At 39.2% G+C, this 259,791-nt stretch overlaps 4 protein-coding genes across 4 annotated transcripts; 2 read left to right on the top strand and 2 right to left on the bottom strand.

The window, feature by feature from the left end:
• The first annotated feature begins 43,653 nt into the window (after nt 1-43,653).
• Nucleotides 43,654-184,750, top strand: SLC2A13 (solute carrier family 2 member 13). The gene is made up of 10 exons (XM_014868975.2): nt 43,654-44,355; nt 71,207-71,366; nt 75,148-75,356; nt 108,851-108,959; nt 140,560-140,723; nt 144,745-144,865; nt 155,568-155,693; nt 176,898-177,019; nt 177,139-177,291; nt 178,402-184,750. The coding sequence occupies exons 1-10, from the start codon at nt 43,809-43,811 to the stop codon at nt 178,626-178,628; spliced, it is 1,938 nt and encodes a 645-aa protein (XP_014724461.1). The 5' UTR covers nt 43,654-43,808; the 3' UTR covers nt 178,629-184,750.
• A 7,678-nt stretch (nt 184,751-192,428) lies between these two features.
• Nucleotides 192,429-209,177, bottom strand: REDIC1 (regulator of DNA class I crossover intermediates 1). Its single transcript, XM_088166115.1, has 13 exons — nt 209,047-209,177; nt 206,957-206,996; nt 204,748-204,883; nt 203,291-203,423; nt 202,707-202,773; nt 202,088-202,285; nt 200,022-200,128; nt 196,957-197,489; nt 196,639-196,711; nt 195,899-195,959; nt 195,280-195,346; nt 194,482-194,564; nt 192,429-193,893 (listed from the first exon to the last, which is right to left on the bottom strand). The coding sequence occupies exons 1-13, from the start codon at nt 209,175-209,177 to the stop codon at nt 193,243-193,245; spliced, it is 2,280 nt and encodes a 759-aa protein (XP_088022241.1). The 3' UTR covers nt 192,429-193,242.
• Nucleotides 209,178-215,723: 6,546 nt separating this feature from the next.
• On the bottom strand, nt 215,724-218,331 carry LOC148223733 (uncharacterized). Its single transcript, XM_088166114.1, has 2 exons — nt 216,849-218,331; nt 215,724-215,756 (listed from the first exon to the last, which is right to left on the bottom strand). Exon 1 carries the CDS (start codon nt 218,329-218,331, stop codon nt 217,657-217,659), a length of 675 nt encoding a protein of 224 aa, XP_088022240.1. The 3' UTR covers nt 215,724-215,756; nt 216,849-217,656.
• A 44-nt stretch (nt 218,332-218,375) lies between these two features.
• On the top strand, nt 218,376-255,913 carry ABCD2 (ATP binding cassette subfamily D member 2). Its single transcript, XM_014868973.2, has 10 exons — nt 218,376-219,470; nt 220,819-220,999; nt 225,357-225,478; nt 228,210-228,378; nt 231,364-231,458; nt 232,907-233,052; nt 246,553-246,698; nt 253,160-253,244; nt 253,946-254,071; nt 255,674-255,913. Exons 1-10 carry the CDS (start codon nt 218,547-218,549, stop codon nt 255,882-255,884), a joined length of 2,205 nt encoding a protein of 734 aa, XP_014724459.1. The 5' UTR covers nt 218,376-218,546; the 3' UTR covers nt 255,885-255,913.
• Nucleotides 255,914-259,791: the final 3,878 nt, after the last annotated feature.

Below are 259,791 nucleotides of genomic sequence, written 5' to 3'. Positions count from 1 at the left end.
ATTTTTTCATATTCAGTTTTGTCTCATCATGCTTGCCCTAGAGAGGAGAATGAAAATTTAATTACACGAGACTTTATAACCACCTTTTTTTTTGGTTTTGAAATGTGCTTTGAAGAGCCCATGCATATTTATCACTGAAGGCATAATACTCTGAATAAATATTCTTTCCAGTGTAATATCCCCGTTCTGTGTGTTTTAACTCTGCAGCTGGAGAGAGAGTGGTGTTAATTTGAATGACAGAAAGTGCTCAGACAGAGCCTGTTCAGAAGTGATATGACAGTTATTTGATTCACCCTGGACAAAATGCTGATAAATGGTCCATCTGCTCTTATGTTTAACCAGCAGGGGCTCTGTGGTGTTAATGAATTCATTGCTTCAGAAAACAGTGGAAGAACAGGTATTCTACCTCGACCTTTTCAGCTCTCATTTTAGCTATCAGGGATTTAAATTTTAAAAAGATTAAGTACTGTCCAAAGGCCCATACTGGTTCACTGCTCTCTGTATGTGAAGGTACATCATCTTCATCGCTTCCAAATGGATGGGCTGGGCCAGGCACTCTCTTTGCTGGGTAGGAAACTGGCTGATGGCTGGGCCCAGAGAGTAGTGGTGAGTGGTGATACATCCAGGTGGTGACTGGTCACAAGTGATGCTCCCCAGGAATCAGTATTTGGACCAGCCCTGTCTAATAGCTTTATCAATGATCTGGATGAGGGGATCAAGTGCTTCCTGTCAATTTCTGACAAGTTGGTGCCAAAGTGGAAGTGTTGATCTGCTGGAGGGTAGGAAGACTCTGCAGAGGACATTGGACAGGCTGGACAGGATTGCTGGGCCAAGAACAATTGTGTGAGGTTCCACGAGTTCAAGTGCTGAGTCCTGCACCTTGGTCTCAACAACCCCTCAACAATGGAATGCTGAAGGCTGGGGCAGAGTGGGTACCCACTGGTAAAAGATCTGGGGGTGCTGGTCAACAGCAGCTGAACATAAGCCAGTGTGTGTGTGCCCAAGTGGCCAAGAAGGCCAATGGCATCCTGGCCTGTGACCAGCAGGACCAGGGCAGTGATTGCCCTGTACTCAGCACTGGTGAGGCTGCACCTCAAATCCTGTGTTGAGTTTTCATCCTCTCACTGCAGGAAAGATTTTGAGATGCTGGAGCGAGTTGAGAGAAGGGCAGAGGAGCTGGTGAAGTGTCTGGAGCACAAGTCTGATGAGTGGCTGAGGGAGCTGGGTGTGTTCAGCCTGGAAAAGAGGCTCAGGGGAGAGAGACCTCATTGTGCTCTACAACTGCCTGAAAGGAGGCCAGGTCGGTCAGTTCTCCCAAGCAGCAAGTGATAGAGCAAGAGGAAATGTCCTCAAGTTGTGTGAGGGGAGGTTTAGATGGGAAATTGAGAAAAATTTTTTCCCTAAAAGGGTTGTCAAGCCCTAGAATGGACAGTCCAGAGAAGTGGTTCATTCACCATCCCTGGGTGTGTTGTTGTGGCCCTTAGGAGCATGGCTAATGGTGGACTCGGCAGGGCTGGATTCATGATTGAACTCGATGGTTTTAAAGGTCTTTTTTGCACTCTAAATGATTCTATGAAATGTACCTTTCTGAAAGCAGGTGCTCTACTTGAGTTTCAAAAAGATTTTAGGTATTTGACATGCTTTTTTGAAATTGTCATTATGTACGTTCCTTAAAGTGAGACTGAGTGTTGTAAGTGTATGTATAAGTTGTAACATTTATATAATGTTATAATTTATATAAATATGTATTAATATTTCCATTATGTAGTTAAAAGATTAAAGTAAAACAATAACAAATAAAATGAAATTTTATTTAAATAAATTTGTGCATATGTTAAATTGGGCTGACACCTAGTGGTGGGAATACTTTTAATATAGTAGGAAATGGTCTATGGATCCTTTGATTCTGTGGGTATTTTACGTTGAAAAAAGGTGGCTAGAAACTATGCTTTTCTTAGAGGAGGACAGAAAAAATCTGGATTTCCTCAAAAGAAGGGCTATTCCTGGAGTTCCTGCCCTTTATCTTTTCTGAAAATCATCTTCCCTCTCCCTGCTTTTCCCCTCTCATCATCCTTTGGGGTACACTGCATTGCTATATACTCTATATGGTCTATATGTTAACAGAGCAGATGAGTACTTCAAAGCCCAAGTAAGCTTTCATGCTGTTTCCTGCTGAATAGCTGATGATGCACTTTGTGGTTCTAAATTAGAAACTGAAGGAGATGTTCAGGATGTTTTCTGCCAGTATCCAGCTGATTAAACAGCTTCGGTTAAAGGGACAAAGCTTTCACTTCATAGAATCATGGAACGGTTTGGGTTGGAAGGAACCTTAAACACCATTGAGTTCTGACTCCCCCAGCCATGGACAGGGACACCTTCCAGTAGACCAGGTTGCTCAGAGCCCTATCCAGCTTGCACACTTCCAGGGATGGGACACTCACAGCTTCTCTGGGCACCCTGCTCCAGTGCCTCACTACCCTCACAGTAAAGAATTTCTTCCAAATGTCTAATCTAAACTTGCCCTCTTTCAGTTTGAAGCCATTCCCCCTTGTTCTGTCACTACATGCTCTTATAAAAAGTCCCTACACACCTCTAGAACTCCTTCCAGCTAGTCTTTGAAATACCTTGCCAATTTCAGCTCCAACTTCACCTTGGTCTTATGCCCCACATCCCTGTACAACTGGACTGCATCCCTATACTCTTCCCAGGTTACCCGTCCTTGGTTCCTTTGCCTGTGCACATACTTCTTGCTCTTAGCTTGATCAGCAGGTCCAGACTCAGTGATTCCTATCTCCTGCCTTCCTTGCCAAATTCCTTGTGCCTGGGGATCACTAATTCATGTGCTCCATGAAGATATCCTTAAAATTTTGCCAGCTCTTGTCTGCTCCCTTGTCTCTGAAGAAATTTTCCTAGGGGATTGTATAGATGAGTTCCTTGAAGAGCTAGGGTTTACTTTCCTGAAGTTGGTCAAGCCTTTAAGGAAAAACAAGCCCCTCAACTGAAAAATTATAAAGTGGACTTTTGGCTGGTTTCTAAGCAAGTGCAGTATGAAGCCCAAATTTCTGGATCACTGGCTTCAAGGTTGTGTTAAAGAGAGCTGGGAGGAGGAGAGTTAAGGCCCACCTGATCCAGAGTATGTAGTACTTGGCCATGACAACTAGCTAACTGATGTAGGTTTAAAAAGGAGGTTCCCACAGCTGAGGATAAAAAAGCACTGACTGCTTGAAAACAAGAGTATGAAACAATAATCACTTTCAGAGTGACTGAAATATATGGACCTTGGATATGATAAGGCTATTGGTTTATGCAATATGATGAACTTCATAATGTTAGGTCTACTAGAAAATACTGCCTCTGCTCATGCTGCTTCCTTATAGCATAGACACAACAATGCCTACAGAAGTGAATTTGATCAGCAGATAGGGGCCAGCACTGTGTCTGACCTGGGCAGCACTGCTCATCTTGGGATTATTTTACTTCTTACTTATTTCATTTTAAAGTATTTTCTTAATAACTGTAGCTATTACTATACAGCACCAGTGGGTTTACAGGGCCATGTATGATGCATTTTGCCTGTGCCTAGGGTTTTGCATATCTTTTCAAATTTAATTTTTATGTGTCTCTTTCATTGTACCATAATGTCTGTCATCAGCTTTTATAAAAAGTACAAATAAAGATGGAGATGCAAATGAGTGTAAATCCCTGAAGCAGAATTCAAGAATGTGGCACCAAGGTAAATCATAATCCAGCAATATAATTTTTCCCCTCTTTGTCTGTTCAGTCATTAGTAGATTGATCGCACTGGTTTTAGTAAGGAAGAAGGTTCTTGGCTCTTATATGGACAATTATCCATATGGCTTAATTGTTTACCTTGGCAATTTATAGAAAAAATTTCTTAGTGGGTTTGCCACTGATAAAATATAAACTTTCTAATTCCTACAAACCTTTTCAGGCTTACTAGATGTTTTTATTTCTTCCAGAGAATGTATTGTTGTCCAGCATATGTTTTTGTACTGGTTATAAATCAAAGTGATTTTCTTTATAAGAATGAAGAGAAGGCTTCAGGGTGACCTAATTGCAGCCTTCCAGTACCTGAGGGGAGCCTACAAAAAAGTGTGAGAGAGATTTTTTAAAAAGAGTATGTGGTGACAAGGGGGAATGGTCTAAAACTGGAAGACAGCATACATTTAAATTAGATCTTAGGGGGGAATTTTTTTACTGTGAGTGTGGTGAGGCACAGAACAGATTATCCAGAGAAGCTGTGGCTGCCTCATCCCGGGAAGTGCTCAAGGCCAGATTGGATGGGGCTCTGAGCAAACTGATCTAGTGGAAGGTGTCCCTGCCCACAGCAGGGAGGTTGGAATTAGATGGTCTTTAAGGTCCCTTTCCAACCCATGACATTCTTTGATTCCATGATTCTTTACAATAGCCTATTTCATTAATTTGAATGCAAAAATCGTTCTAAGCAGCACTCACTGGATTTGCAAGTATCTAATATACAGACAATTAGACAGTCAGACTATCAGTGTTCCTATGTCTGTCCAAGCGTTCTGGTGCTGTATCAAGTAACTGATACATGATAGCTGAGCTATCCCACAGCAGGTCCTAGCTTACCACTGAAACAGCATAAAACTTCCCATTCTCTTTAACAAGGGGACGTCTTTCTGAATTAGTTGCTTATCTATTTATTGCCTTTTTCAAACTAGAAAAAATTCCAATCTACTAACATTCTCAAAGTAATATAAAGAAGTACTAGGTGGTAATGCTCTTAATTAGCCAAGTACATTTCTTAAAATAATGAAATTGGTTTAGCCTTTGTCAGTAATGACAGTAGTAAGGCCTGTCCTCATTATTTCCTCAGTTAAAGTAGCAGGACTAGTGTTAATTCCAGTAATTTTCTTGAGAAACTGAGAATTTAAGTTCTTCAAACTTGATTCTTGTCACTGCAAGAGGCTTCTAATCAATATTTTCTCTCTTCATAATTGGAACAGCTTTAGTACCAATAAGTTTTATTGCATGAATCTTTTGAAAAATGACCTACTGTATCAAATATAGTAATTATTTTTGCAAGGTTTTGTGTACCAGCATGTTTCTCGGATTAAGCAATATCATTATTCTAATTTCACAGTAATTCTTAATTTCTATCACCAGTAGCAAATCAAGGGTGAAACAAATAACAGGACTGGAAGGGAATAGTCCCCTGGGTTTAACCCCAGTTCATAATTTTCCAAGGATATGTTAGCATCCCTCTTTTCTTCAAAGAAAGACTGCATATTCTCAGTCCAACTTCCTGCAGATTCTCCCATCTTTGTTCTCTACTTCTATTCTTTTCCCTCAGAGGACTCTTCTTATTCCCTAAGACATTTCTTGAATTTGGCAAGTTTGTTTCCTGTGGTCCTTCACCAGACAGCTGCAGGCACAAGTGGTGCTTGCCCCAATGCCAGGACTTGTGCCAAGCATCCATGTGGCAAGAAGGTCAAGCCTTTTGCCACATCTGTCTGCAGCATCAGTCCCCTCCCTCTTCCTGCTTGGCCAGGTGCTTGACATCCCTGTTGCTACTCCTAATAGTGATTGTCTTGGATCTTCCACAGTGCTGATACAAAAAAATTATTGTGGCACTGTCAAATACTGTGCTATACCATTATTAAACTGATTTGAAAAGCATTAAGGTGTATAAACTTCCTAATGGTACAATTCCATCTACTGTGTGTAAATGATTGCAGTATTGAAATTACATTGAAGTTGCTAGAAAACTACTTCAATCGCTTCAGTAATTGCATTGCTGTATTTTGAACAGTATATTGTGACACTCAGCATGCTGTCACTGACACTGAGCATGTAAACATAGCACACTTATGTAGTTCCTGTACTTGTGGTAATAGACTACAAAGTCTGTTTACAGTGGCTGTTCTTATTTTAGCCATAAGATAAAAACCATGAGCCACAACAAAGTCAAATATCTCAGTTAATATTCATTGCAAGTGTGCCAAGTCCTCCATGCTTTTGCCTCTTTCCAAAGAAGGTATGTGTGTCAAAGTGCTCATGAGAAAGGAACTGAGCCTTTGGCACCAAGGGTGCAACACCCAGTAGCACAGCTGCTTGCTGTAATGTGCATTTATCTTGGTGTTATCAATACTGGCTGTGGTTGGCTTTCTGGCAGGCTTCCTACCACATCCATGAGTGATGTTCCAACTCTGGAAATGAAAGGATACAATTTAATTTCTTTCCCTTGCAGTCTGTTAACAAGAGTACTGAGTACAAAGTCCTTATTGTTTTACTCAGTATTACCAGTGTAATTAAGCCTCTCTCAGAATTGATTTGGCATTCACTTTAGCCACTGAACAGCCCTCTCAGTCATATCAGGGACTGGTTACCTACAGTGGTAGTGGATCTGTCCACCAGCTTCTAGCAGGACCTGCTAGAAAGGGAACTGTGCAGTAGGCTCTGCGAGATCACAGGGAACAAAACATTTCTTTGGAATAAATTAGTCTCCCTTTTTCAGTTGTGTTGTTAAAGGAGAAAAAAATTAGCCAGATGTTCACTATGGAAAAATATTAATTTAAATAAGCTTTGTCCCAGATGAGTTCTTAAATAGAAAGGAAAATGAGGGCTTCACATATGTTGATCATTGCTCTGTCCACCTAAGCAGTGATGCCTCAGGAATGGCTGTTCCCAAGCCACTGTTCAAGTCCTGGCCCACATGATGTGTGTGAGGACCAAAGAAGTCTGGCTTTGTGGAAACTCAGAAGCTTTGCACTGAGGAGAGGGAGGCAGGAGTGACTGGGAGGATGTGATTCCTTTCAGAGCATGGTCAAGTTGAGGGCCTGGCATAGAGGCCATGTCACCCCTTCCGGTCCTGAGCTTCAGTAGCAGCAGAAGGCCTTAGACCAGTGGCCATGCACTATCAAATGCCACTGCATCTGTTCACATTTAAACAGCTCATCATATCAGGGCAAGGCATCTGACCATCCTTCCTGGTATGTTAGTAGCTCACTATTTATTTTCTTCTGTGTGACGCTGGTTTAGACTGCTGCACTGGGCTCTAGTGTTCCCCTGCTATGGTTGCAGAGACAGGCTCTGCCCCAAAGAAATGGGTAGTTTGCTAAGTTGGTGACTCTGTGGGAAGAAGGAAAGGATGAATATAGGATGCCTTAGAGTATGGTGTTGATATGTGTCAGAGCTTGGGAAGCCACAAATCTATTGGCACAGACACACTGATGTGATATTAGCAAGATCCTGAAAAGCAATCCCTGCTATTATCTTATTTCAATCACTCTGGGGTTTCATTCTAGACAGAGCCACTTGAATTTCTGGGGTATTTAATATGTAGATTAGGTGTCTGGCTACTCCTAGGCTTGCTTCTTAGGATTATTTTTTAAAATGAATGCAGCTTGTAAGAACTCTTAGCTGTTACCTATGGGATAATGGTTTAATCAGTTGGTGGTTAATATGAGTCTGGCAATTGTAAGCAAAGTGATGCTCAACTGCTGCTGGTTCAGAAAGTTTGCAGCTGTTCATGTGAGAATCTCATGTGTCTCATTCAAGGTGAATGAGGTTGTGAGTGACAAAGTACCTTGCAGTTATTTTCCCTTTCTTCCCCTAAAGACTAGGAGGAAAGCAGAGCTATCCTTCCTTCCTTCCTTCCTTCCTTCCTTCCTTCCTTCCTTCCTTCCTTCCTTCCTTCCTTCCTTCCTTCCCTCCCTCCCTCCCTCCCGCACAAAACTATGTCATGAAATCCATCTGTAGACTGCTTGGCAAATTTCTTTGAACTTGCTTGAAGTATCAGCTACAGTTTTGATGTAGTCAGTGTCTTTAAACACCACTGGTTTTAGAAGGTATGTGTTGGGATAGGCAAATGCAGCATTGTTTTCTCTTGGTTAGTCAGCCAATAGTACCACACAACACAAACCAGCAGTTATTTCTCAGTCACAAGCACTGTTTAACAGTATTATTTGAGCTGATTTTGTCTGCTGTGTGCAGGAGTCTAGTACTAAAGACTCACAGACTTCTGTTACTATTCAAAGCATGATGACTTCCCTGAAGAGTTCCTATGTGGGTATTTGGTGTTTAACATTTTCAGGAGGTCTGGCATCCTCCTTCCTCTGTGGTAAAAAGTGAGATTTGGCTCCTGCAAATATACTCTACAATAAGACTCAATTTCTTTGATAACTTTCTGTGATCAGTGAAGTGGGACTTACTGTTGATTTATGGCCTCATCCTTTTGATGAATACCGTCCCAACATTTCTATTGCAAAGCTAAAATTAGGCCATATTTAGATGCCTGAGTTTAGAGTATGGTGACAGGGTGAATGCCAGGGTTATCAATATATTGGCCAGTAGTTGTACTTTCCAAAAGATAAACCTTCATAAATACTCTTAGATAATGACTCATTTCTTCTGCATAGAATAATTTAGTCCTAACAAAATCTGTCTGGTGCTGGAGCGAGTCTCACCATAATCCTCTTCTCTCACTGTAAAAGTTCTCTTTCCTCAGTTATGGCTCATTTGCAAAGCCCAAATCTCAAATATATCCATTATATTAAAAGAGGTCAGTTCCAAACTCCAGCTGGATAATCTGATCCCTTAGTTGTACATTTAAAAATGCTTGGTCTTTCATTAATTATTTGCATTTCATTTCTGATCTCTCAGGATTCATGCACTGTAGGGCTAATGTCCAGTCCACGTGCAAAACAGTCTTGTTTCATGAAAAACGGACAAAATGGACATGAGGAAAATTTTGAACCTAGATGATTAGTACAAATTATTATTGTTAGGACTATTTTTAAAGTGTCAGTGAAGCAAAAACAGTTCAAGTTTTATAAGCTATTAAAATATTTATGAAAATCACTGAGCAGAAAAAATTCCTCTTTTATGCTGTGTATATTAGTGGCTGACAAATTTCAGTAAGTCTTAATCTCCACTTATGTTATGCTCAAAGATTTAGTATTGCTTCTTAATTCTGTGTGGTTTTGTGTCAGTCACACAAATTGCAGGGTCAGCATCCAGGCAACAATATCCAACATTCTGGTCCAATCTTGCTGTTTCACATTGCTTTTCAGTCTGTCCGAAGTTTCCAAATGTATTGCACTGTCTTTAAGTTATTCATTTTTAGTTGGAAGACTGTTTTGCCCATTTTTTGTCACGCATTAAATTAAATCCTTATATTGTGCAGCTCCTTGCAGTTGTATTTTGCTAACATTTTCCCACAAAACAGTGGATAGAATATACTATGTCAATGGATTTACAACGATTAAGAAGTCTTTGAGGCAGAATTATTTTAATACTCATGAGCTGAAATTATTTCACCCTATTACAAATATATTTCTTCATGTGACTGTATTGCTTGCTGCACTGAAATAATGTTAAAATTCCTTTTACTGCTACTATAACTTTACTTTTTTGCCTTTGATCACATTGGTTACAAATGGCTGTAGATGTCTTATTCCTATGTGATCAATTATGCTTTGATTTAGTCTTTTTATTGGTAAAAATTTGTGCTTTGAGCTATTTTGAAGTGTGTGCACTGAAAGATTTTGGATTTAACCATTTTTGGCATATCCTATTTTCTGCCTGCCTAGACATTGTTCAAGGTTTTCACTGTACAATTAATTAGATTTTGACTTGGGACAGAGCCGTAAAGAGAGACTGTGAAGCACTTTGTATCACAGACAATTCCTTCAAAATATATCTTTCTGAGCTAGTTCAATTTAAGAAACTGTAATTAGCTATCTTTTTCATTGTTCCACTGCAAGTGGAATTTTTTAAAAATTAAGTATATAGGACAAAATATTTGTAGTGGAACATAGACTACAGAAATATCCAAATCTGGATCATGGCACATGTAAATATTGATCAATTTCCTATGTCAAAGGCCTTTCAGAAGTCAAGGTAGATACATAAGTTGCTTTTCCCTTGTCCAGTCATTCCACTGTAGAAGGCCACTAGGTTAGTCAGGCACTATTTGCCCTTTATGAAGTCAGGAATCACAGAAAACAAATATACTCTAACTTGCTAGGATTAAATCAATATACAACTGATCTCTTTGCTGCAGATGAAATATTGATCAATTTCCTATGTCAAAGGCCTTTCAGAAGTCAAGGTAGATACATAAGTTGCTTTTCCCTTGTCCAGTCATTCCACTGTAGAAGGCCACTAGGTTAGTCAGGCACTATTTGCCCTTTATGAAGTCAGGAATCACAGAAAACAAATATACTCTAACTTGCTAGGATTAAATCAATATACAACTGATCTCTTTGCTGCAGATGAAACTTAGTTAGCAGAGCACCAGTTGTATGTGCAGTCGACTGATAGGCTATGGACTAAGAGTATAGGTTGTCCAAATCTCTATAACAATCATATAAATACTAAATCTAGTCATTATCAGAAAAAAACAAACGAAAAAAAAGGAGAAAAAGTAATACAGTCAATATTCAAGTATAAGGTTTTTCAAGGTAAGGGCTGCAAGAACTGTTTAATAGAATATCTATGATGACAGTGATTTGACATTAGCATTGTTTCCGTCAGATTACTTTTTTTAGGAATTTTAAAAAAACAACATATAAAGACTGCTTTTAATGCCAAAATTATTACTGTTCCTTCCTTTTTATTTGCTAATTGAAAAATTCACAGATGAGATCTAAATGTGCCATGTTAGCATATCCATATTATCCTCTTGGTATAGAGAGGGTTAACAAAAAGTTCATGCAATTCATCCTCATTCATCAGCCTTACTGCACTTGCTGCAATAATCCCTGTATTTAGCCTTGTATTTGTTGTTCAATCTTGCATTTCTTTTTCACTTTCTCTTTAAACATCAGAGGAAAACCTGAAGTTTTATTTTAAGCATAGTTCTGTTTTGAGATCTTAATTTTCTGTTCTACTTCTTGTGTTAGACCTGAAAGTGTTTATTAGGGCAAAAATGCTCACTGTGCACATTACTTGCAGGAGGTACTGAAAATAATCAGAGTATTGCTTTGTGAGATTGCTATATAAATACGTTGAGCTATCTTTAGCAGATTAAAATCATTGTTCATTTGTAGGAGCTTGTAAGCACCATATATTTGCTGACAGGTCTGCGTTTCCTGCTGATAAAGACATCTTTGAATAATATTAACTTGTTTTGGAGATAGTTACCATGAAAATCTAGTGACTGCTGCCATTCCATGCTAACATGATATCTTACAGGCTTCAATTGCTCTGGCAAAGAGTGAAAGCATAAAACTGATGAAGGTAGGAGTCTGAATATAAAAGAAATGTGTAAATTTTGTGAGACGAGCTGTCCTTCTGGAGTCAGAATAAGCAAAATTTGAGTGGTTGCCAAATTTTAAGCAAACCTAATACCACTATAGACTGAAGTAGCCAGCATTTTTGTGAATGGGACATGCATGTGTGCTGTGGTAGAATCAGGGAGGTATTATGAATGTCTTCACAAAAATCTGAAGCCTTTCTGTCTTCTTGTTTATAAAAGTAAGTAATTGGTCTCTTGTTTGATATATTTGCTGATGATATATTTCTACACGGAGGACCAAAAGTTCACTTGGTCTTTGTATGTTCATATTTTATTATACACACAGTTGAATAGTTGTTGCATATTTCAGCTGTAACTTTTGTTTCTGTGGTCTTGAACGTCAACACTGTGGCTATGACTTATCTCATGAATAATTAAATTCTGTAGATGCTACTTGTTCCTCTCTTTGCAGCTGCTGTTTCTGTCCTGAGGGTCCTTTTCATTGCCTTGTGTAGAAATGCTGCATTTCCCAGGCTTATTCACAGCTCTAAAGCCATCATGCTCCATTGCGAGCTTAGATGCAATTAACATCATCCTCTCTCAGCAACATCCTCTGCTCATGTTGTTTTCTGTCTTGAACTGTTCATCGCTAAATGGATATATTGCTGTATAAATCTATGGTGTATTGACATCTTGAACACTTTATAATTTGTCCTGTTATCTAAAGAAGAATATAGTAGAATTGGAAACATTCTATCTAATATGTGGCTGATTTTGTGGTCAAGGAATCAAATGATTCCTGTACGGTGGACAGTTTGCTGAATCCTCATCTAGGCTCTTTGGTTTCAAAGAAAGAACAGGGTTATGCATGTGTAAGGCTGTGAATGGCACAAACTGCATAGGGGACTTCTTCCACTCTCATCCTGTGCAAGAGTTAGTGGCTGTCAAAGCCACCTAGCTCATGGTAGGGTGCAAAATATAATTCATCATAACATGCTATTCAGCTGTGGAACTGGTCATCACAGGCCATTGTGAAAGCTAAAGATTTACGTGTGTTCCAACAATGATTGGATTAATTCATAGAAGAAAAATATCTCAATTACTATTAAGTACAAAAATTCACTTTTGACTCAGGAGGTTCCTGAGAAGAAGATTCCTGGAAGCAGTGCTGGAGCTTGTATTGCTCAGATCCAACCTCACTGTCTGGCAGGTCTGTTCTTATTCATTTGTGTGGTTCTGTAACCTGACACCCAGGGCTCTACTCTGCAAATACTGGGGAGAAATTTATCCTGGAATGTCAGCAGCTGAAGAAATGAAAGATATCAAAATGAGAAAAAATCTCAATGGCTCAGTGAAGTTGAGGGGGAAACAATAAATACCACAAAATGGTTGAGATTGAGAGGAACCTCTGGAAGTCTTCTGATCCATCCACCCTATTCATGCAGTTGCCCAGCACTATGACCCTGCATCCAAGGAGGGAGATTCCAGCACTTCTCCAAGCAACCAGAACCAGTGCTCAGTCATCTTCATAGTGCAAAAGTGTTTCCTGATGTTCAAACAATATCACCTGTATTTCAGTTTGTGACTCTTGCCTCTGCTTCTGTCAACGGGCACATCTTGAAACGGTTTGACTCTGTCCCCTTTTCATACTCCTTTCAGGTCATTTTCTGAAGGCTACTTTCTTAGTTGGGTGTCCTCTGATGTCCTGGTGCATGGGATTGTTCTTCACCAGCTGCAGGACTTTGCACTTTTTATTCAGTTTCCTGGGATTCCTATTGGCCTGTTTCTCCAGCCTGTTAAGCTCCCTTGGTATGGCAGCATGGCTCTCTGGCCCCTTTTGTATCATTTGCAAACTGGGTGAGCATACACTCTGCACCACCACCTAATGAAGGTGGTAAACAGGATTAAACCTAGTATTGACTCCCTGGGGTACATTGCCAGTTCCTGGCTTCCAGCTCGACTTCATGCCACTGATCACCAGGCTCTGGACCTGGTCATTCAGTCAGTTTTTGGTCCAACTCCCTGTCTGCTCATCCAGCCTATACTTCAGCAGATTCTCTGTGACAATTTTGTGGTAGACAGTGTTAGAAAGCCTTACTAAAGCCTTACTAAATATCCACTGCTCCACCCTTTTCTAACAAGATAATCATTTCATCACAGAAGCTTGTCAAATTTGTCAAGCATGACCTGCATTTGGTGAATCCACGCTGACTCTTCCCTATGATTCTTGTCTTTCATGTGCTTAGAAATTATTTCTAGGATTAGCTACTCCATCACCTTCCAAGGGATCAAGTTGAGTCTGACTGACCTGTAGTCCCCTGGGTCTTCCTTCTTGAAGACTTTTGCTTTCTTCTAGTCTTCAGGCACACCTCCCAGTTTTTGTGGTGGATCAAGGCTTATAGAGTAGCATTAAAATGGCCATCAGCCAGTTCTCTCAGGTTCATCATCCATCCCCAGGAAAATCTCCACGGTATTTGGGCCATCCAATATCTAAAAGGCAAGTCTGGAAGCAGCTCTGTCTTGTTAATTGAAGCAGGAAACAAGCAACACCAAAGCAAGTCTAAGAAGTGGGAAATTATTGCTGGTCATTGAAAATTACTGACACATAACTAATGAGTTCAAGCTGGAGTTGGTTAAGTGTGATATTTATCCTAAAACCACTACTGAAGTTAATAAATAGCATCAAAATCATCAGTAGTTCAGCAGGTAGAGTCCCTGGATGTTACTGAAGATATGGGCAGTCATTATAGAAAACTCATTTCACTGGCCTTTTTAGCTTGATTTGTATGCAGGAATTGTGTTACTGCCAGCTGCAGCAAGTTTTGGCTTTGAAAGACAGTACAATGACACTCTGGAAGGAACAGCTACCCTCTTCTGCTCATCAACAGACTTCAAGTGTGGTTCTGGACTTAAGAGAAAAGGTTTTCATACTAGAGTCCCTGTCTTAGCTCTTTAATCTTTATTCCTTGCCAAAACCAAACTCAACAGAGTAATCTGTTTGGACAGATGGAGGCAAAGGCTGTCATTTTGTACAGTTTAATACTGTTGATATTCTGAGTGTTATTCTTTTTGATCTGCCCACAAACAGCTCACTTGATCTTTCCCATTCCTAAATTTCCCTACCTGAAATTCAGTTTTGTGTGACAGCTCTGACACCACAAAATTATTCTGATTTCCTTTCTCCAGCTTTTATTCAGTGTCACAAGCATCTAATACATCTGCAGTATTTCTTTAGAGAAGTTCTGCTTCTCTGCTTTCTCAGCTTTACCTTGTACTACCACAGCTGACAATATAAAAATTTGCATCACCCACTGACTGTGCTAACTCCTGACTTCTGGTAATGGCTATGTTCTTTCAGATGCTGCAAAAACAGATCTACAAGCGTGAAAGCAGTAGGCTGCAAGAATTGGAGTATATCCACTGACTCCAAGGTATGTAAGCAAAGGCTTACTTACCTTAAAGGACTAATTTCTCCTGTGCATATATTTTCAGGATTATTGGAGGAGTGTAGCTTGGGAGAGTGTCTACTGAATATAGTTAAGCTTGAATTTGTAGATATTCACCAGATTAACTGCTTTAAGGACTTATAGCAAAGGAGGAGGAGAATGCTGCATTGATGCATGACAAGGTGGCATGTTAGCAGACTGGGTTTTTTGGGAATGTAGAGCTTGGCAAAGATGCTCAAGCTAGTGGAAGCAGAAGCCGTGGTCTCTCTGCAGCCTTATCTAGCCAAAGTAGTGGCAGATTAGAAAAACACAGAGATAACAAAGAATTGGACAAAATATCCAAGTCACTCTTGCATGAGAAGTTTTCTTCTCGATACTGAAGGTAGATGCAGATGTGAGTTACCTGATACCAAGATGAAGGTAGAATGCAGAAAAACTGCATTTTTATGTGAGCAGCATTTTGTGATCATCAGGTGGACCCAAGAAAGATATTTATGTCTTGGGCTTTTGAATGGATAACTGATAATAATAGTGCCATGGTAGGCACTAATGCTGGCATTTCATTACACCTGCAATCTTCTCTTCAGTGCAGGATGGAATGTCTTAGAATCTTTTGAGGTAGACGTGACTGGATTTGTACTTAGAGCCCATCTTTTGAGGTGGAGGTGTTGGGATCTGTGCTGTAAATTCCAATAATGGATGCTACAACAACTGGAGAGGAGACTCGTTTTCAGAATTAGAGCTGCTCTCTAGGATGACCTGTTTAAACTGCATGGGCAGATGTTGGCCTCACTGATCTCTCAGGCTGCCTAGGCTGTCTTTTTAAAATTCAGTTTTAACCAGAGATCTGTATAGCAATATCTTCTGCCTCTGAATGTAGGCAGAAATATAATCTCAAGACTGCCAGGATTCTCTACAGCTTCCATGCCTGCCAGACTGTTACTAATGCCAGCTGCAGAGTTTTTAATCTTGAAGGTACAAATTATATCTGGAGCTGGGCATCTGAAACTGTTTTTTTCTCCTTGTGACAACTGCTTCTTTCAGCATTCAAATTGTGTGCAAATGGCTCTTCTCTTCATGCCACTGAACTTTCAATTTGAAATCACAGTAACTTCCTTTAGGAAACTGTCCCAGGGACTGCTGCAGAACTTCTGCATATCTGGGGAAGCAGACACTTCTGGGCTTGGGCCTGTTGGTATTCATCTAGCCCCTTAAGTTTTGCCATTGTGTAGTCAGTTGACAAATGCACACACTGGTCAAGGTATTGAGGTAGTCAAGGCTAGTGGGAGTGCATCAGTGAGTGCTTGTGTGTTTAGATTAGAAGGAGACACACAGTGTCTGCCAAGCCTTAGGCTGGTATTTGAACCTTTGGTAGGCTGGTGTGTCTGTGCCTGGGAAAAAGATTTTGGCTTTACCTTTCTGATTTTGATGTCTCAAGTGTAGCTGTTATATTTATCTTTCTCAGCAGTCTTTCAAGGGTGATGGAGACTTTGACATTTATGTCTTGGTAGAGACCTCGTTGGAGATAACAAATAGGATTTAGTTCTTGTTCATGGCCCCAATGCATCTGAGGGACCCCTGAGTGGTAGGGCCAGACCACCCTTATGTTATATGTATTTGGGAAACCAACATTCAGATTACTGTCTTCCCCACCAAACTTGTTCATTGTGCACTGGCATGGGTTTCTCTCTCTTTTATTAGTGATGGCATAGCTCTGGATGGCAATATAGTGCCCTGGGAAATGGGGGTTAGTGCTAAATAGCAAATGTTGGGCTCCTTGACATCCAGAAAATTGTGGTCCCACTGTTCATCCCGTGTGTATACATTAGTCACACCTACCACAGCAGTATTCTGCCCATATATCTGAATGGACAGAATATTACTCAGAGCCTTGACCTGGAGTAAAACCTATGATGTGTGGAGTAATTCCTGTGATCCCATCTGCTGGAAAAAGTCAGGCCCACAAACTGGAAAGAGAAGCCATCAGAGACCTTCTGGAAGAAATAAAAGGAGCAAATGCAGCAGACGTAGAATAAGATCAGTGAGAGCAGATGTCATTGTAGAGAGTGGTGCACAAAGGTAAGAGTCCTCCTTTAGGTGTCTGTTTCTGTGCCCTGAGCAGGCAAATGGTGCACACAGTGCACATGCTGTATTGAAAAAGTGTGCAGGTGAGAAGACACCTAAGAGCATAGAATAGCACTGCAAATGCAGAGTGGACATAACAGAGCAGATTTAGTCTGCATGGTGTTCTTTGGCTGCAAAGAGGATATTGCTGCCTGGGGAGATGTTTGTGGTCACGTAGATGTAACCTAAGGTAACTGTAATGCAGTTCTTGGTACCTAACCACATATAGCCTAAATATGCATGTTTAATCAGCTGAAGGCATTATTTAAGTATCTATTTAAAACCAGGTTTTTACAGAGAGTTTCCTTTTACCTGTAGTCGTCATAGTGTTCTTCCAAACCAGAAAAATTTTGTATGTAATATATATATGATATAAAACTTCTGAAGGGAACACATAATGTATGTGTACAGGATGAATTGTTTCAACACATATAGAGATAAATATGTACAGAGAAAGACCACGGTAACAAGAAACATTTGTTCTGAAGGAGGTCTTTTTTAGCTCTAATAATGAAGTTGCATTTCTTTGCTACGCATGTATTTCGAACTTATTACGCAAAATCTGCGTTAACAAAACCAATAAACCGGGCCTACTTTAATAGCTATTAGGTGGAAAGTAGTGTCTTTTGGGGAGCAATTAGAGCTCCTCCTAGTGCCCTTGGAGTAATATTGTAGAGGAGCTGTACCAATTACACGCAAAATATCTTGCAATTTTCACAGAAATAAAAAGTAATTAACAGCTTGCTTTAGTGTTCTCATTATCTAAGTTCTGAACTGTTTCAAGGCTAGGATTTTAATTGGAAAATTATTGGAAAGCTTTCCCTTAAGTACGATTCCCTTTTCCTTTTTATCTCTCTGTCTTATATAAACAGATTTTAGAGTACTTGTTTGTGGTACTGTTGCTGGGGAAAACAGTTACATCTTTGGTTTATTAGAGCCAGACAAGACAACCAGGAGAACTGGATAAACCTGTACATTTTCATGGTGAGACTGTTTGAAATTACCATCAGCACATGCAATTATTTTCTGTTTATCTTATATTTTCAAAACAAACACATACTCTAAAGGATATTAGCTAGCTAATTGTAGTTAGAGCCTATGCTTTGTATGCCAATAAATCAAACTGGGAGGGAATTCTTCTAGCCTATTTAATTTAATATTTTTCTTCCTGAACTCTGAATTCCTTTGTAAAGAAAAATTTTACTATTTACATATAAATGCTAAGTAGTACTTTCGTAATAGAATAGCATTAATATTTACCATCATATAAATATAAGGGTTTGTTCAGCCTGGAAAAGAGAAAGTTTAGGGATGACGTTATTGCAGCCTTCCAGTACCTGAAGGAAGTATACAAGAAAGATGGAGAGGTACTTTTTACAAGGGCATGTAGGGACAGGACAAGGGGGAATGATTCAAACTGAGAGTAGGTTTAGATTAGATATTGGGAAGAAATTCTTTATGGTGAGGGTAGTGAGGCACTGGAGCACGTTGCCCAGAGAAGTTGTGGATATCTTACCCCTGGAACTATTCAAGGCCTGACTAAATGGAGCTCTGAGCCACCTGGTCTAATGGAAAAATGTCCCTGTCCACAGAAGGGGGGTTGGAACTAGATGATCTTTAAGAAAATTTTCAGTCCAAGCCGTTCTTTGATTCTATGAAATATGCTAAAAATTTCTATTACGTAGTTGATGCATATTGGCAAATTTAGTTTGAGAAGTTCCATATGTTCTGTGCCACACTAGGAGACAAGTGGTTACCGACTTTGCTCATGTTAAAATCACACTGCTGCCAAAAAGCAGCAGCAATTGCTTTTAGATTGATGCAGAATCCTGTTTTAGTGAAGTAATCTTGTGGGCTTAAAGCTGGTGAAAATATTGATATGCGTCAGCTGAACTGTTCTTGAGCTTGATGAAAAAAACTGGCATTGCATTGATAACTTTGGAGGACAGTGAGACAGAACTATCAAGCTTTGGGAAACTGGGATATTTTGGCAATTGAAATCCACTAAAAGGAGAAAAAAAATTCCCAAAGGCTTGGAAATTTTTTTTGCTTCTTGGAAGTGTTGACTATGGTTTTATCTCCTTGTAGGTATAAATTGAGAATGTCTAGGTAATTAAATGTACTTTTAAAACATTTTCACTGTGAATTAATCATCTTGAACCATGCTTTTCTACTTTCCTGTACTCTTGAGAGAGCAGTTTTAAAAAGCACACAATTATTTTATGCTTGAGATAACAGAGGATCCAGGCTCTTGACAAGCCAGTGGACTCATTAGGACAATAGCAGATCACACTAATGAGTGGGGTACCAGTTTTGAAGTGGTGCAGCAGGTAGTGCTGCAAGTATGCAAGGGATGAAGATCGACTTCAATCATATTTCAGCTCAGTATTAAACTGGTCTCACAGACCACATGGACAGTTTGTGCAGTGCAAGGACTGTGCTTGTGGCACTAAAGCAGACAACATGTTTTCAGATCTTCCTTGCTGCCAAAGAAGCATTGTGCCTACCTAGAAGGCAGTAGGGCTAGGTTGCTATGATAAAACACTAATGCAGGGAGAGAAAGAATGGGAATTTAAGCCTTAGCCTTTGAATGATACCTCTTTTTCCACCTTTGTGAGGCACTAAGTTCCTCCTAGTCTTTGAAAGCAGCCCAAAATTGACCAAAATTACCCAATCCTGGAAACTCAGTGAGGAAAGGATGCATCTACTTTTCAGGGATGGCACATTAAGAGCCTTTGTCTCTGAGACTTTTCTGTCTGATGTTAGTGTTTAGGGCCGTGTATGTCAAAGGAGGATTCCTTCAGTTGCCAAAATAATTTGTAATGAAACAACATATTCATCATGGATAGAAGTGTCGACTGTCTAAAAAGCAAGTGGTTATGTTTGTTAATATCACTTCACCAGGACAGTGAAGAAAATTTAAGAAAAGATTCTTCTTAATATCGGGTTAAAAGGCGGATTGTAATGCAGTGTAGAGCACAGAAGTATACTGCCTTAGCAATGAGCTGATGAAAGCATCATTATTATTAATTGCATTATTTGCGTAGATGATATTGTTCAGTTTGGGTGAGTGAACTGAGATATTTCTGAACCTGCTTGGGCATAATATTTTAAAGATGTCATGTGGCTTGCAATAGTCTTATCTGCATCAACAATCACAGCTGAAAATGGAACCATATATCTCAAGCAGACATTGAATTTCTGTATCTATTGAATCTGAAGCTGTCAACACTCCAAATATCTTTTTAATCTTTCTGTTTGAATTGCGACTAACTGATGACATTATAAAAGCAACCACTTCCAAGTAGATATAATGACAAAATTCCTAAATTTGGCTATCTGCTTCACTACGCTTAGCTCTATTTGCATTTGTTCAGGACTTTTTCTGGCTCCTATTGCCACTTGAAGTGCTTCTGGTGAATCTGTTCTCAGGTGTGACTTTTGACTAAGTGAATGGAAATAAAGTGAAGGATCAACCTTTTACTGTGCAAGATTTTGGTACTTGTGAACGTGTTATGTTTATCATGCAGAGAATGATGGATTAAGTACCGAAAGGAAAACTACACTTTTTCATTTGAGGTGATGGCGCAATTTAAGGTCTAGTTCAAAGTGTTCAAAGTATTCAAAGTACAAAAACTAATGGAGCTTTAGTTGCATATGATGAAAGACCTCAGATATTGAAGCATGTATTCTTGCACAGGACTTGTTGGACACAGAAGAGCAGGATGTTTTTTACCATGCATTGTTAGTGCAATATATTCTGAAATACACCATTTCTGTCAGGTAATATTTTGATTGCATGATTTAACTAATAGTCTCCTGCATGCTATGCAAATACTATCCTTGCCAGGTCAAATTCAAATTATTAATAGTCACATTGATTTTTGGCTGTTGCTGTTAGGTTCAGGTATTATCAATAGATTGTAAATCTGCTAAATGAATTGTATTGCTAGAACATGGAGCATAGCTGTTGTTATTCCTCTGAAACATCACACAAAATTACTTTTGCTTATGTACAGGTTACCTTCAATATTCGTATTGTCACCCACTTATTGTAGACAGAAAACTACCCATTTCTTTTCTTGTATTACAAAATATGTTTCATTGAACATACAAGAGAAAATATTTAAACAACAATGCAATTGAGACCACTGGAAGGTTCTAGTTTATTCCTTCCTTTGTTCCCCTGGTTTCCTTTCCTATGCAGTTGGTTTCTAGCATAGGTTTTGATTGGACTTATACAGCTCCTATCAAAGCTCGGTGATTTACAGGCATGCAAGCATGGCTCCTGAAGTCTTCTATCCTAACAGGCAGCATTCAGCCCTTTTCCTCTTGGTGAATTGCATCTGTTCTGTAATAGATGGACAACTGGAAGAAAAATGGCTGGAGTAGTTATGAAGGTGAGAAAAAAACCCCAAATATATTATCCTGACATGATGTGCATTTTATATTCCCTATTCTTTTCTTTCCTTTCAGTTCTGCTACTTTCAGTGTTCCTAAACCATTGCATTAACAAGCACAAGAGCACAAAGATAAAGTGTGACCTTAGACCTACTTCCATTAACATGTAGCATAACTTTGTAATATCTTTTCTTTGCTACTGCTGCTATCAGACATTTCTTAATAGCATACTTCAAAGGCTTAAAATTAATCTAAAATATCTGTCAGTGGCAGAAACTATTAAACAATAGCAAGTGAAAATCTAAGAGCTATCTTAGGCTAAGTTGGTATACCAGAAACCTGATTTTGAATCAACTTGCAGTCTTGATTAGAAAATTTTTTTTTCCCATTTATTGATCTGGAATGAGATGGAAGCATAATTCCTGAGCACTTAAACTAGCTCAGGCTATGACTGTGCATTAAATTAGGTAATGAGAGATTCTGGTTTTTGGGTTTCTTAAGTTTGTCATTTTAACTTTAAATTCTGAAAAGCTGATCAACTTCTCACCAGGCAACTAGCCTTTTAAAAAGGATGTGCTCTCCTGCATGGTAATTTCTCCTGCTTTGAGTTACTTGTTCATATCTGTTATTCTTAAATGTCATGTGATTAAAATAAAGCCTAAAATAAAGGCTTTCTCATAGCCAATTCCTAATATCTGACAAATAGTATTGCACTGTGTAAATATGAAATGATTGGATTAAGAGAATGTTATTACCAAAAAAACTTTGTGAAGTTGTATCACTTACTGGGTTGGTTTCATGGTATGGAAAGCACATGGGGCTCCAAATTTTGAGAACCAGATTGCTCATGACACCAAGCATTGCTCTGTCAGGACTTGGGTCTATCTCTTGGTTCATGAAATTTTAATAATGTTCTAATGAGGCAAATCAAGTGTAAAATTAAACTTTCCTTCTGATACTCAGCTTAAAGGAAAGAAAGACATACTTCTTTAGTAAATAAAATATTTAATCTCCACAGTTCCAAGTAGCTCTAAGAATGACTAAGATCACTTGCTTTCATAATGATTATTAATGTTCCCTTCGAAGCTGAGTTTGCAGATGGGGCCACCATAGTACCAATAGAAAACAACTTTTTCAGTGATGACTAATAATACAGGCAAGTTGGGTGGACTTCCTGGGCAGTTTGAAATAAATAATAAGATTGAATTAAGGATCTGCATTCTCTGTCTTTAAATTTTATTTGAAAGATTAGTTTTCCTTTCTCTCTCCTTCTATTACCTTTTTTGTCATGTGTGTTTTATGGTATTTATAAAAGGTAGTGTTAGATAAACATCACAGGAAGTGAGTAAAATATAAATTCAGCTCAATATAAAATACACTTATAATGTGCTACATTGTTTATTAACATATTTCACTGACTTTACATTCTGTCAAAATGCCAGGTGAATCTCTGGGCACAAAGGAGAGGCATCAGCATGTCAGCTGTTCTTATAAACTTGCAAATATGGTTGCATTAGGCTAAGTTAATCACTGTTGAGACAAATGAGCACCAGACCTGGAATACTAATAGAGGCTTCTGGCCACAGCCTGTGGTTCATCCAGGGAGACATGTAGCTGGGAGAGGGCTATGAAAAAGCATCATGGCAGGATCAGATGGAAAGGAAAAAGTGAAGGAGTTTCTATAATGGTACATACAGTCTAGTTATTTTGGATTGACAAGCCTGGGACCTGTGCCCACCAAGGCTGGAAAAGGAAAAACAACTACTAAAAGCAAAGTAAGAGGGTGAATTTTAAAATAAGAAAAAATAAAACCAAACTAAACCCTACTTGAATGAAAGAACTCGCAGAAGAGCAATTACATGGCACAGGACTGAGAATACAAGATTCACAGTGTGTCCAAATCTTTACTTAGAGCTTCAAAGAAGTAGACTTGGTTGAAAGATGTCAGCTACTTTCTTAAACAAAACAGGTGAAAGAGAAACTGATGCAGCAGACTGGGATGAGGAGAGGGCAGTGCCTGATAGTATACTTGGGGTGGTGTTACTACTATGTATTTCACGATGGGATTAACATACCTTGATTAACATACCTTTCACCATTGATTTGTCTTGAGCAGAGTAGGCAACCCTGAACGGGTATCTCATCTGAGTCTGTTTTTCTTGTTTTACAGATGAACTTTCTTGGTGTAATAACTTCAAAAAATGTACAGTTTAAGAAAGCCACAAACAGCCCTAATGCAGTATTTTCTCAGGTACTAAAAAACCAAAAACTGATGGGTTTGGGTGCTGTGTAGGAATCAGGTGAAGCCTGTTGCAAATTTCATTGGGCTTCCCAGAGTTCAAGAAATGCCCTGTGGTGTCAGAAAAATCTCTGATGGTGAAAATTGAAAATGTTGTTTAAGAAGAAAACACAAATCTAGCTCCTTTCTGCCATCCATTCCACTTGTATACCTCTACTGTCCACATTCATTGTGTGAGGAATGCTGGAGGGGGAAGTCCTGGTCTGTTCCTTCATCATCTGGCAAAACACCTACTTTTTGCCTCTACAGCTTTCTGTGTTAACAGATTCCACAAGTTCACTAAAACCCATGGAGAAAAAAAGCAGTTTATACACTTTAAATTGATCCCCTTCTATTTTCAGAGAGTGATCTATAGCTCTGATAGTTGAAGGATTTGATGAAAAACTTGTGCATATAACTTTTCTTCTGCTTTGTGATTTTGTAAGCTTTAGTTGTGTGCCCTCTCAGCATTTTGAATTCTCCTTGCAAAGTAGCTGATCTCTCCCTGTCATCATTCAAGTTGTCCTTCTGTATTTCCTCTCTCTGCTGTTTCCTTCCTGATGTGTGGAGAGTGGGGCTGCAAATTGTGCTTGAGATGAGACCTCGCAAGGTTTTGCACAGAGGCAGAACGGTGCCCTCTGTCTTGCTCTACTGCCCTTCTGGGTTCAGAAGACGAACTGCATCATCAGCTGTTCAGTGCTGCAATGTGCAAATCCCTGTCCCAGCCATCTTCCTTTGGATTCTTCCTGATCTTGAGGCCATGTCTTTATGGCACTCCCAGAAGTGAAATAAGAAAAGACTCCTGAAATTTCCTGACTCCAGCATAAGAATTAATGCTCCTTTTGGACAGTTGCAAATAGTATTTACTACTGCCAACCAGATGCTACCCTTGCCCAAAAGGGGGTTGATGACCAGAATGATTCCCCATGGATTATGTTGGCACAGTCACAGGGGTGCAACGAAAGACTCCTCAGAATCCTGCTTGTGGTGGCTCTTGCCTGGTGGTTGTTCACACTGCTGGGTAGGGAGGGAATTTTTTATTTTTGGCAATGAGTATTTGACTGTACATCAAATCCCACCATTTATTTTGATTTCCATATTTTTCTTCCATGAAATGTTTAATTCCTTTGCATCATAGGCTGTTTTCTAAATTAGAAATTCACTTTAATATCAATTGCTTTTGAAACGTCAAGATTTTTGAGAAGCAATCAGTAAGGCTGAAATAGTTTACATGACCAGAAACTGAAACCTAAAGATACTCAGTCACTGCTGCAAGATTTCCATTAACATTTATCCACAAATAACTAGGGATATTTTATTCTGAAAAACATCTTATTGCTAGAGCTATGTTACTGGAAAGCTAGAATATACACTTCTTTGCACAGACATTTCCAACCCCACATGAAACCAATCTTTGCTTTCATAGAGTGTCTTCTACAGAAATGGTTCTATTAATACAGCAAATGGCAAAAGACCAGGCAATATTGGCTCTTGGAAGGAGTATTGCAAAGGAGAAGCATATAGTGGCAGACCGAGGCCCTGGGATGAAGATACCTGGCTGATGTACTCCATGTGTCATCAGCAAGGCCTCCACAGGACATTTGCCCATAGGGGATCAGCTACTGGCTCTAATAAGACCTTCAGGCCACCCCCTCTTCTCACCAGTAGTCTTCCTGGGTTTCCAGGAAGCTGGGACATAAGACACTTGTACTTTATTGCTTCTATTTCTCTGTGCTTCCAATCTTCAGAAGATGAGGCACTTAGAAGGCAATGTATGATTTTGGGGTGAAATAGACAATCCATATCTTGGCAGGCAAGCAATATTCATTAACTTTTCTTACCAATACTCTTCTCCCTTGAAGAAAAATATTAACTTGAAAATGAGAGAAGAAACATGGCTTTTCTTTTACACTTGGTTTTTCTCTTTGTGTCATTTGCTATTTGCAAACTGCAAACACGTTACATGAGAGTCTATTTTATTTCCTGAGATATTTTTGTAGCTATGTGATGTGAGCAGTATTTGCAGCTGTCAGAACCATGCAGAAGGTAGAAATGCCTGTGAAGGCACAGGGAAGCATCTGGATGCATGGCAGGTGTTGGGTTTATGCCTGAGGCTGACAAGGACTAATTGTCACTAATAGATGCCTGAAAGAAGCTGAGCAAGGTAACAAAGCTTGTAAACTGTAAGTTCAGCAAAGTGCTAGCTCTGAAGAGCTGGAGAGAATGCAAAGCAGACAGAGGGTGCTCCTCTGTGAAATCGCCTTGTTTGAGTTGTTTGATAAACCGTTCTTCAAAGTAGTAAGTTAGAACTTACCTGCTATAAAAGAGATTGAAACAGCAGGTCGTCTTATGATTTGAAATAGATCCCTCAGCTTGTCTGCAAGAGCCAGATCTCTGCCTTATGAACACACTGCAAAATCTCCTTTAGGAGGTTCAGAGAAGGGTTTATGTACCATGAAGGTGCTTTTGTTTGTATCCTGTGGGTAATGTTCTCTGGTGTCTGAAAGCTTGCTTCCAGGGAGCCTTTGCTGCAGTTCTGGCTGTAAGGAAGATAATCCTAGCAACTTCAGTGTAAATGTAATGCTTTGTATGTTCAAACACTGAATGCTTTAACGCATTTATTAAGAAAGGTGGAGGAAGAGGAGTGAAGAAGGGAAGATCAGTACCAGCAACAGATTTAAGTTCTAAGGGCTGTTGCTGCCTTTTCTTTCAGAAAATCTCATAATTCTTCAGTTTGTAACAGGGTTTTGATGTCCAGCAGGGGAAATGCAATGGGCTCCAGGAGTGTCTCTTCTGCATTGCACAGAATTCTGATCAGCATTTGGGGAACTGTAAGCTGTTAGTTGCTATGTCCATTATCTTCCTTCTAGTCCTTATGATAATTTTAGCAACATTGCTATTTCCATTATCTTCCTTTTAGTCCTATGATAATTTTAGCAACTGCATAGTAATGCTGCATTTCACACAAGAGCTTGGCATCCCTGGTTCCGAGCCTGCCAGCCACAACAGCTGTACTGAATGAGGTGAAGGAAAAATCATATGGTGTAGTAGGGGTCTTCTTTAAGGAAAAGGATATAGATTATTGGTGTAGCACCTCCTTCTTACTCCCAAAGCCAAGCCAAACTGACAAGTGGAGCCTAAGCCTGTTGTCTGACTGCCCTTGGGCACTATCTTGAGTTTCACTCCAGCCCCTGGGAGTAGCCAGGGCTCCATAACCAGTCCCTGTGTTAACGACTAGCCAGCATGGCTGTTTTTGAAGGCTGTCAGTTGTGAAGGTAAAAGTTCAAGGCTTCAAATCTTGGTGCTGATTCCTGGTAACAAAAAAGTTGCCCTGAACTCAGTTGTTTCTTTTTTAGCCTTTCTTTCAAAACAACTCTTTTAAATGGTGAAGTGAAGCACACAGGAGAGGGGTGTCAGGTGCCTCTTACTGGGCATGACTGAGATATTCAGTGTCATGAGCATGCTCTGTTTTCTTCACTAGGACATTCAAACTGCTGGATAGATGCTCAAGAATATTTATTTAGGGCTGCTTGATCCTCATGTTTTCACTACTTTACTTCACAGCTAAATAATATCTTAAAATGCTGCTAAAGTTTCACACCTATTCACAATTTCTTGGCTATGCTGCCTCCCAACATGTTTTCAGTGTCAGAACTGTAAGTAGGGGAAAAATATTTATACATAAGAAATATATCCATGTATATAGACTGAAAATTGTGTCATTGCCAGAAATTATTAAAGCCAGAAAAAATAAGAAATTTAAAATAAATCTTTCAATATGAAATGTAAGAAAAGTGATTTTTTCAGCTTTGAAGGGTGATTGATAATGTTGTAAAAATGCTTGCATGTGGGAATGAGAAATGACAAACTTCTCAGTGTTTTAGAAAAAAGCACAAGAGCTTCCAGGTGAAGTTTCCAGCTAGAAGCTGTAATCTAGTAGATGAAGATTTCCACATGTAAGGTAAATTTTCTGACATGTCTACACTGTCTAGGAACTTAAAATGAGATTAGACAGCTTTCGAAAAAAATATTGTATTCTATCCATTTTAAATTCCTTTGACTGCTCAGTGCAAGGAAGTCTAAGAGAGCAGAATTGCCCCCTCTGGCACTTGTCTATGTGTTCTGTAACTAAAAATAATCAATTAACCCACCACACCTACACATGGATTCCATAAGTTGAACGTGACTTGAAAGTCATGAGGCTTTGCATTACAAATTCATTATATAAAAATAAAATTTCAGAATTTAATGGCATTTTTTAGCTAATTACATCACCTGACACTTTTTCTTCAAATATTGCAATTGAAAATCAGATTTTAATGCTTTTTCATTCATCCTGGTATCTGGCATACACTAGGTTAGTTTTCTTTTTAAAGTCAGAATGTCCATATGGCAGATGTTGATATCAAAACAGCAGCTGTAATGCCATATTCTTATATTGAATCAAGAAGGAAAATGCTGTTAAGGATTAGTAATACTTAAGTGTCAACATTATTAGTCAGAAATAATGTTACTCTTACAGTCAAAACTTCCTAACCACTTTTCTTCAATTGGTGTTGCTGTGTTTTTCAACCCTTCAAAGTAATGGATGGTAGCACACAGGGTCTATAGCAGTTTACACATTCAAAACCTCTTATAAAACAGTTTATAGAACTTAGCTAATAAAACTGCTGGCACACTTCTGTGTTTCTTTTAATAGCCTAGAATGGTGGGGGATAGTTAAGTTTATATTTGGCCTGTGTCATTTTGTTCAGGTAAAGCCAGTCCCAAAGGAGATTGACTTTCATTGATATATAGCCTTCCTTTTTATCAAAACTACTGGTAAAATTTATAGCACTTGTCAAGTGACCTTCAGCAATAGATTTTAGTGCAACATGTGGGTTCAGACACCAGACTGTAACAGCAAGAATACATTCACCCTAGAGAATCTATTTGACATCTTTATCAGCTGACTTCTGTTAGGGAAAGCCAAAAGGGTCCTACCACATGCTACATCTAAAGAAACGTGCACTTGAATTGCAAAATACTATCTCCACTTGTCACATCCTTCTCTCTCAGTCATGGCACTTTGAATCCCATCTGAAGAGTGTTTGAGTAGTTCTTTTTTCAGTTATATTTGAGAATATATGACAAGTGGGGCATAAAACACACCTGTTACCTTTTTTTTTCATCTTGTTCTTTTTGTATTCTGGCCTTGAGCATGCTCACCACTGGTGGGTTGCCTGCATATGCTCAAGTTTGGTGCCTCTGTGAAACTTTGGTTCAGGTTAATTGTGTTTATGTGAGTTGTGTGAGAAAGCTGTGAGCAGCAGCTCCTGCAGTGTGGACCTGCATTTCAGCTCAGGCCCCTGCCCTCGTTTGTGCCTGAGCTATGTCACAGCCACCTCCACGACCCCTGTCCCTCTGCTCTTGACTTCTTGGCATGACCTTGGATCAGCATCAGTATCATGAACTTGTGATATCACTGAGTCTTGGCTGTCTTGGTTACTGGCTCACTGGAACTCATCCTGACCCTGGATTGCTGACTTGACTGTCCTACTTAAACTGGTGGATTGACACTCTGGCCCCTTGGCTGACTGTGGTTATTGTCACTCAAGCTGCTTTACTCATCTTGCTCAAGTTCTGGGGGACAGCATCCTTGGCTATGATGTTCCTGACTGTGTTTGCCTTGCTGTCTCCTTCCATTCTGGTCTCCCCTTCCTCAAGGATCTGTTGCTAGAACTTTTCTCACAGCATAGGTGTAATGCCTTCATTTCTAGTTTTCTTTGATGAATGCCTATCTTATGAAATAACTTAATACTTTCCTTGAATGAAGTATCTTCTTTGGCCCATTATTGTATCCAAGTGTATTTCTAAACAGGGCTTTTTTCCTGCAGGTATGAACAAATCTGAACCTTTAAATATTCATACATACAAGTAGAATCCCTTGAAGTAATTGTGATTTCTTGGTTGAATTTTTTAAAGGATCAGTCCCCAGGATGAATTCCTGTTGCAGAACACATCTGGTGTGGCAGTTCATTGTTGTAACACCACTGCTTACAACAGATGTAATCCCCTGTGCAATTGTTTTACTCTGGTTCATCAAATATAGACAGTTTGGGGCCATAACATTCCTCAAGACAGAAGAAAAATGAATTAATAAATTATTCTCCTGGCACAGGGAAATTTGAGGACCAACTGTTACTATTTTCAGGCAAGGCTTATTAATAGGACATATCTCATGTTGCTTGTCTGAAGTTGGGGTGTGTTGAGTGGCTTACATGAACTGACATAAATGGAAGGATACAAGACAAAAACCAGGGCAGACATGCTACCAAATATCTAGAGATTCAGTGATGCCTAGGCTTCCTATTCAACCTGCCTTCATTAATATTCAGCACTACACTTACAAAGCCTCTGTCTGAAGGACAAATTAGCCTGAGTAGGGCTCTGTGCTCAGGTGGCAGGGTGTGCCCTGCTCTAGTTCAGATATATGTGCTAGTTCAGATATACCTGCAGCATGTGCTGCAGATGTACTCTCACTTCTTCAGATGCCAGCCACAGTTAAAGCTGTTCAGTGCTGCCCATTGGAAGTAACACATGGCTATAACTGTTAGACTTCAGCTTGTCTTTTGTCTCAGTCTCAGAGTTTTTCCTGGAAATGTCAGTACATTTTTCCAAAGAGAGGATGATAGAAAAATATGTTGATTTGACCATGTCAATAAGCCCATACCCAATCTCTAAAATCTTAGGATGGAGAAGACTAGCTAGCTCTTTGCTCTCAACTCAGGAGAGATGATCGTTGCTAGATAGAAAATCACAGAATCAACTGAGTTGGAAGAGACCCTCAAGGATCATCGAGTCCAACTCCTGGCCCTGCACAGGACATCCCAAGAGTCACACCATGTGCCTGGGAGTGTTGTCCAAACATTACTTGAACTCTGTCAAGCTTCGTGCTGTAACCACTTCCCTGGGAAGCCCATTTCAGTGCCCCACCACCCTCTGGGTGAAGAACCTTCTCCTGATATTCAACCTAAACCTTCCCCAACACAACTTCAGGCCAATCAGCTGTCTGCTTTGAGATTTTTAAAATTAGACAAATATTTTCAGGAGGGAAAAATGGTTGAGAAAAAAGTTTGAGAAAAAAGATTTTAACAGAGACTGGTGAGAGATTCTCAGCTGCTCAGAAGATGAACTTGGTGTGAGTTTGCCCTAGTCCAGAAAGTGTGGCCTCAAGCAGTCATTTGTATTGCCCCTTAGCAACAAGTCTGCTTTGGCCCTTTTCATAAATCCATTTGTTTTCTCAAGGGGTGGGTCAAAGTCTCCCTAGAATGGAGAGTTCATCCCTTTCATCAATGAAGACACCTTAAATCAATGGGCCAACACACCAAGGTGACCAATTAGAAAATAAAGCTACAGCAGGGTATTGATTCTTAATGTTGCATGAGAAAGGAGGGGATACAGAGGTTCCTAGAGAGCAGTGTACCCACACAGGCATCTCAGCACCTAGAATCATCCCCCAGACGAGCTCCAGCTGTCCACCCAATGTAATGGGGGATAGAGTCAGGTCCCATCCCACAGTACCAGACCTTAACATCTTTCCTCTGAGTCTAATGAGTTGTGTTCCAAGGATCACTGTCAGAAAGAGGCTGGCAGTGGCAACTTTGATGGCCACAGACAGTGTAATACCTGTGAGGAAAGAACATTGCTCATTTGAAGTCCTCCCCCACACAACAAATCAGTGATCTACTTTAAAAGGTTTATTTTCTTTCATTAGTAATTCTTTCCTTGAAGATTTCCCACACCCATGGGGATCTTCTCATCAGCTCTCTTATCCTAGGTCTCAGATACTTTCTTTCATGTCTTTTGATGAACCCTATTACCCAAATCAGTTATAAGAATTTGATGAATAAACATGACTTTTTTGTCCATTCATGTAACTACCAAATAACTGATGCAGAAATTTCAAATGACAAGCACTGATGCCTTAATACTACAGAAAGTTCCAGTGTAATTTGCAGTGCTTCAATGCTGTGCCTCTCTTCCCTGATCATTTTTCATGAATGAATTTGAGGAATCAGCATGCCTGTAAAAAATCATCCATCTCGCAGCCTAGCAAATTTCCCTTCTATTTCTCTGGTGGGGAACAAGGAGGACAGTTTAGCTAACATAACTGCAAACTCCATTCTCCCTATCTCCATTTTTGTTTAAATGATAAACTTTCAGACCAGGATCTGTTCTTTAATATTGCTATTTGCTCAAAAAACTTAACAGTGTTTTGAGGCTCTGCTGGCCCCAAAACACAATGTAATACACACAGCAAGCTTATTAAGGAAAATGGAAAGATCACTGTGATGCTGAAGTAATATTTCCTATTCAAAGAGAATTTGTCAGCACACTGGTTTGTGCAAAATGTGCTGCTTGGAGGAACAGGAGGAATGGCATTGTCGGAGAAGTCATTTCTGTGTGAAGAGCAGCAGACAGTCTGGTCTGCAGGGACCAAAGTGCATCTGGCTGGAAGGAAACTGCAGCTGAGGAAAGCCATTTCTCATGAGGAGGTTGATCCCTGTGGAGGAGTCAGAGCCCAGCTCACAGCTGTCTTCATTAGAAATGCCTGTCCTGGCTTCATCTCTGTGTCCAATGACAATGGTTGCAGAAACCCAAGCGTGGTTTGGTGATCCCCTATCCTCTTCCAGCAGCAAGGGAGGGCTGAAAAAGGCAGGTAGGATGCCCAGGATGGAGGGATTTGCATCATGTGCACAGGCCAGTGGGCTGCCCCTTTCCAACGGGCTCTGAACATCGCACCCACATTAAGGGGTGGTGCAAGAGCATGTAAGTCTTCACCTACAAATTGCCACTGGGATAGCTGATCTGCTCCCATGTGCTCGCTCCAAAAAGAAGGCAGGTGGGTGCTGGGCCAGCCTGTATCCTCCAGCAATTTCAGTCTTCAGGCATGGATTGAACTCTCAAGTTGGGAGGGCACTAATAAATGCCGTTCCTGAGGCAAGCCATTATCTGAGTTAGAGAAGGCTGGTGATGTTTAGAGAAAGAAGGTTCCAAGTAAAAGGTTCCATTTCTTTGTCCCTGCCTCACAGAAAGACAGAGCTGGGGCACAACTTTAGAGAGCAAAAAGCAGCTGTATTGTGCCTCGTCAAGGGCTCAACTCACATAAAGGCTTGGGAAGAGATCCTACTGGAAAATCCCCTGTAGGCCTGGATGTGGGGTTGAGACTTGGAGGCAGATCTAAAAAACACCCCTCTGTGTGTCCCTGCAAAGAAACTGAGAAAAGGTCTGTCCTGTGCTTCAGCAGAAGATTTTCTTAACCGATACCAGCCTGGAAGTTCTTTGATACACATCTTCACCATCAGATTACAAACACATAACCTAACCTAACTCAGCTGGAATCAGCGTCTAAAACTTAGATCTCCACCTGTTTACTCACCATGTCTTTTTTCTCCTTTCTCTTTTTTCCCATCTTCACTACTTTAAAGTTTCCAGAAGCCCACAGGCCAATTTGTTTTGTTTTATTTTAAATTCTGACTTCTTCTTACTGTACTTCAAGATTTTTTTTTCTTCGTCTGCCATTTTTAACCTCTTCTGTTTCTTTTTTTTTCCCCTTTCACACTTATGTTATCTACAATAGTGATATTAATGCAAGTTTCTCTAATTTCCAGTTTTGGAGAGATGAGTGTAAGACAAATTATGATACAATGATGATTCTTTCTCACTTGCCATTGGTCCTAAGAAATAACCACCCCATTTTTCACAGAACTGTATATTTGATAACAGTGGTAAATATATGCACCAAACTGTGTTCCTTGAAGAGTTCTTGTTCATTTAGAGAAGGCCCACCTGTTTACCATTAGAAAAATATCGACCACTTAATTTCCCACTTTTTAGGTATTTCCATCTGAAATCAAATTATCACAAAGATTAGCACACTGATGCAGATTTGCATCAAAATGGTTGATAGTCTTCAGCATTGAGAGTGATCACACACATTTTGGTGTAGCCAAACCTTTCACACTTTCTTAGTGTGTTTACATTCTCATGATCTTGTGAAAAATATCAGTGTCATTGCACAACTCAAGATGCAGTCCTTAATGTATTCTGTTACCTTCCCAAACCTGTACACTTATATGCCTCCCTGTGGGCTGTTTGGCTGTGGTCTCCTAGGACATATTGAGTATACCTCTCTATTGATTAGCAGTAGGTATCTGCTACTTCTGTGTTAGCTGCTCACATAATGTCACCTACATGTATTACTGTCAGAGCTAGAAACTCCATGCATCCTAAATTGCATTGTTAATGTCCTAGAGGAGACTGAATGCTACACCATCATTTTTTACCTCATATATTTAATATTAACACATTATACATAAAGTGCACATTGCTTTAGTCTCTATTGACAATACCATATGTTGCTTTCTGTAATTCAAGACCTCACATTTATGTCTGTATTACATGTGGGACTGCACCTCTCAGGGACATTGTTTTCTGTAGTAAATGCTTTCTTACAGGCAGCATGCCCAGTTGCCTGAGTCAAGGTGGGTATTCACACAATCTTATTTAAGCATATAAGCAGAAGTGTTGAGGCAGGAGCTGCAGCTGCCTATGTGGTCAGCAGAGAGGCTCTTCTGCTCTGCTAAACATCGTAGCACTAGTGAAAGAAGTGGAGTGCTGATCCATAAAAGGTATAAGTGCAAAACTGTAGATCACTTCAATCTCTGTTTTGGAGCAATCAACAGGACCCGAGACAAATCTTGGGAGTGGCTGGGGATGTGTTGCTCCTGGACCATTCCCAACAGGCAGTATGAACATGGCTGCACCAGATTGTGGCTTTCTGTCTTGCACAGTCCTCCAGTGTTGTCCCAGCACTACTCGTGCCACACATGCCCTTGGTGATGAGCAAACACCTTTTGTACAGAGGGCAAAGCTGTCTTCTTATCCAGCACACCCCTGCGCTCCCTCAGGTAAATGTCCCAGGAGTAACAAAGAATGACCTGCCCAGGAATCACTCAGGCTGACCTACAGTTCCCTGCATCTTGTCTTGCCTTTAAAAAGAAATTTAGCATTAACCATCTTGCAGTCAGCAGGGTCCTCTCCTGCTTGCCATGATTTTCTGTAGATGATAGACAGTGATCTTGCTGGCCAGCAATATCGATGCTCCTGAGTGAGCACCACCTGACTCTATGGGTTTGCACGCCCACGAGATGTCTCAGTGCTCCCTAACTGCTGCTTCCCCACTGCCCTTCTGTTTCCCCCGTGCTGATATGTGCAAGGGCCAGACAGCACGATCCACATGTGCCAACACGTGCAAAAAAGCTGCTGATTACTTCAACCTTCACTGCGTTGTCTCTCCCATCCACCTGTGGACCCATATATACCCATGCTACCTCTTTTTACCATGGTACCCTTTATGACCTTCATTAATTTTAGTTCAGCTGAGCTTTAGCTGTCCTGATTTTAGTCCTCAGTGCCCAAGCACTGCTTTTTGTTTCTACTTCCTGCATATTCCCGTATTGTAGTTCACCTGGATGGTCCTTGCCTAGCCCACAGGCTGTAAGCTGAAGCTTCCTGTGCTCCTGCACAATGGTATAGCTCATGCAAGAGCTTTCAGTAAGCTCTTTCTGAAAACCAATTAGCTCTTCTGGGGACTTTTCCCCTTCACAGCTGCTTCCCACAGGCTATTTCCTGAATAAGTCAATCTACTTACCCAGAGTCTTGTGGCTCTCCTTCCTGGCTCTGCTACATCTGTCACCTCATGACTGCTGCAGCCTGTGACAAACCAATCACAGCCTGAGCAGAGCTTTGTGACCCCTGTCATCCCCACTTCTTCCCTGCTTCTCAGCAGAAATCCAAGCCAGCATGAACAAGTCAGTCATGACTGCCCTGCTCTTGTGTTAGGAAAATGTTACAATTGCACTCCCAGAACATCCTGGATTGCCAGCCCAGTGCTGTGCTGCCCTTCCAGCAGACAACCAGGTGGCTGAAATCCCCAGTGAGGACAAGGGCTCTAAATTGGAGGCTTCAGCCCCTGCCTCCCCATAGCCTGCAGTCTGTAGTACGTATCTACTACAACGTCCCCCAGGTTGCTCCTTGCTGTGATTTTGACACAGAAGCTCTCAGCAGATCTGTCTTCAGTTTGATACTGGGGCACTGCAGCTGTCAAGGAGCTCCTTAATGTAAAGCATGACACCCTCATCTCTTCACCTGTCCTTCCTAAACACTGTGTGTCCATCCATGGCCACACTCCATCTTGTAGAACACCACAAAATCTCTGTGTCTCTGAGGGCAGCCTCTGCAACTGTGCCTGGCAGTGCAGCTGCTCCTCCTGATTGCCAGGCACCATGCATCACTGAGGGCACCTGAGAGAAGCCTCTCGCTGCCTGCCTTTAGATGCAAGCCAAAATGGGATGGGCTCAAGTCTGCCTTATTTAGGCACATAATTTGTACCTGAAGAGAGAAGCAGGTGCAGAAATTTTGCACCATTAGTGAAAACAGCCTCGTACCTTGGAAAGCTGCTAGAAAGAAGTCCTGTGTGTTTAACTCCCATTCTTTCACCCAGAGCTCCATCAGAAGTGCCTCCTATGTATATCCAGGGCCACGTGTTGTTAGTGTCATATTGAAAGCAGAGTCCTCACTGAACTTACAGATGCTTTTTAAAAGTCAGTGGCATTGCTTTGTGATGGGTATTGGTGACTGTTCAACATTTCCTACTGGCAGCCTTAACCTTCCCAGGGGATTAGCACATCCACATATCAAATGCTTTGAAGGGGTCAAAAATCACTATTAGTGCAATTTTCAAGAGTCTTTAATGTTATATTTAATATTACCACCTTGGCTGCTACGCTGCTTGTCAGGGAATTCTTAAAATTTCTAGGTGAAGTTCCAGAAAACATTTCACAGAGGATCTATTCTAAAATGCAGCAGATTTTAATATTTACAGCAGAACAAAATAGATTTTAAAACCCCCATCCATCTACATTAGTGGAAACAGGACTTTAGAAGCACAGATAAAGAAATAAGCAAGGAAGCAAATACAAATGACAGTGTGCTGCAGCTACAACCTCTTTCCCAGCAATAGAAAGTGCCAATTTTCAACTTCCACATCCCAGTATGATGCCTGGCATGTTGCCATGTGTCAGTCAACTTTAGGCACTCTGTGAGTGTATTTTGCCTTTGTACAGGGAATTCACATAGTACAATTTCCTTCTCAAAATTGCCTATCCCTCATGGTACAGTCATCTCAGAAAAAAATCCCACTGGACAAGTTTTGATGGATTCTTAGTCTGTCAGATCTAAAGGGTTGACCAACTTAATGAGTCAGTAACTGGATTCTTCCTGGTCTGATTCCAGTTTCATTTGCAAACTCGGAAAAAGCACTTCTGTACAGTGTTCTGCTCTGAGGCAATGCAGTGTCAGGGCTGACAGCAAAAACAGCTTTTAACCTGCAGCTTACAGGATATGGCTTCCACTTCTTGGAACTTTAATTCGATGGAAATATTTTGCATTGATAAGGTGAGAGTTTCTAAAGTAGTGAATTCATGCCAGGTCAGATGCTACTTTTGCAGGGATGGAGAATAGTGTTTAGTAATAAGTAAGCCTGAAAGCCTTTCTGATTTATTTTTCATTAAATGATAGACAACTGATATTCTGGTCTTATATAATCCGTAGAAGGATTTGATTTACAAGTACTGTCCACCTTTTACGGAAATAGACTTTCATAAATGAAATTTGTTTAGCGAACAACAGAATGAAGGAGTTTTGGACCAAAATTAATGGGTTTGCATGTAGTTCTCTTCTTCCTGTATATATCTTCCAGGTACACCAGATGCTAGGTGTGTGCTGGAATAGAGCATTACTCTGATTCCAGAAATCTGAACTGACTAAGAGATGGCCTGTTGTTATTCTAGGCTTCCCTTGCAGCACTTCTGTTTGGCATACATCTGTTTGAAGATACAGTGCATGAAGAGCATCCCTGGTATCCCTGGAATCTCATAGGTAGTGTTGTGCCAAGTCCTTGATTTTCATGCTGCCAGGTGTTGTAACTAAGTAATTGTAACTTTCACAGGGTAATAATGACTTCATAAAGATTGTAACTTGGCAAAGCATCTTTGCAAGTACACAAATGTAAAAAATCTGAATTGTGCAATAATAAGAGTCTGTATCCCCCTCCACCCCTGCTCCCCATTTTGCACTGCCACTGGCTTTTAGCATGTGCTGGGCCCTGAATTTTAGAACAATGCATTTAAATGCGCAGCCTGACCCTCACCCCCTGGACACTTGCACGGAGATCAATGCACAGCTCTCTATTTCATGGCTGCAGATGCAGCCATTTGGGCACGCTGGATTTAGCAGCAAGTTTTCACATGTTTGCTGCTGATACCAGAGACTGTGTTTCAGTCAAATCCTATTACATCTTCCTTTTGACAGCCAAAGGAAAGCCAGAAAGGAACTATTCTCCTGCCAAAAACTGAGTCCCTGCTCTAAAGCATAAAAAAGTTGTAGATTTTAAAAATAAAGAGAAAAATATAACTTCAAAAAATGTGTTTCTTACAATTGCGTTTTCAATAGGATTGAAGTAGGTTTGCTACAATTCATATTTATAGAAAGAAAGAGAGTGAAATTATGCAAAAAGTGAGCTCAGATGGTTACTTTGGTAAAGTTATCTGAGACTGAAACAGCCTGTGATGTGATGTCTTAGCAATCTTAGCAGTACTGCTGCCAGTCTGTCAGGCAAAGAATGCTTCATCTTACAGTTTGTCAGCTTCTTTCTGCCATCACCATCATCCATACCCTTTTCCAGTGCTAAGGCTGTAACTCTTCCTACTTTTTAAGCAATTTATGTCTTAACACTTGACCAGTAGGATTAAATGCATGGAACCAGTACATATCTTATTAATAGATTCTGATGCTACTTTAATTTTGAAAGGATTTTACAGAGGAGGTCAATAGTGATGACCCAGTTTACAGCTTCAGATAACTGCAGCAGAAGGTAAATAACAGGCTAAAAATCTCACTGCAGACCAGTGTAAGAGTGCTTACTATATAGCAGCATCCAATCAAGGAGAGGAGGTTGTATATATGAGAGGTGACTTTTGTTGACATATTGGAGAAGGATCTAATCAGAATCTGTACATATAAATGAGAACCCAAATCAAACACTGGAAGGATTACAAACAACTAAAACTGTATTGAGAGCTCAGAGATAGGCATATTCAGATAAATGAATGTCTCTGTCAAGATGGAGAAAATGGCTGGAGAAGGAATGTTATATGGGAACCAGAAAACTATAGACTGTATCTGAAATGTCTTCTTTCCAAAGAGACTTAATAACATTGTGGTAGGATGACCTTTGGAACAAAAGGAAGTTCTATGGCAATGCACTGCTTATTTCAAATAGTTTAGAAACTCCTGTTTTCAGATCCTGTTTTTCTGTTTTAGAGAATTCCTTACAGTCTCAACTTTATATTACTCATACATATCTGCAAACACAACAAACTGGTGTGATCATGGGCAAGGGTTTCTGTCTCCTCAGCAGGAAGAAATACTTTTCATAAAAAGTTGTACTCCACCATGGCTCACTGATAATGTAAAATTCTGTGTATAGAAAAAGTTTCTGAACCTTGAGACCGCAAGGAAATTTAACTTTTAAGAAAAATTTCTGTCGTTACTATCATTGCTTTCCAAAGTTTCAGACATTATATGAACTGCTCTTATAAGCTTAATTTGTTAATATTTTTTGCATGTTCAGCTAGGTGACTTCCCCCAGCCCAGCACAGTAGTATTTCTCGTGGCAAAATAATTGACTATCAAAGCAGTATCAGAGTTTAAGTTATCATAACAGTAACAAATAAGAAATTAAGAAGTTTACAAACCTAAAAACAAATGGGGTTGGACACTATATTGGTGAAACCCACATGAGACTAAAGACCCCCACAGCACCAAGATGGGAAGAATTCTTGGTTTGATGATTTGCTCCTTGTATTACTTTTTTTTAAGTGCAACTAGTTTTATGTAAATAATATAACCATAATTGATAAAGCTGATCTTTTGCCACAGAATCACATCCTTTTCTGACTCACTGTCTGTCTAACCTCATGGCTCTTACATTCTTGTCTGCCTATCAACCCAACTTCCTTTAAGAATGCATTTTTCCCTGTTGAACCTATAATCTTCTTGAGAGGTGAGAAAGAGATTTCCTGGGTCCTGAGTCCTGGGCTGAAGCAAATCCATGAATCTGGCTCCCACTTGCTGGGTGGGGCTACTGACCATCAGACTATCACACAACAGACTTACAGCATCTCTCTGTGAATCTGGTCTGAAGTCCCCAGGAGATTTCAGCACTCATCCACCCACTTCTGAGTGTCTGCAAAGACAGGAGCTTACTCCTCTGTTCTGTTCTGGCAGAGTTCTGGGCACATGTACACACTCCTCAGTTTTCTGGAAGACATTTTCTGATGTATGCCATGTATCAACAACATAAAAGCAGTAAAATCCAGTGATTATTCCTGCTCTCTGTGAAACACAAAAATGTGACTTTTTGAAACCTGGATCAGTTCTTTGATTTAGTTCACAACATCTCAGCAAACAATTGTGCAAATACACCTTAAAGGAGAGAATCTAAATTTAAATCTAAAGTGTTTCAATTAAATATTCAATCTCTTGAAAGCAAATCATACCTAAAATCCACTCAAATCCTTCTTTGAATCTGATGCCCTGTCTTAGATTACTAACCATACTTACTGCATTTTGAATTAATGTGAAATCATTTATAAGTCAGCTTTTATCATGAAATGCAATACTATGGAGAGATGAGCACAATAATGAAAATCTGCAAGCCAAACAAATCCTCTGTCTTTCTCATGAAGTCAGTCTTCAGTGTAGCACATCTCACACCAGAACTTTTTGTTGTTTCTCCAGGGAATCCTTTTAAGAGAGAAGCTTGACAGCACGATCTGATAAGAAATTATGTCTGTTTGTGCTTGAGTTGGGCCATCAATGGAAAAAATAAAATCTTTTTGTTAGCTCTCTTGAGTCTCTATTAACAGCAACATACAGAATGCCTCCAGCATCTGAGGTGGCTGTTAAAAAGACAGGTTGTTTTTGTGACAGCCAGCTGTTGTGACAATATTCTGTAAAAGCATTCCTTCTAGTTGGCTAGGGATTTGGTGTAAATGCTTTCTGTTGCATGCACTGTGTCCCACATTTTTATTTGGGGCTTACATAAAAAAAAACAACTAGTGAGTGTTGTGCTTGGCAGGCAAATCTGGAGACTTCTGGAAGATTACAGCTTCTCTCCTGCTGTAGAAATGGAAACCAGTCTGCTCACGGAGAACTGCTGGACCTGAGGGGACAGTTCCTGGTAACCCACCTATTTGATCAAGTGAAGATGGTTGATGTAATCTATTTGGATTTCAGTAAAGCTTTTGATACCGTCTCTCGTCCTTCTGAACAAAATGTCCAGCATTCAGCAGTTCAAGCAGGGAAAGTGCCAGGTTCTGTGCCTTGGATGGGCAACCCTGGCTGTACGGACAGACTGGAGAATGAGAGGCTGGAAAGCAGCACCACAGCAAGGGACCTGGGGGTCCTGGTCAATGGGGAGTTGAACGTGAATCAGCAGTGCCTTGGCAGCCAGGAGTGTCCTGGGGGCATCAGGGACAGCATCACCAGCCAGGCAAGGGAGGGATTGTCCTGCTCTGCTCTGAAGCAGCCTCACCTCCAGTGCTGGGGGCAGTTTTGGGCACGACAATATAAGAAAGACATTGAACTATTAGAGTGTCCAAAGAAGGGCAACACAGATGGTGAAGGACCTTGAGAAGCCATGTGAGGAGTGCTGAGGTCACTTGGTCTGTTCAGCCTGGAGGAGACTAAGGAGAGATCTCAGTGCAGTTACAACTTCCTCATGAGGGCAAGAGGAAGGACAGACACTGATCTCTTCTCTGTGGTGACCAGTAATAGGACCTGAGGGCATGGCCTGAAGCTGTGCTGTGGGAGGTGTACGCTGGATAATAGAAAAAAAGGCTTTTCCCCCAGAGGGTGGTTGGGCACTGCAACAGGCTCCACAGGGCTGTGGTCACAGCACCAGCCCAACAGAGTTCTAGAAGTGTTTGGACCATGCTCTTGGGCAAATGCTGTGACTCCTGGGAATGGTGCTGTGCAGGGCTGGGAGTTGGGCTTCATGATCCCAGTGGGTCTCTTCCAACTCAGCACATTCTATGATAACTTCATTCCTGATGCTAGAACCTGGAACTGTTCCTTGCTCTAGTACTGAGTCAGCCCCTGTTGGTCTTTACCAAAAAAGGAACGCCCTGTGCTAATCATACCACGTTACCCAAATCTTCACTAAAAATAACTGAATGTTAACATGCATTTAATTACTATCTAGTTCAGGCTTCTCCCATGCTCAAACATGCAAGCTGACCTATTGTATTTAGAAATCTACTGACACATCTGTCCCTAACTGGATTAACTATATAGACATCATTATACTGTTATTAGAATTCATTTTCATAACTACAGCTTGCTATTTTATTTAGTTGGTATTATCTGAATCAGTATTAGTATGTCACAGCTTGCTTTGAGGAAGAGGCAAACCACCAAAGAGGCTGTGTGCAGCTGGCCATGTTGGACTTTGCTCCCTCTTCTAATTTTTAAATTCACATGGCTATGACTAGTACTGCTCACAGGGTGTGGGCTGGTAATTGATCCAGCTAATTACCAAAATTCTCTGGCTACTGGCTGGCCTCATTATGAGAATCTCTACAAAAGACAGTTAAGTCAGATAGAAAGTTCTGTTTTAGCCATATAAGTGCTAACATATATATATATATATACAAGAAGTACAAATTATAATATTGTGGTATTATGATATAATCTTTTCTCCCAAGGTCTGCATGGCATCTGGAAGGCCCCCTTCCATGCACACCGGCAGCAAAGCTTGCCTGGTCCTCACGGAGCCGGGCACCTCTCCCTGCTGACAGGATCCACCAGGCTCTGCATCCCGGTGAAAAACCCCCAAAACAACTGTTTAAAGGTGGAATTAGCAAAACATGATGCTCTACTTCAAGCACAAACATGAAAACAAGTTCCAAACTCTGTTCCTACATGGTAAGAAACCTGTCCCTCTGAACAACTGCTGGAAATGTCCCTTTTTTGGTAACGGAATCACAGAATTGTTAGGGCTGGAAGGGATCTCTGGAGAACATTCAATGCCCCTGCTAAGACAGGGTTACCTAGAGCAGGTTACACAGGAACACGTCCAGGTGGGTTTTCAGTGTCTCCAGGGAGCGAGAGGTCCCCGAGCAGCCTGTCCCAGTGCTCTTGCCACGCTCTGTGGTGGCACAGCAGCGCCTGCTCGAGCTGCCCGTGCAGCTGCCAGGGACGGGGGCGGCCAGGCTCGCTCAGAGCCCCTGCAGTGACAGCCAGCGACTGCAAAGGCAGCCGTGCCAAGAGGCTCTTTGGAGCTGTGCAGCCCCAGGGCCCTTCCTGTTCAACACTCGGAAAAGAAGAGCAAGGGAGGTCGGGACAATCAATCAACACTAACGATCTGAAATGGTCCCAGAAGCTGAGCTTGGACGAAGAGAGCCAGGCGATCCGAGCAGTGAAAACCTGCTCAGCAGCACAGCCAGTGTCACCCAGCGCTTCAGAAACTGACAAACGCGGACGCTGAACGCTGTCTCCCTTCAAACGATCCACTTATTCAGCCAACTGCAATCCTTACGCGCGCCCGGCACCTGGACAGCGCTCCCCAGGCAGTGCGGAAACCGGCCGGGGGGCGGGAGGGTAGCCGCGGCCAGCGGCCCCTTCCACCTCATGCTGACGGGGGCTGCCAGCAGGAACAGCTCCGCAGGCTCGGGGACCGGCCCCGGGCTTGCGTGGCGCCCACCCGCCCAGGATTTCCTCCCTGGCTTCCATCCCGACTTGCTTCTTAGCCCCAGCTCACACCACCACCTCCGCGGCCCGCCCGCACCGCCCGCGACAGAGCGCGGCGGGGGCGCTCCGTGCGCAGGCGCTCCGGGCCGCGCCTGCCCCGTACCGCGCACGGCGGATGGGGCGGCCGGGCCCGCCCCCTGCGCCCGCCGGGCCGCTCTCGCCGCTGTCCCCGCCTGCCTCCGCCTCCAGCTCCGCCCGGGCGCTGGGAGCGGCGGCAACTTCCCCTCAAGTCCGCCCGGTGGCGGGGGGGACGATGCGAACCAGCTGAGCGCGGCCCGAGAGGGGCGGGCGCGCCGAGGACGGGCAGCGTCGGCAGCAGCGGCAGCCCCGCCACCCTAGTCTGAGTAGCCCGGCAGCCGCCCGCCTCAGTCCCCTGCCCTCCCCTGGTCGGGGCGGCAGCCGCCGCGGCCGTCCCATGTCCCGCAAGGCCAGCGATAATGTGGAGTACACGCTGCGGAGCCTGAGCAACCTGATGGGCGAGAAGAGGCGGCGGCAGGCGGACGGGTCCGCCGGCTCGGGCGCGGCGGCGGGCGAGCGGAGCCTCATCGCCGCCGAGTCCTGTTCCAGCCTCAACAGCGCGGCTTCGGGCGGAGAGCTGGAGCGGGCGGCGCGGCGCCAGTTCCAGCAGGACGAGACCCCCGGCTTCGTCTACGTGGTGTCGGTCTTCTCCGCCCTGGGGGGCTTCCTCTTCGGCTACGACACCGGCGTGGTGTCGGGGGCGCTGCTCCTCCTCAAGAGGGAGCTCAACCTGGACGCGCTCTGGCAGGAGCTGCTCGTCTCCGGCACGGTGGGCGCCGCCGCCCTGTCCGCCCTGGCCGGCGGCGTCCTGAACGGGCTGTGCGGCCGGCGGCCCTGCATCCTGCTGGCCAGCGGCCTCTTCACGGCGGGGTCCGGCGTGCTGGCCGCCGCCCGCGACAAGGAGACGCTGCTGGCGGGACGCGTGGTGGTGGGGCTGGGCATCGGTGAGTGCCGCACCGCCCCGCCGGGCTCCCTCCCCCGCGGGGACCCGGCTCTTGCCGGCGGGGACAGCGCTCCCCCCGGGCAGGTTTAGCCGAGCCGGGAGTCCCCCGTCCCTGCACGCCCGCAAGTCCCTTGCGGTGAAGCAGAAGGCGAAGTGGCTGCGGAGTGCCCGAGGTTGGGGAGCTGGCGAGGGGAGCGCTTGGCTGAGCGAGGTCCGGGGCGGGTCCTGTGGCCATCGCAGCGCGGTGTGTGTGCTTGCCCCGTTGCTGGGAGAGTTGTCTGGTTTTTGTACGAGGAGAATGGTCTCGCATCCTTTCTGCAGTTTCATCTTTAGGGTGGTCTGTCAGTGTCAACAGTGCACACCTCAGGCTCTGCATTTGAGGGGGTTCTGGGAAGGTAGGGGCGAGGAGATCCCGCCTGTCTTTCTGAACTGTAAATACCTCTCTGCTGGTTCCCTTCATAGCCTTACTTGGGCACTAAAGGAATGCCTCTGGGACAAAATGAGGTAGTCATCTCCCTGGTCTGAATAAGTTAAAGCTTGCTTTGGAAGGCTTTGGATTTCCTGAACGTGAATTGCTGCTCTTTATTTGCCTTCCTATATGGGTTGCGAGCAGTGGGTTCTTGTAAAACTTTTTACTTGTCCCGAAGAACTTTCAGTGATCAGGACTGTTTCCTCTGACCTATGAGGCTGGTTTCTGTGCGGACTATATCCTAAATGTCCCTCAAATTTGGGTTGCTCTTCAGCTGCCATCCTTTCTAGGAGTAATTGAGTTATACTCATCATCTAAGATGGGCTATATGAGGTTAATCAGAATCCTTGGGCTATAGTAGGTATAATCTGGCATCCCTTTCTATCTGAAAGCACAAGGACAAATTGAGAACTAAAATTATTTTCCTTTGTGTAGTAAAGTTGTTTCTTAGCCATTGGATAATTTTCTGAGTCCTCGGGCTTGTTATATACACACTTTCTCTGATGCAAATTGTGGCCTTATTAAGGAAGAAAAGTTAGTGAGTCATAATAAGGGCTGTCAGAAATAAAATTGACTCCATCCATGAAGGCTCATGCTGGTTTTCCCATACAGCAACAACTTCAGGTTGCAGTTTTCCTACCCCGGGTTGGATGGTTCTTTTAAATTTTTTTTAAATGCTACCTCTCTGCATGTTTTTGGTTTAATCAGGACTTACTGCAGATTGTTGATAATATTGGTTATGAAGTTCAGGAGGCAAAACTGAATTTGACTAAAAGATTGCACAGATAGCAGGAATTTTGATGGCAATATGTAGTACATATATTTAGTGGAAGATACTAAAAATACCAAATGTGATGTCTTTTTGTGTTTGTAAAGCTTGTCATGTCCCTTTACTGTAATTGGTTACAATGACAACTTCAGGGATGTAGAGAAATTAAATGGATGGATGGTTTGCTTGACTCCTGTGTGTGTGTGTTTTGTAGCAATACATAGGCATGTTGGAATTGTCTTACAGTGGTGCAAATAAATGATATTCGAATTATTGGAGAGATATGAGACTTGGGACTTACTATAATCAATATATAAACCACAGAAATTAACACTAGGAGCCCTAGATCTCTTGTGTGCCCTGGGGAGAGTAATCTCTCTTTGGCCTCTGTCCGCATCAGGGGCAGAGGTGGTGGTTCTGCTGAGACTCTGGGGAACTGAAGTAAGAAATGAGAAATGTTCTGAGGATTTTGTAGCACAAAGACACTAATTTATCTTCTTAAAATGTGATATTTTCTCTTTTTTATAATCACAGACTGCACTTCTTTATGTGACGTAGCTTAGGGCAAGAATCAAAGCTTTTCCTCAGATTGCTGTGACTGAAGCATGACAAGAAAATCCAGAGATTGCGGGGTCCAATCCTAACACGGTTTGTTTTACAAAAGAGAAAACCTATAGTTGTTCAAAGCTGTTCTCATATAGCAAACTGGGACAGTCTCTACATCAAATCCCCCACCAGAGGGAGCCTGGATAATTTCATGAAGGCATTAGAAATTGGTGGAAGATTTTTCTTCCCTTTCATCTCTTGGGGACTTCTGACTATCATTTTATATCTGCCCAAAGTGAGCTAGAACTTCCTAGTGCTGGTGTAAGAAGTCTGTTCAGTAATGTGACACTTAGTGATAGTACAAACTGCTGAATGTGAGGGTGCAGTGGTGTAGTGTTACGAATGCTTTCCTCCCTGAAAAACAATAAAAACTTCTTAACTCTGTATAATTTTATACATTTCTTAGGTTTCTTTCCTGTAGCTCTCTGCAAATTGCCCATCAAGAGATCTACTCCAGATACATGTGGGTTTTTTGCATTTACTAAATTAATTATTGTGTTATGATCAGTACTGTGGTGCTCTAAAAGCAGATGTGATGTTCCTTCTGCCCTTGCTGGTGCAGGGTGGATCAGTGTTAATTTTGTCTGTGTGAGAAAATGGCTATTTTTCTCGTGACTGTGATTTATAAAGGAATACAGTTTAACTTTCAAGGATGAAAACCACAGGATATATGCTGAAATGAGGAACATCTCTCATTTGTCTGTCTTGTCCATTTTTTACCATTTTCCTTAGAGCTGTTTTGAAATGGAAAAACTCTCCTTTTTTTCTACAGCCATTACAGAATGAGATGTTTCTGGAAATAAAGACCTCCTCTCAAGGACAAGTCTAAATCCTCTTTTATTGCAAATGTTGAATAGATTTTTATGATGGAAACAGTTATGTTCCTTTTCTGTCCTTCTTCCTCTCAGTATTAATATGAAATATAGATAGTGCATAAAGAGGGAAAACATATTTAGCATGAGCTTAGAATATCCTTAGATCTTTTCAGATCTGAATTTCTAAATACATAGTTTATGACGGTTCTAGTAAATGGCTTAAGAGCAAGGTTATGGCCATTATTCCCTCCCACCTGCCCATTTCCAAACAGTTCTGGTGTCCTGGACTCTTTAGGAATTTGTCTGAGCCAGATATCGGGAATGCAGCACTTGGACAGATATTCATTACAGCAAATGGAGGCAAAATCCAAACATTTAGGAAATTGGATTGCATGTGCTTGGTAACAGTAAAAAAAGTCATTGGTACAAAGCATGTTTGGACCTTTGGCATCTGATAATGGTGAAGGCCTCCTCCTGTTGTCTTGTGTTGGCTGCTGTAGTTTGTGTGTTTCACAGGAAAGCTGAGTCCTTCACTTGACTCGTGTTTGGTCTGTCCTAAAGCCTGAGGTCAGGCCAGAACTGAAACACTAAAAGCAAGTACCAGGCATGACTGGAGATGAGTTATTTCTACTGAAAATTTGCTGTCTTGAGAAAGAAGGCAGAGTGATCACTGGGACTAAAAACACAGCAGAGACTAGAAAGGATAATGATAAACAGCCATGTTGGCAAAATCACTTCTTTCTTAGCCTGTAATCAGTCCAATGTTCTAATTTGCCTGAACCCCTTGGCCATGGTTTACCAACGGCTCACCTGTGTGCAGTGGGAGTTTATCCTTATGTCATCTGGGGATGCTGAAGTTTTTAGGCTTACAGCTGGTGTAGGTGGATGTTGGCATGATGCTTCAGGTAGTGAGCTGTTCAGGTTACTTTTTCAAAACACTTGCATACCACCTGTGGAAGGAAAGCAGTTTGAGCAGGGTTCAGGAAGTGCCAGCATTAAGCTTGCTTCTCCCTAGCTGATCTCTGTCTTGATGTAAAATCGTTAGCTGGTTAATTAGATACTCCTGTCTTGTTTGGCATGCAGAATAAATGGTGCTCAATTAATGATCAGCTTTTCAGGATTTTGTTTTCTTGCTGAATGTGTGGCTCAGGTATTACTTAATGTACACTTTACCCAAGCTCTCATGAAAGCAGAGTTACTTAGTATTACAGTACGTGCATGCTACTGAGTCTGCAGTGCAATGGGGGACCTGCCTGGTTAGGTCCCTTATCTTCTTGACTCCTGTCTTCCATACATGAGGTATCTTCACAATGTAAGCCTACTGCTCAGTGCTTGTTTTGTGCTCAAAATGTCTAGTATTTTTTTTTAAATGCTGCATTTGAATCTGACATATGTAGTGCTCCTGGTAGCATCTTTTGACTACATATGTAGGTCATTTTCTGAGCAGAGGAAACAAGGTTGTACACAGAATTAGGCAGGAGTGAAAAGCTCTGGCATATGGTCGTGGCTCCCCTGGTGGGATTGGCTTCTATTGACAGTAAGGCTCAATACCAAATGACAAAAATAACCAAATTTATTCAAAGGACTTGCATCATGTAGTAAAGACTCTGTATTATATTTGAAGTGATTAAATAAAGGTCTGCCATATAATCTGGACTACTAGATATGCTGTGGAAAATAACTGGTGTGACATGTTGCCTATGAAAGATGAGGATATGTGTGCTTGTTTTATGTTGTTGTTATTTTCGGTTTTGTTTTGTTTGTCTGTTTTTGAATACAACTGAGTTTTTTCAGGTATTTTTCAGTGTATTTTTATCTTAGAAAACCAGATTAATCTTCTCATCCTCCCTCAGTAATCCAATATGGGAAGCTCTGAAGCTTCAGACTGTTTTTATAACTGAGTGTCCACGAGTTTTTTTAAAAGGAGCTTACACCTTGGTACATTTTGCAGTCACCCTCAACCCCCCAAATATGCTGTGCTGCTTCTGACAGATGCTTGTAATTTTCAGTCCAGAGGTTCATAGGCTATTTTTACCTCCGGAGACAGTGGTTTGTTAGTACAAGCTGGCAGTAGGAATGGAGGGGGATGGAGAGACAAATTTCTGGGTTGTTGCAATTGACTCTTGTGCTGTCACTGCCCACAGATGGTCACTCAGGCTTCCAGGATCTAAGGCTGCTGACATTACTGTGTGTGCTGAGGACTGAATCTCTGCATCTTAAGAGTTTAATCTATTCTAGTGCAAAAGCAGCTGGAAGGATGCATTAGTTTCTGACTGGAGCTGAAATCTTTCAGGGTAGCAGGATTAATTTAAGATGAAAAACTGTATCTTTTGAAGTCTTCTAATTTTGTGTGCCTTGGGTAGGATACACAGTGCTGTGCTCAGTTCACTGTCACGTCAACAAGCACTGACTCCCTTATTGTTTTGTCTGATGGTATAATAAAAAAATAAGCAATTTGCACATGAATGTTGCTACCTTGTATTTAGTGACCATTTCAGAAGAAGGCTATATCTAACACTTACATCTAAGAGAGTTTTTGGATTTTTTGATTCTTCTGGACACTCTTAAAAGTCATAAGGGAGGTGTTTTGGCCTTTTTGCTATTGTTTTTATTTAACTTAAGAAAGAAATCAATTCCCATAGTTCATAAGCCTTGAAATTTGTTTTCTGTCTTTAAAACATGGGAGTTTTTCTAAAATAATTTTCTTGTACTTGATCAAGCTGTTCTATTAAAACATAATCCCTGTTGAATTATGAGCATCTTTGTTTATTTTAGAAAAAAATAGAAAGCATCCATTTCATAGGTGATATAACATTGAAATTATGGTCTTACTCCTGATAAAAAGGTAACTTGAAGGAAGCTTGCAGTGTTAAACACAAGTATTTCCTTACTTTGAAAAATTCATGTGGGCACTGTAGGTGGGTTTATTTTCAAAATGCTTTGTTTGCTACGGGAACAGGAGACCAGTGGCATCCACTTACTGTGATGTTAGAGACAGCAAATCTTTCAGCTGGAGCTCTTGGGTCTGAGTGACTTGTTTGGCTGAAGTTTGCACCAGTCCTGTCAGCAGAGGCACAAGGCAGGATATCTGAGGACAGTGCAAGCAGCAGATTCAAGGTGCTGGCTGCTGTCTCGTGCTGTGCACTGTCAGAACTTGCACTTAATTTTTATTCTGAGTGTACTAGTCTGTACTTTGCCAATTGTATCCTGACAAGCAATGGAAAAACTGAATCACTGAAAGGAGGTGCCGAAAAGGCCTTTTAAATTAGATTTTTCCTTATCTTGTTATCAGAAGACTTGAAGATTAATTATAGCAGAAGTATGCTATTAAGTGGGGTTTTATAGAATATATCCTATTTTAAAATATATTGATTTCTTTTAAAAGTTGTATTTTAGGAATTTCAGGGATTATTACATTCAAATATGGTAAGCTTCTGGGTTGCAAGTCCTACAGAATTCCCTAAAATTGATTTCTATTTAAGGTGGTTGGACTCAAAGTGAGCAACTAAGGCTGTGTGGCATGCTGGCACCACAGAGATATAATGGGCCTGATGGATAGCTTTGTTTGCAAAATTGTTTTATGGGTTTTCATTGGTGGGCTTTCACATGTGACTTGTACAATCAGTGTTTCTGTTGTGAAGCTGGTGAAGAGCGTGGGTCTGCATTGAGCTGCTGGAAGCCTGAAACCAGTGACAGATGAAAATCAGGAGAGCAGAGTTCCACCTTTGGGCTTTTCTTTGCAATGATTATGCCTGTGAACAAGTGTCAAGTGAAGCAGTTGTTAATTCTATTTTAGAGGTCTTGTGTAACGTGGCTCTGGATAAGTCTGGAGCTATCTGATTACTTTAGCTAAACTCTCTGTAAGTCTTGATGCAATTTGGGTGCAAACTCTTCTAAAATATATTTTGCACATGATAATTGTAGAAATGAAGGTTTAAAAGCACACGTTCCTGTTCTTGTTGTCAAATTTAGACTGGTTTCATAAAGAACTTATTCAAAGTAAATGCATGTTCTGAAGGGGATTTTTTTCATAGGTGGTTTCTTATTTTGGCTGTTATATACCCAGTCACTGAAATTATGTTTCTTAGCTCAGACAGTCTGCCCCTCCTTCCTTCTCAAGTCCCTTCCAGACATGTTGCTGGCATGGATGAAATGCCACACTGTGACCCCAGAACCGCCCCCTCCCCTCCAAGTAGCTGGCTGTGGATGGGCCACAACACAGGTTCAGCCATGGGGTTGGCCAATGTGTTCCCACTTCCCCCTAGGTTTGGTCTCTTATTCAGCTGAGCAGTAAGGGGCTCTGCTTCTTCTGCAGTTGGGGACAGACTTCCTTTTTTTCCTCCCTTTCAAACTGCAGATTCTTGTTTGAAGTCCCCTAGGGATTGCACCTCGATTGACTTTCTTTGGAGTTCTGCCATCATTTCATGTTGCTGTGTGCTAGTGAGCTCAAACACTGAAGCAGTTGTGTAAATTTAATTTTTTTAAAAAAGAGGTTTATGTTTATTGATAAATGCAACTTTTTGCCTTTTCCTTGGGCTTGTCCTTTAGTTGTCACTCAGGAGTTTTTGCTCCTCCTCTGTAGATGGAGTTTTTAATTGTGTGTATTCAGGAGCTGTCAACTCAGCTTCTCTGCTTGAACTTTTCTTTCACCCCCCTCCTTGATTTTTCCAGTGTAATTCAGCAAGACAGCAACTCTCTGGAGGAGGTTTGTCCTCTGTGACTAATAGGAAAGACTTCTTGGTTCTCATTAGAGCTGATGTTTTCCAGGACCCCGTGACACTGACTTTGGGGGGCTCATCCTTTGTGAGAGTTCTACAGCAACAAGCATATTCTACTTCTGAGTGACAAGACAGTTTCCAGGCAAAAAAAAGCAATTCCAGGCAGTGTGGAGAACCCCAGTAACACCTGATGCTTTTAGTACATGGGCTGTCAGGCACTGCAAGGCTGACCAGTCTTCAGGGAGAAGTAAGGATTCCCTTTCTTCTCCCTGAAGGCCTGAGGTAATTGCTCCAGGCTCAGTTCTAGAACTTTCTGGTCTCTTTTCAGCATGGTGTATTTGGGAAGGTCTGAGTTCCACACATCTCATCTGAAGTGGTGGCTTTGAGGAGCTGCACGCTCAGTCCTGCACTTTCTGAGGCAGGAGTGAAGTAGTTGTCAATCTCCAGATGATACACACAAAACCATGAGATGCCAGAAATGGTGGAGAACCTACTATATAAACAAAAATGTGTAGCTAAAATTAGAGTCACCTTGATATCACCCATATTTTCACAGTCTAGACAAAATTAAATCATTCTAGAAACTTGTACCATTTGTGGGAGCCGTATAGCACGTGTTTTCAAGCCTTTTCCCAGAAGTGGGAGTTTATGCAGGCTAACCTGCAGAAACAAGAAGTAACAGCCCTTTTGCTTCCCTTTTCATTTCTTTAGGAGCCTCATGCACGTGGTTTTCTCCACTGTTGCTTCCCTTGCAAGGGAAACTAGTAATTATGGTCTCAATGTGTCTATGCATATAATCACTTTGGAAAAATATTGTTTTCTAGCACCTGAAAGTATTAGGTACATGTTTGTGTTTAGCCACAGCTCTTCTACTTTGCTGCCTTTCTCTGGAAATACAAGGGAATGCATTCTAAGTTGGAAAGAGCAGAAGAACCTGCCTGAGGTTACACAGGTTGTATTGCCCATTGTTGTGAGGTGTATGGCCTTGTAAATAGGGAATGTGTTCTGGTGAGCGCTGCTCTGAGGAACATCTACCGAACGGATTGCTGACATGTGCGGGTGGAAGAAGCTTTTTAATTTTTGTTTGCTCATAAGAAATTCCCTTCTGTTCCTTCTCCTAAATCCTTGTTCTGTGCAAGAAGTCTACAAAGACTTGACCAATCTCCCTTTCTTAGTAACACTGGATAGTTCTCTAGGTGTGTTTTCGTAGTTTTAGCACTCCTACTCTTGGTTCCCCAGATAAGAACTTTGAACTTAGGCCTACTTGAAGGCACCAATAATTTGATCTTTAAATCCGTCTTGAACTGACCACACCCCTAATAAATGGGTGGATGTAGAACTTTTCCATTGGGTTGTTTGTTCTTGTCTGTCTTCTTTCCTTTAAGCTGAGAGTCATAAAAACATGAAGGTGACCTTATGGTCATTAAATAACTTCATCTTGTTAGGACTGATACATTGCTGTCAGAGCAGTGTCATTGTTCATAAGCCATCAATTGCATTTATTCTAATAGAAAAGTTAAATATTGCTAGTATTTGAAAACTATAGCAATTGTTTTGATTCATGCCCTCTCTGAGCTGTCTTCTGCAGTTCATCAGATCTTGCTTTTGCATCTCTCTCATTTCCAAGGGCAAGAGATGAGCAGATCTCCTTTTCCCTAGTGCAGTACCAGAGCAGAACTGCTGTTGTGAAAGGAAAATAAAGCTACTCTCTTAAAGGTGCCTAAAGAAATTTGGAAGCAAAACCTCTTAATTGAAACTAATAAATATACTTAATAAAGTACTTAGAAGATTTTTATAGGAAAAGTGGTAGATGCCTAAATAAATTATGATGAAAGCCATGACAGAAAGGCTGGAGCAACTTCAGCAATCTAGAAAGATAACAGAAGCACAGAGCCTACATGAGGTGTTAGAGACAAGGAATATTTTTACTGCCTGTTTGAACATCTAACTGGAGTGCAAGTGGGAACAAAGAGAGCTGGGAGCCTAAATTTTTGTATAGGTGGTGGAGGATGGTGTACAAGAATCTCAAAGTTAGAGGACTCGAGTTGAAGTTAGTATTCCTTTGGAATCTATTTGTTCAACAGATGATAGTAGGAAAGAAATACCCATTCTTATGGCATTTTTTCTATGTTTAAGGTTCAGGGCAGTGTGCTTTATTTGCTGTTCATAGTTGTATGAAGACCTACTCTGCCTGTTATTTTGGACTTACTTTTCTGCTTTTAGCTGTCTACCTAGGAAGTTTGGTTTATGAGGGACCCACCACTAAGTACTTGCTCTCTGATTCAGTTAGTTTTTTTAGGATTGTTGGTTGGTGCTCTGATGGAGAGTGTGGAGGGTCTAACATCTGAGGAAGGCAGTGTGGTAATGGATGAACTGGAGCACGCTGAGCATGCAGGAAATAGTGGTTAAGTCCAAAGCTGTGTGTACTTTAAGCATGCATTTCAGCAGATGTTTGCATACAAGTGACCTTTTTTGTTTGTTCACAGGTGCTTGATTATTGGACTGTTGAGGTCAGTAGTAGCTATATCAGCACAGGAATGGGGAATCTGCCTGAGGGGAAAAGGTAAGTCTGGTTTTATTCACTATGGAGTTCAGCTAAATCTTTTGCCTGGTAGACTCCCTGCTCCTGCATTAATCATAGGTGCTGCTGACCTCACCAGTCCAAGTCACATTGGAACAGCTTGGTACGAATGAAATCCAAAGCCACTTGGGCAATTTTATGATCCTGAAAATAGAGGTGGAAAAGGCTAAATGTTCCACATAGGCATTCATGATGTTTCAGCCCAAAAATTCAATCACTGTGAGAACATTTTGAGCTACTACTTGTGTCTGGTTTTATGATGTGTGTTGTTCTTGGGTAGGAGGAGAAATAAAGCACAGATCCTTCCTCTTGTAATAATTGACTGGTGTGTTCTTGGAAAAAATCATTGGTGCATTTAGCAGAAACATGGGCACACATTGAGTAGAACATTACACAAGTAATGTTAACTTCCCTTTTAGTGAGTGGAAATGTACTTTACTAACTTCTTTGACAATTTGGATGAGAAGATGCCACTTATCATAAAATCTAACATTGTGTAGGGCACAATATTTGTTTTCACCTGTGTGGTCTGTGTGATTTCTTCTGTGCATCTTGCCATCCTGCAGGTTTAGGGCTTCACTCTGCTTCTGACCCCAGTCTGCAGGTTTTCTAGCACAAAATATTATCATGTTCAACAGCCTGTGTGCTTCTGAAAAAGCTGGAATTTCATGGCATATTTTTTAGGTCATGCTTTGTTGTTTTACTTTCTGTTGTGTCTCTGATGGTGACTTTTGAATAAGAAGAGATACTGTTTGTGTTTTGGCTTTGATTCTGCCCATTCTGACCCCACCTCCTCCTTCCCTTCATTGAAAAGCTGTTGTATCAGTCTGCAGGCCTCTCCCTGATTCAAAGTTAATTGCTTTCCTGGCACCCATGTACTATCTGGGCTATTAATCATTATTCTCTTAGATGTGGAGTGTTTCCTTGCACAGGAGCAAACACTACTCCGAGCTTGTTATGCAGGAGTGCAGAGAAGGCTTTTCTTCATAGCTCAAGACCAGCAGTCCTGTCTCCTCTGTAGTACACATTGGATCTTTAGCAAGATCTGAGCCAGCTGTTTGGAACAGTTGTGTTTAATCTATTCAGAAGCTAATTCTCAGTAATTCACCCTTTAGTGGTGAAACTTCTAAGCGGCTGTGTGCATGTTTTCTGGTGTTCCTTACCTAGAATCTTAACATGTTTCTGTCTGACTTTTGAAGGCTTTTAAACTGATATTTGGAGATAACACATAGTATTTATTTGTAAGTGCTATTCATCTTCTGTGGTATTTTGCTTACAGCAATGCTCTCTTTCTTGCTTGGAGCAAATGATTCAGTTAGTTGTAGTCAAACATAAAAATGCCTGTGTGCATGCTTCTCAGTCTCACACAAATATGTTCCCAATGTAGGTGAATCATCCAGAAGCAATGTATGGCTCTTTCTTTGGATTTCTATTTGTCCTGCATTATCAGCACCGAAATACATGTATCCCTAAAGCAATAATAGGTTGAGAAGTGTTTGCTTTACTCTGTCTCCTTTTCACAGTTATTCTGAGTGTTCTTTGTATTTCTATTTGTCAGCATTATCATCCCTGAAGCAGTAATATGCCAAGAAGTGTCTAATCTGCTGCATTTCACTTTCATCCTTGCTCTGTGTGTTCTGTACTCTGGAAATTTGTCTTGTTACAGGGCCTGTAGGCATCAGTTTTCTAAGTCACAGTGAACTTTGCCAGTGCACGTGCCAGATGGGGTTGCCTGTTCTACACCCTGGAGCCTGTTTCGTTTGCTTGCGTGCTGTAGAAGCAATCATAGCTAGGACACTGTTGCAAGAAAAAAAAAATAAAAAAAAGATTTCATGCTGATACAAAGAACTACAGACACAAAGCCTCAAACTCATCTTGCCCTAACATGAAGTTCTTTGTGTAATGCACAAGCCTGAATTGCTGTCTTATGTTAAAGTAAGTTAAATACATGCATGTGGTTGTTTTACTTTGTCACTCACTTGAAATATGCAGTGAGGGTGCTGAGGCATTGGAACAGACTGCCCAGAGAAATTGTGAATCCACACTGGAAGGGGATTTGAGTAACTTGATCTAGTGGAAGGTGTCTGCCCATCCTGTGGCAGGGCAGCTGGAACTAGATAATCTTTAAGGTCTTCAATCCAAACCATTCTGTGAACCTATGAATAAGAAAATGTCTGTTGTGCTTTTGAAAGATGTGACTTGCACAATGAGTCCCCAAGTGTCTGATGCAGTCTTTTGCTGAGTAAACATAAGACCAATTTGTAATTCTTGGATTTGTCGCTTTCTGGCATTTGGATCATCAAGTGACTGTGGTGCCTTATGCCTCCATTTTTCTTTCTGTAAGGTGGAACTGATGTTTGCATTTTCAAAAGTATTCTTGGACTTATTTAAAAACCAATAGTAATATTTTTTTCCTATCAGTCATAGCGTGTTCAGCACTGCAATTGCTGTTAATGGACATTATAGTGTGATTTTCAGTTTCTCAGGTAATTTCCTCTGTATTCAGGTCTCTTCTGTCCCTCCTTGGTGTGTGTTTGACCTGTAGACAGGCAGTACTGTTGGTGCTACTTCTGAGAGAAGTCTGGTCTCGGGACAGCTAGACATTCAGTCTTACTGAAATGCAGGTAAATTATTTGTAAGAAATTAACTAATTTCTATTTAATGGATTTTAAATTTTATTATTTAATTATTACTTGATTTTTTAACTGTAGGTGATTCTACTTAACTGGAAGTGCAAACTGTGCACTCATAGATACATATATACAAATTGGCACATACTTGTAATTGAGAAGAAAAAGATTGCTAAAAATCAGGCCACCTCTAAAAAGCATTCTAAGATGTATCTCAGTGAAGTAAGGTAGACTTGACTTAACTTCCAGAATGTACTCTGACATGCTGTATCACTGGCCATGCTTATTCTTTGGTTTCTCCCACAATCCTGTTCTGTGTCTTACAAGCAAATGGCACAAGAGTCGTTAAAGGATTGCCACTAAATGCTTTTGAGAAATTACTCCTAAGCTTGAGTTTTCCAGTATGGTATACTGAAACACTGCTCAAAGGCTATGTACATATTAGCAATTAAAAAGTCCTTTAAACTAAGAAAGGACAACAGTGTAAATGCAGAATGAGCAGGTGAATGTACACTTGACAGCATTTGAAATGTACACCTCAAGATGATGAGCAGTAGATATTTAAAGTGCTGAAAGCACACACTGCATTGGAAACATAGTCCATGAGGAGCTATTATTACAGTAGGTTACAAGTATTAGGGAGGAGGATTCTGTTATTAAGGAGGTTATCTTTGGTGACAGGAAGAGTAGTATTCTGCTAGAATAGTGTCTTCTTCCCAACCTCATTGACAAAGCCTGTCATCAACATGTGTGCTTTGCAATGGATAGCAAAAATTTTATGGGGAAAATACTGTGGTTTTATTATTTTATTACTGTATGCAAGTATATATAATACTAACAGGGCAGCTAGGAGTTGTTAGTGACTAAATCAGGGATCCAGTCACCTATGAGCTGTTTTGTGCTTCATTGTAGGTTCCTAATACTTTATTAGAAGCTGTCATAACTGCTTCCATTTGTACTCACAGTTGCTTTATTAGTGCTCAGTTTAATGGTTCTTCCTCAGTGAGTAATTAATTCTGCTTTCTAATGTTGCTCTCCTGCAGTATTGTCAGCAGTCCTTAACTTTTGTTTCGGGAAATAAGAAAGAGGAAGTAGGCCAAAAATGTTTTAAAATGTGAATAAAGTAATTTTTACTTCTGAGTGAAAATTCAATTATATGTGGCTAGATTTTACCATAATTGATGTTTCAATTAAATCTTGCTATATGAAAACTTAATTAAAAGATCAGGTGAAATGTGATACAGGGAGAATCAAGATGGGAGATAGTAATTACTTGGTAGAGTTTCTTTGGAAAGAGTCCTGTGAGGATATTCTTCCTGGCTCTGGTCTAAGACTTTTCAGTTAAGTAAGGAAATTTCTTCATAAATTTTTCTCTGTGAAAGTGGGGTAATGCTGTAATCACAGGGCTTGCAAAGTTTATTTTCAGAGAGACCCTGGATTCAGTTATTTTTCTCTGTGATAGTTTGTACATGAATCTTTTCACTAAAAGCTTGAACCTTAGATGAGAATATTTTGTCACTTTGAAGGAGAATGTGGCTTCATTTTTATCTATAAACTTTTCAGTTTTAAGGATGGAATCCACTTGTAAGTGGGAACAGGTATGAAGGAGTTAAGATTTACTACTCTGTAGTAGCTGTGCCTCAAGTATAAAAAAGCTGGGTCACTTAGAGGCTGGCAGACAGTACACGGAAGCAGTGGAGTATTTCATTGCCCAGCTTGTTATCTGACAACTTACACTGATTTATTGCAACTTGTGCAGTGCAAGTCACAGGAAAAGCAGATTTTATCTTAGAGATACTTGCTGTATCTGTGTTAATTGGAATAGGACTGTCAGTTATACTTTTTTAAATTGCAACTCCTAATTTTTCTTAAAATTTCTCATTTTCACTATTCTCTCACTATATGGGGGCAACACAGCAGACTGACAGACAGGAGAATCAGTGCAATGCCCTGAGTTGCAGAATGGCACTTCAGATACTCGTCTTTATTTCCTCTCAATCTTTAGGTCATCTAGAGTTATCAAAGTCTTGTATCACTTAATGAGATTTACCAAGAACAATGGAGTGTTTGCCCAGCTTTCTCTGTATAGGCTGACCTGGAGCTCTGTCTGAATCCTCCCCTACTGATGTGCCAGGAGAATGAAACAGGGCAGGAAAGAGCTGCTCTGCAGGGGGACCTCAGGATTTGTGCTCAGTGCTGAGTAAGGACCTAACAAAGTGCAAAGTAAACGTTGAAGTAAAACAATTATTACCAGAATTGCATATGCTGTTTGGGAAATGAGAGTCCATCACAATGCATCTAGGGAACTGGAAATTGTCAAAAAATTGAAAGTTGTGAGAGCGACATTTCCCAGAAAGCTCTTTGGCAGTCCATTTCCCTGACAAAATTTAGCAGTAATTTCTCTCCACCTGCAGCATCCATCTACTCCTGGTTGGCTGGGGCTTCCTCAGCTTTTTGTCCCCTAGATGTTGGTAATGGAGTAGTTGATCTCTTCCTTTTTTCCTTTTAGCACTTAACACTACTGTCCTGCTTTTTTCCCCCCTTCAAGTACAGCAGGCTCATTCTTCGCTTGTAGCTTCTTTTTTTTTGTCCGTATGAGCCCCTGGTGGAAGTAAATACACATCAAAAGTGTTTAAAGTAACCTTGTATCCCTTGACAGCTTGACACCATGAGTGCTGCAGTTGTGATAGTCTAGGAGACCAGTCGCAAGTAATTTCTATGTGTAAACCTGTGTGACATGAAGAAATTCAGAGTTGGCTTATCCCTCTGTTAAGGGCACTCTAATGCAAGATTCTTGTCCTAATAGTTAAAACCCTCTCTGAAACTACCACTTTTCTTGAGCGATCTTTACTTGGGATTCTTCCATATGTTCTATGGATGTTCTTCTATTGCAGCTGCATTGCCCTGGCACTGAGCAGCTGTTATTGAATTGGCAGCAGGGAAACTCCAGATCATGAGGAGAAGGACATGTGGTAGCTGGATATTGAAGCTGAGCTGCTTCTCTTAAAGCAAAGAAGTGTGCAGCACTGGTTGACTTAAGCCATGTGCACTAGGCAAGGCTTTACTCTCCCTAGCACACAAAATGTGCGTGTTACAGAAGGTACCTTGAGGGAGAAGCACTGTATTGATTTCTACCACCCCTCACCCTCCAATGCTGCAAATATTTTCCCATATGGTCAAAAAGATGTTTTACTATGTCTGCATGGATCACTTGTGTCTGTAGACACAGGCTTGGTTGTATACAAATTTGCTAGTGTAGAAAGAAACTGAGCAATTGCTGCAATTCCTATATTTTCATTGTAACTGTAGTTATATTTACATTTACTGTTATGAGTGCTACTTGCATTATAAGGGCATAATTGAAACTTTGTTTTTAAAATCAAGCCTTAGGCTGTAAAAGGCTTACAAGTCTTTTGTTTATTTTTTAGAGTAGTAACTGTAAAACCATGTAACTGGTATCTGTCTTCCTACCAGTCATGCTGTTTTCTGCACAAGTGAATAAATGTAGCAATTCCTATAAAAATATAATTGAGTGTTGATGTTTGCAATCTATTTACCCATGGCAGGCACAAAATTACTGCAAATATATATTAGACAGACAGTATTTTTTGAATGGCTTTTCTGAACAGGGAATGAAATAATTCAATGTTCTTTTACTCTAAAATGTTAGTTTGTTTCTCTAAAGCACTAAGTTTGCAATGAAATTATTCTTTCTAATTTTTATTTTAATTAATTGGAAGTGGTAGGTAAGAAAATGTGTTCTTCTGCTCCTCTTCACCTGAAGCTTCATATTTGGAAGCAGTTGCTAGACTATTAACCAGTGAAACCCAGGGCAGTTTACAGAGACGTTAAACCAGTTTCACTGTTTCGATAGCTGCACTTGTAGAAAGGGGCACTGTTAAAAACAATTTAAGTCTTAGTTGAAGAGTAACCATAGCTTTCAGGTATAACCTGAAGGCATGCTTTTGACCGAGTTATAGTTCAGCTTCTAAAGCTTGTTCATGTTTATATAGATACCATTTCCCTTAGAATTCTTCTAAGCTGGGTAAAACATCTGTAGTAGAATTAGGGAAAAAATGGTATATAAGCAAAAGTGTAAAGTTAGAAAGGAACTTTCATTTCCTGTATAGCTTTCAAACCATTACACTTGTCCTCTGAAAATAAAATTTCTCTGCACAGAAAATATGTGCTAATCCTTGAAGCATTCAACCATTGTTCTGAGTTTTTTGATGTGGGATTGGTTTTTTACAACCATGTAAATATTGTATTTATAATGCTGACTTTCAGGCATGTATGCAGGGCTATGCAGATGAGCCCTGACGAATCTTTCTGGGTCATTATAAAACCATACATCCCTGCTGAAAATTGCAGTTTGTGTGGCTAAGTCAGCAGAAAGAGCCAGATTGGCACCCCCAGCCTCTCAGTTTGCAGTGATCTGTGTCTCAGCACAATTCCATGCCAGCCACCAGGTCAAAAGCCTCAATGGCCAGTGGGGTAGCTGAGATGTGGATACTCATCCAGATCCCCTGCCTTGCTGGATGGGGAGCAGCCGCTGGACGGGGAACAACTCCTTATGTGTGGCTGGGGCTGTCTCAGGACCTGCTCGTTTTCATCTGCTAGTTCTTCCTAGGTGTGAGCAGCACATCCAATTCAGTCTGCTGGTGCTAAAGAATGTCTACAGAAAAGCACTGCTTATCTCAATTAGTATTTATTTAAACTGAAACCACTCTTGATCAAGTAGTGCTTGACTTACGTGTTTATACAAGCTGTCATAAAGAAAACTACTACGTTGTGTTCATAATTTTCAAGTGCAAATAGAAAAATGCTCTTATTTTCTGAAGTGAGAAGTTTTTGCAATGTGATAAAAATAAAAGTGTTGAGTGGCATAAACGTCTAGGCTGCTTTAATCTTTCACACTGAAAGGTCTGCATCTTACAATGCAGTTACAGATTTTTGCAAATAGTTCTTGATCAAAATTAATTCAGAAACAGAACAAATTAGAACTTTTTCTTAGTTGCTTTTGGTAGCTTTTACTCACTTCTAGGGTTGATTGTTGTTCTAGTATTGCTATAATGATTAAAAAATGCATTTCTTCATGATTTCTTGTATCTTTCTGAAATGAGATCTTACTGATATGAGCTACAGGCACAAGTTCCCAGTATGGCATTGTCGCTGGGATACTCAGGGACTCAGGCAGCTGGGTGGGGTCTGGCTGGGAGTTTCACAGCCTGGATGAATAGGAACAGATGGTAGTCATAAAGAATGACTGAACACGGGTAACTAAATCCAGGTTGCTGGGAAGTGTAAACTGACATCTGTAGTGTTAGGTGTGATCATAGGCTGGGACAGTTGCAAAGAACTTTGCTTCCCATTTTCTGGATAATTATCTTGATTATTTTGCCTCTGGTTAATTAGATCCCACTCTTTCTGATTTTGTCAGTCAAGATAAATTTCCTCTTAACTTTAAAAAAGTTATTATTACAGCCTTGAATAATCTCAAAATAATTTTGAATAGAAAAAGTGATTTAAGAATAGTTTCTTCCCAAAATGAGTTGTTCCACACATAATGCTAATGTTGAATTGAATAGGACCCCACAGATGAAGTGTTTCTAATACTTAGAACAATAGAATATTCTCAGTATTTTTTAAATTACAGTTTGTTTATTATTAAAGATTACTACATTATTTTTGTAACTCCTAAACTGTTTTCTTTTAATAAACTGAGTAAACTAAGCTTTATTTTAATGAGCTTTCACACTGTAACCTGTAAGTAGTTCTTGTCTGTTTTCCCCCAGGTGTCATGGCTCACTTTTTTCCATTTCATAACCCCCAGTTTCCAGATTAAAAATATTCCTTGACTTTAAGAATTTCAGTGTAGGAAAAGAAGTACTGTGATAAATAGTCCCTCCTTGATTATGCTTTGTTGAATATTCATGTCACTTTACTGTATGTGATAGTCCTAGGATGTTCTGAAATACTGTACTGGAGATGCCAGAGAAAGGCCTTAATACTTTAATTATGGAAGAATTGTATTATGTGTTGGAATGTTAATTTTGTTATGAGCTGGATTTGCTTCTGTATGTTTTGGACAAGGGAGAGCTTGAAACTTGAAATTACTCTTGTGGAAGGCTAATGCTATCTTCTTGGGGCATTGCATTTACTATATGAACAGTGGTGGTTGTTTCTACTGGATGCAATTTGAAGTTTTCTTGAGTGAAGAAGGATTTTGTGGTTTTGGTCGGTCCTTGTGACACACAACAGTGAGAGTCTTGTGATCATCAGAAAGAATTATTTATTCAGGCTCATTAAGATGATTGTTCTGTAAATCTGGGACAATGTCAACTAGTGAGGAGCTTCGTTTGCATTTGTTACAGATTGCTCTGGTCCTTGACTCCTTCACAGTTGGATGCCACAATGCTGCATGATAACAGGGTTTTGGTTAGAATTTCAATGTTGGTCATACAGATTTGTGTTGGTGACTAGTTAGGGACATGAAAGTCTGGAATTGCTTAGTCTATTAGATGTTCAACAGTACAAGTTCTTTAGTTACAATCAACCAGCTCTCTACAATTCAGTAAATTACTGTTAAAATACCAGACTTAAATGAAGACTGTTGGACTCCCATTCTAGAAGAGATGCACCTAAATCTCTCCATTACTGTCATCTATGTTCTCATGTGATTTTTGTGCTTGTTTGTCCCACTGCCCGTGTGCATTTCAGTGCTTTCCTGTAGCCCAGTACAGTTATGCCACAGCTAAGAAATTGATTTCTACTAATCTGACATAGGGGAGATACTGAATGGGGAAGTGTGTTGCCAATCATCCTTGAAATAACTTTCAGTAACCAGTTATAAACTGCTGATAATGCCTTTACTAGATATGTGAGGTGGGTGGGAAGCTTAGCTATTAGAGGGGGCTTGAGCTTTCACTGATGTTCACACTCAAATACAAGTTGTGCAATGAATATTTTAGCTTTATCTGCTAGGGAAATGGTTAGTGTACTAGAACAGCATTGAAATGCACTGCTTTTTCAAGTATATCCTATTAGCATGTTTAATAAGGCAGTCTGTTATCCCCTTAGGTTGACTGTCTTTATTGAAAGCTGAAGTGTTAACTGTAACAGCACAAAAGGACTCTGTGAGACTATAAAAAGGCTTAATTTCTGATTAGGTTGAGCAATATAATTGTAGTATGTTGTGGAGCTGTCTATAGAATAGGAGGTGGCTGATTGTTGACAGCTCCTGTATGTGTGTTTGTGAAAGTTAGTGGTCTTTTAAAATAAGTATCCTTTGTAGTTAAAATGTATCCCTTTTGTCAGTGATGGATTTCTTTTCTCCACAAACTTTTAAAATTGATGCTTCTTTGATGGTAAAGATTATACAGTTATTGTAGAACTTTTCAGTTCTTTCAGGATGTTAAGCAGCATGTTGCTCCTGTCCTCCTGAGTTTTGCTACTCAGATGTGAGCAATGTTCTAAAATTATCTGTTGGCAAGAAAGCTGGTTTTGTCAGAGTAAAGCAAAAGCCTGAAAGTATAATTTTGTGGGAACACAACTGAAAGAAAGTACTCGATGAAAGTCTCTTTGTCTATATAATGTAACATACTTCTGAGGTCAATCCTATTTCCAAGGCACTAAATTTAGAGTGCATGTCCAGTGTCCAAGATGTAGGAAGTTTACCAGATTTCCTGCAAAGTTGCTGTGAGAAAACCTTAGCTCAGCTGTAGGTTGGCAAGTTTCCCCTTGCCACCTTAGGAATTTGCTATTTGCTTATACTCCCCTTGCACCCCCACAAAAAGTTTACCTTGACTTTGTATTCAAATTCTTTTGTAGCATAGCAACCTCTGCTAATATTTAATTCCGGCTTCTCTTTGCCATAAACTTGCTTCTTCATCAGGTTGCCTCCATAAATCCTCTGTCTGTGGAATCACTTGCTGCTTGGAATCCCTACCATTAACACAAACCATTATGGGATGCTTCTTAATTAAGTGCATTTTAAAGCTGGCAGCATTAAAGTTTAACATTTTAATGAAAATTTGCTCTTGCAAGATATGTGCAGTACTTTACCTTTGTTAAGTATCTCAGTGTAGCTTTATATGGTAGTGAAGGCTGTTCTGAAAGGAAACTTCTTAATTTCTGCCTGTTCATTTGGAGCTCCTAACAACACAAATTTTTGTAATAAGCTGTGTATGTTCTTTGTTGTTAATTTACTTGCTAAGTTGCTGTACTCTGAAATAAGATCAGAGATTTCTTAGTGCTTTTTTAATGATTTTTCCATATTTTAATTTTAGTTTCCACTTGGACAATCTGGAGTCCCATTGTGGTTCAGGTTACTCCATTGTCCTAACTAGTCCTGCTTGGGGGCCAGTAGAGTCTTCTGATATCACTGTGAACTGTTTAAAGGAGATAAGTGGTACAACCCCCTTAAGAGGCAGGTGGATATCCTTCTAGCACGTTGTATTCCCTGGTTTGCATGGCTTTCCTGCAAAGGGTCAGCACAAGCTGGGCAGGAGGGACAGAACCATGATACAGAGACACATCAGCTCCTGGATGTGCCTCCTTAGCACTTCTAGTTAACCATCAATCTTCTTTATTATTAGGCATGAAAGACTAATTGCGTTGCAGTAACAACAGAAGTTTGTCAGGAACCCTTTCCTGTGTTTTTGCTGTTCCTGACACTGTTTATTGGCTGATGCCAGTGAAAAGACTGACACTTATATTCCTACTTAGAGTTCTTTTGTTGTGCTAGGAGTAAAAGTGCATCTCATTCAATATCCTGTCTCCAGCTTTTGTTGCTCATCTGTTGTTTTTATGACGTACCTTCCCTCCTATCACCAGGAGACATGACAGGAGTTGTGGTGGAAATCCTGATCTGGACAGGGTACATTTATATGTCTGATCTTGCAAAAAGAAGTCTTTAAAATGGTTCCATCTCCTTAGCATTAATGCTCAAATGCATTTTACAAACAATAACTTGGATTCCTTTTTTAGTCCTTGTGTTTTCTACCATAATTTCATTTATTAAAATATAATTCTAATTTTCATAGGAGCTCTCCTTCATTGACCTTTTTTATTTCTATTGTCAATAGGTTTGTTGACTTAATTTCTGAAATTTTTAATGAATTCTTTGTGATGCTTACATATTCATACTGGAAATACCTTTCTGGATGATAAAGTGATTCTAAGATGTCTTTTCACACCTCTGGTCTATTGATTGTCTTAAAATTGAGCTGTGTACAGACTTATCTCTGCTTTCTACTGGTAAGTCTGCAGATTATAGTAGGAGCCCTAGTAATTAGTCTCCTAAGTGATTTTAGGAGTGAAAAAGCATTTATTATGATGATTTCAGCCCACTGTGTCATCTGATGCTTCCCATATAATAATTAGAGGCATCTTCTGGTCGAAATTTAAGGAACCTTCTGTTACATTTTTTTCTAAGCTTCATCCTTTAATGAGGACAGAAAGTTCATGCTTTGGTTACTCAAGTGGATAAAGACTGGACTTCCCTTCTCTCTTTTTTCATATTTCATAGCTGTGGTGCACAATGTAGAGCTTCAGCCTTCTCTGACAGATTTTCAGTTAATTGTTTTCATTTTCTTTTTCTCATGTCTTGTCACTTATCAGCTCTACTAGTTAGGTAGTAATATACTTGCCTGCAGCAAGAATCTTTTATTTGGTGTGAGCAATTTAACAGTGAGAGCATATTAGAAAATGTCATTTAAGTGTAAATGAAAGCATTCTCATATGAAGGATTAAGGAAATACTCCATAGCTGTATTTTTTTTTGCTAGGAAAGTTGTGCTTTGTTTTCAAATTTCTTTAATATCTGGCTATTAAAATAATTGCATAACAAATACTGGTTATGTATTTTAGAGATTTTTGTACTTGACTAATACTTAATGCATTGCTTCTGACTATGCCTTTTCATAAGAACTTACTCTCCTGTGTTCTAGTGTGTCTTAAATGGAAATCAGAGGAGGAAAGTCTGGAGAACACAGATGCATTCTAAGGCAATTAAAAGCAAATGAGTAATATAAACAACACTTGAGAATCTAAAACATTATTTCTTTAAAGTAATATGATTTTTTTCTCTTATTTTGATCGGTTTCAGAATAGCCATTTTTTCACTCCTGATGTTTATTTCCAAGAAGAACTTTGCTTTTGTGTATGAATTCTTGCTTCATGGCAGTCAGATAAACTGGGAAGGCTTTCCTCATTGCCTCCTCTTGTTCCCTGAAACTTCCTGCTATACTCTTTCAGACGCAGAGTCACAAAGCATATGTTTTGATGTTGAAATGATAATTCAAATTATGTAACAAATGTGTCTTCTGAATTGAGATTTTTTGATTGAATGCTTTGAACCTGTAGGTTTTGGGACTCACAGTAGAGGAAGTAAGGTCTGAATAGAAACCCAGAAAGGCTGTTTTAGACAGCAGCATTTTGAACACATTTCTCAGGGCAAGAAAGCTGGCATGGAAGTTGCAGAATTACAGAGTCATTTTGATTGGAGATCCACATGTTGAGATGGTCAAGGCCTAACTGAGCATGGTTCTGGACAGTCGACTCAAGCTGCCCCTGCTTGAACAGTGATTAGACCAGATGATCTTCAAATGTTTCTGGAAATCTAAGCAATTCTGTGTTATTTTGAACTAATACACTAAGTCCTCTGGTTTCTCTGATAAATCATACTCTGTATTGCAAGTTTGATAATAAATAATTTCAACTATTGTATTAATGCCAGCTGAATAGCTGGTATCACTGGCTAGCTTGTGACAGGACTGTTGCAAGCTTCCTTTTCTCTTCCTTTATTCCTGTCGTCATCAACTTGTGAAAAGAATGTAGCAAAAGCAATAAATCTGTTGTCATGACAGCTCTTGTTCAAGACAAGAGCTAACTTTCATACTACCCCTATGTTTTGCAACAGGTTTTAGTTTACTTTAGTTTAGTAAGAGGCAAGTGCCATAGCTGCAGCTACAGTGGATCTAGCAGTGTCTCAGGGCTGATGGTGTGCTCTGAACATCAGTGAGAGCTGCTGGCTTGGACAATGGTGTGGCCCTGCTTTTTGGATGCCTGAGAAGCATTTTTGGCTGGCATGCTTTGAGCAAGATTGCTCTGCAGGTTCTGTGTAGAATCAGTCTTTATTAAAAGTTGAGAAGGGGTAGGTAAAAGGTAGCTTTTTTACAAAGCATGTATTGGTTTTGGTTGTGTACATCTTTCTAACTGCTTTCTAGTAAAAACCACATACAGATGTTGCCATCTTCTCAAATTAGCTTCACTACATGATTAGGTATGTCAGAGATACATCTTAACATGCAGTCCCAAGGAGCCTATGGGAAGATGGTCACACAGCAGTGGGGGAATAAGCATGGACATTAGAGGTGACATGCCCAAGGCAGAGGGGTGGCTGGGGGAGCAGAAAGGCCCAGCCTTACTAGGCCAACGCTGCCATAGCTGTAGTGCCCTGGCCCTTTGCCCTAGTGTCAGCCACTGCCTCGTGTGGGTCCTTGGTGGATTTTGTTTGCAGCAAGTGGGCACACTCCTGTGCTTTCCCAAAAGGGGTTTTCTGTTATATGTGTGCAGTCTCCAGCACTTTAATCATCATTATTTCAAATACTGTTGTGAAATATAGGAGGGGAACACTACTAATGGTGGGCTGGGTTTGAAAATTCACTTCTCTGTCAAATACACAAAGGACTATTTGAATGCTTATTTCCATGGTGCATTCTGGTTGGCTTTGAAAAATGGTTGAATAAATTTTTAATGCTCTTTTTTTTATTCCCCTGACATTTTTATTTGGGTTTTTATTCTGTGCTGGTTGCTCAGTTGATAAGCAGAGGAGGCATTGGCATGTGCTGGGAGGCTCTGCTGAGAACTAGGTTATCATGCTGAGAGCTGCTGTGAGTGTTTACCTATCACAGCAAAGGATCTTCTCATGCCATTTTATTATTAAACAGTCTGTATTCCTGGCTAAACTTTTGGAGGTTCCCAGCAGTCCTGTCAGGCTAACCTTGTTGCTAAAAATGATTTTTTGCTCTTAGTTTGGGGAGTCAGCAGGCCACAGGGCGCTAGCCAAAGCCTCTGCATCCCATGATGAACCTCTTCTACTGTGACACAAGCCAGGAATCACAGCTGTGCTTCAGGAGCCATGTGCATGCTTTTAGGTGACCCCATTTCTTGCTGGGGCTGTGGCACTGGCCTGTGCTGGTGTAGCAAAAGCCATGCACATAAGCATGTCTGTTTGAGCTGGTGGAGCTGCCCCAGGTTGGAAGATGTGTTGTGTCTGATGGTGCTTGGCTGTGCTCATTGTGCTCAAGTTGTATCTCAGCTGACTTCAGTTTTTGGGTGGCTGTTGCCAATGTACTTCCAGTTTTAACTACAAAAGAAATCACTGTTGCTTGTCAGTGTTGGTTCTTGTAAGAAAATAGGGATTTGGACCCCCAAAGCATGTGCTGCACCCAGGTGTGCTCTTCATACACTGTTGAACTCTGTTTTTTGCAGTTTGTGTGTGTTCCTTATGGACATTTCTGTCTTTTGCATAAATGACTCATTGCACAGTTAGTAGGAAATATTACCAGTGTTAAGACAGAATAAAAAGAAGCTGTCGTTTAGTGTTAGTCCTTGTTTCCTTGTGGTGATAGAGTTTTATGCATTGAATCATAAAATGGCTTGGATTGGAAGGAGCCTTAAAGATCATCTATTTCCAATCCCTCTGCATGGGCAGGGAGGCCTCTTTCTAGATCAGGTTGCTCAGGGCCCAGCCAACTTCTACTTGAAATAGCACATGTAATATTTTTAAATCAAGTCAAGAAACAATTGTTCTATAACAGTAATGAAATTACACAATAATGATAATGATAATAATAATAATGCTTGGCCTTGGTTTTGTTTTTGGCTGTGGCAACCGTGATAAAGTTATTTTTAAATAGAATTTTGTGAACACCTGATGTCTTTGGTTAGTCACTTTGACTTATGTGTGCTTACTTGGATCATAGCATCTCTTTCTTTCAAAACAAAGCTATAGTTATATCTATCTATTTAATTTCAGTGTACATGCAATGTGAATTGAAGAAAGTTATTCTTTGTTTCATTATATCAAACCTTGAAATTCCAATACAGCTGCTAGCAACCATTTGCTTTGGGTATGCTTCTAGAATTCATTAGTTGCATTTTCGTTGTTTTCATTCTTTGAAAGTCAGAAACCAAATTTATCCAGCTTACTCCATTTAAGTGTGTGCAGATTTTGCCTTGAATAGGGTTAATTTTGTAAACATGAAGTCCTAAGTTTAAATCCAAAATACAGGCCTGTACTGGCTTCTGTGAAGAATAGTAGCTCTATCCCAGCTGAAATCAGCACATTCTTCACCCTTATTCTATCCATATGCAATGCATTCTTATTACCCATGAACCCCCTTCCCATTCTTTAATATAGTACACAGATATCATTCCCACAGTCTATGGACCACCCTATAAAATGTCCATAAGTGTCCACTGAGTTCCTTTAGTCCATGACTTCGGGCTGTGTCTCTTAGGGTGGTTACTCGGGGCAGGAGAGGTGATGTTTTCTGTGGAGTTACTGGGCACCAAAGCCAGCTCAGTTCAGGTCACCTGTTGTTGTTGTCCTCCCTGCCTTGGTCAGCAACTCAGCCCTGTGTAGCTGCTCACTCACTCCCTGCTGGTAGGGTGAGGGAGAGAACTGGAAGAGTAAAAGTGACAAAACTCATGGCTTAGAATAAAGACAATTTAGTAGGTATAGCAAAAGCCATGCACATAAGCAAAGCAAAACAAGGAATTAATTCTCCACTTCTCGCAGGTATTTGAGCTGGTGTTGAGCCATTTGCTGGAGAGCAGGGCTCCATCGTGTGTTACAGCTGTTGGGGAAGACAGACTCCACAACTCTGAATGTCCCCCCTTTCCTTCTTTTCCCCTAGCTCTATATGTTGAGCATGATGCCATGTAGTCTGGAATATCCCTTGGATTGGTTGTGGCCAGCTGTCCTGGCTGTGTCCCCTCACAAGTATTTGTGTGTCCCCAGCCTCAGTGGTGGGATGGGGTGAGAGGCAGAACAGGCCTTGAGTCTGTGTAAGGAAGAAAGAAAACATCCCTGAATAGTTAACACCGTTTCCAGTACAAATATAAAACATAGCTCTGTACTAGCTACTATGAAGAAAATAACTCTGTCTCAGCCAAACTCAAAGTAGTATTTTATGATGAAAAAGCAATGTAGTATCTCTTTTGATTTTAAAACTGCAACTGAATTTATCCTTGTAGGTGTAGCGTCTATGACTGTGCCCGTGTACATCGCAGAAGTGGCTCCACCGCACTTACGAGGCAGATTAGTCACCATTAACACTCTCTTCATCACTGGAGGGCAGTTTTTCGCAAGTGTTGTCGATGGAATCTTCAGCTACCTCGCGAAGGATGGGTGGAGGTTTGTGAGCCTTCCTTGCTAAAAAAAGCTGCTGTAGTAGTGATTTGGTTGACAGCTATTATAATTCTTGTTGGTAAAAAAGAATTTACATAGAAAGTGGTAAAACTGTATGCTAAAATGGAACTTCAATAATTAAATCTTGCCAAAATGGTCCATACTGCTTTTGTTTAAGCTTAATATTCACAGTATGTGCAGGTTTTTTTACTTTACTAAACTTTAAAGTGGGAGAGTAATAAATATGCATCACAAAGGTGAATGAAATGTGAATGATTGTCATGATGTTTATGAAGGTAGGTTGCCTTCTGGAATAATTATATGCTGATTTTTCAAAAGGCAAATTTCCAGTAAGTGATACTCTGTATGTGCAAGATAGAGGTGAAGTTTGACTATTCTTAATCCGAGCAGTGGTAATCTATCAGAATTGAAGGATATTGTAGCATAAATTTATAGTAAAAGCTTATGTTATAAAATAACAAAAATCAATTTTCTGGGCAGCACAAACTCAGTTTTCTCAGCCTCTTCTGTGTCACATGCTCCACTTGTGCAACTCATCTTAGTGGCCCATTATTATTCCTGGTTTGTGGCTTTCTCTTATATTTGTAGTCTTAGTCTTCCAAGTGCTGCACAATGTGATGAGTAGTGAAGAGCAATTGTTTCTGCAGCCTACTGGCACATGCTGGGTGACTTTTGCAGTAATGCTAGTAATGTGTTTTATGTACATGCCAAGTACTGCTCTGCTGGTTTGAGTGGAGTAAAGTCAAACTTTCTGTGAAGAAACAGGCTACCACCTCAGTGATGAGGTATCCAAGTATTTCAGCTGCAATGCTGGAGCTGTTAATTGAGGATGGTGTACTGCCCTCAGCTAGTTTATTGCAACCTAAGGCTGAGCAGGGGAAAGTACAGATGGTCTTTTACCTGAAAGGAGTGGCCAGCAAACGTGTGGAGAGAAATCATAAATATTTACTCCTGTGTTATTACATATAACAAGGAACATTGCAGCAATCATTTTATCTCTTGCTGACTAAATGGCTAAGCACTGGAGTGCTACAACAAACAATAAGGAACTTCAATTTTTCTTGGCTCTGCATCTTCATGGAAATGCTGGATATTAAATTAAAATAAACCAAAGAAAACAGATATTTAACATGACCCTTATGTCAGGTTAGCTTTATAAACTCTGCTAATGCCATCTTAATAGTATTGCAGCAGTATGTCAGAGAAGGAGAAATGTTATAGCAGACTTATTAAATTTCATGCTGGATTTCTTCAGGTCTGCTAGACATCTGGCTTCAAACACAAAGTCTCGTAATCTGTATAGGAAAGAACTATATTAGGTTTCTGAAAGCTGGCTCACTGCATGAAATGTCTAAAATGGCCTGCTTTTACTCTAAATTGATTATATCAAAATGGCTTGCTCTGAAAATTATACCAAGTCTAGAACTTGGAATGGATGTTCTCTCTCAATTAAATATTTTCTTTCTGGCCTGCTCCTTTTACTCAACTTTGACCAGAATTTTGCAGAGTGAAAAGTAACTTTAGTGAGGGAACACTGTCTGTACATTCCTTTCTTGTCTTGCCTGTGATAAACAATCCAATGGAGTCCAGCTGGTATGAATCAAGCTTTCAGGAGCCTTGATTGATTTTGCCTCCTAAGATGATTGCAGGCACCCAACTGCTTAGTTCTGGAGGCCCTCCTGCATTTAAGTGTCAAAAGGGCTTTGGAGGAGCAGGTATTTAAGTAATAGGAGTCTGAAGGACTAAATCTGTGTACTTAGATGCATTAAAACATACTTTTGCATGCACTTTGACAGGATACAGCAGTTGTTTTTAATCTCTATGAGTTTGTTTTACTTTTCATTTGAAATAGAAAAGGCTTTCTAAATAACCCTCTAATACAGATACTGAAACTACAATTTGGTGAGCTTCAGTGGTCCATGTATTTTGTATACAGCTACCAAAATGTTTGTGGAGAAGGAAAAGAATAGGAATAAATGAGGCCATTAATGAATGAGAGCATTAGTGAATGAGGAATGAGAACATTAGTGAGTTAGTGACACTGTTAGATGCGTTGACTGAAGACTGATAAACCTCTCACAGACTTTGTAGTTTGAATTTGTTTTCTTTTTTAACTAATTGTGAGCCATATAATTTTTAAGCGTTACCAAAAAAAGGAGAGCTGCTCACTGAGCTCTTTCAAGTTTTGCTTGTATGATCTTTGGAAATTTTGGCTGGTTTTAAGAAGAAACTTGAGGGCTCAGCTGGGGATGGGAAAACTGGGATGTTTTTGCATTGCCTTTTGGGTATTCTGTTTTTACCGTTCTCCAGTTATTCTGCCTGTTGTACTGCCCATGTTTTTCTTTGTTAAATCTGCAAATGTCTCTAAGAAAGTATTTTTCCATTTTTACTCAAAATGCATTTGGACTCGACAAATACATTTGGTTCATTGCCCTAACATAAGGTTTTCAGTAATGGATATTCTCTCCTTTCTACTCAATTAGCAATCTCATGCATGCTTTATAAAATGATCCAGGTGAGAGGCTGCAGAATCACCTGTAAAAGCAGACATCCTGGGGTATAGGCAGAGGACAGATTAGCAAATCTCCTTAATCTCCTGACTGATGTCAAGGTGTGAATTTGTTTATGAGTACAAGCTACCTCAATATTCAGAGGGACTGATTTCTGGAGGTATTTTAATGATTATATCCACTGATGTGAAACCTGTGATAACTGCAGTAATGTACAGGTGACATCGGCACTGTTTAAAGTCTTTAATGAAAGTGAAAAGAATCTGGGTGAAATGTAAATGGGAAAAGGTCAGATTTAAAAAGCAGAAGAAAATTATTCACTGTTCTGCAATTCTTTTTATCCTTTTATTGAAGAAATATAAAATGTGATGTTTACCAGAGCCACCCATGAAGATTGGTGGTTGATTGCCTTCCACAGCCTTTTCCTCCACTTTGGATGGAGCAAATAACCCTGCCTGAGTGTTGTCACAGGTGTTGATCCTTGGAAGCATAACTGTGCTTTTACCAGTGGTAATTCTCTGTTCAGTAGAGAACTAGCCTTAATGCTGTAAGTAGTAACCCTTGGGCATCTAAAATGCAGTTTTGATTGAAAACCTAAAATTGCATCCAACTGAAGATTTAAAAACAAACTCTGAAAGATCTGGTGTAAATTGCTGTGCTGGTGAAATGAACATTTTTTCAGTGTTTCTTCTTATAGTCAGAAATTTTTAAACTTAAAACTGGCAAATGTGTCTGTGTGTGTGTAGTACTGACCTATTTATGCATTTTTCTCCAGCTTTTTTTGGTTGTTGTTTGTTTGTTTCTTTGTTTGTTCGTTTTCAATATGTTGGCGAAACAATTAGCAGGATTTCAATCTCATTTTTATCATCAACAGTACCTGGTTTTCTCCATGCATTTGCTTTCTCTTTCTGTTGATAATTGTCACTGAAGGGTTTATCAGTTTCCAAACCAGTGGAATATTTCAGTTTTTTTATTTAGTCTAGCTTAGTATCTTAGTATCCTCAGGACCAATGGCAGTCAGTGGTGGCACAATAGTCAACATGTCCCTGAGATTTCCTGGAAATGAAGGAAAGATCATGCTTTCTAAAATACCTGCAGAATATGATTCTTGCCCCCTTAACTTACAGTGAGAAAGAATATGAGGAGTGGGAGATTTCATTTGTAAATACAGTTTGAGTAGCTGCAACTGAATCTTCTCATAGTGTGTTTTTGTAGGCTGATAGTAGACATTTATCTATTTTCATATTTGTTTCTAGGTACATGCTGGGCCTGTCAGCTGTACCAGCAGTTATACAGTTTCTTGGATTCCTGTTTCTTCCTGAAAGTCCCCGCTGGCTCATTCAGAAAGGCCAGACTCAGAGAGCACGGAGAATTCTGTCTCAAATGCGTGGCAATCAGGCAATTGATGAGGAGTACGACAGTATCAAAAACAACATTGAAGAAGAAGAAAAAGAAGTTGGAGCAGGTATGCTGAATACTTGTTGGCCACTCTGTCTATCAATAAGGAGATAAGAATCAGAAGAAATGTTGACATTGTAGCCTGTGGGAACTTGATGCTTTGCTTTATGTTTTCTGTTTTGCTCTTTGAAGTTTTAATGTACTGGTAGCTTCAAAAATGAAGATATTTCCGTGATCCTGTACTTTCAGATTAGGTTCTGATTTCTTAAGTGAAGGAAGAGTAAAGTTGTGTGGGATTCTAAATTTATAACACCTACGCTTGTGTGAGAATTGGTTTCAGAAAATTGATCAATTTAAGAATGCACATCTCCAAGAGTAGAAATAAATAAAATAAAGTTTGGTTTCTTTCATCAGTGGAAAAGGCCAAACAGACACAAGAGAGGTCAGAAGGCATTGTACATGCCTCAATTATCCAGAGGCCTCTTCCCAGCAAACTGCATTCTAGACAAGAAGCCTTTGGAAAAATGTACAAAATAAGGCCGGTAATACAGATTCTTTTTCTGTAAAAGCAACTTCTGAAAGTCCTTTTGATCTGTCCTCAAGAGAATAAGACACCTAAATCAAATCCTTTTTTCAGTCTTTTCAATCTTTGTCATATTTGCTCAAAACTTTGTGTTCATGTGTGTACTTATAAAACAAGATTGCTGTTGGATTGAATAGGAAAACAGTAACTTCTCAGAACTGGTGTAAAGAAAAATGGATGTTACTTTACATCTGTGTAAATTGAGATTCAGCATCTGATAATGCCTATTCTCACTGCCTTATTGAGTTTGTCTTTGAACCTTACAGTAAATAATTATGTGTCTGCAAAAAGTTATTTGACATATAATTGAAGGATTTTCAAAATATTCATCACTAGTGTGAAGCAGGACTGGGTGGTTTTTTTCTTCGCATTATGTTTTTGAGGCTTTGGATACCTTTTTTTTCCTAGTTCTTTGGGATTGGGAAATGAAGTTCATTAAAGCAAATTTGTAAAATGATGAAGGGTATTCACAGAACAGCTTGGGCTTAAGGGTCCTGTGCTTAGGTGCTTCATTCTAATTGGGCATTGGACTAGTCACTTGTGGAAAATCGCTTAATGTCTAGTACTAAAGTTTAACACTTTGTAGAAATACAAGGAACAGGCATTTGGTCTACTCAGTCCCTTGTTTTCCATCACTGGACTATGGGGTATGACCTTGCCTGTTGCTCTTAAATCTTTTGTCATGATGCTTTTTGAAAATTGTGAATCAAATGTGGTGTTGTGGGTGCAGTAGGACTAACTCCATTGTTCAGTCAGTCTTTTATATATTTGTAATTTGGACTGGGACACTAATTGTGTCAACAGTCAATGAGATTGTTGTCAGGGATATGCAGGTCTCTTGGTTTCCCCCATACATTTCACCAAAAAACTTCGTGTGTTCCTGGAGTTTAGTTAAATCAATCACATTCCTAGGAGAAAGCTTGGTTACAGACAATCAGTGTTTTGCTCTCAGGTGATCTACAGCTTCAGAATTGTTACCCAAGAGCATTATAAAAATGAGGTTAGTTACAAGTATATGCTGTCCCATTTGTTATAAATGCTTAGCAGACAGGCATTGGAGAGCTATGGTCACTTTGGATTTTGATTACAATTGTACTTCATCTCATTTTACTCAAGATCTTCATTGTTATAAAGAGGTGTATTGTATGTCAGCATTAAGACATGCATTGCTTTTGTTATCTTTCTGTGACTTACAGGTGGTATTAAGTTGTAATTGATTTCATTTCTTGAGGAGTTATCTGGATCCCCAGTATTGAATTTTTCTTGTGTAGTGCAAAAGCAACTTTCTGTTCATGGTTTCATTGGCAGGTTTTCAGGTATTGACAACTTAAACATGTGCATTTGCAAAGACTTTACATTTTATTTTGCTGTGGGTATATTAGTAGTGGTTTGGGGTTTTTTTGTTTGGGTTTTTTGTCTATATTAATGTGAAAGGTTTTTTTTTTTTAATTTCTCCTATTTGTGGCAGTGTCTTAAAATGCTAGTTAATAGCAATGACAGATGACTGCAATTCTTATCAGACATTTTGAACCTCATTGCAATTTCACAAAAAGCTTTAATAAACCTGAACTGACAGTGTGTGTACATGACATTTAAGGAAAGATGACTTTGCAGATTGAAAATCATCGGGCTTACTTTTAGGTAAAAGTGCCTTTTCTTTCCTTTTTCTTTCTTGAAAAAGGACAGATGTTCTTTTTCATTGACTGATACACAAGCGTCTTTGCCAGTTCCTTAGGGCATCACTTTCTAAGTGAAACTAACACTGTTTTACTCCTCCTCTTCAAGGGAGTAATGCAATAGCCATAACACATTCTCCACACTTAAGAACTGGAATGTCTTTTGTAACTGTTTCGTCACCTGTTCTCATCACCTAGGAGTGAATCATAAGGAAACTTCATCTGTATTGTTTAAGCTGTTTTATTGTTTAGATTAAATATGTGCCATATAACTAGGGAACTTAATTGCATTTTTCACATGGTCATCAAACAGCTTCTGTCTTCCAAATGACAAAAATGCCTTCAGCAACAAACTTCTGCTTCAGAAATCTTCTGTACAGTAATGAGATACCTGTTCAGTGAATGATTCACACTTCTGTATCCTTTCGAATACATTCAATTGAATTAAGGCTGCTGGTACTGCTAAGCAGCTTATATTCTAGCATTTGAGATTGGCATCAGGAAAATAATGCATCTTTTTGACTGGTTATGCAAATGACATTTTTTCTGACGGTCATGGATACTGCTTTTGCATGCTCTGTTATGTACTTGCAGTGTGACTTCTGGTACTGTAGCCTTGCATTTTGAGAAGTGGAGGGGAGGGCATTGCATTCTGCAGTAACATTGCAAGACAAGTCAAATTTTGGTCATAATTTAATCATCATCTGTTAACATCAGCTCTCAGATACTGAAGTGCAAAACCAGGCTGTTGATAGGAAAATTGGAAAGAGGAAAATTTTAGAAAAAGAGTGTTCCCCAAGAGTTGTGCAAAGAGTAGTTTATAGCTGCAGAGTGGCCTTCCCCCTCAAATATGCTGTGGATCTCACAGATTCCCCAGTGCTTGGCTTAGATTCTGAAGCCTCATGGAGAGAAAAGGGAGAGAATGGTCAGAAGGGGTTTGCAGTTGAGAGAAAGATCAAAGACATTGCTGGGAGAGCATTCTGGCACAGCTCTTCCTAGCAAAACAAATCTGACTCACACTGCTGCTGAATTGTAGTTTTTAGTACAGTTAAGGTAGAGGCTCTGTAGTGCACCTTAGTTAAAAATAGGCAATCATATCACAGCAATGTAGGTAAGCACTGATACAGGGACTTAATTGCAGCATCAAAAAATCATGGAATGGTGAGAGCTGGAAATGACCTTAAAGATCATCTAATTCCAATCCCCCTGCTGAGGGCAGGAAGCTTCCTACTCGGAGCCTCATCCAGCCTGGTCTTTGGACACCTTCAGGGATGGGAAATCCAAAACCTCTCTGGGCAGCCTGATCCAGTGCCCAAATACCCCCATAGTAAACAATTTCCTCTTAATATCTAATCTCAGTGTACACTCCTTCATCCTAAGGCCATTCCCCCCATCCTGTCCCTACATGCCCTTTTTTAAAAAAGTCCCTCTCCAGCCTTCTGGTAAGCACCCCCTACATGCTGGAGGGCTGCTCTAAGAGCTCTCCAGAGCCTTCTCTTCTCCAAGCTGAGCAGCCTCAGTTCTTTCAGTCTGTGTTTGTAGGAGAGGTGCACCAGGTGTGTGATCAACTTCTGTGGATTCATTCCAGATCCACATCTGTCTTGTACTGGGAGCCCCAGAGCTGACAGCAGTACTCCAGGTGGGGTCATGAGAGCAGAGTAAAGGGGAAGAATCACCTCCCTTGACCTGCTGGTCACATCTCTTTGAGGCAGCCCAAGATGGGGTTGGCTTTCTGGGCTGCTGGCACACACTATTGGTTCATGTCCAGCTTTTTGTCCACCAGCACCCTCAAGTCCTTTTCCCCAGAGCTGCTTTCAATCCATTCTCCACCCTGTCTTTGTGCTTGAGAGTGCTGTGATCCTGCTACAGCACCTTGCACTTGGCCTTGTTAAACTTCCCAAGGTTCTCACACACCCACCTGTCAAGCCTGTTGGGATCCCTCTGGATTATATCCCTTTCCTCCAGCATGTCAACTGCACCACACAGCTTGATGTGGCCACAAACTTGCTGAGGATGCACTTGATCCCACTGTCCATGTTGTCAAAGCTGTCACCATATTGACCCCTGAGGATTGTCTCTCATCACTTCTCTCCACTTGTACATTGAGCTGTTGTCTGCAAGTCTTTGAGTGTGGCCATCCAGCCTAGTTTTTATCCAGTGAGTGGTCCATGTCTCTCCAGGTTTCAACAAGGGTGTCATGCAGGACAATGTCAAATGCTTTACACAAGTCCAGGTGGATGATATTTGTTGCCCTTCCCTTATCCTCCACTGCTATAACCCCATTGTAGAAGGCCATTAAATTTGACAGGCCATGGGTATAGATGAAGTAGGTTGTGCTCCTAAGAAAATTAAAGTGTGAGATTTGTAATGTTAGTTCTAGAGCAAACACTTGGGAGTGAACTTAAGGTGGTGGTTTGTGCATAAAAATAAAGCTGTCTAGCGGATCTTTTGTAAAAGTTTTACTGCTTGCCAGTATAGTAGTCACTTCTGACTGGAAAGAAATCATTATAGCATCCAATTGATACATTTTAAATAGATTGTTAATTTTCCATATGCTGGACAGTACTACAACATTCAATGCAAATTGGAGAAAAGTGTCATTTTGTACTGTATTTCTGGGTGAAAAGTGTATGCAAACTGCATGGCTTTTCCTCACACTCTTGCATATAGCTGTACTCAGCTGTGATGTGCCAGGATGCATGGATGGTACTTCTCACAAAATCAGAAGTGATGTGTTTGCTACTAATTTAGCATCTTGATGAAATGAATGTCATTTGCATTAAGACTAGACATTTATTTTTGCATAGATGAAGGACGTGTAACTGTGAATGGTAATTGGGAGAGCAATGTAATCTCCCCCAGCCTTATTTATCCTACATTTCTCTAACCTGTGAATTAGGACTGAGATTCTTGACCTTATCTGCTCTGCATGTTGACCTTTGCCCTTTTCCATTTGTTATCTGTTGTTATCCATGTATGTGTGTCAGCTACTGATCATGAGGATTTCTTCTTTGCATGGTACACTTACTGATTTTTGCCTTGTAAAACTACTGGGGCTCATGAGTGCATGGAACCATGCTGCTTCTGTGAAATTCAGTGAGACATTTATAAAATTGATCATTACAATGTAATATTGTTTAACCTTCCATTCTGTGTCTGTATCAGAATGTTAACATAATGGGCACTACTTCTAGAGTAGACATTTTCCTGTGTTTATTATTTTAATGCACTTTTGTAATAACAGAGCCTTTTTTGTGACGCCAAGAAAGATGCCACTCTTTCAGTCTTGTAGACTCGCTTAACTTTTTTTGCTGTATTCCCTATTTCAGCAGTGAGTCAGTCTACTTTTCAACATTTTGTATTTCCCTGTTGGAGATAAATGTGTTATGACAGAAAGGTAAAACCACTTAATTGCTGTTAGATTTCAGCTTGTAATTTTATCCATTTAACTGAGAGTTAAAATATGACATTATGAGGCAGGAGATCTGGGCCCTCAGTGTTTCCTGGTTCCAGTATTTCTATTTCTTGCACCTTTTCTTCTCAAGTAATATTTTAGCTTGTTAGTATTCCTGGCTGTGGCTTTGACTGGAACCATTTGATATGCATCTTTCTAGGGAGATGCTTAGAAGCTTGCAGTGTTTTCATTCTTTCTCATTATGCTCCTGTTGATTCTGGGAGTCCTTTTTATCCCAAGGCCATTGCCTGGCATGCTTGATGTTCAAAAAGAGATAATCATGCTTATTATTATTGGACATCAGCTGGAATCTTATTTAATGAAATGTGGTAATACTGTGGTGCTCTGGTAGGACTGTGCAGATCTCTGAATAATTCCACTTCCAGGCACTAAAATCCTTATTTGAAGTTAATTCCTCTCTTTTGATAATCAGTGGTTTTTGTTACCTGTAACCATGAAATTAGGTGATAGACTTTGGGGCAAGAGGAAACAAAGGATTTGTTGAAGAAGTCTCCAGATACATTATGGATGGTAATCATGTCAGCCTGAAATTCTTGCTTCTGGCAAACCAAATGCCAGGGGCAGTTCCAAGTGGGTTTTGCCTTTAGATTTTGTGGGACACTTGGCTGATGCAAGAGGTACCTTAACGGAATGTCTCGTTTTCATTCTTGTACTTTAACCATTTCATATATAGAAGTATTACTTTGTTGCCTTAAGAACAAAAATTCTTTCTGTATATATTTCCATTAGTTTGGAGTTGAGCCCATAAAAGAGATACTCCTGGATAATTAAAATCCATACAATGCAGGCAAAAAAACCCATGGAGACATTTGATCTTGAGAAAGTATACTAACTGTATTTAGTGTACAATCAGATAAGAAGAAAAAAAACCTTCTACACAACTTGGCAGCTAACTTATTCTTGCAACCATGACCTTTGAGACATGTAGTTTATAAAAAATGTTGTTTGTTGCCTTGTACAAAAATGTGACTGCTGTATTTTAACAATAATAGGTTGTTTCTGGTATCTTTGAGCTCTGCTTATACTTTAGGAATCCTGCTGCTAGTGTGTTTACCTGGCAGGGTGTTTCAAGTTGGCCTTGCTTCAGTGGGTTATAAACAAAACCAATCCCTTAATCTTTCACCTCGGTTTTCAATGTACTGGTGTAAATTGAACGTTTATCTGGAAATGGTGGTTAATGGCCAGTCTTAAAATCACAGATCAGTTGTGTGTTTTGGAGCAAGCTCTGCTTTGCCTGAATTCCACAGATTTCATGTATAGTCCTAAAGGGCAGGAAAAGTAAAACTTGGTAAAACTTCCTCTAGGTGTAGGGAAGCACTGAAAGGCAGGACACTTTAAGGTTTAGTTTTGTTTCTTTGCCCTGCTTTAGATCCACTGTGAAATTTCTGGAAGTACAATTAGCTTTTTATTGACATTGTTTAGAAGCTGTGACCTAATAAAATGCTTATTTAGCCTACAGAAAATTCAGGCTACAAGTCTGGAAAGTAAACTTTAAAATACTTAATCTCTTAACAGTTTAACAATAGATTTGAACATAATGAATTTGCTTTACACCAAATGACATTATTCACAGATTGAACCTGTATTGCTCATGTTTCTATAGTTCAGAATTGCTGTTCTTCTAAGCTTGACTGTGGGACTCCATGTCTGGAAACAGTATTGAAATGCATCACTGAACATTCAGTTGCTCCCCACACTTTGTTTAAGAGCAGGTATCTGTTTTGTGGGAAAGCTAGGTTTCAGAGTGAAAAAATGTTGGAAGAATAAGACTACTAATTGACATCCTTTTATCAGAGAAGGTGGTTCTTCTAAATCAAAAACTGTCTAAAGAAGAGGCTGTGAATAAGATAGTGTGTTTCAGTCAAGTCCAAGGGAATAGGAATTTGTAGCTTGTGCTACAAAAACAAACAAATCCCTGTGTTTCCTCCCCCTGCGCCTTGGACAATTTAAAATGGAATAGTTTACTTTTCTTTCCTAATATGAGCAGCCAAAATTAGACATTTTTGGCTGGCTCTCAAGTGTTATAATTATCTCTGTTTCATATTTATTGTCTGTTAAGGATAGCTACAGAAATTTAAATTTATGCAGAAGTATCTATTTTTTTAATACAAAACCTACTTGTTTTTGGACTTAAACAAGTTATTCCAACTGACTTGACATAGATCAGTTGCTAGAAGCTAATGGTTTCTGGCCCTAGTTTCCATGTCTTTTCAGACATGGAAAAGTTCAATGCTGCAAAGTGATAAGCTAGACATATTTCTTGGATTTTCTAGAAGTAGTGCTTAGTTGTATAACTTGGCCTGTTATCAAAAGTCTTCTGTATAATAGCATAAAGTATAAACAGCATTTGTTACATTTACAGTAATGCTTTCTCCATCGGGGAAAACCTCAAAAATAGTGTGGTGTGTGATGATATCTTGGGAAAGCTGGACAAAAGATTCCTGCAAAATTGAACTTGAAGGACTTGGGGGGAATATTCTTGGTCAACAAAAAGTGGATGTGTGTAACACGAGTAATAGTAAAAGAAATATAAAATCTAAAAAGGATCTGCCAGTGTGCTGGAAGGCAACTGGAGTGCCAGCAGTGTGGTAGCTTGGTTGTGTTAGAAATGGCAAACAGTGATTTTGAAATTCCTGTGTACTCTTGTACAGAGAGGTGGGCATACACTGCCTTCACTGTACATTTGTGGTTTGGGACTTGTTTTTTTTGTTTCTGGCATGGTTACACTGATGTACTTGTTTCTCATCTGAAATTGTAGATCTACTTTTTCTATTTATGTATATCTTTCTTAAGTAGTAATAAAATTACGGTGCCTCTAGAGCTGCTAATGGTATTCAAGAGCTCGGTTAATTAGAAAAGGGGAAAAAAAAAGGCCTGGTTCTTCATCATTTCTCTGCTGAATCCAGCATCTGCACTGAATACACAATTCTAAGTCGTATGCTCCTGCTTGAGCCTCCTGTTAACATGCAACAGGGATTCAGACAAAATATACAGTGTTGTGTGAAAATGTTAATGGGTATAGGAGCAAATTTTTTATAGACTGCTGAGGAATATTTTTAACACTTTGCTAAGCTTGGCACTATGGTTCTTTGAGCTAGCTCTTAGACTAAGTTCTGTGGCAAAAGTTGGAGATAATCCTGCTGCTTCTTTGCTTTAAGACCCTGTGAAGAAATTCTAAAATAGATTTAAGGATTTTAATAACAATATTTATATGTAAATGCTGCAGACAAATAGCTGGGCAGTCTTTATCTATTTGGTCCCACTTTAGTCATTTCACTATAATCATTAAAATTAAAAAATATATTTTTAAAAAATAACGTTGTTTTGCAGTGTTATATGACCCTCATGAGTGCAGGCTGACTCTTCCTCTGCAGTGTTTATGTGACAGGATTTGCACAAGGGCGAGGCTTGGTCCACCTGGCAGATGTTAATGATTCTGCAACAGCAGTAGTTTTTCTTTGATTCAGTAGTAAGTTGAACACAGTGTTTATACGGCCTGTTTAAATTGAAGTATTTTGTTAATAGAAAGAAACCATTAGGAAGAAAAGGGTTATAAACAGTGTTTTCACCTATTTCTTTTACATAAGGCCATGTTCTGCTCCTCCAATATAATAAAACTTTGTTCTTTCTGGAGACCTTCACCAAGGTATTGTCTGCCTGATTTTTGTCCATCCTCATCTTTTCCCTTTTCTTTTAAAATAACGGCATTGAGTGGTTTTTTTCCTCTCTCTCTTGCTTTCCAGACACTTTGTTTTTCTAGTGAATCTGAAGAGGTTGGTTCAGAATAAGCAGCTGTCCTTGCACACTGCCTGACAGTTAATCTAAAGTATTCATGCACTCAGCATTTCAGTATATCTTGTCAACCAGTGTGACATTGGTTGACCATAATTGGCATGCTGCCATATGTGGATTATGTTTTGTTTGACTGAGGACAGATTTGGAAAAAAACAAACAAAAGCTTTAACATTGTTTTTTGCTGTGTATGTTGCTACTGTGATTTACAAACTACCTGTGCTCATTTACACAAATATTTTTGAGCTTTCCCTATGTTAAGAAAGCAAGTTGTTGGGATTCTTCCTTTGAAAAAAAAAAAATTCATTTGGTATTTCCATGTTGGCTGTTTTACTAAAATATGTATTTAGGCTCAGTGCTTTCATCTAGGAGATAAGAAACAGATTCTTTCTTTACATTAGTTCTGTTTGACTGTAGTTTTCACAAATAGTGAACCAGTTCAGAATTGTGTTTTATTCATAATTTTTTGGACAAGAAAAAGTTGATATTTGGCTTTCCTTTTTGTTCATGTGTTGTTTGAGGTTTTTTTAGTAGTATCCCCTAAGCCATTGTGATGCTCAAAAACTGTAGTATGCCATTCTTGCTATTGAGCCAAATTCCTAGGAAAGAGTTTTCACTTTGTGTTATTTCATTCCAGAACAGGAAGAGTGAACACAACCTCTTCCTTTTATCATGTAAATAAATGTGTCTGGAGGCTTACTCTTTTTTAGGGGTGTTTCTATAAGGGAAGTATTTTCTAGGAATTTTTTACATTGTTTTCTATTCTAAAATACTACAAGTCTTCAGGAAAATGTCCATCTAGATTTGAGAGGGTTTATGTGGTTGAAGCATGTGTGTGTGTGCACAAGATAACTAATGCTGCATGAATAATACACAATGAATAATTTTTCTAATTAATTTAGACTTTCTTCTTGCCATTTTACCATGATTTCTTTGGGAATCATGGCTTTCACAAATATTTAAGTATTTCAATCATGTTCTAGAATTACCCGCACAAAGCTCTGATTAGCTCAGTTGACAATTGAGAAAGCAAAGAAAATTTTAAAAGAATCAGTATGACTGGTCCCTCTCCATCCCTGTTTTCAGTTTTTTTTTTTCCTGAAAAAAAACCAGACCAACTTCTTCACAACAAAAATTCCACCCCTACCATCAACAATTCCTTCACAAAAACCACTGGTCGTTTTTTAGCACTTTCCCCCCCCCCCCCCCCCCCCCCCCCAAGAAACCACTATTCTGTTAAATGTGTTTTTCCTATGAGGAGAGGATCACTCCACTGTTCCTGTAGTGATCAGTTTGTGTATCTTTTTTTTCATTTGAATAGTTAGAATAGTCAGAGGTAAATATTGCATGTATGGATAATGGTGATTTTGAACATTTTTGTTGCTGAGTATTTCTGTTTAAGAAGAAATAATGTTTTCTAAGCCAGTATAATTTAATATCTATGGATATTTAAATATTTACCAAAAGTCATATGAAAAATGTTATTAGCTAGTCAAAGTAAGTTATCCTGTCATGCATCCATGGTGGTTTATGAATGATTTTTTTTTTTCCTCTCCAATATTGTGAATTATATCTAGAATTGTTCTGTACTTTAATGCTGGGGGAACTTGAAAATTTTTTTCCTTTTACTAGCCACACCTAGTAGGTATTCAATTCCTCCCTTAAAGAGTGGACTTCAGGCCAAAATTCAGCATTGGTAAACCTTACATGCCATTATTTTTCCCCACTTTTGTTGCAAGGAGATTTTAGAATTGCTAAGAATTGCTGAGAACTCAAGTTGCTGTATTGCATGTAACAGCTTAAATATGTTCAGTTGAACATGCTGCATGTTTACTCTGCCTGTCCTGCTGAAATGACTGGTTTTCCCATTTCACTGTGGTGGGTTACAAAACAACATGTTTGCTGTAACACACATTGGCCTTCTTCTCTTGGTGGCTTTGCAGAGTGGGCAGGGGCTGGTGGGAACCCAGTGCTGGTTGTGGGGTGTCTGTGTGCCCAAACCTCAGCGAGCTGGGACTGTGAGGACTTGAGGAACTTCTTTGCCTTGTACAACAGCACTTTAGTACCTTACAGAAATAGTTTAGATCTTTCTTTTGGTACTAAGACTGCATATTTCTGTTTTTATTAGCACTCGATGTCTTTAATTTTTTGGTGTGCATTCTTGGTGCATTCTGTCTTGGCTTTAAAAGAGAACAAAAATACCATTTTCTGCTATGTCTTTTGACCTGTTTCCCATCTCTTACTGAACACAGAAAGGTTTGATTACAATTATTTAATAAAATGGTGCATGATTGCTCTGAGCATTACATTATTTTTGAAGTAAAAGCCAGCAAAAGTATACTTGAAATTGGATTGATTTAAGAGCATAAATAATTTTAAAGTAATTCTGTCCTTTTGGGTTTATATAGAGTAGATTGAAGTAACTAATTTTAATATTAATATTTTATAACTATCTTATCTAATACAAACCACATGTAATTTTTCATAGTAGCTGAGGTGGATGTAGCTTGAGTTAAAAGTATGCAGGTATGGATGTGTAAATGAATAAATTATGTCTTCTGTAGTGTATGATATAGAAAGTAGAGCCAGAAGACTTCCTTTTTAGTTAAAGCAAATATACGTTTCTATGGCAATAAAAGCAGATTTAAAATGTAGGTGGTTCTGACTGTTGCTGGTCTAAAATAAAGGTGGCAGTTGCAGAATAGTACATTTCATAGCCAAAAAAATCCAAGAATTTTATTAAAGAAAAATACATCTATTTTGCCCCATACTTAATTTAAAAAAAAATTGAATTGTAAGCTCTTTCTGATATATAATTTTTGCCTCCTTTAATTTTTCCTTTTTTTCCACTGTGTATAGCAAAGATATATATAAAATCTGCATATATGCAAATCTTTTATCAAGTAGATTTTACTGAGTAGAGTTAAATGGTTAACTTATTAGCTTTGCATCTTCCATAATTTGTTAAGACTTTAAATTTTTAATGCTTATGAAGTGATGATTATTTTTAGTAGTACTCAAGAGACAAGAGGCATCAGAGTCTTTTATCAGAAGATAAATTAAAGCAGTATGTACCAAAGAACATGAGATTGGTGGGGTTGGTAGGGGATAGCAGGTTGCAAATAAATAGAGTAGAACATAATGGGAAGTATTTATCCTACTCTAATTAGAGTTCAGGATAACAATGGAGACACCATTTCGTTCTAGATTAGATTGTTCAGAGCTTCACATCCATTGAAGCACATTATTAGAACAACCCATTATACAGTACCTACATACCACCTATTCATGAGTGAGTCGCCTCAAATTAATCATCCTACTCTGTCATATGTATATCATTCAAGCTGTTTGCTTTTTCTGTGCTCCAAATCTTCCTCAAATCCATAGGCTTGACTACAGAGGACTCAAGATTCAATATCTGTGGAATTTTGTCTTTTTAAGAAGGGAGTATGGGCAGCCTAATTCGTATATTATAGATCATATTGTGCAGCCAAAGTTTCTTATTATTAAAGCATAGTGGGCACACATAAAAAAACAAGTAATATCTTTTTGGTCACTCATACATTTTGATTTTTTGTGCCATACCCTGGCAGGAACTCAAATTCATTTAGCAGGTACTAGTCCAAGGTTGAAACCTGATCTTTCAGTTGATACAGTGTCAGATTTCATTCAGTCTTCTTTTGCAAGAGCAGTCAAGATGTTCTTAAAGTTATAGCCTGAGAATATTTTGTGTGAAAATATCAACATAAATTTGTAGAGACTCTGATATTATCTATGAGGTGCACACTGATTTCCCTCATCACAGTGGGTGCTCACGTGGCTGTCCTTAATAATTCAAATAATTACTGTTAACTACTTAAATGCAATAGATGAAATATCTTCAAAAAGCACAGAGTTTGTGCCACCTGATTGCTGCCTGTGGTACTGGATGATGGGTTTGTGCTCTGGTTCCTATCCAGCAGGCACAATCAAGACCTAAGGAAAGGGCTCTGGATATCTGAGCTGCTCGGAGCCAAAGAAGCTGTTGGTGTTGAATGCTTTATCATAGAAAACAAGCCAGTTTTATATAATATAAATCTGTGAATAAATGCACCAAATTATTGTGGATGAATGATTTTGTAAGCTTAGAAATAATGTATGTACTCCAAGGCTGCATCATGATAATGTGTTGACATGAAGTATTAGATGTAAATCGTGGAAATAAACAGAAAGACACATTTTTAAATGTAGCTTCCTTTATTCTATATTTGAATGCAATTGTAGTGTAACTCAGCAGCATTACAGAAGAGATAACTAAATAACAAAAAAAAATTCTAAGGCAAATTGTTTGTATTTTACAGATTTGAGATGTTATCATGCAGTTTAGTGTTCTGTTATGATCCAGGAAACATTCCCTATTGTCTGCAGCCACGCCTGTTGTGCTGTGAGAGCCTGGCTCAAAACACAAAATATCATCTGTTCTGTATAGCTCTGTCTTGGACAACACCTCCCAAATGTGGCTTATGGAGGCCAAGATATTCTCTGTTCAAATGCAGGCAGATAAATTAAAAAAAAGAATTCTGAAAAACCTTTATGGGTCTTTCATGGATGTTGATGCATCTTACTAGGCTGAAATTTATAATGGATATGTTAAGAGATGTGGCATCACAAATGTATTTTAAAATAAGGTCTTCCAATATGCTTTGATTTTATAATTATTTTCTTATCAGCTGAAACTGGTTTTCAAATTCAACTGAGAGGATTTTTTTCAAAATGTAGATTTAATAAACTTACACTCTTCTGCCCTGATGATAAACTTACATTCTTTTCTTCTCTAACTTCAGTACAGAAAAATCAACCTGCAAAACCTGTATTTACCTTTTCCCTACGTGTATTTGGGAACCTAATGAATCTGAAGAGAAGTGTTCAATTTTAGCTCAGCAGTTTCAAAGCAGATTTCTTTTATCATGACTTGGATAATTTCAAAGTCTTCTTTTCATTCGCTGGTTCTTCCCAAATGTATTAATTATATTTAGTGATTAAACTTTCCCTCTAAGTTTTAAGTGGTTTTGCAAATTTTAATATAGTTCTATGCTGAAATCAGTATGAGAACCAGTTTTTGCTTATATTTTGTAATAATAATAATATTGAGACATTAGTGTCATATTAGAAAAAATGTGTGAATTCTAATTGTAAGACATAACAATAGATAACTATTCATCAATTTTGTGTAAATCCTGTATGATATACGAAAGAGTGTAATATTTTTTTGCCATGGTGATAAGCACAGTCGTTTTTTTTCAAGATTTTTTTTTTGTAGAAGCTTATAATAGTTGAAGTAGCTGCAAAGGGAAAAGTGTTATTTGCAGCTTGAGTTCCATTGAGAATATAAGCCTTGAATGACATGGAAACTCCTCTTATAATAGAAATTGCCTTTAGGCCTGAGTTATATTAATGCATTATAGCTAAACTTTACCTGTAGAATAAACTTGTATTTAACATTTCAATTAATTCAGGAACGTTTTAAATGTATTTGTTCAATTGGGAAAAAAATAGTGGCTTACTTAAAAGATTTAATTACATGAAGTACAGACTCTTGTTTTTCTTTAGGGGGTGTCTGTGTGGATTTTTTTCAGTGATTCATTTTTATATCTAGTGAGAGCAGAGAGTGTTTGATGGAGTCTGTAAGGGCTCTGTATATTTTCTTATGTTATATTTCTTAGTAACAATGTATAAGAGCATCTATTACTACAGTGTTACTACATCTATTACTACTGTCACACTACTGTGATAATACATCAGCTAAATTTTTGTTTGGTAAAGTAACCTGTAATTGTGAGCTACTGGTGAGCCTTAAACAAGAAGATTTTGCCCTTTCTTCTCTTCTTAAAAAAAGAATGTCTTGTTGAACTCTAAAAATTGCACTGTGATGCTGAACTGTTGGGAAGCACAGCATGGAACCAAACTCCTTAAAATCTCAAGCAAACCACTTTCTCCTATTTTCTTCCATTGGAGTGTTTTGGACAGGGAGTGTATAAGATGGGCTAGAAATAAAGGCTTCAGTTCCTCTTATGACTCTTCCCCTGGGTACTGGATAGCCTGTAGGAGGTAGTGGTTCTTACTCAGCTTCATTATGAGAGATCAAGATCAGCCTGCTGTTTTACAGAATAAATAGTTGAGGCAGTGTGATTTAATTTCTGGTAGAATTGAGAATAGAATCAAGGTATCAAGCCTTCAGCATATTTCTGAGACACAGTATAGTTCACATACTGTAGGTGTCAGCTATGGAATGTGCCTGCACCATTTACTATTACTGTTACATGGCATCTTCTAGTGGCAATAAATGTGCTGCTAGATGACTGTTCATATCTCATTTCCTATAGATGATGGACTCAAGTGACTGCAGGCAGATAGTTGCATGCTTGGGTTTTTTTAATTAACAAAATGCATGTGTTGGTAGCATCAAAAGATCATTTAGTAGTAATGTTAGAAGGATATGCAGAAGTGAAGTGTTCATATTTTTATGAAAAAGTAAGCATTAAATTGTCTAATTCTGCTCATGTATTTGCTTCTGTAGTCCCATTAGCTGTGTCTTGATTCAGCAGGAGTCAACAGCAAGTGTCTAGGAAAGAGTAGAACTTGAGCATGTATGGTATTTTACCTAAGTAAATATCACATACATATATATATATCCTAGTTTCTGCTGATTTTGGATTTATTATCCATGAAATTCTCTGGTCACATGTAAATTTTTAGTACATTATGGGTATTTAAATGCTAGCCATAGATTAACTCCAGTATGGAACATGTTTAATTCTATAACTTTTTTTTTGTTAATCTGAGATTTTTTCATCTTTTCAAGTGTTCTTATGCATTTAGTTTGGTTGTTTTGTTGGGTTTTTTTAGGGTAATAACTAAGTTTTCCAAAAGTTTACAGCAACTAATTTGGGTTTTTTGAACAGGTTTTTTGTAGGATTTTTCTCCTGTTAACAAAGTTCTTCAGTCTGTTTCAGAAAAAGTATTTGTTGTTTTGCAATATGACTAGGAAATGCCTCTATATAAAAACTATGCATCTTGATTTCTGAATGACTGTATTTTCAAAATCCTTCATGGAGTGAAGTTCTGCTAATCCCACTTTACAGAGAATGAACAGACAAGGGCCTGGCACCAAAGGAAGATTCTAAGGGTTTCCTGAAGCTTGTGATGGGATTCCCACAAATACCCTTGGCAATACTACACCATCCTCAAACTTTGAAGCTGAAGTGCATGGGCATGCTGTGGGCACTTTGAGGGGAGGGCACTGGGTGTGTGCCAGCCGTGGGTGGAAGCTCTTCAGAAGCTCCAAGCGTGGATGTTGACAAAGCTGGCTTCATACTGACACTTCTATCAAATGTACCCAAGTGGGTGCTGCTAAACTAAGCAGTGTTCAGGCTGTTATTCCATGGTTCTTCAATAGAGACCCACTTCATTCAGGGTGATATTCTCCTGTACATCCTTGTTTGGAGGCTAGTTTGGGTAATCTCTGTGTGGATGAAACTACAACAAATTGTCTCCATGTTGTGGTCAGATCCTCGATGCTATGGGGGGCTTCTCTGTGGTCTGTAGGTCTCACACAAGTCTGAAACAGCCAGATGGTGTGGGACAGGGACTCTCTCAGACATCTGCCTCAGCTGGCTTTACTGTTGCATTTGAAGCTGGTGCTTTGGTGTGTGTTCTTTTGCAAGCTTAGGATGCTGTAATGCTCTTCTGAGTGTTTTAGAAACCCAGCACCAACAGTGGAGCCTGTTCCTGTGCTGTGTGTCAGCTGAGCTGCCATGCAAAGACACAGTAACACTCTTACAGTCTCTTTAAAAATTGATACTAAACAACACAAAGAAAAAACTTAAGAAGTGATTGCCAAAAATTGCATTAGATAGCTAACTAGGTCAATGGATCCCCAAAGACAGATGCAGACAATCACTTGCATTACATCTTGACTGGTTCCGAGGTGAAATGTAATTTGTATAAAAGGCTTTCTAGTCAAAACAGGAGTCACAAATTAATCCCTGATGCGTGTTTGAAGTATAAACCTCCTGAATGATGAGCTACAAGGAATGCTTGTTGTCCTGTCACTTTTAGTTAGTTCATATTTTCTTCATTTCTTTAACCTCTTTTTATTGCATCTTGAGATTTGCCATTGGCTTTTGATTTCTTTAATTCTTGTGATACTTTGTCAGGATAGGTATTGCTTGTTTCTTCTGCTGCTTCAGGAACAATGACTAATGAATTGCTATCTGCAAGGCTTGATTAGGAAAAATTGAACTGAGACTTGCTACTCACAACTGCAGGTTTGTAAGTTTAGCTGTACCTGAGGGAAATCAGAACTCCAAATTTTGCCCACGCTTACTTTTGGTCTGTATCTGTTATGTCAGCCTACTTAAATGAATTTTCTTTTCTTTTCTAGCTTGTTTACAAGAGATGTCAAATCCAGAAGGGTACAGAGTCTTGTGCATTAGCTTTTGAGAACAATGTCCTAAACTTTCCCCCCATGTTAGCAGGAGGCAGTGATCACCTCTACATTTAGGCTGGTTGGTTGATGCTTTTTGTGATAGCATTTTACCATCAGGTAACATTTTTGGTGAAACAGTTTTCATTTAGTGGAGCACACCATTTGTGTATGAGTAATGTGGTGGTGCATCTCAACCATACCTTGAGTTAACATCCTTCCCAAAAGATCAGTCTGGGTACTTTGCACATGCTGTGACAGTGTTGCCATAATGGAAGAAAAGACTTGGGCTCGTAGAAGCCACAGCTGAAGTTTCCCCAATAACTCTGAAAGTCTCAGTAGTCACTAAGTACAAGCAACCAGAATCTGAAAACGAGCAGGGAGAAGGGAAGTGCTTTCTCACATGTTGAAAGTGTAGTTTTAATGGCACTGTTCTTCTTTTCCCCTCACAAGGTTAGGTTATTTAATGAATCTTTCTGTTCAAACCTTTTTTGGGCTATCCATGCCCACAAAGATTTATTACTTCTGGGGCAAGCAAGACCATCACATACCTAGGAGATATACCTAGGAGGGATGGCTGAAATGTTCATTCTGAGTATATTTGTATACATTTACGGGTAAAATTTACTTTTCTTCAATTCTTGAAATTTAATATGTGCACTGAATGCAAGCAAAATGCTTTTAAAATACAGTATATGGATTTTTTTCTTCTTTTATATATAAAATACAAAGTGCACTTCAAGAAGTAACTGAATTATTTGTGTAGTTAATTCTGAAATGTCTTGTATTTATTCAGTTTACTTTTTTCTTTGATGCCAAACCACTGGTATTACAGTGGTGCTCTTTGAGAAAGCAAGAGCAAGCAAAAAAACCCAAAACATTTGTGTTCCTCTTGTTAACTGAAAAGTTATTATCATGATGTAATTTGTTTTGGTTTTCAGCTCTTTAGTATCTGCATGTCTTTGAGACTTGCCTTTCAGCATATACCAAATGTGAACGATCAAAATTCACTGTTTCAGTGACAGATTAATGTGTTTATTACCTTCTTAAATATATCTTTCCATCCTTGTATAAGAGAAGATATTGGAGATGCAGGTGTTAGATCTGTATCACAGTGCTTGAGACTGGAATAACTTATTTTGTTTTTAGTGTAAAGACTTTTCTTGTTTAAAGTTGTACAGTGCATTTGTAGAAAATTTGTAATCTATACAATCTTTGCAGTTGGTCCTTGTAGGTTCATATTACAGGGAGTTCGTGTCATGGATGAACTTTGAGATTATAAGGGAAATACCTGGACTTTTGGAGGAGTTGAGTATAAGTAGAGTTGTAGTGTTAGGAAGGGTCTTAAGAGACCTGGTTTACAAGTTGAAATTGGGTAACACATGCTGAGTCAGGATTGTTCTCATACAACAGTATGTGATGGGAGAGTTTCCTTGGCTGAAGAGTCAGGATGGTTCAGTGTTATCTTGTACAAATGCAAGGGCTCACTGGCAGGCTGAAATGGTTACTCAAGTGTTGATGTCTCTTTTCTGGACAGAACTACATGTTTTTGCTATTGTTGTGTCATATCAGCTGCTTTTGAGAGCTTCTCTGTACCTGAGGCCTGGGAAGAAGCGTGTCACGTAGGTGACATTTGTGATGATTGTCCACTGAGAATAGAAAAGCCTCCCATTTTAAATCAATGTCATTGCAATACCATCTATCAGAGGTGAATGGTGAAGTGAAATACTACTCTTTCAATCACAGAATCGAGTTGCTGTCCTTCACTGACAAAGGTCACATGTTTAAAATCCGAATTCTTTTACTGTAGCACAAGGGGATGACATTACTTCAATTTCTTCTAGCTGTGCTCACAGGTTAGTTTACAGAGTGGATTATCAGTGTAAAAAAATACTCAGACTCTCTTCTTATACCTGAATAGCATCATGTATCACATCTTTGGAGACTTGCACTTCATCTATAAAATATTGTGTTATATGTGGTGGATACTGGTGGAAGATTGGAGCACACATGAGTGAGGCATGTGGCAGAGGGTTGTTGGGTGGTTTTGAGGTAAACACTTGGCTTGGCAGTGGCATAGGATGGCACTGTCACTGCAGGCCATCTGTACAAAGCACAGTGTAAAGAGCAGTAGCCTGAGTCAGCTGCAAAGCTTCTGAGCCAGATCTACCCTTCTATGTCCTTTTCCAGTAAGGGCAACATGTGTTGATAGCCTTTGTTGGTATGTGTGTGGGATTATGCCTCTGGATCATTCCTCTCCCACAAGCTGCTGCCTCCCCAGATCCTTTTGTAGAGGATCTGGGGTTTTTTTAAGAGGATTTTTTTGTTTCTATGCATTTTAGGTGTTTTTTGCCAGTAGGAATGTTGCTGGATCCCACATCTTTCCAGTGTCTATTGTGGGTGGTGACTTATAGCCTAGCCTCAGTACTCTTCACAGGAAACTTGTGTGCTTTTGAAAAATCATAAGTGATATTGGACCAGTTCCATTTTCACATGTTATTTGAAACATGTAAAATGTAGTGTGTTGTGTTTCTGCAAAATGCTCCATTTAATCACACAGGTTTCACTGTCATGTCACCTCATCTGCCAGCTGCTGCCCCAATACACAGAGTGACCCAAGCTGCAGCTGGATGCTGCCACATCTGGTCTGTCAGTGAAAGAGCCAGCATGTCATCCTCAAAGGTCTGCAATGCACCTGGAAGCAGCAGCTGTAAATGCCCTGATACACTTCGAGTCAATGTGAGAGAATCAGTTGTATTTTTATGGCACAAGTAAACACTTTCTCATAATCCCTCTCGTGTGGTAGCAGCAAATATTTTTCCTCAGAGTTGCTGCTTGAAAGCACAAGTTCCTGCTTTGTTTTGTCCCAGTTCAGTGCTGGCTCTTGTTCAGCTTCTTTAGAAGTTTTTTGGGATTTTCTTAATACTGCAAAGGATGGTTTGCAATATGGAAAAATTTAAGAGTGTAATCTTCAGTCAGTTGTTAATTGAAGTCATCATTATCTAAAGCCAATAGAGAGTCCCCTTTCCTGTGGTATTTTTAAGCACTGAATGGTGAGGGAGCTATGAGTCACAGAGGAACTGAGGCCTCATGACCTGCTGTGGAATGGCCAGGGGTCTGCAGGGTGCAGCTGGGAAGGTGGAGGTGAGCTGAAGTGAAGCTGGGATGCTGCAGGGGACAGCGAGGGTGGGATGCCTGCCTTGAGACTTGCATTTAAATAGTCAGAAGGTGTATGCAGGTCTGGCAGAAGAAAATCTGTTGTTGTCACTGAGAAGGAGAAAGAATAATTTGTTTTTGGTGTGAAGGCTGATATCTGAAATGATTACCTTTAAAATGTACTAAAATAGTGGTCTTTCCTGGAGCTGGGACTGTCAAGACACATTGATATTCTGATCTCTTCAGTGTTCACATTGCTGTTGGCTTTGTAACAATAATGTGTACCTCGATGTGTTTCCTTTGGAAAAGATTTTTTATTTCAATTGAAAGCATACTTTTGGTTTCCAAAAACTTTCAGTAGCAACATGGTAAACACTTCTTTAAACCAATTTTAAAAAGTAAAAGCCAATTTATTCAATCTTGCCAGATCTCTTCTGAGGAATCTACTATTCTATTCTACTGTCCTATTATATTCCTATTCTACTATCTACTAATACTAAAATTATAACTTTTTTTCCTAGTTGGATATTGATTGTCCCTGAAAATCAAGGATGAAAGAAGAAGGAATAGAACATAACCAGCTCTCAGAACTTGCCTTTATTTTGCTGCTGTTGCTCCCCCAACCCCTGTGTTTTCTATCACTATTTACTAGGCTTGGTTAAAAAATATGTACGGCCCTAGTAAGGGGAATAGGACCTTACAATTCTTTTGCAAAAAAAACCAAAACTGTTCTGTAGAAAAATGCATTCTTCTGTTTCTTGTCAAAAGCTGTCAACAGTAACGATAAAGGACATGATGTTGCTCTCAGATTTTACCCTGAACATGCAAAATTAGTAATGAGGAGGCAACTAAAAAAATACAGGAAATAAACCCCAAAACTCAGACCTCCAGGGAGCTGCTGCACGATTGAATACATTGTGCTAATGTTACAAAATACTGAATTAATTTCGTTCTATATTTCTTCTAAATTAATTTTAATTAAAATGTAATAATTCCTATGAGCAGTTTATAATTGCTTTTTTCCTAGTGTGGTTTGTACAGAATAATTCCAGCTGCTATCAGTAGAAGATGCATTGACTGCATCTGCATTAGCATTTTGGCTCTGAGCAGCAGTGTAGCTCTGCAGTGAGTCTCTTCACCTCTCCCATTGTCATCCCCACATACTTTTTGATCAGATCAAAAATTGGTGTCAGTTCCCATGGAGTAATTTCCTCCAGGGGACGTTAAACCACAGGTCTGCTCCAAAGATTCATTCAATGTGGTTGGAGATGTGAAGGTTTAAATCAATGATAGAGTCTCAGGGCAGCTTCTAACAGTCCGTGAGTGGCAATGTTCTATTTAGGGGACTGGGCTAAATCTAGTTAGACATAAAACCTAAAAATTACATGTCATAGATGTCTCTGGACCTCAGCTTCAAAGAACTTTGATCCCTGCTGCTGCATTGCTTTACTTGCTGACATGCACACGGTCATACTGCTTCCTAAACTGGGTAATGCCCAGAGAAATTAATTCTCTTTACAAATGAGTGATCTTTTGTGTTAAAATTCATTGTGTTGTTTAGTGTACAGGCACGTTGTTACCTGAAAGATAATTGAGTGCAGGGGTTATGTGTATCCTCCTCTTACCCCAGTCCAATTTAGCACTTCTCCAAGGATGGGAGGATTTAATAGTATTTCCTGTCTCTAAAGGATTTACTTTCCTTTGTGGTGGAATTCATCTCCAAGTTACCATACATTTTCCTGTAGCTTGCTTGTAGTTTATTGTGTCAGATGCAGAGATCAAATTGTGTCTTAGTATTACTCTGCAAGTTTTACTATATTTGATTTTAAATATCCACCGTTCCCTTTAGATGACTGTTAAGGTACTTGATCAGTCATTACTGCATGTATTGGTTGGCTGGTAGTTATCTCTGGCAAAACACTTGCAGAAATCAATTTATGATTGCAGACATATTTTGCTTTTTCCTTCTTCAGTGCTTGTCTGCTGGTGTCTTCAATGTGGCTGTGTAGGTGCAAAATTCTTAAAGGTCTATATAGGTGGAGAATGGAAGTGAATGAGCTTCTCAGATTAGCAGCAGAATCTGCATGATAAGCAGTGGTGATTTCTCTCAGTGACTAAGTGACAGCTCAAAGAAAGCCAGCAAATACACGGTCAGTGATTGGAGGTATTTGGAAATCCACTCTAAAACATAGGTGGCCTGAATTCTGCAGCTTTTTTCCAGCTTTGTTCTCCCTGTGTTTTTGTTTAAAAGTTACAAGAATTTTTCCTTTCAGCCTGCTCAAAAAGTTGGTGGCAGCTGGCAGAAGGCACCATTAATCAATGATGCCTTTGCTGAGAAACATGAAAATATTTTCCATATCCATAGAAAGATGTAGGTGCTTCCTCTATTTGAAACTGAAAATTAACTTCCATTGTTTCCTGACCCAATCCAATGCCAACCAGACTGTTGTAACTCACTGGTAATATGAAGCAGTTTTGCCTTTATGATCACCAGTCTGTAATTGTCCCCTCCCTTTTTTTTGGTTAAATGGGACCTAGGACTTGATTTTTTTTTCTTGTTTATTTTGGTGCTTATCCTTCAAATATCTGTTTTTCATAACAAGTTGTCTTGCCTCTGGAAAGTAGTTAAACATCCTGGAAAAGTAGCTCCTGTGCATATCTGGGTAAAATTCTGTCCCTTCTCTGCACCACAGGTATTCTTTATGGCTGATCATGGGTGGGAAATCTACAATTTGCCCTGAAATCAAAAAGGTTATATTAAATTTCAGCTATGCTAGTGGTATTCTTTCCTTCGAATTTAGAAAAACCACGTGCTTCTTGGGACACTGAAATGCTGTTTGGTAACCACATACTTTCACTTGGATGTTGAAGAGTGTTGTTTGAAATTTGTCTGCACCATGTTTGACTTCAGGTAGTGTCATTTCTTTGAGATAATGGTTAACGTGGAAAGGGTATTAAAGCAGCATAATAATCTGCTTCACTGAAACTACAAGGAAATAGCTCAGAATTCTTGTATCTTCTTGAAAAATGGGTTTCAGGTCTCTAAATAATTTCATACAACCTTTCTGATCTTCCTTTCTATCTGCTAGATCAGTGAGGCTGCAGAGAAGCCATGAAAAGGCCTTTGCCCTGCATGTGTCTACCTTGTAGTGCTTACTGAACTGGGGAAATAGATTATTATCTTACACTCTGCTGGACTTCCAGCAGGTTTTAAAAGAATTGCCTTTTAAAATATTTTAAACTTGTAAGGAAACTGCTAATAAAGATGGCATTTATGCAATGCCATTCTGTCTTCATTATGCTGAAAATGGTAAAAAAGCTTTCTGCTTCATGTAAGAATATTTGCCTTATATGAAGATGGCTTTCAGATTTATTCCATAGTATGTGAGAGACCTTGAACTGTCCATTGTGAGTACTTATTAATGCTCTTTCTGTATTTCTACCATATTCCTCATTTTGAGATGAGGGTGAGAAAGCAAAGGGGACCAGAACTCTTGGTACAGCACTTAGCAATCATAGAATGGTTTGGGTTGGAAGTGACCTTTAAAGATGGGTGAGTTCCAAACCCCTGCCATAGGCAAGGACACCAGGTTGTTCCCCACATCCCAACCTGTCCTTGAACACTTCCAGGAATGGGTTATCCTCAGCTTTTCTGGACAACCTGTTCTGCTGCCTCACCACTCTAGTGGTAACAAATTTCTTTCTTATATCCATTTACTCACTTTTAGTTTAAAACCATCACCTCTTGTTCTTTTACTGCAGATCCTGGTACAGTGTCTCTCCCCATTATCTCATAAGCTCCTTTTATATATTGAAAAGATGAAATAAGCTCTCCTTTATTTCTTTGTCATATTTCATACCAGTTATGGAAGTCTTCAGTTTAGTATTCTTCACTTGCTGTTTTCAATATTGATCTGTATCTTCTGCAGAGGTTATAAATTCAGGGTAAAAGCTGCCAGTCAAGTGTGACTGACAGGCTCTTGATTAATGAGGCCTTGTACTGAAATTGCAAAACATCAGCTGTTGGCAGTATGGAGTGCAAAACATCAGCTGTTGGCAGTATGGAGATGACTTGAGTTTTACAGGATTTGTATGTAAGGATGCTTTTCAGTCACTGTTGTTTAAGATAACCATGGAAAGTGCCAAACTTACTTTTTCTTTAGTACTGATTGTAATAACTAGTACCATCACAGATCTTAGGAATGCTGTACGTTTCATGTAAGAATCTCGTGGCTGGCCTCTGAAGGTTCTCTAATCCAATCCCTAATCAAAACAGAATAAATTAGAGCAGGATGTGCAGGAACTTTATCAGTGAAGTTTTTGACCATGACCTGTCTGCATTTCTCTCTCTGTGTTTTTTCATTTCCATATTACAAAATAAACAGACTTCACATCTGGGCCAAATCTCAACTTACTTGTTGCCTTTTGTCTTGCCCTTGCACACCTCTGAGGAGCCTGGGTCTGTTTTCTTCTTGCCCCTCTGCTAGGTATCTGTAGACAGCCGAACATTTTCCCTTTATCTTCTCTTTCAAAGTGGAACAATCCCAACTGATTCAGCATCTGCTTGTATGTCATGTGCTCCAGCCCATCCACCTCAGTGGTTCTGCTCCAGGCTCAGGCAGCACTGTGATGTGCTGCTCCTGCTGTTGGGCTTGCAGCTGCAGGGTAGGGAGGAAGAAATGTTTCCTTGACCTGCAGACAGTGCTCCTGCTCCTCTTCCCAGGATGTGATGTGCCCTCTGTGATGAAAAACGCAGTGTTGTTGAGTGGTAATGATTGCCTTGGAGCTCTTGGTGTTTCTGATAGAAGGTGGTTCATACTAAAATGTAATAAATTGGCTAGTATCTTGAGATTATAAGGTATGATCTTAGGCTGCAGTTTGGTGAAATATTTGGGTGTGTATCTGTCATTCTGTCTTCAGTGAAACTTAACGTCGTGCTCAAGTCCGAATGCTTTCCTTAAAATAAAAAAGTTGAAGCAGTTTCTTAAAACATTATTTTTAGCTACACAGTTTTGCTGTGCAGTCTACCAACTATATATCTATTGATGGTGCTGTCCTGTTCTTAGGAAGCCAAATTTAAAGCACTTCAACTTTAACCTGCATTAACTTTTTGGTTTTTCCTTCTCTCTAGCTTTTGGAATTTAGCTGAGCTGTGCTAGATTTATATTGATCTCAAAGCAGTTTTTTATAATCTGTTTAAATGTGGATCTCATCACTATTTTAACGTTTTCCCTTTTATTTTTAATGAAGCCCTTATGCTAACAGCATCTGATTTTTAAAAAGTGAGAGGAATTTTTTAGGTCCCTAGATAAATCGGGTTTTTAAACATTTTTACGGAGATGGTCTAAGCTAAATATGCTATTAATAAAGCAAAAAATAAGAGTGGACAACTGATTATATTAATAAATTGCCATGGAGACTTTCATTGACCTCCAGGCTCCTTTTTCAGTTCAATTAAACTTTCCTTTTTCCCAGTTCCCTCCTGGGAATGGGTTCAGGTGTCTCATTCTTTTGAAGGGCAAGAAGTAGAAATATGTTTTTACTGTTAAACTACTGGCTTCAGGCAGAAATAAAGATATTTCATTTAGAAACAAGAGATAGAGGGGGCAAAATAATATCACTAAACCTAGATTTTTGGCAGAAACAAATTGCAAAAATGTAAGGCCTGAAGTGTGTTGTCCAGAAAATAAAATATCTATATAGGTGTTAATATAGTAACAGCTGGGAAGATCAGCTTGAGAGTAGATTACTGACTAGGAAGGAACTCTTGAGTCATCAGCTTTTTTAGTGCTCTTTTAATTGAAAAAGAACAGCAACAGCAACACACACCCCTAAAAATAGCACTCCTGAAACTGCCTTACTGCAGTTTTCTGTTAAGTCTCTTACCTCAACTTAAAATGAAAGAAAAAAACCCTTCTAATTCCAGATTGCTAAATGCTCTGCCCTGCACTTCACTACTTGATGAGAGAGTGGGGTGGAAGCTCTTCAGGCTGTTACAACACTTGGCTTATTTTGGTTGGTGCCTGCGTCATGCTCCTACGTCATCTTATCTTTCCTCCTCTGCTTCCTCCAGCTTTAAGTGAGGGTCACACAACTGTTTCCTATGCAAGGCAGGTGTTCTGGAGCAGACCCTGGAAAGGAATGCTGATTTGCAGGCTGCAGGTATGCACAAGTCTGCCTTAGTATCTGTTGCCTTATTTCTAAAGTACTTTCTACAGCTAGAAAGAAATCACAGAGTGATCCTTGCTTTTCTCTATTCCCAGCCCAGTTTTCATATCAGTGAAACAGGAAAACCTCCCCCTTGCTCATTCCCCACTCCACAGGTCTGACAGGATCACAGTGGGGTCCATTTTCCCCAGTGCAGATTCTTGTTGGTCATTGTGGCCATTTCTCTCAGCTCTCTCTCTGTCATCATAAAAATGGCTAATCTTTATTGTCTATTTTGTGGTGGTTTCTCTAGTTTTAAAGGACTTCATTACAGCAGATTCTGTTTTCTATAGAGGACAAGTCATACAGAGCCAAAATGCAGTCCTTTTTATTTTTTTTTTTGTTGCTTCCCTTCTTCCCACAGCTTCTTGTTCTATTCAGAGGTTTTATTAATTGCTGCTGCCTTTGTGCAAGTACTCATATAGATTTTCCATCACCAAAGCTTTATATCAAAGAATGTGGTATCAAAGAAAAGATTTTTTCCTTTTAGAGATAAAAGAAAATGTCTTTATTTTCAGAACTCCCAAAGACCAACTCAACTTGCTGTCAAAACAAAAAAAATCTATATTAGGGTTTCTTTTCACAATGTGTGGATTAAAAAGATCATTTGGAGTGACATTTATTTGAAATCCAGGTTTCCTGAGCAAACAAAAAAACCCCTTCCAGTTCATCTAGGCATAGAAAACCTCCTTGCACAACTTAATTCTCTAGAATCTAGGTGGTTATGTGTAATTAGCCTTTATTTGCTTTTTGACCAGGCTGTCTATTAGAATAGAATCACAGAATGGTTTGAGTTGGAAGGGACTTCAAAGATCATTTAATCCCAGCCCCTCTGGCATGGGCAGGGAATCTTCCCTGCCCTTCTACTCTACCCTCAGCAGACCCCACCTGAAGTGCTGTGTTCAGCTCTGGGGTCCCCAGCACAAGACAAACACTGAAACACAGCAGGTCTAAAGGAGTGAGAAGAGGAGGGCACAGAGATGACCAGAGAGCTGGAGCACCTCTCCTACAAAGGCTGAGAGAGGTGGAGTTGTTCAGCCTGAGAAGAGACAGCTCTTCACCCTTCACCCTGCTGCCCGTGCTGGGATGCAGCCCAGGACACCTTTGGCTTTCTGGGCTGTGTGCACATATTGCCACGTCACGTCCAGCTTTTCATCCAGGAGGATCCCAAAGTCCTTCTTGGCAAGGCTGTTCCCAATGAGTACTTCCTCCATTCTGCATGTCTACCATTGGATGGTTTTGCTGTGGAAAGCTGGAAAATGCTGAGACTCAGCTGTTAGGCAAGCTGACAGTCTTCTTCCTTCTTGGCTGATGGGGATCTGTGCTGAAAGGAAAAAAAGGGAAAAAGTCTCAAGCTTTCTTAAAGGGTTAACAAATTATATGAGGTAGGAAGTTTCTTCTAGTGCTGGGAGTGGTTTTACCAACGTTACTGTTCCAATATTATAAGATAGTGAGGAAGAGCATGGTACTTAAACAAAATTGTTTTGTATCTTCACAGGATAAGTAATGCAGTATTGATCTTAAAGCTAATTCTATTTTCTTTTGATTTGTTAAATTTTACAGAAAGGAAAAAATTAATGAACTTGGTAGTTTTAGGAAACAATAATGTAATAGGCAACAGGAGGAAAAGGGTGTTTGTTTTAGTATATTATTCATACACAGGAAATAATAATTAGCTGTAAGTGCTTTAGAGCAGGAGTCATAGGTGAAGGGAGATTCTGCAGGAAGATTCTGCAGATGATGCAGAGCAGGCTGGACTGGAAGCTGCCATTTTGTAAAGAAGGGAAAACCAGAAATGATTCCCATTTTTGTCCTCTGTTATTGACATCACCAGCCCAAATTTTCTTTTTTTGGTCCCTGCTGTAAACCAGTACCTTGAAGATTTATCTGAGTGGAAGAGAAGACATTTGAACAAGAAAGATCCAGAAAAACTAATCTGACTCTTTAACTTAATTGATGCGAAACTGATGAGTGACTGTTGTTGCTTGGCTAAACCTGCCTTTTTGGAAATGCAGAGTACAAAATGCTGGCAGGAGCCCTGTAAAGTTTTAAGCTGTTGCTACAAGCTGTTACCTAGATGAGCTGGCAGAAGAATGTTTGAACCTGCAAATGACTTTGGCAGGGCCCAGTCTCTAACCATGGATTCGTGGCTGTGAAATCTGTCCAGTTATTCTACTAATAATTTGAGGGATGGGGAATCACAAGGTTTCCAGGCACCAGATGTCTGCCTGCCTTTGCTGTGGGATTTTTAGGTTGGCTTTATGTCTATACTATAATTTCTTTTTTCCTGGAAGTGAATTCAGTTCATTTTCAGAAGGAGATATTAAGACTTCATTAATACTCATTTTGCTACTATTTAACTTTCATTATTTAAGCTCCTTTTAGAATTAGGATTTTTGTTGTGTTGCCTTTGAAAATCATCTCATCTTTCAGTTGGCTGTGGATCATACCCAAGCTCCTATGATTGCCCTACAATCCATTTTGCTCATACAGATGAAATTCAAAATGCCTTACCAGGTAATTCGTAATTTCCAAACCTAACTTATGGATTATGCCCAGTAACAAGGTTAACTGCTAAGTTATTGGAAGCTGCCATTAAAAGTTTCAGATAATCAGTCATAAAATATAATGTTTGGAGAGCATCACTCACTTTCAGAAGTAATATTTTGACAAGAACAGTTTCTTCTTCTCTTTTTAGCTCAGTGTAAGCAAATAAGGTTTTTTTTTTTTAATGTGAAGCTGAACTTCCAAATTCTATTTTTTGCTTTTAGCTTATAAGAATGAATGTCTATTTTGGTAGACAGTTTAGATTATGCTATGAAATATGTACTTGGATCACTTCAGCAATCCACTTCATGTATCACCACTTCAAGTAATGTCACCTTCAGCAGTATCCTTGTTTTTCCATTGCTCTGTATCTCGTGTTGTTGTTTTGCATAGAGGAAGCTCTAGCTGCCCTTTGCTGTAACGTTTTAAACCCTTGTAAATATTATGTGTTAAGGAAGTTAACTTTGATTAAAGTAATTATCAGAACCAACAGCATGAAAAGTCCAACCAAATCTCTTCTCATTAAATTCATCACGGCATTAGGAGGTCTCATTGTTCTGACTTCATTTTTATTCATAGATTAGAAGAAGGAGAACAAGCATCTTGGTATTTTCTCAAGTTCAAATGAAGTGATTCTGATGCAGGAATATGTCTAAATCTCTTAGATGAAAAAAATATCTACGACAATTAAGGCAGAAGTATCACTAACAAAAAAATTGACTTTTTGGCGACAAATACCTATTTTGTCCTTTGTAAAACTTGCCGATTTTTTTTTTTGGGCACATGTTTTAATCATCTGTTTGCCTCTAGTTCTATGGCCAGTAAAGTTGTTCAATTTTTTTGATTGAACAATTTTTAGTTGGTGTAATGGTTTTATTGTTTATTGCTATTTTAATTATGTAACAGCATATTTAAGGGTTATCAGAAACTACTGAAGTACCATTTAAGTTTTCAGGAGACTTATTTTCAGAAGAAAAATGTAATTAATTCTGAAAACTTGTTTTAGTTTTTATTTTCTAGTTTAAACTCATTTTCTGTTCTTAAAATATTATGCCTAGAGTTGTTTAATTTTAAGAACACAGTAATATATGAACTCAACAATATGGTTGGAAGGATTGCTGATAAGAAAATGCTAATATAGTATAGGTAGTTTCAGAGCTAGATATGTTTAATAAAAAGTTTCACACTCATTTGCTGTTTTAAAACCAGTTACCTCACAGTGAACATCCTTTGGGCTTTTTAGTTGAGTTTGTAAAGCTCCTTTAATACAGAGATTAGCAGTTTCTTTATTTCTGTAATTCCATTTATTGGTTTGTAAACCTGAAGGCTGTGAATTTTATGAAAGAAAATCCTTTAATTTTGTGTATGCCTATTGATATGTGGTGGTTGCCATGGTACATATTTGGAGCGAAACTTTTTAAACACTGAGTTGAGTATAGTAATTTTTAGCATCTTTCTGATACAATTAATCAGAAGTCTGAAAATTTCCAAGTACTTACTGAATTTAGCTTGGCTGGATGTTCTAAAGGTCTAAAGTGTTACATTCTGACATAAAGGTCTGAACTTCACTACATTGTCTTAACATTTCTGCAGGGCTGCACTTCAGATGCACAGACTGATTTGTGTGATGGAGCTTTGTTGAGAGTTCATGACTTCCTCTGAGTTGCAAACCATTGTCTGAGAACAGCTGCTTTAATTTCTCACTATTCATTTTAGTGCCTTCTTCCCAATTGTTTTGTACAATGCTGTATTGTGAATAAAGTTTTATAAACTTATATCAAATAGCTGAGTGGTTCAGGAATTATTAAAAGTCTTGCGTCAGTTCCTTAGAATATTTCTGCCTGCTTTCCTAACAGTCCCTGCTGTAGAGTTCCAGCTTATTCAATGAGCTGGATCACTGATGGTGGACTTGGAGATGCACGTTGTCTAAAATGTCCCTTGAAAATAAAGACAGATTTTGAACTCAGTTAAGGACCTTATGCAAAGTTTATGAAGAATGAAAGATCTCTCACAGCAGCCTCAATTTACAGCAGATGCTGCAGAATCAGTTGCCAGCTGAGATTTTTAAGTCCAAAGACCCCATGCTCAGATGTGATCCAGGTATAAGAACCTTAGGGCTGTTGTTTGGGTTAAACTTCGTGGGTACATATACTAGTAAATATTTTTTCTTTGTGAAATTTGAGCTCTGGACTACTCCTAGTTAGCAAGTGCTGGCTTTGTTGCTTTTCCACTGAGGAAGTGCCACTTGGAGTATGGGACCCTTGTCAGCCCAGTGATGTCATGTGTCTTGCCTGAGACTATCTTACGAGATCTATGGATTGACTACATCTGTCACTTGATTTTACTTGGAGAATTTTTGAGGTAATGATGTGGCTAAACGGCAGGACATGTGGGACTGTGTACTGTCTGAATGTCAGTGTTACTTGGAAACCAGCTAGAAATTTTTTCAGGCTATATTCTGCTATTAAAGAAGCAAAGTTAAATTATGATACAATTGAGATATGAATTAGAAATACCATAATTTTAAATGAAAATAAGTTTTTATTAGGTAGGTCTTTCAATTATCTTTCAATGAAGAAAATGTTACCTAAACCCTCTTCTTGAGTCCAACTCTTGAAACTCTTCATAAGCTTTCTGAAGCTGAAATTCTGCATGTAAATTGCTCTTCACTAATGAACTCGTATAGGGTTTTTTACTGAATCAATACTTTTAATATTTTCTGTATGTTCACAAAACACTGAAAATATAAAAATGTATATCCTCCTCACCTCTTTCTTTTTTATTTTTCTTTGATGGCAACTATTTTGACTTATGGTGATTAGATGTTCTGAGTGATGTGACAAGATTATAAAACACAGAATTTTTCACCAGACTGTGAAAAAGAACTAAAAGGACTAGTCTGGGCAGAGAGAAGTTCAATTAAATACTGTAGTCAGGCAATTTAAATTTTTTGCCTATTACCCCATAGCTTTCTGTAGTTTTTTTAAATAGAATACTTTTAAAATCTTAGAGCTTTCTCTGTCAGCTAGAATTTTTTGTGTTTTTTTTTTCTTCATTGACAGAATCTTAAATTCAGCCTCATGCCATTGCTACCAAAGGTATGGCATAATTGTAATTAATTTCTGCTCTCTGTGCTGGCCTTGGAGCTGTGCAGAATAGATCTATCCAGTACCTTTTAAGTAGCCACACCTGCAGCTGATGTGTGGAAATGGGGTCTTTTGGGGACTAAGGAGAACACTTTGTCTCCAATATCCAGACCCGAGCAATGACTAATTGCATTCCTGAAATAACCTCTCAATAACAATGGAAGCTTTTAGAAAGGAAACAACAGTGATATTTTGTGATAACTTTTGAGTATATTCAAGTGCAGCTGATGTGTAATCTGTTAATGGGATACAAGGAAAGCTGTACATTTCACACCAGTAATAGACACTGTACAAAAGGGTTTCATTTTTCTGCTTGGGCTTCCTGATAATCCTCTTTGTAGTACAGTGCAGAAAAGCAGAACTGAAATGACCAAATTGTTCAAAAATAACTGAAATTATAGAAGTTTGCTTGAAACTAAGGTGCAAAGTCTGCTATGCCTGGCAACATTGTCTTGATAGAGATCACTTAAGAACTATTATGTATTCTTTTGTTGTTGTCTTGTTTTTTTTTTAAGCTGGACCTGTGATCTGCAGAATGCTAACATACCCTCCAACTCGAAGAGCCTTAATTGTGGGTTGTGGTCTGCAGATGTTTCAACAACTGTCAGGGATTAACACCGTCATGTATGTATTTCCCAATTGCTTCTTTTTATAAAGTATTAGAAAAAAATCAAGTAGACCATTAGAAGTTGTAGATGGTTGTCTGGACAAAGTCTGAAAGGTGAAAAGTTGAGTGTGAGAGCTGGAATGCTGGTTTGAAATCCAGATGTTGACATATTTGGCATCACAGTAAATTGATACAAGAGGATATTAGTGTAGGGGTAAACATTTTTATAGATATGAGAATACAAACTGTATTCTGAAAGATGCATTATTGTATTAGGGTTTATGGTCAAGGCTGTGTATGTCTGAACAAGAAAGCACATTTATAGTTTGAATTTGTGTGCAATTAGATCACATTAAGGTAAGGGTTAGACTAATCATGTTAATGAGGTGGAAAAGTGCTAAGGAATGCTGAGGGAAGAAACATTTCCTGTTTTTACATGGTTTTGCTTTGTTTATGAAGACTCTAAATATGGAAGTGAAGAATGATGTATTGGGTTTTCTGACAAGCTGTCAGCTCATAACGAGAGTAGCTCTTGACAAATGTGCAAGAACTTATTTAAGGTGAAATTATTGTTGGGCTGCCCTACAGGACTAATCATAATGAATATGGTTGCCATATTGTTTTAAGAGCAAGTATAAAATATGTTACCATAACATTTTATAGAGTAAACTATGCCTAAGGGAGCATGCATCTTAGGAAATTGTTAAAAGGAACAGCTAAAAGGATAGGACTTTTAGTGGTATCAAGAGCTACCATATTAAATGTTATAGTAAACACTGCCATCTGTCACACTGGAAGAAAAAATGCCCCAGACTCAGTATTATTAAACTGCAAAGGAGGGAAATCTGTAACAGGTAAACAAAGACTTCATAAAGTAGGAATTGTAAGCCAATGTGGGAAACACTTGGACATAAAACTGGTAAGTTATGTGTGAAAGCCAGAAGACAGGCACAGAAAGAGCTTTGATAAATTTTTCAGACACATCAGAAACAAGAAACATAACAGTCTCCAGGCCCAATAAGGATCGAGACATTGGGAGTACACTAGCAGAAGATAAGTGTTTAGCACTAAATCTCACAAAGACACTTTTTGCATTTGTGTTAATTATAGAGGGTATATGAAGCTTTTTGCACTAGAGCCTATTTAAGATATCTCAGGTGTTCTGCTTGACAGTCAAGTATTAGGGGAAAACTTCTAGAGCAAGCTGATTAAAAAATAACAAATTAATCAGGGTGCGCTCAACAGGTCTGGAGTAATTTGCATCAATAATCACTGAATTTGGAAATGTGGCATAATTTACATGAAGCTACAGCCCAGCAAGTTTTATTTCTATCTTTATAAAAATTAATTAAAACTTCATAGAATCAAATGAGATGTGTGCTTATAAATATGAAAAAAGAACATGTACAATATAAAAGAACAAAGAAGAGCAAACATAATTGTTGTAGACAGATTATAGTTTGCATGGATGTGAGTCCATGGTTGTATTAGAACTGTGAATCCCACGTGAATTAACCATCCTAAGTAGCCATGACAGCTGCAGGCAAAGTTTCTTAAAGAAATCCTATAGTCACAAAAGTAAGTGAGAAGTCTTGTCAGGTAAATAACTATGTAAGATGAGAAAAAAAAGGGATGAGAATAGAAGATTAGTTATCACAAATCAATAATAGACTCCTACAGTGATCTATATGAAGATCTTTGCTGCTTTAATAAATCTGTGAAAGGGGCTAAACAACAAACTAACAGCTTGTATTCATGCAGCATTCACAGTATAAAGGTCCCCCAAATCTGTGAACATGAACAGTTGTGGGAAGATAATGCAAGATAACAAATTAGTAGAATGGCAGGTGCATTAACTATACAATGTTCAGTGATGCCTGCAGGAGGGAACTGGGTAACTGACATGCACGGCAGTCTAAATTGTTACTACTCAAAAAAGAGGGCTTGCAATTGCATTATCATTCTATACAAACATCATGACGACATCCATGGCCAATCTGGAACAGTACAAACAGTTGCAGATGTCCTTTCTTTTAATAAGAACAAACCAGGTTATATGTGGGGAAAGAGATACCTGTGTTTGAACAGGATGATCAGAACTCTGCAGCTTGGAAAAGAAATGAGGTCAGAAGAAATACAAGAGGTATATAAAGCTACAAATGTTATGGAGAGGATGGGGAGAGCATGATTATTCATCATTTCTTCTAACACGTTTTTGATGACTCCTAGCTCTTACCCAGCAGTAGGTTTAAAATAAGCAATTTTTCATGCAACACATAATTACACATTGGAACTCATTGCCACAGGATGTTACAGATGCCAAATGTAGAAATAAGTTTAGAAGTTAATTAGGGAAACTTACATAATAAACATTATTAAAATGTTATGAAATGTGATGTGCCTGCAATCTCTGGCCAAGGACAGTCATTCTCACAATTTGATTCTTACTACTTTGGGATGCCTTATTAGACTGGTACAAAAAATTGACAGTTCACAAAGCTAATGACACTGGTAGGTTGACTTTGTTTATTTTAAACTTACTCTGTTTTAAAATCTCAAACTCCTTTCTATGTAGGAGGTTTTACAAATAGTTTGGAATTGACCTAATTTGCTTGTGGATGTGTAGGAGAGAAGTACAACTATACAACATACTACAATAAAATGTGGTTGAATCTTAGCTTTAAAATAATAAAATGCCTGTAATAAACACATGAAGGCCCTATTGTTAAAGGGCTGGTTTGTCAACCATTTGCAATATCCAGTCTCTTTTAATATTCCAGTATAAGTAAATTTTTAGTTATTAGGTGTGCAAACATTCTCATGTGAAAGGACATTTTTCAAATACAAGTAAGCAGCTGTCTGTTGATGGTTTGCTTACATAGAAATTGGTGATTGCCTTCTAATGCTGTAATTAGATGGTACCTTAAGGAACTGTCAAATTGTATTAACTCTCTGAGCACTAGTTTTCTCTTCATAATGTTTAGTTATGTCATTCTGGGATTGCTGTTCTGTTGCAGCATGAAAGCAGGCCTTGGGTACATTTCGTGGGTCTGGTTTTGTGTGGACTTTGCTCCAGTGGTTTCTCAAAAACAGCCATGAAAAGTATTTTGACAGTGGATGTTTACTGTACCTTTGGTGCTACTGTAAATCCTTGTTTATTGGCCCTTTTTAGGCCACAGAAGAAGAGGCTGATCCCAACTTGCAGTTGCCTGGCTTTCTGTGGCAGAGAGAATTTAGCCTCTGGTTGCCCTCTGACCAGTTAACGTGGCAGCATCCATGATGGGCCCGACTTGTTCTAATCTTCTGGCTTGAGATTTTCTGCTCTTTCTGCTATGAAATAATTAGTTTAATCTTGTATTTTGTTGTAAGAAAAGTGAGGCTATCAGAGTGAATTTGTGTGTGTCTGAAAAGCTCATTTAAACCCCCATAATCAAATCACAAACAGACATGAAAATATAAAAAAACCCCCACAATTGTAGAATTATTTAATACTTGCCCAATTTATATATGCTTTACTGAGTAACTCATCAATTTTAGAAAAGAAAAGCTTGAATTATGGGTGTTAGAGGAATTTTGCAGAGGTCTATAAATAGTCACTGAGTGTACCCAATAGAAGAAGAGATGCTAAAAAGCAAAAATTACCTACAAGAAACATATGGAGATAACAATAAAATTTTAGAGCTTCCATGCTTAATAATTCAGCAATCCGGTTTAAATTTTCTGGTTAAAAACTAGATATCAGTAGTGAAGCCAGTGAGAGCAATGAGGTCCATGTGTAGTTGGAGTTCTCTTGAGGATGGGGAGAGGAAATTGCTCTAAGAATTGTTGAAGACTGTGCTCAGTCCTTTTCATTGTACAATAAACTGATCTGGTTTTTGCACAGAAATAGTTTCATATCATATTTGAATCACATTTGTTATACACATGTATGTGTATAACATCCAGCCATGAGGAACCAGAAACTCATCACGAACAGGATGTTACTGAATTGATGAGAACAGTATGTGGAGCAACCTCTGCATTGAGGAGGTGGATCTAAAAGAGGAGCAAAATGTAAAAATAGGCTAAGGAGATTGTGACTGTCACAGGAACAAATTCTAGCATGATAAATTTAGTCAGGAAAAGAATAAAGCTCAGTGACCTACTGCTTTGATTCCTTCTTTTCCCCTTAAGAACAAGGATATCACTGCTATCTAATGGAGTGCCTGACGCAGAACAAATGTTTCCTTTTTGTCCTGGCTTTTGCCAGCTTAACTGACCCGTTAAAGTCATACAATTTTAGACAAGCATCTCTCACACAGGTATGAGCAGGCCTAAGATGGTTTAACTTCTCAGTTCCTGATCATTTTAGTGTTTTCTCATCTCGAAAACAGAAGCTCATTGTTTCAAGCCTGGAGCCCAAATCTGGTTGGCAGGAGACTGAGAAAGGCCTTGTGAAGGAAGTTATATTTCAGGGTAGTAGCTACTATAAATTAGCTTTTAAATAGTAATATATCCCACAATTGGGTTAAATCAGTGATATTAAGATATTTTCAAGCCCAAAGTTGCCCATAGCTGAAACTTGGGAGAAGAGGACCACTTTGAGGTAAAACTTGAAATTCATTTTTCCTATCAGTTTCTTATTAAAAAAAAAAAAAAAAAAAGTTAAAAAAAGGAAGAAGTTCCATTTTTGGGGGGTGGGAGGAAGCAGAGACTTGAAGGATTTGAACTGTTTCACATTGTGTAGTAAAAACCATCAATGGATGTTTTATCTCTGTGCTCATGCTCCTGCAGAACTAGGACTTTGGAAAATGTTTCTGGTAAGGTGCAGCCTTGTGGCAATAAAAAAAACTCTGAAGCATGGGGAAGAAAGATTTTGGAAGAAATCCCAAGTTATCTCGAATACTAGTCAGTAATTTAGCCATAATTGGAGGGAGTTCAGTATTGGCTTGTCAGAATTGCTCACAGGTGCTGTGACCTGTGCTGGAGATTCTGCTGCTCTTTGAGAGCTTTGTTGTCTGTTCCCAAAGACTGCCTGTGCCCTCAAGACTATAAATCTGAGATAAGATTGAAGAGACAGCTGTATCATCTTGATTATTCTTACTCTCACAGTACTTTCAGTGGACTTGAAAGCCAGACAAAATATTTTGCTTTACAGTTGAAACAGTAAGTTTGATGTGGTGCTAATTTTGTAATTTGCCATTATCTTTCCACATTGTGTTAGAAATGCTTTCTGCAGCAGGAAAGAGGTATAATGTGTCAATAGGGAGAGCATATGGCCTTCAGCATTTTTGCTAAGCTATTTGCAGGTTTATATGATCTGCTATTCCTGTTTAATATTTTTTTTATTATTTCTGAGATATTTTTGCATCTCCTAAAAGTTAAGTGAATCCACATATAAAATATATTGGTGTTTGGATTTGGTTCTCAGATACCTTTGAGCTCTAACCATGTTGCTTTTTTAATTTATGAAAGCAACAAAAAAAACCAGAAAAAAGGATGATTAAAAAAGGCATCTCTTTTCAGCCAGCAAGAAATAGGGAGGGGAGTACAATACTATATGGAGAAGGAAAAAAGCTCAGAATAATGAGAGAGGAAAAAGAAGCTGGATAAAAGAGGGAAAATACAAAAGAGGACAAGAAGAGATTATGTAACAAGTGGAAATTTAGGGTTTGAAGATAAGAATATTAGAACAATTAATGTGCAAAGTGAAAAAATATTGTACTGAATGTGACTGAGAGAATGAAAGAAAATAGGGGTGGGACTGGGAAAGAAGTCAGGATTCTTCTGGATTTTAATAGAGACCAGAGACGAGTTTAATGGAAGGCACATTTCCTGGCAGGTTTAATCTCCAGATCTGTTGTGCAGCAGTTTCAGAGCTGAAACCTGTGAGCACCCTCTGCAGCCTCAGAACCAACGTGGTGCTTCTGCTTAACGTGTGCAGCTGGATCCCCAGAGGGGTGGTGAAAGTCAACACTCAGAAACTTGTCTTTAAATTCCAGGTTTTTAACTTATTTGAAATGAAATACTGAATAGGGAAGATTGGACAGTATCTGACATATCTGACTGCAGATAAACTTTTCATTTTTTAGGATCATGGAATAAATACCTTCTCCACTCTTTCAGCAGCAGCAGCCATACAGAGATTTATAATTAATGACTGAATGTATTTACAGGTTATGACAGATTTATAATGAATAAGCTGGTCATTGAAATTAGATTTTCCTAGAGCATTGGTTGTTGTTTTGAATATTGGAAAATAGTTGCTAAGATCTGTAAACAGAATTTCTACTGGCAAGAGTTGATGGTGATTCACATTTTTCTTGTGATTTGTATTCAGGCATTGACTTTTAATGTTGTATAGGTTTCTATTGTGTTCTCTGGCTGTGCATTTTAAAACAAAATCCAGAATGTAGCAAACTGTATTAAAAAAAAATGAACAAAACAAAACCCTAAGCTGACACAATGCTAAATGTCATCCAAATTGCACAGCAGTTACTGAAGGAACCTTTACTTAACCTGAAGTTACTGAAGTACCTTTACTGTACTCTTGACTTAAATTCAAATTGGGCACAGTAACTCCCAAGCAGACTGCCATGTGACATTTATTTTTGGATGGCCAGTAACTTGTTGCCTCGGTTTTTCTTGAGTACTCTTAGACCCAGCTGGGCTTTAAGTCTGACTAAAGGAGGGACTATTGCATTAATGTTCTTTCCAGATACAAACTTTGTAGCATTGTCAGGATAATTGAGAAGATTTGATAATTGACAAGTCTAATTTTCTCTGATGACTCCATGACACTAAGGCTGCTGTCTGGTTAGGTTTTCATTCTGCAGTATTTTGTTGCAGATAAACTATCCAGTTTATATCTTTCTTTTAAATTTTGCATTTTCCTCTTAGGCTTTAGGAGATATTTAATAACACAAAAAGAAACTCCATGTTGCACATCCAGTTGCTTTTCAGATAATAATCCATTAGAAATTGTTTGTAGGTTTTCATAAATTCTTCCAATAACATTTTTTTTGAGAAGTGACCCTTCATTTTACCATTTTAGCCTTCCATCATATTGTTAGAGGTTTTAGATAGTCCTGTGTGCAAACTCATCATGTAAAATACTTCAGTGGCACATAGATGCTTTTGTAGACTGCAGATATTTTTGGAAGAACAACTAAACAGAAGTCTAGTCTAGTCAAACACACTAGGTGAGGTGAGTCTCCCATTACACCAGCTGTCTCTGATGTATGTGCTATACAGAAATAATGTGATTAACTTATAACAGCTCTTGAGAAGAATAAATTGTAGTTAATAAGCAAAATAATTTCATGTTACTCACTGTAAAACGTTCTAAATGAGAGTTTATGGAAACTGCCTATATCAGTTTCATAGTACTTGAAAAGGAAAATGAAACTCTGACTCAGACTTTTTGAAAGTTTTGCATGTTCAGCAGTGAGAAGCTTCAACCTGAGAGGGAGTCTTGAAGATTGGCCAAATAATCTTGAAGATTGGCATTGGCCAAATAACCCAAATTTCAAGTTTTAACTTCTTTGTTTTATGGCAGATTACAAATCTATACTTTTAAACTACCAGGGCAGCACAACAGGAGAAAAAAGCTTTGGTTTCTTTTTTTTCTTTTTAGTGGAAATTTGGCATAACGTGGATTTATTGCTTCTCCATAGGCAGTGTACTGTTATCACAGCTGAGCTTATTTCTTTGAAAATAAAGAGTGCATTGAAAATAAAAGATGTTAAAAAAAACCCAACTTCAAACATCTGATGGTCACTAACTGGTACATATTGGACACAGGTTTATTTTGTACAAATAGGCTTATACAGTATTTTTTTCCAAGCCCTGTAAGATAGGTGATGATGATGATTATCATTATTAAATTTTAATTATTTTTCCCCCACTAAAATGGTAGATCTGAACTGACCAATTTATTTGTGAAAATCTGTTCATTAAGTTTGAAAAATTATCACACAACCTATAGAAAGAAGCAGCAACTTTGGAACTGGCCAAGGACAAACTCAGATTTGGAGGTGAAAATGGCCTGGAGTGCAGAGCCTTTGGCTGGGCAGAAGCAGTTCCTGTCAGCAGTTGAGGTGCTGGTTGTGTGGGTAACAAGAAATGTGAAATTCCCTTTCCTCACATGCTCTCAGCAAGAGCCCTGGGCAGTATTTACAGCAGCTGGGACTTGGCAGAGCCAATCCTTTCCATTCTCTTTGTTTGCCTTCACCTCCCCAGCACTGCAGTCAGGGAGGAGCCCAAACACAGCTTCTCTGGACCTTGTTCTGATGTTCTTCCTTCTTCTCAGTCATCAGTAAATGCTGATGTGGGAAGGGAATACCACCTAGTAAGGGGAGTGTGCCTTAGTAAATCTGCTAGGAAGTGGCTGAAACATAAATCTGTTGATGACAGGGTGCCAATAGCTTTATCCATTAATTAAACCCAAATAAGCCAACACAAGATGAGTTGGTTAAGGAGCACTGCAGCAGAAAAAAAGAAATAGCTCTGTTCCACAGGCAGGCTGCAGTGCAGGTAGCAGTGACTTGGTATTGAGAGTCACAGAGAGGGATGAGAAGAGAAAATAACTGGGTCATATTGCTGGGCATCTGATATGGCTCTACACCTGTGCAGGAATTATGAGCAGTAGTTGGGCTTAAGCCTTCATTTTGGTTTTGTATTTAGCAGCAAACTGCAAGGCTAAGTGACCTAGATGGATGTAGGCCCCAGAAGGCAGTTCAGTAAACTTGAACATTTCCTAAGGCAGTCATAATGCTAAAGTTTATCATTTACTGTGTTTTAAAAATAACTCCCATCTTCTGGAAATTTTGTTTAAAAGTTGAAGTGTTTTTCTTAAATATTCTACTGTGTATTTATTGGGTGGCCTGCAAAACCCTGAAGGCTTAGGGGTTTAATGATTTAACTCTAAAGGCTCTACTTTATCAGTTGAAATAATTGTGAGAGGTAGTTAGGATACAAGTATCTGTATTAAAAACAAGTCACTTGTATGTCTGCATTGCTAGGAATAAATCCACACTATGCCAAATTTCCACTAAAAATAAAAAAAGAAACCAAAGCTTTTTTCTCCTGTTGTGCTGCCCTGGTAGTTTAAAAGTTAATTTATCTGAGTCTGTTTAAAAGTATAGATTTGTAATTTGCTATAAAACAAAGAAGTTAGAACTTGAAATTTGAGTTGTTTGGCCAATGCCATACATCAATCTTCAAGATTCCCTCTCAGGCTGAAGCTTCTCACTGCTAATGCCATTTCTCTCTGTATTTTCTATTCATATCCTTTTAAAATAGAAAAGGAAAATCACAGTTTTATGCCACTAAAAAGAAAAAAAGAAATATGCAAAGCAGTGAATCATGATGGAGTCGTTAACTAGATAAAAGCTATAAAATACATATGCTATTTAAGCTGCTTGCCTTGTTGATTAAACTAACCAGAGTTTTTGGAAGATGCTTTTTACAGGTACGCCCTTGTTCCAACTCTTGGAGATCAAAGGATAGGTAATTCAGATGTAATAGTTTTGAAGGCTTGAATACTGGAAGATCAAGGAAGTATTTCAGGATGTTACATAATGGGACTAATGGGATCAAATAAAGTAAAATCTAGAATGATTATTGGGACATAGTTCAGTGCTTAGAAGTACTGTATTGAGTGTCTCCAGAGGAGTAGGAAACAATCATAGTTTGTAATTGCTTGAACAATTACAACGATAGAGGAAGTGTTAGAAATAACGTACTTGGGGGATTTGGTGTTGAGATTAGAAAACATACAATAGCAGATTAATGTACGTTCGTAAGTAAAGGCTAATTTCCTTTAATTTAAACTTTTTATATCTCACATCTTCTGATAATTCTCATAATCTCTCTATTTATAGTTTAAAAAAGTCGAAAACTAAACACAGCCCCTTCTAAAACCTAGGCAAACTTGAAAAATCCTAGGGTGCTAAAAACATGAAATGATATTGAGGTGGATTCATTTGCACTATAATTTTTGTCAGGTTAAAAAATAAACAATGAAAGACCTTTTGAAATTGCCCAGGAGGCAAGTTCAGTGTGCTGATGTGAGGTATTGTAAGGGGCTCTGAACTAGAACTCTCGCTGTGTTTTGAAGCACTGGATTTTTTTTCATTTCATAAATCTTGTAAGTAGTGGTTTTTTCCTTATTTGTCTGGTGCTGAGCATCTGCTTTGTTGTGGGAGTCTTGTGTTGTTTGGGTTTTTGCCCCCCAAATCTGGACATTCAAATCAATGAGTTGAAGAATGACCACATGCCATATTTACCATTATTTACTGTGGTTTATTTGAGTCCTATCCTGGGTTACTGGTTAGAAGAATATGTACTAAAGAATGGAATAGCATGAATAAAAGTAAACCTCATGGTGTGACAGCTGCAAATGATTTTCACAGTCTGGATCCATCTACTGATGGTTTGGTTAATTGTTTTTAAAATGTTGCAGGTATATTAAAAAGAATCTGAGTAATAACTGACACTTCAATTAAAAAAAATTAAATCTTTAACAAAACCCTAAGTTAAATGCCTTTAATAAATTGACGTTTTTCAGTGTAATGCATTCACAGAAGTAAATTCCTTGTAAATGTTGTGTAGCCTGATCAGCAGAGACTATGTGCACAAGTGCACAGTTTTATTCCCAGTTTTTCATGAATGAAATCTGGAAAGCCAGTCAGAAGGTTGGGCATTTGTATTAAAACATTGAAAATCAATTCACAGTCCTGCCGATTGTACTCTTTGTTTTATTTTGTTTTACCTTACTGTTTTTTTTTAATGGTAAGTGATAATATCTGTTTCTATAGCTGTTTAGGCTGTGAAAGCATATTTAAAGAAAGACTATCACTTTGGAGGTAACTTAAAAACAAAGCATTTATTTAAAGAAATATATTCAAACACATATTTTCTAAAATTTCTTTTGATGTTATTGAAGGATTTGTGTATTTGATAGAAATTTTTCCACGTTTTTCTGATTTTGATTTCTACTCTCCCTTTTGCCTGTACTGAAGTCATAACACTGATTTCTATCTGTTGCCTTAGTAATGGCTTTCAGGTTACCAGTCCAGTGTTAATTTCACTGCAGGGCCATGCAGGAGAAATTGTGTGAAAATGTCTTTGCCTTACATGTCCTACGTACACAGTGTAGCTGTTAAGTCAGAGAAATGCATCTCATTCAGTTTGTTCATATGTAGAGCCAAGTAATGAAATGAAGTCAGAGCTGATGTTGTGCAGAGTGATGCTGTTTTTAACTCATTCATGAATAATCACTGGAGGAAGTTCCCTAAATAGCACTACTGCTTTGTTTGTTTTAATGTATTATTTGCCTAAATACCTCCTGGAGCACAGTTTGGTCTTAACAGTTTCTCTTCTGTTAAACATTTCTAATAATCTTGTAAAAATTCCTTTTTAATGCAACTGTTAATGTTTAATATGCATCATTCTGTTTAACTGTACATTTTTGTTGTCTCTAGTATTTATTTTGAGACCTATCAGGAAATCAGATACCAATCAATCACTTATTTTTTTTTTCTATAAAGCACAGTAGAACAGTAAGGGTAGGGGTTGGTTTATGTTGTAGGTTTTCTCCCTTGTCAAAACCTAGAGGGCACATATTATTCAGATATTGAACTGTATTCGTAGCAATAAAGAAGTGTCTTCTTCTTAGGTGAAAGATAGGAAATATAGAAATGTGAAACAATTCAAAGCTCACAATGTAATCAATCTTGAAAAGACACAAAATTAAAGTGTAAAAGGTCACTTGGTTAGGTGCTGCCTGATGCAGCAACGTGAACAACCTCAGTGAAATATTTTACTGATGCCATTCAAACATCGAGTAAGAGATATGATGCCCTTTAGATCTGTTTATTCACCTTTACTTTAAGGGCATAGGAACCGGTTCTGTAAATTGGATTCTTCGGAGTCTGTCAATAAGAGTTAAGTTGCCACAGGCTAGTCAATATGCCTTGTGCCACAGATTGGAGACACACACGGAAAAAAAAGGTTAAAAGGTTATGTGCATTGCAAAGATTTGCTATAAATGAAAATAGTCCAGAAATGAACCGTAAATAAAACATGGTGGCATCTAAAAACTAATCCTGACCTTGTTGCTGGGAGCAGTCTGCAAAACAAAGAGATGGCTGTGGTGAAAATGGGCCATGCAGAAGGTGTGATATGGAGCACAGTCACCAAATCAAAAGAAAATAAGAAATCACTGATGAGACTCTTAATTCCTCAGCGTGGTGAGAAAGAATAAAGTCTGCAAGGCCAGCGAGGAGGAGAGTCCAGGGAGGGGGGGGATATCAGGAAGGGGGAACTAAACAAAGCTGGGGTTCTTGTCTTTTGGAAAGGCTGGTTCTTTCCTGGAGAGTTTCCAGAAATCAGGTGGTGTCAGAGCTGGAGGGTGCAAGTTGAGTCTAAGCCTGTGCAGGTGAGAGGGGTCTCCCTTTAAACAGGGACTGCTTAAAATGTTTGGGGATTTTTTTCTCCGGAGTTCTAATAAGTTTGTGAGAGAATGATTCAGAGAATGGTTTTGAAACATATCATGAAAGAATAAAATCCTTTTGTGGTATTTTATTTCTTTTTAATAGTCACTTGTATACTGCACTTGCCCAAAGCATGTTTTACAGACATCTTTAAAATAGAAAAAAAATGTGAGACTAGATTATTATCAGCGAAATTTCCTATGTTTCACAAGGGAAATTTGAAACAGGGATATACTGGACTGCTGATTAAAACTTCTGCTTGCTGGAGGCCCCTTTCTCATGTATACTTGAATTTGTGGGTCAGTTATGAATGGAAGAGGCTTTTTTTCAGAAGAAACAGGGAGAGCTGTTAGAAGTCAGGGGAGAAAACAAAAGCACAACAAAAACAAACAGTTAAGACAATTTGGGCTTTTTTACTCTACTCCCTCTTCTTACTTACTCGGTTATATAATTTCTATTGTATGTTTATAGACTGCGGAAGGAGAAAAGAAAGGGAGCAGTTAAACTTTAACATTCAACTTCAGGTCTTTAAATAATAGATTCAAATGAAAGTACTGAAATTGGTTCTTGAAAACAAGAGTTGACAAAAGCTAAAGCTTTCTGTTACTAAAGGAATACTTATTTCCCACCTGCATGCTGGTGACATAGAGAAGCAGGTGAAAGTACTGAGAAAAGTACTGAAGGACTTGTGGGTGCTGTAAGGAACATGTTGGTGGCATGTAAGGAATCAGGTGCTTTGGACCAATTTGGCTTTTTTTAAACAAAGTTTTGAATGTTATCTTTTAAAATCTCCCCTGTCCTCTGTTTGAGCCCTTAACAAAATGTGAGAACTGAAACTGCATAGCCACAATTTAATACAGATGGCAGATGAATTTGGTACAGATGAGATACAAACTAAAAGAAATCCTAGCACTACAGAGCCAGCAGCTCTGTCCCATTTGCACAGGGGTGAGGGAAGAAAGGGAAGCTTATGAGAATGAGAAGTGTAAATTATGGTTTTTAGTGATGGCACATTCCAGGAATTTTAGATTTTTCAACTATCTTAATATTTGAGAACCAAGTTTAAATTTTTTTTCAGATTGTGACATATGCCTGTAATGTCACTAATTTACAGTGGAAATAAAAGACAGGATACAGCTCATATTTTTTTCTGGTTCATGTAGGAATGGAGAATGACTTATTAGTGAAATAGAACAGCTCTCAAGGGAAAAATGTACTCATTCCAAGCAATCTTTCTTTCTTTTCTATTTCATATAATAGTAGCGAAATTATGTGTGTTAACACATTTATAGTGTGAATATTATCTAATATATTACAGTAGTTGTCTCTATCTTATATGCTTTATTATTATAAGAGTTTTCAGTAAGTAAAATTAGTGAGGCTTAGCTCATTGTCTTTTTCAGGGCATATTGTCCTATTTTAAATGCAAATCCCAGTTTTTTATGATTCTTGTCACATTGTGGTAAACTAACACAAGCTCTGCCATAATTTTTAACAGAGACAGAATTGGGATGTATCGTAGTAAAAGAAAAAACAAAGCAAAAAATGAACCAACACCCCACCCCATATATATATATATATATATATATATATATATATATATATATATGGATATCACAATTGACTGAGCTGAGACCTGGAATACTGGTCAGGTCTCCATAGGTGTTTGTATCTCACTATTTATTGATTTATCATATTTGTTGACTTAAAATAGCTAGAAAATAATTTAAACACATGCCCATTTTGCCAGATTCCTTCTGCTCTACAAACTCTGGTCTGGTCACCTCCTCTTTAAGCATCTCTGAGGAGGATTCTGCTGCCTTGCCATGTCTTCAGTTATGCTTGAGCAGCTCCAGTAACTTTGCCTTGCATTGATGTAAGAGATGCCACCATCTCTGCAAACTCTTCAGCACAGAAATGCACATTAAGCAGGCAATAAATATGGGTAAGCAGTTTGAGATTGTGGACCTCTGTCCAGTTTTGGAAATCTTAATTCTTTTAATAGTGTAATATGTTACTGTAGACTGGTGTTGGAGGAAGACTATACAATACTAGGGAGGGAAATGGAAAAAAAAGGAAGTATAGAAGGAAGAAGAAGAAAAACACATAAGCTGTGATGGACAGTGCTTTAAAATGTCCAGTAAAGCCACTGTTGGAAAAAGACATTAATTCCACAGTTAGAAGCTTGACTCAATTGCCCTTCCTCTCAGCAGAATCTAAGAGCCCTGTCTAGGTTTTTGCCTTTTGAAAACGGAACAAGTAGCTCTTGGTCATCTGTGACAACACTTGAGCCCCCATTTCTGCTACATCTTGTTAGGACATGCTGAAGCACATGGTTGTGTAAAGAAAAAGATGATACTGTATCATTTTTTTTCTTTTACGGGTTGCACTAAGAGCTGTGTTTGTTATATTTTCTATTAAAAAAAAGGAAATTTGGGGTTTTTTTTTGTTTGGTTGGTTTGTTTTTGGTTTTTTTGTTTTGTTTTGGTTTTCTGAGGGAATATTATTCCTGAAACTTACTCACCTGAGGGACAAATGAAACCAGTAAATTCTTGCAAAGAACATTTTATCTTGCTTCCAGTCCTTCTTACAATGACTCTAAAACCCTGCACTACATGCTTGCAAGAAACTTTAAGCACATATTCTAATTCAGACTTGGAATTTACTGCCCTTAAGTGACTCATTTTAGCTTCCTGTAGGTGTGTATATTACAATAGTATTCACACTGAGATACCATTTCATACTTTAGAGTTTTTCTAACTCAGAAAAGAGACTCATCTGGACTATTACCTTGGAAAAAAATTGTAGTTCAGCTCCTGTACAGCACTTGATGTCCCTGAGTCTCTTAGTGTTCCAAGTGGTATGTGCAGGGTCATGCAGAGTGGCTAGAGCTGTAGGACTGTCAGTGGCCTGGGCAGTTCCACAGTCTGTCTTTAATCTTCCAGTATCAAAGCTGATCTTTTCAATAAATCAAATTTTGGGTTTTGCTAACAGCACAATCTTGCAGTGATTCCATGCTTGCTGCACTGTAAACCATCATGTACAGGAGCATTGAAGTATATTTACCATACACCTAAAATTTATATTTTTTAAGGTGTGTCTTAGGTTCTGTGCATTGTTTTAGTGCTTCTTGTTCTCTCTAAATAAAGGTATGAAGAGCTTATAAGCTTATAAGCAACCAGTGTTTATGACACCTCTCTAAACTAGATGTTCTCTGTAGAGAACCCATTTGGGGATTTATTCTGGTTTCATAAAAGAGATTTTCCTTTCCTAACAGTAAAATTCTCTGTCTGGAACAAATTAACTGCCATTCAAAGACTAATCACTTCCTCCATGGCAGAAATTTCTTCCTCTGTGGCATTGCTCTTCAGACTGACTGCTGCAGTCACTGCCACAGATACTCCCCAGAGGTCTCAGACCAGAATCACATCTGCTGCTTTGAGTCACAACTTCATTCTATCGAGTGGGATTTCAGTGTTCATTAGACTAATTAATGATTAAGTACAGCAATATGACATAGCTTGGCTGTTTTGTCATGTCAGTCAGCTTTCTCAAAAATTCAAAGTATCAGCTATTTTCTGAATGTTTGATTTTGTGCAAGATTTTAAATAAGCAGCTTTCTCATGTTGGCACTGAAGTCAGAAAAAGTGCATTGCTGTCTGGTGTAATCTTGCTTGAGCTGCACAGAGGTTTCTAAAACCAGCAAAATACCTGTATTTGTAGAGGGAAATGGACAGGCGAAAACCTCTCAGACGTCTTTATCTATGTGAAATTAGAGGTATTATGAGGAGAGAGGAGCAAAAGCAAGAGAATGGGAGCAAAATATAATGCTAAAATTTAGTTGCTTTCCTCAGTAAAGCAGAAGAACACATAGCACAGAATCTGCTGCTGCTTCACTGTGGCCCTGTGCTTTTCCCTCAGAACACATTACCCATCTCTGCTTAGGTAGCTATACTATTTTTTCCAGGTTTTTAAGAAAAGGGACTTTGTAATTCTTTTCAGGATAAAAGTACCTAATTCCATTGTGTGCATATGTAATTATTGTTTATATGTATTATTAATCTAATAACTGATAACTGTTGTGGATGAGGGGATTGAATGTACCCTCAGTAAATTCACAGACAACATCAAGTTGGGTGGGGATATCACCTGCTGGAGGGTAGGAAGGCTCTGAAGAGGTTCAGGCTGGACATCATGACGATTATGCACTTAGAGACCACTGTCTTCATTGAAGAAATCAGGGTGTTCACAGTAATAACTGATACCAAGTGCATAGATTTACTAGATTTTGGAGGAGATTGAACAGTATGTGACCCACTGGTGGGAAGACAAAGAGCAAATATTTATCTGTCCATGAGGTTTTGACCCTGCAGTTTTCTAAACCCATATTTTCTGTGCATTATGCTTGAAGTCTGACTTGGCTGGAAGACCATGACCATTGCTTCAGGAGATGCAACCTTACCTGTGTGATCAGATTTCCCCAGCAGTGTTAAGAAAGGCTTCTTCTGGTCTCTAACCCAAAGGGCAATGTGTCAAATAATTATAGCTATAAAGGCTACTTGTCCAACAAAGTCAGCTAATTTTTTTGTGAATTATGCAGTAATTCATTTGATGTTCTTGTGACACAGCTGTTGAGGAAGATTTCTTCCATGACAGATCTGCAGGTATTGTGAAGAACAATGAAGAGAGGCTACAAGTATGCTGTGTGCATACTATTACTTGATACATTTAAAATGGGAAATTTTTTAATTTTGCAACTCACATAGATAGGTTTGCCAGATTAGTATTATTTAAGATTTTTCAATATATTTTTCATATATATTGTCTTTGGTTTTTTTCCATGCCTCCCCATGTGAGAGCATGACTAGCAAAAGTTATATTCTGTCAGTATTCCTTCTTCAGAAGCTACCTTTGTATCATACACTTTTGCCTCTTCTCAAAACCTTGTGAGTTCTGTTTTTCTCTGGTCTCCTGTTATGTGGCACTCTTTATGCCTGTAATAAATGCTGACAACTCCCAGCTCAACAGTTATTTCCATCAAATGCAGACTGTTACGTCACTCAGATTCCTGAATGCCAGTCTGAGATAAGGACTTGAATGAAAAGGCAGCTGGCATAAGGTTTGTGTCTGAAGAAAATGTTACTGTGTCTGGTAAGGCAGCAGCAGCATCTAAAGTAAGAGCAGTCTTAACCTTCAAGGGGTGCCCAAATCTCCAGCATTCAAGGACAAAGCACATATCCTTTTGGCTTCTCTCAGTATTCCTAACAAAAATTGTTGTGAGAAGGTGAGAGATGGTGCTTACTTCTTCCCAACATGAAGATGCCACAATGATCTCTGAACTAGGCTGCTCCAGTATATTTTGATTAAGATCAATATGGTGAGTTTGGGCTTTTTCAACATGCAGGTTTCTGCCAGCCAGAAGTGTCCCTGTGGACAGCACAGCTTACTGTAGCCACTGGGCTAGGTATAAAGAGCTTAAGGGTTTTTTTGTACTTTGCTTCTTCTCTGTATAGAATAGAGCTGACAGGTAGATATGCTGTGCAGTGTATTATTGACTGCCCAGGGAAACTGATGTTTCCTTTCTCTGTAGTAGCAATCTTCTCAGTAGCAATTGGTATTTCCCCAATCCAGGCCTCTCACCTGTGTTATCTGCTGTATGCTCTCAACCTTTAATTTCCTTTTTCCTTGCAAGTTTTCTTCCTGGACGTGGTTCTTAAAAAAAAGAAGGCACCCTTCTCAAAGCCAAACCTTTGAGAGCAGTAGAGGTTCATGGTGTCAATGTGCTGACATGGTCTTAAGTCAGGGATTAGTGATGCTTCCTCATTATCTCATCTCTCCCCATCTGTCAGCATCCATTTGTTTTTTTGCCTTGTGTTTATATTGCAAGCTTTTTGGGAGAGGTGATTTAATTGTTCTGTTTCTGAACAGCACTTAGCACACCGAGTCCTTCCTGGTGCTGGAGACAGATATTTCAGTAATGCAGTCAACCTTTAGGAGAGAGGCTGTGTGATGTTTTTCTTCCAACAGTGTGATTTTGCAGACAGTTCTCTTCTAAGTAATTGTTTTTATCCCAGTGTAGAATATAATGATCTGATTTCTCCTCTTTCCCTGTAATGCCCACCAATGAAAAGCTTGCTCTGTCCTTTTCCAGGCTTTTCTTCCAGAAGGAAGGTCATAGTCTTGTGCTGCCAAATGTCAGAGACAACAGCTTTTGCATAGGCTATAAGAGTCTCATTTCTCTAACCCAAGGTAGTCTTTCCATTTAAAAGAGAAAAAAAAAGCCCACATAGATAGGCCTTTGTATTTATTGCAATGAGAGAGAGGGGCTTTGCTGATGGTATATGACAGCATTTTTAATAAATGAAGCTGAGATTTTAAATTCTTTTTGAGAAATGGCTAGATGTCACCCCTTTTTTGCCAGTTCAAGTGAAGTCTGTGATTTGCAATGTCAGTGCTGGTGTTTGAGGGTACAATACTTATTAGAACTTTACTTTCTAACCCAGAATATTTGTATTATATATTGCATCATGCTGTACTTTACAGTGAAATACTTACCTTCTGCAAATAGTGCCTGGTCAGGAGGCATGGGCCTGCTGAAGCTCCAGTGGTCACAGAGTTTTGCAGGCTCTAGAGAGGTGTGGAGAGTCCAAGGCTGAGGCTTGAGGTTAGACTGAGAGGAAAAGGTAAAATCTCATGGGAAAGAATGCACATTTAGTATGTGTGTTGTAGAACTAGAAAATAAAATAAAGCTTTAAGAGAGAACTTTTACAGAAATTTTGTTTCAGGAACTGTGTGAACTTCTCAGCACATTAAAATGTGGAAAGAAAATATATTGTTTCAGGTATGTGATGTTGTTAGAAACAAGTTAGGAGGAACAGTGAATCTGCATGTGTGGAGAGTGGTGCTACTGCATATGCACATACTGTTCTTCTCTTGACAAGGATCCCCAAACAAGCTGCAATTTGAGAAAGTCAGTGTGTTTCCCTCTTAGACACAGCTTGCTTGGGTTGATTCTGGGTGTTGCTCTTGATGCAGTAAGTAGATCCTGGGAAGGAATTAAGCCCAAATAAAAAGCCAAGAAGAGTGAAGACAAAGGCAGCAGTCAGGAGGGAAAACCAGACAGAAACACAAGCAATAAGTTGGATGAATAGTGGGATTTTAGTGTGCTGGTGTGTCTGTTAACTCCTCTTATCTTGGCCTAGAAAATATTTAACAAATAAAATTGTATTTTATTAAATGTTTCTTTGTATCAGATAGTAATACACCATTGAATTTTTGTGGAATTATTTTGTATGCTACATTTTTAAACTCTTGCTTTTTTATTGTGAGCCAGTCACTGTTTGGCTGACCTTGTGTGTGACTAATCCAATGCAATCCATCCGACTGTACATTTTAAAATCTTGTGAACCCTTCCAAATCACAAAAGGTGGGTTATGGCAAAACAACAGCATTCACATTTAATGGCTGGGAATACAGAGATAACAAAAAGACCCAGATTTCCTGTGTGCAGAGATGCTTTACTCTGAGTGGGAATGAGCAGAACAAAGGCAGTGTCATCCTACTAGTCATTCACAGTCACCTGCTGACAAATTTAGCTCTGTCTGACCTTAAAAAAAGAGAAAGGAAAAAACCTAGATAAGAAGCTAAATTACTAGGTCCTAGTCCATAAAATAGGTCTGTTAGCTCTTAAATAAATAAGTAAGTAAATAAATAAATAAAATATATGCTTTAAGATATATCTATCTATATATCTCTCTCTATATAATAAGTAGTTTCATAAGAAATTTGCTCCAAACATTTTAGGCCATATTTGAAGAAGTTAATAGGGCCAGAAAAATAGTGCAAAATGTGGAAACATTCTCTCAGCATTTAGGTGAATTACCTTTAGTCAGGACTTTTCCCTCAAAAAGGGGAAAAGCCTATTTATGGACTACTTTGCTTGAGAAGATTTTTTACTCTTCCCTTGCCTCATAAGTCAAGTGCTCGGTGAACTGCTGCTGCTTCATATTTTTGTAGATCTCCATCTTCCGTTTGCCTTTTGATTCTCTTGTAAATGAAATCTTGCTCAGGACTGCTAACTGTAATTTCCTCAGGCAAGAGGATCTTTCCTGTGTGCCAATGAAATTCATAGAAACCTCATTTATGTGATGAGTTTTCTCCTCTTGGCTTTACTATTCCTGCCCTTCTGGGATGAATTCTCTTGGCCACTTTGAGAAGAAAAGGGCTTTTATTCCAGTGTTATTTCTGGAGTCTTCCTTCCTTAGGAGACCAACAGAGCCAATGCAGTGAGGATACACAGTCACAGTGCTCAACTGCCTGATGCAGAATTCTCTGTGAAACAGACTATCATCTGTCTTGCATGCCATGATGGCAGTTGTCTTCTGTCACCGAGCTGTCAGGTCAAGATGCTGTTTTTAGCTAAGGTTGCTATTTCTAAAAGGACCTCTGGGAAGACTTGACTGTCTGAAAGCTGATGCCTGTTGCCCTGTAATTGCTACTTCATTAAAATATTTCAGTGACAGTTCTTGTATGCCCCTAAGTTCTCTAGATACCTGACATGGAAACTCTCAACTGTAAAGTAAATTTTTGTTCAGTGTGACATTTCAGAGCAAAATCCCAGTTGTGGGATTTGAGTTAAAGCTGTCAAGGAGATTGACTTCCTCTAGAGACCTTAACCAACACATCTATATTCTCACTTGAGTTTCTATACAGTTCTATACTTTTATCTCAATAAAAATTTCATTCTGATTTCCAAGTAACGTGTCTAATCAGAAGTGAGAGGCATTTATCAGACAAGTATTTCAGTAAAACCTACTGGATGAACTGTGAATATAAACTGAAAGGAATTAACAAACATTGCAGTCTACAAGCACTGAACACATCATCACCATCATCATTAAAGAAAGAAACAAAGTCCAGAAGGAAAAATCAAAGTTATTCTATCCATTTTTGGTAATACATTTTTCTGGGTTTTTAAAAAATTCTATTCAAAACCAGTACAGTAATTACTCTTTTGAATGTGCTAGGGCTGAATTACCTTTGCCTCAGGCAATATTATGCTGTTTGCTGCTTACCACATTATTAACATAAAACCCATAAGATTGTTCTAAACAAACCTTGCATAGGTTGCCATTTGTTCTTACCTGCTGAGGGTGGTTGAGCGTTGAAAAATATGTATAAAAACAATTACTGTATAAAACACAATTCATCTCACAGATAAGGTAATGGCACAGTCAGTGTGATGATAGGACTTTTTTTCCTCTTTTCTAATTCCATAATTTGAATGTTTGACTTCTCTGGCTTTCTGTATAAGTTATGTTGTATTTTATATACTTGCTATTGTTTAAAAAAAAAATAGAAGAAAATAAAGTACAATATCTAGTGTGTTAGAGAAGTTTTGAGAGTTCCTTCCCCAGTCCAGGAATAGCTGAATCATAGGAAGTTTCAGAAAGGGAGACCATTATATCCATTGACAGCAATAATTACTATTAGCATATGAATACAGGAAAACATAAAGCTGTTTCATTAAATGAACAATTTTGTGGTAGCTGACCTCAAGGCTAATAAAATGTATTTGTGTAATTATTGCATTTTAAATGCTTATTTGAGAAGCAGGATAGTGCTGCACTAAGTGGTGTAGAAATGTAGAGCAGAACAGCTCTTGGTTCAAGAGATTACTGTTAGAAATTATTGAATACAGGAGTGCAAGCAAAAAGAGAAATTAATTAAAGTGTGAAGAATAGTTAGATAAAAGAAAATGGGATAAATAGGATACAGTGCATTGATTTTATAAAGCAAAATCAAGCTGTAGGGCAACCTAGTATTATTTGGACAAGTAAGTGGTTTTGATAGAACAAGAAAGTGTTGAAAATTTTTTATGTGAAAGTTTTGATTTTTTATTTTAGCTTTAGTTCAAGGACAGGTGGCATTGCTCAATGAGTAATAAGATGAGTAAAGGTATAAGCAAAAATGTTGTTAGAGAAGGTTGTGAGAAAAAGCTACTAGAAAAACTAATTAATTTTATTCCTTTCACTGTGCTCCTGTTAATACTCTCACCGAGTTTGATACTATCAGAAATCAGATCTTTGATGTTTTAAAATGATGTTAGAACTCAAAGAGGGAAACTTCCTATATAATATGCAGCAGACTACCTGCATATTTTATTTTCAGCACTGTTAAATCTTCAGTTTTTTGTAGATGTATATATTGAATGTATACTTTGGTATATTGAAGTATAAACGTGGGGAATCACAGGGCCTTCTCATCATACTAAGGTGTGTATAATAAATCTTTATTTCAGCAGCATATTCTGCTTAACTCCCAATGAGGCCCTTTGTTCTGTACCTGGCTGAGAATTGTGGCACCCTGGGTGTTACTGTTTGGAACATTAAATTGGTTTCCAGTGAGGAAATATATACATCGATGGGTCTAAAACACATTGTATAGTGTGGTTATAATTAAATTAATTTTTCACTATGTTGTAGCATTAATACACAGCTAAAGAAATGTATAATTATTCTTCCTTATTCTTTGTCTCCATTTCTTTAATTAAGAAAGAATACCTTTAATTTTCTTCACTTTGCTCTTGTGATTAGTGTTTGCCAAGTGCAGGGCTTAGTGCTGATGCTTGAAGCATTTTCCAAGTACTTGTCACTTGAACATATCAACGCTGAAGAGAATTGTTGCATGTTATGTTCAAAGCAGAGCCAGTCTGTCCAGTCATTCTTTCCAGAAGAGGCTCCTCATATGGAGAGGAAGATGACCTTGACAGCACTTTCTTAATCAGAGTCTGAAAGGTAGCAAAAGACAATTTTAGCTTATTATCACTTAAAAAGAAAGGCGTGGATTTCATTTTCATTGCCCTGAGGAATAACCTGAGTCTTCACCTCCCACTTTTGGACATTTCCCTCTGTCCAACGTATTTCTGAACTGTAACACACACCTCCACAGTGTACCTATGGTGAGCATAAGGAGAAGTGATCAACACCACTTTGTCTGCCTTTTCTTTTCTGGCTGTTTTCAAGTATTATCCACGTATGAATCTTCTCATGAGAAACGTGGAAAGGTGTTTAAAACTTTGCAGAGAAGAAACAAATATGAAGAAATTAAATTACATTTCCAAGGTTACAAATTTATAGAAGTGAGATTAATATTAATCTTTTGATCTTGGCATTGAGCTCCCATGATGAATTCTGAAGGACAGAGAACATAAATTTAATATACTCAAGCTGTCCTTGCACATAGAATAATTGGTTTGAATTGGATAAGCTGCCAGGGATTTAAAACTTGGCAGCTTAATTAGTTACAACAAGGAAATTATAAACTTGAAAGCAATCTTTACCTGTAGGTAGCAAAGCATAACTGTGGAAGTGGAAAGTATTTGCTCAAAGCAGTTAAACACAAAGACTGTTCTGTATCTATCCTTTATTAGATGTTTCTAAGTAACAGTGATTTATTTCAGAGAGAAGGTAAAATATATTTTCAAAAGGGACTCTTAAAAATATCCAGCATAAAATCTTTTCAGCTGTCTATTGACTTTGTGTTGAAATTTCCATTCAACTTTTCTTAAATTTTGTTTTATATTGTTTTTTAGCAACTTGACTGAATTTTAAATGCCAAGTATATGTAAATACATAAGACATAGCAGTAAATGGAGGCAACAAGTTCTCTGCTATGTGGTTAAGTTATATATAACTTTTAAAGAACACTGTAACATGGTCTGTATAAATTTAGAGCGGAATTTCCCTGTTGAATAGAAATATATAAAGTGTAATACACTCCAGGGATTATCAAACAAATCTGTTGTCCAGCATATGGTTCATAGATTAAAAGGTTACTATTCTGCACTGTAGGGAATCTAACTCTATTACATTAGCCTTTAGCTCTGTATTACATTAGTCTTTGCAGTGCTTTATATAGCTGTAACAATTTTGATGTGGGGCTTAATTGCTACGTTTTGTATTGGAGAGAAGAACAATGTGTTTGTCCCTTCCAACAGGCAGCAGGTTCACAGCACATTGCTTTGCTTCCATTGTGCAGGCTATGTTGGAACATGTTTCTCACAGTACATTAGAAATGCATTGTAGCCCTCTGCTAGAGGTTTGTTTCGTAGCTGCTTTAACAATAATTATTCTTACCATTTATGAACGGCAACTGGTGCAGAAGTCACCAACTTCACAGCACTGCTGAAATGTATTTGCACTCATGACAAATAAGAAAGTGCAAGCTAAAAGCTAAATCCTTGGAGGAATGAGTAAATTCAGTTTCCACTGGTAAAATTGCTGAAAGAAGCTCAGCTCCTGCAAGTGGTTCTCTAGTGGTACTAAAAGCTTGTTCTGAGTCTTTACAGCTGATATATTTTTCTATTAAAGTTTTTGGACTGGGAATTATAGTCCAGTTCTTACCTCTGCTGTAAGCAGAGCATCTCTACAAAGCATAGTCAGGACACAGAGTGAAGCAGCATGGGTAGGAAGAGATCTAATGGAATTCTCAGGTTAAAGCATCAAAAATTCAGACTGATTCTTTGTTTATTGGCAGAAAAGCAGAAATGTGTAATTGGGATTCATTGCAGATTCATTTTCAATAAGTGAGAGGGAAAGAATTCTATTCTGACAACTTTTACTGTTGAAACTGAAGAGGAAATTTCAAAAGCATTATCCAAGTGCTGCATTCAGGTAGATTAATCATTCAGACATCAGAAATTAAATCCTTTGGGTTTTTTATTGTAATTTATATGCTAACATAAATCCTACGGTTTTTCCCATCCTGAACATGAAATGAAAAAATTGTCTACATTGGTGATTCCACCACAAGATTTTTTTTGGGTCTGCCATGACTTTTTTCTTTCTCTGCTAGAACAGATGGGACAAAGGGAAACAAAAAAAAAAGTGTAATACAAGCAGACACTGCTGAATTAATATTCACGCTGCACACACTTAAGTTTGCTGTGCAATTACTTTTGTTTTCTAAGCAAGGGGAATATAGAAGTCTGTTGAGATCTAGACTGTGTGCATTGTATGTCTGAAATATATCACAAGAGTAATATTTGATTATATTAATATTAAAACTTGAGATTTGATTTAGAAATTTCAATTTAAGTGCCACAAGTGAGTGGCATGGATTTGAAAGACCCTGAACACCTGCTATTTCTTAGAATTTGGTCCCAGAAAAATCTAAAACTATGAATTCCTGAATGCAGATTTAGAATGGTCAGTTGAGGTTGTCAAATTAGGATATTTTCTGCCAAAACCTGTACTCCTGTAAAGGATCTTATTTGCCAGCACAAATACAAGCTCAGATGGAGTCACTCCAGAATTACCCTTTTGGGTCTATTTTGTAAACAGTCCTGAAATGACTTTTGGTAATATGGGTATATCTGTGCATTGAAGTCCAGGAAAGACTTTTGTGCCAGTTATTTCCCAGAAACTTTTTTTTTTTTTTAATTAAGCATAGGACATATGCTTAAAATTGTTACTAGTAAGGGCATTGTGCCCAGTAGTGACTGCAGCTACAGTGCACTCGTGTGCACATATGCATGCTGCTATTTCTCATTGCTCATCGTGGAGATCTCCCTGAATGAATGTGGGATTGGTGCCAAGTGGTTTTTAAGGTTTTTTTTCCTGTGTGTGTGTGTGTTTCTGGTGTTGTAACAGGCTAATTAAGAATGAAAAGAAAGTGTATATTTAATGCAACATTGTTGAAGAAGGCTTCCTGCTTTTATTCCAACATTGGATGTATGAGTTGAGGCCATCGCAGGGGCTTTAAGTGCTCCTCCCTGGAGGAGGTGCACTGGTGGAGCAGTGGCAGAGGCTGCTGTGCCTGTGTTGCTCTGTTTGGGCACTTCTGCCCTGCCCCATGTGCCAGGGCCCTCCCCAGTCTCACCTTGCAGAAGAGGTTTTTCTCACTGAGTCTTTAACTCTTGGCTTTCTCAAATCTCCTGCCCTTTGTCCAGCCCCGTGTCTCTAGCAATGGAGTCTGATATTGGTTATATTTTTTTCCATTTCATTTCTTTTCAGGAAGACAGTTTGTCATCTCAGTAGCTTTACTTGTGGTTAAATTAGCTTTGTCTGCTTTGCATCCTCGTGCCTTTCCAGAAGTGCAACCCATTCTCTTGCCTGTTAAGCTATGCAAGAAAAAAAAATTTAATGCAACCTCTTCTAATTAAAATTGAAAAGCATAAATCATAGAATGCTTTGGGTTGGAAGGGGCCATAAACACCATCCAGTTCCAACCCTCTGCCATGGGCAGTGACACCTTCCACTAGACCAGGTTGCTCAAAGCCCCACCCAATCTGGCCTTGAACACTTTCAGGGATGGGGTGCCCACAGCTTCTCTGGGCAACTGTTCCAGTGCCTCACCAGCCTCACAGGAAGGAATTTGATCCTAATATCTAATCTAAACCTGCCTTTCAAGTTCTCCTTACTCTAAGCGTGCTGGCTCCTAGCTCTTGTGAGACTACTGTGTCTACAGTCCCATTGTTTGCTGCTGGCCTTGGCTTTAAACACAGGGGCTAGCTTGATTTTTAATTTTTTTTAGTACTATGTGAATTCTGCAGGTCTATTGATTTTAATGAGGACTGATTTCATTTTTTGGGATCCCAGAGAACTTACGGCAGGGATTAGAATACCCTGGAATATTAAACCTAATTTAAATTTAACTGAAATTGTCAGAATAAATGAATAATTGAACAAGGTATGTTTTGTGAAACACCTGAGGGATTTTCTTTCCCTGCTTTTATACTTACTAATTTGCAGACAGCACTTACCTGCATTGAGACTCTGGAGTGTCATTATTCTGCTGCAGTTAATACTGGTGGATAACTGCAAATAGCCGTTCTTCTTCCTTCTCTTTCCCCAAAGCCCCAGTGGTCTCCATTTATAAAATAGGGATGGCAGTGGTGATTTCTTTTCATAAAGGTTCTGATGAAGATTTAGGCACTCATATATTGAGTAAAGGCACTAAAGACAAGGCGAAAAAGTTGCCGTTACTTTGCATTTTTTGCAGTGCAGACATACAGGTGTTAATGACTCCAACCTATTTCTTCCGTGCTGGAAACTGATCTCTGTTTTGGGAAGAGGAGGAGGATGATAAAGACTTTGTTCCTTTCAGTGCTTTCATTTAATTTTCAGCTCTGCCTATTACTTTTCAGTTTGCCTCTTCAATAAATTCAACCTGCCTCTTTAATGGATTTTAACAATGGGGTTCTGTCTGAAAAAATTTGCAGACAACTTTTTTGCAGACTAATATATAGTTCGTTATTATTTTCTTGCCTAGTATTTTTTTTTCATAAATAGATCCAACTCTTCTTTATGTTTTACCATTTTTCTGTTATGAAGAAAAAAACAATTTCTGTCCCCTTTAGTTTCAGGTGAGACCTGGGAAGGACGCACAAAAGTTGGTGAAATAACTGAATGTGAAAAGCACACTGACTGTTGTCAGAGAGGTATCTGGTGCAGAGCAAATAAATTTAAAAAATACAAAAGGAATTTTTTTCCAATCTCACAGCAGATACTGCAACAGTATTTTCATGTGACCCAGTAGGTGTGTGACAGTACTGTGGTAACCTAAGGAAATTGATTTCTTTGTGTATCTTGGTGATCTTAATCCTCTAAAGATATTTTTAATCCCTGTCAAACACTGGTACACTTACTTCACTTAATAGCTATAGAGTTTAGTCTGTTTGGACACACAAAAAAAAATCCAGTGTTTTCTTAATTACCATAATTATATGGTAATTTTTAGATCCTTTTCACATAGCTTGTACATGGATAACACATGCTGAATCAGAGAACCTATTGGATGTAAATAGTTATCTGTCAAGCAGTAAAATTCTGGGTGTTTTTATTACCATAATATATTGATTGTAATAAGTGGCATTCATTATGACATTTCAGTCTATGCTGAAAGCATGTATAATACAATACACCATTACTGCCAAGCAGGGAATTTGAAGGTTTCATTTAAGTGCACAGTGACAGCTCCCCAGGTTGCCTCCCAGGTACTGATTTTGAAAAATCCATTATATATGTAGAGATGATATAGCAGCCTTTTTCTTGAAGAGCTCCTCAGGTTTCTATAAAGAGAGCCTTAGATGAATTACTTTTACAAGAATTATAAATTATGTCCAAAAAGGCTGAAATCCTTAAGCAGAAGCTTTGTTGGGGTGGACTTGGTATGACAGGTGGGCTGGAACAGCATCTTGTGGAAGTTTGGGACACTCAGAGCAGTGATAGCTCCTTATTGACATACATTTATTTTCCCTGGGATCTACAAAGCCTGGCGTGGTGAGCAGCTTCTCTGCTGCTGAAGATGCTAAGGTAGGAGCCCTGATGCATCCAGAACTATCTGTAAGACCTGCTTGAAGGGCAGAAATTATCCTTTTCTTTAAACATTTGACATTGTTGCTTTTAAAAAAACCCTGACTCATTAAAAGAAAAAAGGGATGGGAAATTATTTTGGGTACTTGATTTCCTTCAAAACTGTGCATTTTCAGTACATAGTCAAAGGATTAGTCTGAGGAGGCTTGAATGTGGAAGTGATTCTGGGTGTATTTTTCTTCAATGTACAGCAACTTTTGATAGAACAATTCATAATGTTGAATTTCTTGATAATTTTGACATCCTCAGAAAACAATATTAAAAATCTTTCTATATATATCCAACTCAGTTACTTTGTGTGGCTTTGTAATTTCATGTATTTATTTGCTTTCTAAGATACAGTATTTGCTTAAAAGTTCCAAGGATGCACATGTGTTTTAAATTTTCTTTCTATTTTAGAAAATAAGCTAGCATTGCACAACTTTGTCACTGAAGCTGTATTCCCTACAGGACTTGCAGTATTAGCTGTGTTTGTATAATATCACAATTTAGCCTTTTCCTATCACATAGGTTTTTTCCCTTGTCAGGAAGAACTTGAAAAGACTGATGTTTTGTTACATTAATATACAGGCAGGGCAGCACAGACTAGTATTAAAAATGGGCATGCTGAAACAGGTGAAGAAAAGCAAATATATTTAGTAGATGTCATAATCTATATAAGTGCCCTTTTAAATTTCTGAAATTAGGTTGCTATGCTGTAATAACTATGAACATCACATAGCTATGTTCAACACCCGGGCTTTTGTAGCTTGGCATTTAGATTTGCAGATTCTAAAGTTCCCTGGTTTGTTTTCCACAGAAATGAAATACATTGTTTATTTATGGATAAATAGTAAGCTTCTATTGGAAAATACATAACCTGTGAGTGCAATAAGCAACCAGAAGGAATGATTAGGGCAAAAGGTGCCTGTTTGTATGGAGTAGGCAATAGACATCTACATGCTTTTATGTGATTCCTTATTCTTTGCTTTTTTTTGACTGTATAGGCAGACATTATACGTTGCTGCTGACAACTGGCAATTTCTGACTTCCCAGTAGAATTGGGTTTTAAAAAGATTTAGACGTGTGGAGTTAAATGTGGCTTCCTGAAGCCTTGTCTGGTGGAAGTAAATAGGAGTTTCATAGTCGGTGTCAGCAGGCCAACACTTGACATTTGTTGCTTTCCTACCCTTATGCAGAAAAAGAAACATGTATTGGGAAATCAGAGGCTGAATCATGTTGGTGGCTGAAACAGTGCAGTACTATGTAAGTTTTGACAGACAGTTAGCAATTTAATTTCGAGTGTTAAGAAGCGAGGACACGTTAATGTTGGCGTTTTGATGTCTGTCCTTCTATCCGTCTGTGAATGTTCCCTCCCCAAGAGTCACAGCCTTGCTGGGATCTCAGTGTGCAGCTCTGACAGGAGCTGAGCCTGGGTGGGTCACTGCAGTCGCTGTGGGGTGGGCAGAGACTGAGCCTGGCTCAGAACCGCCTGTAGGTGCTGGGTCCTCAGTCCCAGGTTCACTCTGGAGCCTGTGTCCTGCTGCAGCACCAGCTGTTTGTGCAGGCATTGCCTCAGATGGCTGCACTGGGGAAGAGGAGTTGAGGAAGGGGGCTGGGAGAACCTAAATGCCTCATGGGTGAAGAGTAACATCCAGCATAGTCATGATAGTGTCTTAAATGGCATCTCAGCATATTGCCCATCACAAGTTATTGATTTGAAGTAAAAAGCAGAATGTGCTTTGTGTAGAGGAATGGGAATCACTGACATTCCTGAGGCTAGGACATCAAGACAACAAAGGGACATTAAAGCAAGTTACATACTGACCAAGGACAAAAAAACCCAAGCTTTGACATTTTTGATAGCTATTCCTGTGTGATAGCCTGTCAACTGCAAGGTGTTCAAGGGCTTGAATATTCATTATTTCAGTCAGTATACATTAATAGAAGCTGAAAAGTGCTTCTACAACATCAACAAAAGTACTTGTGTTTCCTTGGGCATTTACTTACCTCTCCCTGAGAACATGGGCACAAAGTCTATGTTCATTTGATTGCTGTAAAAAAATGGTAGAAGGCTTCCTTTCCCCTCTCTTTTCATTTTGCTCAGTTCAATTTTTTATGAGTTATTGTTTGTGTGGAACGATTGATTCCGTTTAGAAAGAAGTAGAACATTCTGTCAAATGCTCCTGTTGGGTGCAGATTCACATCCACAGTGTGGTGCTAAGGCATTTCAAAGCAATCATTTTCTGGTTAAGACGAAAGTAATGCCATAGAGAGGGTTTTTGTGCACTTGAGAGGCACTGAAATAAGACTGCAAAACCTAAAACCAAGAGGATGCAAGTGTCACTTGCAGCATGTTGGATGCTGTAGATTAGTTCGGTATGACCTTTAAGAGGACTGAAAATCTATTTGATTTTGAGCTGCCTTTTCCTAGACAATATACAGACTGCTAAAATCCCCAAAAGAGCACAAAGCAATGGATGGATGTGAAAGGCAGATTAATTTAAATTAAAAATGCAAACACCATTTCTAACAGAATATGATTGACCATTGAAAATATAAACAGCCAAGAAAATGGCAGTTCATCTCTTGATGTTCTCCAGTCAAAACTTTAGTCAGGTGCAAGTTATGCCTTGGTTATGCTGATTTCCCAGGGTGATTGTGTGTCAGTCTTCATATGTATTATGCACTTGATATTTGTTATGATCATTTTCAAATTAAATCAGAAACTATAACATGAGCCAAATTGAAATAACTGGTATTCTTATTTGTCTGTCACTTCACAGGTACTACAGTGCTACCATTTTGCAGATGTCAGGAGTGGAAGATGACAGGCTTGCCATCTGGCTGGCTGCACTGACAGCATTTATAAACTTTATTTTTACTCTTGTGGGAGTCTGGCTTGTTGAAAGAATGGGTCGCCGGAAACTTACACTTGGTAGCTTAACAGGTGAGTGTTTTATTAGTGTATTGTATTTTCTTCATAATTATTAATGAAAGGAAAATAAAATTTCAAGTGCAATTGTTTTCAAAGTAGTCGTCTTTAAAATTACAGTGTTGATGCCATCTTCTCTCTGAAATCATACAGGTTTTCAAGACTGTTAGTAAAATACCACAGCTAGAGGCTAATTTAAAAGTGACAGCATGTTATTTTTTCAGGTTACTTTCTCCTTGAAGCCATGTTTGACTATGTTTTCATTCAGCTTTTTTTTTTCCAGTTTAAGGAATCAAATGCCTGGAACTTCACAGGTGGTTAGTTTTTAAATCTCATATGCAACTTTGGGCTTATTAATTGGAATTCAGAACCATCTGATGAAGGTGTACCAGAGAAAGCATATTGAATAGCCATTGCAACACTTTGTAAAAAGTAATGCAGTTCTCTGCATAGTTACCTCAGATACAGTGCAGTAAATACCTTACATACATTAATGTGATTTTAATTCACCTCCTGTATGAGATATGCGAAGACAGAATTCTGGTTTTGTACATTTTGTCCGAATATTCAAACACCATAACTCATCACATAGTCTTTTCTTGAAAGCAGGCAAAGGCAGAGCAAGCGGCCTTCCCGTGATCAGTGTGTCCTGCTATTAGGATGGTAATTCCCTGCTTGGTCCTGCCTTATGTGCTCCTTTTTGCTGAAGTGATCTGTGACCAAAACTTGCCTCTGGCTGAATGTCTGGAAGGTTGAGATGTTTACAAGAACAGGGTTTTGTAAGGAGAAACTGTTCTTGCTCCACTTGAAATAATGTTCACAAGTATTTAGCTTGTAAAGGTTTAATGTCTTCATATTTTGTTCTGCTGTTGCTGTCAAGGATCCAGATTTCTAGTGTGCAACACAGCAGAGGGGGACACCAGCTGCCATTGCACTGGATGTGCAATTCCCAGCTTTCAGTAGAGTTAATCTACACTTGAGTATTTGAATGTTTATATAGGCAGAGCAGCACAGTTACTCAAAGCATGTTTCTCAAATTTTAAAGATGGGGGAAAAATTTGTTACTTTTAGTTACTTTTAGTTCCACATCAGTTACAATATATCTCCCCTATAAGTCCTCCTGTGCCTCCAGACAGTCTGTTGTCTTGTCTTTATGTCGTGTGGATCTCTCCAGGCTCTCCAATGACACTTCTGATTCTTGGGTGCTGCCTCTCCTTTAATGCCTGTTGAAACAGAGTATTGATTGATTGATAGATTTATTATTTGGCCCCAATAATCTCATATATCTGGCCAGCCCCATCAGAGAGTTTATTGCTTCAGCTGTATAGCTGTGATAACCAATATGGACTTTTCATATTATCAGAGCTCATTGCTTTTTGGCTTTACTTAACATATTCAAAGGTAGCACATCTTAAATGTTGATAAAAATGTCTCTTACAAAGCATGTTCATCATGGATCAGAAGAGGATATAGCAATAAGACACAGAATTAACAATGGAGCATAATGCTCTACAGGGTTATTTGTTAATGATGTTTGGACACAAAGTAATTGTTTAGTAAAAGTGGTCTTTTTTTATGGCTGGTTGCCGGCCCTACGTCTGCAGTGTCACAAGCCAAGCTCTAGTGCTTGCTGTGGTTTTATCCTACAGTCCCTCCTTAAGGATAATACAAATAATGGCAGTCATGAAATCATACATCATCCCTCTGTACTGGTTAGATTTTGTCATGCAACATTTGATTTGGGTAGTGGTGGGTATGATGTGTTCTCCTTAGCAAGAGGGCTGTGTAATAGAATGGTCATTACTAAATCTACTGATGGATTTGTATTCTGTGCTGAGTTTTCTCACAGGGTAAACATATCTTACTGCTCTACTTTGGTTTGCATTTCTAAGGACATTACAATTTACACTGAGTTATTACTGGCAGCTTCTCTGGTCTTTGGGGAAGCCAGGTATGCCCCAGTGTCCCACTGCATAAAATGAAGACAAAACTACTGCTTTTGCCTGCTGCTGCAAGGATGTGGAGCTTTGTTTTTTTAATAAAGGCTAATTGATTAGATATTTATTAGATAAAAACCTAGAAGAATAATCATTAGAGAGTAACATTAATATTTTGATTAAAAGCTATATTTTGATTTGATTACTACAATTTAGTTTTGTAATCTTGTGCAACTTTTCCTGCTTTCTGAAAACATTTGGCAGACATGTTTTAGATTTCATTAATTATATCTTTATCATTCTCAAAATATTATAAACTTTGAAAAATTTGCCTTCCAGAATAGCATTATGAAAAATTATAGTTTCTGAAAATTTCTGAATAAAATTTCTGAAAAAAGCCCCCAAATTACTGATTTGTCTTAGTGTCTTGTCCATTTTATATTTTTCTTAATCTTATCTTTATAATTTCTTTATCTTTCTTCTACTCTTTTTCTTCAGTTAGTTTCTTTCTTCAAAGCTGTTAGCTGTTAGTTGGAAAACATGCAGGAATGACGACAAGTATATTATTAATTTTAGTTGTGTTTTCTTCTTTCCCTTCAGAAATTGTCAATTTGAAAGGTACTTGGGCATTGTAGAATTTGTATCTCTTTTTTTAACGGAGAGGATCTCAAATATCTTCAGGAAATTTCCTTTTTATTTTTCCCATCTGAGCTAATGATGTACTGTGATTGTTTAGTTTTGTTCATCATAACAAAACGTCCACAGAATAAAAATATATTAAACTTCATTTGCCAAGTGTACATATTCAGAACTTTTCCAAAGAAACAAGGTATTTACAGTGATACTGGAAGTGAGTATATTTGATTAACTTAAAAGACAGAGCATATTTAGAATGAATATAAGTAAGATTATAGACCCTGTCTAAATATATTTGCTGTCTGGCATATGGCATTTGGAAAGTGCAGGACATCTAGTGCAATATCCAGCCTGCCCTGAAAACTGTGATTATTAGTGTACCTAGCAGCCATAGCTAGAAGAGAGCCCAGTATGGAATATTTTATGGTGGGAAGGTCCTTTCTGCACATACAGTTTGTGACTGAGTTTAAGGTCTTAGTTGCCTCTGTTCAGGTCAGTGTGTGGTACAGCCATTCCTGCCTATTGGCCATGGCTGCTGCACAGGCATATTCACAGACAACATTATTATATAAATCTTGGTACTTTAGATACTATTTTTATCTCTGAGAAACGTTTTCATATACTCAGTGTGTTTGTAAACTTTTATACAACACAGATCTCAATGTGTCATCAAGTAGCAAGAGGTAAAGTTTTATAAGTCTGAGTTTGAGGCAGTTGCAGTAGTAATGTGAGTAGTGAGGTTTATCAGTTTTCATTAAAATGATGCAGTATATTGTGTATGTGGCAAATAAGGCAGGAGTTACATTGCAGTGATGGCCTGTTGCACAAAGTGTGAACCTTTTTTGTCATTTTCCTCTCGTCATTTTGTTCAGCTTGTGCACAAGGAATTTGCTGGGGGAAACGGAAGCAAAAAGATGGAAGGGGACTTTTTCCCAGCAAATGTTATGTGTACTCTTTGAAACAAGATATGTTGCACTTTCTGGTGGTGTTTTTATGAAAAGTCAAATTTCCCTAGTTTCACAAAGGGAAGTGGAGTCAATGAAAAAGCTGATGCTACTTTCTGTTTTACAGAAAAGCCTGCAAGTCTGGGTGTGGGAATGGAGAGAAGTATGGTGATTTCAAAGCCACTAAAAATTCTACCTTTACAACATTATTTTCAACGTCAAAGACAATAATACCTGTTCATTCAAGCAGCTGTCAATTACACAGATTAAAAGAGTCTCAACCTACTAATTTGGTATCTGGACGTGAAAGCTGCTGTACTTGACTTTAATATCTAACCTAATTTAGGATGTGGATGTAGCAAAGGGTGTTTTTCTTAGGTTCTCATCACAACTCCTTAGGGAATGCTGTATTCATAGTGATGGGGTGCCTTGCTTTCCCAAGCAGAGCTCAGCTCAGTAGAGAACTATTTCATGTGCTCTGGTGAAAAGTGTCACATTGTTCTTTATCTGTATTTTTAGGTACTGCTGTAGCACTCATTATCCTAGCTTCGGGATTTTTGCTATCAGCTCAGGTCTCGCCAAGAATCACACTTAATCCACCAGATCCTTCACATCAAAACTCTACCTGCACAAAATACAGGTGAGATTTCATGGTCATTCATCCAATCTTCTTGAAGATTATTTCCAATTAATTGAGTTTTACAACCTAGTGTGAGTAATAGACAATTATTCACAAAGCCTAGTACAAGGAACTAAACTAGACAGCTAAATTAAAAACCCTAACTTCCCTCTGTAGAGAAAATTAGACTTTTTGATTAAATTCTCTGAGTATTCCTTTAGAGATTCTTGGACTAAATAAGGTGGTTAAGTGGCATACACCTCTTCTAACATATCACACCTGCTATAAGTTACAGTGTACAGAGTCAGGAGTATTTTAGAAGTAATTTATAAAAAGGCTTGCTGTTTTTCATCTGCTTGTCATGTACAGCGGCTGTAAACTCTTCAAGAAGATGTGTTCCTTGCCTGTTGTTTTCGTGAATGGGAAAAAGTAATGTTCAGATAATTGCATACCAATAAACAATTATAATAAAAGTGCAGGTTTTGACCTATTTTCCATATGCAGTCATAGTTTCAAATAACATTGCTTCTGGGGGTTTAAGAATGTGCAATTTTATTTTATGGGATTTATTGACGTGAGTGCTCTTATGTTCATTTAGCATTTAGACTAGTTTGATGGCTGAAGAACTTCCTAATTATGTTCAAAATCTATCTTTTTGTAGTAGAAATAAATATCAAGAAATGGGAGGTACACTTCTAAATTTGTAGCAATATTGGCTAGAAATATGATTCTTGGCTTTTCTTATGCCAGAGCAATGTCTTAGGTGAAAGATTCTGAGGATCTGAAGATTTAAGGAAAACTGGGGAGGAGATGGAAGGTCTTCATTGAGTGTAAATATTTACAAATAACTGCAACCCAGGATACTATCAGATAGAATGATTCCTATATTGAAAATGTATATTTTTACTTGTTTTCTACTGCAGAGTCAGCTATAATTTGCAATTTTTGAGATGGGCCTGTCTACAAAATGGCAAGTAGTCTGGTTAAAAGAGGTAAAAGGGGAAGATGCTCTTCTTCTGGAACCAGATTAAAAGAATTAATTAAAAGGAAAGGATTACAAATTGCATTAAAAGAAAAGAAAATAGAAGGATTTGCCTAGTGCTTTAGTTAACTATTTGGAAAGGATGTCTGAAGAGAGGAGATGCACCTTTTGCAGAACTCATGATTTGTTATTTAATGAAGTGAGATGGTTAATGTAACCTGAAATGGTATAAAATTTACGTACAAGAAATATGGCTAGTTCAACTTATAAAGCAATGAAAAATATTGAACAGAATTTTCATGTTCGAGTTAACCACAGCCAGTCAGGAAGGGAATTTTCATGGCTTTCATGGTGTGCACTTCTGGGCAAAAGCATGAAAAATTAAAGCAGATAGTTCTCGTAAAGGTATGTTGTTTCATGAATTATTGGAATACTTGTAATCTGTTGTGATTTCTGTTTCTGATGTGAAGTGGGCAAAAGCAGATAAGACAAAAATTCAAAGAAAAAGAGCAATAAAATAATTAAAATATTTTAATTTGAGAGTATTTTGAAATAGAAGGAGCTCTCTTCATTTAAAGATGGGAGTGAATGGAAGGGGAAATAATGAGCAACATATGAGAAAGCTTTAGGTGCTTCTATTTTAATCTTTTGCTGTACTTTAGTCAAGAGACACAAAAGGCAGGAGAGCTGAAAATAATAAATGGATGCATTTGCCCACAAAGCACAGAATTACGCTTCAGCACCCGGTATTTAAAAGGTTTGTATAAAAAAGTAGGGATTGATATGCCTAATAATAACTTTCACACTTGCATAGTTAAAAGTGTATAAATTTTTATGCCTCAAAACATCACCAAACTGTGATCCAGATGAAGCCAAAGGAAGAATTCCTTCAGCATCATGAATATTAGTATTAATTATTTCTGAAGGGTATGACATACAAGCATGTATTATATTTGACTTGGAAAAGTGGATACCTACCTTCATGTACATTGTCAATAAGCTGAATGAATATATAAAATACTGGTTTTGTCATGAGAAAGTAGACGGTGTTTTTGGCATTCCACTTGGGTTAGAAGAACTTCAGCATAACATGCATGGTCTTGGAAGGTAGAGGAGATGGGAGCTGCAAACCAGAGAAGAGCTGAAGGCTGAGCTTTACATTGTGACTCACCTTTCTCTCCTTTTTGGCCTTGGAGGTATTCCCCATGGCAGTTCTAAAGCTGGATCAAAAAGATTCCCAAACCTGAAGATTTGGAAGTAAAAGTCTACTCTGTATAACATCAGTCTTGCATATTTTCTTTGCTACTCTAAGAATAATGGCTTTACTGTACAGATACCTACTGTGTAGGGCAGCAAGTGTTGCTGTGGAGAGAGTTACAAACAGAATATCTAATCAAAGTAAAAGGAAGCAAATTTATGGCAGTAGTCCCTTGCTCTTTAACCCATATTTTGTCTTGTTCCAGTAAAACTGCTGGTGTCTCAGATTGCTTAACATTGTATCTTGCAAGTCCTCAAGAGGTCTCAGAAAGTTTGGGAAAAGCAAAAGGCAGCAGGACTTCAGAAGATGAACACATAATGCCATCTGCCCATAACTGCTTTTAAATATGTGCCTGCACAAAGGCAGCTTGTAGTTCTCTTCCTCTTATGGGGACACAGTGCTTCTCTGAGTTGAGGTAAACTTAAGTCTAAACCTGTTTGCAGCTTGGGCATTTCAGAGTGTGGGGGTGTTTTCTAAATATAACTCGTGTTTGTCTGTGTCAAAATGTATTTATAAGTTATGAAATGTCAGTAGAATTTATTTTGCTGACAGAAGTTTCACTGATACTGTGCAGAATAAAAATGCTTTTTATGTTAGTAAATCCATTGGGTTAAATAAAGTAAGTGTGGGTGTCCATTAAGGAACCCTTAGAGCTACTACAAACAGTCTGTTTGCTTGTTGTTCCTTCAGATCCGTATTCCTGCTGCTAGAATAACAATGAAGATAGAAAGCCTACCAAATAAAGAGCACAGTCATTGTCCTAATTCAAAAAAGCATGTGGGGCTTGAGTACGGTGTTTTTAAAGAGCTGTGCCATGCAAATGGAGTTACAAGGTACCTGTACATGGTTGCAGAAAACTACAGTAAGATACACTGTGCATAAATCAAATAAAGTATTTTCATTCGGTGTAGAGACATACAATATTATAGTTGAACAGCCAAAAATTAATTCATTAATCTGTGGGAAAAAATTTCCATCATGGAAATACCGCAAATTCAGCAGGGCACTCTAAACATTGCAATTTGTTTTGCCTCCTTACAGCTGGAAGTGGGTGTGTATCTCACTAAGGATGGTGAATGCTCCTCTCTGTACCATCCATTAATCAAATTTCATTTTCACACTCAGCTGTAGAAGGTTGTGTAGATACTTGCAGTGTGACTGCCTGTTTTCTTTGATCTTAATCTCCTCAGTAGCTGTGATTGTACTTATCATCAAGGCTACAGAAATCTCAAAGGTAAATTTAAGAATATGAAGCAACACCATTCCAAAGTTTGTCACCTTAGAAGTGAAAAGATGAACTATCCATTCCTATTATTATTCTGACTACCAAAACTCTATAAATGTTCCCATTTTTCCTGGGAACTTTCCTGATTCTGGAAGGAGGTTTAGGTTAGGGCATGTGTATTAGCTACCCTTCCACCTTTACACAATCTTTAAAGAATCAATGATGTGACTGTTTGGGACATTGAGCCATTTCTGTAAAATGACTGTGGTCCTGCTGCCCTGTATTCTTGCTTGTTTGTCTCCATTCGTGTCTCTCTCTACACTTCTTGAAACTTGGTCTGCTCTAGAAGACATGGTGCAAACCTGTTCTGCTTAAGCAAGACCATTTTTTTCATGTCAGTTACTATATGAAAATGGTAAATATTGTGTTAAGCTTAGGTCAGCCCTCATATCTTAGGGAAATGATACCTGTGCACACAAAGTTTCTCGGAATCCTTCCTGAACAGATTGTCTTCAGACTGATTAAAATAATACAGGCAGTGCCAGCTGTGCTGGGCACACAAGGACTCTGTTGTTCATTTTTGAATTAGTCAGCCTCACGTGGTTTGTGATCCTTAGCTCATTGTACAAATACACACCACCAAGATGAAGGCAAGAATATTTAGTACTCCCACATAACCATTCAGTAAGATAGCTAATGGACAAATATATCTTCTCTTTATGAATGTAGCAGAAGCATGTAATTGTGATCAGTCCTGAAAAACTCAGCTAGCTTAGTAACTGAAGCTGGTTTTATTGTATTTAATAGCCTTAGGATGCATATAGTAGGTGTATTAGGTATTGTACTTGATTTTATTGAGAACTCATTGACAATCTGATTTATCAGCAAACTAGGCATTGCTATTTTTCATAATGTCACTGTATCATGGAACCAGTATTTGCTAAAATATAATTCTGATTTTCTCTTTCTAATGTCAAAGCGCCTGAGCTACTGTTCTTTCTGATAACTGAGAATTGCAATAATAAATATATTAATGTGTTTTGGCCATTGAGGTCAGAAAATTATGAATATATAAAGAGATAAACATGTCTGAGAATGCTTTTGCCAGCTCTTACGAAGTGTAGTAAAAATTCTAATAGTTTATATTGCAGACCTGTGAAATGACCTCAACATAGACTTGAGATTTATTAAGTAAATAATATAGTGATATATTGCTTGGTAATGATTTTCCCTGTGCTGGCATGTTGGTCCCATCACTCAAAAATTGTAATTTAATTTTAAATTATAAAGGGTAGGAAGGAATATGTCAGTCCATGTAGTAAGCATCTTTAAAGTGAATGAGCAAAAACTCCTCATCAATTTAAACACAAAGATCTGAAAAGTAACTTATCTGAACTATAATGTCTGAGTGCAATGCAGTTCCTGTAACCATTGTTAAGTTTTCCACATACTTTGACTCAAACTCTGCATTAGTGAGGAAACAAGGTGTTATTCACATAGCAACCTATTAACATTTCACGCCTCTGCTAGTACTTCTAAGACTTTGCTGTTCAACAAAACCCAAAACAATATTTAGGGAATGATTTTTTTAAATCTTCCAAAGTAATGCTGTTATACTTTACATGGTCTGCAGGTTTTAGTCACACAAGAATGATTTTAATCAAGTTTGAACAGTGCTTCTATCTGATCTGTCTGGAAGCTGGGAATGTAGTATCTACGTGTAGGGTCTCTTTGGAAAAGTAGTTTTGAAAACAAATTATGCTACAGAGACATCCATTCTGTCCAAAACAAAGGCATGTGTAAGTCAGCTGTTTCTGTTCTTTATTGTCTGTGTTGCTCAGTTCCAGGAATAAATCAAGAAGCTCTGTGGTTGGAGGCTCTATAATTTCAGAAAAAAAAAATCATCAAAGACAAGAAGCAATTGATACCTCTAAGCAAGTAGATCAGGACACTTTCCATGTGAAGTCAGCATTTCAGCCCAGTCTGCTGCCAAGGAGCTTGTAGCAATAGTGGGATAGCCCTGATGATCTAAGGACTGGGCAAGGTTTGTAGAGTCATTGTCCTCATAGGACTATGACACGTGAGAAGAATAGATGAACCTTCACACCCTCACCACACCTAAAGCAGAAGTTGCAAACACCAAGAGGCTGAAAACAATTTCTGTGAGGTTGTATAAATTATGTTGCATAGTTGAGGAATGGAAGCCTTTGTGGAGAAGGTTTAAGGAATGTTTGAAGAAAGCTAATGTATTTATATGTGGCTGGCATATCAAGAAGGGTAAAGATTCAGGGCTGGTCTGGAACTTTAGGGAGGACACCAAAGAATCATCTCAGTGGAACAGATGGAGCAGGAGCCTGATTTGAAGATGAGAAAGGGTTGATCATACCTGAACATAACTGAGTTTTAGATCTGTTGGAGTATCAGTATGGTAAATTACAGAACTGCAATCAACATCCAAGTACTGTGATTATAAATGATAGCTTTTCCATATGGACACCACTAAATAGATACATGTGTTACCTAACAGAGTGTTGGTAAAACTTAGCAAATAAACTTCTGATGCTTGGTCTCTTATAATAGTGGGAAAGTACTCTTCAAGTTCAAGTGTTTTTTCTCATTATTTGTTAATTACTGTATTTCCTTTGTCCCAGATACAAGAGCTGGAAGTGGTATCTGAAGTTAGCACACATTTTAACTGCTTAAAGCATCCCCTATATTCTTGTCCAGTTATATGTAACCTGAATTTAGTGCTTCACTGCTGGAAGCAGCACAGGAGCCATCAGAAGTGTAAAGAAGGGCTTGGTTTCATGCCTGAGGTGCTGTGAAGCCTGTGCAAACAGCACAAGCCCTCAGGCACAAGCATCAGGCAGTTTTAAACATCGTCCTGATACCTAACTGAGATGAGTTTATGCATAAAATGAAGTAAGCCATTTGTCAAAAAAGCTCTAAAATCCTTAGTTTTATATCTGGCTGAAAGTATCAATATCCTAACGTGTCAACAGAGCTAATAAGTCTACTGCAGTATTTGTCTATAAGTCCTTTATTTCATTATTTTTGTTGTTGAACTCAACACCTTGGCCTGTTTGGATTCATTAGTTGCCCTTGTCCCTTGGTGAGTCCAGCTGAGTGGGGCTGGTCTGACCAGTGACACTCAGCTTAGCTGAATGGGCCATTTTCTTTTGGTCAAGGCTGGAGGAAGAGACATTGTATTGGAGATAGAATGCAAGAACAGAAGCAAGGAAAGCTTGATATCCCAGCTTGTTGTTGTTCTGTAAGGAGATGGAATGGAGCTACACCGAATGCTCAGGCAGGCAGAGACTGTGCATAGCCAGCCTTGAGAGCAAAGAGTAACCTGAGAGGAGGATGAAAGATCCACCTGGCCTAGGATCATGCTTCCAGCTGCAAATAGGAGAAAGCAGCACAGTCAAAGTGACATTCCTTCCAGCCTGCAATGATTTGCAGCATATATTCTCTCTGGGTGGGATGTGTTAATCCTCAGTAGGTACTGCAAGACCCTCCTGTCCCTACATTGGGCCTTTCCTGCCTGAGACAGTTTTTATTGTTCCTGCAGTTCTGTGAGGAAAACCGACTTCAGGAATATGAATATTTGCATCATACAGAGCAGGAGAAGTGGGTTTAAAAAGCTCACAATAGTGGAATTTACTCTGTGAACAAGACAGGACACGATCAAAATATCTTGTGTATAATATCTCAGGTTGAAAGGGACCCATATGGATCATCAGGTCCAACTTGCATGTTGCAGATCTATCAGATTTTCCCAGAAAAAGCCTTCTTCACATACTCAGGCTGATTCTGTAGCGTGTACTCAGTGTGAATGGTGGATCTGAAAGTAGTGGAAACAATCTGTCCACAAAAAAAGTCTGTATTTGGAGATGTTTTGATACTCTGAGTGGCTGTTCTGCTACTCATGCAGTAGAATATTATGAAATTCAGTGCTACATTCTGTACAGCTACACTGTTCAGGTTCAGTTTGCATTTCTGTAGCTGGACAATAGGAACGTACTGATACATTTTGTAATTGGATAACAGAATATGGAAAGCAAAGTTGAAAGTTCTTTAAAATGTGGCAAAAATGAAAATGGATGAAATGTTTTGGATTGAGGTTCAGCTTGCAAAAGTCAAAATAATGTGAGAAAAAGAGTAATGGCTGCAGAGCAAAGGCACTGGGCAAAGGTCTTTTAGTGCTAAATCACTCAACAAAAAGTGGCAAGGTAAAACTTACCGTTCAAATTACAAGACTACAGAGAATTGTAGGAGAGTCATTACTTACAAGGTTATTTTGCAAATTTAAAGTGCAAAATGTAATGAAACAAATGTAAGTATGGGGTATTCTAAGTGAGGGCAAAAGCAGTTATGAACCTTTCATCAGCACCTGGACAGTCACTTTGGCAGGTCAGAGATTTTATACAGTATTTTAGATTTAGAGTCTACATCAGAGCCTAGTAAACTGTTAGGAAGAAATAAAACAGTAATTTTGGTATCAAGAAAAACATACACAGCTAGTGAATTAGTAATTCATCCATGTAGTGTAAGATCTCTGTAAGAGAGGATGGCATTGTGGCCTTTGTGATCAACCTCCAACCTCAGGAACAGTTAATGAGGCAGGCTGATCCAGAGTAGAGTGTTCTGGAAGTTGCTGCTGCTCAGCCTGGCAAGAAATTGCTGTCAAAGACCTCAAAATCGGTGCTGTCAGTCTTTCCAGATATCAGTTATTCCTGTGTGGTTGGATAAAGGGGACAGGTGTTGAGTGTGTTGGCAGAATCAGTGAGGAATTGCAGGGTTGGGAGTATCTACTCTGCTAACAGTCAATCAGCTCCTCTCTAAACATGCTGTGATGTTTAATCAGGAGCTCAGAAATCCCATTCCATGGCAGTTCCCCATAAACTGAGAGGCCAGGCTACTTTGTTCTGCTGAATTCATGACACTGGTGTGCAAAGAAGCTGGGCATTTTTGGATTTCTGGAGCCTGAGAGTCCTGGTTGTTGTTATTCTGCCTCATGGGCTGAAGCTCTGAAGTCTCGACACTTGCCTTCTCGTTGGGTTGCCTAGGAGCCCAGCTGGCAAGCAGGGAATGAAACAGGCTCATTGTGAAACCTTTCTGCTGTAATGCTGCCAGGTTTCATCAAAATCAAATAATCTCTCTCAGGTATTTCAATCTTGAATTGTCAGTCTTACAGACAACCATCCTGCCTGGGAATTTTGAACCAGCTTTTCACTGATTAACTTGTTTTCAAGAGACTAGGTCATAAACTTAGCACAAATATAAATATCTCATGATAACTAGAGGAAGCATATCTCCTATTTACAATTGTTTTCAAATTTCCTTTCCTACCTACATCTCCTACATCTGAGAGTACTCTTACATAGAGGCTTTCAAGGCTGTTATTGATCTCTGGTGTGGATTTGAAGAATTACCAATACTTTTAAAGTCTCATCCTCTGACATATGTTTCAATATATAGATTGATATGTCTGATGAGGTACTTCTGAGGACAGGAATGAGCTCTGTAGGAGATGGTTTCATGTCAGTAAGTATTACATTGTACATTCTTTTCCTGGTATATTCTATATCATATATTATTTATATCACTATGAGCATGTATGTCAGAATATGTGCTTAATTTCAGATTGTTTAAATAGTTTAGCAAATGGGGCTAGAGGGAAGAAGAGCATAAAACAGAAACTACTATATTTTTTACTTCTAAAGTAGGCAGCCTCAGCACATGGTGTCTTTGGATGTTTTTTTAACTGCATTTTAAGAAAAAAAAAATCTTCCTTGCCTATTTCGTGCTGCATCTTCTGTTATCATTAGACTTAGTAACTGATAGAGGTTTCTTTATTGTGTTATGAAACAATTTTAATGTATATATGCTGGGATTTTGGAGGAAAAAATACTGGTCTTCATCTTGGAAAAAGCGATGACCATGTACCTCATCAAAGACAACATTAAATTTTATATCAGTGATAAAACAAGGTACAGAAGAATGCCAAATGTTCTGAATAGCAACTGCCTATTCTTAGTCTGCTGGGAGTTACATTTGAAAGGGCTTTAGGTCTTGTGTGTTGGATTTCTGTATTTCCTCTGGCATAAATTAGTCTCGTCTCTAAAATCTGAAGCCAGAGTCTGATTGTATGAACTCACTGTATGGGTAATGACAGAAAATCCTAGCCCAAACGTAAAGGGTTTATAAAGAGCTGTTATTTAACTGTTCAATCTGAAGGACAAACTTCAGAAAAGACATGGAAAATAATAATTTTAAGTTATTTAAATAGTTATGAGTAACTCTGTATAACTTCTGACATTTGGCAAGACATGAAATCCAGCAGCCTTTATTATGTTGAATGCCATCAGGAAGACCAGTTGGATTTGATGGTGTTAAAGGTCCTTTCCAACCTAAAGTATTTTGCAGCATCCAATAAAGCCAGAGGATCAGCTGAACTAGCAGCCATGTAGACGAACACTGGAATCAATACTCAAATCTCTCAATTTTTTTTCTGGCTGGAAGGGAGGAATAAATAAGATATCTTGTTCTTCCCACTTGACTGGTTACTGATACCCAGCACTACATGAGGTTATGTGGAGTTACCCAGCAGGATGGAACAGACAGTGCAAATTCAGCTCTGTCCAGTCCCTGTCCTGTCCTCTGCTGGCAACACCATAAAGATGACACTAATCACTGTATCTTTTTAGAAATCCATGTTTCTTACAGGCACTGTGATATCATAATTTCCGTGGAAAATGTTCTATAGTTTGAAAATCATATGTCACAATCCTGTTTGGTATCATGAGATTATTTTCTATATAAGAAAATATTATAATTTTATACATCTATATATTGTTATTGCATACTTGAATACATTTGTGATTTATAAAAATGTTTTCATTCACTTGCAGTCTTCTGTTCCTGTAAACTCTTTTGGTTACTTCCCTTTGATGTACTAATATCAATGTAACAAAATGTAACTAAGCCTACTGTCTATTTTCAATTAAAATTTATTCTATGAATGAATTCTCCTGCAGCCTAATCAGGTATCACAGGGCAGATGCAGATGGACTACCAAAATGTGTTACAGAAGAGGGTGAAAGCGATATGTGATACTTTTTTGAAAACTTATTTGTCTTGTCTCCAATACTGACAACTTAACTATGTGCATTCCAAAACTTATTAGGAGATGCTGTTGGTTTTGACATGCACAAATTAAGGAAGTATTGCTTAAGTATTTATTTTTCTCTTTCAGTTATTGCAATGGATGTATGTTAGATCCAGACTGTGGTCTCTGCTACAAATTGAATAAATCAAGTGTTGTTGAGTCCTCATGCATTCCTGTTGATAAAGATTCTACAATGAAAGCAGCTTGGGGCAGGTATGTCATTTGTCAAGATTTTTAGCCTTGTGCTCTACAGAGAGTGTATTTATGCTATTGAGAACAATTTTGCTTTTACAAAAAGTGTTAAATTCTTAAGATATTCAGGAAGAAGAAAATAACTTGGCATTGTCAAAAACGGGTGATTACTTCCTAACAATAAATTAAAGCCTTGACCCTGATGTGTGCAGCACTTTTGGGGTAGTCTGACACTTCTAAAGCATGGCAAAAGTACACTAGAAATGAGGAAAATTGCTTTTCCTTAATGTTTTTTACTCATTTGAAGTGGCATATTCCCTAGTTATATACTTAAAGCCCTCTGAATTGTCTTTTTAAATGCATTAATTAAACCACACTTTCAATATTGGCCTACCAAAGAAACAATTAGCACAGCTGAATAAACTAAAATTATCAAAATATGAAAAGTTCAAATTGTCAAAAGCATGGGATTTGGTCACAGATTTCTGTGGTTCTGTGCCTGAATGGAGTGTCATGCCATATGTTGCATTTGAGTGTAAAAACGTGTGCATTCATAGGTGCAACTGCAAAATATATCAATCTCTTTCTTAAGCACAAAAATTTCCTGTGAAGTCACAGCAACCTTCAAGTTTTCTGAAGTACTGATAATTCCTAAGGAATAACTTTGTGAGTTGGATCGTTGTCTTGTGGAGGCTTTATGAATACTTTAGTAATGATTATGGCTTGGATTAGGGTTTAGAATGGTTCAGAGCCACAAGAGAATTATGTAATTACGTCTTCTGATAAAACCACCTCGACATAATTCTTCTCAGCCACCCACACACCATGAACATACCTAGGGAATAGGCAAAGGTTTGTTTGGTGGTTTAGGCCTATTTTTTTTTTTTTTTAACTTTTATACTTATTTCTCAGAATTTAAACCCAACTTTCTTAATGGCACTGAGTCATATTGGACAAAGGTTGAAAAGTACGAAAATATCTACTAATTTTATTGTAGAATCATTATTTTAAAATTACTGTAAAATTGAACTCATTTTGATTTCAGTACCATTAGGCTTAGTAATTAATTCCAGGTGCAGAAAAGAGAAGCTTATGTTTTTTGTAATCCTACTTTAAAAACACTGTTATCATTTTGGGGCTATTACAGTTAATAAATTACTGTGAAAACTAAAAAATCTCATCTGACCTGCTTGTTCTGTGACTAACTTCAATGTCATATTATGGCACATACCTTGCATATTGCCTGATACCCCGATGTGATCTGCAGCATGTGGACTCATATTTGTAAGGTAACAGATGTCTCTTTATATTCCAACTCAACATTCATTTCCTATATGCTGCAGCTTTAAGTAACTTGTCTGTAATTAGCAGAATCACACGAGAATGCAGAAAGACATACATACCAACAAAAACTTGTTATTAATAGTTGATAGATAAAATTAAACTTTATTTCATTAGCCAGTGCTATTGTTCGGCTCAGTAAATGTGGGCATAAGCAATTTTTTCATATTCATGATTCAGTCTCTTTGCTGTACAGCCTATTGGAGCAAATTATATAGGGAAGAAGAAATATTTCCTTTTCATGTTGCAAAATGCAATATGTCTTTCCATATGTAAGAATTCCATAGCATGAGGACTCTGCTTACAATCCTTCAAGAGGAAATAAAAAAATGTTATATATGTTATATTGGTAGTCACTATTGTGAAAGTCCTGCCTTAAGATGGAAAACCAGAAAAACGTCCACCTTTATTTTTCTAAATATTCATCACCGTTTCTAGTGTTTATTTCATTAATTTCTCTCTTGACTCCACCCTGTCTGTGTAATCAGGCAGTTTTCAAAAAGCTGATCCTTCAAGCTGTGAAATGTCTGTGCCTTCCAAGCCCTGTGGAAGAGGGAAGCATTTTACCTTCTCCTTTTCATTCTGCTCCTCCTCCTCCTCACAGATACATGTATTTCTGCTTACTGGCCCAGGGGAATCCCCATAGATTTTTGTTTCCAAGAGCTCACGCGTTTGCTCAAATCCTGAGTCTGCTTTACAGCAAAATCAGTCCCACAAAGCCCCAGGATTTCCCTGCCAAGGGAAGCTTGCTGCAGGGAAAACAGCGTAGTTACATCCCCAGTTGTGTCTCAGACCAGCCCGAGGCATCTGTGTCTCCCTGGCAGCATAGCAAGAGCAAGTGCCTGAGTAAACTGACAGCGCTGGTGAAGGATATTGCAGACCTTTCTCTCACAAAGTTACTTTTTCACGAACTAGATCATTATGATGATCAGAATGTAGTATTTCAAAGAGGATTTTGTGAGTATGGACAGCTGATAGCTGTAATTATCAGCAACCTCTTTTGTAACTCTTGTGTATACTGATGGCTTCATGCCTTCGGGTATTAGATGAATGAGTTTAAATGGCTTAAAACCTCCAGGGTTACACTTGGCTCATGGAAAATCTATTTTGCCATTAATTTTGCTTAGGAGAGAAGAAAGACCTGAGCTATTTGTTTGGAACTTGTTGGACCTCAGATGGCTGAGCATTAGCAGAAGCAGCAGCTCTCACGATGCTGATGCAGGAGTTAGAGCTTCTCCTGGACTTGGGCTGACAGTGCCGTGCAGAGCATTTTACTGCTGCTGTGGTCACATCTTGTTTATGATTTTCCTGCTGGAAAGCTGGGAGCTGCAGTCATCTGAAGCCCACATTTACTGTCCTGACATTTACTCACGGGTTTACCTATTCCTGACATATAACCTACCACCAAGGTGAGAGGTGCTCAGAAGCACTAACAAAGAAGGTCTTGTCATATATTTTTTAAACCTCTCTGCAGCCATGCAGACTGACATAGGAAACTTCTGTTTATGTATTTATTGCTTTGCACTGTTTTTCACTGTTGGTCCCAAGGCACTTTGATAACACTGATGTAGCAGGCAATGCTTTGACTGTTACCATGAAATACTGTAGTGCATTTTATTTCCAAGACTTTTCCCCAGAGCCAGCCAGGTGTACTAGATACCATCTCCACTGTTAATTGCATTTATTTGGTTGCGATATGTTCTACATTGAGAAGTTCTGGGGAGAGGAGGGAAGAGAGCAGAGATTTCAGTCTCCTGTGGCTGCCAGCAAGGCTGTTTATGTTGCTGTGGTTGTCATAGAAACCCAGGGAGACAATTAAAGCATCCACATATTTTTCAAGAAGAATATAGCATTTGGGTTCTGTTGGATGTTGGAAACTCAGTGGCTGGCAGTGGCCCTGGGGAGAGAGACTGCGCAAGAATAAATCTGACCGAGTACAAGTCAGAGCTTAAGCAGCATGGGTAATGTGCACTGGGTGTGCCTGTAAGATCGTGCATGGACCACAAGCAGTAGAGATGTATTGTTCATTATTTAATTAGTTACATAAGCACAACTGGTATTAGAATAAGACAATGAGGAGTATCTTGCCCAGGGCACCAGCACAGGCAGGTGCTTTGCTGCCCTTGGTATTTCTGAACCAGTTAACAAAATAGCTGTTGACATGCAAGTCTTGCTGCCTCCAGCTCTGCCCAGGGACACATAAAGAATGGTTCCAAGACAGTGAGCAAGAATATTCTTGAATTATTTACTTTGTAGTAAAAGAAGAAGAGCTGTATCTTTTCTTTCAGTGTAGTCTCACAGTTCTGCACTGGGACTCTGTTTTCCAAGATTCAGGGAAGTTTTGCACTTAGCAGTAACACAGGAAGCCTTTCAGTTCTGTTCTTCATGAACACTGAATTATGAAATCCCCGTGAACTTCATAAAAAGCATTATCTCACTTGTACAGATAGGGATGCAATGGCAAGGTTCCAATAGGCTCAAGTGGCACAACAGAGGTCATGGGTAGAGTCCCTCTGTCAGCCAGGACAAGATGTAGAGGTGATTGCTTTCAGTGCTGTGCTTTCTGAATGTAACCCAAAATCTAGGGGTTTTCCCCACAATTACAATTGCTCCCGCAGTACTCAGAGAAATTTCTCTCTTGAAATTTCTCTGTGTGTAATTGCAATACTCATAAAGGTCAGCCAATAATGAAGAAACTTTAAATTGCATTACTACCCTTACAGTTGAAAAAATGACTGCAAGGGAAAGAGGTACTTACAGAGCCTTGATGTGACATTAACCTTGACATGAGTATGTTGTCAAGACGACAGCAGACCCGCAACTGAACTAAAATGCTCTCATGAGCAACTCTGAGCAGTCTTCCTCTGGAGAGAATGATGTTGATTTTATACAGTAAACAATTATGAAGAAATAATAACATCATCGTCAGATCAGAGACAAGCCTAGAAGCCATCCTGTCCACACAATTAGCTGGCAGGTCTCCACAGTCCCTGAAGGAGAATGACTGGGAACAGAAATCTGTAAAGAGAGAGGAGCTGAGTGATTTGCTTTTTTCAGCCATTTTTATTAACTTTGTTAGAGGAACATCTCCTTGCCAGGGGAGTTTAATGCTTCATGGAGAATTCTGCCTTTCTCAAAATAAAGAGGCCCTTCCCTCTCAAAGGGCAGTCAGTGCAAAGGCGAGAGTGAAGAGCTCTGTCTTTGGGAAGCGCTATTTTCCTCTAGCCAGTGCTCTCCTGAGCATCTTCCTTCCATGTAAAATGAATGGCAGGTTTACAGATTATCAGTAATGCTGTCAGGTTTCACTGTGTGCCTGTTGCTCATATCTTCTAGTTTGCTGAGAGGTTTAAATGTGTCTTGGAAACCTGTTTGGGGGAAAAGTGGGTTTGAATTGCCTGTGCAGAGAGAGGAAGCGGGTCAGGCAGGCAGTCAAACCCTCTTTCCTAGCTTCAGGAGTGTGCTGATGACCTTGGCATTCGAGCCTGGATGCTAACTAGATTCCACTAGTTAGAAAAAATAAATTCATGGGAGTTCATTAGCAGGATTCTCAAACAACAGATTGGTTTATTTCCAACAGGGGACATACCACTGTCAGAGGCTTGAGAGTGTTCTGCAGAGCTTTACATTCATGCAGTGGTGCCTGTCATCTAATGCATAGCAGATGAGACTCTTAGAATTATGAGAATACTTTTTCTTTGTAAGAACATTAGATTTTTCTAAAAATACCATGTTACTTTTCCCCCTTGTAGATAGACAGACGCGTAAGTTCATTATGCTTGTTTTGCATCATGACAGATACATTTGTAAAAGTTCTTGTGACTGCTTTACTAATGAAAAAAAAAGAATGTATGTGTGTATTTACACATTTGAAGGCTGAGAATCTGTTTTCAGTATGTCATGGGAAACAGCATTACAGACCTTTGCTGTTACCAAGGAAAGATTAGCCCCAGAGCAATCTTTCAGGAATTAAGTGCTCTGATGTCCATGGGTAGATGTGGCTTGTTTTGTCATGCAGAAAGTATTGGTAGAAGATTTTACTGCTGAAATGATTATTTGAAACCTTTCTACAAAGGTCTGCATTGAAAATTCATTCTTAACTCAGCAGTAATTAGACGAGAAACAAGTATTTCTCTTACCAAGCCGTCAGATAAATAGATGACGATTATACGTAAGATTACGGTTCTCATATTTACCATGTGAAAAATTATAGTAGAGGGAGTAAATGATTCAGGAAAGTAGCAGGATTAAGAGAATATTCACATCTGCATGTAGCTTGGCAGCACTCAGAAGAGTTGTGATTATAACCAGCAGTCTTAGAGAAATCTCTTGATTAACAATGTGGTAAATGTTGGCTAAATTGAAATATTCATCATTTCAGTAGGAACCAGAACATAAAACACCCCCTCTCTACCTCAATATTGTTTAGAAAAGAAAATCAAGATATATGTAGAATTATATTTTGATTATCTTCCCCAGTGCTGGTAAGTATGAAAACCTGGAGCAGCTGGGTGGCAGGGCACAATCATATTTGTCCTGTTTGATTAGAAGTATGTACTTCAGCACAATAATATCTAATATGTATTAGTGAGGTGTGTGAAAACAGAAATTAAAAGAAGATCTGAAACTGATTATAGTCTTTGTCAGCCAAAGCTCTAAGATCTTTCCTGGGAGGAGATTATCAGACATGTAATCACAATCTAATGGTTGCATATATCAGTGTGATTTGTAAAAGGGATGTAGAAGAGGAACTAAGAAATCTTGTAAGCATATTTTAAAGCCATTTCTGCTAACTGGTAAGAGCAAAGAGGAAGAATAGAAGGATAAAGTAATACAGAATACTGTGTCCTTAATCCTTGATGAGCCTTTCTTATTGGTGATGCAGGAGTAGGTATTAAAATAAGTGGAATTTTAATGTTCAGATCCTTTCAACCACTCTTCCTGCTCAAATCTTTAAGACATTGCACTTGAAAATGATTTTAAAAGGAAATTATTTCATGGTGGAGCTGAGAACCATAATAAGATCCTTTTAAGCATGTATAAAGATGGTGAAATCTATATATGTGCTGAAATATTATAAGGGGGTAATTAAATAATTGAGGGTGGAATTTTATTGTAACTTTAATAGAAGCTAGTCTTGTCTTTTTTTTTTTCAGCTGTTTAACTTGCTAAAGAGGGAAGACTTTTTTTAGTTACCGTTATAACATAATTATATTTTAATTTAATGCCTGTACAAATAAGGTACTTCGTATATTATAGCTGCATTTTAGGTCTAAAATAGTGAGCAGAACAACAAGATAATCTAAACTGAAACTATTTACATTCCTTTCAGATAATTACTTAGGAATTGCTATTAATAGCTCTAACACAATATTTCTGCTCAACCAGTGGCAAATTCTGGATTTTTGAAAAGCCCTGTTTTGAAGTGAGTGTGTTCTGACTAGGCAATGTTTAGTTTTTATGCTGAAGACAGAATTTATTCGTTGGAGACACCCAGCACAAAATAGGATTTTAAAGCGGGACTGGTTAGGTTGAAACATTGTCTACACATTTGTTATCTGCCCATTCCTTTTTATTGCACTTTGCTGCTAAACATGCTTCTGGATCTTACTCCAGGTTACTAGTTAAAAGGCATTCTGGTAGGGAATGCCAACTGCTATTTGGGTTACTTGGTACAACTACTTCAGATGCTTGTAGCATTGAGGTAATTGGAATATAATAACAAAAGTGGCCCTTGAGCTAAAATATTATCGGTCAAATGCTGGTGTCTAGAAAAATTGTATTATTTAAATGGAAAAATGTTTGAGTCAGTGCTCTTCATTTTAAAAGTGGTCCAAAGAAGAGGGTATGGTGTTCAAAATTTAAATACACACCTGCTGAAGAAGCAAGGTTTCAGCTTTTTTCAGTCATTCTCTGGTCAGCTGAAGGGAAACTAAAAGGGAAATACTCTTGTTCCCTATTTAAAAAGCATGTTTGCTCCTGGCTGGCAAAAGAGATAGAAAAGCAAAGGAGAAAAAAATGTCAGTGTGTACGAGAGAATTGTCAGTCACTCATCAGTGTGCTTAGAGGATGAGAATAATTCCTGCAGCTTTCCTCTCTGCCTTATGAAATGTACATTAGAGAGCTTTTATTGCCCATAGGAGCCTGCTGCTAATTAGCTTCTCCAGCTGCTCATCTTCTTAGGGCCAGACTGGGAGGGGTCGGTGCCTCCTCGCTCCTGGGGCCGTGTTCAGCAGGGGCAGCGCAGAGCCCAGCCCTGCTCGTCCAGGGCTCTGAGAGGGGCACAGCAGAGTGGGAGCTGCAGGGAGCTGCTGCTGGGACAGAGATGGGATTTCCCCTCCTGCCTTGGAGCCCAGGAAAGGGAGCTGACTCATATTCAGGAGCATGTGGAATTTTTTTTTTTCTCTGAGGGGAGAATTTCCAATAGTTGTTTTTCACATTTATTTGGTTATTGACTGTGAAAACTGAATTTAAATAAAAATAATTTGTGATGACTGTCTCAGCAGATTCCTTTAGGCTTTTACACTGTGAAATGGATTTACTAAAATTAAATTCTCTTTTTGGAGGGTGGAAAATATTTTGGAAAGACCCATGTGGTAGAGGATTTTTACTGATAAAGAACATTCAACAGGGCCAAACCCAGACCTCCATATAGAAGCTTGTACCTTTTACAGCATCCCTAATCGATATCTTACATACCTTTATTCCATACTAAGTAATTCTTCAATAATCACAACACTGTATACAGTAAAATTTTCATATCTTCCCTTTTTAAAAGAATTAAGTTTTTAGATTATTTTTTACTTTTGAGGGAAAACAAATAAACATATTTCTGCAGTAGGACTGTTGAATAACTCAATATGTTTGATAAGTTTAAGTCATAGAAATTACTGTACATGCTGTTTGCACATGTGGTTCATTTCCTTGAGAATGGAGGCAGTAACATCAATCTCTCGCTGGCACAAGAGGAACTGGAATTATTGATTCCTTTGATTTAAAGTCGTGGCCTTACTTTAACTCAGCTCGTTGGTACAGGCTAGGAAGTGGGCAGTCTGTGAGGTGGCAGGTCATAACTTCTCAACAGCAGTGCTTTGGACAATTCTTCCTCCTTGCAGGATGCAGAGACTTCCTTTTGTCCTGTAGCTTTCCACAGCTGTCACATTAGATTTGCATAGATAATAGTAAGGGACAACTTTGAGGTTCTGCTTGATTATTGAGTTCTTCAGGCCTGTAGATTCAGCTGGGGTGTGTTCCCATTTAGCATATTTTCTTGGGAAAATAACTATTTTTAAAAAGCACTTATTTATATAAGACTCTTCTTAGATGTCAGAGGCCATGAAAGATAGATGATTGCTTTGGTTTCTGCTGAGTTCTTCGACTGTCACATCCCAGACTGCTGAGTTGTGTAATAACAATGAAGACTTTGGAACCCAAAGTTCATAAATTTCATAAACTAGAGATAATGTAATCATTTACCATTTATGTATTTTATACAATTCGTTAGATTAGGCATGGGTATTGCACCTGCATGCACAAATCAAAGCAGAGCAACACTCTATGTTAAGTGCTCGCTCTCACAAATCAGGCATGAAATAATTATCTTGTTTGAAGTGTTCTTCGAGCCTTAGGGCTTCATTTTCAGTTACAACATTAATGATTTGCAGTGAATTTTAGGGCTCACAGCAGAGGAATCTTCTTTGGAGAGCTCTGCTGGGTGATTTAATTCAGAGCCTCCCCAGTACAGCAGGGATGGGTGGGGATGCAGTGCTTCATTCCCCTTCTGAAACAGGTTTCTCTGAGCTTTTTAGGGCAGAGCTATTGCCACCTACTGGAATCAGGGAAAAGCTTTGTTTAAAAAATACTGTTCCATCATCTATTTAAAACAACGAATGCAAAATCTGAAGTATTGTCTGGTTAGATTTCAGTTGTGATGGCAAACAGCTGCTGGCAGTAGTTAAAATTTAATATTTGTGTCCAAATTGCTGTTACAGAAAACGAATGTCACAGTTCAGTACTTAGATGGAAGGTTATGGTGGTCAGAACGTTACTGTTAGAACTATTGAAATATAGACTTTATATGTACGTCAATAACTGGAAATTAAATAGAGTAGGGAAGTGCTAAAAAGGCATGCTAATGCATGTAATATTGATCTCTGTTTTAAACTCCTCGTCCTTTTGTGGTTTTTGTCTCAGTTTCAACAAGATTAGCAAATTTAGAAAGTTCCCCCCCCACACTTTTTGTTTCAGTAAGAATTTCCAAAGGTTTGATACTGTATTCTCTCTTCAATTCCCATTGAAATATGGGGTTAACTGAGCTTTTAAGGTATTAACAGTGCTATGGAAAATCGTTTCTGCACAGTGCTGGTTTGTCTGGGAGCACAGGGTCTACTGCTGGGGAATAAGCAATAAACTATCTGCAAAGCCTCAGCAGTGTGCCTGCAGCTGCAGAGCAGACCCAGGCTGTGTTGGAATTGTGTCACCACGTCCCGCCTGTGATTTGAGTTTGGGGTTTGGATGGGATTTGCTTTGTTTTTCTAAATTGAACTATAAAATCTTGCCATTCCTTACTAACTTCACATGCCAGGTTTCAACATTAAAGTACAGTTTTTATGGTATGTACTCTGTATGTCTAAAACTTTGGGGTAGTTAAAAGCAATAATTCTTTTTCTCTTTAATGTTTTCTAAACTGTTTGGAAGCATTCAGAAAAAACGGATTGTTTTATATAACCTATTTCATTTGGAGAGTGAACTTCCAGTGAATATTTATGCTGAGTTACCTTGATAATAAGTTAAACAACCACCTTGATTTCTTTTGTCTTTAATTACCAGAGTCTTGGAAATGCTTTTGACAATTGTAACTCAAGGGATGCTTTTGACATTATGACATTCCTTTGATACTACCATTCGCACATGGTGGACAAGCATCAATAAAAGCTACTTGTAAGTTTAAGTAAGAATAGGAGGTCTGGATGGAATTTGTTTAAATCAACTTCAGATGTCTAAAATTGTGACCTTGAGCTGTCTTGTAGTTCCTTGACTAATGGAGTAGAAAATGTTCCTTTTTGTTCCTTTGCAGCTATTCTTTGCCTGTGTTTTAGAGAAAAGACTTTCATATGCCATGCCAGCAGTTCTTGCATGCTGTTCTGTTAATATTTCTTCAGTTAATATTAAAATATTTATACTTATTATTATTGAGCCCTACATTCAGCCCTTCCCACCAGTGTTCATTGGAACGATCTATCTTTATATAGCATACAAAAGAGGCATCTCCTGGGAGAACTGATATTTCTGCAGTAGTTAGGCAACTGCTTGATATTTCTGTTATAAGCAAAAGAACTTTGGAATTATAATTATTAAGAAAATGAAATTTAAATTCAGGTGAAAAAACAAATGAGATTAAACATCAGGTGGATATTTATTTTATGGTAAACCTGAATGAAATTCCAAAGTTCTGCATTTGACATCATAATCTTCAGACCGGTTTGTTTCAGTAATTTTATTATTGAGTGTCTATGCTGCAATCAGAGCGACTAAATACTTTTAAATCTGGAAAGCAAAGCTAGAAGTTCTCCTATCCTATTGCCTCAGTTGTGTCAGTAGTTCGATTGCAGTCTGGTGCTCCATCCATAAGCTCTCAAACATGTCAGAGCAGGCATGATCCAGAACTTCCACCAAAACCACCAGGAGCAGCAGAACAGTTGCAGTTCAGGGAAGGACCAGGAGCACTGAGGTACAGCGAGGGGTCTGCTCACAAGTGAGAGCTTACTGAGCTAGTCCATCATGGATGTTCAGTGCCAGCGTGTCTTTAACAAAAAATACTTGAATCTCCTACATTTATAAGTATTTTTGTCCTGAAAGAGCTCTAACAGAATGAAGCCTGCCTGCCTGTAGGCAGGAATATAGAGTGACTAAATCTGTCTGGTTTCTGCTAGAAAGCCTCAGGCAGCACAAGTTAGCTCTGGCAGCCCCCAAGGTGACTGGTAGACACTTTCCAGTTAGTGCTCATCTCTGAAATTCCCCGGAGGTTTGTCTTTCAGAAGAAATGGCCAAATCATTAATGAGCACTCCCTCCTTTCAGAGAAGTTGGGGAAGCTGGCAATGACTGGATGAAGCCAGACTGGATGTGCGTGCTCACTGCTGAAACGGATTGTTCCAAAGAGGAACTATTCCTGTGTAACCACAGAAAAGCCACTAAACAATCTTTAGAGCACATTCTGGGGTCACAGGGAGTCCACAAGCCTTTCTCAACCATGATGGCTGCCAGGAGGGAAATAATAGCTCATTCTGTTTCCAGAATGTCTCTGTGATACCTTTTTGCTGGTTGTCATGCAGAGACAGCTTTGTGCTTATATTTTAAATTTGTGAAATGGCATCTACTTCGCAAGCAGTTAAATATTCCCAGATGTCATTTTTTGCAAGGATTTGCCATGTGCCTGTGCTCTTGCTGTGGCATGAGATGTTTCTTTTCAGTTTGTACTTGATTGCAGTGAACACAATTAAATGGAGCTTTTGTGGCAGCCACCAAGGTGCTGGGAGCAGGAATTCTCGTGTCCCACTGGCCACTCTGTGTGCAAGTCACATCACTGAGCCACAGCCCCACCACACACATCACATCTCCATCCAGACCTGTACATGAATACATGAGTGTTGTAGCACCTAAATTGGGTGAGTTTTTCCACTCCATCTGGTAGAATGCAGTGGGTTTCTTATAATTTTTTATATTACTGTCATACTAAAGTACCTATTGATCATGGCAAAGACTTCAAAATGTTGGGTAGTATCACTTCCATCATATTTACTCAAATTTCTAAACATTCTTTGCTGGTCTGCACCTCTGGAAAGTTCTTCAAGAGTTGATAATACCTGAAAGAAGGAAATATAAGAACTGCAGCATTTAACTGAAGTCTTTCAGTATGAGAATTAGGACTGAACTAAACTGTTTCTTTATCTCTTACTGGATCTTTCTTATTTTGAGGATTGGCTGAGACTTTTTTAAAACTGCACTGGAATCTGGGAGGCTTCATGACTTACTGAGGGCATGCTGCTGGAGTCCACCTTTTATAAAGCATTCATAAAGTGGTTGGGGTTCTCATTAGTTTGGAAGCTACAAGAAATAGTAGAACATGTCTTGAAAGAGAATAAAAGATTTAGGGTTACTAACATTGTTCAAGGACATGAACAAATAAAATTTTTTTGATGAGAGGTAAAATCTCAGTAGACCACTGGGCACAATTGCTTGTAGAGCCACAAACCGTAGCGACAGGATTTGCTGTAGGGACAAACCCAAGATTTATATGCATACTAAGAATATTTCAGTAAGAATTGTCAGACAGTTTAGTGATTGTGACTCACTCTGTGGTTATTTTTATTTTTTTTGAATCCGTGTATTCTACATATGAAAAAGAAGGAAAAGTTACTGAAGGTCTCAATCTTTAAAGTACACAGATATAAGTTTTCTGTAAACCATTGGAGTGTGTCCTTGCCAGGGGGAAAAAGGGCAGAAATTTTACATTGCCTGTGTTGCCTTCTGAGCCTTGCCTGAAATGGCTCACTCTTTTATTGTTGCTTTGTCATAGACTTCATTAGCTAGTAAATACACAGAATTATGTTTCAAGTTGCAGAAATGTATTCTTGTGTCTTTTCATGAAAACACTTCACAGCTGTGGGCTTTGCTTCTCCTTTAGCACTACCCTGCTGTAACTTTAACCTTGTATGATATCAAATTCCAGTGAACCTTTTTCTGATGTTTTTGAGAAATATTTTCTGCCACTGAATATCAGCATATCAGGCTTCTGAGTTGTACTTTAATTTGAGAAAAAATTCCTCAGACTATATATATATATTTAAAAACCATTATATTTACCACCCCAAGGAAAAAAAAATAAAAAGAAAAGAAAAGGTATCTTTAAACGATTTACTCAGCTTTATAAAGAATCTCTCCAGAAATAATTACCAGATTGTGCTCTTGTTTATTTGTTGTATACACACTTATTTTATTCTCCATCTTGTCATTATCACTGGTGGTATCACTGAGTTTTTCAGTTATAAACCTTGAAGTAGTCTTTTGGCTATACACAATAAACCCACTTTTTTTATGCCTTCTAAACTGAAGAATACCTAATTATTGCAGGTACAATTTCAACCTGTCAGGCCCTTAGCTGGTATTAACCAAGTTGTTTTCTGCCAGCTGCTTGTTGAGTGTACTCTTAGACTTAGATATAAATGGATGTAGATGACTCCCCTGTGCACTCAGTTTGTTCATTAATGTATTTAGATATTTGAGGATTTTATTTAAATTATTTTATTAAATGCTAATTTTGTTTAAATATATATTAAAGTATTTTTAAATCCTTTTCCACAAAAGAGTGCAAAATATCTTTTTTGCAAAATCAGGACAAAATATTTATGATATTTCTGTTCTTTTTTTTTTTTTTTTTTTTTGTCATCTGCTGCATGTCTTTGTTGAAAATTGGAGCAGTTTTGAAGCATTTCACAAAAAAATGGAAAAAAGAAGGCACGTTCCTTCTTTTGTTTTCTCTGAACAGCTCATTTTGTACCTGGAAGTGTCCAACATTGAAAAAAACTACAAAATACTGTATTTTGAAGCTGTGACCTATTATCTAGTCATTGAAGTAGTTGAAACAATCAAAAATGGCAGAAATGCATAAAGGACAGTGACATTCAGCTAAGATGCTTATGCTCAAAATTAATTAAGTTTTTGCATTTTGATCAGCTTTTAATTTGAATTCTGTCCATTAAAATTCTGTACTTATGTCTACTATGTATTTGTTAAGTGAACAGTTGATTATGTTTCATAGTTCTATGATTTCTCACAAGTTCCTGTGCTATTAATATAATATTTGAATTATTTATGATTATGAAATAATACAATTGAATTATTACTAGTTAATTCTAATTTGTACTGGAGTAAACCAAATGTGTCCAGTCAGAATCAAAACTAGGACTAGGATAGGACACGGTAGAGCACAGAGACATCAGATGTTTCCTGACACTTTTTGTGACCATCTGATACTTTGGAAGAGTAGGAGAAAGCTTGGAAAGAAAAATAAGTCAACCTCTTTGTGGTGGGATCAAGGTAATTGTGTCTCCTGTAACAAAAATCTGATACATACTTATTTCTGCTCCCAGCTTTTGAGTGCACTGTCAGCTGCTGTGAGGTCTGAAATGGTTGGGCTTTAATTGGGTAAACATTATTCTGCATTTTCCTGGTTTGAGTCCATTTCTCAAGGTAAAGAATATACAAAAGATGATGGAGAAGCCTGTTGGACAGAGTTCAGGCAGTAGCAGAGATTTGTCTTTCTCCCCTCCTGGTAGATATGATGAAGAATGCAGCTTGAAACCCATGGGGTGTGACAGCAGAGTGGGGAATTGTAGCTGACAACTTGGACAGCTTTTCACAGCTGAAATTTCTCAGCTTGTGAAAGTGTTTGAATTAAAACCTAAAGATTCTTAGGTAAATAAATAATAATATTAAAAATTTATATTCATCTGTGATCAAGTAGCCAGGACAGAGGTAAATTAGAAGAGTGTGCTAATTCTCTTGCAAGTGTGTGTTCTGACATGACTGAGAATCATGGAATCATTTAGATTGGAAAAGGCTCTTAAGATCATCAAGTCTGTAGTTATAATGGATAGATCCTGTAGCAGGGGGTCAGTGTGATAAAGACTTTTTTCATCATGTGCAGATGCACCCATTATCTGCTGAGGTGCAATTTGCTTTCTTTGCTGTGAACTAAACCATTTTTCCAAGTTTTTGAAACATATGCTAGTATTTTAAAAACTCTTTGCCAGTTGTAGCAAAAGGCTTCAATAAGTGTCCCAAAACTGTATTTTATGCAATGAAGGTTAAGCAATGTGTAGCTGAATCCCATGAAGGTTTATGGAATAGTTTTCTAAGGCTGCATCTGTTTCTTCTTTTCTGACTATCTGAGGTTTTGGAGGTGTTTTGGTTTGGGGTTTTCTTTTGGGTTTTTGGTTTTTCAGTTGCTGTTATTTGGTGTAAGAAGCTTCATCTGCATATTTTTTGGTAACATCTGGTTTAATGGATGAATTATTTCTCTGTGTAAACTATAAAGTCAAAGTGATAAATGCAAATTTCTACAGAGAGGTATGGAGCTTCTGAGGTGTGGAAGACAGTAGCTAGGGGACTGTGAGAAAGCTTGAAATTATTGATTCAGACATTATTCAGGTTTAAAGAAATCTGTTTGCCTTCAGGTCGAGTTGCAGTTCGCTTGATGCTTCAGACAGCATCTTACTGCTTGTATCAAAAAGGAGCAAGGATTTTTCTATAAAACAGAATATGCTGATTTGTAGTGAAACTACACCTCATGTTTTAACTGGGTTGTGCTAGTATAACTATTTTGGATGTACATGGGTGGATTTGAGAGGACAGGGTAGAGGCAATTTCCAAAGTTCTCCTTAGTTACATGTCTGAGTACCACTAAGTTCTTATACAGTTCAGCTGGTACCTTGCTACATCCTGCCCTCTAAGGTAGACAGGAGTTTGTTCAGACAACTGAATATCTTTAGCAGAAGAAGGGGGGCTTGAACTTGTGAGAACTAATCCAAACGTTGAGATTCAGATTCTTCTACAAGATGAGTAATTGTTTGTGGATAAACAATCTTAGTTGTTCCCAAGCATCATCCACAAAAGCCTTCCTCCATCCAAACAGCAGCTACTCTGAATTATGTCTCTTTTGTCCTCGGTCATTTCCATGACAGACTTCAAATGAAAACATGAGTCAATAAACTTAAATAAATTTATATTGGTCAGTGGATTGCCATGATATAAAAGTCAGCACTCTACACAGGAGACTTTAAAAATCTCCTTGAAGGAGATTTTTAGTAAATCAAATGTATTTATGTTACCCTTGAGACTTAAATTGTAGATTATCATCATCCTGATAAACCAGGCACAAAAGGCTGGCATAACAGCAGTCCTTAAGTAGTTTTACTTGTGCTAGAACAAAGAAATGGGGGATTAGTGAAACTGAATTAACTATAAAATCTTTCTGTGTCATCAGTACCTGATTTGTCAAAGTTTATCTCAGAGTGAAATGTGTAATTTTAAATATGCTTGTTCTAACAAGCATTTTACAGAGACGGACGATCACATTAGTGTTTGTCTTCAGAAGTAATTTCCTTTGCTTAAATTGATTTAAATTTTGATCTTTTAATATTTTTTATCTAAATCCATTTAAGATGCTTCTGAAGGGCTTAAAAGATAATGAGAAGTCGGCAGCTTTCATATTAAAAATATATTAAATATATGTGAATATGTTCACAATGAAACAATTCACACAAAAGCTGTATCTTTAGGGCTAGACAGTCCTCACTATTCAGCAAAGCAAAAATTAATGGATATTTGAGAAGAAAATCAAATTAGTCTGCCTTGTGCCTATGCTGTGTCTTGCCCAGCCATTTCTCACACTGGGGTTTTCAATGTTCTTCAGAATTATTGTACAGCCAAAATGGCTCGAGTATTAGGAAAATTTACATTGATTATCATGGAAATGGTTTTATCCTGTTTCATCCATCCTCCTTCGCAATAATATTTTAGACTCCCCACACTGGCTCTTTTCTTACCTTCTTTTATGTGCCATATGAAGGTAATTTAAGGAGATGGGGAGCAAAGCTTTAGCTCTTTTGAGCTTCAGACCATATCTGATAGAGGATGGATTCTGTGATTCTGAAATTGACCATATAATGCTTGTAATTTGAAAGTCTACCGATCTTCTCATTTATTCCCAGTCAGTTGAATTTTTTGCATCAATTGTTGGTAGGTCAGACTTTCACTAATCAGAACTGATGTTCGTCTTAAGTAGCCTGTAGAAAACACATAGCCAAAGAAATTCACATTAAAGGTTTTCAGTGTGGCATTTTCACATTTTTGGTTTGGCAGTAATTTCAGAGGCTATGATGTGGTGTGTCCCCACTGGTTGTACCAATGTGACTATTACCCAGCATATTGGAACATACAAACTCTTTGCATCAGTACCTGACTGCATCATTTCACTTGTGCCATTTACAGGGAATTGCCTGGATGGTCACTCAAAGTGTTGCAGTCAACAATTTAATGACCAAATGAGCACCAGGGATAAGTGGCATTCCTCAGGAGTCAATACTGGAACTGGGGCTGTTTAAGATCTTTGTTGGTGACAGGGACAGCGGGATCGAGTGTGCCCTCAGCACGTTTGCAGACACCACCAAGCTTTGTGGTGCTGTCAACACCCTGGGAGGAAGGAATGTCATCCAGAGGGACAGGATTGAGAGCTGGGCCCATGTGAACCTCACAGAACCACAGAATCATCAAGGTTGGAAGAGCCCTTTAAGATCAAGTCTGACATCAGCCCAGCACTACCACTGTAACCACTAAAGCGCATCACGCAGCCTCTTAAACACCTCCAGGGATGGTGACACCAGCACTCTCTGGGCAACCTATTCCAATGCCTGACCACCCTTACAGGGAAAGAACTTCTTCTAATATCTAACCTGAATCTCCCCTGTTTCAGCATAAGGCCATTTAATCTGCTTCTCTTACTTCAGTCACTGTAGAAGAGAGCAGCCCTTGTCTAACAACAATCTCTTTTTGGATAGTTGCAGACAGCAGTGAGATGCCCCCTGCCTCTCCTCGAGACTGAACAAACCCAGCTCCTCAGCCATTACTCATAAGATCTGTTTCCTAAGCCATTCATGGGCCTTGTTGGCCTTGGCTGGACATGCTCCAGCACCTCTGTATCCTCTTTAAAGTGATGATCCCAGAACTGAACACAGGATTTGAGGTGCAGTACAGTGCTGAGTACAGTGGGATGATCACTGCCCTGCTCCTGCTGGCCACAATATTCTTGATACAGGCCAAGATGTCATTGGCCTTCTTGGCTACCTGGGCACTTGCTGGCTCATATTGAGCCCACTGTTGACCAGCACACCCAAGTCCCTTTCTGCAAAACAGCTCTTGAGCCACTCCTGCCCCAGCCTGTAGCACTGCATGGGGTTGCTGGGACACAAGTGCAGGACCCAGCATTTGGCCTTTTGTGAACTTCCTGCAGTTTTTTCCTCAGCCCGTTGTTCAAGTCTGTCTAGGTCTCTCTGCAGAGCTTTCCTACACTCGAGCAGATCAACACTCTCACCCAACTTGGTGTTGTCTGTAAATTTACTGAGGTTGCACTCAGTTCCCACATCCAGATCATCATCAGGGATGTTATCATGCTGTGGAATAGGCTGCCCAGAGAAACTGTGGATGCCTTATCCCTGGAAGTTTAGAAGGTGCTCTGAGTAACCTGATCTAGTAAAAGGTGTCCCTACCCATGGAAGACGGGGTTGGAACTTGATGATCCTTACGGTCCCTTTCAGATCACACCATTCTATGATTCTTTGATTTTCTTCTGTGTTTCAGCTTGTGAAGGGATAGGTAGCTGCTCCTCTGCCTCTGTCATATATGCTCCCTTCATGCAGGGCAAAATTCAGAATTTTGTCTGGTAATAAACTGTATGCTAATTATAAATATGTTCTTCAGTAAAATAATAGGTCTTATAGGAACAGTGGTAGTAGTAGAATTAGCATAGTAATAGAGCTTGAACAAATCTCCAGCCTTGAAGGAGTTTTATTTTTTAACGTTCCCAGCACTACAAGATGCCAGCAAATGCAGATGTCTTTGCTTTTACTATGGGTACCATGCTGGTTTACAACTGAAGGATAAGCAAAGCACAGTTTATTACTGCTGGGTTTCTATTTAATCTATTCTCCAGTGCTGTTTTTCACATTTCATTGCACTGAATCTGCTTTTTTTGCAACAAAATTTCCTCTCAGTTAGGAACAGACAGCTGAGAATAGATAAGTGGCCTCAGTCACAGGAGGCTTTGGACACATCTGGTTTTCCCTTGTATCATTTGTGTTCCACTCTGTCAAAAGTGGGACACAACTGGGGAAAGATGTCAGGGGAAGGAAACACGCTGACCTGCCTGCAGTTGTGTCTGCATGAATCAGCATGTTGGTTTGTGCTCATGAAGATGGATGCAGGATAATAGACCAAGCATGTCTTTGTTTGCAGTTTTGCTTGAGAGAAAGCGTGAGGCCTCTCTGCAGAGCTGCCAATCTGGCTGGGCAGAACGGAGGAATTCATCTCAGCATCAAGATGCTTAAAAGTGCTCATCAGCTTGTATTCATTACAAACACCTGCAAATGAAATTTGCAGAACAGCAAAATAAGCAAAAATGGTGATGTTAAAGCAGTGTGAAACTGAGCACTCATGTGTTCTTGCAGTGGGCCAGTCTGTATCCAGGCACAAAGGATGTGTCTTTGAGAGGGATGTTCAGCTGATGTGTTTTCTATGTGTTTTCCATCTCAAGTGTGATAATTAATCAATGCCCTAGATGAGATGGCCTTTCCAGGGAACTCAGCAAGGCAGAGCTATGGAAGGGTAGAAAGGTGTACACTGGCACTGGCTGCATTGCCAACCCCAAATTAAGGGCTCAGCATTTCTCCATTTGATCAGGTGCTGCTCAAGTGCAAAGTGGAAGTGCAAATCTTACAGGTTATTGCCATTAAGGAAGCATTAGGGTTTTACCAAGGTTTCAGACATGCATTTTCACAGTATTTGTAGGGTTAACCTCTCTCTTTTAAATATTTTGGAGCTTTGGATTTCCAGCTGTCCTGAAATTGGATCTGGGACTTCACCATGATATCTTGCTTTAAATGTTGTCCTTTCATCAATGATGACATAGGGAAGATTTCTGCCCCAGGATTGCTGGTGGTTTGGTCATCAGTGCTTAGCACATTGCTGTTCAACTCTGAAGCATTGCAGGGTGGCTGTTACTCCACCATCCACAACTTGTTGCCCACCTATTGCCCATTACAGACGTTTTCATTCTGTTTTTCCTACTGTCAAGAGGATTGTATCCTTCACAGAAGTGCTCAACTGATTTGGAAATCATAACCCAGGCAGATGTTCAGCTCTCTGAGATTTCTTCTTTGCAAGTAAATAACATTGTTTGCATATGAAAGAGTAGTGTCTGCTTAAGTCTTCTCTCCTGAAAGTACAGGGTTTTTATCTCTAGGATGGTTTTTATCTCTAGGATGTGGTGGCAGCTGAAAAGTTTCACTAGTTACATATATGACTTGTTCCTTTAAGCAAATGTTAATTTTTTAAAAAATTACAACAAAAAATAAAGTTGCCAGTATGCCTTTAAAAAATGTTATATTGTTGGCTGTCAGGGGAAATACCTGATCTTATGCCTGTTCCTTGAAATATGGAATTCCCACATGGTCCTTGGAATGGAGGCATATTTTCTTTTGGTAGCTAATTACAAGCTCTACCTTCTCCTAAACTATTTCACTGTGTAGGAAGGAAATACACACCTCTTTTCTTCATGACTTCACTTGACCTTGGCACATTCCATAGACACTGCTGATTACACCTGAAGTGTGCTGCATGTAGTTGGTTCAGCAGTGGTGTAAGGACTCACTTCCACCTGACCTTAAATCCTTGTGTACAGCATCTTGAGCTCAAAGTCCTGCTGCTGCAGCTGTTTTTGCACTGTGTGATATTCCTGTGAATTGGGCTTGTTGGCTTTGATATCACCACTTCTGTAGTAAAGACTGGTTGCTTGAAAAAGATCTGTAAATACAAGGCAAGTATTTAAAGTCAGGAATGTTCTGCTTATTACTCTTCCTAAGACCAGTTTGAGAAAAAAAATGTTTCTGAATGTAGAACTTTGCTCAAAGATCTCAATAAATTTACAGAGATTCAGTTTTTTTATCTTGTACACTGGCCAGTTTTTATTAAGACATTACTTGCCATGTTTATATTGCAATGTCAGCGATTGCCTTGAAAATTCTTTAATAAAAAGGAGTTTTCTTGATTTTCAGGTGTTCAAATGAAACCGTATTCAAAAAGGAAGATTTATTTTGGGCATACAATTTCTGCCCCACTCCATACTCTTGGACAGCACTTCTGGGCCTTATTTTGTATTTGGTTTTCTTTGCACCTGGTAAGAAATACTTGTTCTTGCATATAAGTTTAAAATGTCAAATAGAGAAGCTACATGTTAAATCTAATTTTGAGTCCAGCCATTAAAGTGAGATTGATCCTTTCATTCCTAACTCTTAGGGATGGGTCCTATGCCCTGGACTGTGAATTCTGAAATTTATCCACTTTGGGCTAGAAGTACAGGAAACGCGTGCTCTTCTGGAGTCAACTGGGTTTTCAATGTGCTCGTGTCACTGACATTTCTGCATACAGCTGAATACCTGACATACTATGGTGAGTAACAGTACCTGTCCATATGTGCAGTACTGCCATTGGCACAGAGATTTTCTCTGGATTCTGGGTCCCTCCACTGGTTTTCCTATGAAGTGTCAAAGCAGTGTTCTCAACCCATTGTGGTTTTGTAAGACTAGAGATCTAATACAACCTGCTTGGATCATAGAGTTTAGTCTGGATTTCATAAGAAATATTTATTTTTGTCCTTAACTGAGAACCTAGACAGTTGATTAAAACAGAGAAGCTGGAAAAAAGCCACTTTTGATTTAATGAAATAATACTGGCTCCCACTTCAGGTGACAGCATCTGCAGTTTTCCAGTTTATGGTGACATCCAGGGCCAGTATCAGATGGTGCTTGCAGAAATACAGCTGTTGATAAAGTGCTGTCTGTGGGAGCCTGTGGAGTGTTTATCTGGTTACTGCTCACCCACTCCAGTACAAGTCTTTTAAATCACATTAATCTGCCAGGGAGTTGATGTGACCTTCACATCCTTACTAGTGCAGTGCCTTCCAGCTCTACTTGTTATTCCTATGAGCCATCAGTGTAGCAACACTAGGTAAATGTTTATTGGTCCTTTGGTACCTGCTCTGCCCCTCTAGGTATGGTGGATTGTGGGCAGGAACAAGCTCTTTCTCAGTATTAATTTTTACCACTTTTAAATAATAATTAGTGTATAATTCACAAACATTATTTTAATCCTGACTCATTTCTTTTGCTAGAGCTTTTTGTTTTGAGGACTTGTCTTAATGTGTCCTTCACTGTCAAGACAAACCAAGAAAGCTCTTTCCTTTCACATCTGCTTTTTTTTTTAATTTGTGCATGTGATTGTCTAATTGCTATTTATTTTAAGACCAGAGCCACTTGCCAGAAAGCATGTGTGTTATCTTTCACGTGAATTGGAATTGCCTTTGTCAATTCACTTTGCTGAGGAACGGGGCAAGAAAGAGTCCTTCTCCTACACCCACAGCCCCACAGCTCATTGTTGTAACCCTGCCACTCCAGTCTTTGCTTTTACACTCTCCTTTGCTGCTTCTGTCACTCCCTCTGCTCTGGCACAGAGGAGGGATGGGAAGCTCTGTGACTGACTGTGACTGATTTTACATTGCAGGAGCCTTCTTCCTCTACGCAGGGTTTGCTGCCTTGGGACTGGTTTTCATCTATGGCTGCCTTCCTGAGACTAAAGGGAAAAAACTGGAGGAAATTGAATCTTTGTTTGAAAACAGGCTATGTACATGTGGTATGTCAGATTCAGATGAAGGGAGGTACATCGAGTATATTCGGGTGAAGGGAAGTAATTATCATCTTTCTGACAATGATGCTTCTGATGTGGAATAATTTTCAGCTGCTGATGTATTTAATCATTTAAAAGCCTTCTGGGGGAAAAGCAGCTCTCTGATGACCTCACTGCCCTGCTTCTGGTCTGGTTCTCCTTTCTACTATGTATTTAAAAATGCCTTCATGTTCAAAAATGCTCCATTTGGGAGGAAATTCAATATGCTAGCATTTTCTTGATAACTAAAAGCAATGGCTTCCAATAGAGATTGAATTCCACAATTATGTGGCTGTACCAAGTGTGTGTGTCACTGCACCATCCCCAGATGTTTAGTAGGGTGCACTGTACCAGATGAATACAGAAGACTATCCTAGTTGGTCAGGGGCTGTCCAATACTCCAATACTGACAAAACCTAAAATAATCAAGTGGCTGATGAGAAAGCAGCTGGCAGCTGTTGGATCCCCATCCCATAGGAGCCAAGGAAGAAGCTCTGCTGTGCAGTATAACAAAGGATGAATGCATTATCTGCTCTAACAGTAACCATTTAAAAGGTTTAACTGATCGGGGAAAACACAAATACCTGCTGTATCTATCAGAGGGACATTTCCCAAATTTACCCAAAGAGAATTTCCATTATTTATTTGAGATAGCAAGTAGAGAGCCATACTCACCTGGATGGGGGTTCACTAGGGTGGTGTGTATCTGTGCTACACCGGGTTATCCACTCACTGCTGCTCCTGAGTACACTGCAGTTGGGAGTTTATGTTTGTGAGAAAAGCTGGCAAAATTAATTACTGATAGCAGGAAAACAGAGCTCAGTACGTGGCCACACGTACAAATGTGCTGGTATATATTCCTAGATACAACATAGAGGCTTCAGTTTAAAAGAAAAATCTATTTCTTTTCCTTTTTAGCATTTGAACATATTGGTTTGTGCCTAGTTTTGAACACAAAAATACCATTAGCTAAAAGAAAGTGAAAGAGGGCAGAGAGTTTGTGCTGCTAAATGCACAGTGGTCATCCCTCCTGCGCCTTTTGCTTGTGAATAATTATTGCCTTCAGTTTATCTCCATATGTGCAGAGCAAATGACTCCCAGCACATTTTCCTTCAAATTTCCTTAGTCAATTGGTGTCTTGCTGGACCTAAAGAGAAATATTAGCCATGGGCAGAAGCCTGCATCTCATATTAATTGCCTTACCAAAGCATTGCAAACTTGTCAAGAAAATGTCAGGCACAAAACTAACTTGGCTGCCTTTAGCATGGTAATGAAAATATGAATGGTATTTTATTCACCTGCCATGATTGCTTGCCTCGGCAAATTGAATTTTATGCAGCTACATAAAAATATTATGTTTTTTTTTTCTTTGTCCTGTCCTCACTGCTTTAGGTCTTCAAAGATATGAGTTTGAAAACAGCAACAATTCAAATTCTTATCTTTGAAACATTTGCTTCATGAAAGAATGTGGAAAAATTCCTCTGCCTGTGGGCTGACGCCCCTTTATTTGGTAAAAAATACATTTATTTTTCATTGTGTAAAGATTAAAGAAGTCATTAGGTTCATTAGCTTTTATAGATTTGGTTTGTGGGTTTTTCTTGGGTTGAAAAATATTTCTCATGTTGGATTGCTATCAAAACCAAGCCTGGACATGTGTTACTAAATTATTTTTATTGGATAAAATGGGATTTTGTTGTTGTAAAGAAGTCTGACATTATGTTATCTAATATTCTGTGGAGGGAGTTCTTATTCTCCAATTATTGACCTTCAGGGATTGGGTGTATTTTGGTTTCTTTTCTTTTTTCTTTTCTGTTAATGAGAGAAATATTTTTGGAAAGAAATCTTTTTAAGGAATTCTTCTGTGACTTGACTGGGCTAAAAGGGAAAAACATAGTAGACAGAGGGAATGTCAAATGAATCTTTGCAAAGAGCAGCTTGACCTTGAACGTCTTCTGTGCGGTGAGAGGACTGGATTCTCATGCCTTCCATCTTGCCTCCCTTTTAAGCGCACAATATTTTTATGCTTGAAAGCACCAGCTGTAGAAAATGCTGAGATCTCCAGATCTATCTGTTGAAAATGCTGAGGTCCTCAAACCTCTCTACAAATGCCCCCACCGTGGGATGTCTCCTTTCTGCTTTCAGCTCTTTGAAGCCTTCACTGAAGGTGCAGTACCTAAAATGAGAAAAAGAGATACTTGGCACAGAGAAGAACAAAATTGTTTCAAGGAGAAATTAACTTTTTTCTGAAACCAAAAATTGTGTTTGAAGACCTATATTGGAGGCAGTTTTGTTACCTAGAGCAGTGTTTGAATAGATGTGTAACAGCCAACATGTGTTTACACAGTTCATAGGTTTAAGTGGGTATTTACTGGCTTCTGGGGATGGAGGCTTAGGGTTGTGATGGCCCCAAAAGCAGGAGCCCACACTCACCTTCACACCTGTGAACGTTCCTTTGCTTAGTGTGTTTTGCTGGAGCAGGGGTGAGGCTGGACCCGGCGTCCCAGCGCCAGCCCCGTGTCAGCACTGACCTCACACTTGTGTCCCCAGGGAGAGGAATGCTGCAGGTATGGGGCATAACTGCAGTGAAGTCACTGGAAAGGTCACTGTCACGGGTCAGCAGCCTCTTCTGTTTTGCAGGCAGTGCTGGGGCTTTTTAGCAGCAGAAGACCGTCTCTCTCTGCCAACCTTGTTTCACATGGACCTTCCCAAAGGGGCGCTCAGTCGGGTACAGCACTGGGCTCGTTTTCTCACACAGGTTCAGTCCTACTGAAAACGCTTTTCTCAAGGTTTGTATCCCCTGTCCTTTCTCACAAGACTCAGTGACTGAAACATGCATTTTATTCCTCACTGCTACTGGCTATGAGGGTACAAAATACATTGGCTTCTTTATTGTCCCACCCTGTTCTGTGTCCACAGAAAGCAGGGTTTAAGTCTTCCTTTTAGGGTTTCTTCATGCCAAGACAGCATTCCATACCTTAAAAACACTGAAGATAGTACCAAGCATCATGTGTATTAAAAATGAGAACAGATACTTCAAATTAATCTTATGCTGTTAGGGTTTTATTTTTAGAATCTGTGAACATTTAGAGTTTAAGAAGAAAACTAGAAATATGTTTTTATTTTGCAAATATTTTTTATATTTATGAATATTTTAAGTTTTAAGAGATTTTTGCTAAAGGTAGACTTAGTAACATTCCAGATAGAGGAATCAAAATACAGTGTAACTGAATAATTTCTTATTACAAGATTTTCATTTATGAAGTAGTATAAATAATGTGTCTAAGCACAATATTCTTATATTCAGAGCTTTTTGCAGAAGATGTGAAATTGTTTCTTCACAAGGACTGCACACTTAATTCAGGTATTCTGTGCATCAGGAGTGCTAGACCACTAGCACTGTAGTGTAACCAACTATAGGTGGTTAACACCAACTATAAAAGAAACAAGTCCTGGTGCATTTTTAATATTTTTAACTTTAATTCATGTTAATTTGCATGTAGTATTTTTTTGATCATGCTGAGTAATAATTTGGCACTTTTTTCTTCCCCTTGTCACTTTGTTGATCAAAATAATCTTTTAACAAGAGAACCAAACCTGTTTTGAAAATAGTCAAAGCAAGGCTCAGGAGTCATTTGGAGGGCTGGAGTTGCATTGCTGTGTAGGCACCTTGCATCGGCCACTCTTGTAGACATTGTCTTGGGAGGTGCAGTGACAATGCTGGCAGATACTGTGGGGCAAGAATGGATAAATCACAAAGGACCGTTATTCCAACACTAACTGATTTTTTGCATGGGTTGATAATGCTGCAATTTACTCATGTAGGTGTTAGGGTTGGGAGGGGAGAAGAAGGAAATGATGCATCAAAGGCACCATAAAGTCAAGTTTCAGTGGAGATGGGTGTTGTAGCCAGCAGGAGCAGTCTATGGCTTGTCTCCCTTGTGGGGTGAGGATGATGGGGCGAGGGACTGTGCTTGGTCCTGTGGATAGGAATGGAGGGGCTGTAGGGGAAGAAGCACTCTAGTGTTGCTCTCCCGTGCCTGTGTGGAGGTGAGGACGTGGCAGTGGAGTTGGCAAAGCTAGTATGCTTTTCTATGGTGAAATCTCTTTTGCCATTCACAGTCGCTTGGGCTGAGCACTGAGGAGAAGTTTTGACCTTCAGGGGCTGCCACAGACCCTGAGCAGGGGTCTTGTCTTAGGCCATGGGAGTGCTGGGTGCAGTCCCACAGGCATTCAGTGGGCAAGGAAAAGACAGACCCTGTACTTCTCTGCTTTTTACCCAGCTTTCTACTTCTCATTGATGCTCTTCTAACATGGTTGTCTTGAAATTTTACGTGCGTAAGGGGCTTTGTTGGCTGAACATCACTACTGCAAAAGAGGCAGAATCTTTACAGCAGAGAATGATCTTGGGATAGAGATCAAGGCAGAAGAGACGTTTCTGCAAAGCACTTTAAAGACTAAGATATGCATGCACTTTTTTTTGTGAGAGAATCAAGCTAACCAAACCCATTCCTCTGCATTGGGAAGAAAATCATCTTCGTGTACCAGGCCAGAAGCAGATAATGCCACAATATGTGCTTTATGGCAAAATGTGTTTTTATTGCGGGTAACATTTACAGCTTACATGTAGCTGCTGCCTATAAAGTGACTCAATTGTTCTCTGGATTTTAACAAGTCATAATTTTGTGCAAAAATCTTAGTGGTTTTCTATCAATCTTCCATCACCTTGTGTACAGTACAGTTAAGCATAATCCACAAGTGGTCTAGATTGTGGCAGTGTTACAAATGTCAGCACAGTAAAATTCTAGGTGAACATTGTTAAAGAAATATTGTTGTTTGTGATACTGGGGGTTAAAATTCCTCAAAGGCAACTATATATAGATTTTAAAAGTCTGGGGGGAAAAAAGGCAGTTCTTATCTATTTTGTGTATGTTTTCATATAGAGAAAGAGTTTTTTATGTGCCAATAACCATCACTGTAGTGTTTTGTAAATGGGTGTTAATAGTGTTGCAGAGTTCTGTATATGAGAATATACTTTAGCCACAATGACCTGTTAGTGTGAACCAGCGGCATGTTTTTAACCTTACTCACACCTCTCATCAGAGGTGCTCACTCATTGGCTTCAGTAGAACTCACTCATGCCAGGGGAAGTTTGACAACAGTCAGGCCTCAAGAATACAGACTTCATCTAAATCTCTGCTTTTTCACATTGTCCTAGACAGTATGTTACATGTGAATCATCTGGCACATGTAATTTTAAAGCTTCAACTCCAGTTCAGTTACACTCCTTGATTTTGTTGAGAAAAATTTTGTCAGAATTTGCTTTGGCCTTTCATCACATTTATATAAATAAGGAGCATACTGATGAATTATGAATATTGTCCACCTATTTCTAAAGGAACCATCTGTTTCTGAAGTGTTAAAAAAAAGGCAAATTTCTCTTGCTGCCTTAAACATTACACAGACTTTGGAGAGGATTGAATGTATGACCATCATCGTGACTTCTGTAAGAGAAACTTCATGGATCCTCAGCAGGTGTGGAACGAGATGGTTTCATGGTGCTGGGATGCTGTGTTACACTGCAGGCCCTGCCTAGTGCACGCCTGCCATCTGTTTGATTTCCAGTGTCCCAAGAGTCCCCGTGAATCTGACAGGATTTTTCATGTGCTTGATATTCTCCATGTGCTCAGTGTCCTGCTGGTCCGGGACCTCGCTGGGAAGTGGCACGAGTCATGTCTCTGCTTTCCATTGTGAATCTCACTCCTCTACAAAATGGTTAACCGGATCTTTGTGTGACAAATGCCATGTAGAATATTTGAGACATTACTGGGGACCAAGATGATAGTAATAATTCCATGCTGAATAATGTGAAAATGGTGCCATCAGGCACACTGTAATCCCTGGGCATGGGTTATGGTATTCAGCACAAAACAGGTTTTGGCAAAACAATTTGCTGGGTTGTCCAAGTAATTTCTTAACCATGTCAAACATGTGCCATTTCCATTTCCAACCAGTCAAGCCTATAATGTATGAAAGTGTTGTACATTTTCTGAAACTTAAGTGATGTAAAATTATTTAATTGACTTATGATTGCTTTAATGAAGTTTGGTCTTTACATAAAAATAAATATCTTCAAAGAATTGTCAGTGCCAGAAGTGTAAATGAACAAAATAAAAGGTGAGATACAGAATTTTTCTCAAGGTTTCATTTGTTTGAGTATTTGGGTCACTTTTTAGAGTGGCAGTTTCACGTTGCTCAGCAAAATGAGCTCAGATAGGCCATGGGCTTCCCTGAAATAAGGGAAGGGTAAGAATAGCTTTGAATATTATCTTCATATGATGTTTTTCAAATCAGAGAATGGTTCTGTGACACCAGGTAAGTATCCCTTCCTTTCTGGAGGATTTGTTTGAAGAGCTGAATGCAGCTATGCAGAGCTGCTAACTGTCCCAATGTCCCACCATGGCTTTGCAATGTCCTCTGCCCAAACAAACTGGTTTCCTTACAACAATTTACACTGTCAGACTTGATTATGGACTGGGAAAAGGTAATGGGAAACTATCCTAATTCTCTGTGTTTTATTAAGAAAATTGCTGGAATCACTTCAGTGGCTAAAAAAAGCAGCCTGACTGTGACTGTGACTGTGCTGTGCTGGGGCTGCCCTGGCTGTGCTCCCCAGTGCGACAGAGGAATTGCACCCACGAGAACAAATGGAAAATGGTTCTGGTTACATGCATCCACCACAGGTACCACAATTGAATCCTGGTGAGATCCAGAGCTGACTCTGACAGAGCCTTTTGGTCCAGGATGTAGAGAGATGACAGCCAATGGGGAGAGGCTGGCAGTGGGACACTGCTTGGCAATCCTGTATCTGTGGTAAAGCATATTTCCAAGAGGGGAGCGAGGCAGCTCATCATTGTGCACTGACAGCTTCTGTTTCTTGGTTTCTGGTTGATAGTGCCTATAAAGGTGATGAGTGACTGCAGTTCATATTGCTTGTCACCAAAACTACATGGCCTCTTTGTGGGATAATGAAAATCTGGTGGCTCTGCTGTTAAGTACTCAGTTTTTTTGCCTTTTGCCATTTCTCTCTGCTCCAGCTACTATTACCAAGCAACTACTGATGGATTGATTTTTGCCAAATGCATTTGCCCTTCTGTAGAACTGAACTGCAGGCAGTTACAGTAGTTGCTCCAAATCTTCATGAGCATTTTCAGGATCAGGGCTGGGTGTTGCTCCATCCGAACTAAAGTCACCCATACAGTGCTGTGTGGCCTTTGCTTTGTGCAAGGCACAGAGTGCTTCTTTCAAGGCTCCTACAGTTTGTGGGAAGTAAGTGAGGAACTTAAAGGTAAGCAAAAAAAAAGTCCTTTTTCTCTAATCCCAGTGGTCATCTGCTGAGCTGCTCTGGGTTGATTGAAGAGACCTGCTGCCAGTTCCCCATAGCTATTGTCCCTTCAGTCACCCCTTATCCACACACAGCTCCCTGCACAAACATACTTGGGTACTTCAGCCGCTGCAGTTCCACTTCCACTTGACCCAAAATGAATGGCATCTCAACTCTTCTGATGGACAGTCTAACACATTCAGTCCACCAAGCAACCAGCTCAACTCTGTGGGAACCAGTCACACACACTTGCCACCATCAGCAGTTCCACAGTCTCATCCTGGGGCTGTTTGTTAGCTGATCTCCAGGGCATGTTTTCACTCATTTGTTTAACATGTGTTACCTACCCAGTACCTGCATGTGTGTGTGTGTGTGACTGAAAAGATCTGCACAGACCTGAAGTTTGGAAAGCTTTTGCCTTTTGAGAGTTAACTGCAGAACTGACAGGAATATTTTCTGCATCTTGATTTTGACAGAAAAATCTGGACGGCTGTGTGAATTTAATTTGGTTGGATAATTTTATAGGAGATGTTGGGATCTGGGTTTCAGGAGGATACAAGGATCCATATGTTTTTCTGATTTGTGAAACCTTTGCCTTAGCTAGCACACTTTGATTTTGGGTGCTGTGATATCCCATGAAATCTATCTCAGATAGAATCCTTAATGCCAAACAGAAAAGCAGGGGGTGGAGCAGTAAGATATATTGTGTGAAGGAAGAAAGAGGAGCACATCCAAAATTACCTACCCACAGTATTGTAACACATTAACACTGGCACCACATGGAGGGGACTTAGGTGCCTTTTAGTGAAGGTAGAAAGGGGCAGAGAAATTAAAGGCTTCCAAACCAGCCCTGTTCTGTGGGTCACTCTTCAGAAGATCAGAATACACAGATCCTTACAAAGATGCAGGAGTTATGCAGAGTGTAAGGAGTGTAGAAGCTACAGTGCACCAGTGCCAAGGGAGCACATCCCTTGAGGGGACTCAGATGTGAGAAGGGAAAACAAAGGCCTCCCCCACTTTCAGAAAGCAGTGAATCACGCATCCATCCCCATTGGAAAGAGAGTTACATACCATTAAAGGTGGAGAAAGGGGGCTGGAGAGGTGGAGAAGGTCCATGCCTGAAGGAACAGTGAGAGTTTGGGGGCCCATCAGGGAGGCGGTTTGAGATACATGAGCAGCTTAAGGGCAGAGGGGGCTGGATTAGCTAAACTTCATAATCAAGGTGATAAGTGGAACTGAGACTGGAGCAGGTTACCACGGCAACATGAGCAGAAAAAACACAAAGCAAATCCTGAGCAGAGGCTGGGGGAAGGAAGTAGGGCATAAGGTATGGAGGATGGTTAATGAAGTATGAGTGTGGGGACATAGTATCTCTGCCACACCACTGCATGATGTCAGGGGACAGTGTCAAGCTGTCCTAGGTGGGGGGGTCAAAGTCAGAAGGCAGCACTGGGCTGAGGATGCAGCTGATTCAAGATCTAAATCTCTCTCTAAAAAATAGGGTGGTTTTTTTTTTCCCCAGGACTCAGATTCATAGGCTTAGTCTTCAATTTTTAATTTTTTCTTTTTACGCTTCTTGAGTGCTGCAGTGCACTTTGTTAATTGCCTATTCTATCAAAACCACATATATAGAGATAATTAGTCTCAATTTCCATGGCCAGCTCCCTGTTTCCAGCTGCATCCACCAGTTTGTGCATGGTGGAGCACAGGAACAGGGTGAGCCAAGCCCTGCTCTGCTGGCACATCCTGCCCTTCTCCTTAACGTGTGGCATTTTCAGCCTTCCCAACCCCGCAGCTTTTCCTTCTCAAAACCATGTCCACAGCTGAGGCTGGTGAAACTGGTGTCCCCATCAGCTGTCACCAAATCCCACACACAGATTTTTCTGCCTGCAGCCTTCACTCAGGATCACTCAGCATAGCTGTAGTTGCAAAGGGGAAACTGTTGGCAGTCACGTAAGGAGCTGTCCTGCAAGTGCCAGATGACTTCTCCATCCCTAAAGTGACACTTGTGGCCTGCAGCAGGTGGCCGGGTGCCCACTGGGAAGTGGTGCCTCGGAATAAGCATTGCCGTGAAATTGGTACTGGTTTTAATATATTCATGGTGAGATGGCATCAAAACTGTCTGACTGGTCCCAGTGAGCTCCTTCATTGTCCCAGATGTCTGGTCAGACAGTGTGCCCTGTTACTGGATTGTCACAAGATGTGGCTGCAGTAAGTCAGTCTCGTGTTGGCTTCTCCTGTGCTCTCCCTGCTGTTTGAGGTACTCATAACATGCAGGTTGGTTGAGGGGGCTGAGGGATAGGCTTTGCACGCAGCTTTTTGGAACTAAGCTGCGCCTGGTGTCCCCACTGCTAAAAATGATGGAAAAAAGTCAAGAGCAACCAAAGTTTTTGTAAGCTGAGTGAAGGTTAACTGCCACCCCCAGCCTGGTACCAGGTGAGGTAGCTTTTGTATTCTCTCTATGTCAAGTTTCCTTGTGTCTGGTGGAATTCACAGGGGTGCACTGGGGGCATTGGGACCCCCACAGTCCCTGGTGGGAGAGTAATGGGTGCCTGTAGTTAGGGCAGTCCAAGACTGCAGGGCTGCTGGAGGAGGCTCTGGGGCTGTGCACTCAGGGATGAGGTGGTGTTGGGGTGAAACACTGCTGTTCTTCATTACTGCACAGAAATGTGAGTGAGGAGAGGCAAGAGAGGCAGGAGTTGTGCTCTGAGGAGGTGGAGCAGTGCAGGGCAGCAGCAGCATCCAGCCTCCCTCCCCATACACCTACAGCTCCCCTTCCTCCAGCCCCAGGCCCCTTCCTTGCTCTCAGCACAGGGAAGAAGCTCAGGCAGTGGCTGCCTCCATCTGCAGCAGCTGCTGTGAGCAGGCACAGCTTCCCTGTGGTCCCCTACCTGTCAGGGCTTATTCCCTCATCCCCAGGCCGGGTGTCTGGTGATAGCAGCTGGCCATGCCCGAAGTACCCTGCTCCAGCTGGCCCTGCTATGAGCGGGGCTTGCACTGAGCAAGATCCCTGCCAGCTTCAGCTGGTTTGGGGTTCTCCAAAAATTCATTTGTTTGCATGGAGTGTAGCTTCTCTGAAGAGCAAAACTCCTTACAGTCCTCCTGTTTCCCAATAATGACTCCAGCCAAGGAAATTAAATAAATCTTCTGCAATAACACATATTGGTTTGTCCTATAATCAGTCACAGTGCTGGGTCCTTGGGCCAGGCCAGCACCCATGTGCTGAGCGTGACACACCGGCAATAAATCACAGCACTCTCTCTGCAAACAGGCACAAATGGTTGATTTGGACATGTTTTCTCTCAGCTCTATTAAATAATTCAACAGGTCTCTTTCACCCTCCTGCCTTATCTTGACTCACTCACTCTCCACCCCTCTGTGCTTGGGCCCAGGATCCCCCATCACCTCACACAGAGCTGGTGTATCAGCACCCTCTGCAGCCACGTGCTGTGTGAGGGCTCACCTTGAGCTCATCCTGCTGGCTTGCACATCCAGAGGGCTGTGGCACCCAGGGCAAGCACCATCAGGGTGTGGGGTCACTGCAGTATGGTTGGAGAGGGGGCAAACGTTCAGCATTCAGCTCAGAGTCAGGAGACATGGCTGGAGCTCCACATCACCAGCCCTGGAGAAGAAAGCTCTGATTTGGGTGACTGGGATTGTCACCTCTAACCCGTCAGAGGCTGTCAGGGAGAAGAGGCTGAAGAAGCGTTGCAGAAAGGTCATTGTCTTTCGTGAGGACAGATTAGGCACTGGATGCAGAGAGTTAAATATTTTTTCCAGGAAACCTCATCCTCTCTCAATCTGCTACTGCTAAAACCCTTAAAAAGCCAACTCACAGTTTGTACCAGATAAATAATTACTTGTATGAGGACTTAAGACTCTCATTTCCTATAATGATAATCCTTCATTAAAATGAAATAAGAATTTCTATGAATTTTGTGAAGGTTCTTGGCAGAACATCCAGCAACAAACTGCCCATTAATGACCAAACTCCTTTTGGTGCTTGCCCAGAAAACCTTACCTTGCAGGTTACTGTAATTTGAGCTGATTTTAGAGGGAAATAAAGTTACAAGCTGCATATTTAAATTGATTCTGAACTGAAGTTTATGGTATTATTTTCAGTGAGAATCTTTCAATCTGTGTTTAGAAGCATTTGACTGCCACTGATAAACAAATGCTCCTGGTTTTTTGGTTAATTACAGGTACTCTTCTACTCTTCTGTCCTTTTCCCCCAAAAAACTCTACTTATAATTGATGCTTACCAAACCAAATTAAAAACGTGTATTTCCATGGCCTACCTGGAGGCTCAGCATGTTGCCAGGAAGAATGACATGGATGAAAAAGGAGTGTCTCTGCCTAAGCTGTTGCCTCAGAGAAAGCTGGTGGTGCCTGAATGCATTTAGTGAGATGACAATCATAACTGTAGGCTACAAATACTGATGGATTAATAGCATCAGCTGCTGAATTATCAGCTGAAGAAAGCACAGTTTGAAGTTACTACTTCCTATTAAACCAAACTCAGCTCTTCCCTGAAGTCACAAAAAAAATCAGGGTAAAGAAAGCACCTGAGCTAAGGAGAAAGCATGAGTCTCTTTTAATGCAATAATAGTAATGTAAATACTTTAAAATACTTCTCCAGTGTCTAAAAAGAGCGTGCAGCCTTATTTGTCATCATTGCCAGCACATAAACCACTACAAAGATAGTTTTTTTCTTCTGATTGCTTTGCAATTGCAGGTAAAAATAAGAATGTAATTTGAATTTATATAATCTCATCCTAAGGCTTTTAAACATGATTATCTACAGTGATTGATATCCCAAGTGGTGAATTATTGCATTAGAGACATGTATGCAGCTCTTACATACAGCCAGTCAGAGGGTGAGTTTCTGGCACTGAGCAGTGGAATTTCAGCGCAGCCCAGGCTGAAACCTGGCTGAAACTGGACAGATTGTGAGAGCTTCTGTATCAGTGGCTGAAGTGAAAATAAGTGATACCCACTGAGAGGCTTTAAACAATTATAAATATGAGCAATAACTTAATAAGGAGCATTTGAAACCCCCCACACATATATTCATATTGTGCAACTGTCCCCCTCTTCCCATCTGTGTTCCAAGCTGTGTTCTTTGTCCCATAGGTTCATAGGCACAGACTGGGAATATGTCTGTTCAGAGCCCAGCTCTGCAGATCTGGAGTATCTGCCTGAACGTGGGTAGCTCGCTTCAGTGTAAAACTAACCATGGTTTAAAAGTCCCAGCAACAATGCCAACAGCAGAGAAATCAGGAGCAGAACTTCCACTGTAAGTTAATGGCAGTTCATCTCTATTTGGGTCACCAGCCCAACCAGCCCAACCTCTCTAACCCAGACACCAAATAACTCTTTGGCCATGAGGCAATTTTACATCTGCTGGGGTAATAAAACCTCTTCAAACTAAAGCATAAAGTGCTGGAGTTTTTAGATATAATGTGCCATTCCCTGGCCTCTGCCACAGTGTATTGCAGGCTAGCAGGCCAAGTGCCCTGGGGACACGTCAGCTGTGGGAGAGGCTGGGGAGCTGGACACACACAACTGCAAGGACTGGCAGGTACACACCAGGTGTGAGGGACTGTTGGGAAAGCAACATTCAAGCCAGCATGGACCACAATGGCACAATTGGCTTTGTCATACTGACTGAAAAACTATGCTTCGAAAACTGATGGTAACAGCTGAGCTTTCAGAAAATCATAGCTATTATTCAAATAAATTATATCTCCTGTGAAGAAGATGAATATTGCAGCTTAAACAAATTACGAGAAAGTTTGCTTTGACAAAAAATTGAGGCAACCTAAAAAAGAAACTCTGCTTATGTCAAGCCTTAGGAAGTGGGCAGTGAATTGGCTAAGTGATAGTCACACGGTTCAGAAGTCTGGCTGTGCAAACCACTTCGTATGTATGCAATTTATACATATAAAAGACAATGCTATTTTCTTCCAAGTACAGAAAAGCCCACTGAAATTTCTGAGCTGCTATTTTTTAAAAATAGCACAGCCATAAACCTGCAAACTGTTGAGCAATGTAGACCTTCTTTTAAAAATGTCTCTTCACTTCAAAAATTAAATGCAGCAGCAAAAACAGCCACTAGTTTGATGATGAGAACAGAGACAAAGAACAGGAATGAGTCTCATCCAGGCTGGGTGACATTCATCCCTTCTACAAAATGTAGAAAAAACCCTGACCTGGTGGGAATAAGGGCAGTGAATCTTTTAACAGTAGACTCCAAGGGGAAAGCACAACATATTAACCTTCTAGAGGCAAATCTCCTGTTCTGTTCAAGGAAGTCGCCAGCACAGCTTTTGCCCAAGCCCAGTTTGTGAGGAAGAGGAATCCTGCATGCAGCCAGCTGGCTAATGCCAGCACAGGCATTTATATATGTACTTTGCTATGTGTATATATACACACACACAGCTTTTTATATATACATACACGTACACAAACATAGTTAAGATAAATATCTATATAGAAGTGAAGGTGTATGAATCTGTAAGTAGATGTTAGTAACACTGAGTCTCTCTGACACCTTTACCAGGAACTATTTAGAAGGCAAGAATATAACCTAGAAACAATATTATCAGAAACTTTTATTTGTTGTGATTTGTAGCTTCATACAAATACTGAAATAAAGAGGCAAATAGTTCAGTCTTTCAACTTGCAGACAGAATACAGAAACACATGAAAGATTTTTTAGATTAACAGCCAGAAAATTAATGAATGGATCTGCTGTGGAGGGAAAACTGAGCATTTAAAAAAAACCCTAATAAATTAGCTCTTTTTAAATTACATTCTATTCTATGTGTGTAGATGTACACTTTTTGTTGTTTCCCATTTTTTTTGTTTAGTATGAACAAAGGCAAGTTTTTCTATTAAAATGGATAAGAATCAGACAGTGGCTCTGAACTCAGAGCCACACTAAATATGTTTTGAAGTAGAACAACAGCTTCCCATTACCTTAAAAGAAACATAGTCAGTGAATTCCAAACTACAGAATCCTATGGATGTATGGTGAGGAAACCAATATAATTCCTAACGTTTATATTTACTAGGCTATTGTAAAATCCTTTGTTAATAGTTGGATATCTATAGAAACCCATATTTTGAGATAGCAGTAGGTAGACAGAAATCCATAATTATTGATATTCAAAGCAAACAAACAGTAAAAATATCTTTTGCCTAACTGTGCTAGAAAAGTCAGAATATGCCAACTGAATGAAATGCACTAAGAACAGGACAAAACTATGGTGTTCCTTACATGCCATTATAGTTGATCACAGCTTATCTCTCTCCTTCATTTTATCGATATAGCTCAGCACCTCTAGAGTCCTCCTGCCAGCCAAACACAAGTACTCGGCCTCAGAAAAAAAGGCGTCTGTCCCGGCCGCGCTGGCGGTGCCCGCGGGCTGCGGCACCTCCTGCCCTGGCCGTTCGTGCTCTCCGGCGGTGCCGGCAGTGCTGGGAGGAGCAGCTGCGGGCTGGGTGGCTGGGCAGCTGCCCAGCTCCACTGGGCTGCGGGCAGGGGGGAGGGATCCCCCACAGCTGCACACCCTCAAGGTGCCACACTGAGTGCCCACATCCACCTTCTCTACTTCTGTCACAGAGCCCTCGGTCTGCGACCAAACATCGCACCTGGTGCTGCGAGTGACATGCTCCCTCTTAAGGGCCCTGTGTGATGGGCCCTGAGACAGGGCTCTGCGGGCTTTATTTTCCTCGTCTGTGGCACAAACATTAGAGTCTTTCTCCTGAAAATTGTTTGCTTCTTCTCTAGCCAAAAAACTGCTGGGCTTCATGGCCACACTTTGAGTCTGAGAGCTCTTGGGGGTCTCTCTGCTTGCTGAAGCTGAGAATAGGTTGGCATCATGTGCCTTTAAGGACTGTTCATTCAGATATTCCTTCCTTTTGGCTGTGTCTTCTGCTTCAGACTGTTTAAACAGAATTGTGCAATTGTAACTGTTCAAATAGTTCAATAACTAAGTACTAAAGTAATGACTTACTAATAACTAAGTGAAATAAACAGAAAGGCCAGAACTGTCTGCTTTTGGTTGCTTGAAGGTTTTTTGTTCCTTCTCCAAGGATGTACTTCTGGCTTTTGGTGAAGAGAAGGTGGCCAAGGCAGACCTTCACTCTCACATGCAATTTATACTCACACCATGCCATTTTTGTGTTCAAGAATGACTGAAAACACAGTGTGTCAAATCATTCTGCTTTACAGACATGTAATGTAAGGCAGCTATACGTACAGGAAGAGTATAGAATATTGCTTAGCATCTTCCCACAGTCATGCTACTGTAATTCCACAAGTCTAGTCAATATCAAGAGAACAGACCACATGTCTGTAAAACTACTTAAGAAAATTTACAGCTAATAATTTCTTGTCCTCATCATACATGAAGTATGTATTTATCTCGTACAAAACAAAACGAGATTCCAGCTACATCCATCCTTAGGTGCACTCAGGCATAGAGATATGATTCAAATAAAGCTCTGCCAGCCCACAAAGGTTTACTCACTGTGTCAGGACTAGAGCTCAAATAGCTCTCAGTCTGCCTTGGAGAGTAACTGTGAAAATGACTGCTGAGTGGTGACTCCACATCTTGAAAAATTAGATGAAAAAGAAAGAAAGGTTACTCACCAAACACTCCCCAAAGATCCAACTCTCAAGTACGGCATGTAGAATTAAACATTATTATTTCTGATGCAGTTTTAAGATACTATTTAAAGAAAAAAATGTTAGCAAGGTCAATCTACTTCTTAGCAATAGCCAGTTCTTCTCTTCCCGGGTCAACACAACAGAATTTGTGATATGGGTCCCCCAAAGCCTCAGCTGTGCTGTTAATCAGCAGCAGAACTGTGCCACCCAAAAGGAGAAGGGACTCTGGAGAGCACAGCCTGTGAGAGAACACAGCAGACTCCATGTGCACACTGGCTGCCATACAAGTTACATATTTATCTCTTGGAGGCCCCTGAGAGATCTGCTCTGAAATGCAGCCAATACAGCTGACCCTGCAGCTACTGAGGGAGTAGGAAGGATGTAGGATTGCCTAGCTTACTCCCATCCTTCTGTCCACATGTGGAGTGACAGCATATAGTGGAAGAGAATATCTCTTCAAGGAAAACCAAACACAGCTAATTCTTAGTTACCTGGTAATGCTAGTTGCCTCTCTTTACAGTACTGTGTGAATCAGAAATACAAGCCCTCATCAAAGTTAACATCCTAAAAAGATCATTCTCCCTGCTTTAAAAGTAACTCTTTCAGTTTCACATGTAGAGAAAAAAATTTTAAGTGATAATGTATAAATAGTACTTACCCATCTCCATCTCATGAAGATACGAACTCACTCCAAACTTATACCCTTTCTCATGTGCTGTTGTGAACTGTTAAAAATAATAAGGTATTAATAGTGAGGGTTCAGCTGGATCAGAATCTCAGGTTAAGAGAGGCACATTCAGTTTCTATATTAGATAAAGGAGTCACTGCACTACACCACAAATTAAGAGGTATTTTTACCCCTTAGTAGTACCATATGTGGCTTCTGCAGGTAAGACATCTGAAACACTTTTTATATGTACACTGGCACAAAGCTCCTTTATAAAGCTCCTTGTAGTATCCTGCATATAATGTCTGGGAATTGCCTGCAGAACCTGATCCTAAGTGCTGATGGATGACTTACTTAATGTCTTTCAGGCTAAGATGTGAATGATACCATGTGAACTGTGAACCTCAAAGGGCTGTCTATCTGAACCATGTCACTAGCAGCAGTTCTTTCTGAATTCATTCTATAAACCATGATGGAAAAGAAGCTTCCATGGTAGTTAATTCATTGAAACTATATTCAGTTTCTAACTGTTGTGGACAATCCTTCTCCAGCTCAAATGACTCATGCAAACAGGGGGTTTGACAAAAAAATACATATTTTTAAAAGTTACCTCTTCAAATACAAAGAGATGGTTCTGATTCCAGGCTGTTTCTTTCACATATTTGTCATCACTGAGAAATGCAAACACAGAGTTCTCTGGTAAGTGATTTTCCCCTAGTATTTTTATTTTCTTTCTGAGTTAAAGCCCTTACTGGTGACTTTTCAATTTTTATTTTGTCTTCAGTAACCATTAAATGCTTCCCATTACTGAGATCACTGGACTTATCTCTGAACCTGAGATTTAACACCAAGAATATATTTTTAATAAACTTCATGTCTTTTGAAATGCAAAATGGAATTGAAACAATGACAGAAGATAGTGCTGTTTTTTAAAATGGAAGGTGCTATGTATCAGTCTTTGAAAAACAAGTCTTTAGTAAAACACAGAGCACTCACATAGCCCAGGGAAGGCATTTACTTGCTTTGTAGCCAGTGGAATGAGACAGAATATTTTAGAGGACAAGCCAGACCAACAGCTTAATTTCAGGAATACAAACTGTCCCTGAATACTGAAATACTAAAGAAGTATTTCTGTGTACTTACTATGGGCAGATACACAGAGGCATAATGGGCTTACCTGTGCATAAATTTACTAGCATTGTATGTACTATCTTCACTGAAAAAACTTGAGTCCTCAGTAATGCTGTTAAGAATTTTGCCTTCCTGTGCTTTTAAGCAGGATTTCTCCAATTCAGCCAGGTCTCTGCAGTTATCACTGGTTAATAGACTGGTAATTTCCATGACACTCACCATTTTTTTCTTGAATAATTCTGCACATTCTCCTTTAAGCTATTCTGCCGATCATGGTGATAAGCAAACATCCCTAAAAATTAAAAAAAAAGAAAGAAAAAAAAAAGTAAAAAAAACCTAAACCTTTGAAATGCAATAGAATAAACACAATTTGAATATAAAGGTTTCTGTCAAGTTTTTAAAATAATTTAAATAGTTGGATTTAAAATTATGTGACTGCATTCTGAAGATTCATGATGTTTTCAGTCAGGGCTGATACATCTCTGGTTATCAGAAGAATAAAATCCAGAATATATGTCCCTAAAATATGACACGCACCGATTTTTTCAAGGTTTGCTCCTTTTTCTTTCTTCCCAGAGGGTATGAAGTACTGCTGTCCCTCGTGACAGTTCTGCAGGTGGGTTTTATGAAGTCCACTGGTTTCCTTGTAGCTTGTACTTAACACGTTGTTACTTTTAAGGAAAACCTGTTCTGGAGCTGTGAAAACGCCTTCAAGGTGTCTATCTATGGAATTTTCTTTTGTATTGATTGCAGGATAAACCCTTCTAGTGTCATAAGAATAATTTTTGTTTGTAATTTGATTTCTAACATCAGGAACAGTGGCAAAAATGTCAGTATTGCTTTGGTTAGAAAAAGGATTAAAATGCTTTGTGGATGGATTATTATGAATTGGTTGACTCTCATCTTCAAATAATGACAGAAAGGAACAACCACTTCCATCTTGGGGACCTTTCAGTTCTGCAGTTTCTTTCACAATATCAAATACTTGTTCTTTTATTCCTTCACAGTTTTCTGATTCATTACTGGCTATTATCACTGGATTTTTCCTGGAAGAATTCATGTTGTCTAGCCTGGGGGTAGGCAATGAGGTGTAACAGGGGTAGGAAGGAAGAAAAACATTTTGCTGAGCACACAAATAAACAGAATACTGACAGTTAACACAACACTTTATGATAATTTGATGATAAAAATGTCAAAACCTTCACTGCTCATTACACTTGATTTTGTCCTAAATATGCAGTATTTCAACTGAAAAAGTGTGTATCTTATTATGTTTTATAGCTACTTTATAGTAGGCTTGATTTAAAAGGGGTTCTATTTCTCAATGTCTCCAAATATACAAAACCATGGAGCACATCCTCCTGGATAGGGAACTGTGATTTATAAAATCAGCCACAGTATGTCACTGCTGCTCCACCAGCTGACCAAAGGCAGCCACTTCGGAGAGAAAAAGAAAAGGGAGGGAAATAAATAAAGAGGATATCAGTTTCTTCCATTCATAAAAGTAGTTTGCTTAAGAGTATATTTCTCTTCCATATTGAAAGCCCAAGACAAGTAACTTTAATTTGTACTTGAAGTCAGTAATCCTGATTCAGCATAGAATTTTTCTGTTCCAGTGTCAGGAGGCCAGTCAGACATTTTGTCATGTCCCTACTTCTCTACCCCACTTCTGAGAGTAGTGGTTTTGAAGGTTTTATCATGTGAACATCATGGACATGAAAGCTATCATGCTTTCACTTACTTGGCTCTTAATCTAACATTTTCACTGTTTTGTTTCCAGGCTGGATCTGCTGACTGGCCTTTCAGAAACTCTGAGCAAAAAGTTGAGATTCTTCTGAAGGACAGAGATTTGGCAAAAAAGGGCCATTCAAAAAAAGCTCTTTCTTTAAAATGTTCTGAGCAAGGCTATCAATAGAACTTGAAAACTGAAATGTACTACAGGAAACTCCTACTGGAGAAAATGCCTGTGGTGTTTTGATCAGCAAATACTTGGAACTGGATAAAGATTCTATTGAACTTAAATGAGTAACTGGTTTCCTCTAGTTACAGAAACCTCACCAGGACAATTTTAGAAGGCTAAACACACTAGAGTTTATTCCTGAAGATACTTGGATAGATCTACACGAGGAAGATAAAAACATGTTGTGAAGCAATTCAGAGGGTCTTTCTCAACTCCACTGCATTGCAATTTGTAATGCAAAGTAAAATTTAAGAGTAGATGAGGAAATACTACATGAAAATTTTTAATTAATATTTAATAACATTGAGGCCCTCAGAATTATTTATATTGATTACATCATCAATATGTTACATTAAACAGTTGTATAAATTTACACTCTACTTTTCACAGACAGTGAAGAAAACTCCCTTCACAGAAGAATTGTGATCTCTTGAGGTATAAGAATTCTTGGCTACAATGGATGAAAATAAAACGAGGACAATACAAAGAAATGGATTTGAAAAGCAGTTGGAAAGATGTTGTTAGTGAGTAGTGACCCATTAATGGGTAGAAGATGAGAGGATGTGACATCAGCAGGTGAGTACAGGCCTGATAGCTGGTGGAGAAATGAAAGATATAGGTGAGATAAGGTGATGTAGGACTCAGTGTAAATATATTAATTGGAAATTCGCTCAGATAAACAGCCAGGTGAATGCTATGCTCATTTTAGGTTTTGCTGGAGAAAACCAGGAGAAGCTACAAGAAGAATGGAAGTTAAGGTGGCTGATGTGCTTAGTCATTATTTGGCCAATGAGTTTATGGGTCACTTGACTCCCCAAGCAAACAGGCTCAAGCATTTCAGGAGCAGCAAAATACTGTATGGCCTTTTTATGTCTTTATCCAGCCTAAGCTAGAGATGGACAGGAACTTTCAACCAAATGGCAGACTTATGGAATAGAAGGAGTAAAGTAAGATTAGCTATGTAAGACCTCTAGGTCCAAGGGAGAGCCTCTGGAAAGAAAATGAAATAAAATGTTCAGTACAAATGAGCCTGGCCCTAAACCATCTATGATTTGAAAGATTTTTAATCAGCACATACAAAAAGAAATATATTCTTGATTTCTATCCATTGTTTTAATAACAAAGTGTATATTCTCTTAGAAGTATTACTGAATCAATTATAGGGAAAAAAGAAAGCTATAGTGGGATCACATATGAAAGAGAAGGAAAGAAAATGCTTTGTTCCTGGAATCCCTACTATAAATAATGTAGGTGCAGATGCTCAATTGCCATTGCATCAAGATCATCAGAAAAGCACTTGCAACAGTGCTCAGAACTAATAACACCTGGGGCAGCTTCCCCCTCCTCATAGCCTCTTAGTAAATCTGTGCTATCATACAAGGTGAATTCAGCAACACTATCATGTCTGTGACATTGCAAAAAATAGATGATTGTTCCAAGTGCCTACCCAAAATTCAGATTTTGCTGCCTTTCAGCAAATTTAATTAGCTTTCTATGCTTAGTATTTTCATTTGATTTCAATTTCTATTTGAAACACAGTCAGTGAAAAAAAATAAGTAGCAATAAAGTTCAGATTATTTTAGTATTTTTCTTAATTAAACTTGACTGTTATTTTCCTCATTAATGTAAAATCACTGCCTACCTATCAAGTAGCTTGAACAGCTCCTGAGGCATTGTATCAGACTTCCTGAAAATAACCTGGCTTGAAGATTTTGTATTCCAAGGGTCTTGATCAAAGCTGTTTCCTGACTGAGAAAACAGTAGAAGCTGTCAAACTGTAAATATATGTAATTGTTACAGTGCTTTAAAACTTTCAACTTGGGTTTGCAAACAATATACATATTTTCCCACTCCTTTTATTTTTCTATATCTTTACAGCAGAAGCGTAAACCTCCTTACAGCCCAACTGTTGCCAAACAAACTTTAACCAACAGATAACTACTTTGAACATGGCAGTAACAGACAGTTTTTTTCTCATCCTATTGTCCACTCATCTGGTTCATAGCTGCCCATTTTGGCTACTAGAATCCCATGGGAAACTTTGTCAAAAATCTTCCTAAAGTCAAGGTAAATAATGTCTGCTGCTCTCTCTAATTCCTAGAGGAACTAATTCTATCACAGAAGGCAATTGCCACCACCAGGCAGAGTCTGACCTTGGAAAATCTGATGGCTGTTTGCAGACACCTTCTCGTTCCTCATGTACCTTGGAATTGCCTCCGGGCACTTAGTTCCTTAATCCTTCCAGGGACAGAGGTGAGATGATGCTTCCCCAGATCATGCTTACATTTTTGCAGATGGACATAACACTTGTGTATTTCTTCTCACTGGGAAGCTTCTCTGATCAGAACAGCCTTACAAGGGTGATAAACATCTGCCCTGCAGTGGTGTCATCCAGCACCCTGAATATACTTGGTTGGACTCTGTCCACTAACATATTTCTATATGTCCAGGTTACAATGGATTCTCTAACTTGTTCCTTCCCTACTATTTCATACAACTCCCCCCAACTCCTGACTGCATTTAAGATGAGCCAGAGAGAAGATCTTGTCTAAAACACTTGAAGCTCAGCAGTTTTTGAGTACTTCAGGCTTTTCCATGTCCCTTATCAGTAGGTCTAAACTCTATTTAGCAGTGGACAGCATTTTCCTTGGTTTCCTTCCTTTGATGACATACCTACAGAAGTCCTCCTTGCTGTTCTTCTCATCCATTGTTATTTGCAGCTCTGATCATCCTAATGCCACCCCTCCAAGCTGAGGGGATGCTCCTGTCTTCTTCCTGGGCTGCCCATCCCACCTTGCACACTTCCTCTTTGCATTTGACCTCAGCCAGGAGTTCCCTGATTCAGCCAAACTGGCTTCCAGAATCTAATCATTCTCTTACACATAGAGGTGGATTGTCCTTGTGTTTTGAAAACATATTTCTTGGGCTTCTTTGTTCTTCAGGTCACCTTCTTGTGGGTTTTGGCCTATTCATTCCTTAAACAACCCATCATCTCCCCTTCTGAAATTCCTGGAGCATTTCTTCCTCACTTACCTCAAGACTTCAGAATACCATTGGTGAAACACATAGAATTTGTTTTATTATTTCCTATGAATAATATAATTGCTAAAAATAAAGCGTATTATATTTGCTATCACTTTTCTAAGGATTATTATTTTAAGAATCACAAACTTAACAACAACAACAAAAAAAAGAAAAATAAAAAATAGTAATATGCATCAGAACAAATAACTTTCAATTGTTTCTTAGAAGTAAAGAGTTAAACAGCAGAGCACTGAGAATACTGTAAGAACTATGTTACTGAGACATTAAAAGATTAAAAATTAGGTCATGGGATCACCTGGGATCATGCAACACCCACTAGTTACCCCAACTGTATGTTTAAGAAAGCTGTATTTCAAACTATAGTATATTTCAGTTTTCTTTAACCAAATTTACAAGCCAGAAAAAAAAGAAAGCCACCAGTATGTGACTAATTCTCTCTCTGCAAATATCAGCAGTACTGAGAGTTCAGTGAACAAAAGCTCAAGTTGACCTTATTTCAGAACAATAGAATAAATAGATTTGTATATACAGAATATTCACTGCCACCAGCCTACAAAAAATGTTGATCAGTCATAATTAGCATCACCATTACACTAGTTTTACACAGCAAATAAATGAAAGTTAGTTTAAAATAATTCCATGGAAGTAAAATATTAACCAAACCTGGTTTTGCAGTTTCTTTTCATAGGGCTGTTCCCAAATGTTGCTCATTAGGTTTGTGTTGAAATGTTCTTCTGAAAGCTGTGTAGGGTTAGAGAACTGAAAACTAGAGGACAATGGGCAAGCACTAAAAACTCTTGCCATGTTGTCTTCATTTCCCATACTAGAATCAACATAGCCTAATTCCATTACTTGTGACAGCTAGACAAAACATAACAAAGATATATTTTATTTATCTAAAACAGTTTTGATTTAAGCATAAAATTCAAGGTAATCAAGCCATTCCATATCTTCTACATCTCTGCACATAAACCACAAAGAAGAGAAAATTTTCAATTTTTCATGAAAAACTTAAGGCAATAAGGGCTTATTTCAGGGAAACATATAAGTACCTACTTAATCTGAAGCATGCACACAAATGCTATCCTGAAGAGAGATGGATATAAATACATTTTTAGCTTTTTTTCAAGAAATACGTAGGCAGTAGCAGGAAAATAATTTATCAATATAGTCTTAAAGAGAAAGAAGACTTCATGTGTTTCAGTATTGACCCACTCTGAAAAATCACTTAAAAATACAGTAATTACTGCACATTTTTAGTCTTATATCATAAGAAACTTACATTATGCTGGTATTTTACTTTTTCCGAGAGATGCTGTCTCCTGCTGTCCATAACTTGCTTTTGCAGCCTTGTAAAATGAATAAAAACAGCCTAAGAAATACAAGATCCAAAATACTAAATATCATGAGTATTAATTTCAAAATAAGTTAGGGATATTTTTCCACACAACTTAAAACAGCCTGATTCTTAGGCAATTAAGAGCAGCCTGTCTGTGAGTTGGTCACTTCAGGGTGTCCAAAGATGGATGGGAGAACAGTGTAAGTGGGTAATGCTGTTTGAATAACCTGCTCCTTGAGATGAACTTAGTGTATGTACCTGAAATGAGGTACATACATTACATTTTTTAAAGACACATTATCTTTTTTTAAAAAAAAATCTCTGCTTCATGTGCAGTTTTTTATTCAGAATTTATTAATTACTCTCTCACAGTACGAGTATCACTGGACTGACAGGATTGGTTGTGAAACTGCCCTGTTTGCAATGGTATGTTTATGTGTTCTTAATACCCCAAATATTAAAACTATAATGAAATACCTCTCCCAGAATCTCACTATTATGTAACAATTGCCTACTTTATCAAGTACCTGCTCTGGAGATCCTCTAAGTTTGACTTATGTTGTGTACGTAGGGGTGACGTGGGAAGCTCTAAGTTATGTCTTCTGATAGGTTTCTTTTCATCTTCAGTGATATCAATGTGGATTGGCTTCCTCATGTTCTCTGCAATGAATGTATGTTATGTCAGTTCTGGGCTTGGAGAAAGTTTTGAGGTTCCTGAATTTTCATTAGAGTAAAAAAGCTATTGTTTTAGATTTCTTAATCCATTTAAAGTCGTATCTGTTTCTTTCTTTGTTACTAACAACATAAAAACTCTGTTCTAAATGGCACAATAGTATAAAATTATTTAGACAGCCACTGTGTATGTACAGGCTCTGTTACCTTCCTCAGTCACCTTCTACTCTTCTGAGCATAGGACAAAAAGATGTTCCATAACCTGGTTTATATGGTGAATATGTTGCAGATGACAAGAATCATAGAATCATAGACTCGTTTAGGTTAAAGAAGACCTTTAAGATCATTGAATTAAACCATTAAACCAGCACTGCCAAGTCCACCATTAAATCATATCCTTAAGTACCACATCTACGTTTAAAGAGTTAGAACTCAAGTTTTTGTGATGTTTCTCAAGAAGTTTAATAATGGATTTTAAGAAAGATAATCTGGCTAGAACTGACAAGACTATTCCAAATGCCCCCAAAGTTATGAAAGAGGAAGTGGATGGGAAATGGATTTAATTCAACAGCAAAGAGGAAAAGAAATTATGTGGCATAAAATTAATTAACAGAATGGGGAAGGTAATAAGTGTGCGTAGTGGTTTAGAAATGGTATCCTCCAATTTAGTGGTCCCACTGAAACACTTCAAACTATGTGCTGCTCTCTCCTTCTCCCTTCTCCCTCCTTTCCATCTCCCTCTCCCTTCCTTCTCCCTCTCCCTGTTTGCAGAAGGATGGAGAGGAGAATTGGAGGCACAAAAGGTAAAGATCATGGGTTAAGATAAGAACAGTTTACTGGAGACAGCAATGAAATAAGAAATGCTGTATTAATAACAGTGATGATTCACAGGCAGGTGCTCACCACAGGGAGCACAACGTTCCCTGGCCACTCACTTCCTGCTACCCCCACCGGATGGGACTCGTGCCCCTGTGGCTCCTTGTGCGTGATGTGAGGAGGTGTAGAATCACCTCAGGGTCCTGGCCATGCCTGTCCTGGCTACTGCAAAAATTAACCCTGGCCTGGCTTGGAACCAGAACACTGCACAAGGCTTTAAAGGTGAAGTAGGCAGGAGCCAAGGTTTATTGATTCCTCTTATGCCCTGACTTTTTATTCAGTCATAACTTTTTGTACTTACATACAGTTTTTTATTTTAAGAATAAAACAACACTTACTTGAGGGTTAAGTTGTAAACGGAAGAACAAGAATTAAAATAACAGCAGTAATAGTCAAGAATAACTAATTTTGAGAAGTCAGAATACCCAAAACTCACCAGTGTTGTCTTTTTTGGTTGATATCTGGTTAACCACATATAGATTAAGAAGATCCAAACTGACTGCTGAACTTTTAGGAGATGATACATCCAGGAGCTTCATTTTTGACTTAAGTTTCTTTCTTTCAAAGTATTCCTTAATTTTTTAAAGGAGAGAATAAGTTTTTGACAGAAGCTTCAACAACACATTACCAGTATAGGTAATTCTTTTGAAATTAGCAAGCAAGACTTAGCAAACTATTCTTAATATAAAAGCATATAGTTAAATATCTCTGAATTCTCATGCCCCATTTGCTCTTCATTTATTTTTATTGCCTAGAAAAAGAATGCAAATATAATTTGATCATATTCAAAGTAAATAATTGTTATCTTGATGCCAAAAATTTAGTCTTTAAATGCTCATTTCTCAAACTTTGTGCACAACCACTGAAAGTATTTCTTAAAATAAAAGATACCAAATGTGGCAAGGACAAAGTCCTAAAAAATTTAGAGGGGCTTTTCAGGAGGCATATAAGATAAGCAAATGAATCAGCAAGATTATGTACACCAGATGTGCCATCTATAATGACACAAAGAGTTTATTGTTCTCCAAATTTGTCTCCCTTGACAAAGAAAACAGTCTTCTGACAAAAAAAAAAAAAAGTAGAGAAGAAAAAGTAAAAAAGAAAAGTCTCTAAGATTAGGAATTCAGAAAGAATTTTTGTTACACGGAATAAATAAATATAACTGACAGCTGATGCTTTGAATATATCAGGACAATAATATAGGAAACAAAACCCTCCATTTTGCAGAGACTATTAATAAATCCAAAAATCATTAAGTGCAGCAGATGAATAAGCAAACCCAGTAAGATTTTTTTTCTAAACAAAAGAAAGATATGGAAAACGGAAGGCTATGCCAAAACAAAAAAAAAAGCATTGACTTTTCTTCTGAAATGCAATTCCTCTCATGACTGCAGGTTACATGTAAATAATATACCTAACATGCTCATTGGTAACTTATATTTAGTATCATTTATTATTATCTTCAGCTTTCGAGGATGATATTATTTATGGAGAATATCTGTTCTTCAGTTAAGAAGAATATCTTCAGTAAGGTAAAATCATCCTCTGTACAAATCAACATTTCAAAATTCACGTTACTTTAGGGTTCATCCCCAAAATGTAACCACTTCCCTTCAGTGTCCTAGATATTTTTTCCCCATCACCTCTAAATTACTGAATAACTAATAATTGTATAATAGCAATTAGAAAATTACCACTGTGTTTATTACTTTAATACTACATGACTAAAAACAATCCTGTCTTTTCCTGTTTTCCCCCTCCACTGAAGCAAGTTACATAGTTGTAATATATATTATGTGGCTTAGACCAGTAATCCCTGAGGAGAGAGCTCAAGGGCCTCCAGGAAACTGGGAAAGTGATTAAGACAAGCTGCTGATTGGTCCCACATTCCCATATGTAAATGCTTTAATTTGAGTAATTGTCTCTATACAGTCAGCCTGTTTTTCTTCTACCTCTATATGCCTGTGCACCTGCTCTGGGTATTGGAGGTATCAGCTTCAGTGGTGGAGCTTCCCTTTACTGCCTCTTTCTTTCCTGCTGCTGAGGAGGAAACTGACTCCACTTATTATGGTTATAGCCATTTTCTCTTGCTGTTTTCTTTCTCTTTCCTGTTTGAAATGTCTTCTGCTATGCCAGGATAAGTTTGATTCCCTTATTTCACTTTCAGATTCAAAATACAAATAAGCCGCCCTCCTTTTGCAAATGCCAGAAAAAGGACTTTAATGAGCCTAACATCCTTTTACCTGGACCAGAAGGATGGCTGTGTATGTGTTAGGCCAGCTGACCATGTGGTTATCACACGAGGCTTCAAGCAATCCCTCGTGTCCCCACATACCAGCACCATATGGTAATAGAAGTAATCCAGGAAAACCAAAATTGGGCACAGGCATTCATTCATTCATTCATTCATTCATTCATTCATTCATTCATTCATTCACACCTTCTCTGTCTCCCTCCTGTTCTTGTTGTAATTCAGTTTAGTAAATCTAGAACAAGACTTTTCCCCTAAAAGTCAGGGAAACACATTGTAACTGTTTAGCAACTGTTTTGAATCTCATTCCAAACGCTTTGAAAGTTTTACCCAAATGAACCCACTAAAGCTTTTACATAACAATATAAAATCCAATATGGCTGAAACCATTTACCTTTTGTTTTCTCCTTTCTTGCTTTAATATGATTCTGCTTCTGAAAAATGCAAATAATTGTTATTTTAATAGCAAAAGTATAATCTTGAGTCAAGGCTTGAATTTCTCATCAATGATTCTGAGATTTTAGGGCACAAATACATTTATACGTTATGTTATGTTATGTTATATGTCATAATGGATCAAACCCTCAGGTAGTAGAGTCAACATATCTCTATTGAAGTAATTTTGACTAAAATCCCAGTTTACTCCAGTAAGGATAAGACCACATTTGGTATTAGGCCACCAAACACATTCAACATGAAAAAAGAAAACAGAAAAAGTTTTAGTCTTTTGACTTGTAATGCACATTTCATCAATTTGTAATTTCTTAAAACTTAAGAAATCTTTGTCAATATATTATTCTGTCCTAATTTTCTTTGTCATGCTGCAACATAGCTACAAAAGTATATTAGCAAACAAATCAAAGGAGCACTATATGAGCTTTTACCTTTAGGGACTTTCCAGAATACTGGGGACCTTTTGTAAAACAGGAAAGCAAAACAGATTAACAGTACAAGTTGCTGTTGTTTGTGCAATATAGGACAGAGTTATACCTCCAACCACTCATGTCACCTGTCAAACATAGCTTAATGTGAAATGCCTATAGGACTTGGTGCATAAAATTGGAAGTTGAGGCCACTGTTCTGTGAGCAGAGTGAGCACGGCTGCAGTCGTTATGTCAGTAAGATTAGGACTTTTTGTGAGGGTTGGAAATATGGAGTATTCCCTTGGAATTGCCTTTTGCTTAAAGTTAAAGCAAACTTTCCAAACATACACATAAAATATTCGCCTTTGCAGTGGGGAGGAACCCCCGTGATGTGTTTGACACGATTGTTTTTCTGACACTCAAAATGTAAACCCCAGATTCACTCGAGGAACCCTGGCAGCTACTACCAGCAGCAGCAAGCAGCAGGTTGATTTGTATTTGCTAAATGTGTGCAATACTCCTACACACTGCGTTTTCTTACAGAAGGTATGGCACACAGGCATTGAGGACAAAGTTAGGGGTTGGTGTTTTGGAGTTTTTTCCAGCTGAAACTCTCCCTTCCTCCTGCTTCACAGAGGCAACATTCAGAAAACCCAATTTGCTGGGAAGACTTACAGATGGGTTGGGTGTTCCTTTAGTTTGATTCTGCAAAGAGTCTGGATGATTACCAAGTTGTGCTGAGCAATGCTGCTTCCCAATGGCTGACAAAATCTGTGAGGTTTACATTTCTAATAGATTGGCAGAGGGCACAGCACCCAAAGAAACAGAACGTTGTATTTTTTTTTTTTTTTACTTTATCATTACAACTTAGTTTGTGATGTTTTACTATTTCAGTGAATCTCAGTACCTGTACATCCTTTTCTCCAAATGGTAACCACTGCTTTTTGTGAGGGTGTGAGAAAGGCCTCATGCAGCCCCTGTCTGTGGAGAGACACTGAGCCCACACGACTCCCTGCCCGGGGTGCGAGGGCTCCTGCGCCTTCTCACACAGCCTGGCTCAGGAGGGGACTCCGGGGCTGGCCTGCTGCTCTGTGAGGGCACACCAGGCCTCAAACACACACACACACTGTGCCACTACTGCTGTGTGCAGAGACATGCTCGTTTGGTCACAAACACCACGCTATGCCCAGTTTGTGAGGGGAAATGAGGCCTGAAACACACACCATGACTGTGTGTGACAGTTTGTGAGGGGACACCATGGCTGCCCCACACAACGTGGTAGTGCCTGGTTTGTGAGGGAGCATCAGGGTGGTTAAACACACTGTGGCAGTGCCCAGTCTATGAGGGACACTGCCACAGCATGGAGCTGTTTCTGTCGGCTTTGAAGAGTTTCACTCACCGACTGCCACCGACCCAGTTCATTTTCTGCTGCTGAGGAGGCAGGAGGGAGGGCAGGGCTGCCCTGTGTGCTGCTGGCAGTGTGCGTAGAGGCAATGGCTGCCCCAGGGATGGTTTGCAGCCTCCCAGCAGCGCCACAGGGCCCTTCTGCGGGGCCTCCTCCTCCCTGGGAGCAGCAGGGCAGCTGCTCTCCATGCCCCAGAGAAGAAGGAAAGGGTGGTACAGGGACTGACAGACAAAGGTGAAGGATGCAGGAAGCCAAGTGAGACAGCTGATGGGGAAGAGGTGATGCCCTGCTTGCTGCTGCCCTTCTTCTACCCCTGGCGTTTCCATACAGGCTGCTGCCAAAGCCATCGTCCTTTCCCAAGGGAGTCATGAGTGTCTTGTTGTCCCAAGTGAATTGATTTGTCTTTCAGGTCCAGCTTGTCTAGGCTACAACAATTGTGATTTTTAGGACAAGAGAGCATTTTCCATCCTGCTCTTCCTCAGGTATTTTAGGGGCAACAGGAGAAGGGATAAGCATTTTCTGCTGGTAGATGTTGTTGCCCTTGGTCCTGCCTGAGGAGCTGCTGTGTGTAAATGTGACTAACCCTCGAGGAGGGATGCAGAGCCACTCGGGGAATCTTGGCAGCAGCACAGCTCCACTCACTCCCTTCCCTATAATTCACTTCCATCATCTCAGCAAGTGAAGGCACCCATTCACAAAACAATCATCAAAATTCTATACGAATTTTTTCCTGTGGTGTTTCTTTCCTGAGTAATCTTTAGCCTAACATTTTTCAGGATACTAAAGTTTGATTAGCATTAGTACAACAATGTGAAGAGTGTTCAGAGTATATATTAGGAGTCTAAACTTAAAAATTCACCAATATGTTTTTCTAATATTTCTAATTTAGCTAGGGTGTTTACAGAATCTGATAAGTATGCATAATTGTTTCTTGTAACAACACTAGATTAAAATATTCATGATAAAGTATATCTGTATTTTAAGTCTATGTGTCTCTACAGCTAATATGACAGATGACAGAATGAAAATTTATTTAATTTCATCACTTCAAATATTAATTTTTATTTTCAAGTCCATCTTGAGTAAATGTTGAACTTGCTAATACTATGTCTAAGATGTAGTTTCATGTGTAACATAATCAAATCCTTTTTACATTTTTTTCATATATGATACACCCTTACTCTTACTTTTTCACAGTATTGTCTAGATTTAAAGGAAAAAAGTGGGATTTTCTTACTGTTTGACTTTTTTTATCTTGTAGTTAGCAGTTATTTGTAGAATCCAGTAAAAGTGACATGGCAGCTTCAATTAATTATTTTTCAACATAATAAATCTTCTGCTCTTCAAATTATTTATTTCAAATAAAGCTAATGACCTTTAAAACAGTCATAAAATAAAAAATCAGATATTTTTCGAGGAGGTCAAAGTAAAAAATGAAATAAGACCTGAGATTAATATGATTATATTTCCCGTGTTTGCATATTTTGCCTTGACTGTAAACATTTTAAAAGTTTGAAATAATTTCTGAATGATGGCATAAGTTTCAAGAGTTGTATGACATGGTTATTAATTTTTAAAAGGTCATGAGTTTCGTGGAGCTTAGTTGATTCTCTGGGAAGTGAAGTAAGTATAGAACAAAGGCTTCCTTTATTTGTCAGAGACTGAAGTTTAAAGTTTTCCCTTTTTTCTAACTTTTATAGCCACCCTTCAGAATAACTATATTTCTATATATAGATATAGTTATATCTATATCTATTTGTTAAGATAGTATTATACAGGATCTTCTTCAGAACAGCTTTCCAACCTTCAGCACCTGAATTTTTCTCTCTGACATGCTTCTTCATTATCAGGTCAGCTCTAGATATAAGAGACATATCAAAGCAGCCCAAAGCAGTCTAAGAAAGGATTTTTCCAGGGAGGCTGGTGTTGAAATGTTGACTGTGCAACGTTTGGCACCCAGCTTTCAGTAGGTCCTTACAGAACTCCTGTATAATCAAATAAGAGAGAGGGAGGTCTTCTGATGTGTGACTCGAGCACCTAAGTTAGGCCCCTACTCTATCCCAACACACCCAGAGAGGAAGCAGCTAATTTCGGCAATGAAATTGTGAATTCAAAGTGTGTGCCAACTCTATCTGCAGCATTATTGTACCCTAAAGATTTGAAGATGCTTCTTTCCCTAAACATATTCCCTTCAGTGAACAGACTGTATGTAAAATCATACTCACCAGACAGCGAGAGAGAAACACAAAGAAGATGCATTTCCAAGAAATTTCTTAGAACTAACTGCAAATAGTTCTCATGTTTCTTAATTAATCTTCCCCTTTCCAGCAAGTGTCTTACTCTAGTGCTCACTATAAAAGAAGGAATTACTAAAGAGATAAATGTTAAGTAAAAAACCCAAAACAAACAAACTCAAACTGGTGAATCTCACAGTTAGGTTTAAATATTCTACATTACTGATTTTTTAAATGTTAATTTAATATAGCTTCATTTTTTGTTTGATCTTGATATCTAGCATTAGGTAATTAAATCCATCTGTAGAAAACTGCATAAAAGATGCAGGGAAACTAAAATCTTTTCCCATCTCCATCCAGGGTGAGAATTTCTGGCACTTTTAAATACCAGGATACACTTATCTAGATCCCTAAATACTGACCTAATTATCTAATGCTAGGAATGCATGACTAAAAAAAGCCTGACTCTGTTCCAAGTGGAAGCTCTTCTTTGGCAAATGCAGTGTTTAAACTTTGTTTACAGAGTTGCATGGCCTTCTTCCAGCCAACACTCGATGCCAATCCCTTCCTTGAGAGATCAGTTTATAGAGAAATAAAGCAACACTGATCTTGTGGTGTTTTATAGTAAGTTGGTTGATAGTTTTGCCCTAAAGAGTACTTTTTAAAAGATGGCTGTGATATTGCAAAATCTTGACAGTCTGAGGAAGTTCAAAACAGAAAATAAAGCTTGATTTAAAAACAGTTTCCCCTTTTAAAAGTAGCTCCTCTTGAAAGACAGATCTCTTTCAATTAATTGGATGAAAAGTCCTTCCCCTGTTCACCTTTAAAGGGTGGAGAGATAGAAGATTATAGAGAGGCTAAATAGTTTCCAAACACAGCAAACTGGCCAGCTCAGAGAGAAGCACCTAATCTACTTGGATCGAAATTCAATGCCCAGCTGGGAAGAACAGGGGATTGGATCCACATGACAAACCACCAGCCAGAACAGTACCACTGACAACAGTAGGTTGATATTGCTATATGAAGCAGATGCCATTCTTAGGTAGTATTATTTAGATGGAATAATTTTTTACAGAATGAACGCTCAACACAAAGTGCTGTCTTTGGCTTGATGGAGTACAGTGCATGAGATCTATTACAGAGTCTCTCACTGGAAACCTCGCTTTATAAAAACAGTATTTCTATAAAGATTAACAAAGACAAAAGAATCCTCTGTAGGTGTGCCAAACTCCAGTTAGGAACAGTGTCAAAAGCAAATCAGGAGAGGGAGCTAAGAGAATTAAATCCTTACAAGGGGTTAGGAAAAAGCTGAAGGATACCAGACTTGAAGTAAAGAGACAGTCTGAACCATAGCAAAAAGAAGATAACAGAGGAGAACACAAACTTAGAGAAAAATACAATTACAACAGGCCATAAAAAGCTGGGAAACAACTAGGCAAAGTAACCAAACTACTAAATAATTTTTCTTCACATCAACTAGGGGCAAAAGCTTGCTAGAAAGTCTAAAGGGGCAATTGATGGCCAAGGAACAGCATAGGCGCTCAGAAGAGACATGGATGTTACAGAAAAGAAAAGTTAAGCTTTTTGCATCAGTATTCATTGATGAGGAAACTGGGGAGAACTTTATGCAGGAATCCTTCCTGGAGAACTCAGTGAGGATCTGTCCAAAGTGAAAATAACAGCAGACGAGGTCAAAATGATCTTACCAAGGCAGAATGAAGACTAGCAAAGCACCAGGACTAAATGGTATTCAGTGTTCTATAATGCAGCACTGTGGAAAGGACCACTTGAATTTGGAGTAATCTTGGAGATTAGAGGGTAGAAAATGTGACACAATTTAAAAAGTAAGCATTTTGTGGCAATCCAGAAAGCTCATTTCTGCACAAAAAAATAGCAGGAATCATATAGTAGGCGAGCATGAGAAAAGCCAGTGGAGCTTCTATAGATGAGAGCTGCTGTAGAACACAAGTAGAAAAGAGTGATTGCTGCTGTCACGATGGATTTAATTAAGACTGTTGACAATATCTGTTACTGAAGGTCTTAAGAAAATAAAGAAGTTGGGAAATAATAGGGAAGGTCCTGCCACTGAATAAAATGAAAAAGGGAGGGAAGAGACTAGTTCTTGTTTTTATGCACTCAAGCACTAGGCACTGATATGGAATAGAGGCTGACGAACTCCTAAGTGCTATGGGAAAGTTGCAGGGTGAGGGGAGAGGGGAAAAGAGTGAGCAAGAGTGAGCTCTGCTGTTGAATGTCTCTTCCAGATCAGGCATAGATGGAGTTTAAGTGGAGCTTGTGGGAGCCAGGGTCAAATTAAGCAGAAAGGTGTGTTTCTTCACATAAGAAATGGTAAAACTGAGGAATGACTTGTCAGATGTTCCTATTTATGTAAGAGTTTACAGGATTTCAAGAGAGATTGAACAAGTAATTTTAAGAGTAATTGTAAGGAATGTTTAATAGAAAAACTTCCCAGTCTCACAAAATTCTCACAGTTTAAAATGGCCAGAGGTTGGGAGAGTATGAAGCTGCAGCATCACATTAAATTGCATTTTTTTTCTCTCTTGGGTGTCTGCTTAGAGCTATTGTTAGAGACAGAATACAGTGTTAGGTAAAGCATTGGCCTATTTGCTTATTTTTTAATATTTAGAAGTCTCCCAAATAAGAGTTAATAAGTAAACTGCAGTAGATGATCTTTTTGTTGTCATACCAGCTGCAGACCATCAAATAAATTCTTGAGCCATAACAAAAGGATGGTAGCAAATCCCAGGATGGGGTGCAGGAGTAAAAGAGATGGGTTTTCTGAATTTATTCCTGCCTTTACTTTTACAGAGTAGAACACTGACTCTGCTGTGGGCAATACCAGTATCACCACTGTTAACTGACACCAGCTACGTGGTTTCACCACTTACACCTGTACTCTTGCATGTGGCATGTAGCTTGTTTAAAGAGTTTACAATGCACTTGAGCCAAGGTTTAATAGGATAGCATTAGAATTTTCTTCAGATGATCTGAGAATAGAAACCTTTACAGATTTAAAGCAAAACCTGAAAAACATACATAATGTATTTGAGACTTCTGAAGGCATAAAAGAAATGCATTCTGGTTCAGCTGAATTATCTGTACAGAATAAGTTTAACATGAAAGAGAAATCTAGATATTAAAGGTTTAAGTATTAAAGCCTAAATACTAAAAGTGAAATTCCTTGTCTGAGAACATCACTTGACAGTTTACCACGCCTGGAGCAGCTGACATTGACCTTTACCCTTGCATATTTCCCTCTCCCTCTCACTTTGTAAAGGGGAACAACTTGTTTATACTTCTTTCTAGAGCTGTATTCTCTCTAGAGTACCACTGTTCTCAGAAGCCAGAACTGTTAGTGCTCAGTCTGCTATTGACTGTCCTGTCAGAGAAATTACTCAGATCTCTTATGGATAAATTATTAGAACCTACAAGTCATGCAGGCTTCAAATTAACTGCAGCAAGTGTGTATCTTCCTAAAGACAGAGTAAGTGAAAAAGGACTTCTGGTTCAGGAATGCACCCTATTTACACCATCCCTGTGATGCTTACACTCAGGAGCCAAGCAATAGAATAAGATGTTCCGGCTTCTCCTCTCTTCTCTTGTGATAACACAGCTCTGCCTAGTCTGGGTACCCCTACAGTCTCATTAGAACCAAGAGAGCTGAAATCAACTGCTTGGTAGGATCAGGTCAGTCTCACACTGACACTTCCTCAACAACCTTCCACATCCATGCCATTAAAACTGAAGCTCCTGCTTGTCTTAGATCTCCAGATCCTAAAGGATTTACAGGGTCTGAATAGTCTACTGAGGTATATGAATATAGCCAATAGCTTCACTAAATAAACAGATAATTTCTGCTGACACACATTTGAAATCAAAGGTCAGGTTATCTTATCATGCTTTTCTGATAAAAACATCAAATTTGCCATTGGTGTGCCTTGATGTTGCAAACTAATTCTGTGGGTGATTTCTGTACTTATGTAAGTGATGACATTAAAGTAAATAGAAAGTCTGGAAGTACTTCAGAGAAAGGTATTTACTTGAATAATGGCTTCTATGGTCATACTCTGTTGAATCTAACTCAAAGGAAATCCTACTATTCCCACACCACTATGCAAAAATACAGCTCAAAATTAAAGAAAAAACCAGATATTCCTAGCTTACCATATTGCAGTACATCATATTTTGGATATTATTTAAAGTTCAGTATTAGTAATTGAAAACAAGCACTGTGGATTGATGTTACGTGTTTCACATACACTCATCCACATGGAAACCACAATGTACTGTATGCATGACATGCACACATCTAAATTTCAAAGATCCTAAATGGCAATGATTCAAAACACAGAATTTTTATCTATTTTTCAGCACTTTAATTTTTTATTTTGTATGTCCTTATGGCACAGTGGATAACCCCATAAGCAGCAAAGAAATTTCAGTTTACTGCAAACTGATGTTACAGGTATTGGACCCTCTGTTAGGATCATATAAGACATCAGATAAATGGTCTTTTGCTTAAAAAAATTGCACATCATTTTTTCAAACACTAATGGTAGAAAAAATTATAATTGAGTAATGATTGATTATGATTATCTCTTTTGTAATAGCCTACCTGTTCCAATTCCACTACCTTCATCCACAACCAAAAAGCTGTGCAAGGATGAAGTGCTGGTGTGGGAGACAGTGGACACAAAACAGAAAAAAAAGGCATCAGCTGTCATGATTACACTCCAGTTGCTGCATATACAAACATTCATGGACTTTAGTCACCCTGATACTTATTGCTGCCATATCTTCCTCCTCAGCTATTGGTTCCTATATTTTAAAAATATAAGCACATAAGTTATTTTAATGCATTCGATGAAAACTAACCATATGACTAAAAACCAATCGCTTGACACTAAAAAACTAGTTTCTCCTTAAGAAAAAATAAACTCCCAAATAGTCTGCATCTAATATCAACATGCCTCCAGTTCCATAGAGTCAGCTACTCAAACTTATTTGATTACACATATCTCCAGAAGTTTATTATAAAGTCAGTAGAAAATGTGGAGATAACGGAGCACTGAACACTGCATCAATGTTACTGCAGTTTTGGCAGTTACTTTTCCAGTAATATTGAGAAGCATTATTATGACTAAATGTAGTAAAATTCCTGCCTTCAGCAGTAAAAAAACCCAGAACAAATCTAACACCTAAGGCCACGCTCACAAAGAGGAGTTTGTGCATGGATTACTGAGCAGGATTGTGGCAGAGCAAAACTCTCGAGACAGCAAGAACCAAAGAAAGGGGGTATTTAAAACAACAGTTCAGTCTTTTCTTCATCCTTTCAAAAGAAGGAAATACATTCCTTTTATCGACTGAAACACTGTGTGGTTAGATTTGCTTCACTTAAATGTTCCCACAGATCTGACTGCTGGGTGTACATCTGCACTAACCACCAAATCACCAGAAGTTTCAGTCATCCAGGATCCTGTGAAGTGAAAGGTCAGCAGATACGCAGAACTGAAAGAGATCTGTGAACTTTCCCCTTGGTAAGAAAATGCTAGAGTAATGGAATATTGCAAATAGCTGTGGTTTGGCAAAATCTAAGAGTATGCTGTGCAACACACAAGCCAGTAAGGGAAGGATCCAGTGGAGAGCATGATCAAAAAAATAACAAGCCGTAAGCAAAGCAATTCTTAGCCAGTGTATCTTGTATCTTTGTGCACTGAAAATCTGTTTTACTGACAAAACAATCTATTGGGAAATCAGACTTACCTGCTAACTGAATTTTTTCTGTACTGTACTAGGTTAGATTTTGACATTTTCCAAGCTTTATCTTGAGCTGTGCATTTACAAAAAAGAAGGACCTCTGTCCAGATCTCTGGCATCTGGTCACTTGGCCATATCCTCTTTACCTAACTGTCCAGACCACTATGGGCTGAATTTTTGCAGCCTCCTGGGAAGAAATGAGAAATAGATCTTCCTTGCTTCCTTCTTGTCCTGCTGGTCTTGACTTACCTTTTAGAAGGCACCTGGATGTTTTGGTAAGTGGGTTATTTTTTAAAAGCAAACCTCACTTGCTCTCAAATCAATTATATCATTCCTTCATCCTGAAGCTTGTGTTGCTATCTAAACATCATCTCTGCACTCTGTTCAATGGGGGGTTGTTTTATAACAGTAATGTGACTTACTTAACACAGTATTTGCTGAGTTACTGTGAGGCAGGTGGCCTCCCTCTCCATTTTTAGGGAAAAACCGGGCTCCTCACACTGCCATAAATGCCTAGTATCACATTTTAAAAACATACTTCTATATACGCATTCTAAACTAATGCCTTATCATATACTATCGTACACAGTTGCCTTAGTACTATATTTTCAAAGTGTAAAAGGACCAGAGTATGTAAGTATTCTCCCCCTGTAAGTTTAGTAGCTTTTTCAAACAAGTGAAGCAGTAGAAATAAATAACTAAGAAAATAGAAAAATAAAGCAGCAAGACAACCGCCTTTACTGTAGATTCCTTTGTGTGAAATTAGCCGGGTTTTACTGCAGGGGCCGTGCGACTCGGTCGGGGTTATTTTGGGTCAGTAACGCTGCCAGCGCACAATACCGGTTTCCTTTCGGCGACAGGACAGGAAATAAATTACGAGCAGTGTGCAGGCGCTGCCCTGGAGACGCCGAGCTGCCCGGCTCCCTCCCGCGGACGCCCAACCGATTTCCGACCCGGGGCTGCCCGAGGCCACCGGCCTGGCTGCGCCGCCCTCCGCGGCGCCGCTCCCGCACCGGGCCCCCCCTGCACCGGCGTTACAGCCCCCGCCCCGGGGAGCCTCGGGGAGCGCCGGGGGTGACGCACTGCCCATCCAGCCGGGGCTGCCGAGCTCTCTCCAGCACTGCCGCCCCCCGTTACGCTCCCCCCGCGCCGCTGGCGAGGCGGGGGCCGGAGGCGGAGCCTGCTCCGCAGGGCAGGCGGAAGGAAAGGGCCGGCCGCAGCCTGAGGCGAGCCGGCGCGCTGCGGGGCCGGGATCCGCGGACCCGCCAAGCGCCGGGGGATCAACGGTGCGGCCGGAGCCGAGCGCCGGGGGACTCGCCGGGAACCCGAAGCCGAGCGCCGGGCGACCGGTGATACTGCTGCCACCGCTGCGGCCGCGCCCCGAGCTATAGCGGTTGTGGCTGGGGCGGCGGCGCTGAGCGGCCGGGCCGCTGCCGGTGCCGCTGCCGGTGCCGCCCCGCGCGGCGCAGCCCGCCCCGCCGACCACCATTGGCTGCGCCGCGCGGGGCTGCGTTGTGCAACGCGCCGCGCTTTGAAGGCACCATCACCCCTGGGAGGCAGCGCTCACTCGGCATCTGTCACGGCAGGGCGGCCGGCGGCGAGCCGGGCCCAGCGCTCCGATGAAGACCCGGCGGGACCGGCCTTCCCAGCGGGCATGATCCACCCGCGCTAGGAGCGGCTCGTAGCGGTGCCCCGGCGGGCAGGATGGCCCACATGCTGCATGCAGCCGCCCGGCGGGTGCAGTGGAGCAGGGCGGGCACCGCGAAGAGGGCTGCGTGCCTGCTGGCCGCGGCGTACGGGCTCAAAATCCTCTACCCCATCATCCGCGGGCGTGTGAAGCGGGCGAGCGGCAGAGGCGGCGCGCAGGATGAGAGGGGCCGGGCGGTCCCGCACGGCACCGGGAGCCGGGGTAGAGCCTCCCCGGCCGTGGACGCGGAATTCTTCAAGCAGCTGCTAGAACTCCGCAGACTGTTCTTCCCGAAGCTGGTGAGTGCCGAGCTGGGCTTGCTCTGCCTCCACTCGTTTGCTCTGGTATCCAGGACTTTCCTCTCCATCTATGTGGCCGCCCTCGATGGAAAAATTGTGAAGAGCATTGTGGAGAAAAAGCCCAGGAGCTTTGTCTTCAAGTTAATCAAGTGGCTGATGATTGCAATCCCGGCCACTTTCGTGAACAGCACCATACGGTACCTGGAGTGCAAGCTGGCCCTCGCCTTCCGCACGCGCCTGGTGGATCACGCCTATGAGACCTACTTTGCCAACCAAACTTACTACAAAGTGATCAGCATGGACGGGCGGCTGGCCAACCCGGACCAGTCCCTCACCGAGGACATCATGATGTTCTCGCAGTCCGTGGCGCATCTCTACTCCAACCTCACCAAGCCCATCCTGGATGTTGTGCTCACCTCCTACACCCTCATCCGCACAGCACGGTCCCGGGGGGCCAACCCCATCGGGCCCACAGTCCTGGCCGGTCTCGTCGTCTATGCCACGGCCCGCGTGCTCAAAGCCTGCTCGCCCAAGTTTGGCAAACTAGTTGCTGAGGAGGCTCACAAGAAGGGCTATCTGCGCTTCATACATTCACGCATCATTGCCAACGTGGAAGAGATTGCTTTTTACCGAGGGCACAAGGTAAGGAGGCGAGAAATTGGAAGCACTGGGGTCACTGCTGCACTGCCAGAGTGGACCCATGCTTCCCCTGATGCCCTTCTTGAGCACTTTGGGTCCCTCTGACATTTAAACTTGTTTACAGCTTGGCACTTCCCATTTCTTAGGAAATGCCGTCTCACAAGCAGTGTCTGGGGGAAGCAGATCACAGTTCCCTTGAACTCTGGCAATGTTCTGGCTTTGCAGATGGATCTTATGCTTATCTAGAGAACTAATCTACATTGCTGTTTTTCCCCCACCCACTCCGTTCTGATTAACTTTTCCAGACTTCTTTTTTTCCAACCATGTTTATGAACCACCATATTTAATTCTGCAGAAATAGCAACCAGGGCACACCAGAAAGTCTAGGGGGAAACTCTCTGATGGCTCAGAGCACACTAGAACCTTTGACACTTTCACATAGCCAAGCAAAGATGTAGTCACCAGTCTTAAAATAGCATAAGTACAGTACTTCTGCAATCACAGTTACATAAACTAGTAGCTTGTTTTAAAGCCACCTTACTAAGGGATTCATATATTTTTGTTAGAAGTGAATTTTGGCTGTAATACCTTTCAAACACAATTGGGAAAAAAAAGTTGTTTCATGCAAGGTGAAAATGAAAGCTGGAAACCAGCCTGAAGTATTATTCTTTCAGTTCAAGCAATGATTATATAATGTTAATGATTTATTTCTGTAGACACAATCGTTCTCAAAAGCTGCCTGTAATAATGTTTTAAGTGCAGCTAAATTAAATGTTTTCTCTATACTCACATATATGGGTTTGAGCTGAATACATACTGTATTGACTTGCAACTGTCTTTGACTTGTTAAACCTCCTGGGATAATTCTCTTTCCCCAGACTGCTTGCAAAAATAAGCAGTATTTCAGGAATCAACTCTGCAACTTTAAGTCACTGAAGATAATTGATCCCCAAATGCTTTCCATTATAATTTTAAGTTGCTGTGAAACTCTACAGCTGCAGCTTTATTAAAAGGATGTGAAATCAATCGTATTTTGATTGTTAGAATCAACTGTTGTTACTGCTGTGTTGTTCTTGTATATGTTAGAGATCTCAAAAGACTTGAAAACTTGCCAATGTTCTGTCGAGGGACGATGGTGTAAATAAGAACCAGGTCCGCTGACTTCCGTGAAGCTGTGCACTTTTGCTGTGAGACTGCAGCACAGTGAGCATAAAGTCCCACATGGCAGATGTGATTCAGAAGTGACAGCTCCGTGTACCTGATTATTTCATGTACACATGCGAACGTATCTTGTACTACATGTGCATCTTCATTTCATTGTATACATGAATTTTTTTTATTTTAACCATAGGTAGAATTGAAACAACTGCAAAAAAGCTACAAGGATTTGACAGATCAAATGAATCTCATTTTGTCCAAACGTTTATGGTACATCATGATAGAGCAGTTCCTGATGAAATATGTCTGGAGTAGCTGTGGTATGATCATGGTCGCTGTGCCCATCATCACTGCAACGGGATTTGCAGATGGCGGTAATACCATCTTTTACCTAATTTCTAAATGCTTCTTTAAAGTTATGTCCTCAAAAGACTGTAGTTCCCTTGAGTGCTGTTCACACTGGTTTATTTTTCACAGATTTTCTTACAACGTCTGTGTCTTCTGTATAACTTGCAAGCATAGCAAATCAGCTGAGCAAGTGATCCAGCTTGGAGAGTGTGATAAATAGTAGGAAGTCAGGACTTAAAGGATCCTTGTATCACACAAGATTGTAATGATCATTGCAGTCTCCTTTTTCACTAGTCACTGTTGGAATGGCAGGCTGATTTTTACAGTGTCACCTTCTGCGAAGTAATACTGTGAACTTTCCTAGAGTGCTTATCTTATCCTTCCATAAACCATAGTGTAATTACTGGTAATTGTAGGTAATTTTTCTCTTATTGTTGACCTGTTAGAAACCGCTGATTTTCCCAACTCCCTGGGAAAAGCTAAAATTCAGATTCCAGGCTAGGATAGTATCATTTTTGACATCCTATCACAACTTTTCTGGAAGTGAAATGAGACTCAGTGATACTACTGCAGATGCTATTAAATACAAAACAAAACAAGAGATAGGAAAAAAAGGTATTAAGGACGGCTGTTGATTAATTTGGTTTAACAGACTTTCTCATGCACAATTAGAACTCAATATATTGCAAATTTCCTAGGTTTCCTGAACATGAACATGAATCCTACATAGTCTTCAGAAGGATCACTTCTAAATTGTGTACTTTGAATTAGGAATGAGTGAATTCTTTTCTGTGCAGTAGTTCTGTTTCTTTCTTGGAAGTTATATTCCAAATCAGGACTGTCCCAGTGGACAACCTTGGTGTGAGCTGTAGGATGACTTTGTGCAGTGCCCACGTGGTTGAGCTGTCTGGCTAAAAAGTTGTGCCGGTGCAGGGCTGGGTGCTCAGCTCCCTGAGCTGCTGCCCATCATGTGGCTTAGGAGGGCACTACATCAGCACCCTGGCTGGCATCCTGGGAACGGCTTCAAAAATATCAGGATGTCTTGTTCCAAACTGAAGAGGCTGTACAAAGGCATTTCACCTCACAGTGAAGGTTATCAGCACAACAGAAAAAGTGATAAGAGTCTTTCTGCTAGGATGGGAATGGGTACAATCAAGAAAAGGAACATTTAACTGCATGTTGTAAATATCTCCTTGGTATTAGAGCATGAATAAAAAAGGACTCATTCATGCTAAACTAAATAACATTCCTATTACTCATGTTTGTTCTTTTGTTAAATACATTTCAATGTGAGAGAAAACAAAGATGCAGCAGTGGCTCACGTTGTAAAGCAGAATTATATTTGCTACCAGCAACCTAAACTATTAAAACATGAGCTTTATTGTTGAGTCCTGGGGCTTACCATAATGGTGGTTCACAAACATAATACTGGCTGTGCTGTCAAGACCAGTTTGAGGTATTACAGGTATTCGAAGAATCAAACACACCTGAAATTGCCATTGACCTGCTTGAGAAAACAGTGTTTTTTGCCTCAGCAGATCAGACACAAGTTTGTTCACATGTGAAGGAAGAGGTAGTCGATTTATTGCTTTAGGATGAATTGAAAGAGTCAGGGATATATACAAAACTGGTACCATGGCCTGACTTGAGACTACAGGTGTAAAGCCATAGATTCTGTACACTTCTTCAAGAAGGAGAAAGAAAAAGTAAGAAAATAATTCTTCAGTAATAAGAAAAAAGAAGCTCTTTGACAGTGATATTTGTGACTGGAATTTTAAAATTTTGTTATATGTTTCAATGAAGAACTTAAGTGACAAAGACAAGATTTATGTTTGATAACATTTGTCATTCTTCTTTGTATTAAACCATTAACATTCCAAATGTTGTGGCTTGGTTTATGGAGAGTAACTATTTTTTGAAGCAAGACTTTGATTTCTCTAGACACAGTGAACATTTATTTTTGTTTATAAAATAAGTGTGGCTAACAATGAAATAAATTAAGAGGAAAAAGGAAAATTTAGTTTCTGTATGAAACAGAGACAGTCTGTCTGTTAAAATGTGACAATTTCAAACACGGGAGGCCAGCCATATGAAAAGTGTTTTCGACAAAATGTTCAAGAAAAATCAGTGTATCAGTGGGTTATATAATAGAAGAGCTTGTCTTTTTGGCCTGTGAAATGCTCATAAATGCTATATAATTTCAGTTTTTTAAATACTCCTAAATTGACTGATGCAGTGGCTTGTAGTGATCCTTAAACTCTTGCTAGATGAGCTGGCCTGGGTGCTGGAAGAAGCCATCAGTAAATACTGCATTTACATTAGGGAGAAATGCTGCATCAGTGTTGTTAAACCATACCTGATTCCTTGATGGTTTAATTGTGGCTCTACATAGCACACGCTGCATGTACTATAATCCCAACAAGAACAGCAAAAATTGGTTGTGTCAGAAGTATACAAATTTCAAATCCTCTTTTAGTAATGAATTAACTGAATTCTCCCTATTTACTAAATGTATTCTTGGAGTGGAAATAACTTTTTAGAGTGAGAGCCACATTAGTAAGAATTTTGTAATCTCTCCTTTGCAAGAGTTTTTCTGTATTTTTTTAAAAGCATGTCTCTCATCGTGTCTTAGCAAGATTGCATACAACTAGTTGACAGTGTGCTGATGTAGAAGTGAAGGAAAAAAAATCATAATTAAAACCAGGAAAAATAACATAGATGTATATACTGTCTGTTGGTATATACATATACATGCACACACATATGTATATATGAAAAGTTATGATGTAGCAATTTTAAAAAGTTTCTCGTTAATTATTTCACTGTATTTCAGTGAAATACAGTGAAATAATTACTTCAGTGTAATTAATATTAAATAATTATTTCAGTGTATTTCACTGTAATAACAAAAAATATATAATTAATCGATATATTAATATATAATTATATATACAATTATTGTTCCAGTGTATTTCACTGTAATACAGTGTCTTTAGTGTTCCAGTTATGTAGGAATAGCTCTATGGATGTGTAAATGAAAACAGAGTAACATTTAGATTTAACTAATAGAAAGATACATCTGGCTTTGGTACTGCCTTTAGATTCTCAGACACCAGATTACTAGAATCTGATCTGTCAGGGAAGTGAGAGTAAGAAAATGCTGTTTGCTCTATTCTTGCATTGTTTGACTTAGCCCATGAAATTTATGGTTGTATTACACCTGCAAGGAGCTCCTCCTAGATTTTCTTGATCATGAGCACTGTGAAACATGGATTGCTAGCACAGGATTTGCCACAGTGGATCCACCTATTACCCTTCCTAGCATCAACTTAGTTTAAAAAAGAAACTTAAAAAAACTTTTCAAACTTGAGGGGAAAAAAAAAATCCAGATCCCATTCTGCAAAAGGTTTATATAGAGATACATATATAGATATATATATGCACATATAAAGTTATGTGATGCAGAAAACCCTTTAGATCTTTCATTGTAAATCTCTTATGTGGAAAATCTTTAGGAGTGGTTTACTACACCAGTGATTTGTAGTTGCAATTATAAACACTGAAATAACGTTTAGTCTCAAAATAGTCAGCCACTTCTTTTTAAATCTTGTTTTCTTCAGGAAACAAACCTTGCAAGTTGAATCTATGAGACCCATAGCAGCAAGATGGTATATGTAGATATATTAAATATACTTACTTCTCATGTATCATATATAAATTCTGCTGCTGTTTTGTCCTTGCCTAATGCTGCTGACGTTCTTATGAGACAAGTCCTTTCTTTGGAGCTAGAGTATTCTTGTTAACAGAATGCAATGTCATAAATAAAGCCTCATAACTTTGTTCTGAGGTCAGATGAAGAGAGAAACTTCATTGTGAAGGAGAGTTATCCTACTGAAACCATGCCTTTGATACCAAAAAAGTTTATTGCTTTCTTACAGAAATATAATTGTGTTGCTAGATTTACACAAATGTGAAGGATTCCTTCTCCATGAAGTCAGTAAATATGTAAGGGTGAAAATTAATAATCACAAAAATGTTAAAAATTATGTTAAAAATCTGTTTCAAGTCATTGCTTAGGTTTCACTTTTTTCATATTTTGTTGTGTGATGATACATTAAAAGGAAAATGATCCATGTAGATAAATAGAGAAAATAGTAGGATGTTTTGCCTAACAAGAAGAATTCCATATGCTCCCACTTACTCTTTTTGACCAAGCTATAGTAATGTTCACCAGTTCTTTTTGAAAGGTTGTCTTCATAGAGTTAACTTTTTCTTAAAAAAAGAAAAAGACTGGTCTATATCTTACATTGCAATAATATTTTAGTTTGTAGAGATAATTTTCAGCAGAATATTTTAACAAAACTTTTTTTTTTATTTATTTAGAGTTGGAAGATGGCCAGAAACAGGCAATGGTTAGTGAAAGAACAGAAGCTTTTACTACATCACGAAACTTGCTGATCTCTGGAGCAGATGCTATTGAAAGGATTATGTCTTCATACAAAGAGGTACTGTACATCCTGCATGCATAAAACAGAAGAGGAAAAAAAGAAAAAACAATTTGCATTTAATATAAAATATTTTTAAATGTAGTGCAGTTTCTAAAGGCAAGTTCTATTGCAACTAAATCCATGGAGATCTTTGAACTGCTAGTTTGATCTTTAGGGTTAAGTAGATAGAGTCTAAAGTGCACAATTGCCTGCATGATGCAATGTGTAGATGTCATTTTTAATACTTGGGTTCAGGTGTCATCAGAGAGCAACAGAATTTCCTGGAAAGTCAGTGATACAGGTTCAAATTCCTCTTCTGTTTGGAGCACGGACCTGAATTCAGGCTGTCTGCCTTCCCTGTACTAGGATTCTTCTTTTTGAAGTGTCATAAAAGCATATAATAGTTTAATTGTAAGAGTCTTTAAAGGTCTTCTAGTCCAACCCCTCCACCATGAGCAGGAACATCTTCAACTATTGCTGGATTGCTCAGAGTCACAGACCTTGAATGTTTCCAGAGATGGGGCAACCTGTTTCTGTATGAAAAACAAGGAGAATTTGAATACTTATTTCTGGGCCACATAAACCGTAAGGCTGTTTTCAGTATCTTGTGAACCTGTTAAATTGTAAGTAATTGTTCAAAATAGAGACATTTTAGGAGGAAAAAGTTCACCTTAGGAGTACAAGTAGTCTAGAAGTACAAAATACTCATCTAGAAGATCAGAGATACTGTTTCAGGTCCTTACCCAAATTCCAGTAGAGCTGGGCTTTGATCTGTTGTCTCTCTTGTGGATTTCTTTAAATGCCAACTGTTAAACCAAAGAAAAGTGAGACAGTGCTGTTAATCTCAACATTTCATGTTTGTTCTTCATATTTTAATTGGTGTTTGCTCGTCCCTTGGGTGGGAGCCCCTTTTCCCAGTGCAAGGAGGGACGCATTAGCTAGGCAGCTAGTCAAAGCCTATGGATTCTCTTATGTGGAATCCAGTCATAACAGGTACAGCTTTGTAAATTGTGAGGTTTGGCACCTTCAAATACAGACCTTGACAAACCCAGAGTCCTTCTAATGGGCTGTGATTTTGACATATTCTCTTTTAGCTGTTCCCCTGCTTGATCTCTGCTCTCAGGATACTGCCAGATAACCTGTTATACACTGATGTAATATCTGTTTTGTTTTCAGCATTGAATTAATTTATATAATGTACATGAGGACTTAGAAAAACCGTGACTTTGTTTTTTTGGTAAAAAAGTACCCACAAAACAGTAGAGGAAGAACTCAACAAACTCACTTTGTCTATAAGACGGTAAGATACTAATCCAGAGAGCATGAGGCCAAAGAGCAGTTCCATGAATTTCCATCTTAATTTTACATTTATGCTTCTCTTCAAGAGACACTGCAGTACTTCAGCCACATTGTCATTCCCATTTTGTGATTCAGGCAGTTTCCAAAGGACAGTGTACTTTAACCCATGTCAAGTGGTAGTGCAGTTCCAGTTCTTGGCCATCTCCTCCACAAAGGCAGCCTCCTTCAAGTCAGTGTAATTCACTGTGCAGATGAGTTGGGCTCAACTTTTCTTTGCAGTCAATAGTTTAGGTGGTAGTATTTAGTTATTTAGTGTTTGAACAAAGTTTCTACAGTCATGGTATAGAAGCTTACTACACGTTATGGCTCTCCTGGGACACTGGTACAATTTTCATTTATCACATGCAGGATTCTGTCTGTCATCCTCCAGTGAAGTGATGGCCATGTGGCCAGAACTAGCGCTCACTTCTGACTCTGGCACAAATAGTGAAACTTACAGAAGAATTATGGAATTATTTCCAGTTATTTCAAATAATCTTGGAATTTTGTACACCATAGTGTGTGGACTCAGTCATGGAGCGTATGTATTTAACACAGCAAGCCAAAGATTTTATAGTCTTGATCTGATTTTGTTGCTATTCTTGTCCTCTCTGCATTTTGTATGAAAATGTATCCATTTAATACCATCTAATAGTACATTTAAAATAAAAGGCCTTGGCTTAATTCTTTACTACCAGCAGATGGAGGCAGTTCTTTGGAAGCTCTTAAATAGCCCATGAATATGAAGTTACAAAGTCCAGAGATCTGTTTCTGTCTTCACCAGGTGAAAATTGTGACAAATGAACCAAAACGAAAAAATGGAGAAAGCCTTTGAAGAGACCTCACCATCTTGAAAATGCCCAGTTTTTTTCTAAGGTGTCTGATTTAGCATGCAGTTGATAGAAGACTCATTTCTGGTTTGTACTGTATTTTAGGTTAGGATGCCCTGGTACTGCCTCTTTTACACGAAAAGACACACTTCTCCCACAGCAGGTTTCAGGATTATGAGCAAGTGGACATTAGTAATTACAGATGCCATTTTTTCTCACTTCAGTGGACTTCTATTTTTATTGGAAAATGCAGAGATTTTGTTTTTTTCTTGTGTACCAGCCTCTTTGTTTTCAGGTATGTTAGTAGGTGTTCTCTGTTCATTGGAGACTACAGAAATGAGAAGTCTCTACAACCTTTTCATTTATTGGAGTTAGCTTACATGGCTTAGCTCAAACTCTCCTTTCTGCTGGTTCGTAGGAGCTACAGGCAGCATATGGGTTAGCACTCATATGGTTAGAATTTCAAGGAATGAAAATCAATAGGTGTTGATCAACATTGTTGCATATGTTATCTTTGGCCAAACATTTAATCTGTAGAATTTGTAAAGTACAACTGAAACGAGATGTTTGTTGTTTCTCAGGTCACTGAGCTAGCAGGCTACACCGCCCGTGTCTACAACATGTTTTCAGTCTTTGACGAGGTGAAGAGAGGCATCTACAAAAGAACTGCTGTTATTCAAGGGTCTGTAAACAACAGCAGGAGTGAAGATAAAGCCGAGCTACATATTGATGGGCCCTTAGAAATCAAAGGTAATTAATTCATATTTGTATGAATGTCCCAAGGGCGGTGGGGGAGGCATGGAGCAGTGGGACAGGTGAACAGAGGGTTTTTTTTCTTTAAGTAACCAGCCTCTCAGCCTTAATGCCCCAGAGACCATGTTGCCTTTCATTTTAACCACCTGCTACCTTATGACTCTGTCCTTATGGTGTGCTTTTCTAATGCACATGGCTCAAATGTTTTCTGTAAAAACTTTCAATGAAAAGGCATTTCAACTATACTATTATATGTGATGGTGATGTTAGTATTCTTACAGTGCTTGTTTTCCTCAGACCATTCATTTTCTTCAGAAAGTGGAGACTGTAACATTTTCATCTTCAACCGTCACATTATTTTGTTTGAGGTAGGAGGAAAAAGACAGATTGGTTCAGTAGTTTTTTCCCAAAAATACTGTTTTCCATGATTTAAGATCAGCCTGTGCTCATTTTTTCATAATTTAGTGGGAATCTTCAGTTGAAAACAGCAACTTTAACCTTCTCCTCACCTCCCAAATGATCTGATCAGTATATACTTTTTCCCTCCTGATCCCATCCTGTGTCTTTCTGGTGCCACTGCCTTTCTGTCTCCAGCCTTCCTGGAGCATTTTCTGTGCACGTCCATTTCTTACTGTGCTCCATTATGTGCCACTTCTCTCTGCCTCTTGCATCCAGCTTCTCTGAGCTTTTGCAATGGGTTTTTCCTCATTTTCCCATCATACCATTTCTGCTGCTGCCCTCTGTGGTGTTGAAAAGCCTCATTCTCTTGCTTTAGCTTTTGAAAAGTTAAGCCTCAGTAGAGTTATAGGCCCCAGAGGGCTCTTTGTGAAATAACTTCTTGCAGCAATTTCAACAGTGCTGCCCTTCAGCTCATATTTCTCAAAGGTCCTCTGACAAGGTTCATCATAATAAAGTCTGATGGATAGGTATGGAAATAGCTGACGTCTTAATCTTGTAGATCTTGGTAATACTTGGCTGATGTTAAAATAAATGGTATTTTATAATTGTTGCATTTTGTCATGTATATGAGGAAAGGTTTGTAGTTCCTGGAGCAACAAAGTAATTTGGGGACTCTTTTTAGATAGCTGCGTTTAAAGCAAAACCAAATACAGATATGCAAGTGTGCTCTTCATGTCCCCTTTAAATCTGCTATATCTAAGCCCCACTCCTCTTTCCTCTGCATCCTTTTCCCAAGATTTCATTCCACTACAGTCACCTTTTGTCCAGTCTGAATTATTTCTAAGCCATGGTGACTAACATTTGCTCTTGTGTAGTTGTAGCTCTCAGAGGCAGCTAGCCAAGACCAAGCATTGTGCACAGGGATTTAAGAAGAATTTAGGCCAGATGAATCTAGGCCACAGGCTCCACATTTTTTATGACAAGTGCTATTGTAATACTGGTTTTCCTCCTTGCTTTTGGTCACGATACTTCAGAAATCCCTGAAGAATGGATTGTGTATGGCTAAAAATACCCATGCTCACATACCTGTGTATGTCTGCATTGCTGGAGAAGAAAAATCTTAATATTCAGCTTCCCCAATGGCTCTTTGAACACATAATACTTACTTCCTTTTGAATCATCCAGTATAAGTCTTTGTAACTGAGTAGAGTCTGTTTTGTGCTTTGCATTTACTGTTGTCAGTAAGAGTGTGAAAATACGAAAATGATAATAGTATTTTACAGATAATAATATTGCCTTATAGGATATTTAATAATTCAGAATTTTAGAAACGAAACAGAATTTTGTACATCTTGTAAAAATACTGTCAAATTTTATTTCTGATTACACATAAATATAATTTAAAAGCATACTAAAGTTGCAATCAAATGCTGCGAAGTTAGTATTAAGAAATGAGAATTAGGTTTACTTAATTCTTACTAGCTGACTATATCACAGATTTATTTTAACTACAATGTCTCCACTGTTTCAAAGTAATTTCTTTTTAATAGAAAAACACTTTTTTCCCCATAATCTCATGCTGTTTTAAGTAAAATTCATTTTATGAAAGAAGAATGCTTGGACTGATATGTGGCATAAAAATTTCTGCCCAGGTTGTTATAGTTTGGCAAAGTTGAAAGCAATTGGACAAAGAGCTTCTAAATGAAATATGTAAGACAAACTTAATGAAGGAAATGCTACTAGAGCCTTTTAAAATTAAATAACTAATTTGGTCTTTGTTACATTTTTCTTTGTTCAGATTAGTTTAAGTTAAAATAAACAGCTTTCTAATACAAAGAGAAATGTCTTTCAACTGGTTGGGTTCTGTTAGACAAGACCATTAACAGGTGACTGAGAAGTTAGTTTCATCCTTTTGCTGTTTCCAGGACAGTTAATATTAAAGTCCTTGTATTACACAGTATCCATATATCCAATAGAGGTTGTATATTTAATTTGCCAGAAATCCAAATGCCAAGTGTACCTACCTGACTGAAATGTTATATGAATTTCTACAAATACTTACAAGACATGTTTACAGTGTCTATGGCATCAAAAAGAGATGGAAGCAAGCCATTAAATGTTTTCTGCTTTGCTCTTGTTGCTGGAGGAGACTGAAAGGTACTCTGACTTTCAGAGCTGATTCCTAATTAAATCCTCAAAAATGGTTAACTGGTTTGTCTGTGGCTAAGGCTGTCCATGAACCTTTTTACTGCTTGGTATTAAACAGCCATTCAAAACAGAATACAGAAAATGCAAGTAGAACTTGAATGAACTCATCTTTATGGTGCATCATATATTTATGATGCATTGTGTTTAGGGTCAAATTTAAGTTTCGTTGCATATTCTTGGCTACTGTTGACAGTGTATTTTGGACTAGCTAAGATTTATTATCCAGATTTTCCACTAGGGGAACTCGGAGCACATACAAGAACTGTTTCAAACACCCATCCTTACTTGAAAATATACTCAGTTGTGCACGGAGGCTGTCACAAGTGATTGCATAATGGAGAGCTTCACAAACTCTAATTTTTTTTTTCTTTCTAGGGAGAGTAATTGATGTTGATCAAGGAATTATTTGTGAAAATGTTCCTATAATTACTCCGAATGGCGATGTGGTGGTTTCCAGACTAAACTTCAAAGTAAGATGATATGCAAGAATCTTCTGATTGTTGCCATCACATTAACATAAACAGCACAGAATTCATATACCTTATGTTAAGTACTTGGAGGAGCATATGGATAAAAGGGGAAGTCCAGAAAGGTAGGCATAGTAGCTCAATAGAGGCAGACATATGTAGTTTGTCCTGCTCAAAGAAAGAAAAGGGAGGATTTCTGTTGCTGTTGCCAAGTGAAAAAACTGAGATTTTCAAAGGTGTCTATGGGACTACGCATTCATCTTTAGTTAATTTAGTCAAATTGAGATGCTTTACTCACAAGGCTCCTTTAAAAGTCTGAGGCCGCAGCAACAGTGAAAAAATCAAACCCATAGTTTTACTTGATCAGCACAAAGAGCAGTGCTGACTAATAGCTATGATGGCATAGTTCACAAGTCCAGTTGGGGAGCATTTACTCAGTAGAAACTTGTATTGTTTTTAAAAAGCTATTCCAGACACCTCTTGGTACCTGCTCCCAGTTTTAATGAGTGACCTTTACTGATTTACTGCCATATGTATCCTGATCTGATGTTCCAGTGCAGATGTTATTTCTAAAAAGAGTTGAAGTTATCAGAAATAAATTTAACAATTCCAGGAGATCTTTTAATTTAGCTAAAGCAGGATGTTCCTTTTCCTCTGAATTAGGAACTAGGAGGAAAGGGTCCTAGCTATGGCAAAACTTGCAACAACTTCAGTGTAGGAATTTCAGAACTGCAAAATTACAACCTTATGATCAAGGAGATAGTTCTATTTATTAATTTGTCTCAAGAGACAGAAGCAAAGAAAATGTAGAAGTCAGTATATTTCTGTAAAACATAGATAATGATATTGTGATTATGCATAAATATACATTCATATATACACAGGATAATAGTCAAATGAGTAAAAAAACCACTTGGCATCACAGCCAAGTTAACATAGGTAATTAAGTGGGCAATGGCAACGTGAAAAAAATTTTCCAAATCACTTGATTGGCCTCCCATGCTTGCAATTAATATCACAGATAGACACAATACTGCTTTAAACACTGTTATCACCCTTGGACCTAATCTGCATTAGAAAAATTGATTCTGGCTATGATGTATTGACACGGTAATATAATCATATTACATATTACATTACGTGAATATAATAATATATTACTATATTACTACTATTTACTGCTCTTACTTCTATTACTACTGTTTACTGCTCTATAAACATTAGTTTATAGAGATACTCAGATATAATAGAAATTATTTTCATTATCTCAGCCCACATATTTTTTCTATTGTCACTCTTTCCAGAATAGTTGCATGAATACATGCAGCTTATCAATGAAATTGGTTGATAACTTTATGTAAATGCTTATGTAACCCGTTTTAGGGGTCTTAGACTCTCTTGTGCCACATACACTGTGTAGTAACATCTTTGTATTTTCATCCCCTTTGCAGGTCGAGGAGGGGATGAATCTTTTAATCACTGGACCCAATGGCTGTGGAAAGAGTTCACTCTTCAGAATTTTAAGTGGTTTGTGGCCTGTGTATGGAGGAGTTCTCTACAAGCCCCCTCCACAACATATGTTTTATATACCACAAAGGTATGTGTCTTGCTGAAGATGATGTCTCTTATCTGGTTAAATGAATTTTGACCCTTCTTCTCATATTTCTAAATTGTGATGTGTACATCCAAGTCGAAAGGTGCTAAGCACAACCTTAGGTGTGTGAAGTGTGTTTATAAAAAGAGATCTTTTCTCATTGGTGATGCAGCATCATTAGCCATTGGAAAGGACTCACATACACTTGTGTTGGAGCCTGTGTTCCTCAGATGGATAAATTCCTGGATAATTGGGATCACGGGAATGGACTGGAGTCTGAAAGAAATTTGAAATAGACCTGGTATATCTCAAATCTGATTTCTTTTAAAACCAAGGATTGAAACAAGTGAGAGTGGTTTGATTCTTAAATGTCAAAGTAACCAAAACTTTCACACTGCAAGACCCCAATCCAATCCAACAGTAACTGCAGATTGCCTTTTTAATAATATATGCTCATTTCACTAATAGAAGCTTGGCTTTGTTGTGCTTTCTTTGTACTCTGACATGCCGTTGGACTCTCAGTACATGCTCTTATGCAATTGGTTCCAGAGTATCTCCTTAGAGACCTCTAACTCTTGTTTTGCAAAAGCAAAGTCAAACACTAAATCTTTGCTTCCTGTTAGTTCATTTCTTCCCATGGGCAAAAGAAATATTCGTTATAACAGTTTGGAGCTTTGTTTAAAAAGTACAAGATATTAAGGTGAATGGAGTCTACTGAAGTGATCAGTAGATTTTCCTTGCTGCAGGTGAAGGTAGCAAAGAACACTGCTCTATGATTTTTTCAAATACCAGTATAATTTATTGCTAGCCATTGTGATTTTTCGGATTCACTCAAGACTCTTATTCAGGAGTTTGGAGCAAAATGCTTTATTAAATGTTTTTCAAAGCATTTCAGAATACCCATTGTGTGGAACATTCTTAAAACTGATTTACTCAGAACAAAAGCTAATCCAAATTTTTTTCTTGAAGAAAATCTTGAGTTTCAGTCACTTCTTTCTTCTGTCTGATCCCAGCCCCTGCTCAGATCAACATCTGTGGCTGGCTTGCTTGCAGCCCTTTCCCTTTACTTATGTTCCCTTTATTCTGTGAAAGCAAACAGACTGATCTTGCATTCAGACAGATTTGCCAAGATGCTGATTGGGGGCATTGCATCACATCTGCTGGGTTTTCATTTCCATAAACATGGTTCTCTGTTAGCTGCTTCCCCTAACTTTGCAGTGCTGGAAGAGTTTGTCCAGCAGACCTCTTCTATGAAACATTTCAAAAAGTTTTAGTCAGAATTCACCCAATGTTTTTGCAGGCCTCTGTGACCAAAGCCATGTAGGGTTTGGTGTATGCAGTCCATTCTAGTAGGAACCCCAACACGGAGGGTCCTGCTGTGATGTCCTTGCAACATCCAAGGGACACTGCCTTAGCTCAGCTCTGTGGCTCTTCATGAGCCCTGTGCTTCCCTTCCCAAGGGACAGAGCAGTGTCTGAGTAAATGGGGCAACAGTGAATGACAGAAAAGGCTCTTCTGCAAAGGTGCTACACCTTGATTGTGGCTGAAGATTCTGAAGTCTGCTCTGGAGGACAATTCAGCTGTGTCAGAGTGCGTTTTGTACACTCAGAAACGTGAGCTGTCACTCATAAGTGTCTCATATTTGGACAGGGACTGAGTCTGAATCTTGTAGGGATTTCTGGGTGAATGTGGCTGAAGGGGTTGATGAAAGACAGCAGTTTGTTCAGTTGTCCTTAAAAGCCTCAAATTGGATTTTTTGCCAGTGTATTTGTTCTTTGGGCATAGAGAGTCTTCGATGAATATCTGAGATACTAAGAATTACTTGAAGGGTATCCAGTTTTACATTGAAGTTTGTAAATTGGGAACAAGATTTGCAACAGATCTGCTGGAGTTTTAGGGCTTTTGTGTGGATTACCTTACATGGTCCAGGCTTTTCTTTTTTTTTTTGCCTGTAATCCACCAGTGAGTGCTTTAACAGTTCCTTTATTTGTGGCCTAAATAAATCACACATTCACTTGAGGTTTTTTTTTTTTTGTCTGTCCCTGGCTCTAGTATACATTTAGAATTTTTGTACTGGTTTTTAAACTGTGCTGGAATGCCCAGATTAAAGAGGTTTGTTTTGAAAGTCCTGCTGGTGCAACCATTTTGCTTATTAACTGCAAATTGCTACTTTATCAAGATTACCTTCTGTTTGTTTATTTTTGTTAGGCATAATTCTATGAATTCTAGACTGAAGAATAGAGTGTCCTGCCTATATTTCATCATGTTTCATCATAACTTTAGGAAAAATTGTTCCTGTCAATCTGGAAAATGTTCCAGGAAGTGTTTCAGACTGACAGGGTCTGGGAAGTGGTAAGATGAGATCAACCTAGCATCAGCCTACCTCACTGTTTTGTTTGGTGAGTAGGTGAAACTTGATGATACAGCAGAAAGCTCTTGAATTGGTGGATGTCCATCAGAGCAGCCATTAGGATGACATCCCTGTGTTTATGTGTACACATCTCTGGTCTAAGACACAGCAGATGGCTTTCCATTAGTGGACACAGTTACCATTGAAGCATCTGCATTCCTGTGGCTGAGTTTAATTCTGCATCAGTCCGTTTTGAGTCAAGTGTGGGAAACCTCATCTGCACACATAAATGGACTTTTTGGTTTTTTAGATTATTTAGTGTAATTATACTGCTTTTTAAATCTTTTGCTGTGAATTGTTGTAAGGGCTTTTGTTTCTCCCCTTATGTAGGACTAGGCCTTGCAGAATTTATCTGTAATCAGTCCAAGTTCTGGTGGATGCTGATGGGACAATCTGCCCTATTGGGGGCAGGGTGAGAAAAGCCCAGGAATTTCAGGGGCTCTGCCCCTGTCCCTGACAGGCCTGTCCAAGAGGAGAGTGTGCAGAAGGGGGGCAGGCAGGAGGGGTGGAGGCTTGAAGAGCCTTTAAGCAGTTCAGCATCATTTGGTGCCTGAAGCAGCTTATTGTTTCAGTGCTAGGAACTGGTCACACGTCAACGGAGTTGTCAGATCTAATTGAAGACTCAGTAACTGGCAGAGTGTATGTTCTTACCCCTTCTTCTAATTCTCTCTGTCCCTCTTTTGCAAAGTAAAATTCATTTGTGTTAACCACCTCTTTGCATTCTTCTTTGAATCAACTGGTCAGGAATGTAGCATGAATGAAAATATAATGAATATAAAATATATTAATGAAAATATACACTTGTGGCACTCTAGTTAGTAAGGAATCATGGTTCAAATCAAAATCCAGAAATATAATTTTAAATAATAAATAATTAACAAAAGTATGTAGTGGGTAACATGAGTGCTGATGCTGAAGATATACAGCACACAGAATCACAGAATTCACAGAATGACTAGGTTGGAAGAGACCTTTAAGATCATCAAGTCCAACTCATGCCAGAACCCCTCAACTAAACCATGGCACAACCAGTCTTTTTTTAAACACATCCAGGGATGGTGACTACACCACCTCCCTGGTCAGACCATTCCAGTACTTGATCACTCTTAATAAAACACTTTTTTTCTAATATCCAACCTATATTTCCCTTGGTGCAGCTTAAGACTATGACCTCTCATTCTGTCAGTTGTTGCCTGGAGGAAGAGACCAAGCCCCACCTGACTACACCCACCTTTCAGGGAGTTGTAGAGAGTGACATGAGATGTATCTGAAGCACTTCAGGAATTAGCCTTTCACAACCTCTCTGAAAGTAGCCTGTTTCTCCAGACTGCACCCTGGTTCTACGCTGTTGGTCTTATACTTGGGAGGAGACTCCGTCTTCATGGTGTTAGAGAGCTCTGGCATTCAATTCCTCCTAGCATTTACTCCAGCTTTTCTTGCTCTCCACCTAAAAGTCTCAGCTTTTTCAGTTGTAAGGAAACAGATTCTGCACATGTTGGCTCTCGTTTCCTTGGTTTGATATAAATGCCAGCAGAATTGCACACCTACATACTTGCAGGTTACCTTGACAACAGCACAGGAATATTCCTCAATATCTCTGCACTCTAAGTTGCAGTAAAGCTCTAATTACCATTGGGTTATTGATATAAATTGTTAATAATTTTCTGCCTGCTGTGTCATATTGTCTTACTTGCATGAAGGAATATCTCATGCAGTCTCTGTTAGTTCCATAACCTTTGATCGTGACTCTCAAGTCTTCCTAGCACAGCACATACCTAAAATGTCCATCAGCATTTTCTCTTTCTTGAGGCCTGATTCTCATAGAGCCTGGAGTAATACATTGTACTTCTTTCTCCTCATCCATTGTCACTGTTCTTTCTCTCCAGCTTGCTTTTACTCTAATTTGGATATTTTTGTGAGAGGTGTGTTTCTCCAGTAGCATGCATAGTTTCTTTATTATCCTGTGTGCCATTCTAGTAGAAGACCTACCCACTTTCTCACAGTCACAGCAATGGCCCAGTTCTGTATTCTTTCTCTCTTGCTATTGCTCATTCAAGTAGATCTCTAACATTTCTTTCTTTCAACACCAAGATTATCAAATGCTAAAAGAGAGGCAACCAAAGATAAACTAGTATTCAATGTTGTTTGTTCTTTGTCATTTAAAATTTATATACCTATATCTTGCTGCCTTCTTACTAATATTAGGACAGTATGGAATAGAACAGTTTAAAGGTTTATCTGGCCCTCCTAAGCTGTTTGGTTTTGCATACATCTGCTCTATTTCTGGTATTTTATGTGGGGTTCATTTACAAATCTTTTCCTGTCTGGCATTTTTACTTCTGTTTTCTAAAAATATCCTTGGATACAAAACAAAATTACATCAGCCACAGAGATATTTTTCCTCTCCTACTCTCTGAGTAATCCAAATGTCTGATGTGATTTGCCTCAGCTAGTCCGAGAATATTCATCAAGTGGATGAATGAAGCAAGAATGTTTCAGTTCTAAGTGATATAAATAATTAAGTGATAAAATAAAAGTAAATTTTACATTATAAACACATGAAAATTTGAAGATTATAGTGCAACTCAAATGTTGTTTTAAGCATGAAGTAGTTAGTAGTGGCCACTCTCATCCTGAAACAGTTCTTGATTAGTAAACAATGTAACTTGTAAAATTGCTGTGTTTTGCTCTCAGATACCCTATATGGCATATGGAAGTTTGTGCAAATGGAGTATGTATCTATATGGTTCTTTTGTATCAGACTATTTCCTTGTTAGTGTGTGGTCTGCTGGAGAAGTCGCCTGGATGAAGTTCTGTGCAAATACCCCTATACGAATTCTGTTGCCTCATCTCATTTACACTGGCTCAGATGTCTCTGTCCTGTGTTGCATTTTGCACATCCTAATTTGTTGTCAGCTAACATTGCTCTGTCTTTAGCTATGATCTTTTTAGTTGAGTCAGGTGGAGTTAAGCTGTACTCTGCACATGCCAACTCTGCACTAGTGATTGTCACTGCGTTTTGCTGACAGTGCATCACCACAACAACTTGTTCCTTCAGTACTTTGCCATCAGTTCATGCTATGCTGTACAGTTACCTGCTCCCTGGAGCACTGGATCTGTTTGTTGGACTTGGTGCTATCAAGTTCATGATGCTCCTTTTCAATGTGTTTATTTCCAAAGTTCACCACTTATCTGACAGATGAGAAAAAGGTCTTTGGTAGATAAGCATTAACAAAAAGCATAACACAACACACTTCCTACTGTGTGCAATAGTTTGCATACTATTTTGATATAGATATGCTTTAAAGATTACCTGCTATTTGTATCTTGTTTTTCCTCTTTTAAGATTAATCAGTTCAGACAACTTACCTCAGTTCTGTTGTTTGTTAGAAATTGTGGCCTGGCATCTAAGAGGGCTGTCAGGCTCTCCCCTTGGCCAGGACACAGCTTCTTCATTTCATCTTTTTTGGCATTCCTATAGAAATGCTTGCACTTATCCTTCCTGACTGATGAAAGTTCCATCTTACCTCATCTAGACCAGAAAAGTTCTTGCATTGCTGCCCTGTAGGTTGGCTGAAGCTTTGCCTGCCAGAAGCTCTGTGAAACCTCTCCATTTCCACTGAATGCTCACTCAGAGCTGTAAAGTTTGAATGTTTATTATTAGATCTATGTGCTGACCTCTTGGTAGGATACTGTTTAAAAAATTCACCAACACTGATAGTCAGAGGTAGGAAATGGTTTTGTGGATTAGCTGCTGGTCCCCCTCAAGCCATGCCAGGTGTCTTCTCTACTGGCCAGATACAGGACTCAACTGATTAAAGCACAGTTTACAGGTATTTGCTGTTATTAAGGAAAATGTTGCATAAATTCCAGATTGAAGTATATAGTCAACTTGCTGCATTGGGGTTTACCTTAGGTTTAAAATGTATTTACATAAATGCAACATTTAAGGGCTGCTGCTAAACTGATGTTTGTGAAAGATTTCAGCATTCTCTGGGGTTTTAGATCCTCAGTGCCTTCAGACTGGTGCATGTCTGGAGCAAGCTGTGGCTATGGGAAATACTAAGAGGACCAAATGTGGGTGAGGAATTGAGAGGTGTTGACACATACTCAACTTTTACTCCAGTCATCTGTGAATGTGCCAGACTGTTTATGAAACTTCATTTAAAACCTAGGAAAAATAAGGTTTGGGCTTTTTTAAAGTAACATAGTCAGGTTAAGCTTGACAAACATTTTATAATTACAAAGCCATTAATAGATTGTAAGAACTGAATACATGGCTGGTGTTTATAGGATATATCCTGCAAAACAATGACAATCTATTTAATCTGTGTTAGGTTCATTTTGCTGATACAAACAGCTCATAGCATCATAGCATGCCTTGGATTAAAAGGGGCATTTAAGACCATCCACTTCCAACCCCCTGCCATGATCAGGGACATCTTCCACTAGACCAGGTTGCACAAAGCCCTGTCCAGCCTGGCTTTGGACATTTAGAGTAATGGAGTATCCACAATTCTTTTGCCTTTAAAATTTAGTTTTGATAGTAGTACCAGGGGAGCAAATTCACCTAGAGGTTAATTGAGAGCTCTGTGTAGCTTAGCAGTGGTACAGACAAAGTTGCATGTTAGGGAGTAATCTGGTGTTTGCATTTACATGACCTAGTTTCTGCACTACGCTCCCATTACTCCATCCTGCTTGAGCAGTTACATCCAGCTTAATTCACCTGCCCTGCAACTGTGCAACAAAGGATTTTTGACAGATGAACAGAATGGCAACTGTTTGCCATTTCAATAATATTTTACCTAGGAGCATCATAAAGCACGCTTCAAATGCCTTATGCATATCAAGTAATGAGAAACAATTTGGTTACATAACAGTGGGAAGCACTGGGAAGCATCAGCTACAAAATCTGCCTGACATAAAAAGCTTGATATGAAATGGCTAAAAGGATACTGGCTTTTGTAAGGGAAGGACAGCTGAAAGCTCTAATAACAACTGGTATCAACTTCCCTGGGAATAAGTCCTTTATCCTCCTTCCTACTATAGTTTTCAATCACAAACTCCATTATGGTGCCTTATGCTTTTAAAAATCCGGGTGGTAGACATAGCCAATGCCTCCTTCTTGAGGAGAAGGTAGTAGTTATTCCCATGCCCTTTAGACTTTGCCATTTGCCTGCCCCAGTGTCCTGGACACCAAAACTCCAGAACTGTGTCCCAGCTCCAAGGTCATTCAGCCTTCTCCCAGCTTCTCCATGGTCTGCTCACTCTGATACCTTTCTTAGGTTCTAGTTCTGTGTTTGACTGCCTGCAGGCTAAATCTGTTTGCCCAAGACCACATCCAGATGGCTTTTGAATATCTCCAGGGATGGAGATTCCCTAGCCTCTCTGGGAAACTTGCTTCAGTGCTTGATCACCCTCACAGTAAAAAATTGTTTCCAGATGCTCATATGGCATCTTCTGTTTCAGTTTGTGCCCATTAGCTCTGATCCTGTCACTTGACACCAGCGAGAAGAGCCCAGCTCTGTCCTCTTTGTACCCTCCCTTCAGGTATTTATATAAGTTGATAAGATTCCCTTGAGACTTTTCCAGGCTAAACACCCCCAGGTCTCTTTCCTCACAGGAGAGCTGCTCCAGTCCCTTCACCAGTTCTGTGGTACTTGAATCCCGTGCAGTGCCAGGAGCCCAGCATTGTGCAGCATTAGACAGACCTCCAGTCACAGCACAGCATATGCAATGCTTTGTGCTAAGGTTCCTTGGCACTATGGTCTTGAGCACTCTGGTAGGATTTTCTTACGAGTAAACAATGCCATTTATCACTTCTACTATCAGACCAAAGGATGTTGCCATGAGAACATGCTGTATCACTTCAAGATAAAGACAAGGACGAGCCGGTGGTGCAATTGCTGGTGCCAAGTGGGAACTGCTTGCAGGCTCCTCTCTGACGCTGACAAAGTTTATCCTGCACCCAGGAGATAAGTGCAGTGCAGCACAGGCCAAGCTGTATGTGCAGCACAACCCAACACAGTGCAGCAAAGTGTAGCATAGGCCTGTGGTCACTCAAGGCAGCTGTTCCACAGATCACCAACTCCATCATGAGCAGCAGTCTTGCAGCTGGGGTCACTGCAGCTGCTTGGCCTGTGTCCTAGGACCAGTTCACTAGAGGACACCATTGACTACAAAGAGGGCCAGGGGTAACTAACTCAGGCTTACATGAGTAACTTCTAGGTGAGGTGACTCTTCTCTGCTGACAATGCAGAGTAGTCCCCACAACAATGGGTTTTCACTTCATTGTTCTTTAGCCATTATGCCATGGTCTCATGGGAAAATGTGGCAGGTGGGATTTTTTTCTTCAGTTCATCATGTGTGCACCTACCTAGCTTAGAGGGCCTTCCCAAGAGGAAAGACTTTTCCAGGCTTGGTTATTTGCCTAACATCTTGCATTAATTATACCCTATCAACTCAGTTTCTGCTTATTACTGCAGCTCTCTTGAAGAGCTGTGTCACATACCAATAATGCTTATAAAATGTCTATAGTAATGTTCCATGTATCCATATACATGGTGTTTCTCTATTCTGTCTGTCATGTTCTGTCCAGTGTAATGCAGTGTTACACAGCAGATAAGAGAAGGAAGTCAGTGCAGTGTGTGGCTTCTCACTTGTTGGCAGGTGTTTCACTGCAGACACACTACTGCTCTATGAATACTTGTGTATTCATGTCACAGTGCATGGAAAAAGTTATGCTATGGACAACTAAGAACTGTAGAAATCCAGAGAAAAAACAGCCTTTGTTCTAGAGGCTGTCTACACTTCTTCTTCCCTGTGAAATAAGGTGTCACTCCTCATCTACAAAACTGTGAATAATTTGGGATCATTCTAGAAGAGGGAAACTGCCTTGCTCATTGTGTTACACTGCTGTGATAAAACTCAGAAACACTTCCTAGGCTGGAGTATGCCTGGTGGGACTGACAGGTTAGAATCTTGTCCAGAACAGCTCATTGTTCTTTCTTGAGTTCATTGATCTTCATGATCATCCATCCAGATAATCCTTCTATCAACAGTACTGCCAGAGGTAGTTTAAGAAATGGAGAGTATTTTCTCTTCATTTGATTGATTCGTTGCAGGTGGTATAGTTATTTCAGAATACATTAGCTGCTAAAATTCTGTAGAAATTGTTTGGGGTTTGATTTTAATTATAAGTGCCTTTTTGTGTGTTCTCTTCCTATCACAAGATACAAATAGACTGAACAGAGTAATTGTGTGAATTGCTCGCCTTAAACATTTTTTTGCCATCTGACCAGTTCTAGTAATATTCTGTCTGTGATACTGGTAATAGTGAAAAATCATGAGGTGAGATGAAACCTGAGTATGAATAGCACTTTAAAGGCTTCTTTTACCTTTCAGGTTATTATTTTTTCCTAAATTGTTTTCTGGTAGAAATGTGCACAGATTTTTGGCAAGAAAAACAAAACAAAAAAACCAAAACGAAAAATCCACTGAGTGATTAATGTGATTTTTTCACCCTTTGATACCAGATTCTAATTATTCTATGCATTGTGAATTCAGCCTTTCATACTGTGCATTTCATTTCCTGTTAACTATATTCCTTGGCATTATGGTCTTTAGTGCTCTGGTAAGATTTTCCACTAGGTAACTGATCTATCTGAAATATTTAGAAGATGTTTGTGGCCAGTTCTGTATGAGTGGAGAGCAAAGTTCAGTGTAGGGTAGTTTAAAGACAGATCAATTATTTATTTATTTAGAACAGTTACTGAAACTTTAGCTGGCCCTAAAATCCCTTGAACTAGACACAGTGTGATAAAGAAACAGCCTGTTATTGTTTTTTAAAATTTGATAAATATTATTTATTGTTTAACTATTTGGTGATAGCACCTTCTGTTTGAGAGCAGTGGATACAACACTACTTAAAAAGAACTTAATTCACATTCATTCAAGACATTTTCTCAAATTTGTAGTAGTGGTGCCATCTTTTTTTCCTGTTTATTTTATTAATGTCATCGAAGAATTATTAAGAATTCAGTTACTTTAATTAGTGGATGCTGTTGTTTCTTGTTGATCACTGATGATAAAGATTTTCTGTTGGTGAAAACTGGAGCATTGCAATAGCTGGAGTTTTGCTGAAGTCATTCCAATCAAAGTATAGCAGCTCATAAAATTATGATCTTGGCAAGCAAGGTGGTAGAAAATTCAAATACGGGGACATCCCCTAGATGGTCAGGCAGAGATTTCGAGTTTTTGGAAAATGGTCCAAAATATCTATGTAGTAGGTAAAGGGAGCCACCTAGAGTTAACCTATAGGAATCTCTACGTATAAATGTGTGTGTGATCTTCTGCCACTTACTGCAGCTTAGGTGCCAAACTGAGAGCTAAATGTTAAACCCATTTATCCTTCCTGAGGACAGGCACCTAAATAAGATTAGAACCCCCTTTAAATGTATTTACAATGCTACTGAAGGGTTAGGGTAGTTACTGGATTTTATCTTAGAGAGCGTTGGGGAAAAAAAGACTGGTATTAAAGACTGCCTCCTTCCAGTTGAAGACTCTGACTGTTACAGTATATAATTAGGCTCTTTCCAGTAACTCTCTCTTTGGACACATGGTTCCTGCCTCTTAACAGTAGTTTCCTTCTAAGCCATTCTTATTTTCTGCTAGTTAGTAGTTGATGGGGTTTGTTACTCCACTGTCAGCTGGGCTTTTCTGTAATTTTTACAGACTAGGTGGGGAGAGGCATGCTTGGTAGTACTGGTGTGTTTAGCTGGGAGGCCAGAGGGAAAATCCAGCTGTGTCAGGAAGCAGTGCTGGTGACTCAGTAAACAGCATGGCACCAAGTGTCCTGGCACAGGATGTTTGAGCATTGCTTTCCCTGTTTTGCCACAGGTTAAATCTCAGAGCTGCTAGTCATTACAGGATCATACTTCACAAGAGTAAGGTATTAAACTCCAGACAAATTATATGATAGGTAACTCTGTCCTCCTTGCCCTACCTGTAGCTTCACCTAAATTACACAGTCTTACCCACTGATTTAAACCTTTCTGAGCCCTGGTGGAGTTGCTCTTCTGTCCCAGAGGTGGCAGCAGTCTGGAGCAAGTGAAGTGATTTCTACACATGCAAGATGTCAAGGCCTTTGGAATTTTAGATGGAGAGCATTGTGGATATGTAAAAGTTTATTACTTCATGAAGTTACTTCATGTTCAGAGTTGAGATTTTGCAATATCACAATTAATGTAAGTGGTTCAGTGCACTTGGTGATGCAGCAGCCCAGGGCAGTACTATTGCCACAATAAGCAGAGAGCAGAACGATAAGCAATGAGGAGCAAGCAGTGCCTGTATTTGACTCGTGGTTCTGGTTTTGCTCCATCTGTGTGCTTGCCACAACATAGAGATGACCAAAATATTTTCAAAGAGTACAGATCTCCTGCCCTTCCCATCCTCACCCAGTTAGTGGTGAAAGTAGTTTAACCACAGACTGGTACAGACAGTTCACCATGGATGTTTGCAGCATTAAAACCAATGCAGCTGATGCCAGCTTGCATGTGAATTTTAGTTTATATGGCAGCTTTAGTTCTGTAATTCTTCATTTGTTGCACTGTGAGTTCCTTCACATTACTCTATGGTGTATTTTAGGGACTCGGAATAACAATGGATAGATCCACCCTTCTGCAGATACTTCCAAGGGAAGGGAAGAAATCTGCTGAGGTATTATACATCTCTACCAGGCAAAGCCTCTGCATGGCTGGGACCTTCCCACCATGCAGGTACAGAGCTTTTTAGGGAAGAAAACTGACTGCTTTTTAACACACTGTGAAGTAGTTAGAAGCGGTTCTTGGTGGCAAGAGCAAGCTGCCTGGAAGCTTCCTCATTGCTGGCCCAGTTTTGACTGCTCCTCTCTGTCTTCATCCCCTGGCACTACAGCTTTAATAAGACTAGTATTGTTTTAGCAGATGAACCCAGAAGGAGTTGTGGAACACTTGGCACAGAAAGCAGGACAGAGTCTGGAGCCTGACTGTTCTTTGGCTCTGACTTTCCTTCCAAACTCAAAATCCCACAGACTGTTCCTGTGGTGTTTCCAATTTCCTATAGCTACCAGCAGTGTCTGTGAGACAGGATGGATATTTGTCCTTCACAAGAAATCCTTAGACCAGCAAAGGAAATGGTCAAGTAGATGTGTTTTAGGCTGCCTTTGCTGTCTTAACCGGAATGGCCTGATCTCTTCTAGAGAGCTGTGAAACTATTCTTTCAGTTTTCTTTATTTTGAGACTAGGAGGATTTTTGGGTCCTGGGCTGTACCAGAGGCTGGGCACAGCTCATGACATTGTGGCAATTTGCCATAGCCATTCCCCAGCTATGGGAACTCTGGCTTCACATTGGAGACAGCATATTTTAGTAAGACAGATGGTATTACCTGGTCTGGAAATACGGTGACTAAGAAGCTGCTTCGCATACAGCACAGCCTTGTACTTGGCAAAGGGAGGCTGGTGCTGGGAAGTTTAAGGTGACCAACCCCTTTAATGTGTGCTACTTTGCAATTCAGATGTGATGCACTGGCTTCTAGAGCCAGCTAAGTTATGCCCAAATTCTGCACTCCAGAATAGTAAAGAAAGAGTGTTTTCAGTGCAAAGAAAGTCTACAATTCTCTTGTGTGTCTCCTGCTGCACCATGGAATTCTTTACCAGTTTAAGCTGCAATGTTTTTGTTACAACTTGATTTTAACATGTGTATGTTTAAGTCAGTTTCTAAACCTCTTAAGAGTACCAAACCTTGAATACAGGATAGGTCTGCTGTTTCCAAGTGAAAGCTTTCAAAATGGGCTATGAAGTGGATATTTATTCTGCCTGTCATTGTGTTTCCATGCTAACACTACCCTTGTTGTTACCATATAATCAACTGTTACAGAAACAATACATTGACCCTAAGGTAAGTTTAGAAAAATGTTCACCCACAGTGCACCCGCTGGATAAATCCAGTTTTAGCAACGTAGTGTTTAAAGCCTTATACTCTGTTCATAGAGCATCAGCAAGATGTGCTCACTTGAGCCATCCTCAGATTACCAGTTTCCCTGTATTGTTCCTCAGGCCCTACATGTCCATTGGAACACTACGAGATCAAGTCATCTATCCAGACTCGGTGGAAGACATGCATGAGAAAGGCTACCAAGATCAAGATCTGGAGTCTATTCTGCATATGGTTCATCTGTACCACATAGTTCAAAGAGAAGGAGGTAAATTGCATATTTTTGTTAAGAACTTCACAAAATCCACTCCTTGCATGTGTGTCTTAGTGTGACTGAACTTCACTAACCGAACTGGCAAAATTGGATTCAGATCTTCATGGTTGTGGGAGCTTCACAGACACATAGTTGTTGCTTCTGATGCTAACAGAGGGAGAAGAGCTGAGTGCTCCTCCTCTCCTCAGTAAATGCATGCCCAAACTGAACATCCTCACTATCTTGTGATGGCCAGTCTTTTCCTGGTATTGTGGGATCATTTACCGTCCTTCATCTTCATAAAATCTGTAACATGTCTTAAAACATTGTAATGTCACTGACTACATCAACTTGAAAGCATGTGAATGAAGAGAGAGTCAGATCTGCTTTTACCTCCCTAGTTTGTGAGATCAGCAGGACTATGCTATGAGAAGTGTCAACACTGGCTGGCAGTAGAATGTTGCCATCTACTGCTTGCTGTTTAAGTTGCCCTGTGTTGTCAGTGTTTTTTGTCCTCAAAGTTGGGGATAATGTGTATATATATATATATATGCTGGCACTATATATGTCAAGATGCTAAAGGCTTCTTTTGTTTCTAAGGAACGGGAGCATTTAATGGCTTTTTTCCCCCAAACACTGCAGTAATTTTTATCCTTTTGTTCCTATCAGATGCTAATCACTAATTTCAATTTCCTCCCCATTATTATGTTTTTAAAATAGACATAGGACAAAGTTGATAACATTTAGAGAGAAGAAAAAGGATCTTCAGACCCCTTTAAGTGGTATGATGAATGTACCCTGCCTTTCTTTGCCAGCTGTCAGTACTGGTTTTGATCAGGTACTTTGCCTTGTGTGTGCTCTGTGAGTCTCAGGATCGTTCTGATGACACAGAGTAGTGCTTCAACCACTGGGAATCCCAAGACAATGTCTGAATTCCCCTTCCTGGAGGCAGCCAGTTGTTCTGTTAAAGAGGAAGAAGCTGTCTTTTTTTTTAAAGTATGTGTGGATACTTCAGAGTCTTTTCTGCACATTTTAGAGTGGAAAGTAGTAATCATTTAAAAAATCATTTAGGTATACAACAATTGTATACCTAAAGATACTTCTCCACTATGGGTTAAAGCTTCCTTGTTAAGAAAGTAATAATGACTGTTACAATAGAAAATAAGAATCTGCCATCCTTCTGATTCATGTTATTATTCAAATCTGATCCTATAACACAAGAAAAAGTAGGCAGAGCTAAGCTCAGTGACTGGAACAATTGCAGAGAAGGCCTCTCCTTCCTACACTGACACTACAACTATTCCTGTTGGTATTCCTGAGTCACTCACTTCACTAAGTGAGGTGCCCAGATTGCAGAAGAACAAGCAGGAATGCTGGAATTGGCAGCTAGAAAAGGAGGAGCAGTTAAATTATCAGTGGCAAGAAGTCACTGTGGAGTGTGTGCATTCACTTTGTGCTGGTACTTGTGGTTGGACTGCACAGCACATGATCCTTGGTGGCCAAAGCCACCCACCCAGCTGAGTGCACATGGTTGTGGTTTCTGACCCTGCAGCTGGAGCATGTCACTGCTCATGGGGCAGTCACTGTTCTTCATGTCCAAGATGCCTTGGCTCCAATCACTGAAACCCCAGGTTTGGATCAGTCTCATGCTGCTTTCCGTGCTGAGGAAAGTGTTTATTGCTGACCCTGTTCTTGCTCTTCTGCCTGTCTGACTGCACATGCACAACAAACACAATCTATTACAAAGTCTAGAGGACACTGTTAGTATTCACTCATGCTGTATTGAAGCTCAGGATAAGGGCACACTGTGCAAAAGTTGCACAAACAAATGTTGGGAAAAAATGTGTCTTAGGTGCTTTGTGATCTAAAGTGACAGAAGTGGGCAAAGCTGGAAAACAGGGAGAGAGATTACCACATACCAGGAAGTTCTTAGGACCATAATATACTTACTTGTTCCCTTTTCTTCTTGGGCATTTACAGGAGACAAGTGCCAAGGTAGGAGCAGAGAGGAAATCCGTGACATATGATTTGACACGCTACATGGATTTCATATGCTTAGATATTTTTTAAAGCTGCCCTGGTCTGCGACAAAGACTCTGGGGTTTTTTGAACCAACAAGACAGAGAAAGACTTCCTGAAAGTAAACAGTTGACATTTTATTTTTATACATAGACTAATATTTTTAATTCCAATTTTTATTTTATTATTTTGCTTAAAATCATATTTTTAAACTAAAAATATTTTTATTAAGAATTGAACTTTTTTCTTTCTGAAATAATGAAAAATCTCATATAAACCTCTTGTGCTTTAATTGATCATGAATGTAATGTGTGTATAATCTGATGCTTCGCAGTTTTGTGTTCTGCTCCTTGTGGGCAGTTATGAAAAAGCCAGATGAAGGCAGAGGTGCACAACTTTGACTCAAATTATTTGTTCTGGCATGACGTTACTGTTTTTAGCTGAATTACTTCCACATTGCAACAGTACAAGGATCATTGCATTCCAAGTATTACGTCTGATGTTGTTTCTGCTGCTGCCAATGACAGAAGTTCCTCTTTTTCTAGCATTAAGGTTTGACCCAGTTAGAAGTAAGTCAAATAAATAGCCTAGCTTGGCATTTAGCTTTTGTGTTACCCTCGTGAAACATTTTTCAGTCGGTATCAACAGAATATATAAAATCCACTAAAACAACAATCCGCCTCCCCAGCACCACTGTTCTTGATGTTCCTGAGTCCAAGCCCTTGAAGAGCACAGTGCAGTGTCTGTTGATAGTAGCCCCCCTTGCTGCTGGGGGCAGAGCTCCCTTTCCACTGAGGCCCACAATAATACTCCTCTCACCACCTGGATATTAGACGAATGCTGTTTTGTTACTTACCTTTTTATTATCTCTAAGGTGCCCCCATCAACATCTGCAAAGTTGTTAGCTCTACCAGAACCATAATTTTGTAGAAAATGAAGGTAGTACTCAGTGTGTGTGGTGAAAAAGCATGTCCAGAAATGGGGTCTAAAAGCATGGAGATATGCAGTACATATACATAAAGTATTTCCTGCTTTGAAAATCTGTGTGTATTTAGCAGGTGTCAGTGGAGATGCAGCCCTAGGCTGTCACACGAGAGGAGCCATGAGGCCACGGAGCTGCCTCCACGTGACTGAGCCTGTCCGGTTGGGGCTGATGACATTACTGAGCAAGTTCAACCTGTTTATGGTTTCTCAGCACTCCAGATTATAATTGTTCCTCATTATTTTGAGCATTTGTCATATCTTTGGGTGTTGTCCAGGGAGCCAGTGTGCTAGGCCACGTGTAAACAGATGGACAAACCCATTTCCTGTCTCAGATTATTTCATCTGATCGCTTTAGGCCTGGATTTGCTTTTGTTACTGGTACCAGCAGGAACTCTGGAGAGCTCTGCCGACTTTTCCAGTGCCTCTGAAATCCAGAGACACAAATCCCTGCAGTGTCATGCTGAGCTGGGGCTCATGCAATCGATGGTCTCTTTGTTCCTTGCTCAGCTCCGGGTTGTCCTTTGCATATTCGTCCTGCGCAGCACTGGGCTCTCTTTACATAAGCTGTGAAAGAGGCTTCCATGCCCAAAAGCACAGGCGGGCACTGTGGCTGCAGTCTACTGTGCTAGCCTTTCTTCTGTCCTTCAGCCACTGTCTGATAAGGTGCATTGGAATGTAGATCTGAAAAAGAAGCTTTTAAGCTTATCTTTTCATGGCAGCTGAATGCTTAGTCTTGCATGAAAATGCAAGGATTCACAAAGACGAAGGATACAGAGGGCTATGGATCCCAGGAGTAACCCATTTGGGTTTTGCCAGATACAGCTCGCATTTTTCTTCAGAAAAGGGAGATTAAAGGAATTACAAAAGACGCCATGCAAGAAAATGAAATGCTGCTATCTGAAGCTATCACTAGTTTTTGCTGGCAGCTGTATGTATTTCTGCTGCTGTTACTGTGCCCCAACATGAGCATTAAACATGCTCTTTGTCTTACTGGCTGCAAAAGCCATAACAAGAAGGTGGGCAAGGAATTCGGACTCTGAAAGCCAGGATTGTGCTTGCACTTACTGAGAGATTTGTGCTGCATTCATGGGCGAGCCATTTCATATCTTCATTTCTGAAATGGATGTAGTTATGGGTGACCTAAGCCACTGACTTGGCTGATATTTCCAGAACACTTAAGTACCTTCACTGATCTGTGCCATGTCAGCAGGAAGAAACAGGAGACAAGTGCACTATCGTTCACAGACAGAGGGGGAGTCAGTTTAGTGTGAGTTACAATGCCTTAGTGTTCTAATGAAATTATTTAGACATTTGAAAAGAATTTTTAAAAGGGATAATATAAAATTGCACACTTCATTATCTGTTGTTAGAGGCATTCCAAGTGGAAAATAGGAGAGTTCAGAGAGGGTGCTAGGGAGGAAGAGACAAGATGCACATGTCATATTCAGTTAGAACATAAGTTGAAGTAACCACAGAGAAGACCATTGTATCCTGGTAAATGGAGGTTACATCTTTTACCTTTAGAGTAAATAATAGAATTATTTTGCTGACAAGAGGATGCTGCTTTTTGACCGTCATTCTTTTTTTGTCTTTTAATAAGCCTTTATAAACCAGCTGATCAGGAGGAAACTGTATGAACACAGGCATTGCTTCCCCAGGCACATGTGCACACATGCACACCCACCCACACCTTAGCTCAGATCCAGGTCCTGAAGCTCATCTGTATTCTCAGCTTAAAAATAACAGAACATAAGCAGCAGCTTGAATGTTGTCTTCAGAAGCATAGTTGTATCTATGGCTTTTTTGAAGAACAGATCCCATCCCTTGCTAGAATCCTTTGCCAAAAGGGAGTGCTCCAGGTGCTTTACAGTGCTTTTTGGAAGCTTAAGGTGTTGGTGGAACAGCACTCCAGCTCTCTGTGTGAGGTCCCAGCACTGGGACTGCTCAGCAAGAGCAGCCTGTGTGTATCTGTTCCCTTTACCAGAGTATATCCAAATGGTGATTCAGTTAATCACTACACAGCTCCATCTTTGTTGGGAGCCTGCTGATAGAAAGCACTGTATGTGCTCCTGGGAGGGTACCCACTGGCATCCTTAAACAAGAATGAAAGGAGAAAAGGGAGAAACTATAGGATCACTAAAGGTGATGTCTTTCTTGCATATGCCTGTTTTTTAAGTCTAAACTTTATAAATATTTATTTTTAAATCATTACATTATATTTTCTAATTTTATGTAGAGCAAGATCTTGAAATTTAGTCTCTATCATGATCAATTACTGTTTTTGGTTATACAGCCCTTCATCAGCTGTTTCATTGATGTTTTGTTCAGTCCTGCCAAGCCCTGGTGTAGCACCAAGCACAGGCAGAGCTGTACCAAGCCTCCTGCACCTTCACAAGCCCCATTGTTTCACATTTGTTCAGGTATCAGAAATAACACAGCCCACCTTCCTTGCTTTATCTCATTTATAATCTTTTCTGGCAAATATTTATTTTAAATTTGGCACTAGCAGAAAAGGGGTTTTGGCTGTGGTATTAACTTTTTAGTTACAGTATTTCTGGGGCTGATCTGAAAAAGATGTTCTCTTCCTCTCAGCCCCACTTCAGCTGCTTGTCTCATGAATAGATCATCTGTTGAGAAAATGTCTTGTCAGATTTATTGCTACATCTACACTCTTCTTTTTGAAAACTTGTCTATTGTGCTACTTTATCCATCTGGATTGTTCAGCTGAAAACTTATTTTCAGTAAGGTAATTAGTTACTTTATTTTTTCAGTAGGAGGAATTAATCATGCCCAAGTACTCACAGAACTCCAGTCTGCTCTAAGATCACAGATAAAATGCTTCACACTCCTGAAAGTGATACCTGAAAAGTACCTGAAAGTGATAAAGAAATAAATCAGTTAGAGAATGCAGGGAGAATATTAAATAAGAATATCTTATTTGTTCTGGTTTAGGGCAAAGATACATCCCTATGTCTGCAGTTGTGTTTCTGTTGGGTTTGCTGACAGTTTTCTTGGCCTACAGTAGTGAATGCAGTCTGACACCGGTCTTCATTTTTTACACTTCATTTATTTTACTTTGCGTTTAAATTTACTCATACCTTTCAAGAAAAAATAGAGAATTGTTCCATGAAACAAATATGACAGAATAAAATTACTAGTCGTATACAGGTCAGAGAAGTTTTTTTTCAAAGAGATGGTAAGTAAAATTTTTTGACAATATCTATATGACCAAAAAGTCTAAATTCCACTTTCAAAATTGTCACGATATAAGGGACATTTTTCCAGCTGATTGCCAGTGGACAGGCATTTAAGTATTTCAGAAGATGTGATTCAGTAGTGTGAGCTGTCTCTTCTGCAGCTGAAATGCTGTTTATGATTTTGGTTACAGATTGCAGAGATGTTGCAAGTGAAGCTTCATTTCCTTCATAAACTTATTTTGTCCTGACTCATTTTGTTTGCGTTTTTTTTAAAAGGCTGGGATGCAATCATGGATTGGAAAGATGTCCTATCAGGGGGAGAAAAACAAAGGATGGGCATGGCCCGGATGTTTTACCACAAGTAAGTGTTATGGTTCATTCTTTAAGAAGAAAGAGCTTTGCAGAGTTCCTTTTACAGTTTGAGCAGTAGTAGACTATAATCTGCATGCAGTATGCCACACTGTCTAGCATAGGATCTGCATAAATCTTTTTGTTTATTCATAAAAGCTCTGCCTTTGGTTTGGATAATGCTTTTTAAGCTTTGCTTTTGGCAACATAGCATTATCTTTTTCAGATATTTCTTTCTTTAACATCTTGGGCACAAACATCTTCCCTCCTACAAATGCTGCTGAAGTGTGATGGACTATTGCAAGAAGCTCTGGGAGTTTGAAAGCCAAGCTCCTTAACCTTTTGAAGACTGCAAGCACGCAAAGGCAGCCCAGTCCTTACATAGCAGTGGATAGGATGTTTCGAGTTGGCTTTAGCTACTGCATTACTTGATGAGTACAAAATAATGCTAGGTCAGACTAGGACATAGAAGTTAGATCACTGTGTACTCAAATGGGCCAGCAAATAAAGCCCATTTTTTCCTGGAAGTTGTCTTTTCACCTGAATAATGCATGGAAACTTCATGTTGTTTCTAGCCAGCTTCCAGCTGTAAATAAGAGGCAGCTGTCTGGCAAAAATAGCTCTCTACTTCCTGTTGTTCTTTCAATTAAACCTTGTACATGGGAATACTGTCCATAACCTAGAAGAGTAATGTTCTTTATCTGCTTTTAAAAGGCCGAAATATGCATTGTTGGATGAATGTACGAGTGCTGTAAGCATTGATGTTGAAGGAAAGATATTCCAAGCTGCAAAAGCTGCTGGGATATCCCTGCTTTCCATAACACACAGACCTTCTCTTTGGTAAGTATATTCAGGGCTTTATCATGGTCCTTGCTTTTAGCTCTCTCACAAGCAGTGGATTGGCCTTTATTCTCTGTACTGGGACAGTTGTTTAGTCAATATCTACTGCAGTTTCTAAAATAAGTTGTCTACAACAGTAATGATGTAAATTAATTTAGCATGGAATTTTTTTCATTCTTTAAAAGGTATTTATTCATCCCTCTTATTTTTTAATGTATTTCAGTTATTAATATGCAGATGTCTAAGAGGTAATTAATTAGTCTATACCAGAGACACAACAGGTATCACCAGGTTATTCTGTAGAGGTGACAAGATATACATGAGGTGTCCTGGGGAAGTTTACCACTGCAGGGAAAAGATGGGAAACATGGCAAGTGTTTAAATTATACTTTGTTCTTCCGTAGGAATACTATGTCTCCTTTTTTAACAATTGTGTCCTCTACCTGCAGCATTTAGCTTCTTGATTTTTGGGAGTTTGGTGGGGCAGAAGTAGAAGGATGGGTTAAGCATTTGGTATCACAAAGGATAATATGCAAGAAGTGGTGAATGTCAGACTGGAGATGAGTCTCTTTTCAGTCCCATGTCATAAGCCATTGAGTTTATTAAAGCTGTCACATTCCCTGGATTGGATTTATAATCAGTGTTTTATGATGCATTTTACCTTCTAAAATTTATAGTGATAAATTCCACAGTCATTCCAGCAGTTCTGAGAGCTCTCTGCTCTTCCTCTGGCACCTCCTGAAAAATGTTTTGTCAGGTCTTGACAAACTCCACATGTACACCTTTGAATATTTTCAATGCACACACCCTGATACTCACTGAAAGATCTATGACTCCTACACAGACTTTTTTATTTTGGTCCCTTGCAAACTGAACCATGTTTTAGGAGTGAAGTTACCTTTAGCCCACCTTATAAGACACAGGGGAACAAACTCGGGTGTAATTGAACAAACTTGAGTTTTATCAGTAGGATCAGGGGCATCATGCCTGCCTCACTGTATTTGCTGCTAAGGAGGTAAGACATCTATCAGAAAGGGAGGTAAGTAAAATAAACTGGGACTAGAATTCCTGAGGGAGAAATGAACCTTGTCTGATGCTGCTGTTCTAGCTTCTGGGGAAAAGGATCTGATGGAGTTGTAGTGAAGGCAGCTGTAGCCACAGTGTTTCTAAGATGGAGGCAGTAAGAGGGGGCCACCACCTTGGCCAGGGACAGCAGGTGATGGGTGGACCTTCCATGGTCCTGCTGCCTACTGCTGCCAGCATCCCTGCAGGTGAGGAGCTCAGAGCCTGGCCACGTGGGCTGCAGAGGCAATGAGTGCCCCGGCTGGGAGCCCATACCAGTGCTATTGCTTCCAGCTGGCACCCACGGAATTTCACTATCGGCCTGGGGCAGTCCTGGTGACAGGCTTTGGAATACCCAAATCCCTTATTTGGATGTTCTGGGAAGACAAGTCATTGGAAAAAAGTCTTACCCAGTGATCCAGAACTGGACAACTCAGGTTCCTGAGAGGCATCTTTGAAAAGAGACACATACATCTAAATTTGCATGCAAAAACAACCGTGTTTCCTGAGCCATTACTAATGTTTTAATTTCTACTGCAGGAAGTACCACACTCACTTGCTGCAGTTTGATGGACAAGGCGGCTGGCGTTTCGAGCAGTTGGACACTGCTATCCGTTTATCATTGAGTGAGGAAAAACAGAGACTGGAATCCCAGCTTGCAGGAATTCCTAAAATGCAGCAGAGACTGAATGAACTGTGTAAAATCCTGGGAGAAGATTCAGTGCTTAAAACAATGGACAAAGAAGAATAAATAATTTATGGTTTATGTTTTTAAAAGTATTTTTTTAGTTAAAAGCATTACAAATTCAGCCATTATCCTTTGCATGCATTGTGACAGAGGCTTAGAGCATAGCAAAACACAGCCAGCAGAAAATAATGCTCTGAACGCTATGTAAGGCTTTAGTGTTTTAGTATTAAGGAGGAAAGTGGTTGAACTGTGAAAAGAAAATAAGCAAGTGCACAGAGTATAAGATTAGTCATTACAGCTTATGTTAATTCCTAGTGAAAGCCCAATTCACTGCAAGAAACGACCAACACACTTAGGTTTTATAGGCGAATTTTTGCCTGAGACTTGGCCTGCAGAATGTGCTCTTGTACCGGGTCACTGTGTGCGTATGACATGCCTGCTACGCAGAGCAACGGGGCATGACACTCAGGCATGGAGCACAGCAGGGGCAGTATCTGGGTGAGTATGCAGATGCGTGCAAAAATCTCATTTGGGTATAAGAAACATTCTCTCAGCCCATGTAAAACAAGACTTCTGTTCTACTACTGAATAGTATACATGCCTTTACCTGCACTTCCATAGGAAATAACATAATAGGCTGACCAGAAGACAACTGTCTGAGCAACCCACTGCCCTCATGACAGAGAAACGGGGACAGAGCTGAGCATGTAATGTACTTTATGCCATTACACATAGCTTCAGAGGATCTTTGCCCTTCATGATACATCAGTTCCTTTGGGGGATTATTTATGTCCCTTACTTGGTAACCTCTGGTGGTGCGGATGGAGCACTGGGCCTGGCTAATCAAGTGATTTAGTTTTCGCTTGACTTAATCATTCATCTGCTCTATGGATCTGATCCAGCTGGCATCTATGTCTGACCCAGTTCCTCCATTGGCATAATCACAGTATAGACACTTGTTTGTTCCATGAGACACTTTGTGATGGGAAGGACTGTAGGAGAAGGAAATGGCAGTTTCTAACAATATGCTGAATTCTCAGACATGGCTGTCCTGCCAGATGAAATGCTCAGCATTTATAAAGGTCTGTGAAAAGTTAGAGCATTTGGTAAGCACTAATGAATATACCTGCCATATTTTAGTGAAGTGGCTGAACCTTGTCCTCCCTGTGAGCAAATGCACTGGTTAACAGCCTTGCTTTCAGATGCACTCACTGATTGTCCCATTAGCTTTTCAGTTCAGGTCTCCAATCAGTCAGAAGGTGCTTTAACAGAACTGCCTGAGACAGTGCTGGCCTGAGTGCCTTGCTGAATGCAAAAGCTGGAGAATTAGAAATAAAGATGTGAATTTATTTAAGAGCTCCTGTTCTCTCTGACTGCAAGTGCATGGTGAATGGGCAGCTTAGGAGTGAAGATCCAGAGAGGTAAGAGGCTTTACAGATGGGTAAATGAGCCTTAGTCGAGATGTAGCAATCCTGAAGTTAGTTGGTTCTTTTTTTTTTTTTTCCCAGAAATGTGATTCCTTACAAGATTTCTGTCTGGTGTTCTTAGTCAGAGAGGCAGTGCATAAACTGCTAAGAGCTGTTTGGAGAGGAGAAATATTTTAGGGGCATTTGCTGAGCTGGAAATGTTTGAGCACCCTGATGTTAATAGAAACTGTTTCTTTTTTCTGGTTGCTTCAAGAATAAGAGAAAGGTGAGTTAAGTCCTACCAAATCCCAGTCCAGTGCACTAACCATCAGCTCATATTCCTTCTCAGTGTGCTCAGCTTGCTGCTTGGTATGGCATTTACACCTGAAAATGGAGCAAGTCTGCTCTCTCCAGAGTCTGTGGCTTGAATGTTTCCCTGTAACTTACCCTGGTGACAACTGTTGGTTCCTTTCATTAATTTTTTTCCGTAGAGCCTTCTGAGACATCTCACTGATACAAAAAGGAATGCTCCTAGGAACCTTTGAAAGGGCTGAAAAATTAAGGTTCAAGATAATAAGATGTTGTGTTGTAAAGCACAGTGGAGGTCACTGCTGGGGTGGCTGACATGTGTATGCATTTTAATTTGCAAATGTCTGTGCTTGTCCCTCTCCCTGAAGGTGAGCTTTCCCCCTTCTCATCTTCAAAGCAAAATTCATAACTGCTAAGGAAAAAAGAAGTCAGCCAAGAATCTGTTCTCAGTGAGCATAACTGAGATGACTGATGAGTGTAAAAGCTTGCAGGTTTCTGATTGATGTTCCTCTAAGATGAGATGAATCAGGGCACACCATGAACATACCCTTGTCCCAGCTGCAGTGCATCCTGCTAGCACAAGGCTGCCACAGAGCCACCTTTTCACAAGCCTTTCCCGGGCTGGGACCTGAGGTTGAGGAAGGGGCATTGCTGTTCCCCACCTCTCCATTAAGCACTTTAACATGTGGGTGGGAACTAAACCAGTGTTATCCACTCCCTGAATGAGTGGGATACTCAAAAGTGCTGAAGAATTGGCCCAGTTTGGCACAGCTCCAAATATCCCATCAAAGCTCTGCCCTGTCCTTTGACTTGCTGGGAGCCATTATAGGCAAGTGCAGGACCTGAAATCTGCTGTATGCCTTACAGAGATCAAAGCTGGATATTCCTTATGGCACTAAACAAATCTCTTCTGAGAAAACTATGTTTAGTAGAAGAAAGTTTGTTTGCTCTTTTTTTTAATGAGATGATGCATAAAACATACAAAATTTATATATGTTACTGATGAAATATTGATGAAAACTGAAATAACACCAGGATCAATCTTATAGTATTTTCTTTGAAGTTTGACATACATTTCTTGAATCCAGTAATAGACAACCATTCCAATTCAGCTGTATAGTGTAAAATACTCTAGCATTTCACTCAGCTATTTGTGTTCCTGTAGGCATGGCAAGAGCGTTAGAGGGTGCTATGAGAAGAAACACTTCTTTAAACAGGAGCTTTCTGGGTGATACTGAGCTGGTTTTAGAAGTAATTTCTGTACTAGTGGCTTGTTATTTTTCAAGTTAGTTTTGTGGCAGGAAGAGAAGCTGCCCTGGAGGTATTTTCTGCAAACTTTCTGTGTTGTTCCAAGGGCTAGTTGAGACTGGAGTCCCCGTTTCTGTTTCGCGAGAGTTTTTCAGGGCATAGTCCAGCTCATTTTGTGCTGGTTTGGGCCCAGTCTAGCAGAGGTGCATGCTCCCAGTCAGGAGTGGCTCAGGGAGACACTGTTCTGGGGACAGGGTATGGGGAGCACATAGCCCTGGTAGTGCAAGAGGTCCAAATGGGACAGGATACCTTGGCAGAAGCTTCTTTGTGGTGCAATGAGAGCTGGTCATGAATATTCATTCCCTTTTTGGTGTTCAGGAGCTGTGGTTCCCCAGGAGGCTGAGGAAGTGACTTTTTGGCCTCCTTTCTACCTGTCATACCTATCTGGAGCTAGCCAAACCCCATCACAGTGTCTGCGCATTCAGGGCTGGGTACTGCCCTGTGCTGAGCACACCCAGCCCTGTGAGCATCCTCTCACCCCCAGGCTTAGGGCAGACTGGATTGCCTGGGTCTGTTTGCACCTAGAGCTGTACAGGTGATGAGCAAAATTCATACCTGCCTCAGGCAGGTAGTATCTGTACAACAAAAATATGAATTCTCCACATCAGTGTGTTCAGATAACGCAAAGTGTTTTTGCAAGAATCTTCAGAATGAAAGGACACGTTTTTGTGCATGGGATTTCACACTTAACCAGGAGGAGTTTGTTTTTCACTTAGTTTTGGGGTCAGACTCATTTCTGGTTTGGACTTGGAAGTCCTCCTTCTGCAGGGACAGAAAACCCCATATATGTTTCAAATTTTTCAAAAACAGTGGGATGTGTATATGAGTAGGGAATGAAGGACTGGGTATTAAATGGGATCTTTTAGAGAAAATTGTATCTTAAAGAAAATGAACACATCTGCAGTCCACTCAAACTTAAGAATGATGATAATGCATGTCAAAGTCAG

Source organism: Sturnus vulgaris, chromosome 5 (assembly GCF_052056855.1).
Source record: "Sturnus vulgaris isolate bStuVul1 chromosome 5, bStuVul1.hap1, whole genome shotgun sequence".
Classification (NCBI taxonomy): Eukaryota; Metazoa; Chordata; class Aves; order Passeriformes; family Sturnidae; genus Sturnus; species Sturnus vulgaris.
Note: the sequence above shows the minus strand (reverse complement) of the source record. Positions and strands in the feature narration are given on the sequence as shown.

Excerpts from the sequence above, each read along its gene's own strand:
- SLC2A13 (XM_014868975.2), top strand. The coding sequence starts at position 43,809 with ATGTCCCGCAAGGCCAGCGATAATGTGGAGTACACGCTGCGGAGCCTG. Across the intron at positions 44,356-71,206 it reads GGTGGTGGGGCTGGGCATCG|GTGTAGCGTCTATGACTGTG; the intron begins GTGAGTGCCGCA and ends TTATCCTTGTAG. Across the intron at positions 144,866-155,567 it reads TCTACCTGCACAAAATACAG|TTATTGCAATGGATGTATGT; the intron begins GTGAGATTTCAT and ends TTTCTCTTTCAG.
- REDIC1 (XM_088166115.1), bottom strand. The coding sequence starts at position 209,177 with ATGGCTTTGGCAGCAGCCTGTATGGAAACGCCAGGGGTAGAAGAAGGG. Across the intron at positions 200,129-202,087 it reads AAAAGAAACTGCAAAACCAG|TCAGGAAACAGCTTTGATCA; the intron begins GTTTGGTTAATA and ends CTGTTTTCTCAG. Across the intron at positions 194,565-195,279 it reads TCTTCATGAGATGGAGATGG|ATGTGGAGTCACCACTCAGC; the intron begins GTAAGTACTATT and ends TAATTTTTCAAG.
- ABCD2 (XM_014868973.2), top strand. The coding sequence starts at position 218,547 with ATGGCCCACATGCTGCATGCAGCCGCCCGGCGGGTGCAGTGGAGCAGG. Across the intron at positions 253,245-253,945 it reads GCCCGGATGTTTTACCACAA|GCCGAAATATGCATTGTTGG; the intron begins GTAAGTGTTATG and ends TGCTTTTAAAAG. Across the intron at positions 254,072-255,673 it reads ACACACAGACCTTCTCTTTG|GAAGTACCACACTCACTTGC; the intron begins GTAAGTATATTC and ends TTTCTACTGCAG.
- LOC148223733 (XM_088166114.1), bottom strand. The coding sequence starts at position 218,331 with ATGGTGGTCGGCGGGGCGGGCTGCGCCGCGCGGGGCGGCACCGGCAGC.